The 251,746-nt window shown below is 38.8% G+C and overlaps 12 protein-coding genes across 28 annotated transcripts; 6 read left to right on the forward strand and 6 right to left on the reverse strand.

The window, feature by feature from the left end:
• Positions 1 to 29,029: 29,029 nt before the first annotated feature.
• On the reverse strand, positions 29,030 to 64,949 carry LOC121644728 (potassium/sodium hyperpolarization-activated cyclic nucleotide-gated channel 2-like). Its single transcript, XM_041992886.1, has 8 exons — positions 63,728 to 64,949; positions 61,546 to 61,969; positions 59,261 to 59,422; positions 48,400 to 48,618; positions 32,802 to 32,948; positions 32,320 to 32,560; positions 32,071 to 32,235; positions 29,030 to 31,340 (listed from the first exon to the last, which is right to left on the reverse strand). The coding sequence occupies exons 1-8, from the start codon at positions 64,915 to 64,917 to the stop codon at positions 30,391 to 30,393; spliced, it is 3,498 nt and encodes a 1,165-aa protein (XP_041848820.1). The 5' UTR covers positions 64,918 to 64,949; the 3' UTR covers positions 29,030 to 30,390.
• Positions 64,950 to 71,781: 6,832 nt separating this feature from the next.
• rnf126 (ring finger protein 126) lies at positions 71,782 to 80,148 on the reverse strand. Of its 2 annotated transcripts, none has more exons than XM_041992888.1 (9): positions 80,015 to 80,148; positions 79,099 to 79,157; positions 78,954 to 79,014; positions 78,635 to 78,873; positions 76,553 to 76,621; positions 76,380 to 76,449; positions 74,337 to 74,430; positions 74,093 to 74,208; positions 71,782 to 72,929 (listed from the first exon to the last, which is right to left on the reverse strand). In XM_041992888.1, exons 1-9 carry the CDS (start codon positions 80,087 to 80,089, stop codon positions 72,777 to 72,779), a joined length of 936 nt encoding a protein of 311 aa, XP_041848822.1. In that variant the 5' UTR covers positions 80,090 to 80,148; the 3' UTR covers positions 71,782 to 72,776. The 2 variants fall into 2 exon arrangements, with proteins under 2 accessions (XP_041848822.1, XP_041848821.1); XM_041992887.1 differs by having other exon boundaries at positions 71,783 to 72,929; positions 78,954 to 79,017.
• Positions 80,149 to 80,676: 528 nt separating this feature from the next.
• sugp1 (SURP and G patch domain containing 1) lies at positions 80,677 to 90,770 on the forward strand. The gene is made up of 14 exons (XM_041992915.1): positions 80,677 to 80,791; positions 81,331 to 81,499; positions 81,628 to 81,731; positions 82,031 to 82,279; positions 82,436 to 82,559; positions 82,653 to 82,753; positions 83,611 to 83,734; positions 83,863 to 84,173; positions 84,687 to 84,793; positions 84,979 to 85,156; positions 87,365 to 87,471; positions 88,333 to 88,478; positions 89,910 to 90,039; positions 90,288 to 90,770. The coding sequence occupies exons 1-14, from the start codon at positions 80,773 to 80,775 to the stop codon at positions 90,312 to 90,314; spliced, it is 1,896 nt and encodes a 631-aa protein (XP_041848849.1). The 5' UTR covers positions 80,677 to 80,772; the 3' UTR covers positions 90,315 to 90,770.
• A 1,042-nt stretch (positions 90,771 to 91,812) lies between these two features.
• On the forward strand, positions 91,813 to 110,753 carry stk11 (serine/threonine kinase 11). Of its 2 annotated transcripts, none has more exons than XM_041992429.1 (12): positions 91,813 to 92,017; positions 93,122 to 93,370; positions 93,433 to 94,093; positions 99,032 to 99,115; positions 99,269 to 99,358; positions 99,677 to 99,809; positions 100,101 to 100,237; positions 100,355 to 100,482; positions 104,679 to 104,736; positions 104,875 to 105,065; positions 108,882 to 109,123; positions 109,894 to 110,753. In XM_041992429.1, exons 3-11 carry the CDS (start codon positions 93,810 to 93,812, stop codon positions 109,082 to 109,084), a joined length of 1,308 nt encoding a protein of 435 aa, XP_041848363.1. In that variant the 5' UTR covers positions 91,813 to 92,017; positions 93,122 to 93,370; positions 93,433 to 93,809; the 3' UTR covers positions 109,085 to 109,123; positions 109,894 to 110,753. The 2 variants fall into 2 exon arrangements, with proteins under 2 accessions (XP_041848363.1, XP_041848364.1); XM_041992430.1 differs by lacking the exon at positions 91,813 to 92,017 and adding an exon at positions 92,119 to 92,263.
• Positions 110,754 to 111,634: 881 nt separating this feature from the next.
• Positions 111,635 to 126,421, reverse strand: LOC121644476 (voltage-dependent calcium channel beta subunit-associated regulatory protein). Of its 2 annotated transcripts, XM_041992427.1 has the most exons (11): positions 126,344 to 126,421; positions 125,927 to 126,091; positions 121,190 to 121,261; positions 117,098 to 117,243; positions 116,871 to 116,932; positions 116,568 to 116,730; positions 116,313 to 116,493; positions 116,069 to 116,212; positions 115,164 to 115,362; positions 114,850 to 115,054; positions 111,635 to 114,766 (listed from the first exon to the last, which is right to left on the reverse strand). In XM_041992427.1, exons 3-11 carry the CDS (start codon positions 121,235 to 121,237, stop codon positions 112,879 to 112,881), a joined length of 3,036 nt encoding a protein of 1,011 aa, XP_041848361.1. In that variant the 5' UTR covers positions 121,238 to 121,261; positions 125,927 to 126,091; positions 126,344 to 126,421; the 3' UTR covers positions 111,635 to 112,878. The 2 variants fall into 2 exon arrangements, with proteins under 2 accessions (XP_041848361.1, XP_041848362.1); XM_041992428.1 differs by lacking the exon at positions 125,927 to 126,091 and having other exon boundaries at positions 126,344 to 126,410.
• A 5,841-nt stretch (positions 126,422 to 132,262) lies between these two features.
• On the forward strand, positions 132,263 to 136,094 carry LOC121645266 (midnolin-like). Its single transcript, XM_041993678.1, has 7 exons — positions 132,263 to 132,708; positions 132,807 to 132,894; positions 132,982 to 133,041; positions 133,671 to 134,180; positions 134,298 to 134,382; positions 134,532 to 134,765; positions 134,900 to 136,094. Exons 1-7 carry the CDS (start codon positions 132,479 to 132,481, stop codon positions 135,073 to 135,075), a joined length of 1,383 nt encoding a protein of 460 aa, XP_041849612.1. The 5' UTR covers positions 132,263 to 132,478; the 3' UTR covers positions 135,076 to 136,094.
• A 3,083-nt stretch (positions 136,095 to 139,177) lies between these two features.
• cirbpa (cold inducible RNA binding protein a) lies at positions 139,178 to 143,603 on the forward strand. 4 transcript variants are annotated; one of them, XM_041991487.1, is made up of 8 exons: positions 139,178 to 139,304; positions 139,951 to 140,061; positions 140,191 to 140,297; positions 140,394 to 140,526; positions 140,597 to 140,732; positions 140,827 to 140,885; positions 143,230 to 143,318; positions 143,386 to 143,603. In XM_041991487.1, the coding sequence occupies exons 2-7, from the start codon at positions 139,962 to 139,964 to the stop codon at positions 143,232 to 143,234; spliced, it is 540 nt and encodes a 179-aa protein (XP_041847421.1). In that variant the 5' UTR covers positions 139,178 to 139,304; positions 139,951 to 139,961; the 3' UTR covers positions 143,235 to 143,318; positions 143,386 to 143,603. The 4 variants fall into 4 exon arrangements, with proteins under 4 accessions (XP_041847421.1, XP_041847419.1, XP_041847420.1 ...); XM_041991485.1 differs by lacking the exons at positions 143,230 to 143,318; positions 143,386 to 143,603 and adding an exon at positions 141,378 to 142,283; XM_041991486.1 differs by lacking the exons at positions 143,230 to 143,318; positions 143,386 to 143,603 and adding an exon at positions 141,997 to 142,283.
• Positions 143,604 to 145,305: 1,702 nt separating this feature from the next.
• ndufa13 (NADH:ubiquinone oxidoreductase subunit A13) lies at positions 145,306 to 153,583 on the reverse strand. Its single transcript, XM_041991489.1, has 5 exons — positions 153,432 to 153,583; positions 147,484 to 147,562; positions 147,311 to 147,382; positions 147,135 to 147,204; positions 145,306 to 145,554 (listed from the first exon to the last, which is right to left on the reverse strand). Exons 1-5 carry the CDS (start codon positions 153,523 to 153,525, stop codon positions 145,435 to 145,437), a joined length of 435 nt encoding a protein of 144 aa, XP_041847423.1. The 5' UTR covers positions 153,526 to 153,583; the 3' UTR covers positions 145,306 to 145,434.
• A 1,271-nt stretch (positions 153,584 to 154,854) lies between these two features.
• LOC121644466 (transcriptional repressor p66 alpha-like) lies at positions 154,855 to 175,557 on the reverse strand. Of its 7 annotated transcripts, XM_041992405.1 has the most exons (13): positions 175,108 to 175,248; positions 167,403 to 167,477; positions 167,178 to 167,310; positions 166,169 to 166,698; positions 164,214 to 164,346; positions 162,163 to 162,291; positions 161,308 to 161,385; positions 161,091 to 161,210; positions 160,671 to 160,859; positions 157,087 to 157,345; positions 156,345 to 156,766; positions 155,993 to 156,251; positions 154,855 to 155,524 (listed from the first exon to the last, which is right to left on the reverse strand). In XM_041992405.1, the coding sequence occupies exons 4-13, from the start codon at positions 166,693 to 166,695 to the stop codon at positions 155,385 to 155,387; spliced, it is 2,256 nt and encodes a 751-aa protein (XP_041848339.1). In that variant the 5' UTR covers positions 166,696 to 166,698; positions 167,178 to 167,310; positions 167,403 to 167,477; positions 175,108 to 175,248; the 3' UTR covers positions 154,855 to 155,384. The 7 variants fall into 7 exon arrangements, with proteins under 7 accessions (XP_041848339.1, XP_041848343.1, XP_041848342.1 ...); XM_041992409.1 differs by lacking the exons at positions 167,178 to 167,310; positions 167,403 to 167,477; positions 175,108 to 175,248 and adding an exon at positions 175,403 to 175,557 and having other exon boundaries at positions 160,671 to 160,835; XM_041992408.1 differs by lacking the exons at positions 167,178 to 167,310; positions 167,403 to 167,477; positions 175,108 to 175,248 and adding an exon at positions 175,403 to 175,557 and having other exon boundaries at positions 160,671 to 160,838.
• Positions 175,558 to 181,467: 5,910 nt separating this feature from the next.
• Positions 181,468 to 186,168, reverse strand: mau2 (MAU2 sister chromatid cohesion factor; the record flags this gene model as incomplete). Its single annotated transcript, XM_041992306.1, is given in 16 exon segments — positions 181,468 to 182,701; positions 182,796 to 182,917; positions 183,987 to 184,077; positions 184,185 to 184,203; positions 184,205 to 184,282; positions 184,370 to 184,468; positions 184,563 to 184,609; positions 184,690 to 184,719; positions 184,721 to 184,762; positions 184,858 to 184,880; positions 185,219 to 185,260; positions 185,374 to 185,484; positions 185,573 to 185,671; positions 185,674 to 185,875; positions 185,967 to 185,994; positions 186,077 to 186,168. Coding segments are annotated over 16 exon segments (1,200 nt in total), but the record flags the coding sequence as incomplete, so codon positions are not given.
• Positions 186,169 to 186,696: 528 nt separating this feature from the next.
• armc6 (armadillo repeat containing 6) lies at positions 186,697 to 191,184 on the forward strand. Of its 4 annotated transcripts, XM_041993650.1 has the most exons (8): positions 187,384 to 187,514; positions 187,766 to 187,909; positions 188,332 to 188,420; positions 188,521 to 189,091; positions 189,213 to 189,358; positions 189,449 to 189,580; positions 189,744 to 189,881; positions 189,975 to 191,184. In XM_041993650.1, exons 2-8 carry the CDS (start codon positions 187,789 to 187,791, stop codon positions 190,185 to 190,187), a joined length of 1,410 nt encoding a protein of 469 aa, XP_041849584.1. In that variant the 5' UTR covers positions 187,384 to 187,514; positions 187,766 to 187,788; the 3' UTR covers positions 190,188 to 191,184. The 4 variants fall into 4 exon arrangements, with proteins under 4 accessions (XP_041849582.1, XP_041849583.1, XP_041849581.1 ...); XM_041993648.1 differs by lacking the exon at positions 187,384 to 187,514 and adding an exon at positions 186,697 to 186,980 and having other exon boundaries at positions 187,768 to 187,909; positions 189,213 to 189,580; XM_041993649.1 differs by lacking the exon at positions 187,384 to 187,514 and adding an exon at positions 187,001 to 187,023 and having other exon boundaries at positions 189,213 to 189,580.
• A 230-nt stretch (positions 191,185 to 191,414) lies between these two features.
• On the forward strand, positions 191,415 to 199,372 carry slc25a42 (solute carrier family 25 member 42). 2 transcript variants are annotated; one of them, XM_041992984.1, is made up of 8 exons: positions 191,415 to 191,785; positions 193,758 to 193,927; positions 194,452 to 194,563; positions 194,710 to 194,735; positions 194,929 to 195,095; positions 195,202 to 195,318; positions 195,704 to 195,855; positions 195,948 to 199,372. In XM_041992984.1, exons 2-8 carry the CDS (start codon positions 193,829 to 193,831, stop codon positions 196,268 to 196,270), a joined length of 996 nt encoding a protein of 331 aa, XP_041848918.1. In that variant the 5' UTR covers positions 191,415 to 191,785; positions 193,758 to 193,828; the 3' UTR covers positions 196,271 to 199,372. The 2 variants fall into 2 exon arrangements, with proteins under 2 accessions (XP_041848918.1, XP_041848919.1); XM_041992985.1 differs by having other exon boundaries at positions 193,765 to 193,927.
• Positions 199,373 to 251,746: the final 52,374 nt, after the last annotated feature.

Consider the following 251,746-nt stretch of genomic DNA (forward strand, 5'->3'; position numbering starts at 1 on the left):
CTTTTTTAAAAACTTCCCCACAGAGAGATTTACATGGCATTTTAAAATAGCGTTTTCAAAGCAGTATGCATCGTTTCAGAATCAAAAGATTAAATTTCACAAATTTCATTTTTGTTTTTGTTTTGCTTTGTTTTGTTTTGGTCCAAATGGAAGAATTGGTCTTGTTGGGTCATGAAATGTTTGAATTAACCACAAGATGTCATACTAAACACAAAATCACTGCCACTGGCTGTGACGACACACAGAGCTGTATGGAGAATGAATGATTATGTACCCATGGTGTAGGTTTTTCAGTGTGAAAGCGTTAAGATTGATCTCGTGCCAAACCACTTATATGCTTACAGCATTTGTGATATGGAGGTGGATAAAAACAGACCATAAAAATTAAGCCACTGTTAGTTTTAATCACAAATCAGTCAAAGATGATACACTTATTTCATTGATTGTTGTTCAATTAGTTCCTTTTTAAAACCCTTTTTTATTAAAACTTTTTTTTAAAATGATTTCTTTGTTATATTGGAATATAAATTAATTTATGTGCTTGTTAATGTATAATGTAACTTGTCAAATAGGGGTCCAATTGATGTGCTGAAGTTTAAATTTATCCTTACATATTTTTACATTATATATATTTTTCTGACAAGTCTTTTATCTATGTTTGACAGCTGATTATTTTAAAATTTCATACTAGTAGCTTGACTGAATGAAATCAGATCTCTTGTTTAATCCCTTATTAAATGAATTTATTTGCTATTATATAAAAACAAAATAAATACAGTAAAAAAAAAAAAAAAAAAACATGGAAGAAAACATAAAATGACTGGAATAAAATAAAGAAACAGTGTGGCTGAATGTATTTCAGATCAGTTTAATAGATTCAAAATTGCAAAGATATATGAGTCAGTGCTGCTCCACTGGAAAGCTTACAGCATTTGTGAGTATTGACACAAAGCTGTCTGGTGTCCAAGGTTGCCTCCTCTTGTCCTTGCTGTTGTCACAGCAACAGAAAAGGCTTAGATGTTAGAGAAATGGGATACCCCCCCCCCCCCCCCCCCCCCCAAACCCCCCCACCCAAAAGGAGCTCAGCAAGGCCTCCAGATCCTCTTAGTCAGCGAAGGCCACTCTGTTTTCATGACAAATTGAAGGTATAGAAGGAGAGTGAAATTCAGTACTTTCCCCAATCTAGTTGCCATGACATCTCTCTGCTTTTTCAAATTAGTTGATTCATACTTAATGTTTTGCATCTGCAAGGCTCCAGAATGCAAATCCCCATCTTTACTTGTCATCCTGACTGACATCTTCTGCAGTTTGTAGGTTTCTCTGTAGCGCTGCCATCAGAGGAGGGGAGCCCACAGCGGGCCTCTCCCCTGGGACACCATGAGAACACCGACTCCAAAAATAGAGGAACCCTCCTCTCCTTGCATATCCTCTGTTCTTCTGTGTACACTGTCTATTTGTTGCTTCATTGTACAGAGGACACACAGATCAACTGTACATTCATATATAGACTGAAAGTGTCCAATATTGCAATTGGGAAGCAAGAGTTGTAAAATCAGGTGCATTGCACATCTCTGTTATTAGTACCATTAGTCCAGGATCTGAACAATGGTAAAGTGTTGTGCATCAAGTATATCTGGAGCTGAAATGATCTTGACTCTGTGATGTGAGAGTGAGACAGGGTGTTGGGAGTTAAAAGAAAGCAGTGCTTCTTGGATAATAACATATCTGTCCTCCCTAAAGATACCATCTGAGCCAAATACAGACCCAACATCATAACAGAGTTTGTTGATTTTTTTTTTTATTTAAATGATGATGACTTACCAGTGACAATAGGTAGAACACCAGTGTCTGCAAAAAAGTAGTGAATATCTCACTCATTAAATGAAGAAACACATTCATCTTATTCAGCCTGTAGTTTGATGTTCAAGTCAATGTAGTTTGTTAGTAACCGTGTTGGGGATAAAAGAACATTAAGTTCAAAGAAGCTATAAACAACTTAAATTCCACAAAAGTAGGGATCCTGTGTAAAATGTAGATTAAAACAGATACAATGATTTTCAAATCTCATAAACCCATGTATATATATATATATATATATATATATATATATATATATATATATATATATATATATATATATATATATATACCAACAGAACATAAAGAACATATCAGGTGTTAAAAAAGTAGAAAAGTAACTGCCACAAATCAAAAACAACTAGAGGAGCATGTAATAATGAATTAGATTAACTGTCAACAGAATAAAAAAAATGACTTATCCTATTTAATGTTGGCAGGAGCTCATCTAGGACTGGGCAAGTGGCAGGGTAAACCCTGGACAAATCACCAGCCCATTGCAAGGTCTGGTGGCTATTTTGTGTTTTGAATGACTTCGCAATTTTAGTTTATTCAATTTTTCAGTAACCCATAATTACAATATTATATTAATTCTTTTCTATCTGTTTGCGAAGATATTGTAAATTATGTAGTTGAAAATAATGGGTACCAGAAATTCTGACCAGGTTTGCATTCAATAGTTGAACTAATTCAAATCACAGAAGTCCAAATCTACCATTTATTGTAAGAATGAATTACCTTTGAATTCCATGTTTATGGTTTAATTCTCTTGAGGTATACGAAGATGAAGTGCTGAATCGTCAAGCTGACAGTTAGGGTCATCCAAGGCTACTGTGAGCTGATAAGATTTACTGAGTTCAGTGCATATCCTGGACAGAGTAAAGATTTGTTTTCCTACCCTGTATAACCATTCACATGGCAGTGACTTATCTAGTCTGATTCTTGGCTTGTGGTATGTTTTGGATTTCCTAAAAGTATTTCATATCTATACAGCTAAAATAAGTATGCTGGTGTGCAGAGAATGCTGGTGTGCTGGTTTATTTTATGTTTATTTTATGTTTATAAGTATTTCCCCATAAATAAATAACCATGCATGATTTATAACACTCCTTTTTAAGAATGAAAAGTAAAATCTGCCAACAAGCACTTAATCATGAGACTGAACAATTCAGTGTAATTGTTTGATAATAGGTAAATCCTTGCATTAATTGGGTTTTAGGATTGTGAAACTCGTACTGTCACAGCTAATTGACCTCAAGAATGGGAACGAGTACATCTGCCTTGATTTCTGCATATTTCTAATTAACACCACCACTACAACCAATATGAGATTCATGAGTGTGTGTGTGTGTGTTGTGTGTGTGTGTGTGTGTGTGTGTGTGTGTGTGTGTGTGTGTGTGTGTGTGTGTGTGTGTGTGTGTGTGTGTGTGTGTGTGTGTGTGTGTGTGCGTGAGAGAGAGTAAGAGAGATAGTGAGATCTCTCAACCTCAATTAAGTCAGACCACATGGCCAAAGATACTTTAAAGTATGATTCCCAGTTTGAGGCTGACCACATCATTAGTTTAAAATTGAACTCGTCCATAATCAAGTAAGCTTATTTAAACAGTGAGTTGTTTGTCTGGATAACTAGCAAATGTAAATCCCATAGTCACCCTCTTCTGATGGTAGTGTTCGGTCAAAGCCTGAGTGAAATACTGAACAACCAATAGCATTCAGTGGTTCATTGTTAACATTATTGACCTGCTGTTTGATGCTGAGTGAGTTGCACAAACTGACTTAAAGTAATTTGCATTTCTGTGAAATGACTATTTAAAAATAAATAAATAAAGCAGTAAAGCAGGGGATCAGAAAACTCAGCTAAGGTCATAACATTATAATAACATTAATGAATCAAATTCCAGGAGATCCAAGCTGATGTATGGCGTTCCCCAAGGCTCATATAATTTAAGTCCAAGTCTTTTTAACCTTTACATGCTATCCCTTGGGGACATCATCAGGAGAAACGTCCATAGTTATGCTGATGACACACAGCTTTCTGTTGCTGCGTCACCTGATGACATTCACCCTATAGATGACCTTTTTAACCTTTTAATTTTAGATATTGAGATATGGATGGCAGAAAACTTCGTTCAGCTCAACTAGAACAAAACAGAAGTTTTAGTCATCGATTCTAAAACATACATTAGCCGGGAAGTGTAAAACAATATTACATAGAGTGAAACACTTTTACATTTTTCCTGATACAAAATTGCATCCACTGCAACATTTTTACATTCTTGTGATGCATATTTGCACCCTAAAACCATATCCATCAGAACCCATCAGAATCTGTGACCACAGGGGGGCGATAATGTACATTTCTCTGCATGTATGTCTTAGAAGACAAACAAGGTCTTGAAAATAATTTTATTGAAATCTGAGTTCACTATAATGCAGATACACTAAAGTCACACATTCTGATGGCTATCAGAAATGGGGACCTCTGTGATCCTGGCTACGTGAGAGTCACATTATCTTAGAAAAGTCCAGACTAAAGGGGTGACATAGGTCAACATTTCTGATAGCTATCAGAATATGTGACTTTACTGTAACTGCATTATAGTGCATTTGGGGTTCAATACAAGTGTTTTCAAAACTTTGCTCATCTTCTAAGATGTACATGCAGATGAATGTATGCTATCGCTCCTTGAGGTCACAGATTCTGATGGGTCACAGATTTTGGTGAAACACCAGCCGGGTCATATCTTTGTAATTGTGTTTCCTAGCTTGTAAAAGTGTTTCGGTAACCTTGTTAAAGTGTTTCACATCAATGTAAAGTTGCTTTGTAGTCGGTAAAAGGCTTTCAGCAATGTATTCGGAACTTTATAAAAATGTTTTGCAGTTGCACATGTAAGTTTGCATCAAGGATGGTAAAAGTGTTTCATGTTTTGTACAGCTGTTTTTACTGAAATGTAATGTTTTTTAGTCCGTGGTAAAAGTGTTTTGGCACTGTACTTTTGTTTTGTAAATGTAAACATGGTTTATATGTGAATCGCAAGATTGTAAAAGTGTTGAGGTAGATGTAAATGAATATCGCAAGTGTTTCACTCGATAGTAATGTTTTGCCAGCCACCGTAGAAGCACACAAAGGAACTGTTTATAAAACTAAAACCCATTTCTTTTAATCCATTGGAACAAGTAAAAAACCTATATCTTGCGTTAAAAATATAATGGAGACAGGGTTGTTGTTTTTTTTTATCGCAAGAATATTTTAAGAGTGCGACAGTTCCTGTCTCAGGCCAATGCAGAGACACTGATCCATGGTTTTATCTCTTGTAGAATAGATTATTGTAATGCTCTTCTTTCTGGTCTTCCTAAAAAGACTATAACTCATAATACTTCAATTTAAAATTCTCTGCTTTGGCTTCATGTGTACTTCTGAATTGATTTTAAAATACTTTTATTAGTTTTTAAAGTTCTTAAGGGTTTTAGTCTTGAGTATTAATCCAGCTTGCTTTTAGTTTATAAGCCTGCCAGGGTCCTCATGTCATCAGGGGCTGGTCTCTTACTTATTCCTAAAGTTATTCCTCACCTGTGGAATAGCCTTCCAGATGACCTGAGAGCAGCTGGGAGTGTTGTTATTTTTAAAAGTAAACTTAAGACTTACCTTGTTAGTTAAGTGTTTAATTAAATATAATTTTAGTATTCATAATTGGTGTTTTACTTACATTTATTTCTCTCAAAGTCTCTTCTGTTAAATCTGGTTTATTATTAGTCTGTGGTTGTGTTTCGCCATTTTATTCAGTATTTACATTTTCAACACATTCAGACTTTTCACATTTTTAATGAATTAGTTTCAAAGTGCCTTTTATTCAATTTTTAATGGTCTTTTATATAATTTTATCTTATTTTATTTTACTTATTTTATATTATTTTCAGTTTTGTTTTATTTAATTTACTTTTTTCTATTTGAATTAGTTTAAATGATTTGGTCAGCTTAACATCTGCTATGTAAATTCCAGTGTTTTATTGTCCCCAGTGTGATTGGTAAGGTTTGGGACAATGATGGTCAAGAACATTACTTTATGTATGTATCTGCGTGTGGTTATATGTATGCGTGGGTGTGTGTCATAAATGCATGTGTGGGTGTAACTGAGTGGTTTGGGGTCTGGGGGACTCTGAAAAGATTTTTGTTGTTGTTGTTGTTTTTCATGTAAAGCACTTTGTAATGCAGTTTCTTTGTCCTAAAAGTGCTTTTATACATAAATTTTGATCGATTCCTTCCTTGCTTGCTTGCTTGATTGATTGATTGATTGATTGATTGATTGATTGATGTTTTAAAGTGCATCAGAATTCATAAGTTGATCATTTTTAAGTGGTTTATCACTATAAAAGTTTGATTAGAGCTTGAAGATCAACATCGCTCCATCTTTTCCAGTTATGGAAAAAAAAAAAAACATATTGTTTATTATTACCTAACTAACCCACTATGCAGAATGAACTTCACATGGCATCCACACATTGATAATGATTTAACCCATAAAGGCCTGACCCATGAAAAAAATGGTAAGAAAAGTCCAATTTTTTAAATATGAGGTCTTTATTTAGCCCTTTAACAAAATGTAACAAAAAAATTCTCATTTTTTTGGGGGGGGTATCTACCATTTATTACCATGTGTAACAGTTTAAAAATATTATAATGTGGTTTTCTGCTTCTGGGTATTTTTTTTTTTTTTTTGGTCTGGTGAAGGAACAACCTAATTTACATTGTGGCTGTCACCTTAAAGGATTCATATTTTTGTGATTTTGCTCCTCTTTATTAGTCATTAATAAACTTTGTAACACCTTTGTCTTAATAAACATATTCATGGGCACATCCTGAGTTAAAGCATGTAAAGCTATTCACATTAAATGTTGATGAACTGTTTTATGATACTCTCTGTAGTCTCTCTAGTAAGCTGTGAGACTCCTATAGACTGTCTGACTGCCCACACTGTCTCTTCTTGTTCTTCAATCCTTTAATCTCTTCATAAACCCACTCTGACTTCATAGCCCTGAGTCATACTGTATCACATCTGACTCCTCTCCTTTCCCTTTTTCTCTCCTCTGTGGGCTCTCACTGTCACTGCCATATAGACAATAGGGGGTGCTGGTCCTCTAATCAATTCCGGACGTTGCATGCTGATGCCACAGAAGCTCATCTGATAGCCTAGTCCTTATCTGTGTACTTAGGTACATAGATGTGTGTTTGTGAATGATGAATGTGTAGCTAATAACAACGTCAGATAATGCTTAAATAAATGAACAAATGCATTAGCAAAATGTCTTAAGCATATTAACATTATTCCCAATTACTTTTAATGCATTACAGAATACTGTGCCCCTGTTTATAGGCTGTGGACTTACATCTGCCATCCAGGTTTTTCAGGAAAGCTCTACTTATTTCAACAGAATGCCAAACTATCTTCTACCAAATAGAAAAAAAACCTAAAACAAGCACTATTGTTACCTGCTGACTGTCCTGCCCTGTCACCAATTGAAAACATTTTTCTTTGATTGTAGACCCTGAACTGCTTGAACAATTGCAAAAACACAGCTGCTGATATGCTGAAGATGTTTGTCCATACCCTTAAACTGGACTTGGCATTATAATTTTCATGCATTTAATTATTAATCTTGGTACATACTAGATTAGCTTGTACCCATCAAAACTCTAACTTGGTTGTATTTCAGAATGAGGGACAATTTTCTTTTCTACTTTGTTTTTGATAGTATACGCAGAAAGTGTCTTCTGACTGATTGCACTGATAATGGGTGTTTTTTTGTTTTGTTTTGTTTTACTAGTCATGACAGCAGAAACATGGTCTGCTGGTTGCGCTGAACAAATAGGCTTTGCCAACAGGAGCACAACAGTGGATATTAGACTCCCTTTGAAACTTGATTATTGTTTTTTATTTTGGATATTGCTAAATTACATTTATGCTGGACCTGACAAGAGGAAACCAGGGAAAGAGAAGTGTGAAGAAAAGTGTGACTAGGAGCCAGTGAGTTGAAGAAAATGGACACGTACTAGAGGCAACCTAAACAACTGTACAACCAGAAAAGAAAAAAAAAAACAGCTGCTACAAATGTAGAGAAACACCTATAAGAAGATAAACTGAGAAAAACAATAATAACACCATCACTAACAATAATACTAAAGACACGACTGTAACCATTAATCTACTCAACACAAAGGATGATTTTGACTCATTCATGTGTTACTGGTGCTGTGGAAACCAAGGGAACACTTTCCACAAACACGATATTTTTGAGTATGACAACACAGATGTAGGAAGTGTGATAAAATGTCAGCTGAGGCCACAAACCCCTGCTTTTAAGATATAGAAAGCTAATTATGCTTCCTCACGCTTCCTTTGTTACCCAAAGCTAATTTGAGTTCGTAAACCAAGACAGCAACAACAAGATATGTCACGACAACAACCAAAGTATCAAAGACACACACACACACACACTCACACACACACACACACACACACACACACATACAAGAAAAAAAACTAAACAAAAGTAGCTCTTAGTGTCTAAACCCTCTGGACAACTCAGTGACTGTGTCAGCATGCAGAGTATGAGGAATGAGGAGTGAGCAGAGATGAATGTGATCGTGCAAATGTGACCATGCCTCTACAGGGGCTTGAGGCAGACTAGGGCAGCCCAGAGACTCGGGCGATCAATGGCAATCCCGGAGCACAAACCCAAGCCACCCTACCATGAAGACTACCCCGAACCCACCCAGAGGGTGATGTTTAATGTGATAATATCTTGTTTGAGTTTAGACAATGAAATGACTTGTTTAGAGTTAGAGAAGAATCAGTGGTTAGGACTAAAATACATTCTTCTTACAATGCAGCCCCTATAGACATAATTTTGTTGGTTGTCTTGGTTACATGTAAAAACAATATATTGTCATTAAACTTTTGAATGCCCACAGCATTACTGGATTGCTGCCATTTAAACCAAAATAAGCATATCTCATTAAAAAAATCACAAGCGTTTAACACAAATTCTCAGTATTCTCAGTTAAAAACCGGATGGAAATAGTTTTGCAATCATTGCATTGCTTTTATTTAGAACACAAACACAGCTTCTTCATGTTGCAAGTACATTGCTGAAAAGTGCAACTCAATTCATACCAAACAAATTCTTCCTGCTGAGCAGATCATCAGTTGTTGCCAATCACTAATTTGTGCATAGTTATTTCTATGTTGAAGGGCTGTGAGTTTCCAGTAAGTGGAGCATGTGAGTAAATTTATATGCAGTTGGAGGGTTCATAACAGCAGTACAACATATCAGAAGATATGTAAATCAGTGCAAGTGTCAAAACATCTTGCTCCTAATGCAGAAACAATATGAACACACATTTAGTAAAATCCATGAAATGCCATCTGTAACCAGAGGATGTGACTGTTAAAATCTGTTAAATTTACATCATAATGGCATTAGAACTTAAAATGTTTTATTTTTCTTTCGTTCTTTCTGTGTGTGTGTGTGTATGGGTTGTTGGGGATGGAGGGTGCTAAGTACATTTGCAGTGTGGCTTAATCAAAAACTAGGATTTATGCCAAAATGCATGTCCTCTGACTGCAATGCTTCTTGCTTTAGTTTTACATAAATGGATGTTTGATTAAGTTTTCTGTGATCTGGTTTGGCGTAAGACATTTTTATGACGACAGCAGAGCTATTACAAGCAGGCAGCTATGGAGTAACAATATGTCTCATCTTCTTTCCTCTTGGGCTCATCTTTGTGCGTAAGTGTGCGTTTTGCAGTTGGGTGGGGACAAGCTGCGTGTCTTGGTGTGGGGCTTGTGGGTGAGGAAGACACAGAAGGAGAAAGAAAGCTGGTCTGCAGCTTCTCCTATACAGTGACTCAGCAATTTCAGAGATTAATTTTTGTAAATAATCCCCTCTTCTGATTTCTCCTCTCATCGCCCCTTATCCCCTTTGCCCTTTTCACACTCTATCACCCCTTTTCCCTCTTCACTTCCAATAACCATTTATGTCTCATTACTTAATTACTTTTGGATGTAAAAATAACATTTAATCTTGATAATGACTCAGTCAGAGCACAGAGGGACAGCAAATTTAAAAACTCACACCACACATCCATTGTTCTGTTGTGGCTCCTTTACTAGAAAAGTGATTGTGTTGGGAAACATAATCCGGTAAAATGTAAAAAATGGACAAAGCATTTTAATTTTTTTTTTTCTTGATGGTGTGATCTTCAGCTGAATACCCATCACTGATAGCCTTCATCTGTTTAGTGCAGAGAAAGACGTCAGAGGCACTTTGCTGAAAGCAGAGAGATGCAGGGACAGAAATAGATCATACTGGGATATCTGAGGAGAGGAGGAGAGGGGAGAGGCCCTGGGTATTCTGCCATCCTAGATAACACTGACTGTCCAGCTCGGTGGGGTGGAGGATGAACACCAGCAGAGACAATGGCGAGGGTGATTGGTTGTTGTCATGCATTATACTTTTGTGTGTGTGTGTGTGTGTGTGAGTGTGAGTGTGGGTGTGTGTGTGTGTGTGTGTGTTTCTGAGCCATAGGGTGGTCGTAACAGAGGTGGTCTGAAAGAAGACAAAGAAAGGAGAATGGAAATGGGTCTTCAAGTCAACGTTATTCGATTAGAATCAAAGATCATATTGGACACCATTGAAGAGCACACACTGGGTGTCAAGGGTGTAAAATTTAGTCATTTTCTTTGTCTGACTGAGATGTACCAATTATATCACTTTTTTTTAATCAGCTTTAATAACATTTATTTCATTTGACTGTTTAGCTTGATGGTATATTCATTATATCTACTTTCTGTTTTGGTAATGAATTAATGTGATATTGTGGAGGATTAACTCGGGACAGCTAGCAGTAATACTGGGGTGAATTAGACAAGGAGAGGAGAGACGTCCTTACAGGGAAATTAGGCGCTGAGAAGGCTCTGAGACGGGCGGTGGCTGTTAGGAATTTTGGTGAACAACTGGAGGAGTCAGATCATGTTATATGGTCATAAGAGTGGCATGATTTGGGCCAGGTGAACCTGATGAGTGAGGTCTGATTGGAAGTCTAGCTTGGATGAGTGTGTGGAATGTGTGTGTGTGCTATGAATGGGCCAATCAGAATGGTTTGGCAGGGACAGAGGGGCATTTTCTGGGGTCTCCGTCGAAGAGACGAAACCTGTGTCAGCTGTCTAACTCTTTTTTATTATTCTGTTAATAAATCTTTAAAATAGTAGAACAAAGATCTGACTGAATCTTTTCATTGGCTCTTGGGCTGGGGGGCCGCACTCCGGACTATCCCCAGACTCCAGAGTTTCAGTTCAATAAAGCAAAGGACACAACTCAGATGTCCTTATATTAAAAACCCACACCTTGTGGTGGAAATAGCTTACCACAAAAATATCAATAAAAATTAAGGCAATATGTTATTTCTATTACAATATGCCATGTGTCATTTGACTTCTAACTAAACAAATAGTCTGCAGTCATTATGGGGTGGTATAATGTTAGATTTAATAATCATTGTTAAAGAAAGCTATGCTAGTTTTACAAGAGTAAGTAAAGTGTATCTATGGAGCACTGGCTGCAGAAAATAAATCACAAAGTGTTTCACAACAAATTAAAGAGAAATAAAAAGTTATCAGCAAATAAAACAAAAGAGAGTAAAAGACATAAAAACCTTTCATTGCTAAAAGTTCACCTAAATAAAAAGGTCTTGAGCTGTTTTATAAAGTACAACTACTGAACTTTGGTGGTTCCTAAAGTAGGGATCCTTCTTGTGTCTGATCACTTCTCTGAGCTTACTCCAGCCAGTAAAAGTCAGGTCCATGTTGCTGTGTATCATGCATCATCTCTTGCTGTGTCACTCTCTCTTGTCCTCGCCTCTTCTGAAAACATCCTCTTGAATTTACACAGGCAGTGTATGGATATCCAACTGCTGGCATATGAAGTGGTGCCATAAAGCACAATGCAGCTCACACAAAGTCTTGGATTGAAATAACATAGTATTACAGTATTACATAGTACAGGTACTGCAGCTTGAAAAGAACCCCCTCCTCTAAACAAACTTTAATGTTTTCTAGAAATTCAATGACTTGGTGCCACTAATGTAGGAACAAGTTAAAATGTTGTCAGGTAGTTTCCTAGGTACAGATGGAATAGAAAAAGACAGATAACAGCAACAATAAAGGTCAAGTCAAAGTCTGGAAAATGGAGGAAACTTTTCAAGTATTGCTTTTGTGATTTTCTGCTTCTGTTATTGTCAAACATTTATATCAAAACCACTGACTGCAAACTCAAATGGAACATATAGCCAAGCAATGATAAACATGCAGGGTGTCTACACTTCATTTTGGTGTCATTTTGCTTCTTGAAAAATGAAAATGAGAAAACAAAATCTTGTTTTTAGCCAGGTGTATATGATTTTTTTTTTTTTTTTTTTTTTTGGCTGTTTCAGATTAATAACATAATTACATTATTATGACTAAATAAATAAATGGTAGCCCTACATCAGACAGTGAGAGAGGTTCAAAGACCACTGGTGAAGCAGTCTTGCAACCAAAGAGAGCTTAGGACAAATCTCGGACCGAAATTTAGGACAATTATCCTGCAGCGTGACTTCTGTTGTGATTTATGCATAAAAAAACCAACTGATATATAATAACTGATATGTAAAAACATTATTGGGAACATTGCATAAAACTCTGTAAAACCCAAACCAAATCAAAAGTGTAGAAAAAAACTAAATGTGCCAAGTATATCATGGAATTAGGACAAAAACACAAATATGGTTGAGTGGTAATAGGAGAAGTCTTGTCTATTTGATATGTCTTTGAACTTATATCTTGACTGTACCAACAAGGATGCAGCATGGAAAAATTAAAGGAGTAAATGCATTTTCCAGATGAGTATTAAACCAGCAAAAACACACTCCACAGTAAAAAGTAAATAAATAAATTAATTAAATTTTTTGCATCTACTTTATGTTAATCTGATATTTGACATCTGCATCGCTCTTCACAGTGGCAGTCAGTTCAGTGTAATTTGATATATTCTAGCATATTTAAAAAAAATAAGAGGTCCTTTATGAAGGTCGGATATAATGCAGAAGATCATTCCTCACTGGCTGTGTCCTTTTGACATGGATAATATACTGTATTTCAGAAACTGGTTTTCTAAAGGCATTTATGTTTTATTTTCACACCTTTTTACCAATATAAATAAATAGGGATAAAAAATTATTACAGGATCATCACTGCTGTGACCCGTTGTCATACCTTTGTTACCTGCCAACACACTTGTTAACTATTTGACACCACAGATTATCAACTAGTTTTATGCTGTTTCTTTTTAATACAGCTGATTTTGCTCACCCTTCTTGTGATTTAATTAATATTTATTATATGTAGGAAAACAGGTTGTTGTTCTCATTATACCTGCACATCTCTTGCACAGAAGAATATTTGGTTTATATATAAAAGCGGAAAGGGTAAATGTACAGGCTCAAATTAGAATCACATGATAAAAATGGAATGTTTTTGCTCTATCCTTTTCATGACATGCTATTGGTTTTGTAATTTTACAAGCGTCTATTATGAATGTGTATAAGCTCTTGGCAGGGCACTTGTAAATTATATTCTTTAAGAACTCCCTACTAGAGAAAGCTTTACATATTAATTAAAGAAAACAGCCATTGAAATTAATTATTTACATTTTTAAATTGTTTCAAACATCAATTGAAAAACACTGAGATGTTCATTCACATAAACAAGTACTTCACATTTAAATAAATCTGTACCCTTTTTTAAAATCATTTTATCCTTTGGCTGGACACGTGTACTTCTTAAAAATGATGTCCAGCTGCAAGAACCTACAGTAGTTTTGAACCTTACTAAAATTTCGGTATTGATTACTCCTGAAATCTGACCTTTTCATCATAGTCACCAATATAGTAAATTTGTCTAAACTAATACAAATAGTTTTACTGTATTCCTCGTTTCCTTAGCCTCATAGCAAGATTGCCTAAGTCATATTTTGGCTAAACTGTGATATCGGTCTAACTGTACTCTCCAAATATTGCTGATTGACTGTGCATCGCTGCCTATCAAACTTTAAAATATGATTTTGGTAATTATGCTATCAGGCAAAGGATGTGCTGTTGAAACACTGAGCCTTCTGTGCATATGAATCTCTGCATTCTCAAAAAAATACTCAGAGCTGGGTATTTCATCGAAGGAGATGAAATGGAAGTATAGGTTGTGGAGGTGCCCCTTCTTGTAAATGTATGCATACAAAGTCTGGTGACTGACAGCTTGCCCTTCTCAAGAGAGACTGGTTGGTATAAACAGTACCTGCTCTATCACAACAACCTTCATAGAACCTTAGAAGAAATTAGAAAAGGCTATAAAACAAAAACAAACAAAAATAATAAATAAAAAAAGAAAAACAGAATAAGAGTGATATTAATTGAGGCACACCATTACAAAGTGACACTAAACCATGACAAAGAACAACACCTTTCAACTCCAGCTGTAAAGCATGATGGAGGAAGCATTATGTTTTGGTATTGTTTTACTACCTTGGGTCCAGAATACCTTTTCAACTGAGGGAACAATAAATTACTACAATCATATCCAAAATTTTTTACAGAGAAATGCCAGGGCAATCATTCAAGAGAGGTTAAATAATGTTAAAATTATTCAGTCAAACCACACAAGACAATACAGAAAAGCTTAAAATAGAAGAAAAGTCAGAATTCTAAGTCATCAGAGAAACAGTGACATACCAAGATAAAAGCGGAATAAAAACATTCCAGAAACATGAATTCAACATTTTAACAATTTTTAATGGAGAAACAGTCAAAAATTCTTCCAGGTCCTTTTACACTTTAACAGCAAGATGGTCATGGGTTCGAGCCTTGGCTTGTGGTAGGTTCGAACAGTGGCCTTTCTGTGTGTGGAGTTTGAATGTTCTCCTTGTGTATGCATGGGTTCTTTCCAGGTACTCTTGCTTCCTACTAATTCAAAACAATGGTCATGTAAGACTGCGTAATTTCCTGTGTCTGTGTGTGGTTGTGTTGGGCAAGAAACAAAGAATTATGATTCTGTTTCCATGGTATCAAAGCATAAATGGGCCACATCTCAGCAAAGTCAAACTAAATACACAAGGGATTATGAAATGTAAACACCCCAAAAGCATTGCATGAATTCTCTTAATAAAACTGAAACTGAATACAGATGGAGCCATAGAATCATACTGATAAATTAACCCCTATGTGAATTTTTACAAGTCAACAGAAAAATATAGAGGTGGATCAGACAGGTTTTTTAAACAAAATATTTCATACTTCAAAACGAGTGGTAGACTGAGGAGTTTCACGCATTTACAGATGTGTGGTTGTGTAAAAATTCAAAACAACAAAAGGCTTTTCGTAATTTCCCTCTGGGATAAATAAAGTATTTTTCATTTCATTCCTTGATATAAATTTGGACAAATACAGTATGTCTTGTCATGTTGAGAAACAAAACAACCACATGATATGAAGCACAGCACAGCCTCATTAGAGCTGAACGTGTAGCCTCGAGGGAATTTTTTTGTATTTGTCTTAAAACTTACCCTGTCATTTTGTTCCCAAAAGAGAAAGAGAGCCAAGGGTGCTGGTAGGAGCCAGGGTTGCACTGTGTGAAGACGATGTATGCTAAAGGGGTTCGCTATCCTCCTGACAATTAGACCCTCACTGCTGTTCTCACCCTCACCCAGAAAAAATGGCCTACTTGAGATGTCTCAGCACACAGTCATCAATCTTCTCTAAGGCCATTTAAAGTCACAACGAGACATTATGTTTCTCCACAGTGTTGAATTCCACTGGAAAATGCAAGACCCCACAGCAGTATATTAGTGATTATGGTCACATAGCCAAACACAGTGACGGGGCAAAACAGACTGACCTCTGGGTTATCACACAACAACAGCAAAAATGCACTACATAGCCAGAATTAAATAGCACTGTTAAATGGGTCAGAGCTACAAATTGTTTATCTTGTTTATTGTTTTTGCTGTTTTATGTCACTTTCCATTAGCTCCACTCATCCCTAACAACTGAGCTGTTTATTTTCACACAAAGTGAAAATGCAGTAAAAAAAGAAACAATGGCCTTAATAAAATAATTTTTTTAAACCTTTCCTGTCCAGCATCTTAGCAAGCTAAATGATAGTCCAGTTGTTGTGTTGTGCCGAACAATTTTGCTCTGCCAAGGGGAGGTTTATGGATATAAGGCTCCTTTTGATAATCTGATTCCTTTATTTATTTACTGTTATTTATTTATTTTGAATTATAGAACCTATGTAAACTTGCTAGACCTGACCGGAGGGGACAGAAAAAGAAGGAAGATAGAAAAAGGGAAAGCAGAAAGAGCAAAGACAAAAACACAACAAATAGAAGGCAACAACCCTTCAGTCTAAGCTATCACCAAACAACAAATAGCTACACTTGTACAGAAAAACATCAGAAATTTTCCTACTGCTTTTACAGAAAAAACAGAGTTAACAGTAATAAATAACCTAAGTTCCTAAATAACAACCAAAAAAAAAAAAAAAAAAACTTATTATAAACGTATCACAACAATAGTCAATGTACCAGATACACGCTTACAGAGAAAGACCAAAAATATCTCTTAGTGTATAGACCCACTGGACAGCACAGTTGCTGTGTCAGCATGCAGAGTATGAGGAATGAGAAATGATCAGTGATGAGGAGTGGTGAGTGAGATCGTACAAATGCAACCACGCCTCCACAGAGGTCCTCAGCCCTAGTCAGAGCCCCGCTGCCACGGGGCACAGGCCTTGGTGGGCCAATATCGGCAGCCACTGACCCCGCCAGGCACAGGTCATCCAGGGCGGCCCGAGTGAAGGGCCCAGGGCCCCAAGAGCCCCATCCCCCAAAGGCAGAGGGCACCATGCCCAGGAGGACCAGCCTCCCCTCAGACAACCACCCAGCGTAGGCCAGCACCCACCCCGATGTTCAGGCCACACACTCCGGGAACCAGGGTACCATCGACCACCCCCCACTCACAACCTCCCCTGCGCCGTACCCATAAACACTCACTTTCACATAACCACATCACACATAACCAGAGGACAGCAAGCCCCAAATCCGGCCTCCGCCACCTCCCCATCACATCCCACTTAGATGCGACAGACCGGGCATCCCCCAGGGCGAGCAGCCCCCCATCAGTGCAGTCAATCCAGGTCCCAGCTCCCTGGCCAACCATCTCCCCCGACGGCGCCCTGGGGAACAGGGGTGTGAGAGGTCCCCATTGCCCTCACCTTCCCCGCTCCAGACTGTTAGTGAAGTGTGTGTTGTTTGCAATTAAAATTGAGGGGCAGTGACCGCACTGTGCTGGGATTGAGGCCATATTAGTAGCTCCACCCACCATGCCTATATGGCACGCCCCCCAAAAGTTGTTTGTGTGTTGTGTAACTTGTGTTTTGATGTCTAAGTGTAATTAAAACTGAGAGGTGAGTCACCACAATAATGCAACTTTTTGCATTGTGTTTTCTTTCCCCTTAAAAACTGCGTCACAATAAAATTTGTGTTGGAGGGTGGTGGATCATGATGGCTCTCTGGTGTATTCACTGGTGAGAAGCATAAGCATTAAAGCTAAATGCTATAGTTTGATGAATTCTTCCAAAGTTATATAAAATCTAATTTCCAACTGCAGCTTCAAGTCAAAATGAAAACATATTAAAAGTAAAAAACAAAAATAAACAGGACAAAGATACAGCAATAAATAATGTATGCATAACACTTTCAAAATGTTCCTACTCAAAAATAAACTAACTTTTCAGACAGCTAGCTTGGTTAGCTAGCAAGCTCATAGATCAGGGATCCTTAATCTTGGTCCTCAAGGGCCTTGCAGGTTTTAGATGTTTCCCCGCTGAAACACACCTGATTCAGAATATCAAACATATTGTCCCATTTAACATTAGAAAAAAGCCCTTTATTTTAGATAAAACTCAGATTGTGACTGTCATTGTTTTAAGGCTTGTACATACTCTGCAAGAACAGAGTGTGTTCTCTCTCCCAAGGCTGTGAGAAAACAGTTAAGTAATTTCGGTCTTGCAACCCTGGTTTGGGAGTTCTAACAGATTTTTCTCCACACAATATTCAGGCAGAATTTGTCCTCCTGTGGTGCCCAACAACTATAGCATGACTAGTCAGAAACTTGAAAACAGAATGGTGCCATTGTCACTATTCTGAATCAGGTATGTTGTAGCAGGGAAACTTCTAAAACCTGCAGGACACCGGCCCTCGAGGACCAGGATTGAGGATCCCTGCAGTAGAGGGCACGGTGATATCAGCTTGACCCAATCTATTCTATGGTAACCCATCAGTAAAATGAGCTAATGCTATGTTTGCTCATTACTATGAAAGAAGCTAGTAGGCAAAGTTCTTCTAAGGGAACAATCACAACATCAAAAAATCTGAGAAGTGTTTTTTTTTTTTTTTTTTTTTTAAGTATCAATAGTAATAGAAAAAAAACTGTTTATCAACTTTAAACAAAGCTGTTCTTAAACTGTACAGTGACAAAAATCTGCACTCACCTGCTAGCTTGCCACATATAGGCAAAGTAGCCTCAGATGTACAAAACTGTGTGCTTGCTTTTCAAAAGGGTTTAAAAGGGTGTTTTAATGCACATTTAGTAAACATTCATCTTGTGCCAATGCTAAGTTCCTGTAGTTAAAAGCTGGTTGTGAGAAACATAATGATGACTCACTTGTAAAAATGTGAAAAAAGTACATTTTAACCTTCACGATTAGCTTACAAATTGTGTGCCATGACATACTAACACAAAGAAATTGGGCGGAAACTTTACGCTGATTAGTTAATGAAAGCTCTGCAAGGGGATGTTGGATATTTTTGTCTATCACTGTCTGTGTGACAGTGTCTGACAGAGTGTGTGTGTGTGTGTGTGTGTGTGTGTGTGTGTGTGTGTGTGTGTGTGTATACTGAGATGAATAGCCACAGTGTCACTGAGTGCAGACCTTGACAGAGCAGAACAGATGAGATGATTCAGAAGCAAAGCATTGTTCTGGCTCTCATCACTTCAGTTGGCAGCCCAGAGCAAATATTATCGGTGGAAGTGGATGATGGAGCAAAATTACTGAGAGGAGGCCTTCGTTTCCTGCTGCAAAACAATCACCACAGAAAGAGCCTAAAGACTCGAGCAGATTGAAAGCTTTGTTAAATGAAACAAAGTGCTTGTGAAAAAAAAGGTGGTAACAATATCTGCCTGAAGATTGTATCTTTCCTTTTTTCCTCCCCTATGAATCATTTTTCTTGTTCTTCACATTTCTAGAATATCAGTGATATCCTCTTAACGTTTCTTGGTTTTTCTTGTTTTTTTTTTTAGCTTAATCCTTTGAATTTATCCCCTATATTTTGGATAGAAATGTTCATGAACATTTCTGGGTCACCTGTAATGGAAAGGTTTTAGCAGGGCTGATACATGGAGTGGTGCTTATTCCAGCTGCTTACAGACAGTCCAGCAGACACCCTCTCAGCTTCTACTCACAACACCATCTCATCTCCCATTTTTTGTGTTCACTTGCATAGTAATATTCCATATGGACATTATTATAAATATGACCAAATTTGGATTGTGGTGTTTATGTAACTTGGCTGTAGGATATTCTTTTCCTATACCCTTTAATAAGTTACAGAGCATGGCCCAGTTAATGACTTATGCCTCTACATCATCCTGTTGTAACATTGCAATATTAGCAATTTTTTTGGTTTTTCCCCTCTCTCTTAAAGTGTGTCTTCTTTTTGCCTACTGTCATCCTTGCATTGACTCTGCTATATTCTGGGCACACTTTGTAAAGTAGTTTTATGTGTTACATGATGCTGTAAAACTCAGGTCAGAGGCAAGGGTGCAATTAAGGTGTATACTTGTCAACATGTACACTGGTATTTTTGCAAATTGTAAAAACATGATGGCAAACTAAATGGGGCTGCACGGTGGTGTGGTAGTTAGCATCACAACCTCACAGCAAGATATCGCTGTATGGAGTTTGCATGTTCTCCCTGTGTATGCATGGGTTCTTTCTGGGTACTCTGGCTTCCTCCCACTGTCCACAGACATGCCTGTTAGGTCACTGGTCACTCTAAATTCTACCTAGGAGAGAGTGTTAGCGTGTGTGGTTGTTTGTCTCTTTTTGTTAGCCCTGCAATAAAGTGGTGACCTGTCCAGGTTGTATCCTGCCTCTCGCCTGCTAATTGCTGGGAAAGGCTCCAGCTTCCCAGTGACCTTGTACTGGACTAAGCAGTATAGAAAATGGAATGGATGGATGGCAAAATATAACCAGAAAAACATTTGTTCAACAGTGGAAAATAACTGTATGTACTTGTACAGTAACACTTGCCTTGTTATTTTCCAAACCACTCTTGTATTCACAAGCCAAAGACATTTGCTGTCATGCTTGATCTCGCTTCACATGCTAAATGGTTTAATGTGCAGCTTTTCTGACAGCATTGACAGGTGATCTTATTATAGGTGTCTACTTTCAGTTGTCAGGGGAAGAAGCACAAAGACAACAGAGAACCTTGCTTCTCTGTTGTGCAGCAACACCTATTTCATTCTTAAAGATCCAGCAACTTTGTCTTTATAATCATGAGCTTTGTGTACTTTGGTTTGTGTAGTTTGTATGTTTAGTTTGTATGTACAAACTTGACCTTTGTGATGGATGACCTAAGAATACAACACTACTTAACTTAATTTGATTATTGCTTATCTAGATTATTATTTTATTCGGGTTAAGGGGGTCATAAAATGCTGTTTATATAACAGTGTCTTCTAATAAGGTCTTAACTGGTTTAACTCGTGAAGATAACAGTGTGCCATGGTTATGATATATGTCTTTAGTAGCAGTGGGACCGGATCACTTTATGTCTTTGTTTGGATAAAATTTCTTGTAATGATTACAAAGCATCAGCCATCCAATTATGATTTGACTGAAAGTATTCAGACGTTTTCTTAGAAATTTTAATTTAAGCTATTTGATTATTTATATAAATCATTATATAAACTGTTACATAAAACACCATTTTATGTATATATTGACTGAATCCTTGTTACTGTAGAAGTCCTTTTCTGACTCAAGGGTCATATTGCTCATTGCACAATTTGCTGTTGTTATCAAATGTACACTAGTTGATGAGAAAGAGTGCTAGATATTTACAAAAAAATTGAAAGTGTATATATGTTTATATGAACAGTGTACAGGTTCATGTATTATCAACGTGTTATACGTATATTTTTTGCATGTTGTAACAGCTAACACTTAAAATAAAATGCAAAGTGCAGATAGTACAAACAAACAAAGATATATACAATACATACAAACTACATGAAATAAAGTACAAATAACTCATGATTACACCCACATTTAAATAAATTAATTGTGTAATTTCAACAATAAGTATTTTAAAGCTTGTGAAACAATAAACCAAATTCCAAAATATAACAGGACTAACTATTCCACCAACTATCCAAGTTAATTTAGCTTCTTCTAATCAGATGGCCCAGCTTGTAAAAGATCATGCAATCCTTTCCTGTCTCTAGCTGTTTGTTATTATTCTTGATCATCTCCGTTTGATGCATTTCTCACTTTCTCCCCAGCCCACTGTCCAGCACACTGTGATGCCACTGAGGCTGCCTGCAGCTATAAGATGATTTTCTGCATCTTCTTGCTGTCCTGCTCACTGACTCATTCACAGACTCAGAGCTTGGACCGAATGCTAATCCTGGTATTCAGAGTTGAGCCGTGTTCTGTAGATGCTCCCCAGAGCAGAAAGACATGGCTGGAGCAGCTTCAGCAAAGATGAAATGTTGTGGCAAGGAAGTCAAACTTTTTCCGTTTTTCTTAATACAGACATGCAAACACATAGTTTTCTATGCATGCTCACAAATATGACTGTAGATGAACAAACACCAAAAACAAATTCCCAGTTGCTTTTAAGGTCCCTTTGGTCTGAACATCATGCTGGTACCAATGCATGGAAAAGCCATGAGCATCTTAATAATGTCTGTTATACTGTATGAGACATTTTTCTAGTGATCCCTTTTTTCTACATAGGATGAAAAAGCACTGAGATCATCTAAAATATTTGTAGTCAGTTGCAGCACAGATAAGCACATTCAAGCCACTTTTATTTTCATTCACAGGTTTTTGTTAGTTTTGCTGTTGCTAAGACTTTTCCTGTTTTATTTTTTAGTTTTCCCCTTGTGAATTCTGTTTGTATCACTTTCTGTTCATCAGCACACCTGGTTTAATTTGGTAATTTGCTTCACCTGCTCCTTGTTAGTTTACCTATTCCCCTTGGTTTTGGTTATTTACTACCAGATAGTTGTTCCTCCAGTTTTGTCCTTGCAGTAAGTCTGTGTCCCTTTTTTTATGTTTTTTTCTGCCTTGTTAACGTTAACTTCAATACCTGCATCTGTCTGCCTCCCGCCTCATCAGTCCTGCATTTGGGTCCATATCCTCCACACATGACAACAGGGCCAGTAAGAAAAAAAAAAAAAAAAAAAAAAAAAATATATATATATATATATATATATATATATATATATATATATAGTTACAGAAGTTTCTGACCCTAAAATTCTGTGGCACAATGACATTCATTAGGCCCATTCCTGGATCTGCTGCTGCATAACGGTTGTATTTTGCTTCACTTTTCAGCAACTGGATATCAAGAAACATGTTGTTTGGATGCACACATGGCAAATTCAGCAAAGAAACTCAAGAGGACATTATTGAAGGAAGTTGGGAAAAGAGAGACAATGGCAGAGCAGGAGAAAAGACAAATCAATGTTGGACTGACTTTTAGTCAGTCAGACTTTTACTGAGAAGATGCAAGACGGATGCCAAATTATAATTTTTTAGGGGATGGCAAAATACAAAAATCTGCCAAAGTTCAGTAGTGCTGCTTTAAAACGTTACATATTTTGCTCTGTACTTTGGCACTCAATAGAAAATTAAATAAAATAAGCATTGATGAAGAAGGAAATGCATGTAATTTTTTAAATGTGTCCACTGGGCTGGTGGTTACTGAAAAGATCTGTTGTGTGAATAAGAGCCAGATCAGTTCTAAGACTGTACTGGTGCTTTCTTGAGAACATAAAATGTTGCATGATTCTTTTATTTTTTTATTTTAAGTCATTTTGGTGCATGAAATTGACCAGTAAATTAATTTAAAACAAACATCTCACATGAGATTCAAAAGAGATTTATCAAACTATGCACAACTGTTTGCTGTCCATCCTATTTGTACTGTTTGAGTGTACGTTTGTTTATGTTTCTGTGTTGTAGCCTATATGATCAACATTTCTAGTCATGTAAAATAATGTCTGCTTTTACTAAAATAGCTGGTCTGCAGTCACCCATTTTTGTTAATTGGAAGTGCTGAAAATACAGATTTCAATTTTTGAGGAAGATCGAGGGATAGAAAAATGTTTTTACAGTTTTAAAAGTAGATATTTAAGAAAGCAGTTAAAGAGCAGGTGTGCTTGGCAGTGCGTGCAAACTGGAAGTAGATAGACAGAAACAGACCAGAATACCAGTCAGGAGCTAAATAAGCAAATTGCCCTCTGGAGGTAAACAGCCAGGGGGGTAGTGCGGGTGATGCTGATATGATTAATTGAACTAGGACAGCCAGGGACAAAGGGAGGACCAGCACTGCAGAGGAAATGAGGTAGAGGACGATCCTTGGCCATATACAGGAAGAAACTATATACTCGTATATAGCGTCACAACTTGGTGTAGTATCTGCCTGCAGCCACTATCAGTACCTTGCTTCCTCATTGAATTACAATGAAATAGAAAGAGAGAGAGTAAGTGTATGAGTGTGTCAATAGAGCGGAAGAGAGAGGACATTATGTCACGTCAAGGTAAAAGTGCGGACACGCACTGCGGATGGCCTCACCCACATTTGTACCAGCTGCATGTAGACCTGAGAAGGCAACAGGAACAGTGTAAAGCTCTGTGTTGAAATCTCACCTTGCATGTAATTTTAATCTATCTATCTCAGTGTGCCATGCATAATCATTGAGGATACAGACAAGGTGTGTGTGTGTGTGTGTGCATGGGAAGGAAAAGAAGTAGACAAAGAGGGAATGGGTGGATGTTGCTCCCAGGCTGCCAGAGGAATGTGTCCTTGGACTGCCCTCATCTCTGACGCACACACCCACACACCCTTTATCACACAAAAACACAACCAAGCACACACACATTTGTACCACTGGTTCATTTACTCTCTCTCTCTCTCTCTCTCTCTCTCCCAAACAAATACAAAACCTAAGACTTGCATGTTCATCCACACACTCTTAGGTACTGAACAAATTTCACTTACTGCTACGCAGTGCTGTGTGTGTGTGTGTGTGTTCAAACACATAGGAACAGACAAGCGGAAGGCTCTTAGTCTGAGCTCAGACATCTCATCAGGGATGCAGTGGAGCCTCTGTCTGCAGAGCGAGAGAGCAAGATCTCATCTGATGTGGGGTAGGATGATTGTGTGAGTGTAGGAGGTGGTGGTGGTGGGTGGGAGGGGGGATTAGCAAGGTTGAAATGCACGAGTGTGCATGTGTTTGCATTTACTAATGCAACTCTGGAAGGTATGTTAAAGGTATATGCAAGCACTTGCATGCATACACATACACGTGCACACACACACATGCCTATATTCAAACTGCAAGTAACTAAGAAAGCTACCGAAGACACAGACAAATAATAGTCCACACACAGAGATAAGTATGCCAATGCGCTCATCTTTTTATTGCACAACAATGTCTGTTTACGAACGCTTAAACAACATTGCCACTGACTGACAGACCAGCTTATTGAGATAGACCAGGGTGTGGCTCTGTGATCTCAGCCAGCGGAGTTGGTGGACAAGACAGATTTTTGGACTCAGGTTCAAATCAGCTCTTCACTCTTGCCACCAGCTGTGCATCACAGTCTGCAAGGACTGGACACCAACAATTACCACCTTCCTCATCCTTTGAGACTGATTTGGTAGTGCTGTGGCTTGGGTTGGGGGCTGAGTTGACCCTGGATTGTAGACATCAACTTAAAACAGAGCTGAAGTGATAATTAAACTTTTTTTCTGTTTTTGTTTTTAAAGAGCAGAAGCCTAGCACAGCCTGAGATGGTTGCAGACTGGCCTCCAGAGAGAGAGAACACGTGCTGTGTCAAATTTCTGTGCTGTTATCTATGTGGTGCTGGTAAAGTGTGTGTCTGGATGCCCACACAGAGCAGCTCGTGCAGGCTATGGAATGCTACTAAGTCTAGGGATGTGCTAGAATCATTTCTAGGGAGCATTTCAGTTTTGTTAATGTTTTTCTTCTTTCTATCCTTTTCTTTTTTGTTGAACAAATGTGTTTATGACTCTTTAACACTCTTCGGCTTGTGCTAGCCTCTTTCTCAGCTTTACCTGTGGGTTTCAAACCCCTACATGGCATCATATTCTCAAGTGGGACCAACATTATAGAAGGAAAGGCACAGGAACACACACGCACACGCAAAAACTCAAGCACACAGAGTCCTGAAGCAGAGAGAAGGCTTAGGTAAGTTAAGCAGGCTACAGTAGCTACGACACAAAAGTTTAACTGGTAGACTAAATAAAATCATTTTACAGGAGTTGGTACACAACATTGTCTAAATCTGAAGGTCCCACAAAGAATCAGACATAGAACTCTGCTTAGATAAGAAAAATACAAGCATGCACTCTGTTTTATCTATCAGGTAACTCAACTGGGAGTCATGCTCAAGACTGCTGTGGCTTGAGAGTCAGAATGTTTTTTCTTTCTTTTTTTTTTGAATGGCAAACATCAGATCAGTGTGCAACCAGCATCAGTATAAAGAACTGTGCAACAGCACAGTTGGACCATTTTCTAGCATTTGCACAGCCTATGTTTTGATATTGTGCAAGCAACTCCACAGTTTTCATTATTATATTCTGTCATTTTTGGCTCTTTGCAGCAAACAGGCCATTTAAGCTAATGTCTAAACTGCCAATATCCACCAGGAACCAGTCAGAGCTCACCCTCTCACTTTAGAAAATGTTTGTTATACAGCAGGTTGTGGTAAAAACACAACAACGTGCCCCACATCTCTGTGTATACTATATGTACAGAACATGAACGTACAGAGTACAGCGCGCATGGTGTTGGAAGGCTCAAACCAACAAAAATGTGCAATTTTGTGTTTCCCATATCAGGGAAAATTATATATACTGACATTGTCATTATAATTCAGCAATACAAGTCTTCATCTAATGGTTTTTACATATATTGCAAGTTGAAAATAAAAACACATATTTGCATTTTTACAGGCACATACATACCACAAAAATAGACTATGTGGAAACTAGATGTACTAGGCACAAGGTATATACAGTCCATGTGCACAGGGCACATTGTAAAAACAAATTTTAAAATTATAACCAAACAAAACAGACTGAGGAAAATCAAAGACAGTTGTACAAATGAAAATAATACCCTGATTTGCTAACATGTCAACACCAAGGCATTCAGTACCCTAACACCTGGTACAGTAAGAATGAGAGGTTTAAACTTAGTTATTCTCAATAATTGTCAGTCAGTGTCAAACATGTATTAGGGGATTTCAATCCCACTTCACAGCAAGGTCCAGAAGAAGAACCATTAAATAATCACACTTTGAACCCCCCCCCCCATCATCAGGCAAATACAGCACTATGTCACACACGTGTCAATGGTGGCTTACTGCCAACAGACTGAACACATTTGTGACACAGACACAAAACAGATAAACTGATGGAAGTATGCGCTTGGCCAGGCTGTATCAGCCTCATGGCTGAGGGTTCAAACAGAGCGGTACTGATCAAAGTGTTTGAGATGCCATCCTTTGAGTGGGAGTGAGTTGCACACTACATATCTCACTGGATGGATGCAATGAAACAGAGACGGTGACTGATATTGCCTGAAACATTAGCTCTTTAACTCTCCTTCTATCTTGCTCACAGACTGTGGACTCATTCACCTAATAGCACAGTCTTGATAGCAGCTTAATAGGGCAAACTCTGGTATTAGCACAAAGGAATAGGGAAGAGGACCAATTGATTGCACTGGAACAGCATTTAAGCACACAACAGCCATTGACTCAGTTCACTTCATTCACAATCATATTGGAATTTTGGCATGTACCTTTCCCATAGGAAAAATTAAAAAGAAAAGAAAGTGTTGCTGATGAACCAGGGTCACCCAGTGTGACTCAAGAATGACAAAGAACAAGGTTTAGTGCATCAAACAAAAAGGGAACATGTGGCTGCTCTACATTAATAATAAGCCAGTGTTTACAAGCCATATAATGAAGCCCTTGGATGAACACAATCGCCTACACCTTGTTTCAAGCTTGAAACAACTCCAGGATAAGTGATCAGAACCACTGAGCAGAGAGTTAAGCTAATGACAGTCTCAGGGTTATGACTTCACTTTGTCCTCCATCTTTTTCTGAGCCAATCAGTATTCAAGGGGAATCTTCCAGTATGATAAAATCAACAAGTTGAAAATGAGAGGATTACTCTATATAAATGAAAGGAAAGCTATGTTACAGCAATCAATACATCTCTCTGGAAAGGTAGCAAACCTGAGTGAAATGTCCATCGCATTGATTTTACAGTTTGGCTCTGAATTGATGCTCAGAGCTGAAAAAGTTAGGTACTTCGTTAATTTAACACAATGAATCAGCTGCCTATTTTTTATCCCAATTGAGTCCCCTTTTTTTTGTCCTTACAGTTTAACCAGGTGATGGGTCCAGGAGAAGTGTGGTAACCATTTTAGTAGAACAGAGCTTTGATTTTCATTTTGATTACAAGGTTGCAGTGCAACGCAAGGTGCTTAACTGGATGTCTTCAATGCTCGCTTTGGACAGAGGAAGTTACAACTTGCTCTCATTCGCGTCCACTTCATCAAATAAAGTTTAAAAAAAAATGTATCCTCTCATGTTAGATCTGGGTATTGGGTTGTAGCATAAAGGTTAAATACAGCAACGTTCAACCCAGATAAGCATCAACAAACAAACAAAAACCACCCAGACATACAGCAACTCATACAGCAACGCCCATGTCTCCACTTGCATCATGAAAAGCCTCTTTAAATCTTTGTCCCATTATTTACATGGCAGTTTGTATCTGATTGGCTGACTTCCTTCTCATATGGCATACATTCAGCAAGAGAAGGATTTTAGGTTGAACAGGATCAGGATGCGCAGAAAAAAATAGCCAAAGCCTCAAACCAGTCCCATAATATCAACGTTTCAAAGTTGAGACATTCACCAGAGTATTGAGTGACATGGGCATATTAAGAGGCTTTTTTTTCTTTTCTTTTCTTTTTTTTTTCTTTTTTCTTTTTTTTGTTTGTTTGTTTTTTGTTGTTTTTTTTTGTTTTGTTTTGTTTTGTTTTTTACAAGTGAAGCATTTGTGCCCCATTTTGCCCACCCACCCTCCCCCATTCAACTTAAAATTAAATATCTTAAAATGGGCTTTAAAGTGACATTTTTCAGGATCTGACTTGTTGTACTCCATAATGCAATTCTTCTCTGACTCTAAACCAATGGTTCTCAAACTTTTTCTACCCTACACTATAACTATATAACTTACAATTATGTAACTTACTACAGTCATAATGTCACAGATGTGAGGGAGATGTCACATTTAGACCAAGAGCAAGATATCGGCCCTCTTTCATCCCAGTTACCTGTTTCTCCATATCTCCCTCTGTCTTTTCTCTCTTCTATTCATGCTGCAGTTCTTCTTTTTCTTCTTTATATTTTTAAGCGGTTGGCAAAAACGAATTGGTGCATCACTGCCACCAAGTGCAGTGGAGTGTGGACCAGAATATTCCTAAGAGCCCAAGCTGTCAAGACGTTAGTTTGTCTGCTACATTTGCTCAATCCCAAACACCCCATCCTAGCATGTTGCACGCCACCCGGGGGGGGGGGGGGGGGGGGGGGCGGGGGGGGGGGGGCGCCCCCCAGTTTGAGAACCACTGCTCTAAACCATTTTAAATAGTTTGTCCAGTCTGGTTTTTCTGTCATTGTTTTGTTTTTGTTTTTTTGTTTCTTTGTTTTTTGTTGTTGTTTTTTTTTACAAAGATGACACTGCAACGAATCCTTTCACTCCCTCAAACATTTTTGGTTAAGGTAACAACATGGTCACTGGATTACAATACCTCAAGTGAAGCCACAATAGCTGCTGGATTCTTTAAGATTTCACATTAAAAAGAAAACATAAAGAAAGAAGTTCACTTTTTCCTGTACAGCATATGTATAGATATTTATATTCATAGATATTTATATATAGGCGGGGTAGAGTATTGCAGAATTATATTGCATGTGGTAATCAATGAACCTAGACAGAAACAAGCAAGTATACAGTATGGGTTGGTCACAAATGTCTCCTTTCAATAAAGCTCAGATTATTCAGCCATCTTTGCCTACAGGGTTACAATCAGTACGCTGAGCAAACAACTAACCACGTCCCAAGATGATTCATGAAAACGGGGCAGTGCCACCATCAGCATGTCAAACCAATCATGCTTGACGATGCAGTGTTGAGTGTGAGTCCCTTCTTTGAAAATGGAACCAAAACGTAGCAACAGACTCGCGCACACAAACTTACACCCACATATATACATACACACAAACCAAATATATGGCTTCTAATGTTGAATCAAGGCAGTTAAATAAATGGCATTTTCTTCTATGTTTCTTTTTTAGTTGATACAGACACAACCAGACTTGGTGTTCAAGCTCAACTTTGGTTTGGGTAGATACAATGAATATATTATCCTTCCATACTTTTTTCATCAACTATTTACACATCGATGTAAGATCGACCAGCGGTCTAAAACACTAATTCTACTACTATTTTAAACAATATGAAGATGTGTGTTATTTTGCTACGACAGCTTATACAGAAAAATTACACTCAAAATACTAGAACACTTAAAATGTCATTGTCATTTGACCTCAAGTCCCTGATTTTCATTTTTAAGTCCAGCTCCTGCTAGATTGCATTGCATGGATTCTACACAGTATGCAATAGGTACATTTTTCATACTTTTCTTCATATCTTTACAGTAAAGACAGCAATTTACAGTAGGTGTTTGGAAGCAGAGTGAAAGGGGTGATACTAAGACTAAAGGTGTTGTCACAGTCAACAACACCAGTTCAACCTTAAGTTATACTAGTTTAATTGTATAGACTCCTAATCAAAGTGTCTCTTGACATTGAGTAGCTCTTTTCTTTCTGCTGACACCAGCACACAGTGCATCCAGGTTGAACGACTGGTGGCGCTGGCAGTAGTTAATTGGTCATTTAGCAAGCTGAGAGATCAGCTGGACTGACCTTAACCAAACAGATTCTCCTACAAAAAAGGCCTCTTTACTGAACTCTACCAGGGTCACAAGTTGGAAGACAGCCGGGATCTGGCAGAGTCTAGCTCTGGAAGGCTGACAATCGAATCTTTTTTGGGAACTCCAGAGTCTGGAGGTCCTGATCCAGCAGCTGTTGCTACTGCCCCCATTCCAGCAGGTCCACCAGGAGGAGGTGTGGAGGCAAAGGCCACTCGCTGTTGGGCTCCCGCCGATCTCCCCACCCCTGAGGGCCCTGGCAAGCTGTGGTGAGGGGGCTGCGGAGGGCCGATAGAGGAGTTGGAGGTGCGAGTGGAAGGTGGAGGGCTGGGAGCTGCAGAAGCAACTTGTGGTGTTCCCTCCTGAGGGAGTGAAGGCTGGGAGGCAGACAAGGCCCGGGTGTCCTGGCTCAAGCTGCTTGTATGAAGGGAGTGGGTGCTCTTGTGTGAGGCAGGCCTCTGCTGGGTCTGTGTGGGACTTGGTGCATGGTGCTGTACGAGGGACAACTGGGACCCAGAGGGTCCTACACTTGCCATGTACTGGAAAGTCCGTCCTGAAGCTGTGAGCGGGCTTTGAACTGGTGGGCTGGAAATTGCTGATCCAAATGCCCCTCCAAAGGTCTGGGGAGGTTGAGACTGAAGCGGAGACATAGAGACTGGACTGGACAAGTTCTGCATAACCTGGAACCTTCGCACCATACGAGGAGACTGCAAAGTCCCTGGACCCACCAAAGGACTTGCCATCTGAGGGCAGAAGCTCATGGCCACAGCTTGCTGCAATGTCGCAATTGCAGAGCCTGCCTGTGGCTGACCTGGGGGAGCAAAGATGCCACCAATAGAGGGGGTCATAGACATGGCCCGCGGCCGCTGGAGGTCTACCAATTTCACCATCTCACGGTCATACTTTACGATCTCCTGGATCATCTCATTCTCTCTGTTGTTGAAGACACCAGAGTTGAGATCATGTTGAACCTTGTGCATCAGGATGGAGTTCTTTTTACCTGCAGAAAGGTATGAAAATGTCAGCTTATCACAAAGTTAAGTAGTAGAGACAGGAAAGAGAAAAGACAAAACAGAGAGGACAGATATAAGCTGAACAAAGCAAAAAAACCAAAGGAAAAACAAGCAAAAAAGATAAACAGAGTAAATTATAGTTTAGAAAGAGAGAACCGTTAGATATTGTACGTGATGTCCTTCACACCAGGTACATCCTCTAGCAGAACAAGCCCTGAGGAAAATGGTAGTGTCATCCTGTACTCTCATCTTTTGTTACAGAGTCCTATTTCATTTTATGGGAACAGAGCATCTTATTTTACTGCTTATTTCTATATTCATATTCTGGAAACATTGCGTTTTCTTTTCTGTGCATTGGGTTTATATCAGAGGACAAAAAAATTTAATTGTATTAAAAATGCTGCAACATACACTATTTCTCAAAAGTTTGGGATCCCTTTCCCATTGGATTTGATGGGAGAGGGATCCCAAACATTTGAGCGGTAGTTTATATAATTTCAAGATGCTAAGTGTATTTAAAAGTTTCTTTTAAATAGTATAGTATTCTTTATAGTTAGATTAAAGTTAGATTTTTTTTTAATGCATATTGGATTGTTTAATGCATTATTGGATCAGAAGGCTCTAATCAAATAAATGCACCTTCTATCATTCTGACAGTTCTGCTATGAATCTGAGATTTTCTTTGGATTTTATTCGTCTCTCATTTTTCTTTTTTACCTATGCGGTCCAAACGGTCAATGGCAACGGTCTCAAAGGCTCGTCTCATCATGGGATACTCCTCTAGCACCTCATTGAAGTGGTCGACAGACAGAGAGTAGAGTCGACAGTAAGTCTCTGCTCGCACGCTGGCTGTTCGCCGGCCCCTTGTTAATAAACAAATCTCTGAAAAAGAAAGAAGAGGATTAAAAAAAATGTATAAATGGCATCACCTGGAAAATTATGTGCTAGCTAAAACATAAACCCCACCTCCGAAATAAGAGCCGTCTGAGAGTTTCATGGCAAGGGTGCCTTTGGTGATGACGCTGCATACTCCATGCTGGATGAAGTACATTTTCTTGCCAATGGTACCTTCCCTTATAATGTAGTCTTGTGGTTGGAATACCTCAAAACGCAGCTTGGTCAACATAGCGGTCACAAAGTTTGGCTCTGCATTGGCAAATAGTGGCATCGACGCCACCAACTTGCGACAGTTGAAGTTGACAATTTCCTGAGAAAAGGTCCATTGTTTAGTGCAAAAAAAGAGCAATGAAATATGTATAAAAAAGTGTGTCTGCCTGCATTAAGTACAGCTGAGTTAGTGTAGTGTAAAAGATCATCTGGTGAACAAGCAGCAAAAGAAACATCACTCTGAACAAAGATATCCTAAACACACAAAAGAAACTCTTTAACTGAATTTTCATTGCGTTAAATGTGTGTTTTGTGGGATGTGATTGTTGTATTTGTCTCACCTCTCTGAGAGGCTCACTGAGCTCTCCCAGGATGCTCTCCTCATCAAACATCTTGCCCTGGTATCTGTGCTCATAATAATCATGGATTTTCTGTCGGAAGTCGGCAGGCAGCTTGTGGAAGGACATATACTGCTCCACTTGTTTGTACTAAGAGAAAGGAATGGACAGAGATGATGTTCTGTTAATGCAGTGCTTCATACAGTAAGAGCTCTTTTTATGGACCCCCCTCTCAGCTATTTGTATTAAGATGCCTAACCAGCCACAGAAGATGCAGACTTATTTTAGCAAAGATGCCTTGTGCACATTGCTAATGTTTTGCATACCTTTGTCTGTGTGTGTGTGTGTGTGTGTGTGTGTGTGTGTGTGTGTGTGTGTGTGTGTGTGTGTGTGTGTGTGTGTGTGTGTGTGTGTGTGTGTGTGTGTGTGTGTGTGTGTGTGAGTGAGAGAGAGAGAGAGAGAGAGAGAGAGAGAGAGAGAGAGAGTTAGATGTTTCATTAAATTGTCTGTTCAGGGCTAATATTTAGAATATTTTACATTTTTCCTCCTGCCAGAAGAAGGCTAAAGGTAGTAATTAACTTATTCAGTTATCGAGTATTATGCAAATGTTACGTCTCTGTCACTTTTAAGGCCTAAAACAGACTGAAAAGCCGAATTTATGCATTGTATGACATGCTTTAAAATGGTAATGAACTCAAACATTGTTTAGATTAAGTGAATGCCATATTCATTGTCCTGTTGTAGAACTACAATGGTTACAATACTCACACATGTGACATGAAACTAATAATTAAAAACTATCAACCTAAACACTAGTAACTACAGAAAAGACATCAGACTTGATACACACATGGACAAAATTGTTGGTACCCTTCGGTTAATGAAAGAAAAACTCACAATGGTCACAGAAATAACTTGAATCTGACAAAAGTAATAATAAATAAAAATTCTATGAAATTTAACCAATGAAAGTCAGACACTGCTTTTCAACCATGCTTCAACAGAATTATTTAAAAAAATAAACTCATGTAACAGGCCTGGACAAAAATTATGATACCCTAGAAAAGACTGAAAATAATGTGACCAAAGGGACATGTTAATCCAAGGTGTGTTCACTAATTAGCATCACAGGTGTCTACAATCTTGTAATCAGTCAGAGGGCCTATATATAGGGCTACAGGTAGTCACTGTGCTGTTTGGTGACATGGTGTGTACCACACTCAACATGGACCAGAGGAAGCAAAGGAAAGAGTTGTCTCAGGAGATTAGAAAGAAAATTATAGACAAGCATGTTAAAGCTAAAGGCTATAAGACCATCTTCAAACAGCTTGATGTTCCTGTGACTACAGTTGTACATATTATTCAGAAATTTAAGATCCATGGGACTGTCGCCAACCTCCCTGGACTTGGCCGCAGGAGGAAGATTGATGACAAATCAAAGAGACGGATAATACGAATGGTAACAAAAGAGCCCAGAAAAACTTCTAAAGAGATTAAAGGTGAACTTCAAGCTCAAGGAACATCAGTGTCAATCGCACCATCCGTCGTTGTTTGAGCCAAAGTGGACTTAATGGGAGACGACCAAGGAGGAAACCATTGCTGAAAACAAATCATAAAAAAGCCAGATTGGAATTTGCCAAACTACATGTTGACAAGCCACAAAGCTTCTGGGAGAATGTCCTATGGACAGATGAGCCTAGGCACAACAGCTCTGTGATTACAGATGGTATGATAAAAATGAAGCATATGAAGAAAAGAACACTGTCCCTACTGTGAAACATGGAGGAGGCTCTGTTTTGTTCTGGGGCTGCTTTGCTGCATCTGGGACAAGGTGTCTTGAATCTGTGCAGGACACAATGAAATCTCAAGACTATCAAGGGATTCTAGAGAGAAATGTGCTGGCCATTGTCAGAAAGCTCGGTCTCAGTCGCAGGTCATGGGTCTTGCAGCAGGACAATGACCCAAAACACGACTAAAAACACCCAAGAATGGCTAAGAGGAAAACACTGGACTATTCTAAAGTGGCCTTCTATGAGCGCTGACCTAAATCCTATTGAGCATCTTTGGAAGGAGCTGAAACATGCCGTCTGGAAAAGACACCCTTCAAACCTGAGACAACTGGAGCAGTTTGCTTATGAGGAGTGGGCCAAAAAACCTGCTGAGAGGTGCAGAAGTCTTATTGACAGTTACAGGAATCGTTTGATTGCAGTGATTGCCTCAAAAGTTTGTACAACAAATATTAAGTTAAGGGTACCATCATTTTTGTCCAGGCCTGTTTTATGAGTTTAGTTTATTTTTTTTAAATAATTTTGCTGAAGCATGGTTGAAAAGCAACATTTGACTTTCACTGGTTAAATTTCATAGAATTTTTATTTATTATTACTTTTGTCAGATTCAAGTTATTTCTGTGACAGAAGACAAAATAAAGGTTCTATACAAACGAATAAATTACCAAAGAAAAAACATCTTAATTTAGTTGAAAGTAGTTAGTTTGGCTCCCAGACTTTGTCATAAGCCAAGAAGACAAGGATGGACAACAGGGGTGTGAAAGTAAAGAATATCCTCTTAATAAGATGCTAGAAAATCAATTCAAAACATTAAAAGAAGGTAATAAAATCTTGAAATCAATTGTGAAATGGACATGAAAATAGTTAATGATGCCAAGAGAAGTTATGTTAAGATTTTTGCAATAAATATCTGAATTTGCTTCTCCACAGTTTAAAAATGTAGAGTTGAAGGCAGATTGTCTTTTCTATTGTTGACAAAAGTCAGATGTTAGTGGGTGTTAGTCTTCTTTATTTTATTTAAACAGTCAAATTACTTGTTTTCACATTTTAAAATAAATTTGTCTTAGTCTTTGCTCGACGGTGAGAGCTACAGTTCATACAGGGGTGTCATGGCTCTGTGAGTAAATGGTAAATGGTAAATGGGGCTGAGTAGAGTGTTCATCCTGCAGCCCAAGGGTTGCCGATTCGATCCCGGCCCGTCGAGCTTATGTCGAGGTGTCCCTGAGCAAGACACCCAACCCCTAATTGCTCCTGATGGGTTGTAGTTGAGCACCTTGAATGGCAGCTTCCGCCATCAGTGTGTGAATGTGTGTGTGAATGAATAATGGATACACAATGTAAAGCTCTTTGGGTGCCTTGATAAATCCATTAATCCATAACAGTTAGCACACAGCCCTTTGATGTAACCAACTCAGAAGACTAACTAGATTGCTGTATTTCTGGATGGCTTTTGGTTTTTGTTGTGTTCACTGACGTTACCCATGTTTCTTCAGTGATGGAAGTCTTCCCTCATGCCATAGAGCGGTTTAAGAGACAGATGTCTTACAGCAGAACATCTATTAAAGCTCAACGTCGAGCAGATGGCATTTACGCAACACAATGTGCAAAGCAAAGTCACCCCAATTCTTAAACCTTTCCTCCCACAGGATGCATGCATACACAAACAAGACACACGAGTGGTGCAGATTTTTCTCTATACATCACTCTGAGAGGACAAGACATTGTGTGTGTTTTAGGGCTGTCCTTGTCCGGAGACTTGGGACATCTTATCATCAGAGGGCCACTTTGCAGAGACAGACAATCACTTTACCGACATCTCATGAGTCAGATGACTGCATTCAACTATGAACAACTACCCACTTTTACTGTAAGTAAATTCCTTTACTTCATACAATGCACTGACGCAGTACAAATAGCTGCACAGCTGAAATAAACACTCTTGACCTTTTATTAGTGCTACTTAAACGCTAATCAATGTTGGATCAATAGAAAGTGATCAGCTTTGGTTGTTGAGATGTGCTAATTACAATCTATTCAAACCAAGAGACAAAAAACTACATGGCTAGACAGCAGAGAGGGGTGACTGAGAAGTCAGCTGTTGAGAAGAAAATATTTTTTTCTTTTACTTTCAGACCGTGTACCCTTCAGAGCCAATACAGCTGTCAAACATCATTTTGAGAGGTTTGTAGCTTGGTATGCTCTGTTTACTCACAACCTTCTGGCCTTAAGGAAGTTATCATCCAAACCAGTTCTATCCAAGTGGTCCTAAACAATCAGCAGCATGAGTCAAGAAACATTCCCTGACAACTCCAATAGGTTTCCATCAGAGCAGCAAATTAATCCCAAAAGTGAAAGGTTCCAGGTTCACTTGTGCTGCAGACATCCCTGTGTCAGTGGATGTGTCTGGCCAGGGGCCCTGAGAAAAACAATGAGGCCCACCTGCTCAAGCGCAGTTACAAGCTCTGAGTGCTCAAAAGCAACATATAAAGCCCTACAGAGAAAAGTGCTTATTATCGGAACCGTCTGCCAGCTCCTCTGCTTCGAAAAGAAAGCACATTTTTGGCAAACAAACATTTCAGGTTGTTCTCGGTTGAATGCAAGTGTACACAGACAGATTCATTGTTTTGAATCCTATAGAGCAATAAAATCTGTACTTTTTATTCCCTGACTTTATAACTACAGCACAATAATATTAAAAGGACCCAAGTCACGCCAGTTCTCCAAGTGCAGATGGCCTTTTTATTGAACCAAAAGCAGTAAACTAAAAACACTTCATCCAGTGAGTACTACTGCATGAGTACATTAGATGCACAATATATTTAATTATAATGTTTTTCAGACATTATATGCTGCATTATTAGATTCTTACAACACATTGTACTGTAAGACATCTATATGCTGATGATACAGTCATTTACATTTACACCTATGCTCTATCCATAGTAGGGGCTGTACAAGATCTTCAGGCTGCATTTCAGTCTTTAATTGCCCTTCTGAACTTAAAATTGTTTTTAAATGTTCAGAAAACAAAATTTATGGTCTTCTCAAAAGCCCGATCCCCATTAGGTGATTATAACATCTCTACCTCAGATGGGAAACTCATTGAGAGGGTTCCATCATACAAGTACTTGGGTATATGGATTGATGATAAGTTTACATTTAGTGTACACATCACCACTTTAATCAAAAAGCTCAAAGTGAAGGTTGGTTTTTATTCTAGACACAGATATTGCTTTTCTTTCAGCGCAAAGAAAAAACTTGTGAATGCTACTTTTCTGTCTGTGATTGATTATGGTGATACCTTGTATATGCATGCAGCCTCATCAATTTTGCATAAACTCGATTCAGTGTATCATGCATCATTACGATTTATAACAAATGCAAAATCCCTCACTCACCACTGCACTCTTTATGATCTGGTCGGTTGGACATCACTAACCACTCGCAGAAAACATCACTGGTATTTTTTCATCTATAAAGCAATATTGGGAAAACTCCCAGGATATCTTTGTGACCTACTCTGTGTCAGTTCTGGGAGTTACCGGCTCCGCTCTTCGAATCGCTTGCTTTTCACTGTTCCCCGGTCGCTCACAGAGTTGGGGAAAACAGCCTTTTCCTATTCTGCACCATGGACATGGAACAATTTACAAAGAGACCTTAAACTGGAATCATTTATTTTAGTGGATAAATTTAAGGCAATCATAAAGTGTGTGGTGAAGGAGACATGTGTTTGTTTTTCTTGAGAGGCTCACTGTGTTTTTAAATAGTTGTTTTAAATCTTAATGTGGTTATTTTGCTTAATCTTTATGTATTTGTAAACTGTATTTGGCTGCTACTTTGGCCAGGTCTCTCTTGTACAAGAGATTCTGAATCTCAATGGGACTTCCTGGTTAAATAAAGGTATAAATAAAAAAAATAAATAAATAAATTGTAAAAGTATATCATATGACACAACACTTTTTACTGTAAGTGACTGGATTTAACATATTGTATTACCAGCAAACAGCATTGTATTTGCAGTTTTCATTATGTTAACCTTGTTAGGATTTTACACATTTAGAAACATTATTCTAGTTAATTATGCCAAATTTAATACATTGTAAATGCTTCAAATCTTCTTTTTAAGGAAAATATAATATTTAAATTGTAAAAAGCATTTGTGTCTTTAAGGGGTAGGTAGACATGATAAAGTTGATTTTTTCAAAGGATTTTAGATATTTGTTATTCATGTGCCCCTCAAGATGGTGTGTAATAAAAGAAAACTAGAAGCACTCAGAGAGCACAGACCTCCGAGGAGCCATAGGGTCACTCGCCTGAGAAAAACCCCAAAAAGTCCAACAGCCCACCACATACTCCCTATATTATAAACCTTCTGGATCACCAGATCAAAGTCGGATTATAACATCTGCGATGACGATTTTTTTTTTTTTTTTTTTTTTTTTGCCAGTGATTCTGGGAATTATCTGATGAGTTAAAAGCTGTAATGTAATGTAATGTAAATCCCAGTATGGGGGTAAATAAATATCAGCTGACACACAATTTTATTACATGTTAGCTCAGGGGTTCTTAAACTTTTCCATGCCAACTCCCCCCAAACAGCATTAGCTTCTGGCCAGGGACCCCCAAACACACAAATAATGCTACAAAATATGTAAAGAAACATAAACTTTTAGATTTTTTTTAGACTTTAATTATTACACTTGTTTAGTGTAAGAAAATTATTAATCTTTTCAGCACTGTATATCACTACTGAATAATAAACTTTTCAACAAGCTTTTGACAGATAAGAACAGAACAAAAAAATAAAAACCTCTCTCATGTCTGTTTTTGTGTGTATATGTGTGTGTGTGCTCGTGTATGTGTGTGCCAGTGTCTGGGAATGACAGACATACACTAGTGGGACACTAGAGTCCCCAGACAGAGGACTCTTCTCAGGTAATCTCGGTATTTTTTTATTTTTTGCAACAGCAGCAGCAGAGTCCTCCACGGCAGGACTGCTGGTCTGCTCTTTTGGTCTATTTGTTGTCAAAAACCTGTCCATTTTGCACTGGCTAGCTACATGCTAGCTTGAGGAGCAGGGCAGCCTGATAGGAATGATAGGTCTAGGCCCCTTGTTTAAAAACCTGATAAGTAAAGGTTGAAAGCTAGCAAGTATTTGACATTTTCTATTTGAAATACAGGCCCGAAGTAATCCCACATTCTAATTAATTCATTATTATTTATTGAAGCTTTGTCTACTTCTGAATGATGAAAAAGGATTCAAAGGAAAAAACAGTTGCCTGTAAACGCCTCCTTTATAATTTGTTTTTAATACTGTGTCAGAAGGGTGTTAAAATGACCCCCTCTGGTTCTAGGTGGTATTGGTGATTGTAGTGTTAATAAAAAATGCTGGATTCTGGCTGTGATCCCGATCACCCCCAAAATCTAATCAGTTGTTCCTTATTTGTAAGATTTTCTGAAAATGTCATCAAAATCCATCCATTACTTTTTTAGTTATGTTGCTAATAGACAGACAGACAAAAGTACACCACCAAAAACATATCCTCCACCCTGGCCGAGGTAAAAAAAAAAAAAAAAAAAATCATTATAGTCATCACCTGATTAACATATTTCGATACTCCCATTCACAATAATCCCAAGGAGTTAAAAGAAAAAGAGAGAAAAATTAACTTATTTGTTGTTCAATAGATTTTATCTTTCATTCAAGACAAACCTTCAGTTTTGACACAGTTGGAACAGCTTCAGGCTTTATTCTCATGGTGGTAATGGCCCACTGGTACAAGAGACCCCCTTTTGGTGTTCACGTGATTTATGGAAGTCCTCTTATTGCATTTGCACACTGATTAAGATAAAAAGTTAATCAAAAGAAAGTTTTATTATTCTAATAGTCCTCAAGCAGGTGACATAATGCTTGCAAACCACATGAGGACCAGACGGTGGTGAAAGCTCATACAGAACATTTACATGATGCTAGAAAAAATCTGATTATTGTGTTACTATTGACAAGACCGGAAACCAGATGTTAGTTTGACTGTACTTATTAACATTTCTCAAAATCAGACTGACACACTAAGACAATGCATCAAAATTATATTAGTTTGGTTCTGAAAAGTGTTCAGCACTTTGATCGACTTCATCTGTGCTGTACAAATAAATTCAAATTTTATCCCCACCATCATAACAGAATTGGACATACTTTGGTCAATGAATCAATTCTCCACCTGTGCTTGGATGCTAGAATAAGGAAACTTAGTGAAGTTAAATAGCCTAGCTGAGCCACAGTACCAGTCAAAGTGACTTTAGGTGCAAACTTAACCTTGCATGTACTGATAGTCCTTTATTTTTCAGTTCCACTTAACTGGACTACAGAGCCACAATAATAACAAAAAACCTATAAAGTCACCCCTATGGAGTCGCATCAGATTTAGTTTGTGCAGAGGGGAAGTTGGTGGACTATGACTGCAGATTGTTCTGCAATGGAGGTGGGAAATAAACCCTAGAATCTGCCCAGAAATACAACTTTCTGACTGAGGTTGTCACTGAAAAAGCTTCCTTTATTAACATATAATAAGTCAAACATGAAACAAACATTTGAATGAAGTATCCATGTGAGGGAAAAGACTCCCCTGCACAGCTCCTTTTTTTGGAGCTTCCCAACACAAGGTCTCACCTGTATGAGTGACACTGCTTCCTGACATCTGCAGATGGACGGCGGCCTGAAGAAATGACCCTGTGTCACACCTCTTAACCGACATGTCAACACTAACTGAAGCTGCTTTGCCTCGCAGAGAACAGAAGAGATTAAAAAAATATGGCTGAGGGGAACTCTGCCAGAGAGGGGAAACCTCACACAGGTAGCAGCCAAGCAGACATAAAGCCAATTCCTGTAACTCGTGACTCAGCTAAGTCTGAACTAATGAGGCAACTAAAGCCAGACTGGACGTAAATGGTGACTTTTTAATGACTTGACTTTAGTGCAAAGTATTGATCATCAGGAGGTGACCCTGAAATGTTAGCAGAGAGGGAGCACACATTTGGTCGGTACATCACAGCATTTAGATAAGACTGCTAAACACCCAAATTACACCGAAAGTTTGTTTTTTGCTTGTATGTGGCGTTAAAACACCCCACTGACATTTTGCTATCTAAGCTGCTGTTTAGGATTTCTCAATCAAAGAAAAATGGGGAAGAATTTTGTCTTTGATGACATTTCAAGTTTTAAACCAGCCATCAGCTTTTTTACTATTCCCTCCTCTCCTCTCATCTTGCTCATTCATTCCACAACTTCTCCTCACAGGAAATTCTAATTTGGTTCACCCCAAACGATCGACTGAATGTATAATTCATTCACTTCAATCCCTGCTAAATCGCATGATTACAATATGAAGCACATTTACCAGAAGAAAGGGAAATCAGATAAGTGGTAAATCAGAGCTTGTCATGTCTGTCTTCAATTCAAAGATGTATGCAGAGTGAGTAACTACACACTACAACATTCCATACCTCGCAAAGTCTCATTAAATGAAATGAAGCTTCTAAGGAAATGCAGGAAATCCTATAGCTCATTCAAACAGAGACAACCAGAGGAGACTGGGTGATAAGGGTTTGTTCATTAAACACAAAGTTGTTGTTTTTTTTAACTAGAGCAGAGAATCTGGCAGAAGTGAAAAGACATAGTTTTTGTTGTAGACATTGGCCAGTGTCTTTGCAAAGTCAGCCTGCTTCTGGGTAATTGGAGCAATCAGTGACAAGCAGTGTGACTAAAAAAAGGCTGTTGTTGATGGTAGCAGAACAAAGAGGGGGAGGAAGAGGAGGAAAAAACAATGTTGAATACCTTTCCTGTGGCGTATCATCAGAGCGAGCTCAGACTACTGTGTGTTCTCTTTCTTGCTGACTGAGCTTGGTGCCTGCAACAGCAGCTGAGGGGAGCTGATTCAGTGTAAAACCCTGAGAGGCGATTAGGAGGTGATTATCGGTGTAACAGGTGAACCTGTGGAGTTAACTAATCTTCTTTCTGTTGCGCATCGTAAAAACTGAATCCCTGAATCTAACGGGAATTTTTACCAAAAAAAAAAAAAAAAAAAACTAAACTAAAACAACTACTCAGTTTCTGTACTGTACTGTATGTGCTAAAACAAAACAGCAAGTAAATATACCAGTCAAAAGTTTAGACACATTTTCCCATTAGATTCCGGGAAAGTGTGTCTAAACTTGTATATTGTAAAATAAAAATAAATAAATAAAAGAGTCTAAGGAAATAAATAATTGTATCTTCTCCTTTCACATTATGACATATCACAGTAGAAAAAGTGCATGTTTAAACTAAAGAGATTTATAGCTGAGTGCTAAATGTTGTCCATGACATGGGCTCTTCCCTTTAAAATAAGCTGACTTGAAACAAAAATGTTTGAAAAGCCCCTGAAATATTCCCAACAAATAATAGCTGTACAACAAAATGGAGGTAATGTACAATCATTTAAAGCAGCTGCTAAGTAATCTATCAACCACTATGAGCTAAATGTAATTACCATATTAATTAAACTGAGCTGTGAAATGATGCAATGCACTGACCAGCTATCCATATCATGAGTCTATAAAAGCAGCAGGAGAGAAATAGTCTTAAAGATTACTACGTGAGAAAAAAAAATCATAAAACCATGAAAGAACCCACAAATGTTTGTCATAGATTAAACAGCGCATGCACCAAGGCGTTGTTCTTTTTTCTTCTATGCTGAGTCTTTCTTTGGAGTTTACGTCTGAAGTTGACATACTTTCATATTGGACATGAATGTGATGCTAATATTAAGCCTTCAGTTGTTTATTTAAACTGTTCTTTGTGGATGAATGATTGTATAACTTACATCTTTGATAGGAAAAACAATTATTTGGTACAGAGGTTTTCATTTATTTTGGGTTTTCCAAATGCAATACATGATAATAACTATAAATGCAAGTTGAAAAGTATTCAGTGCATATGCACACCTAATGTTTGCTTGCATGTCCCTTAACAAGCTGCACAAGAACTGACACTGTAGTGTTTTTGGCAGAATTCTGGGTCAGTATTACGATAATTAGCTGATTTTCTAACCCAGACATGAGTTTTATGCCTAGTTCACATATTTTTAAAAAAGAGGCTGAGGTTAGGATTTTTAAAAAAAATCAAAGACTTCATAAAACCCAGCAAACAAACAAACAAGCAAAATCCCTTATTTTGCCTCCCTTCTAATTACAAGAATCTGCTACACATTCACAATCAGGAGCCTTAAAGTACCTACTTAATCAAGAGCGAGGAACAGCCCAGGATCAAACCCACTTCTCTTGCACTGCGGTCAAACACATAACTAACTGAGCCATACATGCTACTACAAAACTGGTTTCACATATTTGTGTTGGTCTTTTTGTAACTTTTGTACATCTAATGAACTTAGGAGAGAAGTTCTAATGCACCTCTAAACAGGTGATGTAGTGAACTTCCCTGGAGGCTCTCTTTTCCCCCTCGATCAATCAGCTACCTTTTTACAGATGCCAGTCAAGGCTCTTGAGAAATTGTGGTAACCAGTAGTGGAAAACCAGGGGGCCATTACCAGTTTACTAAAAAAGGTCTGCTTTATCATGTCATGATTAATCATTTTATAATCAGCTGTAATGTCTGTTCAGGATCATGGTCCAGTTGGAGCACCTGACTGTGTCCAAATTTCTGTTTCTGCTCCTTTTCTTTGTCCCTTTCTTTTCTTTGTTGTTGTTTGTGAAGGACTGTCATCCATCGTGGGCAGCAGCTTCTGGTGGTCCAGCAACTTCCAGTTTATGGGATATCTGTGTTTTGATGGTTTCCTGTTTGTTCCTGATCCTCAGATCTAACCTAGTTTGAGTCTTTTTTTAGATGTTAGCAAAGCCACTACATTTCTGATGACTGATGTTGTTTTCCTGATTTCCATTCTGTTGACAGCATTAAAGCAGTAACAGAAAGGACTCTTTAGACAAAAATACATAAAAGATCTGTTGGACCATGAATATGATTCATTTATAATTATGTATTTCCTGGTGAATTTAAGTCATATTACATAAAAAGGGTTCATGTCAAAAGCCAAAAATGTCTGAATCACAAACTGATGAACCAAAGCTTTTTTTCTTCACCTGACTAAACATGTAGATTTGAGTATTGTTGTGCTTTTTTAGTGAAGGTACACAATAAGATGAGATGAAACAAAGGTCCTCCACCAGAATACAAACTGTAAATCTTATAGTTTAGGCTCATTACTTAATTGATTCTTAAAGCTTTTTAAAGGGAAAAACGGGTGAGTACTGGATGAACATCACCAAAAGTTTGATAACCTCACAAAGACGTTTGCCAACACATGCCAAACCAGCAGACTGAGATTAATTTCACTTATCACTAGTATTGTATAATATCACCCATATTTCTAACTATTGTTAAAACCATCTGAGCTCAAAAAGGTAGAAATCATTCCAGTTTAGCTCAGCTTCAGAGAGAGAGTAAAGAAAACTGTCTCTCACCAGTGGTGTGGTCAGCAAGTTATCCTTTCTGGGAATGCAAAGGTCCAGGATTTAAATTCTCTGACTAACATTACTTGTTCAAATGCTCACACTCAGCTTAGATCGAGATCATTTCTGCTTTACTCTGGTTTGTTTTCCTTGCTACATTCACTTTGAATCTGAATAACATGTGATTGCTTCTTTGTGTGTAGGTCCGCTTGCCCTTTGTTATGTGTCACTGTTACTTTGTATAAATAACTCATAGGTCTCTGCACCAAACCCATGTAGCCATATTCTCTCTAAATTCAAGCTGACATTACTTCTGGGCTGAAATGGAAACCTCCACACAATGCTAGCTCCATCGACACTGGGACTGTAACAGACTGCCAGCAGCCTTGTTTTGCTAACACCCTCCAAATGATAAAAATGTCACTTACAGTCCTTTCTGGAGGCATGGCAAATCCTCCCAGCAGCATCAGCCACAGTGGCATGGCTAGCTCTTCTCTGCATTTTTCTTTTCTTTTTTTTTTCTTTTTTGTGAAATGCACATCTTCAGCTGTAATACTAATCCCCAAATAAAGAAAAAATCTGACAACTGGGCATAAAACGACCTCTGAGGAAACACACTTGTACTTCCCAAAGCAAAAAAAAAAAAAAAATCTGTGATGGGATGAGATCGTGTTCAAAAATGTTTAAATGCATAAGAATACATATCAAACATTTTCTGATGTCGCAGTGCAGACGTTTCTCACGCCTCAGTTTATCCTTAAACTGAACAGAAAGAAGCTGTTTGAAGATAAAAACAAGCTTATAGAAGTAATTAGAGCACTTGAATGTTTCTTACTTTAGTTTATTGCCACTGCTCAGACTCTATAATGTCACAAGATGTTTAAACCTGAGGGCAGAGAGCATCACCATAAGGAAATAAAAAGGGGGTAAATAACTATACATTTCAGGGGCAGATTGCCCATTTTGGCAAACACCACTAGGGAATAAAAAAAACAGTGTCCATCTGTTTTGCCTTTTAACTTCTATTATCCAAGACAAATGCTAAAGACAAGTGCTCCAGTTAGCACTTTTTGTGCTGAATTATTGTCTTCTAAACCATTTATTTGCATGATTTTCTGTAAACTGCAGGAGTTCAATGGCAGCCAGATAAGAATCAGAGAAAAACACTAAACTCTTATGTGAAACACAAAGCATTCAAATATCCAGGGCTCAGTCTCCCACAGGTTTCCCCTCCCCCTCACTTTGCTCCCTGTAGCAGCCGGGTTGCAGTATCACTGCACCTTTCAAGGACACCACCACCAGGAAGGATAGAGAGAACGAAAGAGAAGAAAACAGAGGGAAATTTAGATCAGAAGGTGAGAAGAGAGTGAGAGAAAAAAGGAGATAAAGCAGTAAAATAGGCGGACCTGCTGAAGAGGTAGAGGTGAAGAAAGGAGGGGATGACATCATGTAAAGTGGAGATGGTTATAGATAGAGAGTGCAGGTGGAGTGAGACCCACTGAGTGAGTTATTGGGAAGCGACAGAGAGAAAGGCAGCCATGGTTGCTTACGTCACCTTCAGGATGACATTGGCAGGACATGCTGGTCTGCTGCCTCATCAATTCTACCACTGCCCAAGGGGACATCAAATCGTGCACACACACACACAAGCATAGACACACATAAAGTAAACGCCCAACCCCTGGCAACGTGGCTCTACCTGGCCGAACACACCCGCAGCTTCTGATTGGCTGCTGACAGCCAGCAGCACTCCCCCTGCTCCCCAGTCAGCAAGACTCTGCTTGGAAACAGAGTGGCTGAGCTGCTAACACCACAGGCCATTGCTGCAGCACTGATTTGCGTTGCTCCGATCCTCATCTTAGTTTCAACAGACGTACAGCTATCCACAAAAATACCACCTCTGGACAGTAAATGTAAATAAGTGGTTTAGAGCAATAGTGTCCGATAGCTATAAGGTGATACCCTAAACATATTTTTCTCGTGTTAGCTGATGTTACACTGTGTTGCTGCACCACAGCTTATTACAAAAAAATCTGCTACATAAAATACTTTAATTAGCAGCAAACATTTTAAAATGCTACGTCAGTGTAAAAGGAAATCAAAACAAAGAGTAGCATGCAGGGTCCAAGATTATAACCTGCCAACAGCTTAATGAGGGTAAATCCAGAGTTTGGAAGATTAATAAATTAGAGTCACCAGCCAGGAGGGTAGTAATTAATTTCAAGTAATAACACATATTATGCAATAATAATTACAGAAATGCATTGTTAATGTGAATAAAATCAAATTAAAGCTGCTTGTGTATATTTGATGTATCCCAAGTGCTAAACTAAGATAAGAAACATCCTGAACGTGCTGGTCAATGCTAGATATTGAGGTATTTACATATCAGTATTTTTTTGGACTTTTATTCATTATATATAATAGTGTCGGTCTCTATTATCATACTGTGTTGATTCTTAATAAGATTATGAGTAACATTATTCGTATTTATTTCATCCATGCTACTATGTAAAAGATGAACGAAAGAAAATACTTTAGTAAGATTTGAAAACTAAGACTATATCAATACTACTATATGTTGGTATTGGTTGCTTGGCAACCTGCACAGACCCCAGAAACTTACTGGTCCCATCCTATAAATCAATAATGTAGCAAAGAATTCCCTGTCAATCGCCAAATTTAAACATTTTCACCATTTTTGCATGTTTTAATTCAGTAGAGATACATCTCTACTGAATTAATTTATTCTTTGTATTCATTTATTACAATGCATATTGTGTTGTATTGTATTCATGTATTATAAAGAGCAGATCATTTTTGAACAAAGCCATGCTGCCTGTTGCTAGTCTACATGTTACGTTGACTTTTCCAGCTGCTAGCAATTTTTTTTTCAAGGGATTATTTTTCCTTTTGTTTGTAGAACAATTGGAGAAGTAACATACTTTTGACTTGATTACATTCTGTACAAACCTTTAAGACTGTTGTAGGCTATCTCCTGTGGTTCTGGATTAAGATATATATTTAAGCACTGCATTATTTCATGCTTGATATGTCTTGATAAGAGTCTCCGTGACGAAAACGTCCATCTCTTTTGATAAATCAATGAAAGGTAAGAGGTTTTTGTAAGTACTCCTTTCTTTCGTTATTCGACTTGCTTTAAGTTTTCCATATCTAATCTTCTCATCTCACTGTTGGGAGCTAAGTGAAAAATGCATTTCCCAAATGTCAATCCTTCTTTCCTTTCAGGGGATATTTGGGGAGTTGGATCATGAAAGCACTGAGAACATGAAACAGGATTGTTTCCTCACCTTTTCTTGATACTGTCGTCTGGAGGAGTCCAGGGACTGGATCAGAGCTGTCGCATGGCCAATAAAAACAGCGTAGCAGGTTGCTCCTACAATCATACTCAGCATAGTTAGCCAGATGTCTGACAGACTCTCTGGGGCCTGTCGACCATAACCGATGCACAGCATGTGGCTCATTGCCTTGAAGACAGCAAAGGAGTAAAGTTCTGACCAAGTATCGTTCTGTTGAAAGAGAAGAAGAGGGGTAAGTAAACAAAAGGTTAAAGACAACAATTTTAACATTGATGGGCATGTCTCAGTGGAAGTTAGTGACAGAAAGCTAGTAGCTAGAATAAAGCTTTGGGGACAGTAAGGTCATGAAATAACTCATACAAATGAGAACTTGAGGGACTGTGTTGCATTGGTAGGAAAGAGGGAGGAAGTGGAAACAACATCAGGGGAATCCTCTGCGGCCTAATCAGTGAAGCAGAGATGGTTTGGAAATTATTTCCTTAGAGAGGAATGATAGTGAGAGGTCATTAAATATGCCCTTTCATAGCTGCGTGAGTAGAAATCTACTAGAGGCGGTGACAGCCATGCAGCGTTCACCAGGCTGCCTCGGTAGAGGCTCATGAAGAGAAAACCTTCTTTAACTTACAAAGACGCCTAAGAATCTTGTTCAATGACACTGAGAACATGTGATGATGAATACTTTACTAAATGTAAATTTAGTGGTGAAATACACCCCTGCATGAAAGATCTATGATTACTTCTTTTGTTTCTTCTTTCCAAAGCACTGAATGTTGGCTTCTGTTAATTTAAACTTAACCGAAGACTGATGTGTGTGGTGAAAACAAAATTAAAGAAAAAAAGCCTAGGTGTTTTAATATATTTGTTTTTCTGCAAAATGTACCTATCTGCTAGTGTAATTAGTAAAAGTTAAAAACAACTTGCTAATAACTCCTTTGAGCCTGGCTGAACACAAAAACATTCACACATGGAGACACACACACCCCTCACAATATTTGTATGAGATTACAAAGAGCCCGCAAGCTGCACCCAGAAAGTAAAAGAAATTAACAACTCCAAAACTGAGTTTGTGGTATTTCCATGTGTTTAGAATTATGGAAACTCTTTCACCCCATAAAGATCAGACAATAAACAAATACTGAGATCCATGGCCTTTAGAAAAGTGACCATCTATTGATAAGTTAACAACAATCAGTTATGGAAAACTTATACAGATATGTTAATGTCTTGCAAGAAAAATCCTACTTTTACAACAACATTACTAGATTGATATGACTAACAAAAGAACTATAATCAAGATGACTGAGGTAGATGTGCTGTGTTAGTCCTATTATCATCAGCATCATTGCATTAGTGGGAAATCATCACTTTATTCAGCAGGTTACTAATATATTGTATTTTATGAACAATTTTTATAAACAGAAATTATGGGGATTAACAGAAGACAAAATTTCCTTGTTAAAAAAAAAAATCATTTTCAAAGACACAGGGGGTGCTGGCACCTATCCCAGCTACCACTGGGCAAAAGATAAGGGTACACCCTGAACAAGTCACCAGTCCGCCACAGGGCCAGCAGAAAGACAAATAAAATGTTCAGTCACACATAGTTCAAAAGAAAAATTATATTTTTATAAAAAATTATATTTGTAAAATTATATCATATTTATATCAACATAATATGCATGACATAAGCCAAAGCATGCTTACGTATAATTTGTCTATACTGTGTTCTATTATACAATATCTTTTCATTATATCATACTGTATGAAGACTTCAAACCAAATCCCTAATGCTCCTGTGCTTAAATCTTGCCACTTACACAAGATCCATAAATTAAAGTAAATTTAAGTAGTTTGATGTACTCATGAGGGTGTCTTTATTGCTTTACTCTTTGCCATATGATTGCAAGTAAATTTAGAATTGAAAAAGAGTTTAAAGGATAAGTTATTTGTAGATATTGCTCAGAGCTTTCAACAGGTTTAATTTCTCCCTGATGTTTTTTTTTTTATGCATTGATAGACTATCTAATAACTGAGTGATTGAAAGGCCTCTGCATATGAGTGGAAGAGAATCAAGACTCCAAAAATAAATATAGCTCCACCAAGTGGGCTGAGACTAAATGGAAAAACAGACAGAGAAACAGTGGAGTGAAACAGATTGAATAATAGATGACTGATGAGCACTTTAACTCTGAAATAGCACAGGACAGAGAGCAGAAGCGACTCCATATCATCCTAAGTCTCAACTGTTCTCCTCAGAGGTTTCAGTTTAGGAACAATCTTTGCTTTGTCGGTTATCAACATCTCCATTAGCTGCAGATAGTCTGTTTGAACTTAGCTGATAGCACATTGGCTTTACATTTATCCTGCAGCAACCTGAAGTGTGTCTTTTTATGCTCTGCTGTAACCTTGCTGTGCCATGATGCTTTACAAAATTTACCTGTCAAAGAGAACAATGTTGCTAAGTAGGTCAAAATATAACTTAAACGGATGCATTGCATGGCAACCAATCCAGTATTTCTCCAGATATTTATCTCAGAACAACAAAGTTTAAGTTATACCATTGGGACCATCTGAAAACTTTTAGGATGATGAAAGTTATTAGGATTCATCCCCTGAAGCATTCATTTCTGTGACTTACATCTCTAAATCAATGATAAAAACACATCTATGCTCATGAAAATATATTTGGAAGGGTTTTTTTTGTTTGTTTTTTTTTGTTCGTTTGTTTTTGTTCTTTGTTTTTTTGTTTTTTTGTTTTTTTCTAATTCTAAAACTGCATTGATGTACACTAGCTCCACATTTTTGCCTCATTTAAGCATAGATCTATGAATATGCAGATTTTTCCCAGTATCTATCTGCACCATCTGCTCACCTTTATTTTGCTCTAAAACTGTAAAACTACCATGCTTATAGCAAGTTAACACTAGGGTGATTCAGACACATGTTTGAAGCAGAAACTGAATCTAAATAAAATCATCAAATTGTACGGGGTCATAAATCTGTGATTCATAATGGAAATGTATTTCATTGCTCTTTACAACATTAGAAACATACATTATAAATAATAGACAACATTATCTTTTGGCTTAATTTAATGTGTTTTTAATGTCAGATAAACCTTGTTCCAGACAGAATAAAGTGGTTGTTGCAATCAGTTTTTGTGAGTATTGTTCCTGTGTGGGAGTTGCTGCAATGCAGTTGCAAGGTGAAAGTGCTCATTCATGATGCTAACGGCCTATTACACTGAAGATATGCGGTGTAGCACATTGACAGCCAAGTTAACAGAGTTAAACACTTGCAAAGGATCTTTGTTTGGCTATCAGCTCAATATCTGCAGTAACAAAGTGGTGAATAGGGCAACAAAACATTGTTGTGCGACACAACCATAAATGCTAAAACTAAAAAATGCTAAAAAAAAAAAGGGCTGAGGAGTAAAGGACAAAGACTTTGAATGACCTGGAACTGAAGGAATGACTTCTACAGACTAAAGCACACACTGGAAAGTGGAGTTATGCATATGTGTCTGATGACTGATAAGCTGCACAATTAAAATAATTAACAAAAAATAATCAACACATGTAACAAAGTGTCTGTGCTGGCAAGGCTAGGCAGCCACTGGGTTAGTTAACAAAGGTTAATCTGAGTTAATTGAACAGTCAGTTCTGTTTCCTGCCTTCTTTATGCGGGTCTGATTCAGTGTGTGTGGTCTCTTTACAGCATGTGTTGTGGAAAGTGAAATGTATTTATTCTGAATGTGAGGCACAGAGTGGCTGCAGACCGACGGTTCATTTTAAGGTCAAAAGAAAATGAGTCTGTCCAGCACTGACATCATGATGTGTGATGTATAACTTTTATAAGAATTTGTATTTTTGTGGCAGTTTTGTAGATCTTGGACTTTTATATGGACATCAGTAGCTTCATGAGGCTGTTAAAGACCACAAATTATAGCATGTGATTTGTGGCATAGTCCCATAAGGCATTAAGCATTTTCACTAAGTAATACAGCCTCTCCTTGGTTAAATCACACCAGAACAAACATTCAGGGATAGAACAAGGAGTGTCACTTCATAATAATATATTTAATAGATAACAATGAATTCTAATATATATTGTTTGATATATTGTGTTTTATGTCGGTTACATTATATATACATAATCATTTATGCTGAAATAGCAAAAGTGAAAGAGCTCCTTATTAAAGTGTTTTATTAAATCTTTTTCCTCAGATATGGCAAAGCTCTTTCAGACATCATCCAAAAAGAGGACATTATGAATATAAAGATGAACGAATAATCTTTTTTCCATTTTAAATACATTAAAAAAACGACTACCTCAGATTATTTCAGTGCACTGTGGGGAAAATATTTCATTAGATCCATTAGTTCTTGTACTATAAATTTGTAAGACAACATTCTTCTTAGACAGTAATATGAACTTTACATATCACTGAACTAGACATAGTATGCTTTGTGATTAGGAACCCGTTACAGTCAGAGTGCCTTCGCTGGTCCTTTCACTAATTCCATATGTGACAAACTGTCACTTGGTCTTAATGTTAGAGTAATGTCTTAGTTCCCTACAGCAGCATTTCCTTTTTTTCTGTAGGACATCAGTGAACTTAGCTCTTTGAGAGTCATCAGAGCAAAACCACCTCTGTGCTTATAGGTCTGCAACAGTCACATCTCTTGACAGTCTATTCTCCTCACCCAGTAAACAAACACCACCTTTTTTTCTAGTCCATTTGCAAGAGTCAGGCAGCAGCTTTCACTTTTCAGGGCTACATGCTGTTACTGGCCGGATGTTAAATCAAATCTGTAATGTCCTGCAGCAGACTTATTATACTGTTTGGTCGGACTAATTGCTGAGAGTAAATAAAGCAATTTAGCACCATACATGGTGATTATTAGCTTATCTTCTCCATGCAACCAGACCACTGTAGTGCAAAGCTCCTTCTTGCTGATGTCAGTGGGGAATAATGGGAAAGATACAGCTCTGTGATGTGGATACAGAAAAGGATGGGTGCAAACCTAGTTGTAATTACACAGTTGAATCTATGCACCCTGTGCTTGTCAGCGCTGCCATCACTATTATTACCACATTGCATCTGTTACACAGCACGTCTCATGCAGCTCTCTATCACTGCTATTAACTTTAAGGCAGATAAAGTTGTGTGAAGCTGATTAAAAATAAACTATAATGAAAATAGGGGTGGAAGTTGGGGTGCACTGCTAAAACAACCTGTTCCCTGAAATAGTACAAGTTTGTCAGAATCCAATTACTTGTTGGTGGATGTCATTTAGAGGTAGAGCACTCTCAATGCCCTCCATGGGTTGTGCCTGTGGGCCCCACACTTCCAGAGCCACTGTAGGGTGCAAGGCTTGATAGATGGCCTTGCTCCAGCACAATGGCTAATGTTACAAGTTGTCAGCCACTCAATAGGGGGGTGGTCTCAAGTGGCTGTATACAGTCAGTACTGTGCTAGAGCAGCCCTTTCAATCGAAAGTGACGGTTCTCTGGAGACTGGCTGTCTTTGATTATACAGCGAGGAGAATGCTGGAGGAGTCAGTGACCTGTCAACCCCAAAATCCATCATCCTGGACTTCAAACTTTGCCTGTATCCTGTATACCGTCTATAAAAGCGAGATATTAAACTTTTGTTGAAGCTGTTGTTGAATTACACAAGGAATACTTAATAGGGAAGGTCACAATGGTTTATGCCATTTTTACAACAAACCTATAACATTTAAAAAAAAAAATTTAATAAATTAAACTTAGTTTATTTTAGTATATTCACACAACAGATCTTTACTGATAAGTATTCTAATTAATAGTTTATCTTGTGATTGTTAAACTTTAAATGTATACATTAAGGATGTGAAAGGGTTGGTTTGTAATGTCTGATAATCTAAACAAAAAAGAAACAGCTACTGAGATCCGAAAATAACATCATATTTTATATTAAGTCTTACTTATGCTTGAGAAAATGTATAAAACAAAGAAAAAGAAAAAAAAAGAACTTATACAAATCTAGAATCTGAACTATAAAAAAAATGTAAGAGGTTTTTAGGTTTTATGGTTATTAAGTGTTTTATGTTGTTGTTGCTGTTTGTTTGTTTTTACAAGAGTTTAGAAAATAATGTGATTAAAGTTAAAGCACGATTTTATAAGTATTTATAAGCCTGGTTTTCATGTAGTAGACAGCTCCTATACACAGAGAGAGTCTCGGGGTTCAATAGACAGGCCTCCACTTATCATTGTCTATATATATCTGCAAACCTGCTTCTAGGTTAAATAAACATTAAATCTTTTATCATTTTACAGGTGTAATTGTTATAACTTTTACATTTAGGACTCTATTTAGGTTTGAGTAGTAAATGTAACTTCCCGTTTTGGAAACACATTTATTCTTCATTTCCTGAGATGATCAGTTAATATTATTTCATAATATATGACAAACATCACACTCAGAGGACCACCTTTTCCTAATACTGACATCCCCAAAAAATCTGCAATTTTCTTCCGAACATAATCATTCATTGATGAACTGATTATTCAATTGATTAATCAGTTGATTCTTTGGAAATTCTGTTATAATTAAAATTGTCTGAGTGTTTCACAAAGCTGGTAAACAAACCACAATGACCAATCCCACCAGTATAGCAGCTATGAAACAATCAAATGCAGACAACGTAAACACATTGCTGTTGAATTCATTTAAGTTATTCATTGTGTCTCATTAGCTTTGCAGCTGTCTTGCTCTGTGAATAATGTGCAAATCCAAATCAATTGTTCACAAAAATACTCTGGCACATCAAACAAAAGTAATCCCTTTCCCTCTCACTAACATGACTAATAGGATTTGTTTTAAGCTAAATTACTTTTGTACGGCCATAAAAAACAAGAGTCAATGGTTACATCCAGAAAAACATCACATCTTAAATTTACGAGAAGTCATGGCCGATCCAGGCAACGGGCCTCATTTCCCAACTGTTCTTATCAACAAATTTCTTCTTAAATCCTACTTACGAACATTATTGTGGCACTCTTACGAACATCTGAAAGCCGTTCAAACAAAATTTCTGTTGTTTTCAGCTGTTCATTAAAATACAATAACAAAACCACAGTAAAGTATTTGTCAGATTTTTAAATAACTTAACTGACTGCTAGTTAAAATAAATACCAGTACTGCAGATCCAAATGTTATAATTTCCCTCAAGGGAAAATTAAACTATTTTTCCTCCATTTCCTTCATTCAAGAACAAGTTGCAGTCAAGAGGGATGTAATTCTATTGCTGGTCTTCCGAACACCATCAGTGCAAAAGACTGCTCACATCTGTTCCCTCAACCCATAAGAATATCACTCCATAAATGTCTAAGTCACCTGTGACTCCCAGATCCACCTGCTGAATGTGGCCTTAATAATTAAAATGTACTACAGCAGTGTCTTTTTTTATTATAGTAATTATTTTTATTAAGAAATCAATGTTATTTCCTGGTTCATAACACCTATCAGACTCACCTGGAGGATTCATCAGATGCACCACTCGCTCTGTAGGTAAACCAGATCTTAAAATGATGCCACAGCATAAGGAAATTTGCTTTACAAACTGTATAAGGTACAGTAGGCTCTGTAATTAAAATGTTATTATGATTTTTTTTTTGTTGTTGTTTACATTTATCAGTTCTGTCATTCTGATATTTTTCCTGATCTGTTTCTCTTCTGTCTGTTTGCACACGGCCAGTAAGTCATGATCTTTTATGGGCATTTTTTGAGTGTTTGCCTATGCAAAGTAGGGCCGGCTGGTCCGTCCTTTCAGCTTAGAAGAGAATGGTATTCACTAATCTAAGAAGAAAGATAAGAACAATTCTGCCCTCTACGAACATATTCATGAATCTGACAAAGGGTTTTCGTAAAAAATTCCTCAAGTACAACTTAAGAACAAATTTAAGAAGATTCGTAAAAAGATATTGGTGAATGAGGCCCAATGTCTGGGAGCAGGACCCTGTCTGTTTTAAACCCAATCTGGGTTTGAAACTGCTTTGTGTTTGGGTTGATGTAGTCTTCCTTTCTCAGAAAAAGGCAGGCCTGACAGAACAACCTATAAACAACCAGCTTTTATCTCTCTGAGAGAGACATGGCAACAAAGAGCCCAGCTGTCTGGTCATATTTCCCCCAACCCTCTGTTTCCCCCTTTTATCTTTTCTGTCATCATCCCACCGTGTTGAAGAGGAGGTACAGGGGGATCTAGAGGAGTGCTTAAATCTCAGATTTTTGTTTAACTGCTTCCTCACTGGTAACTTTTGATTGTTTTCTGGGTCTGGAACACATGTTGAACACTGCAACAGAAGATGAAGATTTGAGAGAAATGCTTACTTGTCAACCTTAGTAAGTGTGTGTGTGTTTTTAATAAGCCAAAAACACCAATTTACAACAATTTGCTCTTAAAAAAAACTCAGTTGCGCTGCTGCAATATAATGTTGTCAGATTTACAGTAGATAGCATTAAAAGCTTTACTGCTACTACCCATAGTGCTCATAAGTCAAACAACAGCTTGGCTGTGCTAGCCACACAGATCTCTTCATGGTTAGACTCAAGCAGAGCTGAGAAGCAGGAGACCGATATCTGGTAACTTCAAGTGGCATCACTTGACATTTATCAGACTTCATGCAGCTTCCTCTATGGTGACAAAGGGCCTTATATAACTATCTTTTCCACGCACGCAAGTATCTGTAAACAGAAATTAATTTAAAAATGAGTGGAGTTCTGCTTTACAATTAAGAATGGTGTTACATTCAAAAGTCGTCATAATTTGTAGCTTTTCCTTTGCAAATAACTTTTCTGTTGTAAAAGATAAAGGGTTTATCATGGTAACTCGATAAACATTTAGTCTACATTTTCTGTTGATTCCCCCAATGCTTTAGTCCATACAGCTAGCAATTTTGCAGTCAACGCAGAATTAATGATGCAAACCATGGGGTGACACAAATGGGAGGCAAATTTGAGAAAATCCCAACTGGATCAGTCAAGAAATGCAGCTAGTTCTGATGCTTGTGCACAGGTGCACTCCATGGTACCAATAAGAAAATAACATTCATTCATGCTCGGTGGCATTGAAATGTGGAGCAGGTCGGGTTGATTTTAAAGATGGTAAATAGTTAATTTACGGTCAGGGTTTGTTGTTTGGATGACTGTAGCTTCAATCAGTCATAATTCATCATGCTGGAGTTTCAGTAATAACATCAGCCAATGCTTCTGGAAGAAACATCAATGAAGGGAGTCAGAAATTGTTTTCAGTGACCCATATTTAAGGATAGAGATGTATGTACAGTACATCAGGGAAAATTTTATCTAAGGAAAAAAATAATTCAGAATCAGATTTCTGAGAATGCCAGTGTTAGCATCAGACTTGCGAGCAGGGACAGTCCATCAACAAAGACTTAAAGATGGTTATAACAGTGAGGATGCAGTACATAAACCCTCATTATGAAGATGAATGCACATTTCTGAGTTCAGTGGTGCAGGAACCATAAACACTGATCTACAGAGATGCAGGAAAAAAAGTGATATCGTCAGATGAGTCATCTGACCATATCACGCATGTGTGCTACACACCATGGGTGCTTTTCATTAGGAAAACTAATGCTTCCTTGCATCATCTTTCCATCAGTGGCTCTGAAACGTTTCTCCTTCTGCCATTGTGGAGGCTGTTCCAGTCTTTTTGAGTTTACAATGAGAAAACATCCTACACTGTGTATCATATGCTGAAATCTTTCATTGTTGTCATGATGTATAAATGCACACCATGTCTGAAAACCTGAGTATCAAGACATGTGAAATCCAAAATCCCCAAAAACAAACCACGTTGCTGGAGAAAACAAAGAGCTGCTGAAAACTTCTGATTCTTGTCACAATGCTCTGATTCAACAAGTGCCAGCAAGAATAATTACTTAGATTTTTTTTATCCTGATAACAATATAAAAGGAATCAGAAGTTATTGTATCCAAAATACAGCAGATAATACCCCCATGTTTGGAGAACAGTTTGTTTCTGGTGGTGAAAAGGGTTTTCACGCACAGAATACTGAGTTTTTCATCCAGTGCACTCTGGGACCAAGAATCTCTCACTTGGTAGCCACAGCTACTTCTTTCTTGCTTCTTATCATTAGATCCTCACTGGAAGGTACCAGAATGCAAAGGAAAGAATGAGAGAAGCATGACAGCATGATGCAAAGCACCCGGAGAAAAGTAGAGAACTGAACATTTGACCCTTACTGAGAGGAAATCCAGTGGCTCTAATATGCTATGGGGGCACTTTGTTGATGTAGTTTGGGTGCTTGTGTGCTTAGAGGACACAGTCATTGCAAAAGCACAAAGTTGTTTTGAGTGATTGCCTTTATTCTGTAATAAAATATTGCCATCTTGATGGGAATGGTCTCTTTCAAGATGACAGCTCCCCTTGTCCTTAGGGCATGAGGAATCACTGAATGGCTGATGAGTCTGAACATTATGTGAATCATATGCTATAGCCTTCAAAGAGACTAGATCTCAAGCCAACTGAACAGCAATGAGACATTTTTGTCTGATGTATTAGACTCCACCAACATCCTCAAAACATGGGGAAAAAGGGAATATCTTTAAAAAAAAAAAAAAGTGGTTTATAGTACCTCCAGCAGAGTTGCACATATTTGCAGAATCCATGCCAAAGCAAATTTAAGTTTATCTTGTAGCAATGTGGTGGATCAGCATGTTTCAAACAGCACCTTTCTCTTACAGAAAGACTCTGCTTTTCCTTTTGTTTGTCACCTGTATGTGCAGCTTATTATACATAAAGACCTGAATTTCCCAAACATACCTCCATCTTGTTAAGGGACACCCAGCAGTCTGAGGGGAATTCCTGCAGCATGGGAACCAGGAACTGTAGGCAGCCATCCCAGTGACACAGCAACAGCATCATACCAATCAGGTTAAAGATCCGCATCACTGCACTGGCCAAGTCATAGGTCATATGGAAGATCTGGACAGAGACCACGAGACAGGAGAAGGAGTTAAAACTGAGCTGAAACAAGTGGACATGAAGTGCATGTTGGAGCTTGAATATTCCTTAAATAATGTTATAAAAACTGAGAATCAAGATTTCATGAATTAATGGGTGAACTGGCATCAACTCTGCTCCTCTGAATCATTAACATGTTTGATTAATGAGTAGGGGAGACATTGTCCGATCAGTCCCTAAGCCAACCCAGCAGGAGAAAGCAACACATTGTTCACACAGAGATACATGACATCAGTCAGGCACTCAAACACGCACAAAACCCAGTCACACACATGTTAGACTCACGCAAGCCTGCAGGCAAAGAGATGCACTAACAACATAGAGAGATTTACCATCACATACACATACATACAATCTCACACGCAGCATGATGGACAGGGACCATCATGATACTGAACAACTGATAGTCTGTGTCGTCTCACACATCAATCACTCTCAGCCACTGGACAGTCGCTTACGCCAGTCATCTATTGCCTAACTGACCCAAGGAAGCCTCACTGTAATGCTGCTTAACAATTTGATGGTTACTTAAACCCAAAATAATCAATAAAAGGTGTAAATATGTGCAAATAACAGTGTTCCTGACAATAAAAACACATATGATACTCTGATGAAGTCTGCTGTGAAGGATCAAGAAGTGGGTCACTTCTTACTCAGTGCAGCTGAGGGAGAAGTGATACTCTGTGATGGGAATGATGAAGAATGAGCCTGGACATGAATCACATGTGGGTGATCTTTCTAAATGCAGCTTTAACCTTTATGGAGTTTTCACTGTCACTTTCTATCAGTCAGTAACTGACAAAATAAGGCATGGGATCATAATTTTTCACTGAGGATGGATGGCAGGAAGAATACAGTATGTTTTGTGCTGTTCTGGATGCTGGTGGTGTTCAGGAGAATGGACAGCTCCATCACTAAAACTCTTCCCTATGATAACGACGGAGAATCAGCCGTTTGAAATGGGCACTTCCTGCACATGCCAGCGTTTTACTCCTCATCTCATCTTTCCTCATTCTCCATGCATGCCAAGTATCACTTCCCATCATGCATCACTGTGTGTGTATGTGTGCATATCACATCATATCTTCAGAAATCCAATTATCCAAAGGTCAAGTGAGCAGCCAAGCCCCACTGCGCTGTTCACTGCTGCAAAATGCCAACACCAGGCAGCCAATACTGGCATAAACGAAAAGTCGAGTGATCTCATGACATCACTGGGCCTCTTGTGTCCCGGGCTGTTCTCCTTCAAGTGAGGACGTAGTCTGAGGAGGGGCATGGCCCAGAAAAAGTGCATACATCACAGAGTATATAAAAGCTGAGGTGGCAATGAAGGAAATATGATCTACCTAGCAATAGCATTCTTCATTTTTTACTAAAATAAATAATAGAATAGAAGTACTTAGAATAGAAGTACTTTATTCATCCCAAGCTGGGAAATTTAGGTAATAATAGACCTAAGATTAATTTAAGAAAAATTCAGCACAATAGGATCAATCCTTCGTAAACTAGGACAACTAGACTAGACAACACAATATAACTCCATATGTTTCCCTTGGTCACCCATGTGTAATCAGTTACTGACTTATATTGTATCATCATTGTCAGCTGCCCCCATTGCTGCATGTTATCATTATTCTCCACCTCGCTAACTCCTCCTCTGGTGCCTTAATTGATTGACTATGTTTGCACTGATAATGGGGTGCTTATTATACTGTGTATTGCCACCTGTGAGACTGCCAGGTCAAATGCCAAGACAAAGAGTTGAGGAGGTTATGTGACAATACCAGTAATTAGAATGTGAAGTTTGTTAATGCTCACATATCTTGCTGACATTATATTATTTGTTTCTCAGCAGGTGGTAGGTAAGAACATCAATACTGAGCCACCAGGTGAAGGAGAACAGGCTACTTGGAGCAGACAGAGAAACAGATTGTTGGTTTGGCCATGAGCCAATTCCAGCATATTGAAGGCAAATCAGTGACCTTTTATTGCCAACTAGATGGGCAGGGTTTTCCTCTCTGTGAGTTGTATTATTAGTAACCATTGTAATTGGTCAGGGATTAGCACAAAATGTATGTTCTTACCTCTTCCCATTGGTGAATATAGCGTATTAATCTGGAGAGCCTCAACAGCCTCAGCAGACTTAGAATCTTGGTAAAGCGGACGATCCTCAGGGCCCGAGCAGTCTTGTACACCTCTGAGTCGATCCCTTTCTCCACTATGAGGAATATGTAATCCACTGGGATGGAGGAGATAAAGTCTACAATGAACCAAGTTTTTAGGTATTTTTTCTTTATGGTTTTAGGGTCCAAAATAATGTCTGAGTTGTCCTCAATGATGATTCCAGTGCGAAAGTTGAGCACGAGGTCCATAAGGAAGAAGGTATCAGAAACCACGTTGAAGATGATCCAGGGCGTTGTGGTCTCATCCTTAAAGAAGGTGATGCCCACAGGGATGATGATCAGGTTGCCCACCATAAACAGCAGCATTGTAAAATCCCAGTAGAACCTAGCAGGTATGTGCATGTAGCAGTGCATAGATGGGTGTGTCAAAGAGAGAGAGGGGGGGGGGGGTTGAGAGACAAAAAAAGAGTGTCAGATCAGAAGGGAGTTCCTGTGGAAAGCTGATAGGCACAATAAGCTTTCTTACTAAAGATAGAAAAGTGTATAGTGTACACTTTGTGTGTCTGACAGTGGGTCTGTTAGATCATCAACAGATGGTTTATGCTTGTTCTAAGCTAAAATTGTAAATAACAGGTCCAAACCACATTTTTTTATTTGCTATTATTTAGTAGTAAATCATTAAAATAAAACTGAGATTATAGAGATTTGTTAGGAGTGTTTGAGATCTGTTTCATGCATGGGTCTCAAAGACCACTTGATAAAACATCTGTGGTTTCATTTGAGGTCCTCCAACACATTAGAGCATATATTGGTAGCAAAAATGCCACTGTCTCCCTGCTTACTGACCGTTTAGATGATGGGGAGGGAGGTATAAGTGGGGTTTGAGCCCGTCAGAGGAAGCTCTGCAAGACAGGTGCGGCGCTGAGTCATTATTCTGCGACTTATGCAACAAACTCTGGCTCCTCCGCTACACGGCAACAACAATAACCTCCACGATTATAGCATTTTTATTTAAATTTGTTGCGTTAGTGGTGCAGTAGTCGATATAATAATTAGAGGAACGCAGCTACAGCTTATCCTCGTGTGGGAGTTTGTCTGAAAAGTAAGGGTCTCCTAAGTGACCTGTCATCAAATAATACTCCAGCTGTGAGAAAATGTCTCCACTTTGGCTTTTGTGGTCTACTGATACAAGTGGGCCAAACACTAATGGCGCTGGAAAAGAGAGAGAGTGGGGAGCTGTCCACTCCCTGTGGTTCTGAAACCAACCGGCCCAGCTGACAGTGAAACCCTTTGATTTTTCCAACCCAAATACAATTTAGCGCGCGATAGGTGGCAAAAAAGGGCTTACAGGCAAGCTGTAGTCACGATGAGCTTTCTCGGCTCGCAGGTTTCCCTAAATATTGGAATGACAAAAAAAAGCTGCTGGATGTCCAGCTGGGATATCTGTGCTTGCTCAGTGATAAAACAGCGCATCAGAGGACAAGATGCAAGAGCCGGAGAGTCGTACAGGCGGTTACGTCTCCAGTGAGCATGCTTGAGGTTTTCGCACACTTGGCTCAAGGTGACATTCCATTACTGAGTGCATCGCATACACACACAGATAAGCACACATAGCCTACATCCCGTCAGCGCGGCACTTGTCGCAGAGAAGACACTATAGCAATTATCAACCAGATTATTTTTTTAAATGGCATTTTACATGAACCCTAATCGCATCGGAGCATTATCCTCTTTGATAAATGTAAGCGTCACGCAACGAAAAGTCGAGATGTAATAGCAGGCCTTGTTTGTTGAGCACCCCCAGACATGCGACTGGACAGGAGTAGGATTTGTTTACAACCTTGAAAGGACACTCATTGCTTAAGTATAATTGCTTGACAACAGGTTGTTTTCAGGGAAGGGTGTTACTGCGAGCCCATTATAATGCATCTCTTTAAATTATGTGCAGATTTAATCATGTGGTAGGCTACATAATGAAAAATCGGCAGCCGGTGGCCCCGAACAAAAATACCGCATGTGTTTGTGTTTCCATAGTCACAGTGGTTCTGTTACTCACTGTAAAGTAAGTTGTAGAAGACAACGAGGACCCTTACGGGCCTCTCGTGACTTCCACCGTGTAACTAATGGCAGCCCCATCTCTTACCTGAAATCACTATAGGGGTGGATAATCCAATTTCCAGCTGATTTTACCCTCTCCTGTTCCCTTTCCACTGCTTTTTGACTACCATACATGCGTAAGGAGAATTTGTTAACTCCAGGCTGCAGCATACTACTAAACTGCCGCTGCATGAAGCTGGCTTGGCTGCCTCGGGGCTCCGCATCCTCGGCGGGCACAATTGGCGGTCCATCCTCCGGCTTCTGGAAAGTGACAGAGTTCCTTGGCTGCTGGGTCTGAGTCTGAGTCTGGCCATGCAGTGAGGATGAAGCTTTCCGGCTCGGTGCGTTAGAGAAGGACACCTTGGAGTCTTTTTTCTCTGGGACACCACTGGACACGGGGGTGGCGCCGGGGTTTGCGCTCTCTCCTCCTTGCCCCCCGGTCAAAGATCCAACTGGTGTGATCGAGCCGTCCATACTGGCGGTTGTCGAGTTACAGGCTCTTCGTTTGGCACCCCCTCCGTCCTCGGTTCTTCCCGACCCCGCTGTCTGTTTCTCCTGCTTGGAGATTATTGAGCGCAGGCTCCCGGTACCCGAGTCCCTCCTGCATTCTCCGTTTTTGTTGCATTTCATGCTGGAAATTGGAGCGACGCCGTTGCAACCATCACCCACTGTCGCGTTTAAAACCTCTACCGCGACCACAGAAGCCGACGCCTCCGCCCCAAATGCTCTGCTGGTCTCGCCGCGTTGGGCAGCATCGCCCGGACAGGGTGTCTCAGTTGCTCTGGAGGCAGCAGTGGGCCTTGAGGGGGCAGGAACGTCCTCTAGGTGCGTAAGGCAGGGCTCCTTGTTGGAGTTTCTCCTGGAAGCCGAGGACGCGGCTCCCCCTTCTGGCGTAAAGTTCTTCATCCTGATACTGCCGCCGCCTCCTCCTCCACCTCCGCCGCCGCCGCCGCTCCCCCCGGCTCGGCGCAACCGCGGATACTGAAACTTGGACTCTTCTTCGCCGTCCTCGGTGTCGTCCATCACAACGTTGCTGGTCACACCGTGCTGCTTACCACTGGGAGCACCGGGAGAACCGGGGCCCAGAGAGTTCTGCACGCTGTCGCTTCTTGGACATTTGGATGCGACAGCCTTGGGTGCGCTGATGTGGCTGCATCCACTGCCGCCCACCGCCTTCTTTTTCATGGTGGCAGCAGACGCCGGTGAGATCTCATTCTGGTCCATGACATTGATCATATCAAATTTTGCCTCCAATTATCTTTGAAGAAAGCCAATCAGAGAGAAGGGGGAGAGTGAGAGGGGAAGGGAGAGAGAAAGGAGGGAGAAAGAGAGGGAGGGGTGGACGTGACTTACTTGCAAACTACTGCACTTTATTCTCATTGTGTTAGAGATGCTAATGCATCAAACTTAAGGAGCCCTTTGACTGCGCGGTGAAACTATTGGTTTGAGCAACTTTAATTTTTGCTCAGCCTGCTTTTGAATGAGGCTGATGACCTCCAGCTTAATTTTTTTTAAGTGGGAAATGTGTCAGGATAAAGACGCTGTAAGTCACAACATATAACATTCTAACATCAAAAAATTGCTACGCATTAAAAGTATAATTGCGCTGTGGTAATGAGGATTCTATTAAAATCATGTTTTAGAAGGTGTCTTTACAATGACAATCTGCTTTGATTAATGTTGCCCTCAGCTTGGGTTTACCGCCTTCTAGTGGCATCATAGCAGAAACACATGCGAGACAAAATGTCCCATTAGTTTTTCTGCTTCTGACACAACTTCAAATGCAGTGAAAAGATTGACAGTAGCAGCTCTACGGTGCAGGTCCATTTCTCTCTTGTGGAATGTGGCGTTAAAGGTACATTTATGTACTTAATCATGTCATCAGAATAAGTTTTTGTTCATTAAAGGTCATTTTATGTGAGAAAGGATTCTTAGTGTTTTCCTATACTGGTCATTTTTGGCCCTCGTTTTATGGTATGGATTGTGAGAACAGGCTATTGAGTTATAATCAGCTAATGACAGTTTTTGTCAACAGTTTTCTTGCAAATATTAAGGATAAAACATTTAGGGAATGCTTCGCTTGAATATAAACCAGCTGGTAACACTTTTTGATTAGAATAGCACAGTGAGTAAGTACATTTATATTTGTCTTATTTTTCTTCCCTTTAATGATACCAGTTGGCATCATATTATATATTGTTGGAAAGCCTGATTAGTCACTTTAACAGTGAGGTATAACTTGTAAAGATTGTGCTTCTGTGGAACAAGCAACACTGCTAAATGTGTTGGTAGTGCCCCAAAAATGTGCCAAATCTCCTGCAAAATTCTCTTCCTGCTGGTATTCACTCTTGTTTTGGGTTGCTTTGTAGATTAGATTATTGCATTGTCTCATGGTAACAAAGAAAAAAACAACACATATTGACAATTTAGACACTTTACTAATTTTACACTGTCAGGGACTTCAGTGTGGGGAAATGCATACACAGCCACTGCAGTCTGGCACCTCCTGCAACCTGGTGGTATTTTCCTGTGGGATTACATCCTATTCCTTAAGACGTTGTTGAAAGTTATCCTGCATGGTTGTGTTTGTCCCTAACATGAGCAATACACTCAAATTGATCCCATAAGTGTTCAAATGAGTTGAGGTCTGGACTCACAGCTGGTCATTCCATTCTCTCCACTCCCAATTTCTGGTGGTACTTTGTGATGATCCTGGCTCAGTGGGAGAGAGGGCGCTGTCTTCTCCCAGATTCTGGAAATATAGGATTGCCACTGGCTCTACAGAATCTCATTCCAATATGGCTGTCCATTAATTTGGTGCCAATCACACCTGGAAGCACTTGAATCTTACAAAAGTGAATACCAACAGGAGAATATTGTAGGGGATTTTGGCACATTTTGTGTGTGTGTGTGTGGTGGTGGTGGTGGTGGGGGGGGGGGGGGGGGGGGGGTATGTGACAGGTAGTGTAAAGTGGTTAAGGTGACTGAAAAAGCACTGTGCAAGTCCATTTACAACACTATTTTCTTTATTGAAGAAGAGAAATAATGGACCAAACAAAATCTTTCTTACTTTTTGTGCTAATTTAGAGAAATGCCTAACTAATACAAGACTTGGGATTATTTGATGCAGGAATTATTGCAACATGCATCATAGTCCTCAAATGATCCTCAAATCACTTCCATCTTATGTGATTGTGTCTTAGTAAATAGCAGACATTAAATCTTATTACACATCCATGTTTTGAACAGCCTCTCTGAAAACAGGACAACACCTGCTTTCTTGGAAATATGAAGCTACTGTTTTTTTAAATTAATCTAGTTTTTAGATGCCAAAATTCACTATAAACAGTTACAAAGGAAAAATTTGTAACATTTGAATAGTAGGATAGAGCAATAGCACTAACGGGGATCAACAACTTCTTGGTGCAGCCTGCACTAATTTCTGAATGAAGTTATGGGTAATTCATCAACAAACATTAAGTGAGTACATGATTAGTACATTTTCTCTAAAGTGTTATCTACCTGGTTGTACTTAGCAGCAAATACAATAAGCAATAAATTCTTCTAGCATATTCTGAATCCATATGTTTGTGCCAATAGCCAAAGCTAAGAAACCACAGAGCACCATCGTAACACATCTAGGACATGATAATGGAGTGTTCTATCACCAGAGTAGAGATAAAGTAGTTAACCTGTTTTCTTTGATCTAGTTTTGGTTCATTCCAACTTTCAACACAAATACTGTTCTGTACACTGTAGAATAAAAAATAACAAACTCCATCTTTCTGACCTCCTCCATTCATTTTATCAGTCAAAACTAAGCAGCTGCACCAAGGTTTTCTCAGCAGGCTGAAGCAGTGATGAGATGCTACAAAACAGAAAGACACAGCAAAATACTATTGAGAGTAAAACAACTGTAGCTACCAGCCCAGAAACATGTTGCAGCTGCACACAGGTGGAGAAACCACATCTTGTTAAGGTTTATTCATTGATCAAAGTGAAGTGTGTTAACCTATATAAGGAAGATGAAGTGATGACCTTCTTGTTGTAACACAGAATACACACAAATGTCCTGAAAATAAATTAGATGAAAATAAGGAGTCGCCTATTATCTGCAAGTCTCCCTCAAACTTTTTTGTTTTTACAACCAAGTAAATATCCTGTTATTTATTAGTTTACCTATACATCTTCACCAGAGCCCTCGTTCTATCAGGGTCGTGTAAATAAGCCAGTAAAACCAATCTAACAGCTTTTTATATTTGCAGTGTGGGTTTGGGTGGCAACACCTCATCTATTAGCACTAACAACTTTCAGCAATAAAATTAATTTGTTATTCCTGGTAATTTAAATATGAGAAGCTTGCAGGTCCCTGCAGTGAGTCATCCACCACCTGCTTGTTCATCTCTGTTGAACATTTCCAGGCTCAGTTTGAATGTCAAATAAATGTATTTTGCACTTATATCAGAATGTAACTGTGGTGTGCTGTCTCCTTTTCAGAAAGTTCTGGAGGACCTTTTAGTGGTGTCATTATTAATAAAGGTTTTCTTAAGAAAAAAAAGAATAATGTAAAAAAAAAGTCTTTGACTAAAGGAAGTGCTCAGTTTTCTTTTTACAGTTTTCTTGTTTTAATGCTGATTTACCATCAACATCAAGACCACAAATTGACAAATATTACTACCATTTTTTTTTCTTTTAATGAGTTGCTGTTAATCCACATTAAAGGTGCAGCGTGTAACAAAATCAAAGGTCAAAGACAAAGTTTTAATATATCATTAAAGAATTCTGTTTCTATTGGTATATAATCAATAAAAAATAGCTGTTGTTTTTGTTCTTATAGAATTAACCATATATGTCTACTTGCTGTGGCTCCACATACATGGAAGCTGATATATTTGTACCACCATTTTTATTTTGTCAGAATGGACAAACAGCTCTGAGAGGGAAGTGAAAACCCTCTGGGCTCTAAGCACCAACTTTGTTTGATAGGTGCTAGAGCTCTGTTTGGGATAAGTAGTAGAAGAAGACACATGTACACAATTTTGAAGTATTTACCTACCGTGCAGTCATTGCTGCATCTGAAGCCACCGGATCCACTAGCAGATGAAACTATGTTTGGCTAGAAAAATTTTGGCCACTGATGGCCACCATCTATTCACAATCAAGGTTGGCGTTTGAAGTCATGTCTATGCCCATTTTTACCACTAGATGCCAGTAATTCTTACCATCTTACCTTTAAAGGGTTGCTTTACAAGAAATCTGGAAAGCAACTTTTACCCAAAACTTTTAACACACAGGGTTAGTTTGTAAAAATGTTAACATGTACTCATGAAGAGCTTCTGATATTAAAACAAATACACCTCAAAGACACAATACTGACAGTAAAACAGATTATTATTATCCTTCTTCCTCTTTGGCACATGATTTAAAGTTCAGTAAAAACTGGAAAAACTTGTTTCTTTCTGTCATCCTCATGTGGCTGAAACATCTAAGAAAAAACTGACAAAACTCAGGATGATTTTTAACAGACACAATAAACATGTGTTTTTCAAACACAGCCATAGGATCAGACAGAAATAAATTCTTCATGAGGATCCATCTCCACGCTGAGAGGACAGAAATGGGGAAGCCAGTGTCGTAGAGAAATTTACCAAGAGTCTGGATTGAGTAAAAGTATAATGAAGACACCAAACAACAATATAACAGATGGATGGCTTAACACAGGAGAACCAACTCATCAGGCCAGGACTCAGTTAAACTTTTCCTTTATTTAAAGATAAGACACACTTTTCAGGACCTCTGTGTCAAAATCTTGGATAGCAAAGACAAATGGTTTGAGTGGGTAGTGAAAGCGGTCATCAGTGTAAAGTAACCTTCACATAACAGAGGAGGACTGAGACATTACCTCTACCTTACCTATAATAGCATCCCTTCAGATATCCTAAGGAGATTGACAACACCCATTCACACATAGTCCCAGGTGAAAATATGGACAATGTCACTCTAATGAGACCTTGACTCTCGACCCTAAAACATCAGTGGCTAGTTAGGTGAAATTCCACACTATCTCCAAAAGAACTGTAGAAGCTCTTCTGGATGAGAGTGAAACGTCTCCAACATGGGCGGATCTGCAGGGAAATAAAGGGGGGCAACTGCCCCCCTACTTTAGTGTGTCAGACATGTAGGAGACTGTCTTTCTGCAACACAGTAGTGTGGAGTCATTAATCCCTTGACAATAGTTGCTTCCTCATGTGTGATTTGTTGAAGGATATTTCAAGTGGACAGTCCACTTAAAAACGTTTTTATAAATGGGTGTGGGCAATTCTTTTGTTCTTTCATTATCAGTTGGGCAGATAAAAGGCCTGGAGTTGATCTGATGTGTGTTGTTTGCAATTGCAAGATTGAGGTGTGAACTTACAACATGCGGTCAAAGGAGCGCTCTCAGCAAGTGAAACAGGCCATGCTTAGGCTGCAGAAATAGAAAAAAAAACAGTTTGAGAAATTTCCACATTAGGAGTGGAAAAATCCAGTTTAGTACATCCTGAGAAAGAAAAGAAAAGACTGGTGAACTCAGCAATGCAAAAAGGCCTAGACGTCCACAGAAGACAACAGTGGTGGATGATGGTAGAATCATTTCCATGGTGAAGAGAAACCCCTTTATAACAGTCACCCAACTGAACAACAGTTCTGGAGCAGTTTTCTTTGGACATATGAAACCAAGATCAACTTGTATCAGAATGATGGAAAGAAAAACTTTATGGAGAAAGGCTGGAACAGCTTATGATGCAAAGAATAGCACATCAGGTGTAAAACATGGTGGAGGCAGTGTGATGGCCTGGGCATGCCAGTGGCATTGGGTCTTTAGTGTTTCGTGATGATGTGACACTGGATGGAAGCTGCCACATGAATGCTGAGGTGTTCAGAGACATAATGTCTGCTCAAATCCAGCCAAAGTGATTGGTCAGTGTTTCATAACACAGCAAAAGCAAGAAAAGAAGTGGAATATTCTCAAATGGCCAAGTCAGTCACCTGATCTTGACTCCACTGATCATGCATTTCACTTGTTATGGACTAAACTATAACCAAAAAGCTACTGAAATCTGCTGCAGTAAAGGCCTGGCAGAGGGTTAAAAAAGGACCAAACCCAGCATCTCTGGTCATGTCCATAAGTTCGCAGCAGTCATTGCCTGGAAAGGGTTTTCAACAAAGTATTATACAAGAACATTTTATATGCAGTTATATTAGTTTGTCCAATTACTTTTGAGCCCCTGATCGGTGGGGGATTGTGTGGCAAAAATGACTTTATTTCTCTACATTTTCATGAATTGTTTTTCTTCTACTAAATTCAAGCTTTAAGTAGTTTTAACTCTGTTTCTTTTAAAATTGAAAAGTTTTCTCTATGCAAATAGAGATGTATCAAACAATGTGAAGCTTTACTAATATAGCCACCAATTTAGCCAATTTATTAATTGGTTAAGTAATTATGATAAAACTGAAAATTTTGTAATATAGAAACACTGTGAAACTATAATAAAGTCATTCTATATATTAAAATCCAAATATGGTCATCTGTGCAATCTACTTGTCCTCAGCATTAATAAACAGTATGCAAAAGTACTAGATTTGGATAATTTGTGAGATGTTTTGCTGCACAGCACATTTATCTTCAACTCATCTAAAAGTGATTGCTGATACCCGTCCTGTTCCATCATTTAAGTTTTTTTTTTGTACTTATTTTTAGGATTCTTTTTGAAGTTTAAATATTGTTTTCTTAAGATAGAATTAATAGTTTTAAAGTGTTTGCGCTGCACTGAGTACGTCCAACACCACCATCTCTAGACCTCTTGCCACTCTTTTGCTTCCCCATACAAACTTTTCAAGATCCACCATTTTTTTCAAAGAAACTAAACCCACTCCAGCTGGATGTCACGAGCTGGTTGAAATAACCTTCAGACATCTTGTTTCTCTCTGAAAAGCCTGTACATACACCTTGTAATTATTCATTGTCATAACTAATGAACACAAACTGGGTAATTTAGTCATCCTTTATATTAAGTTACATTTTAAATCAGTTAAACTCCCCACATTCTTCCACTAGAAAGTTGTGAAACTATTTTATCAGCAGAAATTTATCATTGTGTTGGTTTCAGGACTTTATTGTTGCAGTACAAAAAACATCAGCATAGTAACACTCATTTTGTTAAATAATTTGGCCAATACATGTCAGATGCTCCCATGCCTTTTTTTTGTTGTTTTCAACTATTTAAGTTGTGTTTCAGTGAACACGTAGGGATGTAAAATATTGTGCACTAGAGGAAATAACTTAAAAAAAAAAAAGAAAAAAAAAAGGTCTGTTCCTGGCCTGTCTCCACTTTTACCTTGGTAAGATACAATTACATCAGAGCAAGATTTCCTTAAAAGAAAAATGTAATCTAATAAAAGAAGAAGAAAAAAAAAATCAATGTGACCATAAAGATTTCTTCAATGCAAAAACTTGGAAAAAATATTGATTTGTACAGTAGTTTGCCCAGATTCACATTCTCACCGTCTGACAGAATCCTGTGCAAAATAAAGATGAAAATAAATAAAAACAAAAAAAAAAATTTGAAAACAAGCAGATGCATAATCTCAGTTTTTACTTGTTAGCCATACAGTGGCTAACTTTTCAAAATGAGCTCTATATCTACAAATCTATCGACTGCACCACCACATGCAATTTTTTCTTTTATTTTCTTTCTTTCTTTTAAATAAAAAAAGAGCATTTTGTCTTTAAAATATAAAATGTGTCCCAGTCTTGTGTCAAAGACAGGTTTCCATCAAAAAGCAGTCCACACTGGCTAAAACAAAAGCTCCATGTCTGATCACTGTCCCACTGTTATATTTCACATCTTTTCCAAATTTTCTTTAAACTCAGCCTGAACTCCTCATACACTCAGTAACAGCAGCAGCAGGGCCCGGCATCCATTCAGCACGGGGGAGGAATGATTACTAAAAGGTTGGCCCTGAAAATCGAGACAAATGATCTTGGAATCAGTTGTGAGGGGGAATTGTTGGGTCTCAGCAGGGTGTGGTATTTACAGATGTGGGGGGGTGAAGATCTATGAGTTGCTGGCAGCATTTTCATTACTGGGTGAACTTGGTGAGGAAGATGAGGAGGAGGAGGGAGAGAAGTTCATTCCTGATAACCCTGGCGGGTCTGTGGCTGTGTTCCGTCCACTAAGGCTCTTCCTGCAGACAGGACACGTGTCGTGCTGTCAGAGAGGAAGACCAACAAGTTACTAAAAGGGGTCGCCATCAACATATAAACAACTTGCGTGAAAGTACATGCTGTTCTGGACAGTAAGTGATATTTTATTATTCTATAATTGTGTTTATAAGTGCTCTCTGCCAACAAACAATTACTAAGAATGTCCCATGACATAAACCCTAAAACTAACCTCCCATCCCCAAATTACTAATTTTCTAAAATCTTTCAAGCCCGTCAGTCTTGCAACTCAAAGTGGACTTCAGTGTATTCTGTGACATACTCAACACACCACACAATTATGTTAAATCCAGAGCAGCCACTGCTGCTAGGAGCAGAGGGGGAAAATTTCAAAATAGTCAGCAGACAGATGAGAAAATAAACTCTATGCAGGAATTTAGTGGAGGGACTTTAGATGTTTAAACACTGCTTCACCAGTGTAGCTACACTGTCACTGATGCCTAAGTTGTTACCATAGCAACTTATGTAGATAGACTCAGACAAGTTTAAAACCAATATACAAGGATTGTGCCTATTTCTTTGTTTAACTTGCACTTTCTTACAGTGCAACCTAAACTTTTTAATTTCTCACCTACATCAGTTTCTAAATAAACATCATCCAATTTGCAATAAAGAGCTTCTCATTCACATATTTTTCTGGTGAAACAGCCCCAGTAAAACTGCAGTCATTAGGATTACATGTCAAGCAGTCATCATTTATAACCAATTTCTGCACTCATAAAATCCTGATTTTATATCTGAAACAATCACTTTTTCTTTTCTTTTTTTACTAAAACACAAATTATCCTCTGATATTTGGATATATTTACAAGTAAAACTGTCAGTCAGCATTTTTTTCTCTAACAAATTGTATGCCTATGTCCTCTGTTTTGTGACAAGAGAAGAGATTTTAAGACTCAGTGTAACTAAATTTAAAGCTACAGACACTATAACTTAAAATGCAGACATGTTAAGAATAACATTAAAACTCAATGACATTAATAGCATTTTTTTTTTTTTTAGTATTTTAACATTTTGTGGAAATGAGTTTTAACTTTTTAAAAATAGGCGCCTTCAACAAAGTACCTTGGTTGTGATGAAAAAAAAGACAAAACAAAATTGCTTCATTAAGATGCATTTGATCAAAGTGATAATAAGTACACAACATACCTGCTCCAGCCATGGTACTATACAGTCATTGTGAAACAAATGGTTACATGGAAGTTGCCTAACACTCTCTTCAATACTGTAGTCTTCTTTGCACACGGGACACTCTAAACCAGCACCTGCACAAACAGAAAATGACAAACTGTCTGTGTGTGTGTGTGTGACTCAGGATCGAACACTTCACAGAAAACTGTTACAAAACTCATTCTGTTTACTTCACAGTAAAAGACAGTTTTGAGGAACTTACTGACGTGTTCTTGTGTGATGGAAATGGTGGGTAAACTCTTTATTCTTTCTCTGTCTGCAGGAGGAGGACCAGTATTTTCAAACTGGTTCAATAACTTCAAGAAAAAGAGAACAGAATTACAATTAACCTACTGTGGGATCATCTACATGAGAACAAGGCTTCTGTGGAAGTGGCTGCTGTAAGGGAACCATATTTCAATAAAAATAAATCTCGTATTCAATAAAACAATTAAAAATAATAATAAATAAATAAATATATATAGATAAAATATCCTGAAATACAGAAACCACTTCATGAGCCTGGTGTCAATAAGCTTATTGTAAGCTGCAAACTAATTTTCAGAATCACTGTGTTGGTAAAAATGCTCTTGGGAATAATCAATAATATAAAGTATATATCTGGTGTCATATTAAAGAATAAAACTTTGGGCAGTTTAGTTGATTTTTGAAGCCGACTAGTCAGGCTTTCAAAATCGATTAATTGTTTAGTTTGACATCATAATGATGTCATCAATAATTAAATGAAAAAATGCTTTTATCTCCAAATGGAAATTGTAAAGTGTGTGTGACATGTTATTTGTATATTGTGTGTTTCACAAACAAATGTTTTTTTTTATTGTTGTATTTATAACATTCTGTGGACTCTAGTGTCCTTCATTGTTCAGCAGGTAGATGAGAAAGTAGATCAGGAAGACGTCGGGACTGAACTTGGGTTGGCTGTATTTATACAGCGGCAGCACACCCACAGGAGCATTTAGCAACAACAAAACTAGGAATTACCCAACAAAACCCTTATCTTCTTGTCTGGTCGTTTTGCTCTTGAAGCAAGATTTCTGAGGGTTCAGTAACTGTGCTGCTCTGGTCTGTTGCCTCCACCGTCGGCGAAAACTCAGACAGAAACAGTTGGTAAACTTTCCACCTCCACATCCAGGTCGGGAAGTGGAGGAGAGACAATGGTCCGTTCCAGTTGTCCTCGGTACTCAGAATTCCGTGGAATTTTCCCAGAAATGATGAAGTGATCTAGTTTTTCTGAATGGCAAACTTTTAACTTTCAGAGGACCACGAGATTCCAGATTTAAGACTGCTGTGCCCAGTACCACTTGTAGTCCATTGTTGTCTTTATTTAAATTCTTTATATAAATTTAGTGTTCATTATGTTTCTAGTGTAAACAACGGTTTATTAATGGTTTATTAATGAATATCATTAAAACTGGCTACTGTTCTCATGGTGCACATTTTAACAGTGGATTTGTGATTTTCCTAGTTTTATACAGCTTTGTAGATGCTCACAAATTGGCTGTTTTGGAAGAGTTCATTTTTCAGAGTCAGTGCAGCTGGAACGCCAACTGCCTGGTAATGAAGTCACATATTCTCGGCCGCTCGGAATTATGAGACGACTGGAATGCACCACTAGTTCAGGGGAAAGCTGCAGCAAGCTTCAGGCTTTGCTCTCTTCACTTTACCCAGCAGAGGTAAAGCAGAAACAGGACTCTGCTACAACTAGAGGAGATGTGTGGTGTTTATTGCTAAAGCTTGTAGCAAAGCACTCCCCACTAAAGCATTCACAGCTAACTTTCTCTGCTTCTATGCCCCCCTCCTCCCATCCCTACCGCTCTGACTCCTGCACTGTGCTTCTCTCCTCCTCTTTAGCTAGACCAGGGGTCTCCAACTCTGGTCCTCGTGAGCTACTGTCCTGCAGGTTTTAGATGTCTCCTACTACAACACACCTCTGCACAAGCCTGTTAATGACCCAGTGATTTGAGTCAGGTGTGTTGCATCAGGGTAGAATCCAAAACCTGCAGCACAGTAACTCACGAGAACCGGGGTTGGAGATCCCTGAGCTAGACCATGCTTATAGGGACCACGCTGTTCATTTAACAAAGCCCTACAAACAGCATCATGTCTCTGCACAATGAGACATGACTCCTCCAAACAAAACATCAACTTAGAAAAAAAAAACAAAAAAAAAAAACAGCTGTCAATTTTGCGTGCCATTTCGACTAATCGATTAGTCGAGCACATCCCTAATAAATATTTGCCATACCTGTGTAATGATAGCATCAAGACCATTGGCACCCCAGGCATAGTCCATTGGATTGGAATGTAGCATACCCCTGCAAGACATGAAGGTATCAAATTACAACACACAGACAAAAGTTACTAGCTTTTATGACATAAATCAAGAACCCAAACATGTTTAAATTTTCTCCAACTTACCATGGTCCCATCCCAATATTTGGCATGGCCGTAGGTGCTATGATTCCATTTACTAGCTGCTGGATAATTCTGTATTAAGGGAAAAAAAATCACAAGTGCTGAATATGTCATGCATATGAAATTATACCAGTTGCACCAAAAATATAAGTACAGCAGTGAAGTAGACGTACAATCAGTGATTAATTCTTCAGGTGAAGGGTTATTATAATTTGTAGCTACTACATTTGTCAAATGAAAGCGATGTGACCAAAGATATCAAAATGGGAAAATAAATAAAAAAGACCTCTATTGGTTGCAAAAAATAAGTCACTTTTCATAGTGTATGAGAATATAGCTAATTTTCACTTGATCTGTCACCTTAGGAAAAATTTTGCTGACGAGGTCTCAGTAGTCACTTTCACATCTTATCCATTTGACATTGTTTTTGTCAGTTATGGTCCCAAGGTGAAAGGGACTGCAACACACTACAGTTGCCTCTGTTTGAAAGTATAATCACAGAAAAGGTGTAAGACTGAGGTGTACAGCTCCAAAAAATAGAAGATCAATTTTAATGCTGCAAATGGCCACAATGAAACTTAAATTTGCACAGAAAATATCTGCAAAAGCAGTTACATGAATCAAACTTGAAGCACAGACAGCACAGACCTCTGCCAAGCCATAGGGTCACTCAACTGACAAAAACTCCCAAAAGGGCCAATACCCCTTATATTATGAACCTTCTGGATCATCAGATCCAGAATATCAGCATGATCTGGGTCAAACAATGTCAGATTATAACATCTACCATGATGCCATCTTATAATTATTCATTATTTGCCAATGATTCTGGTCATTATCCCATGAGTTAGAAGCTGTAATGGCAAAATTATACCTATCTCCTAATTTGAAAGATCCTTAAAAATATTCTTGGATCCAGATGGTAATCTGGATCACCCCCAAAATGCAGTTGCTTGTTTCTTTATTCCATTTCTGACATTTCCTGAAAATGTAATCAAAATCCATCTATAACTCATTGAATTCTCAACAAGTTCATGTTCAAATGCATTTGGAGTGTGTAAAATTTAAGAGCCAATTTAAGTATAGCACTGTGTGATTATTTATTTTTCAAAAACAGTCAAAATGAAGAACCAATGTGTGAAAAATTACAAGCTGCAAACAACTGCAAGATGCTCAGAGGCTGCAAAAACAAGCCCAAATATTAACTTTTGCACCACTGTTCTTGACAGTTTGCATAAGATGTTTGAGCAGATATGCTGCTGTGCATTGCAGCCAAACACCTCTATGACCTTGAGGTGAACATTCTAGGACATTACCCAGAGAAAATTAGCCTGTAAATAATCTTTCTCATTGTAGAATGATGGACTGAATGGTTTGGAAATGGTCTGGTAACCCATCCTCACTGATAAGAACAAATAATTATTTCTCTTAAGATCACTGCTAATGTCTTTCTTCCTTGAATTAAGCGCATACATGAATGCACCAGACCAGCAAACTACCAAAACCTCTGCTTACATAGCGGCAATCACACATAGTTAATCAAGTTAATTTGGCTACATTTGATCTGACTGTTACTTACCATTTTAACTTACATAGAAGCAATAAAAGTAGGCTTAGTTTGCAAAACACATCTTTTACATTTTTGTTCAATTTGTCAAATAAATAATGTGACAGTGTTGTTGCTCATCCAAGGTTAGAATTTTAAGCCATGGTAGGACCATTTTAAAGTCCACATAAATTAAACCTCAGTGCCAACAGCAGGTGTAGTCGATTTCTCACGACTATGATTTAACAGCTACCAAAAAGAACAGCTGTTGAACACAAATGACAATGATATACATGTTGATGTTTGAGATATATATATATATATGTGTGTGTGTGTGAATAGCTAATCTTTTTTACTTAAACAATTATACTTAACAATTTGTAGTATATATTTTAAGTATTATGTTTTGTTAAGATGCCTAATGGTGTTCTTCAGTGTCATATATTGCTTAAACACACGAACACACCATTTGATTGTATTGTCAGAAGCTGGCTTGTTTTCCTTACTTTACAAATGCACTACGGCTGAAAATGTCTCACCCCTCTAAAGTGGGAACTCCTTCATGGCGCGTACCCTGTCTTCGAGGAACATGTCGACCCCGTGGTTGCCTTGCACTATATCGCTGACGTGAAGCCATTTCCCTTTCTCTCCTGTTTTCTGTCTCTCGGTTGTCCTCAGTGGGTAGTCGTGTTCGAAGGTCGAAATTTTCATCAAAAATCCCAAGGGTGAATGGACCATACCCAGGGGGAAATGTGAATAAGTGTTGGTGATCCATTGTCTAGTAACAAGAACAGAGGCAAAGTCAAATTACTACAGGGTGCTAAAAAGTTTTCTTTCCTTGGTTAATGTCACACTGACCTCAAAGGCTGGGCGATTCTGATCACTGGCAGAGGATGTGGATGCAGACCCATTTTCAGAGCTCCTTTCAAACAGAAAATAAAGGTCTAAGACATCCTCACAAGCAGTGCAGAATAATACAACTGAATGCAACAATCCTTCTCACCTTCTCGCTTCTGGCAATTCCTCAATAAAACCAGATTCACAATGTGGACATGTGTATTCCTACAAAAAAAAGTATATATAAACACATACCATGTTTAACATATACACAGCTGTCTGTCCATCAGATCTAAGATTAATGTATGCTTCAACAGCAGAAACAGCAGGAGGTTTTAGTTTAAAGTTTTGCTCATTTAACTTTATGGGTATTTTGGGGAATATGTACAACTGTTCAATAATTTTTGTTAAATTTATGTGAGCTCTTTATTTACAATTTCTTTACAAAGGATCACCACACAGCTAAGCAGCTGACTGAGTATAACGTAAATGTTACTGTAACATTCAAGAAGATTCCCATGAAAAGCTTGACAACAGACTGCTGTGGCAGGCAAGCAAGCTGTTGTCAAAACAGCAATGTCTCCTGTTTTTTTTAAAAAAAAGTTAAACAGAAGTAAAACAGTACAAGTTTTACTATATACTTTGTGGTATGTCAGAACCATCATTAACCATAATTAGCCAACTGACAGTTTTGTGAGAAATAAATGCTCACGAGAAGTTTTATGCGTTCATAAAATGGAAATAATTAATTATAACCTGATGGGACTATAATGGTCTTTTGTCAGTTAGCAAATTGATATTACATGACACCACTAGTAAAGCTGTAAGACTGCAAAGATGGCCTTCATTTAACAGATAAAGGATGCCAATATTTTATTAAAATTATATCTGTAAAGCACATAATTACAGCACAAATGTACCCGCCAACTTCCTGACACTTGGACTCCGTCGTTACCTGTAGGGCTAGCTTAACTGACATAGCTTAACAGCAGCAATGAGTGGATGTGGTTCTTTAATCGCAACATAAACACATATACCCATACGAACCAAAAGATAATTTGTCATTCCTCGCGCATTCTTACCGGTAAAAGTGGAGCAATTTCTGCTGAACACCGGTGACAAAAAAACCGGCAGGGCCGTGGAGGGGCTTCAGCCATTTCTAGCAGATGAACAGTATGCTACGGACGGGTAGCAATATGGGACAACAATATTCGACTTTTGCTTCTCTGACAGGAAAGCACAGTGAAAACGGAAACACTAGCACCAACGTACGTTGTCATGACGTTTTGAAAAGATTAGCTGGAGAAAACTTCCGGTTTAATGTTTATCTCCAAATTAAAACCAGAATGGATATCATTACATAAATAAATAAATTACACTTTGTTAAAAAAAAAGAAAAGGAAACTTTTCAGAAATGTGTGTTCCATAAATACATTTACGGTGCAATATACAAAGATAATATAGTAAGGCAGAAAATTTAAAAAAATGTTTTGCATGAAAGGTATAAATCAGTTATTTGATTAAGTTACCATCAAAGAAATGCTGAGATTTCAAAACATTAGCTGCGGTCTCAAGAAGTAACTTTGGGGATTTGAAGGGAATGGTCTCGTGAAAAACACATTCATCATACCACAAGTGACACATTGATTTACACCATTTGATTTTAAGTAGAGCTAACGTAGCCTTAAGAATGAATTTATTTTGAATAGTTGAGACCGGAAGTGCTATTCCCATTGTTGTTAGCAAATTCTTCAAATCAGTTAGCATAAGCAGTATCCGGAGGCCTCATTGTCGGTTGTGTGCGTTCATTTCAAAATATATATTTCTTCTTGCGACGACCATGGAGTCTGGCGATGCGGGTAAATCTTTAAATTATCAGGGGACCAAAGCTAAATGATTGTTAGCTGCGCTTATTGATCACATGAGCTATTTACTTTAGCCATTACCCTAGCTCATGTAGCAACTGGACATCACATAGGCGTAACAGTAAAGCTAATTTACTGTGAGGTTATCTCCTAAAACTAAACAGCTATCAGCGAATACAATATTGTACTTTGCACAGTAATATATATATATATATATACATACATGCGTGTGTGTTGTGTGTGTGTTTCTAGCAGGTAATTACAAATTTAGTAACGCACTATAGGGTCTCTACAATAGCTCAGTCCGACAAACATCTGTTAAGAGGTTTTTGTTGTTGTTGTTTGCTGTTAGGCATTACTCGATAATAAATAAACTAATTACATTAGTAACATTTAACCAATTCTAATTACAACTTGTAATTATCATGTATCATGAAATTTGGACAGTTAATAACTTGCATGCTTTTTGTACCATAAAATGTCATTAGTTGTGTAATCTCGTTAAAAAAAAACTGTTTATCAATCTGTAATAGGGCGAGGGGGATGGAGGTCCAGACCAGTGCAGCCACAGAAGCACAAGATGAACATGAATATTCTCCATCAAGAAAAACTCATTGCTCAAAAGAAAATGGAGATTGAAGCTAGGATGGCAGAGCAAGCAAAAATGAATGTGCAGACAAATAGCAGACCTCTGCCTCCAAGGTAATAATACACCTCCAATAATGCACAAACATTGAACACATGTGAACCATGTTATGATACTCACATGTTGTCTGAGTTGCCAGCACAACAAATTAGATAAAACGTTTTGTCTTTCCCAACCCCACCAGTTCCCCCAGTCTGCAGGGAGGCACTTCCAATAAATTTGCAAATGATGGAAGCTTCTTGCAGCAGTTCATGAAGATGCAGAAGGACAAAGACAATAATATATCTGGTTAGTACCATAATCTGTGGCATATTTATCTAAAGGTTGTTTAGATAAAGCATAGTTTAGAAAAATGTCTTTGACAGCAGTACAGTGTCTGGAAGGAAGATGATCTGAAGGCATACAACCCAAATAAACAGAGGGTACCTCATCAGGACAGTTCACATTACCTAACTTAATTGTTATGACTACATATGTGCTGTGGCCAAAGAAGAACCGCAATTAAGTAGAGAAGAATAACAATTTAAAAATGCATATAAAGTTTAACAAATTTTTCAATGTGTTTTTTTTTATTATACTCCTTATAGGTTCAGCCAGTGATACCAGGACTCCCTCCACCTCATCTCCTTTTCCAGGTGGAAACACGTTACAGAAAAAGAGCATTTTTGTTGGACAGCGGCCTAGCCTTGGAGTTAGCAAAATGCTTAGTCAGTTTAAGAACTACTCACAGTCCAAGAAGAATCCTGTTCTCAGCCAAAGGCCAAGTGTATTTTGTTCTCCAGATGATGAAGATGAGGAAGAGGAGACTGATTACTCCAAATTCTTAGAGATGAAAGGTAATTCGAGGCTTGTATTTTTCAGTGAGTCTTGGGATATCTCCATGATTTGGACATTTCATTTGGTCCTCTGAGTATTCAAGTGGAACAGCTGCCTTGTGACTGGCATTTTATCCTTTGTGCCCTTTGACTAAAATACTGATAGCATGCTTAAAGTTTCTCCCCCAGAGGATTCAGACACCAGACTCATAATCGACAAGATGGCCTCTTTCGTGGCGGAAGGAGGACCTGAACTGGAGAAGAAGGCCAGGGAGGACTACAAAGATAATCCTGTTTTCTCGTAAGTTTGAAATACATAGTAGCTCAGACAGCTGTCATTTCCTCTTACTATATTTTCAAACTTTAACCTAAATTTTTACCCTTTCCCTTTTAGTTTTTTGTGTGATAAGAGCAGCATGGAGTATCTCTACTACAAAAAAAGAGTTGCAGTATTGAAGAAGAATTTGCAGAGACCTGAGAACATATCAGATCATGGTAAAATTACATTTCTACTGTCACACTCATTTTTCTTGGATCTTTTTCTCATATTTATCGCTGAATTTCTAAACCATTACTGCTGTGGGTCTACAGAGTATTTATGTAAAGTAAATTCATGCACAGATGACAGGCATTGCATCTTCACATAAAAGAATATTTTATTGATCATTTCTATTACTGCGACGTAACAGTAGCCTTTGATTAATTCATTTGCATACACCCTAGTCAGATTACAATCATTAGAGTTTACTACCAACTGATCAGTTTAAGAGAGCTACACACACAAGCAACCTCATATGTTTGATCAACTAAGTTTAATGTCAATTAAGTTAAGTCAGTGTGTCATTATTAGTTCTGTAAGTAACACAAAATGACAAAGTAATGCCTTGTAGTTTGTCAGTAAAAATGCAGTAAACTTTCTATTATCATTGTGCTTTCGACAAAGGTATTGAGTTGCATTTAAATTAAGAAACCTCTGCATACTGGCTTTCAAGATCACATTAAAGAAATTCAAGTAAAGGTCCTAATCTGTTGATGATTTATCACCAAACACCTTAATAATTTATGCTGTGCCTGTACAGGGAATTACATTTTTTTTCTTATTACATTATCCATGCAAATACGAGAATGCCCATGTGGTGGAGTCTGTCAGGGCTTTGTTTTTCTTCATTTGTTGCAATAAAGCCTCACATCCATACAGTTCCCCATTCACCACCCCTGTCCCCCCTTGCTCCTCCTCCCTTTTCCTCTTCTTATCCTCTATTGGCTCTAGACTGGTGGTGTGTGAGGGCCATTTGAGTACGGTACAGTAGTAGAGTGTGAATTGAGTCCCAGTACTAATAGGCTGCTTAAAGTCTCCCCCCCAGTGGATGCGGAAACCCAGCAAATGGTTGAAAATCTGGCCAAGTTCGTGGCGGAGGGCGGCCCTGAGGTGGAGGCAATTGCTATTGAGCGCAACCAAGACAACCCTGCCTTCAGGTTATTTACTGAATCTATATCTTTCTGTAATCTAGAAACTTAGTTTATTGTTGTAAATTTAGTTTTATGTAGCCATTCTTTTGTTTTCCTTTCGATCTCACATAACATGCTTACTTTCCCTCCTTTAGGTTTTTATATGATAAGCAAAGTCCAGCCCACTCTCTCTACAGAGAGAAACTACAGGAGTATCGTGCCGCAACCTCTCAGAGCTCTTCATCTCCAGCAGCAGACTCCAGAACAGATGCTCAGCGACCAGCTGCTCTTCCAGTGCTGAACAGCTCTTTTGTGCCTCACAGTCAGGAATCTGAAACACCACCTGTCAAACGGAAGAGAAAAAGTAGATGGGGGTCTGAAGATGACAAAGTCCAGTTGCCAGTTCCTCCTATCGTTATTCCTCAAGATGTAACTGCCCAAGAATCTAACGCACCCGCCCTTTCTGGTAAATAAACTTGTGATTTAATGAAGTGCATGTACACTGTTTGGCCAAAAAAGAAAAGTCACCAGTGAAAGAAAGGTGTCACTAATGTTTTGTTGCACCACCTTTAGCTTTGATTGTGGCGGCATTTCTTGTTGCATACTGATAAGCTTTTGCAATGACACAAGATTTATTTTCATCCAGTGGTGCATTCAATTTTCACCAAGATCCCATATTGATGATGGGAGAGCCAGGCCAAAGCCTTCTCCAGTACTGACAGTGTATATGTGCATATAAATTTGTGGGTTCTCGTGAATTAAAATGGTTATAAATACAAAAGCTTATCTTGATGCTGTTGATTAGATGGTGGTATCGTGATGCGATTGCTAACAAGGAATTAAAGACTTTCCCACACATTTTGCTAATATACAGTGAGGGATGTTGATTTGAACTTGTACTTATATTAATTTTAGTGACTATCAGCTATACCAGCTACAAATATATGAATGTGTAAGTTTGTGGTGTTGTCTGTTTCAGCCCAGGAACTGAGTGGTCTTGGTTACAAGAAGGGGAAGCCTCTTGGTTTGGTTGGAGTGACCGAACTGTCTGAGGACCAGAAGAGACAACTCAAAGAACAACAAGAGGTACAAAGTGATAAATGTTACACTTCTGCTATGATTCATTTAAATCTGTCATTTTCAGTTTAATTCTTTTTTAAGTCAAAAGAGAAAGGTTGAAACTATCCTAAGTTCCTATGATTATCTATGTGTTGCCATCTGAATATCCAATGTGTGTGTGGATTATTTTTCTTTTTCCCCTCTTCATACAGATGCAAGAGATGTATGACATGATCATGAAGCACAAGCGTGCAATGGCAGACATGCAGAAGTTGTGGGAGAAAGCCATTAGAGATCACCAACATGAATATGACAGTGATGAAGAAGTGGACCAGGACGCAGGCACCTGGGAACACCAGCTGAGAAAGATGGAAATGGAAAAGACGCGAGGTAAACATGAGCAATCATCTAAAAATTATTTAGGTGAATTTTACTACTAGGAGTTGTTGATTACTTATGATTATTATTTCTAAAGGGATACACTTGCCTCCCTAATCCTGCTGAGGGACTTCAATGCTTTTGTGGGCATTGACAGTGACACCTGGAGGGGAGTGATTCAGAGTCAACTCCCACGTCCAGCAGAGCTTTAACCAGGTCCCAAGTGAGGCAGGGGACATTGAGTCCATGTGGGCTGTGTTCCACTCCTCTATTGTTGAGGTGGCCAACCAGAGCTGTGGTCGTAAGGGCGTCTGTGCCTGTTGCAACGGTAATCCCTGAAATCACTGATGGACACCCACAGTGAGGGATGTCGTCAAACTGAAGGAGTTTTATTGGGCCTTTTTGGCCTGTGGGACTCCAGAGGCAACTGATGGGCATCGGCAGGCTACGCGGAATGCAGCTTCAGCGGTCTCTTTGGTAAAAACTCAGGCATGGGAGAATTATGGAGAGGCCATGGAGAATGACTTCCAGACAGCTTCAAGGAGATTCTGGTCCACCACGCAATGACTTGGGAGGGGGAAACAGTGCACTATCAAGACTGTGTACAATGGGAATAGGGGGCTGCTGACCTCGACTCAAGATGTTGTGGGTCGGTGGAAGGAATACTTAGAAGACTTCCTCATAGGCTCTCCTATGTCCGGTGCTGAAGTCACTGAAATGGTAAAAAGCTTCTCAGTGACAGGGCCCCAGAAGGTGGATGAGATCTGTGCGGAGTTCCTTTAGGCTATGGATGCTGTAGGGCTGTCTTGTATGGCACGCCTCTGCAGCATTGTATGGACATCGGGGACAGTGCCACTGGACTGGCAGACTGGGGTGGTGGTACCCCTCTTCAAGAAGGGGGTGGGAGGGTGTGTTCCAACTACAGAGGGGTCACACACCTTAGCTTCACTGGTAAAGTGTATTCAAGGGTCTTGGAGAGGAGGGTCTGTCGGATAGTCGAACTTTAGATTCAGGAGGAGCAGTGAGGTTTTCATCCCAGTTGTGTAACAATGGACCAGCTCTAGACCCTTTTTAGGGTCTTGAAAGGGGGAATAGCAGTTCGCCCAACCAGTCTACATGTGCTTTGTGGACTTGGAGAAGGCATTTGACCGTGTCCCCGAGGGGCTCTTGTGATGGGGTGCTCTAGGAGTTTGGAGCACTGGACCCTCTTTTTTGAGCTGTCTGTTTCCTGTTCCTGTTCCTGTTCCCACGACCAGTGCCAGAGCTTGGTCCACATTGCCAGCACTTAGTTGGATTTTTTTCCAGTGAGGGTTGGTCTCTGAACAGGCTGCCCTTTTTCACCAATTCTGTTTATAACTTTTATGGACAGAATTTATAGGTGCAGCCGAGGTGTTGAGGGGATCTGGTTTGGTGGTCGATGTGGTTTAACATGCTATGATCTCCAAGTCTCACTGGAGCAATTCACAGCCAAGTGTGAAGAGGTTGGGATGAGAATCGGCACCTTCAAATCCGAGGCCATGGTCCTCAGCCAGAAAAGCGTGGAGTGCCCTCTCCGGGCAGGGAATGAGATCCAGTCCTGAGTGGTGGAGTTCAAGTATCACGGGGTCTTGTTCACGAGTGAGGGAAAGATAGAGTGGGAGATCGACAGGTGGATCAGTTCGGCATTTGTAGTGATGCAAACTCTGCATTGGTCTGTTGTGGTGAAGAAGGAGCTGACCCAAAAGGAAAAGCTCTCGATTTACCAGTCGATCTGTGTTCCTACCCTCATCTATGGTCACAAGCTATGGGTAGTGAGTTTGTGAATATACGTGACCAAAATTAGTTTCCTCCACAGGATGGCCTGACTCTCCCTTAGAGATAGGTTGAGAAGCCTGATGATCCGGGAGGGACTCAGAGTAGAGTTGCTGCTCCCCAGAGCCAGATGAAGTGGCTCAGGCATTTGATCAGGATACCCCCTGGATGCCTCTCTGGTGAGGTATTCCAGGCACATCCCATCAGGACAAGACCCAGGACAAGGTGGAAGGACTACATTTCTCGCCTTGCCTGGGAACGCCTTGGGATCCCCCCGGACAGGCTGGCAAATGTGGCCATAGATAGGGAATTGTGGGCTTCCCTGCCTAAGCAGCTACCCCCGCGATCCTACCATGGATAAACAGCAAGAAAGTTAATGGATGGATGAACATTTGACTTTTGTTGTAATATGTGTTTTTCTATTTCCAGAATGGGCAGAATCTCTGACAGAGATGGGTAAAGGGAAACACTTTATCGGTGACTTCCTGCCCCCTGAGGAACTGGAGAAGTTCATGGAGACCTTTAAGGCACTCAAAGTGAGTTCTCTGAATTCATCATTGCTTAAGCTGTCTGAGAAAGGGCTATTTTTGGAAAAAAAAAAGTTTCCTGGGAATCTTCCTGAAAGTACAGTAAAGCATTTTTTATTCACTTGGCTTTGTTAAAGTAAGGTCATGCATAGTTTAGTAGAGCTGGGTTAATTTAAAATGGCTAAACAGGATGGCAATCATCTATTCATAAGCTTTTATCCAGGTCAGAGGTGCTTTAGTTATAGCTAGCAGAGCAGCCCAGACAATTTTTTGATTGCAAGTTCCCTAAGCTCTTCCAGATGGAAATGATAACTGGCCATTGTTTATTAAATGAACTGGCTATTTCAGCGCTGTTTGAAAGTCATACTTACTATCTCATTTAAAACTTTAAACTGCAAAACAGCAGTACAATATATTAGTAGAGTTTATTGTAATTATATTTTACTGCCAGAGGGATATAAAGTTATTAGAAAGTTTGCAATCCTACAAGAGAAGGTTGTACTATTAAATGCCACACAGTTTACCATTGGAGAATAAGTAATAATACACAAGAACAATTGCTTTTGTGGGAATTAAAACATCTTTGGTTGCCATAGGGCTAATGCTGTTTTGCTAGTTGTATTAAGTAAATATCAGGAATAATGTGGACATGCACAATCACTACTGAACTAAACAGACTTATGCATTATTTTAAATTTAAATCAACTTAACTTATGCTGTGTCAGTATTACTATCGGTGTTCTGTTTGTGATATCCTTAAAGATTCACCTTTTTGCATTTTTCCCAAAAATTGTGGAAAAGGATGACATTTAATAAAAACACTCAATTATATGTGGTATCTTTGCACAACTTTGTGTTGTGTTCTTTCAGGAAGGTCGGGACCCGGACTACTCAGAGTACAAAGAGTTTAAGTTGACAGTTGAGAATCTTGGTTTCCGAATGCTCATGAAAATGGGCTGGAAGGATGGAGAAGGCCTTGGCAGTGAAGGACAAGGAATCAAAGCTCCAGTTAACAAGTAGGTGTTCATCCTATCTTTCCACTGAATGCTGACGGAAGTCACTTTAGTAAAACATATTGTCGAATTGTTTGCATGGGTGTCCAAATATACAAACATTAGGGCTGGGCAATATGGCCTAAACATAAAATCTCCCATTTTTTTCAAACCAAATCAATTTTTTTTTTTTTTTTTTTTTTAACCCTTGCTTTCTTAAAACATATTCAGCTTAAAAGCTTTTGCATGGAAAATGTGTTTGTTTTATTTGTTTATTTATTTACATGCATGAATGACAGCAAGAAAAAGTAAATAACCTCATAACTTTTCCACCATATAAACGGCTTCATATCTTGCAAATAGATATGCAACACAACTGTGATCTCTTTCCATCTGGATCCCTATCATACAGGATCCACTGCAGAAGTAATTCCCCTGATACAAGGTTATTATCGTTAACGAAAACTAACGAAAAAACGAAAACTAGAATTAAAAAAACATTCTTGTTAACTGAAATAAATATAAAAAGAGCGTTTTAAAAAAACGAAAACTAACTGAAACTGTATTGTGTGTTTACAAAACGAACTAAAACTAACTAAAATTTTAGCAAAAATGTCCTTCGTTTTCGTTTTTTGCAAATTTATTTCAAACATAAGCCCTCGGGGTTGACATGAAATCTATTTACTCTAGAAACTAATTTAAACTAACTGAATTTGAAAATAAAAAGTCAAAACGAAATAAAAGCTAAAACTAATAAAAAATCCAAAACTTTTATAACCTTTCCCTGATGTAGGTCAACTCTTAACAAGAATTTGTGGGCTGATGTTTTCTTCTACCTCTCAAAGAGAGCAGCATTTGTCACTGCAATTATATGTACAGCTAAATTCCAGGCGTGAGGGCTCACGTCCCTGTATTTCTGTTAGGGCTTTCAGACAAACACCATTCTGCTGCGAATTCAGGGCTAAGTCCATTTTTAACTATGGAAGCCCAAGGAGAGGGTTTTCGGTGCATATCAAAGAGGGGGGAAAAAAATCCCAATTTTCATAAGAAATGGAAAATTCAATTTTATTAATTAATTTCCCAGCCCTAACATACATATTACAAGTAAAGCATAACAGTAAACTGCTATATTCTATCACCATTCAGTCAAGTTTGGAAAATTTCAGAAATTTTTTTTGCTTCTTTTTTTTTAATTATGTCATTAAAATGATACAGTCTAATACAATTGTTGGCTGTTGGACATGTGTGTCATTGTGCATTTGCATCTGAATAGGCCTTTGGTCCAGAAGACATTTTCATTCATTTAATTTTCAAACCATGATATTCTTCGCCAGAGCCAACAGCAGTGTAGAAACCTGAATACAGCCTATGATACATTTATTTATCGTTATTATTTAAACTCTGCCAGACATGTAAAGTGACACTAATCTTGAGTTTCTCCCTGTCTGACTCCAGGGGAATTACAGCTATGAATGGAGCTGGACTGGGAGTCGACCGTCCAGCTGAGCTTACAAAAAGTGACGATGAATATGATGCTTTTAGAAAGAGAATGATGCTTGCTTACCGCTTCAGGCCAAACCCACTGGTAACATGTTTTATGCATTCTATTGTTCTTAAAATAGTCTGGCTCCAACTTGCACAGACTGTTTACCTCTACTTATTTTAGATTGCATAAAATTGTCTGCTAATCACTAAACAGTATTATGAGCTATAAGTTTATATTTTAGACATTTCTTAGACCCTTAATGTTTTACTGATGTGCATAACATTGTCAAGTTCCCTTTATTAGAATATTTGTAATTAATCTATGATATTTTCCTTTTCTTTTCACAGAATAATCCACGGAGACCATATTACTGATAAAGAGGAGTCATTTCCGTTTATACTTGTTCTTGTTTATCATAACTTAAAAAGTCTCTGCAGCTGCCACTGCTTTGCTTGGGTGTGAAGTTGACACTGTCTGGCTGTAGAAATTTTGCAGTTTTAAGTCTGTGTGACAGAAGGTGATGAAGTTTAACATTAACATTTTATGTTTGATTCAAGAAATCAACTGCTCTGTTTGTTGCATTCAGTTTAATACTGTGACAAGCTGTACAAAGCTCAACATCACCTGACTTTTACAATGATTTCACTCTAGTTAGTGTTATCATTTTGTACCCTTACAAACCTTTGCACTCAACTAAATCTAATTTCTGTATTGGTGTACAACCTTCTGTATGATTATTGCATTGAGTGAGGTCCTCACTGTATTATAATTGCAACTTTCTTTCAAAATATGCAGCATTGTTGACAATAAAGAAAAACATATTGCTGAAATATTGAGTCACAAGTCTTTACATAGTGGTAAAGTAAAAGTGCTGTACCTGTTAATGAACTTTTTTTGGAAAACAAAGTTGAGCTAAAAAAAAAAACTCATTCCAGTTTTAATGGCATACCTGTGTGCTAAGTGTAAGTATTCACGTAACCATGTTAAGCGTTTTATCACTTCCAAATGAATGGTCCACAGTGTCACTAAGCAGAGTTGACCATGGTGAAGCAACCCTTAGTAAGAAGGGTGACAGATCAGTGAAATCAGACCTTCAGTTTGCCATTCGCTTGAGAGGTTTACACGGGATAAATATAACTCAAGAGATCCCAGCTAAGCAAGAGCCACATCATCAATCAGGCAGCAGCAGACATAGTTGGAGGTAAAGAAAGGCTTGGTTGATCAGTTAATGGAATGTTGTTATCCACAAAGCATCTGGTCTAAAATGTTAGGAAAAAACATATTACACGTCTTAATGGGACACCAAATGATGTTTTGTTTTAGTCACTTTTTTTATTTTAGTAGTTGTAGTGGTAGACTAGTGCTATAAAATTTCAATTCAAAAGTCACAAATTCCGCTGTAAGTTATTTTCGTTTGTACGTATGTGTGATATGTAATAATAAACACAGACAAATTAATTACAATGTTTTTGCAACATGTTGCATTTGTTTGCACTTTGTGGTGTGTGTGTGACAGCAAAGGTTTCTTAGAAGTTATGCGTCTAAAATACTGCATTTCATTTGCTTGTCATTCAGCGTTTTTAAAATATTTCCTTTTGTCTCTTCTGTTATATTACTATGTTAAAAAATGAAGGCCCCATGACTGTCACTTATTTATTTATTTAATATTATTATTTTTTTATTTATTTATTTATTTTTTACTTTATTATTTAAAACAATATAGTTGCTTTCCTCTTTAAATGTGGGGAAAAATGTATATCAGGCACCGATGGGAGAATTAATTACATTTAAATTGCAGTGAATTGCAACTAATAGAGTTAATAGTCAGCAGTTGTTGACGCTGTCCCTCAATGTGCGGAGCAAAACTTTGATTTGACGCATTAACGTGCAGGGCTGTCTGTGCGAGTTCGGGGGGAGGTAAACAAGATGGCGACAACCTGAGAGGCAAGAGTAACGTGAAGAGTCAATAAAATTAATTGGCGTTGTGTCAGACTCGAAGAAGACATTTGATTCATCAAGGACGGATACGCAAACTATAAATAAAGCCTGCAACGGAGATATATTCATAAGGATCTAGGTGAGAACCGGCTCCGGGAGCTAGTTAGCTTGTAAACTAAACTGCTAGCAATATTCATTGGAATCTGAGCGTATTGCTCATCGGTTAGCTTGCGTTAGCTGGAATCATCTGGTGTGCTTGGTCTGTTTCGAGGAGTCCGCTTGATGCTAAAGCTGATTGCGGTTTTGTTAATGGATTACCATAAAGCAGCGTAATCGGAGAGAAATGCATGTCACCTTGCATGGCACTGCTTCACCGGCAAATGAGGTGAAGTTAGCAGTTCTTAACGTCAGACGAAGTTGGCTAGCTAGTGCTGCTGCACATCCACTGTTAGCTATAGTTGTGTGACGACGTTTCAGTTGTCACCCCTTCACCTGTGCACTGTGAGCTCTAATTGAAAGCAAATAAGTTACATTTGTTTAGAAGTTCAAACTGGCAATGGTCATTGAAGATGTACACGTCGAGCAGCTACAAAGTGACATTGGAAAGCTTATTCATTCAGCCAGAGTTGCTACACTAGCTTCGCAGCTAGCCAACTGTTAATACTTTAAATATGTTCAGTTACTTCGCTTATATACTTGTACTTGACCATTTGTTACTGTTGTTTTAGGTGCTTACCAAAACTATTTCAAGGTACAGTTTTACCTTGTTTTATGAAGGAAAAGGCCATCTGTCTACGAAAAAGCTTGTGTACCGATTGTCCAATTACATTTGAGCCCATGTAAAAGGATTCTATGTACGGAAAAGCCGTAATTGTTTAATCCTCTCTTAAGTTTGTATTTGAATATAATTTATCTAGTTAAAGCTGAGAGCTTTAGTTTTAAGTCCACAAATGCTTAACTATAACTTGCATATGACAAAAGCTAAATTGACATAAAAGGAAATCTTGTCGGTGTCTGAAAATTTTCAGACCCAATTGTGCAAATGAAAAACTTGTTAATCATAAGCTGTCATGCTCGTTTGTTTAGTCATTTTTTAATGTTTGATCTTTGTTCTAATGGAAAGGTCATTCTCTTTGTGTCTGATTTTAAGCTCACAGCAGAAAGAAAACTGACCTTAACCAGCTAGCTGTTGGGTGAAACCAATTTGTGCATTTTCATTAATATGTCAATGGCCTATTTTCAGGTACCAGGCTGTAGAAACTGTAGTGACATGGAGGACACCTGAGGACAGTTCATCACATTGGATGGTTCAGTTGAACTCCTGAAGCCCAACTGACACCAGAGATTGGACTGATACTGCTGCATGCTTTGGCTGTTGATCTATGCTTGGATCTAGTCCAGCTATACACACTTATGTGTCCTGTGGAAACAATGTTATGCAGCATGGACCTTTGACAGAAATGCAGTGCTGCAAGGCCTTGAAGCAAGACTGGTTGCCTTTACCTAAAGTTGGATGGTATTAAATTTATAAATAGGGTATTAAGCCTGACACAGAGTAGTATAGAATTGTAGGATCATAATTTTTAAATTTCCCTTCAACTGCACTCATCACAGACTTATGTTCATAATGCACTGTATAAAGCACTAAGTCAACACTGGAGCCGACAGGTTCTGCACCAGTTTTTGCTCTTTTTGAGTAGACAGAGCCCTGATGTTTACAAATTTCAGATTGATTACCCACCTCCTCCCTTAACTCTCAGGCCTCATTACTTTCTTGTGCAGTTTCAGTATTTTCTAGTTCATCTTGTTGAATTGAAATACTCAGTTCAATGCTGAAAGGTTACCAGTGGATTACACCCCAGCAGCACTCATCAGCATTTGCAAACATTTTTCTTGCGCACAAGGCTTAAGCTGTCAAATATCTATCAGTCATGAGTGCCAGGGAGCTGCATCATCTTGACTATCTGAATGAAAATGAACTGATGGAGATGGATACTTTTATTCACCGCATTGACTCTACGGAAGTGATCTACCAACCACGGAGGAAGAGAGCAAAGCTGATAGGAAAGTACCTCATGGGGGATCTGCTAGGTGAAGGATCTTATGGTAAAGTCAAAGAAATGCTGGACTCTGAGACTCTTTGTCGCAGGGCTGTCAAGATACTGAAGAAGAAGAAGCTTCGGAGGATTCCCAATGGAGAAGCCAATGTGAAAAAGTGAGTTTTGTTTGCTTTATATCCTTGTCATTTAAGGTGATAAAATATTTTCTGAATTTCGAGCTGGTACACGCACTTGCACTGGCTTGATTAATCCTTGATCTGAATATGAGTTAAATAATTTGAGTCACCACACTGAAAATTTAATTAATCTACCCAAACCTCCAATGGGTTTCTGATGGCTTTGCGACAGTGAGAATGGTGTTTTGTGTTTGAACAACTCCGCTGTTATCTGTAGCCTGTTTCTCACAATGTGCTTTCTTGTATTTAAGTATGGAAATCTGCTTTATCCCCTCCTTCATTTACTGATTCAGTCTGTCTGTCGAATGTGTAAGTGGTGCAAACAAATTTAAAGAATACTTCTGTTTCGCATGTATTTGAGCCGTTTTAATGGTTTTCTCTCTTTCTACTTTGATTAGTATTATTCTTGGTTTTGGTATTAAGTACCTTCCATTTCACCTGCAGCTACACCCAGCAGCAATGTGAAGTTGCTCCTAGCATATCCTAAATATTTACAGTAGTCACAAACTATTAAGTATCATCTGCTTGCCTTAACCAGAAAGACTTCAGGAACTCTCTTCACCTGTTTGCAAATACCTGTTGGATCAAGTCTTTAGGGGTAATCAAGGACATTAAGTATTGAAGTTTGATGAAAACTGAGGTCTTTTTTAGAACAGTAAGATCTTATTAAAAAGGTATTGGTAAATCAGTGTGAATGAACAGCACCTTAGATTTCTATCACTACACTACCGTTCAAAAGTTTGGGGTCACTTCCCTATTGAATCCCATGGCAAAGTGACCCCAAACTTTTGAACGGTAGTGTATGTTAGTTAATTGTTTGAATTTGAATGTAGTCTGTAGTCTTTCCAAACTGAGAACATAATGAGATGACCATAGTAAACCTCTTAACTGCTATATGGTCAAATTTTTATCCCAAAATGTCCTCATACGTTTATTGCTAATAACAGTGTAGTTGTTTACTGTTGTCTGGGCTCTGTTTATTTCTTTATTATCTCGTTGCCACTGTAATTTGACCGTTAACGTCCATTAAATAGTTTTTCTGCATCACCCATTTCCTGATGAGCATCAGAAGTTTTAATCACAGTGGTATTGTTAAATATTAGTCGAGCCTTTCGCTGTGGGCCTGTGCTAATTATAGTTAGCTTTAGAAAAATGTCAGAATGAGTTCATATAGAGAGAAAGAAGCACTGCAAGGTGTGTTTGTAGGCCAAAGTCAAAACAGCAGCAGATGAGTAATGGGAGGCCAAACTGATATTTCAAAAAGAATAATTTTACGTGATTATTATGGTATGTTTTTATAATCAGATTTCTGGACTAACGTTTAAAGAAATTGACAGTTCTAAAAGAAAACCTTTTAAAGTTTAAAAATAACACAATTCCTTCAGTGGTATATACCTGTATGTGTGAGAGTGATATATATCACAAGGAACTGCTCAATTTTGTGTTTTATATTTTGTTTTCTTGAATTGAAGTGTATTTGTTACTTGAGATGGACAACTGAGAAGCACAGCTGTTCATAGACATAAAAACAAAGAATCAGATCTGTGTGAAAGAAGCACACTTAAAGAAATTGAATGTTTTGTTTACAAGATTGAGTTTAGCAGATTAGGCACCTCACTTGTCTGTCACAGACATTGGCCACATTTACATGAGTTTTAATTCCCCTTTAATTCAATAAAAATGAAATCCTCTTCAAAAAGATTTAAAATGACCTTGTAAACGCCTAATTCCGAATGAAAATGGCCATTCTGAATTAAATTTAAATGCAAAGTAAGGGGCTGATTTATTCTGATTTTAAATTCAAATTGAATAATTCCTCAACCATGTATGTCTTCATACTTAAATTAATTCTGGTTGTTCTACGCATGCTCGTTCCCTTGTCGTCTCATAATGACGATACAGTACTCTGTCTCCTTCTCCTCCTCAGCTGACGAAAGGTAAGTAGTATGCTTGTGTCAAGCTGCTACTTACAAACCGTAATCAAAGCAAAAATGGTTCTTATTATGTGGTCTTCCACGTTGTAGCCGAAAAGAAGCAAGAAATGGAGTTTGTTTTCTTCCTGTAGACATAAATATGTCACGTCCGCCCCCTGTCCAATCAGAACCCTTCCCAACCCCCAGATCTTAAGAAGAATTGAATAAAGCTGATTAAATGTTTTCCATGTAAACCTCAATTCGGAATTACTATTTTCATGTAAAAATAAAGGAGAATAGTCTAATTCCGAATGATTTAATTACCAATAATCAATTCCAAACATAAAAACATCATGTAATTGTATTGTCTTCTCCTTCCATCAGGTACCTGCCCTGTTCACCTTTTGAGTTAATTCAGGTGCTGACCTATTAGAAAATGTCAAGAAACTTGAGGGCTGAAGTACATGTGTGAAATCTTTAGGCGTGAAATCAACCGGCGACAGCTTAAACTGGGCTGAACATACCTCTGTGCTTCTCAACAGCTCCCACAAACATGCGACTACTTGTTTCAGCTTTCCAATGTCACATGAGGACGGTGCTTGAAATTTGGAACAGTGTGAAATGTGTCATTTGTTTTTTTTTCTGTTATTAATATTTGATCTGACATGGGAGAGAAAATAGATTAAAAACATTTTAAAACCGAGTAGTTAAAGGTGTGGATTTCCACCAGAAAGTGTGACAGACGCTGTTGTAGTCCTCATAAAAGTGGCATTTCAGGTGCTTTATCCTGTTTGTGATGAACTCGCTTGGGGGTAATGGTAACTCATGAAAACACAACTCTATTTGTCAGCCAAGATGCTACCACAGCTTTTAAGCAAAGAAAAACTTTGAGAAACACACTACACTGTTTGAGCCTCTCAGCACCTCAAATACAGCCATTTATGTTTGAGCCAGAATTGGATCCAAAGTATGAAGGTCAGCAGCACCAAAACACCAGTAACAAAGATGTGATTTAAAATCATAGTTAAAGTAATTTATCAAAGATAAAGCCATAAAAAATATTTTGTCACTAGTTCCCACACTTGCATTTCTTCATTTTTATTATCTGCATTAGACTTAACTAGTTAACTGTGTGAAAATAATCAAGCTTTGCTTTGAATGAAGTGGCTACAAAGAACAAAAGGATGATGTTATATAATTTTGGGATATTTCCAACCAGAAAGTATCGTATATAGACCCTTATGCTGAAAGAGATAACAGTGGAAGCACTGAACCTGCATTTTTTATCGGCTTATGGCACTTTTGCTGCTGGTTTCCACCTAGATACTTTTGGGTCATTTCACTTCTTAGTAAAAAGGGCAGAAGAAAAAGAAAAATTTTTACTACCACTGCCTAACTAATGATCTCATAAATTTAGTCACAATCCCTTGGTTACTTGACGAATCTTAAACAGTTTTGCAAAGAGCCTGTAAAGACCTGTTTGTGTGGGTGCTGTAGTAGCCCTCGGCCTCTCCATTCAGTGGCTGTTTAACATTCCTGTCTGCAAAACATTTCCTTCTTCTACAGTGTTGCTATCGAGATGGGCATGCTCATGCTGGTATTGATTGAGCAATAGCATTTCTATTTCTATGGTCACGCCTCAAAAATGCCTGTTTGGGGTGACAGGAGTGCACATGGACACATGAACCAGCGCAGCATAGCTTCAGATTTTGATCATTTATGTTGCTGCTGCATGATTACAGTTGCTTCCATATCGCTGAGTGTTGCAACCCTCTCAGCTCTGCAGCCTGCAGGCCGTAAGTGCTCAAGGTCCTTCAGTACACAACTGAACTCAGACTGCAGATGAACTGCAGCAGTCACTGTGCCTTCTCTGTCAGTACAGCTTCTATTTTTTGATGTGCTATAGAAATGAGCAGAGGGTTTGATTGGGTGGGGTTTGCTACATTTTAGATGTTTTATCTGTGCTTGCTCAGTATGATCACAGAGACACTGTACAGCTTGATAAAAGGGCATTTCTGGCACCTTACTGTATTTTCATCATATTTCTTTTTCACATGTGAATGAGACAGCTCCAACTTTTTAACAGGGCAATGTTGCAGCACTATTTGCCTTTGCGTTTGTATGAAAGCCAGACTCTAGGCCCAGCATATCCATTTACCAGTGTTAAGGGCAAAACACAAAGTTTATCCACTGCATGGGGATAAGACCCAAAAAAGTTTTTTTGTTTGTTTCCTGTGTGAAAACAACTGTGTCCTTTAGTTTTGTTTTATTTCAGACAGACACACACCAAATATGTGTCACAGTAAAGCACATGTTGCTAAGATCGGCGAGGAATTGTCGAACGGTTTACAGTAATTAATCAGTCAGTAATTGCATTAATCCCCAGATCTCGTTCCTGTTTCTCACACACTGCTTATCAAGACTAGTAGCCTTCTGCAACAGCTATGACTCAAATGATTTTTCTTACTATTAAGTCAAACATGCAGATATAATTGAAAATTGAATAGAAATCAGGTCTAAAGTTTAATTTCCCCTAAATATAAAGCAAACTTTTCATATCCCGAGGGTATGAAGGAGTCTACAGTTGGTACGTTCTGCTCTTCCCATCTAGATTGATTTGCTTCCCCACTCACAGCCCTCTGATGAATGTTGAGTCTCAAGGGGTTTACCATGCTGGTGATTTAAACATCTCCTTGGCTACTGAAGTGAAATATCAGGTTGTCTGTCTTCATAGTGAAGCTTGTGTAATTAACTTCTACTGTTGTTGTCCACTTGGGTGTTTTTGGTCAGCCCTTGTTTTTTGGGCTTGGAATACACTAACAAAACCAAAAAATGTAATGCTCAATCTCAAAAGTTAATTATCCAATTTCAAGTAAAAAATAACGTCAAGTCACTCATTACTCATATGCCAATCATTTTTCTCCTCTGCTTAACAGCTTCTTGGAAATGGGATTTTTTTTCTCTTAAACCTTTCAATCTTCTTTGGTCTTATTTCCATTCATAGGGAGATTCAGCTGCTAAGAAGACTACAACACAAGAATGTGATTCAGTTAGTGGACGTGCTCTACAATGAAGAGAAGCAGAAGATATATCCTTAAGCTGCTTTGTGATTTTGTTTTGTGTTTTTTTTTTTTATAAACATTAAGGGTGTAAATGTTATAAAGTGTTCATTTTAAAACTGGCTCTTGTTACTTAAGTATCTGTTTGGTTGGTTTGGCAATTTCTCTTGACTCCTAGTTACGTATATGGTAATGGAGTATTGTGTTTGTGGGATGCAAGAGATGTTGGACAGTGTCCCAGAGAAAAGGTTTCCAGTATTTCAAGCTCACGGGTAAGTTCTTTCTTTCTTTCTCTCTCTTCTGTAGTCTCTCTCTTTGTGAGCCTCTGTGCTATATTTAGTCTAACCCGTTCTGCAGCCACCTCTCTGGGCCTAAGTTTAGATCTGAGTCTGCAGAGGCTCTGCTGTTACGATAACTGACCTGAGATTGTGTGAATGTTTGCTTACTGCTAAAAAGCCGTTGATGTAATGAGTGATTAAGCTTTTTCTTATTGCAGTGATGAATTGTTATTTATGCTAAATGTTTTCCCACTCCCCTTTTTGGTAATGTGCATAAATTCCACTGGTTTTCTATGTTCTTGCGTTTTTCAGGTACTTTTGCCAACTCATAGATGGTCTTGAATATTTGCACAGCCAAGGAATAGTTCATAAAGACATTAAACCAGGGAATCTGCTGCTGACCACAGACGGGGCGCTTAAAATCTCTGACCTGGGAGTAGCAGAGGTAAACCTAGACTGAATGTTATATTTGAATGTCACTATATTCACTCACTATTAATTTCTTCCAAGGTGAATTTACAATCTTTTATATAGAAGCCATTGTTAAGTTTTTTGATCCTCAAATATTGCAGAAACGTTCTGTATCCCTGTTAACTGATTTGTTTATTCTGTTTGCTTATTTCTGTTTTTAAAAAGGAAATGTCAAAAGTCAAGTTGTCCTGTTGTTATTTCATGAATTGTATTCACACAAAAAAAACAAAAACAAAAGAATGGTATACATTACTATATTTTTCAGGCCCTTCACCCATTTGCAGAGGATGACACGTGTCGCACCAGTCAGGGCTCGCCAGCTTTCCAGCCCCCAGAGATTGCCAATGGACTGGATACCTTTTCAGGGTTTAAAGTAGACATTTGGTCTGCTGGAGTAACACTGTGAGCAACACTCATAATTTTTACATTGTCGTCTTCTCCAAGGACACCTAACAGAGTTTTTCATGCTATTCTTACCGTGCTCTTTTTTTTTTTTTTTTTCCCCCCCCTTCGATACAGATACAACATTACAACAAGTCTTTATCCGTTTGAAGGAGACAATATCTATAAGCTGTTTGAGAACATTGGAAAAGGAGACTACACTATTCCTGAGGAGTGTGGACCGCTCCTGTCAGACCTGCTGCAAGGTAATTTCTGTTCAAAGCAAACTCTTTGTAACCCCAAAGCAGACAAAATAAATATGTAGACGTGTATAATAATTAGCTGATTATTAGCACTTAAGTGGTCTCCGGATGTTAAATTGGTAAAAACAAGCAGCCAATGATATTTTTCGGTGTTGATGTAGAACAACACATGGAAGTGCATTACTGCTGCTACAGTCATGATGTAGATGTATAATTCTTTAAATGAGCGATGGTTAAACTTAATTGTCTGACACATTGCAATTTCAGCCTTTGTCAGACTTGAAAGAAAAATCGGATGTATTGATCAGTGATGGATGTTCCTCCATCTGACGTCAACTTGCATCCGTTGCTGGCTTGACTGTACTGAGGCATCCCAGAACAGAACAGCTACTGGTTACTGAATATTTGACACAATTGTGTTCATAGTTGTTTTGACTATATTTGTAAGTCTAGATTTAGACCGAACTGTTAATGTGCAGAACCCTGCAGCCATACCTGCATCTGCTGATGCTACCAAGAACAGCATTGTAGAAAATCAGCATGATCTCAGGTCGAACCCTGAACAGCCTGAGCCTGCTTAAGAAATGAAGCCTTTCAGCTGGTCTGCAGCACAGATAATAAACATTGGCACTCCAGCACAGGATATAGTAGTATATTTACTTTGTCTATGACCACTTGGAAAATTTTATTTTTGGATATTAAAATCATGTGTGAGGACCATATTGTAGTAATATGGAGTATTACTGTTACCATCATTTTTGTATTGCTGTACCATAACCACAAATCTGGCTTTGCCAAAGGACAGGGTAAGTGGTTAAAACGGTTGATTTTTAATGTAATCTCATGCATATTTTAAAAATGTGTGCATTTTTGCTTGTAGGCAATTTTAAAAAATTCAAATATAGAAATAGTCATGGATTCAGTAGGAAGTTATTGTGCAAAAGGATACAATGAGTTCTGTGCAATAATATTCTGGTTCAATTATAGCTGTGTCCATTGAGGAATAACCTAAAAATGTTCAGGCTAGGGCTGTCAAATGATAAAAAATTTTATTCAGATTAATCACAGCTTACAAATTAATTGATCATGACTAATCACCATTTGCGACTATGCCTGAAATGTAAATGCTTACTTGGGTTTTTCTTATCCTTTTCCTGGGCCCCTGCCTGGCCCCATCAAAACCTTTCTAGACCCACCCCTCTATACCTGAGGTGTAAATCATTTCTGTCACCTGTCAGCTACTTTGTTAGTGAAGGGTCCTGCTCTGATTGGTATTTTAGAGCCTGTTCATAATCTTTTTTCACCACATTCATGGCCCATAAATGATGAGCTGTGTCTCCAACATCTGCACAGCACCAGTGATTTAGAGAAGACGTCTCTTTGCTTCCTTTTGCTGTTCCACTCTCACTAGAAATCTGATCCTGATCTTTTACAGCTGTTTCACTGGTAAACACCTTTTAATACTGAAAAATAATATAAAATAAAGGCAAACGATACCTAACTGAAACAGGCTGCTGTTATCAACATTTTTCATTCTTCAGCTTCACGTGACAGTGATGTGGATCAGATTGACATGAGACTGGTAAGTTTAGTTTACTGTTGGGTAAATATGCTCTGGTGTGAGCCATGAACTGCTGGTTTCCTTCTCAGCTGAATGATAAACAAACGCAACAAGAGAGACGGTACTAGCGACAGAAAAGCCGATCAGCTGATTACCCACAGCTGTCATGATTCACAACAGGAGAGGGGAGAGGAGGCGGCAGTGACATTTATGCAAAACTACGTGTGAAGTTTTTGTTTTGTTTTTTTTTTGGGTGCGTCACCTTTAAATCCACGCATAAAGCCAGCCAACTCACCTTTTTCCACATTGCCTCTAGACACCTCCATGTCTCGCCTCATTAATGACGAATGCTGCACATACGTTAAATGGGTTAACATTTTTAAGGCTTTTAATTATATAAATTAGTTACTGCCCCTAACGCGTTATTTTAGACAGCCTTAGTTCAGGCTGAAGATTTTTTTTTTTTTACCCCCCTGTGAATAAGCATAATACAAACTAACAATGCAGTACTTTCCCACAAAGTTGTCAACCTTTTTATTCATTGATTAGATTGTAACATTTGATTGTCAGTAAAATTATATTTTAACATCTTATCTGATTTTAGTCCTTTGCTTTGTCATTGGATGTGGTCTCTTTATTTTTCTAAACACTACTTCTTTGTAGTTCTGGGATGGAGGGGCTAAAGGCTTAGTAATAAATCTGTGTGGCTGCGCCACAAATCTTAATTTTTATACTGTTTTGCTGCCACTTCTTGGCATTATCAGAAATATGTGGAACAATTTTAGCAGTGGGCTGCTCTTGGTTTTGTTAATGGTGGTGTTGGTGCCTTAGCTTTGCTGTGGAAAAGACAGAGGACAAAGTTGTGCTCTGTGTTGCAGGTAAACTCAGTGTTAAATAATGAAGATTACCTGTTGTCTTTTCACTCATGCTTCTTTGCTTTTTATTTTTGGTACTTTGTTGTTTTCGACATGTAATACCTCTTTGTCCTCCTTGTTTGAACTGACCTTCAAGCGGTCAGCATTCAACCAATGCATAGCATAATTTCCAAGGACTGTGCTTTGTTAGGTTTTTGACAGTCTGTGTCTGTCTGTCAATGGTTGTCAGAGCCTGAGAGCACTGTAAACTGATATCTCAGCGAAGGTATGAAACAGCCTAAGGTCTGAATGCAGTTCATTTACAAAAACTAACTGCATAGTGTATGTTTCCTCTTTAAGGTGATAACTAAAGAACTTGCCTGCAGGGTAGGGGTTGATTCGTTGTGCAGTATAGAATTAACTGAATTTTATAGCTTTGCTGTAACAGCAGCTGCATGTGTCATGCATCATTAGGCACTGGCATGCAGGAAGGCGTTTTTTTTTTTTTTTTTAACATGTTTTCAAGATAACAGAATGTGGGTTTATGTACTGTTACAGAAAATGGATTATCTGATTAAGTTAAGTAGAAATGAAATTACCTGGACATCTAGTGAATGTATCGAATCACTGAGTGCCTAAAAGTAACTCAGTGATCTTTTCTATATGTGTCCAGCAGGTGGTGCTGTTACATTGAAAGTCATGGTGACTTCTCACTATGCAAGGCTTTCTCGAACAGTAGAAATCCCTTCTGTTGTCGACGTGGTTTTCATTGATCTGAAGCCAGCAGCAGAATACTAAACACGTCATGGTCAAACATTGCTTTTCACAGGTTGAATGCTGCAATATTTCTGGCCTCTCATAAAAACAAAGATGAGTCAAGGGTCCTTTATTTAAAATGTAAAAGAAATGTTTGTGTGAAAGCAAACCAGCTGCCTGCTAAATCTGATAAGAATGTTGGGAAGATTATGTTTCTACTAACTAATGAAACCTTTCTAAGAAGGCTAAATGCTTAAGTACTGTTCTAGCCTCTTATCCAGGTTAGCCTTTGTCCATTTTATGGAAATGAATCCACTGTACACTGGTACCTTTATTCTTGGTATTTCTTTACCCTTTTTTTTTTTAATTATTAGTTGTTATTTAAAAGAATGATTGTCACAGTGAATGTTTTGTTGTTTTTTTTTTCTTTTTTTTTTTTTCTTTTTTTATCAAAGAATCGATAGAAAGTAAGAATGGCTCTTATAAAACGCATTGGGCCTGTTTCCCCCATTTTGTGAGTGTGTGACGTCTGTCTGTGATGACGCAGCACCTGAGAGACAGTCGGTCCATAATTACATGGTCTAAAATAAGCCTAGTGCTACAAAAGGTGTCCTTCAGCAGGCTCAGCACTACTATCAGCTCTCTGCATTCTGCCCTTTTCTGCCTAGTGGGAGACCATTGCATAATTAGGACAGGCACCACATCACTTCTGCCTTATCATACTGACACTCTACTTTTCCCATAGGTCAATCCCACATTATTATAATTAAGGCACAAAATCCTCATTACATTGGTACAGCTGTTAAGCTATTCATATTGATGTTTCCTTATGGAAGCTCATTGACTTCTTAAGCTACATGGGATGCTTTGACACACACAGTGATGAATGAGACTACTTGCATTAATAAATGTTCCTTGAAAGGTTGTCATCTGTCTGCCAGTAGCCTCTCCCCTGAGAGCTATGGCTGTTGTAGAATTTTTTTTTCTAGACTGTTATTAACTCCACCTTTATGGTGTTTGTTTTTCAGGAATGCTTGAGTATGACCCTGTTAAGAGATTTTCCATACAAAATATAAGGCAACACAAGTGAGTGGTTGAATATAATGTTTGGTTTCTTGAAATAATTCAGTGCATTTACAAATAAATACATGTGATAATGAATGTACCTCCACGGGAAGTGTTTAGAAAAATTCTGATCTGTCTCTTGTGTCAAAACTTTGCCAGCTGGGTGCGAAAGAAACACCCTCCATCTGAGCCCCCTGTACCCATCCCTGCCAACGCAGAAAACAGGGACCCCTGGCGAAGTATGACAGTGGTCCCCTACCTGGAGGATTTGCACGGATACACAGAGGAAGATGACGAACTCTATGATGGGGAGGATGAGATCATATACACTCAGGACTTCACAGTGCCAGGTTAGTGTGCACACAACTGCATTTGAGGTGGACTACATTCTTGACAGAATTTTTGGCACCTTGGAAATGTAAGTTAAAAAAGAAAAAAAACTCAATTATCCTGAAAAATAAGCTGAGATTTTTAGATAAGCACGATCCAATATTTTGGGGTTCCGATTCAATTCTGATGTCTAAAACTGGGTAACTGCAGATACCATTATTTTTTTAAAACCAAACCAGTTTATGTGAACATTATTGTGACTATCATCGTTATTGCTGTTATTATTGACTAAGGTTTTGTTAGGCTGTAGTAAACCATACATCACTTCTTAATAAGAGAGCAACTGTTAATTAATCCAGTTTGAATGTTTTCCAAAATTCCAAGAAAAAAACTTTTAAATTAAAAGGCTATGTCTGTAGTTGCTTTATAAGCTTTTTAATATTTAAATTTCAAGTAAATGTGTTGAAATGGAAGCAGAGTGTATATGAATAAGCTGGGAACACTAGATGTGCTGACAGTGTAGCAGACAGATTGAGGTCTGCAGTATCGGCTCAGTGGGCTCGCTTTTGCTAAAGAGGACGTCTGATCATAGAAGCTGCTGTTCAGTCTGGCCGGAACGTCTTTTATGTAGCCGATTTGCAAGAACTTTAAGTTCAGTTTGAAGATCCGACAAACGAGGCCGTGCCAGTTGCAAATGTTTAAAATGCTCCACAATTTAACATGCATTAGTGAAAGTATCGTTAATGCTGTACTCTGAATAAATCTGTCATGCTCAACAAGCTCCAGCATATGAGCAAAACGGCCCAAGCTGGAGATCTCCAAGTCTTCCTTCACCTTCTACATGTGAGTCACATTGTCATGCAGGATTACAGCATTTAGCTAGTTGAATTTTCCAGCATTTTCTTCGACAGATAGAGGCTGATTGGCAGGAATTGAATCAGCTTTTCTGTGGGCTGAACCCTTCAGTCATTGTTCCCGTTCCTCTGGAACACTTCAGTGTCTGCCGCATTCAGTTTTCTCTTCCCTTCTTGGCTGAGGTGGATCGACCCGGGCTATAAAAGTGAAAGTATTTGTAAATGTGTGTAATAAGAAAGCAGTTGCTATTGATGGTTTTGTATTTGAATTTTATTTGCCTTCCAGAAAATGTTATCTGTGGTCTTATTTGCTACCTGTGCTACTTAACGTTTATCTCTCTTTTCCACATCAAACTGCTTCTTATAGCTTTATGTAGTTAAGAAAATGAATCGTCTGCTTTCAGAGTCATAGAACCGGATTGAGCATGAAGCTTAGCATGAAGGATGTAGTTAGCAAGTAAAGCTAAATCTGCAGAATGCTAAAAATGTTGTCAGTACAGATTCAGAAAATTTGGTAGGTAGTTGGTCTCTTATATCCTGCACTGCCATGTGCATCAGTCACATAACTGAAGATGCTGCAGACATTTAGCTCCAATTCAGGTGCAATAAAATGATGTCCCTGAATGCGAAGGTATAATCATGGCACGTTCCAGTTGTCTTCAGAACTCAGAATTCTGAGGAATTTTTGCCAGAATGACAAACTCTAAGTAAGTTTCAGAGGACTCTGAGATTCCAGATTTGAAGATTGCTGCACCCAGTACCACTTGGTCCATTGCTGTCTTTATTAAAATCCTTTATAATTTGTGTTTCCAGATTAAACAGCAGTGATAATTATTTTGTTACGACAGGTTTGTTTATGAAAAATCACCTCAATATGTCTGGTTTACTAATCATTATCACCAAAATTGGCAGCTGTTCTCATGTTGGACATTTTTAAAAATTGGCTGTTTTGGAGGCGTCCATTTTGTGGTACATTACTGTGATGAAACAGTTTTATCACAAGTTGCGATAATTTCTCAATGATTAAAGAAATGACTGTTGCATTGGTTGGTTCACATTGGGTGGCAGTAATGAACCAAATCGTTTTTGCCAACCACCAAAAAACATCAAGAAAAAGAACAACAACCACCATGAGACAGAGATCAGGGTTTACCGAACCAAACCGCATCAAAGAGGCAAAGAGAAAGAGAGAGAAACGGAAAAACGGGTATCTGATGAAAGAAGGCAGATATCTTGTTCTTGATTTTACAGTAAATGTGTAAAAGATGTTTACATTAGTAAGACACTCCAGTTTTTAAGATGAAATCTTTATGATGAAAGATGAAAACCGGCCTGGATACCACCAGCAAGAAAAGCAGCTAAATAAAAAGACCTCTTAACCCCCTTTTTTTGTGTGTCCTGTCCAAGGCCTCTTAGCCCTTAACTAGAGATTATGAATGATGTTAAATTGGTCCGTCTCAGCCATGAAGGTGGAAAACTGAATGAATCAAATCTCCAGCTCCCAGCAGATTCCTGCACCAATCCAGTTTTTTCAATTTTGAACCCAGGCCATGCGTCCCCGTTAATGATAGTTACCAAACAAGTCATTACTACAGTATTCTCCCAACGAAATCTGGGCCCAACCCATTGGAATATAATTCATGACTCGAACTGTGATGCACACATAACAGTACTGATCTTTGGAGGTAGTTTATTATAAGCTGAACGTAATATAACTATCTCCAAAATTTAGCTGCTTACGCCAACAATTTTTTAACCAGATCGCTTTGCAAAAGCAAAACATCCACACTTCCTGGATTAAACTGTTCATTAATCACAAATTTAGCTCCAAAAAAGGAAACCATGTTGCCTAATACTGTATTTAAATATCCAAAACACAACACAGTTATTTATGGTAGAAAAAGTCTAAGAACCACTGCATTAAGACATTCATTCTGTTTGTTGCATGCCAGCAAAATTGGTTCCTAACTGCCTGAAAGTCTGTCTCCATTTTTTTTTTTTTTTTTTTTTTTTAGAAGACCTTTTATTGACGATTGGTTGACTGTTGTTTTTAATTTTCCTCAATTTAAATATACCTTTTTCACTGCATGTATTTTAACTCGGGTGTAATAAGAGGGGTTGCATTTCACCAAGGAAAAGTCCTGGCATACTGGAACTCTTCATGAGACTGAGTTGTGATTTCATTTGTGAGTTAAAACCTCCACAGTGAAGAAGAACAAGCTGCACTTTGTCCAATGTTTCCCTCAGTTTCAGAAAATGTTTCCACTAATCAGCTGTGTGTACCAACTCTAACCCACTGTAGACAGATGCCAGGATGAATATACAATAACATAATCTTTTATATTTGATTTAACTTGTTCCCCTCTTCTTTTATCATATTTCTCTGGAATTTAGATCCTTTATCTGTTGCTAGGCAACAGCCAGTAATAATAAATGCAGCAGTCAGTGTTGGGTATTTAGAAGTGGTGCCCCACATAAAAACCAAATGGAGCTGTAGAATGAACGAAGTGATCTAAAAATAGTCCAATTGAAAGGGTTTTGGTGTGGGAGTATGAATGGTTTTCCAGTCTTTACTCCCACTCACACAGCATTTTCCCTCATATGGTGCTACATATCAATTAAAGAATAGTTTACACAGTAAATTAAACCGTTTGACCTGGTGTTTCATTTCTGTAGGACCTACATCTCGTCTGCAGTGTTGCAATTTTGGTTTGTGGGAACTCAATTTTCTAAAGCTACGCATGCTGACACAGACCCACAAAAACATCTGCACTTGAAATAAACAAGTGGCATCAAATTAAGGGTTTATTTTTCACCAGGTGGATTTCCCTGTTTGTACAGTTTCTCACTTAAGCGGTGCTTTTATCTGACCTGACATTCCTCTGGTGCTTTACATAGCAATTTTGTGATGATTTCCATTCATGCTATCACTCTGCCTGCTCCCCCATATTGTTTTAAATGTGAACTGTTGTGTGTCTTCAGGGCAAGTGACTGAAGAAGATCAGGGTAATGCAGACCATAGTCCAGCTGTAGCCAAGCCAGTTTGTGTGAATGGGACAGAAGGGGGCTCTCTGAACAGCAAGGCCAAAGCAGAACGTAGATCCTCCTCCTCATCCAACCCCTCACGTAAAGGAATCTCCACAGCCAGCAAAATCCGCAAGCTCTCCACCTGCAAGCAGCAATGACACCTTACTTCTCTTTCTACCATGGCAACAGCCTACCTGGTGAGTGTGTTTACTTCAAAAGCTGCATTTGAGCATGTGCTTCTGAAGGGCACCTTTTTTTAAATAGGAGAGAAATGGTTAGGAAACTGCAGAGAAAATGATGCTGCAGCTCCAAATAAAAAGAACAAGGAATGATAATGTATTAAAACAGAATGAGAAGTAGAGAGGAGGAGAAGGGAGAAGGAAGTTAGGGGAAAATAAAGATGAAGAGAGAATCTGTGTTGATATTCAGCAAGCGATGTTCTGACTCACCATCTCTCCCAAGGCAAGCACAGGGGAGTTTTCCTATACACTCACAAAAACGGCCTTTTCTTTAAATTTAGGATTTATCTATATTCATTTTTTTTTTCAAAGGGTTTTCAGTGGCCTTCATATACATGACGTGGCAGATATTTGCTGCAAAAAATAAAACTGATTGTCCTCTTTTGCCAGTTACCACCCACATCTGCTCTTTCTGTCTTGCACACATACAAAACCACTCACAACGCGGGGCTTTTTGTCACGGGTGCAGTGCAGAAGAGATGCTGTGTATTAATTTGTTCAGGGATGACTCACCCTGCATTAGATAAAGTGGATTGTGGGATGTTTCTCTCCTTTTCACTCTGTGGGTTGACTCAGTTTTAACAGCACCAGTTTGTCCTGTCATAAAACTCTGTCATACCATCCAGTTTTATTTCAGGGACGCTTGCTTTTGGTCATGTGTCCAGATAAAAATACATCTCAGATTCCACCAGACTTCTGTTAAATTATGCTGCCTCTGTCTCTTTCAGGTTGTTCTGTCCTCATCCTTCTGTGTCTGGAGTTGTCACAGTTGTGAGAGAAACCTGCTGACATTAACGTCCCCAAAACCTCCTCAGACCCCTGGCCTGCAGAGTCTTTTGAAGATGAGGTGCAAGTGATTGGGAGGAGGACAGCATGAAATGTTCTTTTTTGCTCTGAGACTAAGGCATTTGCCGTGAAGATGGTGTTTATTTTCTTCAATACTCTGGCTCCTTTGAACTTGTGTCATCCAGTTGTGTCCTCTGCTCATTTCCCCCCTCCCCCTTCTGTCTGTCCTCATCAAAGGGACAAATGTTGCACCAGATGTTACAGACACCATCACCTCTGTTCCTGCCCATCCACCCTTCTTCTCACCCACTGTTTCTTTGATTTTACCTTTTGTTTTTACAGAATCCTAATGGCAGTTTTTAATACACATTGTCATGTGTAAAAAGATTAAAGAAGAAAAAGCAAACAAAAGTTATGAATAATTCTATATTTAAATCTGAGTTGTTATGATAGTTCAACCATTAACATAAAAACTGCATGCTGTACAGAGCTAGAAGAAAGAGAAAGTGCTTGGTTTGTAGACAGACTGACGGACTGATGCCCTGAGATCCACTGCTGACCTGTTGGGGATTTTTGATTTTCATTTGTTTTATTTTTATTTTTCCAATGAATATTTTTTTAATTATTATTTATATAAAATGTGTCCCAAAACAGGCTATTTTGTTGGATTATCCTTTGTGTTTTAGTTGAGTATATTTTCATTTTGCAATACAGCACAGTTGTTTTTGTCGACATTTCTTATTTTTCTTACTTTCCCTCTCCATTTTGAGGTTATGCCGATAAAAATACACACTCTTTTTCTGTCTGCAACCATTTTATAATGGGCACCGGTGCCGTTCGGTTGCAGGCAGCAAGCCCCGACAGTCGCCCAATCGCCTGTTTTCTAGCGATCCTTTGATGTACCGATCACATCAACAGGAGCCCTGCCCCACTCTTACACAGCCAGGACCATCATCAACTCCTCACTGGGAATAGATCAGAGAGCAGGTGAGTCACACCTTTGAGGATGGGAGGGAGCAGCTCATCCCACACCAGCAAGGTCGACACAAAGGCTTTCCATTCACAGAACACGAAAAGCAGTGTAGACAGGATGAAGTGATGCCCTGTGTTAACAGGCTGAGGAACACTTCTGCAGCATGATTAGTATGTGAAGACACACTTCAGGTCTCTGTTTTGATGGGAATGGTTGTGCTGTTTCAACATTTTCACAGTACATCAGTTCACACAACCAGAAAGAAGTCAGAGGGGGAAGTCAGTTATTTTGTACCTTTTTAATGTTTTTATTCAGAAAAACCTGGAGTCCAAATTATTTGCCACAGTTGGTCCCACAAGATCTGGCCTCTGCCAAGGCTGCAAGACATCTGAAATTCTTACACTAATTTTACATTAATTCAGGTGGTGCCACATGGATGAGGACAAAGACATGTTTACATGGATACACACAGTAGCTCAACACTGAAGTATGTGAGTGTTTAAAAATAAAAAGGGAGCATGCTGGGTCTACTCCAGGTTACAGTCCTCTCCATGGCAAAGATTTGAGTAAAAACAACTTGTTTCAGAAATAGGCAAGATGATCTAAGCTGCAATCAATATTCAAGCACGGCCTGTAAAAATTCTTTGAAAAGACCATTTCATTACATTTTCTTTCTCCAGTAGAATTCTTACTTTTTCTACTGAAGTTCTCACCCCGATGTCCATAACTTTTTCAAATTAAGGAAAAAATAAAAATAAATTGATGCTCAAGTGTGCATTCATGTCATTAAGATGAAATCTGCAGAACTTAAACATGTTGCATTTCCTCCAGCATGAGACTCTGCAGCAAATGAAACTCTAGATAGAAAAGTTTTGGCTAAACATCTCATCAGTACAAGTTCAGCATTGGTTTTTGTTTGTGTTTTTTTTGGGGGGGGGGGTGATACACAGTTTTATCTGTTTCTGCTGCAAGCAGACTGTCATCTCTTATAATTTTCATCCTCCGATTCACAACATCAACTCTTTGTCACTGGGCCAACTGTGTAAACGCCTGAGAGGATCCCGTGTCAGTCACTTTAACCATCATCTGTCAGTCTTCCCTCAGCTCAGTGTGGGCGGCACTCCACGGAAGCTCCTGGATACTACCTCCTTAGTTATGATGTGCAACAGGAACTAATGACTAATAAAAATGTATGAAATGTTTTTGTAAAGATGGTTAATGCCTGCATTTCCACCACTGTTTTGACCGTCTCTTGTATTTACCATCTCATTGTACACTACTGGTCATAAGTTTTCCCATTGGATTTGCTGGAAAAGTGTTCCCAAACCTATGACGGGTAGTGTACTTTAACACATGGAGTGTTATCTACACAGCCGATGACACAGTGTTTATGAAGAAAGTGTTAAACACTGAAGCCTTGTTCATATTGCCAAATACAAAACGGCTCTCACACATTTACTCTCATGATGAGCAAGACAAGGACACTTGAGGAGGATAGGGTTTAAGAAATGAGAGAAATTGGTGACACCTTCATTGTCATTCTTCCCTTGAAAGTGCTTTTTTGTCTGAAGTTAAACCTGTACAGTACTTAAATACATATTTTTTTTTACCTTCAGTAGCATGCTTAAAAACTCAGTTAAGTCTGAAAATATCTTTTGTCTTAATGATCGTGTACATCTCCAAAGCTATGAGATAAGTGCAATTGATTTTTTTTAAGAATGAGTACCAATAGAAGGGGACATCACGTCACATGGCATCACCGTGGCAGTTAAGGTTTGAATGAATGCTGGACTAGACCGGCCATCAAGAAGGTACTTCTGGCCAGTAGAAGACGTCTGACCGTATTTAACACCTGATGTCTGAATTGCTGTGGACCTTTTGAGTCCAGATGTGTAGCTGATCAGATGCACCGGATCTGAAAGAAAGCGATGAAGGAAATGGCATAGCTAATAAGTTATATTGGACTGAATCCAGGTGAGGCTGTGTGAGACACGGTAAGCTCACACTCTGATCCTGCCTGTCCAGGTTTCTCTGCACTCCGCAGGCCTCCGTAAAGCCTCTCTTCCACTGACACCACCAGCTTATCTGTCACACTGCTTTCTGCCTGCAGGGAAACCTCTGATAGGATAGCTTGGCTACTGTTGTTGTTCCTGTTGTCCACTCTTGGATCCATGTGGCTCATGTGTGCAGTCACAGCGCTCACAGACTGAATAGTTGTGCTTTCTGTGTCCTTGTTTGGAGAGACTTGGTGACCATCAGCCTCAGCAGTGGACTCTTCACAGCTAGAGCTGCTTTTTGTTGTGGTGGTTACTTCACATGTTTTGTTTGCTGCACTCTCAGCAGCGTTCTCTGCAGCTCCCTCACTTTTTTGATCTTTGCTCTCTGCTCTCTCCTTGGCTGCCTCTTCAGAAGCCGCAACTTCGCTAGCTTCTTCATCTGCAGCACTCGCTATGCGTGACAGGGTGCTGTGATATCTTGTGTCCAGAGGGTAACCGGCACTGTCACCCCTTCTCAGCGGAACAAACCTCTGCCTCTCCAAAGATGGCGAGTACCTTCCGCCAGAGACTGAGCCTGGGTCACTGTATTGCTTATGTCTTTGCCACTGTTTTCGAAGGTGAACTCTGGATCTGTGCCTGGAGCGTAACGGAGAGTCCTGCTGGTCAAAGCGTGGGTCATGACGAAGGAACTCATTAAAAAGAGCATCTGTCTTTTCATCAATGCTGTAGTCACGGCGGCGGAGACGAGGTCGGTGAGGACTGGATGGCTGACTGACTGGCTTTAGTACTGGAGACAATAATTGAGTGTGGGATTCTGGAGTTTTCTGAGGATGAAGGGATTTCATGAGTTGATGTGGTTCTTGAAGGGTGTAAGATAGACCACTAATCTGAGATTTCTGCTTTGTTTTGTCCCCTGTGCCATCTACCATCTGGTCCTCCAGCTCCTCCTGAAACAGCCTGGCCTCAGTGCTTTCACACACTGATCCTTTTCTTCCTGCGTTGGTGAAAAACAGTCTTCTCTCAGATGCTGTCTTACCCCGAGGAGCTCCTGGAGTCCCAAACAGCCGCATCTCTTCAGGGGCCTTGGATGGTGCTTCAATAGAGGCATAGCCACTGTCCATTTGAAGAAGCTTCCTGTTTCCTCCCTCACCCTCTCCTCCAGCTCCACTTCCCATCTCGCTGTCCACACCTGATGCCCCTCTAGTTCCCCCCTCCAATCCCTCTCCTTCCCCTTCTCCTTCAGGCTCATCATCCAGATCTTGGGACAGGCAGCTGTCAAGACCAGAACGAGCTCCTGCACCACCAATGGATGAGATGCTGTCTGCATCACTGCGGATGGACTCGTGATCTGTGCTGCTCTGGTCTGAGGAGGCATACTGCTCCAGAGAGGCTCGCAAGCTCCAAATGTCTCTGTACAGGGAGGGAGGGGCCTCTGAGCTCTCCTGGCGAATCATGAATGAAAGAGATGAGCCTGAGTCAGTCCTTTGTCTGGCTTCAGCTCCTAAAACTACTTCATCTCCATCATCCACCTCTGTCTCATTCTTTTTCCTCACATCGACTGTGCTGCCGCCTGTGTTGGTGTCAGTTTTCATTAACATGTCGTCAAATCTTTCCTGCATGGCAGCTTCTTGTTCTGCCCCAAACAAGTCATCATCTTCTGCAGACTCAAGCTCATCTCCTGCTGCTTCTGTTCTTATAACGGCTCTAAACATAGTCTCTTCTTCCACTCTGGGTCCATTGAATGTGGCCTCCTCTCGCCTTTGAGCAGGATCTGATGGCAAACGGAGTTCATCTCTCCTGGAGCTGATGCTACCACCTACCTCCACCATAGCCTCCAGTTTAAGCCTGCAGACATAAGGAGCACTCAGTTTGTCAGTGATTCAGTAAATGACATGGTGAAAATCAGGGTGTTATGGGCAGGGATGTACCTCCTGAGGAAGACTGAAGTTGTGGATGCAGCTGCAGGATGAGAGAGAGACTCTGCAGAGAGGGACTGGAGGCCACTGGTCTGGATGGGCGTATGTGGGAAAGATTCAAAGGCATCTTCCGGGAGAGGAGAGGATTCATCTTCAGTGTGATCTGTGTTTTCACTTGCTGCTCTCTGTCTCTGAAAGGGCCTCCTCTTTGGGGACCCTAGTGGAATGTCACACACAGATTTGTATTTCACAGGGGACTGCTTTTTCCATACAAAACTAGCCATTTGTCAAATGTCAGATATTAGTCATAGATACAGTATACAAACCTTTGGCATCCAGACTGGCAGCCCGGTGACTGGTGTCAAACTTCCACCTTTTAAAGTAAGGCCCAGCCCCCTCCAGACTGGCATGCCGCCGCAGTTTAGAGAAGAAATGTAGAACTGAAGTCTGACTTGGAGGTTGTGTGGGCTCTCCTCTCTGTCCCCATTCACTCTCGGCCTCCCCCCTGTTCCCGAGAGCCTCCATCTGACAGAAGAGATGAAGCGAGAGAAAGGGCGGAAGGAGGTGATGACACATTAAGGAAGGAGACACGGTGAGATGAATTGTGATGGGCAAAGGAAAAACCCTCGGGGGGACAGCAGTTTGTCATTTTGTCACTCAGCAGCTATGACTGATGTTACTGTGCATCAGTAGCTTTAGTCTGTAGCTGCAGCTTTTCTCTGGTTACATATAAGTGGATGAATCTGAACAAAAAAAAAAAAAAAAATATGTATGCAGATTACATAAAATTTACATTTCACTGTAAAATATATATGTTAAGAAAATGTATTCACCTTATAATTACAATACTCTTAGTTCATGCAGGAATATGAGGTGACAATGAGAAGCAAAACACGACAGTAGATAAAGACGCAACAAAATGAGCAAAAAAAGAGCTAAAACATGCAGAAAGCAGAGCAACACTTTCACTTGCCAAAATGTAGTCACGTGAAAGACAAAATGCAACCTCTTCAATTCTGCGGTTAGAAACTAAGTCCAAATAAAGAAATAATATATGGAAAAAATACATGTCACCTGCTTAAATTAAGAGGGAAAATAGCATCAATATGCTGCTAATCAAATGTATTTGATCAGTTGATGATTCGTAAATGTGAGCACCTATGTCTGGAGCATTCACATGTGTGTTAACACAACGCCAAGGTAGTAATACAAAGAGGAAAGCCAAACTCACTGTCTGGGATCGAGTGTGCTGTGTTTTCATGGCTAATGAGGACCGCCTGCATTCCTGGTCCAGAACGATGGAGTGATGTGGGTCTCCTGGAAGTCCTCCACTCAGACTCTGTCCCATCCAGTCAGGGATTCTTCTATCAGGAGGCTGGAGATAAAAATGGAGCCAGATTTGTTGTTCATGTCTCATCATGAACCCAGACAGCTATAGTGGCTATAAATGCTATAATTTCATGTTGTTCAGTGACCTGGTAGATGGTGAGGGGTAGTTTGGACATTGCAGTCTCATTGATATTGATGGTGCTGCTCTCTGTTGAGTCGCACTCCATGATGGTGAGTATTTTCAGGTCACATGGGGCTGGAGGCAAATGAAGGTGGGTAAGTCGGGCCTTTTTCAGGTGGTGGAAGTCTCCTTCAGTCAGCGTGTACCTGAGCAAGAAGACCATCAAACGTCTTAATCAAAAGATAATCTCAAACTTCATCTGACTTCGGTTGAGCTATACCTGCGTGCTTTGTCCTGAGTCGTTTTCTCCTGTTCGTAAAGTGCAGATTCATTGAAGGAGACTCTTCGGCCGGTGGACCCCGTGGAAACAAATCTCTCCGACTCTCCATCATGAAAGCTCGATGCTGAGAGGGCATCTGATTCATCCAGGCGAATTGTAATTTCTGAGTGACAGAATTGACAAGGACACACCACCAGAGGGGGATGATGGGACTCATGACAAAACCAGACTAAAATATATATATATACATATATATATATATATATATATATATATATATATTTTAAATTGAATAGTTCTGACCTTGTGTGGGCTGAGAATCCTCAGCATAAGTGGTGTTTGTCTTCTCAGGGTCATCGCTCGCTCTGAAAATAAGAAATGATGTTCACTCTTTGCGTTATTTCACAGGAGCCGAAGTTCTTTGTCACACTGCAGCTTTCTATTTCATATTCTGCACTGTTTGCAGTCTTAATCCCACTGGCCCCTGTAATCCCCATGCCTTTTCGTGCGAGCTTGGACCAGCAACCAACCTGGAGTAGCGTCGTCCGCCCAAGCAGCAGCGGTGACAGAAGAGGAGCAGCAGGGAGAGCAGAACCAGCGTCCCCCCGGCAAAAACACTCAGCAGCACCAACAGCAGCACATAATTCTCCACCTGGCCCGCTGACACAGGCACATCCTGATGGCATGAAAAAAGCAGTAGAGATGGTATTTATGGCTCTTGGAAGGGAGACGGATCTTGAGGAGCCGTTCCTTTCAAAGAGCCACTCAAAAGACTGGCTCGTTCTTACAATATCTTAAAAAATTTCACAATATACAAGAATGACAAACAATCAAAATATGTACCTATTTAAAATCTACTGTACAAGATTAAAAGATATAGCGGAAAATATAGATTTAAAAAGGATAAACCTGAGCAGTCAGTGCAAATTCTAGTAAATGTTTTGGAAAGAACTCACAGTATTTGTTTTCAAACAATACTCTGCTCATAGAAGCTTGACATGAATGGAGTGTGTTGGACATCAGACTTCTATGATGTCACAAATGTGATGAAGGCAGTGTGGAAAATTTGTATATAAAAAGAATGGCTCACAAATGAACGGCTCACAGCTGTGACTCGGTTCCTATCGTTCATTTAAAAGAGCCGTTCAGAAGAATCAATTCATTCATGAACATCACATCTTTAAAAAGCAGCAGCCTTTTCAATAGTGGTACTAGAGTAAAGTGGCCTGAAAGTCTTGTAACGTCATTTGTATGTACAAACATGACACAACAATGCAAAAGTATACCTGCTGGTTATCTACTTGTGTCTAGTCATGTACGTTGTTGACAATCACAGAAACTATTAAATTGCATGGTCACTGTTGCCAGGTTTTTAAAAAATTGCCTCTTGTGAAGAAGTTGCTCTCATGACTCATCCAGTGATGCCCTTTCTTGGCCAATCAGTGGCCTGCAGTCTGTTGGGGCTCCAGCCAACTGGGTGCAAATGAAAATACCAGGTGCTACCACCAAATGGAAATCCTAAAAACCTAATTGAGTTCATTTGAGCTGAGTGGGTTGTAGTGGAAAAGGGCCATTACTTTTCCAGCCTTTTGTTGGCCTCTTACAATTTAAGTAATACAGTGATCAACTTATGGGTGTGTGAGATCTGCAAACTAAATCTCTTTTTAATTTACATTTTGCAGTGTCCCAATTATTTCAAACTGCTGCTAAATTTTGCATCAGTTTTGCTGAGCACTATCTCGTAAATAAATGGCATTTTATTAAATTCCTTTAATCTTATGGAGATGTAATAAAGTTAAGTACTTTTCCAGACTAGTGTGTAACGATGAAAGTCTGTATTTATAAATAAAACATTTAATGTGCTTTGCAAATAAAATTAAACTAATGTTATTTATAATTAGACCAGTTTTTACTCTACTTTTGATCAAGAGGTTTTAATATCATGTTCCTCATATTTTAATAAGCTGCATCTTTAATCAAATGCAACCCTGACACTAAAATTAGCTCAAAATTTAATGCATTTTCCTTTTGAATCTGAGACTGGGGGTTATTTTTAAAGAGCATGTTTGCCAAAGTGATGCATTACTTGAACAACACTGGAAAAATATGAGTGAGTGTTCCTCCTTGGGTGATGGCAGGTTTCAGCTTTTTTTTTTTTTTTTTTTTTTTAAAAAAAAAAAAGATGCAAGAAATGTTTTTAGTGTGACACTTCTGGACTGAAGACAGGTCAGTTTAATGTCAAGACTGTTTCATTACTTCATAAAATGATTGTTGGCAAGTTCAAGGTAGGCTTGCATTTTTTTAAACATTTTCCAAAAACAGTTTCTCAACTTCAGCTTTTATATGTTATGTTCTTTTTTCTTACTGTATTAAACAATTTGTATATCACTTAATTATTTGTTAAAAACTTCTGGACAAAACTATTGTCACCTGTGTTGGTTTAGGTCCTCTTTATTTAAACGCTGGAGTCACTGGACTCCCAGTCCATCTGCACAGTGCTGGAGTTACATTTATTTCCATCAGGGACAAGTGTTTACTAAATTACACATTGTAATCCTGTTACCAGCTGTGCATGGGATGGGGTGGTGCCCTGGTTTTCTTTTTCATTTTTCTGGCCTCCTTTCGTTTTCTCTAAATATTTTTGAGAAAAGAGGGACATTAAGCACTCAAATAAGCCTCCTCATTATAAGGAACAACCAGCGGTAATCCCCAAAAAAATAGCATTGATGTGTCGTGAATAAAAAGATGGTAAGAGCAGAAAAAGCACATAAAACATGGATATCGATGGCTGACTTTGCTTGCTGGTGATAAAATTAAAAAAAAATGGGAGCTTTTTATTTAAATATAAATAATATCACTACAAGCATCAGCCTCATCAGTCTAACTCTGGCTCTTTTTGCACACTTTTACTGTTTTTCTTTTGTTTTTTGGTTTTGTTTTTTTTTTTTTTTGTTTTGTTTTTTTGTTTTTTTTTCCACTGCATGTTTTCACATGGTATCGCTGGTCATGATTCATTCCTTTAATCAGGCAGAGACATACATATATCTGTGTTGTCATGTGGTGTTGCTGCTATTGCTGCATTTCATTCTGCTGGGATGATAATTGATTACTTTTTTGCAACAGTGAGGAGTTTCTTTGTGGCATTACGCTAACAGCTGAGTGCCGTAATACTTTATTTAATGAGTGGAATTAATGCTGAAACACACTCTTAAGTCACAGTGATTCTTATCCAGATATATGCTCATATACATCGTGTCTGCTCACTCACTTGCATAGACAGCACAACTGCTGCTCTGTGATTAATACTCTCGGTCTGGGCTGAGCGAGGCTGGGGATGCTAATCGAAACGTCACTAAGACCCTTAATTCAATTTCCCAGCTCTTCTCAATGAGAGGGAAATGAGGCCTACGCGGGCTAAAAATGGAAATCAGAGGAGGAGGAGGATGCCGACACACATGAGCAATCCCCACATGAGACTTTCTTGGCACTTTTACCAATGTCAGTTTTAGATGAGAGTGGAAAAATAATTGGGCTCTTTACACCACCACAAATGTAATATTTATCAATTAAAACATATGGTGTTGTGTAATGTATACAAATGGAAAAGTCCATCATCACAAAACCTCTAGAGGGACCAAAACAGTGCAGAAGCTCTTCCTGGTGATCAGACTAACTATTAGATAATGACTTTAATAAGAGCTGCAGTGTGGTCACCTCAGCAAAAACTAAAAATATGCTAGTGCTTAGTTTAGATTTCTGTCTGACAAGAATTGCAGTCTCCAAATATACCTTATTTACTCCAAGAAAACTAAAAAACAAACATAAAAAAAGGAACTACAACAAAGCCTCTCTAACTGCGTAACCTCATTATCCAATGGAGAGAAAGCAAAAACAACAGATTTTAAGATGACTCTCATTGTATTGCTTATCAGTCTGTGTCAGCAGAAAGTCACCACATGAAGGAGAGAATTTACCGCGGATCAGAGGAGGCTGTCATCCCCAGTTCATAAAAGCAGACAAATCTGACAATCAGTGTCTTCATATAGAGGAAAATATATGTTTTAAGTCAGCCTAAAAACTGCTTCAGGCCACGTGTGAAACTGAACCCCTTTTCTCACATAAATGCTGTAGACTCAAAGTTGGCTGTGTTGGAAGCTGTGTGTCTGACACACCCACGGTTACATGTGTATGAGCATCAGACCATTTGTTATTTAATGAAATCTGCTGTTTTTACATGCTCAGCCAAACAAGAAAAACAGCACTATCAATCAGCTGCAGTCTTCAGGCCATGTTTCTAACACGCTGCAGAGACAAATCGCAGTCAGCTCTGACTAATTTAACTGGCTGATAATCGTAACTCTTCCTGCGGAGAGGATACATGCACACAAATGTTCAGTCCTTTTTGAATCAACTCCTCTTTGGCTACAGATGAGGCTGTACACCACTTCTCCACCTGCAATATGATGCTTATCACTGGAATATTGTGTTATCTCAACATGTCTTTCCTTGTAGTTTCTATTTTAGTCTAAATCCAGCAGAGTACAGACACTAGCTGAAGGTGTGGACAGCATGTGTTGATGGTGTTGACAGAGAAGGAGGGGTTCATATGCAGCAGTACTCACAGTGGAGTTCTCAGTCAAACTTGTCAAAACAGGCAGATCATTGCTCATTGTCCAGGTCAGAGTGAGTGAGCCCTGCATGAGATGAAAAAAAGTGTGGTCAGATGGCTGGGCACAAATATAACTCCTGTTTTCTGATACAGAAACTTAAAAGTTCAGATGATTTGGGGAATAGGGTTAATCTCAACAAATTCGATGAAAAGACCTCAAAGTCACTATTGAATTAGTTTTGTATGATGAGGCCTGATTTAGCTCATTCCTCTGTAGAGCAACATTAACATACCATGAACTGTGATGGTCTGCATGTTCCTGCATTATGATAAAAAGAGGTACTGTAATGTGTTTTTTTTCCATCTGGTGCTGACAGTGTTAATTATCAAATCAAATGTTCAATAATCCACAAGTGAAAATAGTGCATCTCCAGAACACTGTTTAACCACATTGCTGATTTACAGGTTTGTAACATTAATTTGGGTCAACAAGAACCGCGCTGAGTGTCATCCTTACAAAACTGCATTACTGCATCACCTTTTGTTGGAGAAAATCAATCCCTTTGGTGATGATTAGGGGATTTTATCAGGTCATTTACGTGCACAAAAGAAGGTTAAATAATACATTTGTGGAAAGCAAAAGGGTATAATATGGCTTCTTTAATGCCGTCTTGTATCATCCCTGCTCTTTCATAGGTGGGCTGTTCCCACTGGAAGACTATTTTGTGGTCAAACTTTGTCAGATCAAATAAAAGGTGGTCCTGCTTTATTTGACTATGGTATTATTTCCTCAAAGATGCCAAGTTTTAATAAAACCACATGTAGTTCAGGTGAACAGTCTATCATCACTGCTGCTGGTTTGTCTGGCACAGACTCTAAAATCTTATGTTTCTGGGTTTCAGCCTGAGATGCAGTGATGTTGCATAACTGTAAAGAAATAACTCTTTTTTCAAAGAAAGAAACAGGAAAATATGACTTTGAGAGATTAAAATATCTAAAATCCTTGTTTCAGTGTTTGATGCTGCAAAAGCAAAAACATCCAGACTTTTACCCTTGTACATGATGAGTCAAGACTCTTTGTGTGTATTAAAAATTAAATATCCATCCATTTCTATCCATTTCCATTGTCGATCTCCCGCTCCATCCTTCCTTCACTTGTGAACAAGACCCCGAGATACGTGAACTCCTCCACTTGGGGCAGGACCCTATTGCAGACCCGGAGAGAGCACTCCACCCTTTTCCGGCTGAGGACCATGGTCTCAGACTTGGAGATGCTGATTCTCATCCCAGCCGCTTCACACTCGGCTGCAAATCGCTCCAGTGAGAGCTGAAGACAACGGCCCGATGCAGCCAACAGAACCACATCATCCGCAAAGAGCAGAGACCCAATCCTGAGGCCACCGAACCAGATCCTCTCAACACCTTGGTTGCACCTAGAAATTCTGTCCTTAAAGGTTATGAACAGAATCAGTGACAAAGGGCAGCCTTGGCGGAGTCCAACCCGCACTGAAAACGATTCTGATTTACTGCCTGCAATGCGGACCAAGCTCTGACACCGGTTGAGTCCGGCACTCCATACTCCCGGAGTACCCCCCACAGGAGTCCCCGGGGAACACGGTCGAATGCCTTCTCCAAGTCCACAAAGCACATGTAGATTGGTTGGGAAAACTCTCATGCCCCCTCAAAGACCCTGAAGAGGGTGTAGAGCTGGTCCACTGTTCCACGACAGGGACGAAAACCACACTGCTCCTCCTCAATCCGAGGTTCGACTATCCAACAGACCCTCCTCTCAAGCTCCCCTAAATAGACCTTACCGGGGAGGCTGAGGAGTGTGATCCCCCTGTAGTTGGAGCACACCCTCCGATCCCCCTTTTTGAAGAGGGGGACCACCATCCCAGTCTGCCAGTCCAGGGGAACTGTCCCTGATGTCCACACGATGCTGCAGGGCCATGTCAGACAAGACAGCCCTACAGCATCCAGAGCCTTAAGGAACTCTGGGCGGACCTCATCCACCCCCGGGGCCTTGCCACCGAGGAGCTTTTTAACCACCTCAGCGACCTCAGCCCCAGAGATAGGAGAGCCAGCACCAGCTACCCCAGACTCTGCTTCTTCATCAGAAGACGTGTTGGTGGGATTGAGAAGGTCTTCGAAGTTTTCCTTCCACCGCCTCACAAAGTCCCGAGTCGAGGTCAGCAGCCCCCCATTCTCACTGTACACAGTGTTGACAAAGCACTGCTTTCCCCTCCTGAGCCGCAGGATGGTGGACTCCTCCCATGCCCCAGTTTTTGCCTTAGCGACCATCGAAGCTGAGCTCTGCTTAGCCCACCGATACCCATCAGCTGCCTCTGGAGTCCCACAGGCCAAAAAGGCCTGATAGGACTCCTTCTTCAGCTTGACGGCATCCCTTACTGCCGGTGTCCACCAACAAGTTCGGGGGTTACCGCCACGACAGGCACCGACAACCTTACGGCCACAGCTGTGGCTGGCCCCCTCAACAATAGAGGCACGGAACACAGCCCACTCGGACTCAATGTCACCTGGGACATGGTTGAAGCTCTGCCGGAGATGGGAGACTCTGCCAGACGTTCCCAGCAGACCCTCACAACACTTTTGGGCCTGCCAGGCCTGACCGGCATCCTCCTCCACCATCTGAGCTAACTCACCACCAAGTGGTGATCAGTTGACAGCTCTGTCCCTCTCTTCACCCGAGTGTCCAGAACATGCGGCCGAAAGTCCGACGACACAACTACAAAGTCGATCATCGAACTGCGGCCTAGAGTGTCCTGGTACCAAGTGCCCATGTGGACACTCTTATGTCTGAACAAGGTGTTTGTTATGGACAGTCCATGACGAGCACAGAAGTCCAACAACAAAACACCACTTGGATTTAGATTAGGGGGACCGTTCCTCCCAGTCACGCCCCTCCAGGTCTTGCTGTCATTGCCCACGTGAGCATTGAAGTCCCCCAGCAGAACGAGGGAGTCCCCGGAAGGAGTGCTCTCCAACACCCCCTCCAAGGACTTGGAGTCCTTGGAGGGGGACCAGAGGGAAAGTGTCTGGTCCCTCCCCTAGACACCTGTTTGCCATGGGTGACCCTACCAGGGGCATGAGCCCCTGACAACATAGCCGCTAGGATCGTCAGGACGCACAAACTCCTCCACCCTGATAAGGTGGCGGCTCAGGGAGGAGAAAAAATTTTTTTTTAAATTTTTTTAAAAATTAAATAAATAAATCAAAATATACGCCCCTCAAATTTCAAGTCTGTGATTCAGGGTTTTAAATTGCCACTTTAGATCTGATGATATATCAGAGGCTTTACATTCTGGAGTTACAGAGAAGATTATAAAACTGTTTTACAACCAATACCATTCCCCCAACGAATGATTTGCTGTTCTTCTTTCACCAGTTTGGTGTAAAGCCCCTTTCACATCCAAAAATCTGGAGACCAACTCTTCTCTGGACCCACTGCTGTAGATTAAACTGTATCCAAAGGGTTTTTTTTTTTTTCTTTCCGAAGACACTGTCATCTATGAGCTCATGTCTAAAATGACCATTCTGCAGTAACGTATATGAGACAGCAGAGAGCAGCTTGTGTAACATCATCCTGTGATTGTATTCCTCACACATGCTGATAACACTGCTGCGCATTCCCTCTCTGTGAGAGTCATATTTTATGTAATATGTCAGACAAACCAGCAGCTCAACGTAACAATGATGTGACTGCAGCTCTGAATAGAGAGGCAAATAAAACACGATGTACATGCATGTGAACTCATGTTCTGTTGAATTATTTTCATTGACGCTTTACACACTGTCAATGCCGATGGGTTATTTTGTCCTGACATTTGCGTGTGTCTTGAGGGTTTTTCTATTGTTCGAGATATGACAGTAACAGAACAGACTGTATAAAGATGCAGTGATGTTCGAAAATTTCAGCCAACTTGATTTGATTTGTTCTCCAGTCTCAACAAGCAGATGAAACTGATTCAATGTACTTTAGAGGAATTAAACAAGGCAGTGTTATGCAATTTATTGTTCAATATTTTAAAACACTTGTGGCATTTTATTTGCATTTTATTAGTCTTTGTCATCACAACAAGACCAGTTGGGGTGGAGGCAGAGACCCTTCAAAGCAGAAGGTCTTTAACAGCAAACCAATCCAGAATTATTTTGGAATTTATCTATTCTTTATCCGATCAGATTGTAAATCTTTCAAAAGTCTGTATATGTTTTCCAAATTTCCATAATTAACCCCGGTGATTTACATGATGTACAATATTAGGAAAGATGTGCTAAAATGTTTTGACCCCTTAATGAGTTCATGCTGCTGGCCCATGTTTAATTTTATTTCAATTAATTTAGCAGAAGGTTATAAATATTCTGTTATTACTATTGTTTCTATACATCCTCTCCATTTTCTCAGGTTCATCGTCATTTTGTCAGCAAATAAATTCAAAACAATGACTGCAATTTGCAGACAAATAATCAACGTGTGAGTGCGTTCACGTGTTAGTTTCCGGGGTTTAATAGCATGTTGTAGTCCCACACCATCTCTGGTTAAATCATTCGAACAGATGGACGTGGCGGCTCAAACATACTTTCTAGTAGATGCCAGAGCAGTGATGCTGATTGTTTATAAGTAGGCTACCATCAGCAGTAGATTAAAGAAGAAGGGGAGGGGGTGCTGAATGTCATCCTAATGTATAAGTGGGTGATAAAGTGCTCCAGATGTGCTGTAAGACTATCTTACGGTCTATTTTGGTGGTGTTGGAGGAGCTTCCCTCCCCTCTGTGCAGAGTTACAGCGATCCGCTGCAGCCGGCGGCGCTCATAGCGGCAGCCTCAGCATCAGCAGCATCTTCCCGTCTCCTCCGAAACCCCGTGATCAGGATGTCTATGCATCGTCTGCTCTCAGCCTGCGGGGAAATAAATCACGACTGCTCACACAGGAGCTTTCGCGTGTCGAACTTACGGGAGGGGGCTCCGCCGCGGTCCCTGTGCGTCAAACACTTGTTAATAAATCATATGCTGCGATTATATCTGGAGTCGTCTCTGGCACCTATCCCGCATCTTACATAAATAAATAGTACCACGTTACTCCATGAGTATACTTGTAGATCCGTGCGAACTGGTCAGGGTGAGTGAGAGAGACAAAAAAAAGGACTCACCCGGTTGTAGACTCAGTTTGAAGCGGTCCACGGGCAGCCTGCCCCGTCTGCATACTTTAAATTGGGCTTCAAATAAAGACTAGTTATGAATGAAACCACATTAGACACACCCACCGCCCGCTCCCCAACGCACCACGTGACCAGCGTTGATGACGATGATGGTGGGGATGATGTGACATGGAGGAGAAACCCGTCTTCATTCACAGCAATCACTCATGAATGGCAGCAGCAAATGGAGTGGACTCTGGCTCTGTAGTGGGTATCAGCAAATTAATTTAGGCTAATGTAACCCTTCGAAAAATGTTTTCAGTTTGATGTATTTTAATCTGCCTCTGTATCCTTGTGGTGAGATAAGATGCATGAATAGACAGATGGGTGCGGTAATCTTTTTTGTAATCTCCCGCTTCGCCACACGGGGGCAGCATTGGACTAATAGAAGACAAGGTTCTGCATGTAGGTAAGTTAAACCCAACATGTTTCACTCTAATTTAAGAAAATTACTACAAATTATTACGAGTTTAAACCAAACCACCACAGTGAAAACATGTCACATGCAGTTCTGTTTCTTTTAATAAAGTACAGTGAGTGTAGAGCACACTGATGAGATAATTTAACACTGAACTCACAATAACTGTTACTAAACGCTCTAATCAGATTCAGAATCAGAATACTTCATTAATCCTGGAGGAAACTGTGTGCGCACAGTCGCTCCATACCAAAAAAAGAAAGGATAAGATAAAAATAAAAATCACAATGATATAAATTACAAATTCGTTACAATATCTATATAAACAGACACAGGATAAATCCTGCCAGTGAGTAATATGTACAATATTATCAATATGATAAACAGTAAAATGTAAATGTAGTGCAAAGTGTAAATGTGTAACAGTGAATGTTGTTGCTATATGGAGGAGTTGTACAGTTTGATGGCCACTGGTAGGAATGATTTCCTGTGTCGTGCGGTAGAGCATTTAGGTGGTATCAGTCTCTCACTGAATGGACTCCTGTGCCTGATCAGCAAGTTGTGAAGCGGGTGGGAGGTATTGTTTAGTATTGTCTTTATTATGGACAACATTCTCCTCTTCTACATCACCGTCAGAGAGTCCAGCTCTATCCCCACGATGTTACTGGCTTGCGGATCAGTTTGTTCAATTTGTTTGTGTCTGTAATGTTCAGCCTGCTGCCCCAGCATGCAGCAGCATATATAATCATATAGCAGCTTATATATATATATATAATTGTTTTGCTATTTTTTTTTCTCTTCCCCACTACACAAATATTCTCTTGCATCCACACTTTTATCCAGAAACATCATTTTCAGTTTCCACTATTGAGGTGTGCAATCTGGGTGATGTAAAGCTTTGCTGTTCCAACATAAAAGGGATTCTTATTTATGCCTGCACCGATAGGAGGACAGTCAGACATCTGAGAATTAATTTTCAGCATTGGAGCAAAAATGTTAACCTACAATACAACCTTGGAAAACTGACTCACCACTGAGACAGACTGAGAAACAGACATAGCAGTATATGGGAATCAGTTCAGAGGAGCTAAATGGCATAAACTGATCTATTCATTAGAGCAGTGGTTCCCAACCTGGGGTTAAGGACCCCCCAAGATGGTCCACCAAAGACCACAGGGGGTCCATGAGGCTTTGAACATTCAGAACCTTTGTGATTAATGTCCACACATTTCCCCCATTTTAGGAAAATAAAGTAAAGCTATATGTTGTTAATTTAACCGGCTTCATCAAAAGACAGGACTCAGCCAGAATACATCATATATGATGAGAATCTCACTTTTGAAAGCATAAAACCAAGCATGGTTTCAGCACAGGGTGGGGCAGGGGGTCCAAAGCTTTTTAGCATTTGCATGAAGGGGGTTCCCAAGGAAAATAGGTTGGGAATCACTGCACTGGGATACTAAGATGTGATTGCGCTTCTGTCCTTTTTGTCCTCTCTGCAGAAAGTATGATAGCCTCGTGAAATGTAAATGACATTGCAGTTTGTTTCTGGAACCCTTTCAGTCATCTCTGCTTGCCAACAGGGATGTGCTAAAAGTCACAGTGACCTCTTCTGAGTAAATAAGATTTTCAGGAAACAGTCTGATGATTGTAGAAATTTTATTAACAGATGCTTATTACATGGGTTTAAAAAATAGGCTAGTTTCATGCAGGAAATAGGAAATATATGCTGATATGAGAAAAGATACTCTGAGAAGTTTTATAAGTGGGTTCAAATCAACACAAAACAGTGTTGATGAAAGACTTAATCTTGGCTTTTCTTCATGTTTCAGACAAACAACATTTATATAAAAATAGCTGAAGTTTCAATCACATGACAGAATCATAAATATCTTGATTTGTTTTATGTCCCTGCATTTATGCACTATACTGATATATCATACTTTTATATTATGATTGTGGAACAACTTTTGACATGTATTCAACGTGATACGTATACTCCTGTACCAATGTGCTGTTATTAACAGTAATAATAAATTTATTTTTACTTAAAGACTTTTACAGGTCTCTTTCTTTGTTGCTTTGTACATTCTATTAATGAAACAGATTTTCAAATAGCTGAATATACTGTGATAGATGTAGGCTACATTTTAAAACAAAAAATGTAAAATATGTTTCACAGCGCAATGTCAGCCCAATCCCACTAGAATTTCTTACTTATATGCTTGTGACACCATCAAGTTTTGGTTTGTTTAGCTGTAAAAACAGAAGCAACAGAATGTTATCACAGAACCACAGAAAGGGGAGCAATGCTTCATTGTTTGAAATGACTGTTTATCTTAGGAAGGTTGCCTCTAAAAGGATCCATTTTAATCCAAACCATGACCTTTTTCTTATCAAATAGTTTTGCAACCTAAGCTAAAACTAATATGAAACAACAAAAAAAGCAAGAAGGTGGTCTCAGACAGAACTCAGACTTAAAATCCTGTGCCCAAGTCCTGTGATTAAATATGTTTTAAGTGCAGAATTTTCTTTATGTCTCTTGAAACATTTACTTTTGTACTCAGTGTAGTTTCCAAATAAAAAAATTAAGACTAAGCCGACTGGGACACTGACAAGCTCTTCTGTTGTGGACATGTTGGTGTGTAACAAGCTTTTCTGTGACATTTGTTTAGATTTCATTTATACTTGCTGAAGCCACATGACTGTGATGCATATTCCTCCCCACGCATCACTATCTAAGGGCAAGATACTCTTTAAGAAAGAGAAGGCATGCTGAGCATGAAGGAAATTTTTCCTAAAATTAGACAGAAGAAATTCTTGGTGTCCTTGGTGTGGGAGACTGTCATTAAAGTCTTTAAGTGAGGCTCCGCTTATCACCTACACAATAACAAAAAAATTCCTTCACAATACTCAACATAAAGAAAAACTGCCTGCTTTTCTTCCAAATCTCATTGCTATTTAAATGTAGCTGTTAATGGACATTTTGAGGTATTTTTCAAGAACACTGAACACATTTAAGACAACGTGAGGAAAATAATTTAAATGGTAGATGGTCTTTACTTATATAGCGCTTTTATCCAAAGCACTTTACATATACGTCACATTCACCTTTCACACACACATTCACACACTAATGGCTGAAGCTGCCATGCAAGGCGCTCAACCACGACCCATCAGGAGCAATTAGGGGTTCGGTGTCTTGCTCAGGGACACCTCAACACAAGCTCTCCAGGCTGGGATTGAACCGGCACCCCTTGCGCCACCCCATAATTTACAGGAAATAATCATTAGCTGAGGCCATGTGTTGATTTGGACACATTAGACACACCACTGCAAATATTTTTATGTATTGCATGATTTTTCCAGATAGAAATCAATTTCAAGCGTTCACTAAATATTAAATAAACAGTATATACATACTGTATTGTACGAAATATATTACAACCAAGTTTTTACATTAAGTTACCAAAACCCAACTGCTGAGATTATTCCTATCAGTTCATCCAGTAAATGAATGAAACAACATCAGGGCTTCCTGTCTTGCATGGCTGTATAATCTTTGGTGCATCTACGTGGTATTCTATGTTGTCCTTTTTGTGGACTTTTCAGCTTGTGCAATCAGTGTGTGGACATAATCTTAAAATCTACTAATAAAATGGGATCAGTCCTTGGAGTCATGAATGAGTTAATCTGAGTTAGCTGAATGCTGATTTATATAGTATGGCTGAGCTAGAATGTAACTTTCACATTTGAGAAGAAGACCTAAATATTATCTTTTCATACAATGTCACTCATTTAATGAGATTCTAGGTGAAATATTCAAGACGAATTCCTCCCATACAAATTCTTTATCCAAAAAATTCCAGGATGTCTAAGGTGCCACATACCACAGGATTTGAAACATCTGGGAAATGGTGCCTGGAGGTGGGAGGAATGTGAAGGAGAGGATGAGAGCAGTGTGTTTGTGTGTGTGTTGCTGGGTGGTTGACGTCAGAGCTGCGTCTTTGCATGCTCCGGAGAGCAGGACATCCTGTGGAATTGTTCTCGCCGATGGTCGAAGAATGCAAAACAGCAGCCTCTCCCGTCTCGCTCATCTCAGCAAAAAGCTCAGGGAGTAAAGGCTCTTTATCAAAATATGAAAAGATCACTCAGTTCATTATGCTATCTACAAAGAGGAAAGACTGGGGAGGGAACATGGACATATTCCAGTGAGATTTAACAAAAATTAAAATATTTGGGACTGAAATAATTTTATGTTTATGTGACATCCACCATATTTATGTTGCACTGAACATGGTCTGTCAGCATTTTTTTTAAAAACATGCAAACATTAGAGTAGTATCTCACACACTGCAGAGGTTTCCATTGATGAGAGGCAATGAGTAAAACACTACCTGTCTGCTTTTAGGGGTGAGGTGAATAAGGGTGTGGGATGAGGTAAGTCACATGAGAGTGGAGTGACGCAGGCTATAAAGCGTGGGTGTTGTTGGTGCTGCTATATTTAGCCACTGTGAGGGTACACATATTAGCTGCATTTCTCTGCCCTCACCATCGTCTTACGTCACATTTTACTCCAAGCCGTTCCCCTCCACCGTGCATCATGTGATAGAAGCAGCCTGAAATCCTGATGTGGACCAGAGGCTGGACATGGCATGAATACCAAACAGCCTAAGACGTGATTTGGTGTATTCTGATAGCATCTCCTCCCAAAGACTAACACATGAATCTGTGAATAGCAGATTTTATAATCTATGTAAAACATCTGAAGAAGCCTTCAACAACAGGATAATGATTCTGGCCAAACCTTTAAATTCTAAGGAGGTTTTGCAGTGGCTCTCACAGCCTTGAACAACACTATTCAGCCTCCAGCAAAAACCAAACAGCTCTTGGGTGGAAAAGGTGTTTACAGGCCACAATATTTGCCAAAGGCTGTGTCATGAAATAAGCTGACGTCATATCAAAGGTGCCCACACCTGATACTCTTGCATGTTTTTCATAATGCAGTTAACTGGGTGATGTGACTTTTTTATGACAGCGTTGCTAACCCTGTAATTATTTAATTTTCTTTCCTTATTTTAAACACTTGAAAGTATATCATGGAAGAGAACCTCCTTGGAGGGATCTAAGAATCACCACTGGTCAGATCTTATCAGATCTAAACATGCATGTGAGTGTATTTGTTGTTATGTTCACCCTAAAGGATTTTTCCTCGTGCAGTTGAGGTATGACAGTGCAGTTTTTCATTTCAACAAAACGGGATTTTGACATGATGACATCCTGTACAAATGTAGTGCTGAGTGGATTGCATCAGTTATGAATGGGCTCAAACTGGGGTGGAGTCTTGCGGTGAGGAAAGCCTTCTGGTTGGACAATCTAAGCTCAACAGTCTTGTGGCTTTTGCTGATTGGCTGTAAATCCAGATGGGCGGGACTTTCTCTGGCAAGGTTGGGTGTGTTACGTTTGGAGCCGCTGTTAAACTCCGAAAGAGCTACTGTCATACAGAGCAATGCTTGAGTCGTCCGTTTCTCTTAGTTTTAAACACACTTTACGAGGAGGTCGACAAAAAAAGAAGCAAATTTGAAAAAGAAAACTCTGCAGCGGCATTTCGCACTCGATGCCAGAGACCAGAAACTGCTTATAGGACTAATTTTAACCAGAGACTGTGAATGGAGCAACAGCATCATCAAGGTTTTTGTAGGTTCTCCCATTCTCTTTCTGCAGATGGGGCTGGAGGCTCCACTAGTCAACCCATGATGCGTTTGTGTATCACGTCGACAACCGGCAGCCCGGTGGAGCTCACTGTGCCCCGAGGAGAGACTGCAGAGGGCCTGAAGACACGCATCTCCCAAAAACTCAGACTGCAAACAGACCGAATCGTACTCCTGCATAAAAACAGGCGAGTTTTGCTTTACTGCAACTTATATGAAGCAGAGTATGTGATGTGTGATGAGTGACTTAAAAATTAATTATATTGCTTTCCATCTCACATGGTAGGCACCTGGTTATAGGGAAACTGATGGAGCAGGGAGTGACAGATGGGAGCAAACTAACCCTGGTCCCAGTCATTGAATCTGGTTTAGCAGTAAGTAAGCCACTTCTCCTTTCGTTTACTAATATTGCAAAATCTAAAAAAATCAGACTTGCTGATGTTTCACTTTTACTACCACAGTGCCCCACTGCCAGAGAGAGGACGATGAGGGGTGTGTTGGAAAGTTTAACAGAAGTCCAAGTAAGGTTTTTGTTAAGTGTTTTGCTATCTTTATGCCTTGATTGAATGGAAACATGTTCAAGTACATTTTATACGAGATTGTGTGTGTGTTTCTCTCTCTCTCTCGATTTTTACACATTTGTTATTGGATTCTTGTGGTAGTTAATAAAAACTAAGCCGAGACCATTGTTCAGATAGTTAAAGGATTTTTAAAATGTCTTATTTTACTCAAAAATGTTTTTTTCAGCTCATGAAAAAAAGCCTTCTTACCAGAAAATTGGGAGGTCCAGAGTGCTTTTGGTCAGATGAATGACTGTTGAGGAAATTCCCACACAAATTAGCTCTGATTTCTTAATACAAGCATGTATTAGCATGCAAATATTGTTGCATCATATCATGGATACCATGAAACTGCACATACAAAAATCCACACATACATCAATTAGTCATTATTATATTGAGTTGGGCCCTCTCATACCGTCAGTCAGGAAGTGTGAAAAGAACATCTGTGGGTGTCCTGGAGTCATACCACCATGACTTACCTTTTTAATATTATACCACCCTCACAAACAACACCTGCTCCGCCTCCAGCAGCATCTCTAAATTAAACATGACTGAAAGCTCTTGTTTCTTTTCTGACTGTCTTACAGATTAATGACTTCTTGTCGGGACGCTCACCTCTGACCCTCAGCATTGGAACTGGTGCCCCTATGATGTATGTGCAGCTCCAGCTGTCTGCACAGCAGGATGTCAAAGAGCTGCAGCAAGACAGGGACTCTAAAGCTCTGAGCAGTTGTCAGCTTCAAACTGGTCCACTGACATCTGGAACTGTGAGCCAGCCAGACTCTGCCTCCACATTGACCTCCACAGGACCTGCTACCTCACAGATTTTCTCTCCAGCTCAGCTCTCCACTGACTCTTCATCCTTTGTTCAGTGTCACACCCAGAAACCCAGATCTTCCTCACACTCATCCAGCTGTGCCCCACCTGTAACCTGCCACAGTCCCTCTTTTCTTGGCCCTGCTCACAAACCTCCTTCCCCCTCTGGTTTACCACATTGCAGCAGTCCACTGCAAGCAAACACACCGGTCTGTTCAGGCAGACCCTTTGGCTACAGTCCCAGACCCTCGAGCCCGGCATCCGCCTCAACCTTCTCAGAGGTTGTACTATTTACATGTACCGGAAATTATACAATACTTTTCAAATGATGGATATATAAATTGTTACATAAAAAAACAGACATTTTGCTTATTTGGTGATGTTTTTTTTCCATATAGAGGGATGTTACAGCAAAGCAGCCAGGAGCAGTCATAGAAAGCTTTGTGAGTCACTCTCCAGGTGTCTTCTCTGGGACGTTTTCTGGTAAGTCTGCAGAAATGACAAACACACCAGCGATACATCAGTTTTGTAGTAGTCTGATTAGGATAAATCAATCGATACTCTAAATGCAGGTTAACATACAGTAGTGTAATAGAATTAACTAAACAGACCTCTGTTGCTTCTCCCATCAGGGACACTGGCCCCTAGCCGTCAGGATGGTGTCAATAATCCTCGTCATGGCATCACCATCATTCTCCAAATCCTCCAAGACCTCCTTAGAGCTGCGTACCACCACCAGGGGGCTCCAACTTCTCCTCCTCCTCTCTGCTGTTCTCCCCCAAATCATCCAACCAGCCAAGTCACTTCAGAGGAGCAATGCAAAGCAAAAAGCAGAGCACCCCTAACCCAGGAGATGGAGCACAGTGGTAAAATTTTTATTTTAGTCACAGAACACAGAAAAAAAAACAATTGCACAATTTTCGAGTGTCTAAAGCAAGCAAGTAAACAAATGTGTTATCTTTGTGTGGCATGTTTGACATGTTATTTATTGTGCCTGCAGCAGGTAAAGAAAGTCAGGTGCTGCGTTCATCTACAGAGGAAAATAAAACCCTGCACTGCAAGCTGGAGCACCTCCAGCTGTTGATGCATCAGAGGCGTTTACGCAGACGGACTCGCAGGAGCTCAAACCTCTACCAAAGCGCACGTCCAAACCAGCAACGCCACTATTGTTCTTAATCACCTGGATGGAAAATAACCACTCACTGTGACAGCCTTGATGACTTTCTAAGCAGGAAGTGACCAGTCAGTGAAATCAAAACTGACCTCCGACTTTATGTTAAAATATCTAGAAAGCACACAGGGATAAGTAACAGGGTGATGCCACTGAAGTTATTCATATTGTGAGCTTTTTAGAAAAGATATGAGTACTGACGTGATTCTGAGTCTGTCCTCAAGGAACGATGACTCTTATTTGTAGCACAATGTCATAAAAAAGCTCTGTGTGTTCTTGTGTCATTCATTTCTGTGTCTGGTCAAATACTTTCTGTATGTTTGTGTAATCTCAAGATTTTTGCCCAAGAAAAAGGCAGCTGGGCTTCCTTTTGGTAAAGATGTTGCTTTGTTCAAGGGTAATTCTGATCTTAAAACTTGCCTGTTCTGTTTCTCTAAGTGCTCTGGGTCACTACTCACCCGAGATTCACATGAAGTGAGGTGTGAATTGGGGTGAAGCAGCGTAGCGAGGGGTGTAATGACTGCATTGTATGTAGCTGATAGGTGATGGTGTGAACAATCCCTCCTATTGAGAGGTGGGCTGTTACTTCCTTCATCAGTGGGGGGTATCCCCAGGTTGTACTGTAAGTGCATTCTTGATATACATGTGTTGTTTGTCTGACATACTGTCATGTAAACTTGATGTTACTGTCCAATAAGCTGAAATGTTCTGGAAAAAACTGTTTCCTTTCTTGGACTTACCAGAATGTCATATATCCAAATCAGTTACTGGGTGCTTTACACCTTATATGTAAGAAAAGAAAAGCAAATTTAAACTGAATGTATTTGTCTGTATTTGAAGAAAAATCCTATGTAGGTTTATAGATTTAGTTTTTCCTTGTTGTATTCAAGCGCCTTGATTGTGATTGAATGTAAAGAGTGTGTTTTCTTTGGAAAAAATTCCCTTTAAATAATCTGCTTTTGCATTATTAAAAACTTTAAACAATGAGGGGAACATGCAATGAATAAACAAAAATATAGAATAATATGCATTTTGCCAGACAAGCTTTCTTACAAAGGTAAATGTATAATATCAGTGCTATAATTCATAAACTTGTCCCTTATCAGAAATATGTGCATTGAGCTATTATACTATTGTGATGTTTGGTTGGTGAGTGGATTTTGGCTGAAGAGTGATTTTGGGGAAGAAGCTTGTCATTTTTTCATAGGTTGATTGTTTGATAAGCTTCAGATAAAACCTATACTTTACAAATTCTTGAAAACTTGGAAAACTACTTTTAAAATGACTGTGTAGAGGTAATAATTTACTGACCTAGAAAACAAATTTTGTTGAATTTATTATATTTGTTTGCTACAAAAAAAAAAGTTTCCATTCAGTATTATTGGAAATGTCAAGAGTAGCTGTTACCTTTCTCTTGGTTAAAGAGAAAAGAAATCCATTTTAGCCTTTTTCTTGTCTTTTTCAACTTCCAAATTCCACAGCAAATAATGTTAGTATGACTTCATGCACATATAAGTTAGTAAAAATTTGTGTGAGGCGTCAAGCTGGCCTTTCCTGTAACCACTGGTCTTGGACAGCTAATTATTGCAGGTTGAGACATGCATCCATTGCTGGTGTTCATATTTCTACCCTATTCCAACCTTTAATAAGTCTGGATAAAACCCCGGTCTTTCATTTCTTGGTTTGTTTAATTATTCTGTTTCCAAGCAATAAACAACACTGCTCAGAGCTGCAGTATGAATGCCGACTGTGATAATCAGCTGCAGCAGAATATGACAATATGAAGAGAATATGACAAGATATCAGACAGCAAACAAAGATAATGTATTCAAATCTTCTGCACTGCAAATGTTTCTGCACTGCAGACTCAGTGTTGGTGATGACATTATACTCAGACTCTATCACATCAAGATAATGTGACACAGATGTCCTGACAAAATAAATGTTTCATCAATTCATCTTACAAGCATGGAGAGTGAGGAGTACAAACTTGTTTGAGCTGTACTGATTGGGGGAAGTAAGGCCAAATGTTTTCATAAGTAAGGACAATGTCCCCTAATTGGGCTGCACCCTGACAAAGGACATTTGTTTTTCATGACTTTTCTCACTGATGCAAAGACGTTGGTTAAAAACCAGTTCTTCAGCTTTTTTTTTTCTATAGCTTTGAAGGGGACCCACAATTGGCTGATCTTGCATTCAGGATCTATTGATGTTGTCTACCAGCTCTACCAGAAACAGGCTATCAAAGGCACCAGGCCCAAATAATGCCTGTGATCTGTTGTTATAAAGCTATTGCTGGCCTGGTGCTTTGTGAAAGCCCCTCAAGCCCCATCAAGCACTAAGGTTCAAGTCCCCCGACTGAAGAAGCCAGGAACCACTCTGGACGCCTGAGAAAGGTCCTTAATCCCCAATGCCATACTATAACATGCAAGTAGGATAAGTTAAAAGCAGAGAAAGAATTTCTCAATGATTTACTACCTTCCTTCTGGTACAGTTAAGGACTGAATACTAGGATATCAAAGTACAAGAGCAGAGAAACCCATCTTCCTCATGAGACATGGCCTTATGACGTCTTTTGTTATGTTAACGTGTTTATTTGACATGTAAACATTGTAACCTCTCCATATTGCATTACCTGCAGCACATTTTGGCTTTTCATCTATATTATTCTTCCTCTGATAATATGTGTGTCCTTCAGGCTTTATTCAACTTACAATAAAGTTCTTTTTGTTTTTGTTGTTTTGTTTCTGATTGTTGTCTTGTGGTCAGCTAAACTAACTCTCTGATGACTGTGGCTTTCTCTTTAGTAGATATGTTATGTGGACCAACAGGGCTGATCTTTGACCCCCCCCACCCCACCCACCCCCTTCCATGCCTCTTTTTGCATCCCACACAAACCATTGAAGCACACTTATTTACTTATAAAGGGCTTTAACCTACACATCTAACTCCCACATGGCCAAAGCAGACCCAGACAAAAGTACAAGTTCACACAGTTGAACAGTTCCCACCATACATGACTCACACAACATGTTTGCACAAATGGAGTACATAAGAGCAAAAAGAAAATAATACTGTTGATTAATTTGCCTGACCAATTAGGTTCATGGACAATAACACGTGTGAGGGTCATACATTATGATGCTCCTTACTTTGTAAGATTAATTTGCTTTGTGATGAAGGTACATGTAGTTTTTTGACACAAGAGTATATTTGGATATTTATAGGTACTAAACTGAGCTTAAAGCAAGCCCCTAGTGGACATTACTGTCATGTTGACATAACCATTGCACCCCGTTTGCTCTACATTTTTTTTATTTAAGACATGCAGTGACACAGATATAAAAAATATTATTGGGATAAAATAATGGTTCTATCTTTACTTTGGACAAGTGTTAGATTAAGCTAGTCAAAGTGGGCATTAAAAAGAAAAAAAGTCAGATAAAGGTCTGAGTTTTAGTTGTAGTGGATAAAACATCTCTTTTTTCTGTTAAAAATGGAGATACTGAAGACGTGCAACATCAAATTTTAGAAAATGACAACAGAGAGGCAAGAAATAGATGCAAAATGGCCAAACGTGATGATTAAAATGACAAAGATGGAAATGCCCAAAACTACACACAAGGCAGCCCTTGTGTAAAACAAGGAGGTAAAGAACGAAACAAAATAACAGATGAAACTAGTCAAAAAAAGACACAAGATGACTGCTGTGACTCAAAAATCAAAATACATTAGTGAAGGGATTCTCTAATATGCAAAACAACTAAAAAGTGACTCAAAATAAAACGTTGGAAAATCATCAGAGAAAAACAAAAACAGAAAAAGCAAGAAACAATGTCCACCACAAAATGATGCTAAATTGTGTGTACAATATAAAAAGGGAGATGAAACAGCAATAAATAAAAGCCGAAGGGATTGTGGTTGTTTTGTGCATCTTTGAATAAGGATAGTTTTTTTCTGTAAAAGGACTGGTCGGTTTTCGTTTTAACATGCCGATCACAACAGGAATCTTTCTTGTATTCATTGTCATGTTTCATGCTGCAATACACCATATGAACAGTAGATGGCAGTCATAAACGGTAGGGATGAAGTTTGGACTTTGAGAGTTGTTAAACAGCAGAAGAAGAACCCGGTACAGCGGCTATAAAAGCGGAAAACTTCTTCGCTTCCTTCTCATTCGATTCACATCTCCACCGCGAGGTATCGTTCATCTTAGTTTGTAAGCAGACAAAAGGTAATTGCATTTTTCACAATTTGTTGTTACGCTATGTGCAGTTGTTTGATGTTGAAATATCTACATGCATTTACATTGACATTTAACAAGTTATTGCAAAGTTGAGTAAAACTTCTGTTTGAAGAAATCGTAAAATTTATCCTAAAAAGTAATCTGGCTAAAAGGATTTAACAGTTTGATTGTGGTTAGATGTGTAAATATGACTCAAAGATTAAATTGTATAATTGGCTCATTTCAACACTCCTTGAACGTGGTGTGAGCCGCATTGTGAGCTACATGCTAAGTAGGTCATTGAGACAAAGAGCAGCTAGATGCTACAAAATGGCGCCTGAAGAAAAAATGCTAGCTCGTGTTGACTAATTATGCTAAAGTTACGGTATTATTGCATAGATGACCGACTCTCCTTTTTATCAGTTGTAATTATCCTAACTTAGAATCGGTTAGGAAATGGGTGAGTTGTGAATGAATGCTTTGTTTAACCGGGATTGTACCTTGGGTGAAAGTGCGCAATGCGCGATCGCCATTTTATGGAAGTGGCTCTGTGACCTACATTAGCAGCGCGTGGCCCCGTTTTGTTACATTTAGTGTAACAAATTCGTTGTATTTTATATAAAAAACATAACTATTCTGTTTCTTTGTATAATAGATATACCCAAAATGTCGGACGAGGGCAAATTGTTCATCGGAGGACTGAGCTTCGAGACTAACGAAGAGTCTCTTGCCGCCGCCTTCGGCAAATACGGAACCATCGAGAAAGGTAATTATTCAAACTGCAATTCAACTAATTGTCTGGTCATGCGGTTCTTCTTTTCGACGGTTTAGATTCATATTTGTGTTCGATTTGTGTTTTTTTTTTTTTTTTTTTTTTTTTTTCCCCGCTAATTAGTGGACGTGATTAGAGACAAAGAGACTGGAAGATCTCGTGGTTTTGGTTTTGTGAAATACGACAACGTTGAAGATGCTAAAGATGCATTGGATGCCATGAACGGAAAGGTAAGTTTTTTTTTTTTTTTTTTCTTTTTTTTTTTTTTAATTTAATTGATTCATTCAGGGGTGCATATTTAACATGTATGCATTTAATAACTTTAGACCCTGGATGGACGGGCCATTAGAGTGGATGAAGCAGGAAAGGGTGGACGTTCCAGAGGAGGATTTGGTTCAGGCCCCAGAGGAGGCAGATTCAGCGGATCACGTGGAAGGGGTGGGCGTGGTTTCTCTAGAGGTATGAAATGCCTCTAATAAAATACCAATAATAATTTCACAAAAAACTTATCATTTTTTCACTGTCTTAGGTGGATACAACAGTGACCGGGGCTATGGCGACAGAAGTTATGGTGACAGAGGCTTCGGCGGTGGTGACAGGAGCTTTGGCGGTAGTGGTGGATACAGAAGTGGTGGATATTCCTCTGGTGGCTACAGGGAAAACAGGTCAGTAATCACAAATTTTTTTTTTTTCTTCACTAAAGATTTCTTTAAATGCATTGCTACAAATACAAATTGATCTATTCTCCCCCACACACAGGGGCCAGGGTGGATATGGCGATCGCTCTGGATCATACCGCGATGGATATGACAGCTATGGTAAGCATCAATTATATTGATTTATAATGTAGGCTTATTTTGGGGCTGTTGATGTGAAATTGTTAACTTTACTGATCTTCTATAATGGCTACTCAATTTATTACTGCATTAAATTATAAGATTCTCAGATACATGAATTCATATGCAGATCACTTGACCAGGCTTGCACTACGTTAGTTTAACAGCCCTAACCATACAAGACTTGTGTATCGTGTATGCCCCTCAGTTTTGTACCTGAGCCCAAGATGCCTGTTTGCATACTATTGCCAAATTTTGCTGATCAGTTCCCCACTCTGATAAAGAGGCTGGCAAAAACCACTGAAGCGCTAAAGCAAATGCCAATCTTGCCTGTTCTAAAGTTGCTCATCTCACAACTGATGGAGCCCCTTAAGCAAAAAGTATTGACTGTCTGTGGGTTGAGGGGGATGTTATGAAACTCCGGTGACGGAACTTTCAGTGTCTTTACCTGTGTGCCCACTTCTTATCCTCCAGCTACACACGAGTAAACATCTCCCTGATTCAAGATCATCACTTGGCTGGCTGTATTTCAAAGATGCTCACCTCAAGAAAAATGTCCTCGTGTTATTGTTGACCTTAGTTTTTGTAAATCTTCTGTAGTAGCTTGGCATCTAAAATGTAGCCATGAGTATTGGTCATTAACCATGTTACAACTAAAATTAGAGATTCTAGCCTTGCTTTAATTGGGCATCTCATCTAAGGCTTCTGTGTAATCTGACTACTGTAAAATCCCAATCTGGGGATCATGCAGCTTCACATGGCTTTTCGTTATCAGCCAATACCATCGCTGTAGACATTTGTCCAGCACTTTAAGTGTTTCCTGATTTTTGAATTCTAGCTTTTTTTTTTTTTTTTTCTTTTTGTTTTGGTTTTTTTGGGTTTTTTTTATATTGAAGTATCTGGGGCTTGTTTCATTTTCCCTCAGTCATTGACTGACCTACCTCCTGCCAAGTTTTTAAACTGAGGAAAGAGATATTAAAATAGACTTTTGGGGTATTTGATGCTGAAGTCCTTAGTTTAGCTACTGAAAAGAACCTTAGTTTAGCCAAGGCTCCTATGTGTTCAATTTCCCAAAAGAGTGAATTCCTTTCAGACTGGTGAACTACACATCCGAAGTGGCCGGCTGTTCATGAAGTTGCAAAATGCAGCATGCTACAGTCTGTCCAAGGTATCTTCTGTGCTCTGCTCAACATCTGCATTTTAAATGTGCTGTAAATGGACTAATCTTGTTTAAAGTGATTTGGAAAATATGTAACTTCGTTTACCCAAAGTAAATCTAGACCGGGAACAGTTTTGTACTTTATGTTCTTTGTATGATCCAAGATTTTTTCTTTGTCAGTTTGGCTTCATGGAGCCTATTAAACGAACTGTGGAAAATGATCCTGATTCTGTTGCCTGTTCAAAATGATCGCATGGGGGAGTTCAGCTGGGAGCTTTTAGCTCATGAATTGCTGGGTGACATCAAAGTTGCCTGCTATAAAACCACCTAAATGGATTGGCCTAAACTTGATTGGCAGTTTAAAAGAAAAAAAAGAAAAGCCACAACTGTTCAATGATGTCCACTTTTGATCAACTTTGTTTTAAAGCTAACTCTGTATTTTGGCCGTGTGAAGCCTGAACAATTTTCAAAAGTTCAACAAGCCCTGTTACATTTTTATCTTGAGGACAAACTTCCACTGAAGTTTGAGAACTGCAGAAGTGGCACAAGGGAATTGTGGAAAATGTCAGCTGGTGTCATGTCAATGCTTCATTACGTTCAAGAACTCTGCTACTTCAAAAACCTACAAGTCCTTGGAGAGTGAGGTGTTGCGACTACCAACAAGTGCTCAACAGAGATGAAAGCTGCTCTCTTGCCTAGGTCATTTGTGGAGAAAGTAGGCCAATGCACGTGAGGTAAAAATCTCCTTTTGCTTTGCTCACATCCTTCAAAGTTCTCATTGTTTCTTTGAATACCTTCAAGTTAGTCGCTGTGTAAAGTCACCTGCTTCAGATGTCTCCTACAAACTTGCCAAAGCCTCACCCTTCAGATATTTAACACCATTGGGTTGGGGAAAGTTTCTTAAAAGCTCCTCTGGATTGTAGTGCTCCTCTCAAAGTCCGTCAAAGAAAAGCATTTGCCTCGACTCATTGAGCCCAGTCCACTTCTGTCCACTGTATCACTCAAATTTGCTCCAGTAATGCCCCACAGCAGCCCTAATTGATTTGTAAGGTATCTAGACTGTATAAATGTCTGTACTTTTTTTTTTTGTCAATGTGTTATTGTTGCATGAAATCAATTGATCAAAGAAATCTGTTTTCCAGACTTAATCTCCATCTCTCTCTTTAGGGTAATCGGACTGGCTGAAACTACACTGGATTTCCTGGTAGATAAGTACGGGCTGTTGCCGTCAGTCACCCAAGTGGACGCTTTATTAGGTAAATCTAACGTGTTCAAAATGAAAGTTGTTCTTAAACTTGTCATACTGATTAGTCTGTCTTTCAGGTCCAACATGTTGCAGAGGCGGTGGAGCAGCTAGTAGCACCAAGATGGCGGGACCTGCCAATGAAAACAGCAGTCCTAAAGAGTGGTTGCCAGAACTTTTTTTTTTTTTTCCTCCATTATCTTTTTGACAAATTGAAAATTTTTACTCAGGAATTGATGAAATGCAAGAACTGGAAAACTCTGTATGGGGAATTTTTAAATAAAAGGATTAGCTCAAAGTGGTGTCTTTAATCCAATATCCTTTTTTCAGTTATTTAAACACTAATAAATGCAAGGGGAAAAGGTAAAGTCAGTCCTGTGACTGCCTGCTGTTTTTTGTTGAGGCATTGTAAAGTATAATGGGAAGCTATTTAAAGACGTAAATAGAATACATGTGCTCATTGATACTTGATACTTTAAAAACCCAAATCATAGGAGGGTACACAAACATCTGGCTGTGGAAGATGATTCGTAGATTTGAATAGCCAAACATGGAGAATGGAAGTGTTAAGCATGAGCTACAAGGACATACCTTTTGACTAGAACTCATCACTGGTGGGGAACCCTGGTCCTTGAGGGCTGTAGTAGTTAAGCAAGTTTTCGATCGTTCTCTGTTCCAGCACACCTGACTCAAATAAAATTGATCCAACAATACCGATGGTGATTTAATTTGAATCACGTGCGTTTGAACAGGGACACAAAATTTGTAGTTTGAGGGGCAAGAACCCCCACCACTGGTCTAGAGCAGTGTTTTTCAATGCTGAGCCTTGGGGACCACTACCCTGCATGATTTAGTTCCAACGCAAATACGAAGTCCAGTCAATGTAAAAATTTAATAGAATTGCAACAACACGATACAAAATAGAACGTTGCTACAACATAGTAAATAAGATAAAATAATAGCTGCCAGAGTATAATATAAATATATAACATAATGTAAAACAAGGAGAATGTGTAATACTTAGAATAAAAGGAATATGTAGAATGAATGTCCACATTGGGGGTGGGGAAAAAAACCTCGCTATCGCAGGGTTGTATCAGATTACGAGGTTGGATCACGTGGTATAACGGCCTACTTTGATTGGTTGCTATGTTGCCAGGCCACGGCTAGAAAGCTAAAACTCCGTCGAGCTATAAAAAAACGCCATCAATTCCCAGATGGTCCCTACGGATGATCAAACCTTCGAAAGGATGCAAATTTGATTAACTAAGCGAACGTTTTGCTTAATGCACAATAAATTCAGCCATCTTGGATGATTAATTTAGAAGCTTAATATTCTAAACTTTCACACATCGCTTCAACCACTAGTCAGATGTTCCAATAAGCCAACAACACAGGAGCCAACTACAACTAATTTTCAAACGGCCATTTCCTCAGTTGTAATGTGACTAGCTCAGTGGTTCTGGGATGAAACAAAACAAGTTACTACCCCACCTGGAGACTTCTCATCCTGAACACAATGAAAAGCCTGTTGGTTACTTTGGAAATGACTTACTCAGCTATTGTGTTTATACCAGTTATTTAACTAAAGCAAGATCCATCATATGAAAAGCTCAACTTACCTCCTATAAATTTGTGAGTTTCCCAGTCTAAAAATGACTGCAGATGACTTGATAATCTGCCACTGATGTGGTTTTAACTATGATTATTTAAGTAGCAGCCCATAACCTACAAACTATTTCTCTGCCAAACAAGACTTTTTGTGGTGCATTCCTTCATACATTCAGTCAGAACTGGGGTGCACGTGGTAGTGGAATTGGGGACCCTGCAGAAAAAAAGTTGGGAACCACTGGACAGCCGTTAACTGGACATCGTATAAAGAAAGCCTGAAAAATGCATTTAAATTGTCCACTTAAATATCACAAAACTTTTTAAAATAAATGGAATACCATCTAAATCTTTTAATCTTCTCAGAGAAAAAAAAGAGACACAAGCTGATATGCAGGTACAGAAAAAAAAGATACTTTAATATTGAACATTTACAAGCTGAAGTGAGCAAGGGCTCAGGTCCACATGGTTCTGGGTGTGGAAGGTAATAGAGCTCCGGACACAGTTTGTCACAATGGTGTTTACAAGTACCACAAGAAGCCAAAACGCTTATGTATAAGCTCTTCATGGGGCCGGAGGTTGAACAGTTCATCTAACATAGGGGTGGCCCAGCGATCTGTGTGGAAGACACTCTCACCGACCTGCACGAATGTTAGAATGACACATTGTTAGAGACACTTTTATTAACTAATACCTCAAAAATGTGTGTACAAGCTGTAGAGATGTTGACAAATAATAAAAATGCACTGCATTTAGAGCTTTGGAACTTTGGTGCCACAAACTAAAAAGTGAAGAAAAAAAATATTTTGAGACTGTAGTTTGAGAGATTCCATTTAATTTCTACCTGATGCTAGTCAGCTTTCACTTAATCTGAATTTAGTTTCTCAATAGTTAAAGTAATTGTAATTGGTTGAATAAATTAATCTCTGCAGTGCATGGAAGGTGTGCTAATATTATAATTTACATTATTGTTTTCAACCAGGGATTGCCATGATGGTTATAAGGGACAGCTTTGCACATATATTAAAGTATATTTAATATTTTGCTAGTACATGCTGATGTATGTCAGCTGTTTCATTGTATGGAAATGCAAGAAATAAAAAAATATTCTTGAATGTGTGCCTCCAAGAATATGTACAAAACAAGTTAACCAATGTCAAAATCTTAAATTAACTTTTTTGGTTTTTCTCTTTTTTTTTTGAAGTATCTATTGCAGACAAAACAGACCCATGGCAGTGTATGCACTGATTTATGTTGAATAGACACTTTTGGAGGAAATTAAGGATTTTTATACAAATACTGATGGATATTTATTAAAGTAATTGTATGCTGGACCTGTATATTTCCAGCATCAAAGACACAGAATACCTTAACTGTGACAATGTGCTCTGAGTTATTGTCAAAATAAAAACAGTACCAGTTAAAAGTTTGGACCCACACCAATAGTTAATGGGTATATGTCCAAACTTTTGACTGCTACTGTATATCCAGGAGAACACAAATAAGAAGTCCTGGACTGCGGCAACAAGCTCTGTACTGGTGAGCATTTTTCTTTTCTGCTGACCTGTATGGTGCTTTCTACCTGCTCCCCACTTCTTTTGCATCATGTGCTCTTGCTCACTAGAAGGTAATTTTGTTGCAAAGTGGTGCCAAAAGTAATTTTAGAAATTATTTTGTTGGTACACAAGTTGTTGGTACATTTGTTGGCAAACTTCCTTAAGTTATCATTTTAAATTTAAATATAAATAAAATGTGCATTTGGCAAAAGGCAAAAAAAGTAAACAAAAAACATTAAAAATATTGACATCTGTTTTTTTTTTGTGTGTGTATCTTTTAGTTAATGCAGCTTCTTGTGATACTAATTCATTGATTGCTGTCCCAAGAAATAAATAAATAAGCAATAATAAATGTTCAGTAAATAGTAGTTCAGTCTTTCTGTATTTCTGGGACAAAAATAGTTAAATGAAACCTGTACTGCAGTGTTTATTCTGATAGTTTAGGTTGGTTTATTTACTACAAAATTAAACTTATTGTAAATGTGAACTGGAAAAAAGTGTTTTCCTATTAATTAAAAGGCCTACATAAAAAGTTATAGGCTTAAAAAAAAAAAAAACATGTTTTCGAGAATGATTGAAATATGTTTACTACAAAAATATGCCCCCCCTTAAAAAAAAGAAAGAAAAGAAGAAAAACAAACGAGGGACGTTTTTAACTTCTTTACCTTCCACCCGGGAACATCTTTCATGATGACTGCTTCCTCTTCTAGATTTTCCCTCAGCATCCTTAGAGTCCTGGCAAAGACATAAATAGAGTTCCTTCATAAATAGCTGATTTATATTAGTTGACATTTAGGAAAAGGAAAAAAAAAAAAAGGGCCATGTTAGTTGTGATTGTCACCTTCGGTCGTGCTCGGCCTGTAGCAGAGGCATAAGTGCTATTCTGGCCTCCAGTTCCTCAATCTGTAAGCGTCTGAGACACAAACACAACATAACGACCAGTTAGATCTTGACTGTGAACAGAGTTTGGCAGAGCAAAACCAAGTATACATTTACATTTACACGACATCTTACCTCCTTTCTCTGTTCCATTTAAAAAGCCTCCAATAGCCAAACATCATGATGCCGATTCCAATGCCAAACATGCTGTACCCTGTGGAAATAATCAATCATTTTATCACTGCAACGTCTTTTCCTCCCATTTTATCTATAGCAAAGTCAGGAAAAAAAAGAAAGAAAAGGAAAATACAATAATGACTGATCAACTTCTCTGACTTGAGCTTCAGAAATAAATTAGTCCTAAGTGAAATATATATGTAGGATAATTGCTACACAGAGACTTCTATGGGAACTGATGATTGGGATGGCTTTTCTAGTACTTGGAAAATTTAACAAAAACATCACAAATATCCAAAATTAAGAACAACATAAACATAAACTCACAAGAAATTTAAAACATTAGTTTGAAATAACACAACACACTTGAACACTACTGAAATATACAGATTGTTCAACTCAAGCCACAGCCTACAGGAAAAATATACTCAATATATCCTATTACAGCCATCAATCCTGCATACATACATTTTTAATTTAGCTAATTCATATGGTAGCCATTAATTTTCTCGGCTGATATCACAATGCTGGCTTGTTGTGAGACTCCTCTGTTAGGTACATGTGCAATACTAAAGAGGAATGGGAGAGTTTTTGTTTTAATTATTATTTATTTTACCAGTGAGGAAAAATCAGTTTGTGTAATTTGCTGTCATGGTTGTGCTGAAAATAAGCTGAAACAATACAGTGTAAACTGCACACGCAATGGAAGCTGTGTTATTGTGAGAGGAGCAAACAGTATTACTAGCAAAAATTACAGTGAGCTCCCCAAGTCATTTTATGAGGCATGCATAATTCATATCGCAAAAAAAGACAAGGATAAGTCGGAGTGTTCCTCATTAAGGCCGATATCTTTATTAAATGTTCACGCTAAAATTCTGGCGAAAGTTTTGGCCCGAAGACTGGAGAACATACTGCCATCTGTCATATCGGAAGACCAAATGGGTTTTGTCAAAAATTGGTTTTCCTATTTTAATATACGTCAACTGTTGGATATTTTATACCTCCCTTCTGGTGTGACTCCTGAGTGTGTCCTTTCTCTAGACGTGGAAAAAGCATTTGATCGGATAGAGTGGAGATATTTATTTGCGACTCTAGAAAAATTTGGCTTTGGCCTGAACTTCATTACCTGGATCAAACTGCTATATTCCTGCCCCACTGCTTCGGTCCTCACCAACTCTCTGCTGTCACGACCTTTTAATATCCACTGGGAACCCGGCAAAGGTTCCCTCTAAGTCCTTTCTTATTTCACCTGGGCATAGAACCACTGGCGATAGCAATACGCAGTTGTGAGAATATCTCTGGTATATGGAGGAATGGAGCTGAACTTAAGGTGGCTCTCTACGCAGACGATTTGTTAAGTTTTATTTCACATCCGGAAACCTCCCTAAACGCTATGTTGTCCTTACTGAATGATTTCAGCCAATTCTCGGGGTATAAAATAAATTTAAACAAATCTGAACTTTTTGTTGTCAGTGAGGAGACGTCAGCACCAGATTACTAATTTTTCCCATTTAGGCTTGTGGAAAATACATTCACGTTTCTTGGTATTACGGTTAAAAAAAGTTATAAGTGCCTTTTCAAAGAAAATTTTTTCACCCTGCTTAATCATACAAAACTGTGCCTGTCACAGTGGTCACCTCTCTCTACATCCTTGGTTGGCCGAATTAATTCTATCATGAATATTCTTCCTAAATTTTTATATATTTTTCAATCAATACGAATCTTTATCCCTACATCTTGTTTTTTATACATTAGATTCGGTCATACCATCTTATATATAGAAAGGTAAGCGCCCTCGGCTTAGCAAGGCCCATGTCCAGAAGTCTAGAGGAGAAGGGGGTATGGCACTACCTAATTTTCCTTTCTATAATTGGGCAGCCAATATCCGCGGCTTTATTTTTGGTCATATTTTAATAACCGACCTGACCGCTCACCCTGGGTGGCAATGGAGCTAGGCTCTGTTAAAAACTTCTCCATCCCAGCACTTCTCGGATCTTCACTCCCTCTCCCACCAAATAAATCCATTGATAATCCTGTTGTCAAGCATATGTTGATTTTTGCCTCTCTAGTCCCATCTCTGCCAACAATCTCTTTGAACCTGCCTTATTGGATTTAACATTTCAAGAATAGGAAAGGCTGGGTACTGAGCGTTTCAGTGATCTCTTTAATGATCTAGCTTCATTTGAACAGTTGTCTGAAAAGTTTGGTCTCCCAAAGTCTCATTTTTTCCAGTATTTACAGGCAAGGCATTTTCCTCATTGTCAGATACCAAACCTTCCTCAGAGGCCTGATGAGAGTATCGTTGATATACTTCTTAATTTACAACCATCACGCAAGGGCCTAATTGCCATTGTTTACAATAAACTGCTAGGTATAAGACAGACCCCACTTAATAACATTAAAAGGGCATGGGAGCAGGATTTAAATCTAACCTTGTCTGAGGACACATGGAACACAATTTTAAAGTTAGTCAATTCAACCTCTCTTTGTGCCTGACATAACTTGTTGCAATTCAAAGTTGTACACAGGACCCATATATCCAAATCAAAATTGGCCAGTTTCTACCCAGATGTTGATCCCCTCTGCGATCAATGTAAGAGAGAGGAGGCTACACTTATTCACATGTTCTGGACATGTCCTAGTTTGGAGAAATATTGGAGGTAAATCTTCTGAACTTTATCCTTTATTGTAGGTCTAGACATATAACCAAACCCTCTGATTGCCCTTTTCGGTACTTCAGACGACCTTGATATGCGCCTGACTATATCTGAACGCCTAACTATGTCTTTTGCCTCCCTCTTGGCCAGACGCGCAATACTGATGAAGATGCCCCGCTCACACATACTCAGTGGCTGAGCGATATCATGTCTTGTCTAGACTTAGAAAAAATACATTATTCAATTTACAGTTCCAAAGAAAAGTTTAAAAAAGTATGGGGACCATTTCTGGATTACTGTCCTCAATACCAAACTAGTTAGGGATTGGACCCCTAATTATATTCTATTTTGTCTTTATATCAGGAATGCCAAGCAAACAAAAACGGCCCCTTGTTTGGTGCTTTGTGGCTGGCGTGTGGGTCCATATGCTATAAGATATGTGTGTGAATACCTGGATATATGTATTATTTTGCTTTCTGTGTGTATACCTCCCTAGATTAAACCTGAATTCCAGCTGCTTGTAGCTCCAGGAATTAAGTATTTTTGGTTTCATTTATTTACTCCTTCATGTACAAGATTGGCTCGGTAGTGACGGGTGGTTGGGATGGGGTGAGATAAGTTTTTTTGTTGTTTTTGTTTAATTTCTTTTTTGCTATTATTATTATTTTTTTTCCCCCCTACTGTACACAGACAGGATTACTGTCTTTGATGTGAACTGTTTGTATACTTAACAAATTTCCCCGTCAACATTGTATTATTTACTTACTTGGGAAAATTTTAATAAAATATGAATTGTCTGTTATTTTCTTGTCATTATGGATAATTTTAGTTAAACAAAAGAAGCCAGTAGGGAGTTAGGCCGTAATGAAGTCGGGTTGATCTGAATTGTTTTTTCTCTCCCCTCTCTGTCACCCGGTTGGCTGTAGATGAATAAATTAATTTTAAAAAGGTAATAGAAACACGCTCTTTGTTTGATAAAACTGCTCCTTTGTGGTGACCATTTATAAAGACCAACGTTAGTTTTAAGTTTTCCATTTCCAGGTCCACCTTTGTGATCTGGCGCCAAAGGTGGACATTATAAAATTACTCTGCAGTCATCTGGGCCCAGTTCTGATGATGTAACACCCCCAGGATTCCCCTCATCATTGGACTTGATCGGGATGGATGCACACCGCAAGCTCCTCCACAGAGCTAAGGGGTTGTTGCGGTCGCCCCAAACCTGTCTTCCATCCCTCCAACGTCTTCTTATTGGCTGTGAAATGGGCATACCCCTTTGCGCTAAGCCTACAGCAATATGGAAATGACTGGCTACAGGAAGAATTAATATAATAACAGAAATAGAAGAGATACTAAAATGTAATATAATAATAATATAATAAGCTTATTCAATTTAGTCATTAGATAACACATGCCAACTGTAGGCTACCACGTGTTTAACATCAACTTATGCGTTCTTTGCTGAAATCCCCCTCTGCCCAGAGTGGGCGGTGGCAGATGTAGCTTTTTCCCTTTTTTTGGTCATGTTCTTCGTGATTTCAGGGCTCAATGGGTGATGCCTTTTATAAGTTTGGCTTAACCAACACAGGGTTATGATAGCTACTTCACAGACGGTGTTTTGGAACCAGGACAGAGGATTTAGCTACCTCGAGTACAGGCTTTATCAAAGGATTTGTTAAACTTAAACCCCCCAGGTTTAGGTATCAAACTGCTAACATGGCAGCTGGTTTGTAAATGATCGTTTTGTCTCAAAGTGTCGTTCACTAATATTGTTACTGTGTTGGTGATACAAAGCTCCACATGTGATTTTTGTTTAGACCAGATTTGGACATTTAGAAGGACTTATTTAGAAATTTTATGCCACAGGAGAAAAAGAAACAGGAGAATTTAACTACAACCTGAAAAAAAGATTAAACAAACTTCCATGATTGCTTAAGTGAATGCAAACCTCTTTTCCTGTTTTCCTGAAGTAAAAATTGCCATCTAAATTTGATGCTCCAGCACCATTAATATCTATTACATTGCATAAATACCACATTAGTTACATCTAAAGTCAAATTGGAAAAAAAGGCTAATTATCGTCTCTGCAAGCTTTGACACCACTAAAATGTACACGATTCACTGCAGTTAAACTTAAAAGGAAAAAAGGCCAGTTTTCTCTATTACAACCTTCCTAAAATAAAGTAACATAAAATCTTCTTTCTATATTTACTGCTCTTTACCTTTGTGACGAAGTATAGATAAAAGATACTTGGGTTTCAGCGGCATTGTGTTAGTTTGTTAAATTACTTGATTTACGGTATTAAATTTAAATAAACAGAAAACAGAACATCAGGATCAAAGATTTACTGTTGAAGGATAGAGTTCTTTGACTCAATCTATTTTTCTATTTAAATGTTTACATCCTTTCCATTTGAAGCATGTCACTTCTTTATTTCAAAGCAAGTTCAACTGCATTTCTTGAGCCTAGGGTCACAGTCAGATTTCTAACAATAGCTGTAGCAGTTTTAAAAGTGGATCTTTATTATCTGACCCAAGATATCCAAATAGATTTTAGGATTTCAGCCCCTTTTTGACAATCTTTTCTATCTCGTTAAACTATACTTTACTCAGCAGAATCTAGTTACATCTATAAGTGTCATAAATGTTTATACTTTATACAGCAGTGATAACACATATGGCTGTGCAGAGGTATATAAACTTCTCTGTAAAACACCAGCGTTATGACCATACAACCATCCATCAAACATTCATTTGGAACATTAGCACCACGCTAACAAATTCAAACGATGTTACAGCTTTTTAAAAATTAATTAAAAGTATCTACCATTAGTGTTACAACTTCCGGAATATGCTGCATTATGTAATATCTAAACTTAATTTAATTGAAAGATTTAGCTAAACAAAAAGTCTTTAACATGACTTTTACAGCTAAAGTAGCAACCAATGTTAGCTAGTTAGCAAGTAGCTACCAAAACTGTCAATAACTAGTCGCTTACAAGCTTAAACACTTTGCAGGCTTTCACGCTGCGCTGTTATCTGAAACAGACATTAATATTCCAATTGACAAGCATAAATCTAGGGGCTTTTAACAACTGCAGCATTTTTATTCGAGCTGTCGTTTTGAGCTGACACTGAGCAGTTAGCATAAACCGCTGTAAGTGAAGTAGCAAATGTCAAGTAAACTTTACATTTTGTAGAAGTGCTGTATATGCATTCAAATAAAGCTAGGTGTGAATGTGGTGTAAGTACCCGAAAGTCCTCGTTTTGGCAGATTTCTTTTATAATCAAAGGGGGCATAGCCTCCCGGAGGAGCCATGTCCTGCTTCACCTTGGACCCCGCCATCTTCCTCCAGCCTCCTCCTCTACAAAGGCCTGACGTCCCTCAAGCAAGTCTTCCTCTCTCGTACAGAGAAGCTCTAATGGGGCTCCACCGCCCCCACATGGCCGTCTGACTTTTTATTTTTAATATATACAAGACATTTAACTTAAACCACCAATTTAATCAACAAAAAATTAATAGAAATAATAAATAAATTAATATATAAACAAATAAACAGATACTGCATTTAACTGGTAGCTATTACTAATAGTATTTCACATAATACTATGTAATACTATAGAAATAGCATACACATCCTCCTGCTTTATAACAACCCATTGTTTGAGAACATAATGCAAAATACTCCATTTTGAATATAAATCTTGCAGTTCTTAATAAAATACAATCATTTTGCACGGAATATAAAATGTATTCCGAGAATGTAAAATGTATACAAGTCTAAGTTATGAAGCTGTGTGCCTAAAAATCAAACCAAAACTGTGAAATAGTGCTTCAGGAGTCATGTGACATTACATAAGGCATGGGCTGGCCACCATAGCGTACAGACTTTCTCATTTGGAAGCTTTGTAAGGTGCTTAACCAAATTTTCCACAGCAGCATGAATATAAGAGCTTTGTGAGAAATTAATCCATCTCTAAACAAAGTGTGTGACTTTTTTGTATACCAGGTGAACAATTATCCCAAAATCAAATGGATGAATGAAATCACAAAGAAAATAGCCATTTAAAATTTAGATTTTTTTCTTTATTAATTCTTTAGGAGCTAGGAAAACGTAAAACATAATTTTAAACATAACTTTGAACAATGCAGATTATTGGAAAGCAGAGTAACTAATCAACATTTTAAAGGAATTCAAGATGGTTTTATGTAATCTGGAGTCTTGGTAGTAGCTGGGAGACAATTCTTTAAGAACCAACTCAGGGCTATGCATATCCCGTATCATGGAAAATGGATAAATATTGGAGGCAAAATCTCTGGCTCCAGTGTTGCAAATTCAGCTCCTTCAGAGTTTGCATTTTTCAGTGATGGCATAACACTCAAAATAATCTTACAATGTTGACAATAATATAAAATAAACAAATTACACATGGTAGTTACAGATGACTTAAGCAATGACACCGCGCATCTTCAGCTAAGGTGCAAAACAGGCATAAGGGTAGGCATGCTGTTAAACAGGAAAAAGAAGAAAAAAAAAAGACAAAGCTAGAATAAACTCTTCATCAGTGGAAACCACATTATACTGAGTGATCTTAGCATTGGGAAAAAAAAATCCAAAACAAAAACAAAATAACTTACTGTAAATACAAAATAAATTCAAACCTTTAACTACACGGGTGGTGAAATGAAAATTTTACAACTTGGTTGTTTTTTTTTTTTTTACCTAAAATAAATGTTTGTTTTTTTGTTGTTGAATGTGAGTTCTTGGGTATGACTATAACCATTCAAGTGTCAAAAGGTTGGGCACGTCTGACCCACATCACGGCAGAAATACCTAAAAAGCCTAAATAGAGTACTCACTTATATCATAGTACTCAGAAGACAGAACCTCTTGTCACACATCATTTAACTAGTCAGCCTGGAGGACAAAGCCCAAAGAAAGCCCTTCAAGTATTTTTCTTTCTTTACCCCACTCAAATCAAAATAGTTTCTGTATAACTATTAAAGACCAGCAAACTTCAAAAGAAACAACAGATATTATGAAAATAAAAACAAAAATTATACAAAGGTAATTAAGGAACGTTTCTTCACTTTGAGAGGTTGTAATTGCTTAACAGACCTGCAGGGGTGCTGTGGACCATATTATTGGAGCTGAGGAACTTGGACAAAAACTACTTCTGTAGAGCAGTACATTGTTTTTTCAATTATTTCCATGTGTTTGCAGTCTGCGAAATTGACGAGCGAGAGGGGATCATGTCCAGCAGGTACTCCCTCTGACGAGCGTCCACGGTGGCAGAGGTCTTGTGACCCGTGAGGCTGGGGTTCACGTAGGCCATGGTCACTCCTGTGAACATGCAGCAGACCAGCAGGTCAATGTGTGGAGCAAGTTGCTTCCTGATCATTTTAATGCTGTTAGAGTTGTGAAAAAAAAATCCTTTGCCACCCTTTCCCTCACAACGCACAGTTACACACAGAGGAAAAAATGACAGAAGTTCTACTCTAAAGGTAGAGACACTCAGGGAAAAATATGAGACCACAGAACTGAGGGACTAAAGTAGGAAAATGGAGATCAGTACCAGGGAGGGAACTGGATAGTGGGGTTGCCTTGTCCGAAAACATTTCCTCCTATAATTTTAGATGGTATTTTCTTTTTAGTCTAATGAGTGACTAATAGAACAGTTGTTAAAATGATAATTGAACGCTATAAATTTTTAGACTGAGCATGGTAAAAGGATTGCTTTTGGACCAGACAGGAATTAAAAGAGAGCAGATGTCAGGCGCCAGAGTTGGGCTGGTATTAACGCGAGTCTACCTGTATTGCTGTTGCTCTGCTTCTTCCATGCAGTGGATGAGGCACTACCTCCGCTGATATTCCTGCCGCCGCCGATCCCACTGCTGCTCACCTTTGAACTCTGGACAGAGCGGTGGGAAACATGAGCATGCTTACCTGGCCGGCTGACCAAAGCTGCGGCCGCCACTGCACTCTGCAGCTGGGAGGAGGAGGAGAAGGAGTGGGGGATGCCTCTCACCCCAACGGATGAGATACCATGGGACAGGTGGCCCTTTGAGCTCTGTGGGGAGTTAAGAATAACAAATGGGCCATTTAATTTTCAGTTGCACCGACTCCACATATTGTTTTTAGAGGGGAAAAAAGCGCTTCCTGCCTGCTTGATGGAGTGATGATGAACTATGTTGGCTCCCTGACTGGCTTGGTGGTGGTGGAGGGAGGACACTCTAGCGTGAGCCTGCTTCAGCTGCTGAGACACCAGCTGCTCTGGCTTCAGTAACAAAGAGGCAGATGAAGAGGATGACGAGGTACTGTGAGAGACCGGTGAGGATGTTTGCTGAATAATACGTTGCTCTATTTCTTGCTCTTGTTGCAGTGCTTTGACAAATGCAGCTTTCAGCCTATTGGTATGCTCCGTTTTCAGTGCCTTTTTCTGATTGGATGACATGCAGTCTTCACAGAGCACTGCCCCTCCTTTCGTCTTGTCCAGCCTCCAGCGGCAAGTGAAGTCAGTACTGCACTGGGTGCAGATGAAAGGGTCTCTATTGACTGGTTTGGACAGTGATACACCTGTCTTTCCTGGATGGGGAAAGATTGGAAAGTCATTGGGATTATAATGAAAGCAAGGTGCTTGAACAAAATTAAATATGAGATAAATAAAAAGTCAAATAAAAATAATGGCCTATTAGATGTGGTAAAAGCTGGTGGTAATGTCACAAAATAGATTAGCATCTAATGCTATTTTGTTAACTATTAAAAACATCAAACAAAAGAAGCAGAAAATCTTTTAAATTAGAATTTTAAGATGTCCACTATTAATTAAGTTTCTATTAATATACTAATCATTCAACTAGTTTTTGAACTTCTATGAATGTAAATAAAAGTCACCAAAAACACACCTCTGTGGATAGTATCTAGGAGATTCTGTACCACTTCCTCAAGTCCCACCAGGTAGATGAACTCGTTATTGGCCGCTGAAGGCAGGAAGTTAAACTCTGGGGCAGGTGGTTTTGGTGGTGGGATCTCCAGGAGGGTCTTCTCCAGCTGTTTGCGCAGGGCGAGTTTAGCTGCAGCTTGGCGGCTGGCTGGAGAGTCATTAATGCCAACAACAGAAACACCACTTCCTGAGGAGGTTCCTTTCAAAGTCGATGGGGAACCCTTAAAAAGAAGCAGACATATTATATATACATATACACACACACACACACACACACACACACACACACACACACACACACACACACACACACACATATATATATATATATATATATATATTCAAAATGTATTTTGATTTCTCTGAGCAGTATATTTTGCTATTATGTGGCTGTTAAATCTTGTTGAACTACAAGGAGTTATGATTTTTCTTCCAATTAAATGTTACTGTAAAAACGTGCTTTAGATTACTTCCATGCATTGACACGTTACTGCCAACCAAAGAGGCTGTCCTCAGTTAATCAAAATGCTCAGTCTTTGCTAGCCAAGCATTTTATGCTAGCTTGCCATATCTTAACTTTCTGCCCATCAGTTCTCCGAAAAAACTTGGTAACGAGTAACTGAGTCATGTTTGCCAACAAGAACAGACCAACGAACAATTGCGTGTGGTTGTGGTAGCAACATAACAGATATTTCTAATCACTGGCACTAGTTTGCTCATCATGCCATAAGACTTTTGAATGTCAAGAGAAACGCCACCTTTAATTAATAGCATTTTCTTATTGCTTATTATATATTTTATTGTATAACTCATTTGTAGTATTCTTGCTTTTTGTGTTCGACTATTTTTATTGTGGTTTATGAACTTTTTAGCATTGTTAGAAGAGCCATTCATTCATTCATTCATTCATTCATTCATTCATTCATTCATTCATTCAAACACTTAAACTTCTCTGATAGTGAGAAAAACTTACTTTGAGCCAAATTAAAAGTTTTGTAAGTGCTTCTTCAGCATTCTTGAATGTTCAACCCTGTATAGCATCTGGTGGTTTTTATGACTTTACATCCTCTTCATAAAATGTAAAAAATTTGAATAGACAAATATCACCCACTAGGCAGTTGATGAGATTATACTGCATGAATGCTGCATTATGGTCAGGAAGATAATACTGTTGTACAACAACATATATAAATACATTACATCCTTCAAGAGCACTCGGTCTTCTGAGGTTTACCGATGTAAAGGTCCATTTACAATGAATATTTGTTCAAATTTGATTGTCTATTCTTTAGTTTAGATGGCATCCGGAGAGCCATTCAGACTTAAGTTGGGCAGATGCCCCCTCAGGCCACTCTTCTGGCCCCACCCTTGCTCACTGCACTGATGTTAAAAAAAAAAAGAAAAAATAGAAGAAAAAATAAGAGAGAGCATTTTAGGAAATTACTCTTAGTTTGTTAAAGGTCTAACTTCGCTAGACTTGTGGTTCCCAAACTTGTTAATTTCACAGATTAATCTCTTTGTGTTAATATGTAAATTTTGACAGGCCTAATACAAAACTCAAATTTATTTGATAAATGTAGGCTATATTTTTTACAATGATCTGGTGACCCCCTGAAACTATCTTGCAACCTCTATGGGGGTCAGAACCCTGAGTTTGGGAAAGGCTGTTCTAGACAATGGCGAAACAGGACACATTTTCTATAGTTATGCACCATAATTGTGCACCTGAACAGTCGTATGAACCATCGAGAGTCAAAGTTCCCGCCGGCTTTGCAGTCTTTTCTTCCAAACTCAAAGCAGTGATTAATTTATTACAGTTTAATGAAGACTGAGCCTTGACTGTATTAGTATCTCCAACCTGCTCGTTTTATGACCTGGTAACCTCTACGTAAATCACATGGCCTTTTGCTGCACTTTACACACCTGCTATGTAATTTATCTGGCCTGCCATTGGTTGTTTTAAAGCTGGTTTCTCATCCATTATTCTTAAATAATAAAGACACAAAATAAGTCAAAATGCAGAAGTGGTATGTAGAAAACAAAGCATTACTGCTTCCAATGGAATTAGGAGGTGCTAATCAATCAGTTACTGCTTATCAATTGCACATTAATAATTCGTCACCAGCAAATGTGACCAATTGTTGATGCAAATCAATCTGGAAAGGATTGTAAGGCCACTTCTAAAGGAACTGGAGTCCAACACAAGAAAGATTATTCACAACTGGAAAATAGTCACAAAGTTAACAATCTTGAGTCGAACACCCAAACACACAGACCATGTGATGCCCAGAGAAATTGTCAAAACACCCAAGAGCTACATGTCAGACACTGCAAGCCTCATTAATCAATTTAGCATGGTAAATGTTATTGTTCAAAACAATATAAAAAAAAAAGATCGAAAAGAAAGTTAGAAAAATTGCATCTACAGTATATAGAGCACAAGACTCCTGGTACAATATCCTTTGGACAATGAGACCAAAGTGGAGATGTTTGACCATAATACAGAGCACCAAGATTGGTGAAAACCAAACATATCAGCACAAATCATGATGATGATGTTGATTTGGGCTTGTTTCACAATCACAAGACCTGCTCACCCTGCAGTAATCAGGCCTTTTCACATGCTTTTCAAGCCAGGACTGATGTTCCTTCACTGCGCATCAGCATCATGTGAGAAAAAATGCTGAAGTGACAAGGAGGTGTCAATGCTGATCTGCTGCTGATGCACCTTTGAACTGGTAAGGGAGGTAGCTAAAGCAGCAACATGAGGCTGCATTACCCTATGCTTACACACATCAAAGTATTATTCTGGAACTTGCCACTAACCAACAATGCTGTCAACATTCAGCTGTTTCTGCAACGCCAGCTTGATATTTATGTATGTAGATGAGGCACAACTGGCATGTGAAAAGGGCTGTTGATACAACCATTAACTCGAGCAATACCAGAGTATACTGGCGTCAAATGTCATGTCATCTGTCTGACTGCTAAAAGCTTAGCTGAAACTGAGTCAAACAACAGGACAATGATCACACACCAACAAATCTACAGATAATAGCTAAAAAATAATAGAAAGCAAGAAGATAAAATGGCTTAAACAAAGTCCAGATTCCATCATGATTAAAATGCAATGGGGTGATCTTAAGAGAGTTGTGCATGAACAAATTACAGACAACCCTCAATGAACTGAAAGAAAATGAAGGAAAACAGATGTTAAATTAAAAGGGCGAAAAAAAAGTTGTTCATAACATGAGGCTGATAACATGAGAAAACAATTATTTCCAGTTATTCCTGCTGAAGGTGGTTATAATGTCATGTCATGTATATGCTATATGCTCATCTGAAGCTGTATTTACCTAAACCCATTGGTTTTTATTCTTTAATTAATTTTATTATACCCTGATATGTAAAATCTGTGTATTTTGTCATGACTGTTTGAGACAGCCACATTATGCTAAAGATAACATCAAAGACTAGGCAAAATTGAAAGAATGTAAAAACATTTCTCTCACACACACACACACCAACTCCTTGTGACATACTAACCAGTGTGTTTGCACTACTGCCGACTCTAATGAGGCCTGATTGGACAATGCCTCTCTGGCTTGCAGGAACTGATGTCCTTGGGCCAAACATAGGAGGAGGTGGTCCTGACCCTGAGCCTCCACTTGCAGCCATCTGCTGCTGTTGCTGCTGCCGAAGAGCCTGGATCTGCTGTGGAGAAACAGAGATGGGCTAACCAGGACAATGAGAGGGGTGACACGGAGGAACATCATGGACAGAGGAAGTGGAGGACAAGGGGGGAGACATCAAAAGCACCAAAGCAAAAGTGACACAGAGAGAGAGAGGTGCAAAGAGAGATCATAAGTCCTAAATATAATGATCACTCTGCAGTTCATCTCTCGAGAATTACCTGACAGCAGTAAGAGAGAACACTGTTCTGGCATAATTTCCTTCATGACTCACCTGTGCTCCTCTTATCAAAGGAGGCATGATCATCTGGGAGCCATGTTTAGATGACACCTGCTGCCCTCCTCTCACCAGAGGGGGTGGAATTACTGTGCCTGAACTCCTTCCTGTCAAAATCTTGTCAAAGAAAAATGAAAAATGTTTTACTTATAGCATAATTGTGTTTTTACATCAATAAACTGTCTGAAGACGTAGAAGATAATGGAGCATTAACCTGCTGAGAGCCTTTATTGCTTGCAATTGTTCCTCGAATTAAAGGAGGAGGAACAGAGGAACTGGATAAACCTGAGGGCTGAAAAACAGAGAAAGTCATTTAACAACAAACGCTGAACTCTGTAAATCTCAGCTGCTCACCGCTTATGCCAGGTTTAGTGATTAAGAAACCGATTTATTAAATAGAAAACAAATTTGTTAATAACAAATTACTTAGTGGCAAATGATTAAACAATATTTTAGATGCCTTTCCAGAGGATCTTTCATCCTGTGGATGGACTCCACTTTTGACTTTTAGCTGAGGACTAATCCTCGTTCTACTCTGCAGCTTTGTTGAGCTTGGAATAGCAGCATGTGAACCTGATCTCAACCTAATGTAGGTTCTGTTTGGAATTGCCTTTCCAGCTATTAGGAGCTAAAGTCCATTCACATCACTAAACTCACCAGGGAGGCAGCTGAACAACATCAAGGACTGCCAGATAAGTGCGGGGCAAGTCTGCAGGTATGGGAAACACTGCAGTTTAATGCATTTGCTGTTTTTCTCTGAATTATATATCAATAATAAATACAAATTGAGTCAAGTGATACTTTGGCAGCCATCAGTATACCTGGACACTCATTTGTAGTTGTCCTTTATGACTGCAGTGTTATTTCTTTCAAATTCTTAATTTCTGTCAGTTTGAACTGTTTTTATAATAAAACAATTTTCTTTACCTCAACCATTCAGGCCAAGCTATTAAATAGTCTTTACTATCAGAAAAAGGAAATATGCATTCAATCTACATAAAAAGGTAATTGGCGAGTTTGATTGAAAGCGGGGATATGTGACAGTCTGTTGGCGAGAAGTTTTATTTACCTTCTGCAGAGTGTCCCTCTGTATTTGGCTCTGTCGTAGTTTCTTCAGCAGGACCAACTTGGCCTCTTCCAGTCTCAGCTCCTCCTTCAGCTGCTTAATGATGCGCTCCCTCTCTGCTGGGCTGCTCTTCTGCACTCGACACAAGATCAGAACATCATTTACAATACTAACAAACATTTTTGGCTACTAAAATGTTACAACAGGGATCTCTGTGCACCGATAAACGTTCATCTGATCCACTTTCAGTTATTCTGACTTTGACTATTAAAGGGACATTGTGTAACATTTTCCATTGTTTACCGGCCAAAATCGATGTCTGCATGTATATACAGTATACAGTACACCCCTTGCATTTTTGCAAACATTTTATTATATCTTTTCATGGGACAACACTATAGAAATTAAACTTTGATAGACAGGACACCAAACTATAAAAACTAAACTTTGATATTCTGTATGTCAGTGTTTAATTCCTATAGTTTTGTCCCATGAAAAGATATGAAATATTAGCAAAAATGTGAAGGGTGTACTCACTTCTGTGAGATACTGTATATGTTATCATTGATATATAATGATCCGCTAATGATGAGACACATTTTCATAAGCAAATAAATATAGATTTGTTTATACAAATGATGGGTAAGGCGGTAGGGCAGCGCCATGACGGTCTGCCATCTTGAAACTACAGCCGCTGGAAAGGGACAATTACGCGTTTTCCTTGCGAGCCAGCGCACAGTAATTGAGAGGTGGGAGGAGAAGATAAACAAGAGCGGCTTACTACCCTGGCAAGTTGGAAAATCTGTTAAACTGTTTTCCACAAAAATGCAGGACCATGCATACGCAGCAGCAGCATGGCAGCCGTTTTCACTGTGGCCAAAAAAGTGAAAAAGAAGACTTAAAAGGCAGCGTGACCAGACGATACAAAAAGGACAAATAAAAAATAGGAAAAACAGGCTAGCCTTCTCCAGGTAGAAGGAGCTCAAGAAGTAGAAAGATTTTAAAAGGGATGCTGAAGTTGCCAGCTTCCTCCTCGACAAGTAAGTCAGTGGTACTGCCTAAATTACCTTAATCTAAATTTTTTAAATTTGGTTTGTTAGACAGTGTTGCTCGTTACCACGGGCAGCATAACAGTAGTTTCTACTAAGATACACCAACCTCAGTGGTACAGAAGTGTATGTTTGCGTGGTTTCAGTTGCTTTCAAAGTCACAGTAAAGCCGGAGTCGTGCCAAGGCAGATATCCCAGAGAGAAATTGTATCCCCTGACGAGGGAGCGTGCACTCTTCAGTAGCGTTTGATTGTCTTTATTATGCTGGATTTCAGCACGTAAAAAAAAAATCAAAAAACAAACAGCATGCTTAAATCATTGTTTGTGGGTTGTTTTTTTCCCCGTCGAGATCCATTTCCCCTGTGAGAACCATTCTTCCTTCTAAACACAGAGGAACCATATCTGACAGTGAATTTCCGTCCACCAGATGTTTTCCCCCAGACCGGTTATGATCAGGAGGAAACTTCGTCACCTGAGTGTGTTAAGTTTGAAATACAGTAACTGTGTTACAGGTTAATACATACTAATGTACTTGTTTCATGGTCATCACATATGTTTACTGTTAATGTGAAGGGGGCAGAAGTCTGGTTGCTGGTATTGTGAAGTAAACAGAAGTAGGCGAACTGCGTTGTTGTGAGTATGGCGGTGGTAATTAAAATTAACATTCAACTTCAGAAGTGAGTTCTTTGTGTGTAACAGAGTGAACACTGTTTACTATGGGATGACATCTGTGTTGTCGAGGCTTTTTGAGATATGGCAGCAACCGATGTTGCAATACGTGTTTGAGAAAGAGATACGTTAGCATGCCATACACGATTCCAACGTTAGATGGCAGTAATTCTTACACACTTTAAATAAATACTCAGTATTACCAGTATCTTTGAGGATAGAAATCTAAAATCAGCTTACAACCACATTTTGGGTTACAATTTAGAGTATTACAATTCATTAAAGAAGAACAGTATTTTAAAATGCATTTCTTTGATGTGCGTCTTTTTCGCTCACCATTAGCAGGTCCGTGTCTAGCTCTTTAAAGTGGCTCAGGCCATTCATTGGTGGACTGGGAGAGTCATTATCTGACAAGATGATGACATCGTCATCTTCGGGGGACGGAGGACGCTTCTCTTTTTTTATACCTCTGGACAGAAGAGGAACAATTGTATTCAGTTTCAAGTATTTTCTGTGTAGAAATTAAACACAAATACTGTATACAGAGAACTCAAGAGGATAATGTCAAAAGCACAAAATTATAAAATGTAGTTTGACTTCCTTTTTCCCTTCTTCAGCAGATTTCCCAGCAGAAACATTCATATTTTACCTTTCAATTTCACATTCTTATGATCCAATGTCATGGCAAAGTTTTATGGCTGTGTAAGTCTACTAGAAACTGACATTTTCTAAAAAAGAATTTTGTGTGTGTATTTATGCAACTTTCCACAAAATGTTACCTCATTTGGCAGTTATAAAAACACGGGGATTGCCAAGAAGATTTTATGTTCAGCTCTTTAACTATATGGGTATGTGCAGGCAGATATAGCAGAGGTAAATAAGTACGAGGTAAAATAAATCACAACCTGCAACAGTATATTCAGATATTAGCATTTAAGTCTAATGTGTGCTTTCAAAGACATTAGCTTCTCATACACAATTCCAATTTATGACCACAAGTTTATCTGCTCCACTATAATCTAACAAGTCCAGACACCTCCCCACACAGCTTCCTTCTTCATGTTGGCAAATAATCCTAAATGCCAAGGAGGGGCAAGGTAGGCCTTAAAGCCCCAGTAAATGTCTTTTGAGTTTCAATGAAATGGCTGTTTAAGAGAATGTGTTTCCTGTTGAAACAGAACACTGTGGCAGGGTATAACAGGCGTCTGAGGCATTTGGGAGTGACCTGTACAGGACTAAGTATGTCACACAAAGCATGCTAAGAAAATTAAAGCTACTGGTAACCTTGAAAGCAGTTTGGATCAATCCTTAGTGATCAGCTTTCGGCCCACTAAATCACATCATCATGCATATTTTACACACACCTCCACCCGGCACATAATGCATCTACAACAAAGTGACAAGTTTCACTGCAGGCTATATGTTAGGTGACCTAAATTCTTTGTCTGCTCAAAAACTGAAGTACTGGAGTAATGTTACTATAAAAACAAGAATAGTGTTGTGATTGTGAAGATAATGCATTTCTATGAAGGCTAAGATGCCCCCCCCAATTCAAAACATAACAACATGAGGCCTGTCTCTCCTCGCCTTATTTGTGTGTGCGCGCATTAATCTCTCTTCAGGGCTTAGCGCCATCATCACTTCCTGTGGATTAATCACTACTCTTCCAAAGAAGTCACATGACCTCAAAGTCATCATCACGTGACACATTTACTCCCCCCCACCGATCCTTCCACTGTGGAAACCATGGCAACAACCGGCTGGAACCAGTTTGTGACACACGGCTTCATTTTGTGAGAGGGGAGTTTTTAGGGTTCAGGTGGAGGGAAAATGGAGGTAGAGTAAAAGACACCCCTCACCCCCATATCCTAGTACAAATACAGGAACGGGTTCAAGTTATATCAAGATTACAAAAGTAACTTTGAAACATCTTCAGTCTTTTCATATTCAAATATAAAGTGTAATTTTTCCTTTTGTAAATTTCCAAAATTGGGATTTTAGGACAAAATGTCCAAACAAGAGGCAGACAGAAAAGTGACATTACTTCTGAAGCCCAAACAGCTGATCACTCATGTGATCAGTCATGCAGCACAACTTATTTGCAAAAAGGTGTTCCATTTGTGCATCTTCCATCATGCAGATCAACTTCATTAAAAATAAAAAAGATAAGAACAATCATAAATAGAGCATAAACACTTCTTTTGTTCTTTAGTTTTAGAGTTTCTAATGACTTTTCTTATGCAATATGTCCACATTTGTATCAATAAAACTTTGATGGTTAAGTTTCTCACCCTCTGGTGGTGCTCATGTCCACAGGCTGCTCTGTCTGAACTTCAACTTTTATAGTGGCCTTTACTTCGCCTGCAGCCAACATGCCGCTGGATGCCTTTGGCTCTGTCTGCCGGACCCGGCTCCTTGCGTCCACAGTCGGCTCCATCTTTGTCTTGCTAGCTCTGTCATTGCAGTCAGTCCGATTGTCTGAGCTGGGTTCAACAGTCTGCTGTTTTTGAGTTCGATCCTGCTCATCCTTCACCGGCTCGGAAGCCAGGGGTAATACTAAAGACAACGGCAGCCGGCTCTGCTCTGGCTCCTGCTCCTTCTCATGTTCTGGTCCGGATCTAGTCCGGTTCCGAACGTCCTGTGCCAGTAAAAGGTCAGACTTAGGTTTAGTTTGTGTCCCTGTTGCAGGTTCAGACTGGTCCAGTTTAGGTTTTTTGCAGTCATTGTCAGCATTGGAGTGTTCGACAGACTGTGGAGCAGCCTCCCTCTCCAGCGCCCTCTTCTGGCTGCGTGTCTGGCGGACAGCCTCTTCAGACATCCCCTGTTAATACAGGAAAGATATGGTAGTTGGTTTATATTTAAATTAGATCACAAATGTTGCTAAGTTCAACAAGTCCTATAAAGACATTCTCCATACCAAAGCTTAACACCTAAGAGGACTTCATGTGTTATAATTTAAACCATTTTAAACCTGCAATAAGATCATTTAGGATGACGTGTAATCTCTGTCATGAGCTTATATGTGAACCTGGAAAATATTAAAAATGGTGAAAAGTAAGAGCTTAAAACTCTAACAAACGGATCAGAATGTGGTTAACAGCTATATAATTACCTATGCAGTTCAGTGGAATGAGAAATTTAATGATTCAACAGAATGTGCTGTGATATCAATGTCAATGATAGCATGATGCAACAAAGTGACATTACAGAAGGTTAGCTCTACAACAAATTATGTTTTTTACACAAAGTGCTGATGTGACTGTGCACTGATTATCAAGCACAGAAACAGACAAAACTGACCTTGAATCAGCTGTAGAGTACCAAGCTTGTCTAAAATGGTCCCCCAGACAAAACATGTTGGATTAGTGTGGTCACATGATCAAGATGTTGACTCCAGTATAATTCCAAAACGTCCAATTATCCAAATTTCAGTCTAAACTCAAAACCAAAAAAGGAGGAATAAAAAAAAATGCAACTACTTTAAGCACTAAGCAAGTGCGTAATGTTTAAAATAGAAAAACTTACGTATCATTTGAGTGCAACTAGGGTTTTTCCAAAATTGACAAGAAAAATGTTGCAGCGGGACATCAAACAGATGCACTACAAGGACAACAATATGATTAAATTTGTTAGAATGAATTTAGGGATTATCTCAAATTAAATGAAGCATGATTTCTGTTAAATATTCATGACAACTGGCAATTCCACACATATCTTAGTTATTTATATGTTCAAGAGGACTTATTTTTCCATGGGTTTTCAATGGCTGTAGCTGCTTTCTTTCAATGAGTCAGGCACCCATGAGCACCGTATCCACTGCTATCTGACTTCCCCTGTACAACAGATTCAATCCCATCCAAAGTTGATGTCAGTTTTGGTGGCGACAAAGCCATACAGCAGCTTGCTCTGTCAGAAAGATGAGCTTTACTGAGTGTGCTTGTGCCCTCACAGACCTGCACCAGCACATGGCACACAGTGTCAAACTTCACCCAAACAGTGGCTGCTCTGAATCCCTCAGTCATGTCAGAAATGAAAGGACAGACGAGGAGATGTTAGACCACATCACACAGTACAGGTCCACATTTATAGTTTTGTAACTGACCCATCACATTATTCTACATTTATCTCTGATACACTCTCCATATCAATGACAGACCTACAGATAAACAGTCTTCCTATTGATAAACCTGATAAATTAACAGAGTTTACAACAGACCGCATGTCTTATACTCAGACAGTATGATACAATACTTTATTATTATCAGTGAACACAAAGAAGGAATAATTAAAATAAAATATCCTTTATATAATCAGTTGCAGCATGTAGACACATTATTTCCAATACCTAACCATCTATTTAATAAACAGATTTATTCAGCATCCAGACAGGGGTGGTGTGAAAAGTTAAAAGGTTTTTAACTTTTTACTCAAGCTCACTTATTTGCTTTTTTTTCCTACAACAATCTTTATCAGAATATTTCGCTGCTCAGTTAAGGGAAACTCCAGGACTGCATTCCAGCACAGGAAATCTAAAAGTGAGCATCACTGCCACCTAGGGTTGGGCGATTAATTGATAAATTCGAATTTTCCATTTCTGGAGATTCATTTTTATAAAAATCTGGATTTTTTTCCATAGTTAGTTAGCAGCAGACTTAGCCCTCCCTCCACACCAGAATGGTGTTTGACAGATTTTCAGTAAAGTGACCCTTCACTCACGCCTGGGATTTAGCTGTGCGTATAACTGCATTGAGAAATGCTGCTCTCTATGAGATGCAGAAGTCAACTTAACCCAAAACTCAAGTTAATAGAACCCCTTCATCAGGGGAATAATGTCTGCAGTGGATCCTGTATAATAAGGATCCAGATGGAAAGAGATCACGGATGCAGTTGTGTTGCATATTTCTATGTAAGATATGAAGTTGTTTATATGGTGGAAAAGCTATGACATTATATGCTTTATTTTTGCTAGATGAAGTTTAATTATGTTTTGTAAAAGAAAAGAACAAAAAATAGATTAAAATCGGAAATCGGGTTTGGTTATAAAAAAAATCTGAGATTTTATTTTTAGGCCATATCGCCCAGCCCTACTGCCACCATATTTAAACATTCAACCTTTGTTTCCTGCAATGATCAGGAGTTTACCTCAATTTCAGGTGTCTTTGTATCAACTATTGGCCAGTTTGATGCTGAATGCTTTGACATGATTACTACGTTCTCATCATATCAATACGTTTTTGGAATATATTTATTAATGTATTGTACACATATGAGTACAAGTATACCCCATTTCAAGAAAAAGAAACTCACAATCACAGAAAACTGGTTATTTGTGTAAACAGGTTCCATTACCAATGGTTTGGATGAGATGCAAAATTAAGCAATGTGGTTAACACAGCTGACTGACAGAAGGGAAACAGAGTTAGCTCAGTTGGTGCAGAAGTTAAGTGCAGAAAAATGGATACTGTTTGGAGTCTATACATAACTTGTTCAGTTAATGTTAACCTCATATTCAGAAAAATAACATCTAAATACCAATTTGCATATAGAAGTACTCTGAACTGACTCCAAAAGTAAACACATGTTGACCCATATAGCATGTTTCAATAAGACAGGAGACGACCTTCGCTCAAAGTTCACAGAATGTCAAACAGACGGCGCAATTTATGCTCTAAGACACATCCCTAGTTGCTGGATGACCACAAGAAGAAAAACAGCATGGTTGTGCTCTGAATCCATGCATTTACTGTACATGAAAGAATGAAGACCCAGTCCTCCCAGTCTGCAGAGGCCTGCCCACTGACATGCACCAGGAAGCTGTCTTGGGGGGGTCAAAAGATGACTACAATTAACCCTTACAACCTGGGCTACTTCTCAGTGACACACCGTACATGCTTCCACCCTCTCCCCTTCCTGTTCTCAAAGTAGTTATGGTGGCAAGCATCCAGTACACTTAGTGTATTCATTGGCATGTCTATACAATATTCACACAGGGCCCCAATGAAACGAGCAATCATCTGATAACCGACAGATAAGTTTGTTTTTTTTAATATATACTCTGACATCATTGAGACACACATGACATGACCCTTCCCAGGATTCAGTGGGACACACAAAGCACTTTTCCTGAGAACCGGTTTAAACCGGTTGGCTAATGTGTGTGTGTGTGTGTGTGTGTGTGTATGACTGAGAGAAAAGCTGAAGCTGGTTTTAACCCTTCAGGTGCCAGAGCAGCGCAGGGCTTCCGCAGAAACAGCCATTATACAGTCTATGTGCATATGCGGGGGCGGATGTTGGGTGTTGTGATGATTACCATCAGGTCTGAGGAATATTGCAATGAAATGATGCTGATAGAAGGAGCCGAACATAAGACACACCACCCAATACACCCACCCCAAACCGAACCTTACGCAGACACTGACCCTATCACCGTAAAAGGGGACGTGAATGGCTGACAAGGTTCACATTTCATCTCCACGGCACTTTGCACATATTTCCTTCAACTTTACACACACATGAAAGAGAGTGGATCAGACCCCAACCTAAGAACTTGACCTCACATATAAGCATTACAAAACTCTTGAAAGTAAAACTCAGCAACACACAAATCCATACAATGTGGACAAAGTTAGAAATAGGATAGAGAGCAACACTGTCCATTTTAATATCAGGCTATTTTTATCGGCAGACATGTGTTATTAAGAATGAGTCATGGCATAATTATCTGAATTGTCTCTTATACATATCACCCTGATAAATATTAAAACAAAATGGAAAACCTCAAACAGCTTTTAACAACACTATAAAAACTTAGCTGCACAGCAAGGGATGGTGGTCACGGTTGTTCAGTTTATTGGGCTGACTCTTTGGTTTACAGCTGCATATATTTAAAAATGATAAACATGCATTTGAATTATAGGGGTCTAATTATTTTGTGGCCATGGTTTTTGCTCACAAAATACATGAATTCTCTGCCTTTATGCATCTTATAGATGAGTTGCATGTCTGTGCAACAGGTCAATTTGGGGCACTATAATAGGTACCTTCTTCACTCTTTGTCTTGTTAATGACCCCTTTTCAATCAAAATCTAGTTTTAAGCTTTGTTAAGGTGTCATTATGGCACTTGGCATGGCTTAACACTTGTCCCTTAGAACTGTAACAAACAGTCACACTGTCAGGGTTTCATGTGTGGCAGTCTAAGGAAGCAATCCGGCGGCTGTGGACAAGATAGATGGAATATCTGCACATTTGCTGTTTGTCAACATGGTCGTGCTAACCATTTTAAGGCATGTACAGATGCTTTTCCCAAGATAAACTTTTATATATGTAATTTTGATAATGACAAGTTTTGGGAAATTTAATAAATGCTCACTGGGACTTCAAATGCAAAAATCTGCACAGGTCGCTGCACATTAGCCTATGTTGCTATTATTGTAGTGTAATTGTCACATATGTGTTAAGATACAAATAAAAAGTTGCACTACTCAACCCCCGGGGTATATAAGCGGTTTAATCTTAACAAAGAAAAATGAAATGATTGCGACTGTAATGGCCAATTCCCAACTCTGGAATGTTGACTCCAATTTTGGTCATTTCCAACAGTCTTAACCTAAAACTGACATACAGAAACATTTTTTGTGACTGAACTAAATAATGAGAGAGGACTGAGCTTTTTTTGTTCGAATGAAATCCAACTGAAAATTGAAGATGCCAGTATTATATTTGGTTGACAGTCCCTGCACAGTCATCTCACAGCCAGCTGTCATATGTCCAGCTCATAGAATGACCCGTTGATGAAAATAAGGTTGTAGCTTGTGTATGTCTTTTTACAGATGGAAAGAAACCTGGTGTATGCCTTCACAAGATTTTCTATGTGAGTAATTGATACGTGAAGATACAATATGTGAAGCAGGTGCACTTTATGCTTGGTTTGTTCTGCTAGATTTCTGTGCATACAACTATCATGGATGTAAATAAATAGAAAATATCAGAAAAAATTACAGGCAGCATGTGGTCTTGACAAACAGTGATGAATTGATGCAGCGTTATTACTCTCTGTGTCATTGTGCATGACATAAGGCACCGCGTGGCCCATGTATACATCTTCCAGCATAGCTGGAAACATCATACATCAGACATGATGATTTCAGCCACCAGCTATTCAAAGGGTGTATTTCTACCTAAGCCACCAATACTCATCTAAAGCCTGACCAGAACTGAATCTTGAAATCTATTATTACAACTATTTTCAATTGTTGTCTGACAATCGAGTGTAATGCAATACCTAAAATGAGTGAATGAAGAAAAAAAATCGTCTGTATAATAGTAACATAATGATCTAATTTCCCTGCCTAAATACTTCATCAGTATATGATAATAAAAAGAGTGTATACGCCTTTTAAACACGTCCAAGACATCTCACCCAAATGTGATCTCAATGACATCTTTACTGTAGTTGGGATGAGTAACAAAGTTTAATTCTAGATACTCCCATAAAAGTGTTGTCATGGCACTTATTGCTGTGAATTTGCACGTATTTATCTAATCAATCATCCCATTAACATTTGCTATGTAATTATATCACAGTTATGACTAACACATGAGCACGCTGCACTGTGCATGTGCTTGACTCCGGACAAGTGTAGATTTCTTCAGCACAGAATACAAGCGCTTTAATCGGGAATCAGGTTGCAAACTCTATCAGGGGACTGCTCATCCCTGTCTTGTCTTCCTGGTCTGAGGTGATTATTTATCTAGTCCCTATTGGATCCTGTCAGCCATCAGTCACTCAAACATCAAACATCCACACTGACAGACTCTCTGTAAACCATCAGTAAATGTCTGACTGAACATACAGTATGTGTTCAGCACTATTTGCCCACTCACAGACCTTTACCCTGAGAAAACATATGTCTACATCGCACAAGGATTTAAAAAAAGTGCAACTATGCAGCCACACTACTTTGTAAAACTGCTGCCCCAGCAAAGTATTCTTGTCCTTTTTTCTGGTTAGATCAATCAGAATTACAAAATGATCATTTTCATGCACTGAATAAAAAAATCCCCTCATAACCTGATTACAACGCAGAATTCTATCTACGTTTGCTTGAAAAAATTTGCTTTAAGACAAGTTATAAGCACAGTTAGCTAGTTCAGATCACTGCCTTGCTTCAATTAGACAACTTTGAATCAAGAGATCAGTGTTTTACATAACAGCCATCACTGCCTGCACAAATGGGAAAAGACCGTTAGAAAACATGTTCCTCCCTGTATATAAGATGAGCGCTCTGATGTTTGACCCCAAGGAGCTCTTCACAGCAGCTTAAAATATGGCCAGCAGATGACCCTTTAAAGAACCACGGCTGATTACACAACTACTCAAGACCTGTCTTATGTGCGCAATTGCTGGAACAGTGCTTTCTGCAAGCACTAAAACTTGCGAGGCAGCTCATTCAATCTAATAATTTTAATCCTACAAAACACACACTTTGGTAGTTGGTAAAACCAAAGCTTCAACTTCTATACTATCAGTAAGGGCAGGTAGTTCAGTAGTCCCAGAGTCAAAGTAAAGCATTCTCCTATTTTCTACCAGCGCCTTCACTAGAGGCAACCGGCATATTGTGAACATGTAAATAACACTTTACAAGGCCTTTGTTCACGAAAACAACTGAGGGTTCATTCCAGACCACCACAAAGAGGCAATAAAGTGTCCCACCATAGTATCCTCACAATGTTTTGCATAAGTGGCTGTGTTTTGCAGCAGTCTGGCAGTAGTACTAACCATCCTATACTGGTAGATAAGAAGGTTAAACATCCATGAGTTAGGCTATCAAGTGATTAAGCAGCTACAGGTAAAAGAAAGTTTTCCTACTCTTAAAACAGTAAAAGTCAACTAGCTTGCCAGTTTTTGGATCATTCCCCCTAAACAACGACAAACAAAGACTAAACAAGACATTTTAGTCCAGTCTTCCAACTTTGATTAACTTTATAAATCCAATTACTTAGAAATAACTCAGCACTCCCTAACAAAAAATAAAAAATAAATAAATTTCCCGGTAATCATTTATTTATGTTGCAACTTAATGGCCCTGTTTCTGTCTTTCCTAAAAGCTTAATTATTATCACACTCTTAAATTCTAAAAAGCGGCTAATGGCAGAACAAGTGATGTGAAATGAGACCTGAGCTGAAAAGTTGACATTTAATCAGAAAAGTAATTAAGAATGACTTAAACAATCATAAAGTAACACCAGTAACCAAAGACTTCATTGCGCTGCTTTACATGCTGCATGTGGTTCTGTGAACGCACCGTGAGCAACACCGGCTTCCGTCATATTCAGTCATCAAATATTAAACGGGTTTTAATCCATCTGCATCCAAATCAACAGAATATGTGAATGTTTCCACGAACTGGTTAGACGACGGAAATCCTGAGACACAAATGTTGTCCTGAAGCGCTGCAAACTCATGTGGGGAAATGTGCGTGCATGTGTATGGGTGCGTGTACGCTTGTCTGAGTGAGAGGGAGAGGCAGAGTGGGAGTGTGTGTCACAGAGTGTGTGTATGTGTGTGTGTTCAGCTTTAAGAGGAGGAAGACTACGGTTGTCACAGAGAGAAGTAGGAAGATTAGCTACCAGATAGCAGAACCAACACTGGTGCCATGGGGCTTAAAGCGGGCAGCCGTGTCCACCATTAACGTTTCACCAGCCAGTACACCATCCAAACCAAACTCAGCCCTTTAAAAACTAAACCCAGCCCACACTACATGTGCAACTAGCCGGCTTTTTATTACTGACGCCGCCTCGAAGAAGGTGTGCGTGTTATTAGTTAGCGAGCTAACATTAGCTACATCGCACAAACAAAAACACGAAGCCTCATTAGCTTGAAGGAAAAAAAAGCAGACAATGTCTGAGCATGAACGGCTGCCGGGTACTTCAAGACAAACTACAGAAACTCCAGACCGACAGCTGCTCGACAACATGACCCGCACAACCAGAACCGAGCCCGAATCGTTGACCTGGCAGCACCCTGATGCGGGACAGCTCAAAAGGAGCCAAAAACTTTCATCCCACTGTCGTAAAAGTACGGTTGTTTGAGGCTCACCGGGACTGTTTACCTGTGTGTCCACTCCTGAGTAAAAACCTTCGACTCGGAACTCATAAATTTAATCGACCGGCCCACGGACTCAGCTTGCCGCTGACGAGCCGCCGGCGATGTAACGTTGTAATCCTTACCTCATTTACCGACTTCTACCGCACAAATTTAAGTCCGACTGTCTTATTCACAAACCGGTGCGCCTAACAGAAGGTAAAATAAAATAAAATAAAATTAAGGCTGAGCTGCCCCCCCTCTCCTCCCCAGTGCTCAACCTTTGGCTCTGCGGAGAAGTGTTACTTTTCAACAGCCCATCAGCTTCTTTATCGTCACAGATAGGTGGAGGAAAACCTGGCTCCTCTCGTCGAGTCCGAATAAAAGGCTCCCCTCGATCCACTTACTAAAAAAACTTAAGCTTCACATAAGTCAACTTACTCAGTAGCTTTATCGCTCGTTCTTCGCCGATGGTCGAACAAGGAATGTTTAATCTGCAGTTAACCTCGATAAATCGTTGCTTTTTTGAAATCCAGGGGATATCCTCTTTTTTTCGGCCCTCCCCACTGCCTCGTCTGTTGCCAAATAATGCGCCTCAACACACATGGAGCCGCTGCGTCCTCTTATTGGGCATGCGCACCTCGGCATACCAGGGCGACCGGATCACATCATGCAAGCCACTGACCAAGGGCCAAAGCAGGGCAGGGGCCCCGGGGTCCTCGGTGTGACCCATGGCTGTGCCAGCAAGAACACAGATACCTTCCAATACACACTTTCACTCTTAGACACACACACACACACACACACAAAACGAAGACCTGAATTTGTATAAAACATCACACATTTCCTCCAAAATACCCAGCAGCATCACATTTGGTTTGCCAAGTCAAGAGTCAGAGCTTATGTCTACATCACTGCCAGCAGGATGGGCATACTCAGTCCAGCTATGACAAGACAGCCTGACAGATCACAGAACATTATCTGTTTGTAAATGGGCAAGTAGTTGCAAAAGCACGTAAGCAGGAAATCCAGTCAACATGGCCTGGGGTCCAGACCCTGACCGGTTTCCAGGAGTCCAATGTCCATGTATTTTGGTCCCTTGATTAGCTGCTGATATGTTAAGGAATTTGCACAGCTGAAGTATAATGTCAGCTAGTGTGGGTGCTGTAATAACTCATGATGGGACGGTTTCCGGTAGATGTGCTTGTGATTAAACACTCTGAGGCATCATATATCTGTGAGTTGGAGGTGAAAGGGTTAATAAAAGCACATGCCCCCCCCCCCCCCCCCCCCCCCCCCCCCCCCAAAAAAAAAATCCTCATTAGGTCAACCAAGACATAAAATCAATTGCATTCATATAGGTATTGTATCAATCCTGGGTGTATACTTCTCCCTATCCAAACATCCAGTAACTCCAGCAATGTATTATCTCTAGAGTTCATTGTGAGTGAGAATTACATTCTTGACATAAAATTTGTCTACCTGCCACCAAAATAAGATGATGAAAAAAAAAATCTGATCTAAGTTATGTTATGTTATACCTTATGTATGAGCACTTTCTCTAACCATGATGCAACAGCAAATAGAGTGCATGAACCAAAACAACATTTATGTCTGACTTAAATCGAAGACTGGGGAAGGTTTGCTTTAATGACTGGTCCACCAGGCCCACAGTTACAGTCAGATCCAAATGTGTAAGCCCAGAACACTCTCAGCTGAGTTACTACATCAGCAGCAGAGAAGCCTCTGTAAAGGCTCCAGCTGGCTTCCTCTTTCATGAGAAGACCTACATCCGTTTAAAGCATCCACCCCGTGAACTGAACTAATCCTCACTCATCCACAAAAACAAATGTGAATGCACAGACATATATAAACGCATGTTTTTGAAACACAGTGATCTAAGTAAGAGTCCATAAAGCCTGAAGTGGGGATGCCCACTCCATGCATTCTCCAACAGCAGGGATGGGTTGAAGTGCTTTGTCAGCCTTATCCTGCCGTTCTTTAAATGACAAAAAAGAGCTCTCTCTAGATGTTGCTGTGTCATCAGGTCTGATTGTTTCCATTATCTCATCGCACCACTACATCTCCTGAGGCTACAGATCCTGTCATATAAAAGCAATCAAATCTCATAATCACCATTCACAAATCAAAAATCAATAAAGATTAATAAAGATACTCTGGGGTTAACCAGTAATAATTTTTCTGTAAGCATGTTCCTGGGTGAAAACATACCAGTCAGTTACATCTCTGTTGGAAAATAATCAGGTCTGTTGATACACTTGAGATCACTAATGTCTCTATATGTTCCCCCTGTCCATTACTATGAGATGTTTGTCATTTTCTGCAACCTGAGGGTAGTTTCTGTGAAAAGACTTCAAACCAAATTACTCTGAAAGAAATGATTAGAAAAATGAGGATATCAGTGGAGTCAGAAATGATCAGTACTGCCTGCACCAAAGGATGTGTCCACATTTCACTCTGAAACACAAATGTACACCTTGTCCTCATGGTGGCACAACAAGTACTCACTAGAGTCATTATGGGGCATTGTACCAATTTGTGTTAATTATTTTTCAATTTGGTCGAACATACAGGATTAGTGATTTGTTTAATTGCTGCTGTTGCCTGATAAGAATCTATTGAATTGCTGTGAAGTTCATCATCTGAGGACCATGAATACGAACAAAACTCTACCCAGGATAGTTGCCTAGACCAAAGTAACAGACAATCAAGCATGGTATAAATGTACCAACATCTTTGTTCTAAGTATGGATTAAAAACCACAAAGCTCATATTTCACTGATCTGAGAGAAAATAAGCATAAAAGAGAAAATAGTCCTTATTGTTTGACTGTTTTCTGTCCATATACATACTAATACTAAACCACAATGGTTTTGTTGAAAACAACAAATATGAATAATCCAGATAACGAGACACTTTTTGGGGACTTTTTAGTGTCTGTTTAGACTTTTTTGTGAGTTAGGAGAACAAATGCTAGTACTTGTTCTAATAAAAGCTAATAGGAAAACCTGGCAGTATAGGCCTAATGCAACAAAACAGATTAACAAAAATATGTAGTCCCTGCATGGGGTCGTGTTAATCATTTTAATCCTGATGATTTCTAAAGCTGCTGCTATTTTACACAATATTATCAGGTAATCATATTTATTTTTTCTCTATAAAAGTAAATGTGTAGTTTAGCTGCATTTTAGTTGTTCAGAACCAATGGGACAAACTATTCAACAGGGCAGATGTGATATTATTTTTCAACAGATGCATGATAACATGGGGAGTGATTTTGGATTACACACTATTCCAGATGTAAAATCTGACTAGAACTTGACAAGACAAGAGCCAGATTGTAGGCCCTGTCCAGGTGAAGGGATCAACTCTGAAATCAAACCGAAGTGATGCCAGCAGCCTCCAGCTCCTCTCTTCCTTTCCCTCCGTGCGGAGCAGGCCTAATGGCCGCCCGTTACAACATGACAGCTTCAACTTAATCCTCATTAAGCACTGTAACAATGCAGGAAGTAGCTGCTGCAGTCACGATTAGACGGGCTCACTATTTGGCAGGAAATGGCTCCGTTCAGCTGCTGCGTCCAAGACACCTCGAGCGTCCCAAAACTTTTCACTTCTAACTAACCCTCTGCATCTGGCGACGATCGTCAGACGGTAGCATCGACCAGAAAGATATAAAAGGGATTAGATTAAATGTAGTAGTTTAACATAAATAGTTTAATTTAGACAAACTAGTTTTGATGAGCTCTCGGAGGGGTCTCCACTTACCGACGCGCGTGGCAGGCTGCAGTTCATTCTTGAGAGATGGAGATGTTTGGGTCAAAAATGTATCAGTAACAGGTTTTCTGAGTGTGATCCGACACGTCTTAGTTAATAAGCCCACTCATCCGTGAATTTTACTTGTTTATAGAAGCTGAGTTTGTATGAGTCTTTACATATTGTACAGTTTTAATCAAAAGTGAACTTGATGTGTAATTTATGGCGTATTTATTAAAAGATAAAACTTTTATTATAAGATAAACTGATGTGCTATTGTCCTACTGGTATTAAATAAACAAGTTTAATCCAACTTGACATTTAGACCGAAATTTTATTAAAGTGGTGTAAACAAAAGAAGAGTTTTTTTTAAAATCAACTTGTAAAGACTTCTCTGACCTTTTCTGAAATGTATGCCTGTGATGTCTGTTTCTGTTAGTGTTATATCATATAATTATAATTTCATAACTACCTTATGCAGATAATGTAATAGTGTCAGCACGTGCGGCAGAATTTTGCAGGCTGGCAGCCCTTTCGAGAATAAAACCTTTTCACCCTTTGTCCCCTGTGTTCCTTCATTAATCTCACACCCATAAAATCTTGACTGAAGGGGTACTGCTCTGGATTCAACAAGCAAACATCTGGTTTTGAACATTTTGTGAAAAAATACACCACATTCTTTTTTTATTTCCTTTTTACCCAGCATCCTGTGCAGCTCATTCAAACAACTTAAAATAACTCCTCAGACAGGTTTACTTCATCCCTCCTGACTTGGGGCCCTTTGATGACACTTGCCTCAGCTGACAATCTTTGTCTCCTCTGTAGGCTTAAAGCTTTAAGAATGTTCATGTTCTTCACTTTCCATCTGCTGCTCAGAGGTCAGTCACAGGACAGATTTTAGACAACACCATCTCACCTTTAAAAGGTTGTGCAATATAGTTTACAAATCATAAAAACACACTTCTTTTTTTTTTTTTTTTAAACAGAAAACATTTTTGGCCATGCAGCAGACAATGCAGAACACATGTAAACCAAACAACATCCAGGAATTTAATTTAGGCCAACTTCTAGTCATTAATTAGCTGCACATCTTCATTTTTCCAGCTGTTTATTGCCCTGTTAAGTTTTAACCCTCTTTTACTTTACTGCTGAGCCTTTCCCCACTTTTTCTGGGATAATTTAGTTTCCATTCATTCTTATATGAACAAAAATCAATACAGACATCTAAATGCGGTAATGTAGTTTGTGTTAATATTATTTAAAGGCAGAATATATTAGGAGACATGCTGAACAACAAAAAATAATTTAAATAGTTTGCAAAACTGCCAAAAGTATTGGTACTAACTGGGGTAAAATATGCTCTTTTTCATGTATTGCTTTGATTTTGGTAAATTTATTATTTATTTGATGTTTGTTTGTACAAGAACAGCTGTTTAGCATTAAGAAAAGCTGCACACCACAGCATTTATAGCCTGAGCTAATTTGCAATGATGTCCCCAGATAGGCTTTTTAGTTACATAAAACTCAGCATAAAAACCATAAAGGTCAGTTTAAAATTAAAAACACGATTAATAAGAAAAAAGACACTTAACACAAGAAGAATAGGCAATAGGGGACACAATAGACACATAAGAGTGCAACTGTATAAAATGGAGAAATGTCAGGTTAGTTATTACTATGGATATGGTCTACTAAAAACTGCTTTAGTTCTAACTTAATTATCTCAGTCTGGGTCCTGTTTGAGTTTTTAAGGTTATGAATTCCATGTTAATTTCTCCTACAGAAAAGGCTATTTGCCCCACTGATTAACACCAACCACCTTAAAATTTCCATTATATGCTGCACAAGTTACTGAGTCCGTGACTGAGTGGAGCTTCAAGGTTGCTGAACAATAAAATATGTGTTCAAGGTTATCACACTTCAAGACATGTTAAAGATTTAATCACTTTTTATTAAAGAAAACGGCAGGGTTGTGATTTAATGGGCTTCCTGTCCAAGATCTTATCTGTACTATTACATATCATAATTTCATCAGGAGGTTACACAATAACTTAAACAAGAAAAAAAAAAAAAAAAAATCAGAGTTAATGAAACAGTTTAAATGGTGTGATGGTAAACAGTCTCTGAAGAGTCTATATGTATGTTTGGTTTTGCAGCTTTGCTCACCACCTTAACACGTTCTCAAATTTTAGGAAAAAAATCCAACTTGAGATCATATTTTACTTCAGACTCGATTCATGTGTCAACCATTGATTTTAGAACCATTGTTAAGCTTTTCAAATCACTGACCTCATTCAAAAATCTCACTTGAAAGAACGTTTCCCACACAATGAAATCACTGGTCTATTTTACATCTTTTACTCTGTTTAGCACCAAAGACATCCTGTCAATCTTGAGGGGAGCTCTGATTTTTTTCCCCTTCACCCTAAAGAAAGCTGAGATGATGTTTTAACAGTGTATCAGTAAGATCACATAAAACCTGCAGATCCAGTTTCATCCAACAAGCATTGACGAAAGGATTTTTATTCTTATGTAAATCAAATTCTTAAACTATGAAAAAGGACATTGGTCTGGGTTAAGGATGTTCCCTCCTAATAGAAACACTGTTTTATTTCCTACAATAACTCAAGCATTATAAGACTTATTTAAAAAGACTAAATGGAGTCATTTGAGTTTTGAATTTTTATTAACAAAACAGCCATGAAAGGGTTAAAGGTTCTTGTTAATGAGTAAAAAAATAAATAAATACACAGTGAAAAACTGTTTATTTCCTTTTGTTAAAAAACTGCACTATTCATAGCACAAATGATAAAACTTATCTGATTTAAACAATCAGTATAGAAATCTATTCCAGTCGTTGCAAGATAACATTAAGGACATTTCTTCCCTCCATTAACAAAGTTTAAATTCATACTCACCATCACTTTTTTGATAATATATCAAACTTTAATCAACTATGTTGGCCTGAATGTGGTGTAATGGAAACCAGTACAGATTTCTAACGCCATCGTCTGGAGGAGATGAGAACAACAGGAAAGGCAATGAACAAGAGCGAAAGCAAAACTACAAGGAAGCACAAGGATTCTGAAAAACTCAAAAAAATGTCTGAAGCTTTTCTGATGCATCAGTCAAAAACATAGCTACAGTTTATTAGAAATATTGGTTACCTCAAGTTACTTTTAAGATTTTGTAGCTCTAAAAAAGTTTAAACTTCTTTTCAATCTCAACCCATCTCTGCCCTTTTTGGTCAACTAACCCAAACACACCACATTAAATTCAGTCCATACACACATTCGTAATGTGTGTTAATGTGCCTGTTTCCAGTTTAACATTTAACAGTAACATGATAATGAAGGCTATATGTTTACTTTATAACGTCTTACCTCCATGATGGTCTTGGGAGACTAATTACTTAAATTTAAAGGTAAACACGTCATTACAAGTACTTCAGCATGTTAATCAGGGAGTTCTCCTGTTAGGAAAAATTTTTACAGAACAGCACCTGAAACTTGATTTATAAACTAAGTGTGTGAACAAAAGCTAAACTATTTTTATTTAATGAATATTAACCATTGTGATCATGCACTTGTAAGTCTGATTTCCGTTTCCATTTTTCACTTGAAAGGATTTTGTGATCACACATCACGCTACCTGTCTTTGTTTATAAAAACACTGTTTGTGCCACAACGTGGCTATAAAAAACAAGAAGGAAATACAGTTTTACAGAGTGTAAAGTTGATGCATTATTCAGACAAGAGAAAAGTTTATGTGTTCTGTTTGGTGGTTTCTCTAATTTCTCTAATTTCATTCTCTTCTTTTACCCCATTTTTAATATTTAAGTCTATGACATTGTGTCTTCTACAGCTCTCCTATGTCATATTCTGCTTCGTCTCAGATTAGGCTGGCCAGGCTGGTTTTAAGTCCGTTCTGAGGCTGGAACTGGACAGGCCGGAGGCCATCTGTCCACTGCAACACAACAACTCACAAAAGCTTCTTTGAAAATTGAAGCAGGGCAGAATGACTCAGTGTTTATACTCTGACTGATGGGTGGGGGGGTCACGGTGATGTGCTCAGAGAGGCTGCAGGCCGCAATGTGGTCCTGAGGGAGCTGCTGGGAAAAGTTCTGATGTATCTGGGCTCCCTTGTGGTCCTCCATGGTGTTTCCACGACCTTTATATAGATCTGAAGGGAAATACTGTCTCACTGTTAATTTCAGATGTTTAAGGATTTTGCATCCAAACGTCATAACGCCACCATAAATAGGGGAGATTAGTTTTTTTAAAAGAGTGATTTAATCTTTCTTTGCTTACTTTTTCCCCTGCTCAACCACGTCCAAGTCTAACCAAGATGTCTATGATGGATACATTATATTTCATAACATATATAAAAAGAATTAGATATGTGTATGCCCCACTTGTGATGTTCGAGTTGGATTGATTGCAGTGTCTTAGGAAAGACGGTCAAAAACAAGCCTTATCCAGCATCACAAACTGGATTGTACAAAATGATCATAAAAACCTCCCATAAACAACTCTAATTCAAAATATATCCAAAGTGCATGAAGATGATATTTATTGTTGCACTGTTGGAATCGTCTGCTTTAGCTTTAGTCAGGTTTAATTAATAAAACAAAACAATCCAGCTGCAGCACATTAACCCTTCATGATGGACAGGGGTCTTTTCATAATGAGCTGTCTAACCTCTCTTCAAAGTCTCCTTTGAGAAAAGTTGTTATTTTCACACAGGAGATGCTGGTCCACTTAGGCCTTAAGCCTTAGCTGAAATCCCAACCAATGTGGGAAAACACAGAAGGCACAAAACTGCTCTCACCATCTAACTTACTGATGCAGTCCAGGAGAGCTAGTGCTTTGTGAGATAGAGTTGGTGTCTGCTGCCTTCAAGTACAGCAACCTACGGCAATATAAGAGCAAGTACATACATAATGAATTTACGTGATATAACTCAATCCTGCTTGTAGTGCTGAAAGCCATTCGGCTTAGAGAACTGGGGTCTGAGCAATGGTGAGCTCTGATCCTTCAAGTAACCAGTTGTTACACCCCCTACAGGCCAGAAAATAAACTCACACTTTTATACCTGTGAAATTCCCCTTTACTTCATGAATTTGACGTTATTTTTAATGGCATGCAAATAAAACAAGATTTTCATATAAAGGACACACAGTAAGATTTTAGACTTTCCTTTTGTTTCAGACAGTTGAACTTTTAGAGTTAAGGCTGATGGATAGCTCTACCTTTTAGAAATGTGGAGGACCAGAGCTGCACAGACATGTCAGGGATCTTACTGGCCAGCTGCATGGCAGAAACCACCATCTTGTTACTTTCCTAGAGAACAGAAAGAGCAAAATATGCAGTTATATCTGTTATTCCAAGATAACCGTCAACTGTGTGTCTGTGGGCTGATTGATAAGAGATGTGGTTATTAGACTCACCCTGTGGTTGCCAAGAACAAAGCAGGACTAGCGAGCAGGCAGTCAGTCTGTTCAGATCCTCTGCACTTGACATATTCAGAGTTTCCCTTAAAAATCTTCTGTTGATATAAACCTGTATGTAAATCTCTTTGATTCTAAACCAAATCATAAAATTGACTTATTCATACCTGTCATTAACATAAAACGGAGATGTAAAAAAATATTTTTCACTTTGCCGTGTTGGTTGGAAGAAAGACAGGAGCCCTCTGATGTGAAACACTACAACCTAAAGACAATGAGAGCTTTAGAAATCAGAGTTTTATCATTTAAAATGCAGTATAGAAGATTAAACTAATTTATGAGATGTGTTCTTCTCCACACAGAATCTGCAGTTATCTGACAAGAAAGTTGAGATTGGGGTTAATCCCCTCTAAAAGGTTGTACAGCTGTTGATTCAACATCTAAGTTAAGCACATGTTTTGGTTTTGCATGTTTAAAAGCTTGAGGAAACAGCAGCTTTTCTGACCTCTCAATAGACATTCCCCTCCTGGATGTAGGATGCTGGCCAGGTTTGTCACAATAGACGTCCACAGCTTCATCTAAACTGAAGAACGAAACACAAAGTCTGGGTCATCTAAGGATCACAGATGCACTGAACATGTTAACCGATTATTATACTGTTCACACATTTTACCAAAAATGTTGGCTTTTCTGGAACTGATAGACACAGGCAGCACTAATTAACTTGATTAACTCATGAGTTTTGAGAGAATTCAGAGTCCACAAGAATGGACTTTACAAAGAAAGAAAGAGAAATTTACAACCTGAGATCTAATGGAGATAATCTGAAAGTTACCCGGAGAGCAGCAGTGAACATTGCCTCAGTATTGCCCATGCAGCTCACAGAGATGTACAGTACGGAACATGACACAGAAAAAGGGAAAAAGGAAACTGGTAAACTGAGCAGTTCTGCAGCTACTTCATAAAAGCACCTTAACATCATAAATAAAAAGAAAAAATGTTTGAATACTGTTTTTGTTTGAGGACTCACTAACAGTGTGTGAAGCTGGGCAGCTGCTGGCACAGCTGACAAACCTATAAAATCTAAACACAAAGCTCCAAAATTCATAAAAGATACTTTTCACACACGTGTGTGTTTACTGAGAATCACCAACAATTTGGTGATATACAGCAAATATCTATAACTGATGACTCATTTCTTGTACTGCTGTGACCTCGTGTCCTGTGATGAGCCGGCACATTATGATATGCTCCAGAAGGATGACTTGGAACGTGGAAAGGATAGGACTGTTGTCCAGCACTTTGAGCATATGCAGGCGGGTCGGAGTTGATGCATTAACACTGCCACCAAGGAAGTATGATCAGCAATCTCACTCTGACAAACATACTCTTCAGCTTCTCCAGATGCATGAGAGCTTTGTCTGTGTGCTTTTGGGGTCTCTCTAAATAGCCCGCCTGCACAGAGAGCATCACCGTCATCTTTGATCTTTTTCACACTTTTGAGTGCTGATGGTGAAGCATAAGAGTAGGACCTGTCCAGCATCCAGGTAGTGTGTAACCTGCAGCACAAGGACTCAAAACACTCAAATAGACTTCTTCAAATTGAAGTTTCCCTGCCAGCTTTCTAGGAATTTGCCACACAGTGTCAGCAGTGAGTGCACCTCACTTAGTTTCCTCTCCATTAGCAGCAGCTGCAGAGCCACAAATGCACACACAGTTTGCAAAGTAAGAAAACAAGATAAATATAATATAGAACCTTTAGTAAGCATGGGTGGATTTAACCACTCCTTTACTTAGCAAAAACAAAGCTCTACTGGAACAAAAAGAACAAACTTTATGTAAGATACAATACAATTGCATGTCATTATGTGGTCTCTCAACGATCTGTTTACCTTGTGTATTTGGATTCCATGACTCTTGTATACTTTGCACCCTCTCCAAGGAGGTCACAGGCAGACAATGAATCCTCCTCTAAAGCAGGAAGTTAGCTGTAACAAAAAAGTATATAAGTGTCATTTTGTGTGACACCTCTTACTGCCAGGTGAAAACACAGTCTGCAGTACCAGTAGGGAGTTTGGATTTGGATGTCTTTGCACATCACCTCTTCTAATGATCCACCAAATTTCTGAAATAGAGAAGCTAATTGGATGAGTCAACAAGCATATGAAATGCGACAAAAACATATCAATGGCAAAAACGTCATTATGTCACTCTTCAATTAAAGTTGTGACCCAATGTGAACATTCAAAAACACATATAGCATTAATTCCACAGAAAATCGTGTCATTGTGGGATGTGAATATATGGTTCTAGGATGCTTAAGGTTATAATTGCACATCATGCATTACTCTGTAAGAATTTTGATATCACAGCCTAAAAAGACACTTATTGTTGTAATATGAAGAAAGATGATAGAAATAGAATACTATCACCATCATAGTCAATGTACAGAACATAAAATCTTCTCTCACTGATGATGTCGGGCATGTTTTCAGTGATTTATTGTACCGCACTGACAAACACAAACTGGTCACCGCGTTCTCCAGGTGAGTCTGTGCGAATTCACTGCTCTTTGTGTGGCGGTACAGCACCGATCCAACCTGGAGATGGATCCTGTTGTGAGGGCTTTGATCTTCAGAAACACCGCCTGCAGAAGCGTCTGCAGATCTTCGGCGGACTTGAATACCAAAGTGTGCTGCAAAACCTAACAGGGCCAGGCGGGCTCACCACCTTAACACGCCGTTGTGCTTGCTGCCACCCAGAGTCATCTAAAGCCGACAACAAAATCACTCAGTGGTTGTTGGGACAATACCCTCCCCGAGTCAGCCCTCAGCAACAAGTATTTCTAGTAATTTGTGCTGGCAGCAGCGCCAAAGTAGCAATAATTCTGGGGAATTGTTTTTTAAACCTCACCGCATATGCAGTTGTTAAAACAGTATCATGGTCACTAGAAATTACATTTTCAATCATAACATTGATGGTATTATTACAAATAACAAAAATCACTACTTTATTTAGAAAGGTATAGATATCAGTTAAAAAGTCACATGTACCTTTTGTTTAGTGTAAATTAATTTTCAATTCTCCGACTTTGATAACATATCTACAGGAAAATGTGTACTTATCCAATTTAAAATGAATGTGTGTGTTTTTTAGGAACTAAAGTTTTCAGTCTTTGTTTCAACGGAGCTAATATGCGCGTGCGACATTTGGCGGAATTTGCTATTCCAGAACACAGTGCGCGCTCTCCGCTGTCGCTGATAATAGCTGTAGCTACGACAAGTGCGTAACTTCATTCATAGCGGTGGAGCAGGTTGTCGCTGGGCGGAGGTAACAATTCAGCCTTTTTCCCCCATATTTATGTATATATTTGTCGCTAAAAAATAAATAAATAATAAAATAAAAAAAATATTATACCAACAACTTTACTGAACGCTAGCTCTGTGAACCTTGACGATAACATGATAAAAACACAGCAACCATCAATTAGCGATAGCCGATGTAGCTACATTGAGGATGACACATTCAGTGCCATTCATGTTTTTAATCCTTTGCATAATCGTTATTATGTTTCTTTTCAGAGCGAAAATAAAATAACGTGAAAATGGCGACACGAAGGGTCACGCAGGAAACATTTGATGCTGCTGTCAGAGAAAACATTGAGGAGTTTGAGATGGATCCAGATGAGGCTCTGAGAGATGCAGTGGAACAGTTTGAATCTCAAGGTAAGTGTTATATACGTTAAAGCCCCACAAGCATTATATATCATTTAATTATAATTTCAAATAGACAGACATAATAGCGCATTATACGTAGCATCTGTGTCATTAGTACTTAGAATTCAGGTTCTAATTTTAAGATTATACATGAATTAATAGTAAACATTTTCTCTCACACTAAAGAGACCCAGAAGGGAAATTAATATATGCTAAACAACCAAAAACAACAGAGAACACCCCTCAAAAATGGCAAACAATACCGTAATTAATGTTAGACAAGAAACAAAAAGGATGTGCAGGATAACCACAAAGAAATGTCCTTTTCCCTAATTTTGTTTTTTTTTTTTTCCCCTTTTTTTTCTCCAAATGTTTGTATCATTTTGTGCTGTGAGTCAGAGCATTAACCAAAATTTTATGTGTGAATGCAGGTGTAGACCTTAGTTGTATAGTAAAGGCTATACCAGCTGTTTCATCTGATAACAATCAAGAAGAGCAAACAACACATGAGGTTCTACAGGTGAGTTTTACCATTTTTTTCCTGTGAAAATGGGACAGTTTACTACATAAGGATCTCTTTTTAAAAAACCTGCTAAATTCACCTATTTTCTCACTTGCAGGCTTTGGATTCTCTCCGAATTGGAAAAGATTCTTCTTGTGTTACTGAAGTGACAGCAGGCATTAAATGCTTTACTGAGCAGTGCTCACTTGGATTTGCTCAGAGGTACCTAGCTGCCCAAAAAGATGCCTACCCCATCATCCTCTCCTACTGCAAAAAGAGTGTGGAGGAACAGGATGCTTTGTTGCTTACATTATCTGCTCTGGCTGCTCTGACAGATGGACAGCCAGACTTATTGGATGCAGAGGGTCAGCAGTTCATTTTGGATGTTCTCAAGAAGTACCAGGCTGATTCTTCTGTGACGCGTGTCGCCATCTGTGCGATGCGTCACTGCTGCTTGAAACATGAACAGAACAGGCAGGATCTGGTAAAAGGTGGCATCCTGCCGCTGCTGACTGGTGCTGTTATACAACATAGTGGATGTGCTGAGCTGATCAAGGAGGCCTCTGCTGCTCTTAGGGTCATGACATTTGATGATGATGTCCGAGTTACGTTTGGGCATGCCCATGAACATGCCAAGATGATTGTTCTTGAGCACAATGGACTAAAGGTTTTAATTGATGCTGCTAAAGGTAAAGCCAAATAATAACTTATTTTGTTCATTAAATAGGTTAGCTACAGCATTTCAAATTTTTTTCGTCCAGAAAATTTTTTTAATGAGATGTTTTTATTTCATGTGTACCTTCCTCACAGCTCATTGTGGTAATACATCTGTTCTGAGTGAGCTTTGTTCAACTCTATCCCGCCTGGCTGTCAGGAATGAGTTTTGTCAAGACATCTGTGATCTGGGTGGATTAAAACTCATGTTGACGTTGCTTGCAGACAGCTATGAGTCAACGGTAGAGTACACAAAAACAAGGCTTTTGAATCAGATTCAAGATTGGACTTGTTTATTTGTTCTTATCACTGAATCATTTGTCTTCTTGCAGGAGCTGGTTCGACAGGTCCTTAGTGCAATACGAGCTGTTGCAGGAAATGATGACGTTAAAGATGCAGTTGTTATTGCTGGGGGAGTCCAGCTCATTGTAATTGCCATGAACCGACACATGAGCAACCCAACTGTGAGTTGTCACGCCCACATGCTAAATGACCTTTATATCTCCTTTTTAGCTACAGTTGTAACATAGGAAATGTGGTTACAGACATAATGTAGGTCATTAAAATTCATTTAGAATGCAAATAAATTCAACATACTTCTGAGAACATGTTAATGCTTTGCTGCAGGTGTGTGAGCAGGGTTGTGCATGCCTCTCTGTCCTTGCTTTACGTAAACCCAACAACTGCAAAGTCATCATGGAGAATGGAGGTGCCTTGGCTTCTCTTCAGGCTATGAAGACTCACTCTGATGTCGTTAATGTACAGGTAACTTGAGGTTATTAACATGATTAGGAAACAGACTATGTAACCATGTTCCAGCTCTTTATGTAGCTGATTTTCTCCCTTTTTAACAAACAGAAACAAGCATGCATGCTCTTGAGGAACCTGGTTGCACGTATGCGTAACTTCAGTCAACCAATATTGGAGATGGGAGCAGAGGCTCTGATTGCTCAAGCAGTGCAGACACATCAAGACTGTGGTGATGTGGGTAAAGCAGCCCTCAGAGATCTGGGATGTAAGGTGGAACTTCGAGAGCTGTGGACTGGAAAACACGGCGGGCTTACCAACTGAAAAAGGAGTTCCTTATTGCAGATCATGCACCTTATGATTTGTAAAATGAAATGCTTTGTTGTTGTTACACGCTGATGATATAATAGTTGTTGTAGATACACATACATAGCCTGTGTAATTGTTGAAAAACCACACCAAAAGTATCACACAAAACCCTTTCAATTTGTTTTACAGCACAAACAATTTACATAAGGTCTTTTTTTCGTAAATATTGGCCTTTAAATATGTGTAACGATTGTCTTTAAAAAGATGCACATTTGTTATTTTTGTATGATTGGTTAATATGAATTTATTTACGGCTATGCACTGTATAAATTCTTTTTATGTTGATACAGCCAAAATTGAACATTTATTGAATGCCTTATACTTTTATTACTTTTCTTATCAGCTTCTTTATTCATAGCTGAATTGTATTTGGATTATGTTCTCCTTTGCTAGGCAAAGTCTTTACAGTAACACTCGTAAGCTGATGAGCACTTTCTTTTTATATTTCTGCATAAACATGTCCTAAACGTTTCTAAAACTGTATATGGATAACCCATTTAAACTAATTTTTAAAGAATATTTGGTTGTTTATTAATGGAATATAATAATCTAATCTTTGTGATTGAAGGCTTCTGTAGCTTAACCTGCATTCCTTTTAGACCTCTCAGACCATTGCACACTTTGCTCTGGGAGTGATACATATTTGTAGGTCAGCCACTGCTGGAGAGGTTTATTTGTACATTATCAGAGGAGTCCATACTCTTAAGACACGTTTTTGACAGAGTAGTTCTTAAATAAACCACGGCACCAACTCCTACCTGACTGTGATGTTAAAAGTGAGAAATTTATACATTTGCATATCTTGTTCTTGGAACATTAGGTGATTTTGCAGAAATAACAGTTATACTTTTGTGATATTTATTTAATCTGGTTCTCTTTCTGTACTTTAAGGACTTAGGTGAACACCTGAGCCTTAGGACATATTTATACAGTAATAAAGAAGTTCTCCACAGTCTTGTCTGTGTTATTAGTATACATATCACCATACAGTAGGTCTAGTGAGACTGAGGCAAATACATTTTCTGCGTAGTCATGGTAAAGGGGGAAAAGTATAGTTGCCAAGCACGAGTCCTGCTCACGCCCCTCTAACCGACCTATCCAAGCGTGCGCCAAGTCATTCAAACTACATTTCCCACAATGCTCCAGGGCTCGTCCTTGTCAAAGCATACTGGTTAGCTAACGTGAACTGTTAAGGGAGGTTGACAGTAGTAGTAAGGACTAGATACGACTGCATGAAAGATGTTTGTCACATAAAGTCACTACTGGGCTGCTAGATTTTAGATTTGTACTTGAAACAGTGCCTTTAACGCCACGATATATTTTTTTTTTTTTTTTGTTAGCACCCACTTGTATGGTTGATATTTCATTACCCTGCAGGCGAAAGTAATTCCAACGGTAGTGTAGCGATAAGCTAGCAGCTAGCTTACGCTACTTAACCTACCATTTGGCTAACTTAGAAACATCTATTGAAGAACTCGCCGACTGCTCGAAATAACACTAAGTGAAGGACATCAGAACACAAGAAACCTTCGTGCTGGTGTCAAGTTTATAAGGTAAGAAGTATCGTGTTTCTATCCAGTGACAGGTTGCTGACTGCAAAGACTGTTTTGTTAGTGGACAAGTTCAGGGACAGAGTGAGGGAGAATGAATAATATGTGTTGAGAAGAGGGCTCGACGGAAGGTTTAGGGACAGACTGAGAGGGAGGACAGCGGATGTGGCTTGGAAGGGAAAATACACATTTGAGGTTCTGGCTTGAAGCCCCGCTGTATTGCCAGAGTTAGTTGCCCCTGGCTGTAGAACATTCCCTCTGTTTGCACTCTTGTCTCATGTCTTTGTTTTGTTTCAGTCTCCTAATGTTACAAAATTCTTTAGACTTTGATTTTTCTTATTTGTTATCTAGGAAAATAGGCCTACGTGTAATGAAGATTGATAAAGCAAGCTATAATGTCAAGTTACATTTATTAATAAGAATCCATAGGTAGTCAGAATAAGAACATGTAACAAACTAACACTCATTATTGTAACTTGTCAGTGCAAACTCTGAAAGTTTTCTCTCATTTGCACACTGTAATCATTCACACATAGAGCCAGGGTGATGAAATGGGTGCAGTGAAGCTATCTGCAGAAGATTTGATGTAATTGTGACACAGTGACTTTGACAGTGACCAAAGTTTTGATATTAAAACAATGTATCACAGACAACGTGAAGGCAAACAGAAGAAGGTGTGAGGAAGTCACCTCAATATACTGCTCCTTTCAGGTTTTAGAGCTTTAAAACAAGATTCAGCTTAACATGTAGCTTACAGGCTCATATCATGTTTTTCTTTTGTTCACATTTACCACTGTTATATTGTCAGTACAGAGTGAGCACGCTGTTTTTACAGAGTGATCTATATGGTATATCTCATAACCAAATCTAAGTCACAGTTAGACACCGAGCAGTAAACTTAAGTAGGTCCTTTAGCAATTAAAGAAAACATTATTTTCCAAACAAGCACAGGTCAAATAGATATGAAAAAACAGTCCATCAGTTTTGGGGTAAATAAATAAATAAATAGAGATAGTGTATAATAATATGACATACACTGTATAAATATGATATAGTCCTCAGCATTCAATATAATATTCTTTTAAAACATTTACTAAAGGAAAAGATAATATGGAAGTTGGAAATCATCATGCCTTGTCATGCTTCCTTTTACTGCTGAATCATTAAAAAGTAATTACTTTGTCAAAGTGTAATTCAGCTTTACATATCTAACATATGCACAAGTTATTCAACATGGATTTGTTATTCAAAGTAGTTAGGGTTGTTATGAGTAGTGCTTGGCTGTGATACAGGGTGAGACTTTAACAATAAACTAGTGTTTGGGTTGCATGAATGGGTGATTTGTGTAGAGAAATGATTAGCTCATTGGGAAACATGCATGTGCCTTTTTTTTTTTTTTTTTTTTTGAAAAGTAGTGAGATCACCCATAATACTGTTTGTCCTCTGAATTTAATCTTTTTTAATTCTTTGCTGACTTAATGAGCACAATTGTCCTGAATGCATGAATTCATAGTAACGCTGAAATGTTTTTTATTGCCAAGGGAGGTGCCTGAATACTACTTGTGTTGTTTAAACAGACACCTTTCACCTACTCAAGTCCTCGGCTCTGTCCTTCAAGAAGTTTTTTTTGTTTTCCTTTTAAGGGACATTACATATGTTTGCTGTCCTTTGCTCAGTGTCCTCTTTGCTGGCATCACATGCTGTCATGACACTGAAGGGAAATGCATAAACTGACATAAATCTATTGTTCATGTTTTAAAACGTGTCAGTACCTCATGATGAATATATTCTCCTCAATAGAAAATCAGATTTGTAAATGGTGTGTGCATGACAGCTCTTCTTAGAGTCACATATGTCACTTGACTCTTATGCAGCTCCCTTAGAGTAACAAGAGAATAAGCTTAGCCGACTACATGTTTGTTTTATATTTAGGCTAACCTAAAACTGACCTGTATTTTTTCTCTGACCTCTGCAGCTCTCGGCTCCCGGGGAACTGCCCCCACCGCCTTGTAGGTTGAATTCATGAACGTGCTGAGTGCATAGTCGATGGGGATGGGGAGTGGAGTCCAGGAACAACGGGCATCACTGACCCAGGGAGAAGTGCTGCCGCTGGCTTCCTCCAGTCAGTCAGAAGCCAGTTATGAGGTAACGTTTCATACATGCGCTTTCCTTCTACACTTAAATTAACAGATTAACCAAGGATTATTATAGGTAATAAATGATTTTGAACTGTTTGAATTATGAATAATAATATGGTTTTCAGTTCAGGGGAGGACTGAGACACATCCAATTATTAGCTGAGCTTGTGTGTTATTGGTCCCCTAACTGTTTGATTCTTTGTTTAATTAACACCATCAATTTGAATCACATTAAAAGTTTCCCAAATGGATATTGTAAACATTTTACTTCAAAATATGATTTCTACATATAAAGAAAAAATAAAAGATATCTATTACAATTAACGTTACTTTTTTTTTTTTTTTATCAAGGCTAGCAGTGTCACAGCATCAAATTTTCACCACACTATATAACTTTACGGTATCATTTGAAAATTTAAAAAATGATGATAAACAGCATTTCATACACAACTTTATTCATGACACAGTTGGATAATGACAGGATTTACTGCTGTTGGTGACCCTGAATGTGATTCTTCCATTGATGTGCAGGGCATGAAGCACACCCGGTCCGTCCTAAACTCACTTTTCTCAGGGGCTTTAGCTGGAGCCGTGGCCAAGACCGCTGTTGCCCCATTGGATAGAACTAAAATCATCTTTCAAGGTAAGTAGGATGCTCTGCTGACCTAAAAGTGAAAATGGCTTTTAGAATATTTGAATAAATTACATCTACTAATATATATCTTTAGAATTACTGGGCTTATATGAAATGATGTTATTTATCTTGTTATTGTTTGTTTTAATTTTTAGTGTCCTCAGCAAGATTCTCTGCCAAGGTATGTTTAAATAAGTGCATCAAATTTACCACCTCACTTCACTGGTTCTCATTCAGAAAGTTTTACATCCACAGCAGTTAACGTTAGCCACATGTTAGGTTGAGGATAATTCATAGTTAAACTAAATGTGGGCTTATTTTTAAGATAGATTCATTTATATACAGCCAAACGTATATATGTCTATTCATCACAGGAGGCTTACAGGTTGATCTACCGCACCTACCTGAAGGAAGGTTTCCTCAGTCTATGGAGGGGGAACTCTGCTACTATGGTGCGAGTCATCCCATATGCTGCCATCCAGTTTTGTGCACATGAGCAGTATAAAAGGCTGCTGGGAGGCTACTATGGCTTTCAAGGGAAGTAAGTATTGTCTTTTTTTAAGCCCTTTGGCTTGTTTATTTATTTGTCATGTTCTTGGGTTAGGAAATCATGAAAAGCCAACATGTACTTGTTCTCATGTTTTCAGAGCCCTACCACCAGTCCCAAGGTTACTGGCCGGGTCTATGGCTGGTACCACTGCAGCCATGTTGACTTATCCTCTGGACATGGTGCGAGCTAGGATGGCTGTAACACCAAAGGAAATGTAAAGTAACTTCTTTTTTTTTTTTTTTTTTAAGAAAATGAATAAATCTTTATCAGGTGATATGAGGACATTTTTTACGACTGACCACCATATTAAAACATAAAAATAATACCGCTATGTTACACATTTTACATTTAGTATATGACATATGAAACAGTTGGTTTTTAAAGTCCAGTGGAGAGCAGGTATAGTTTGATACAGCTATCATAACAAATTTCTGGGAAGCCAGTAGCAGAAATCATTTTCTGTCTATGCTGCGGTGAGAAAACTATAAAAAGTAAATATGATAAAATAATAAAACTGCTGTTCTCACTTCTATGTGGCTGACTATAGATTGGAGCGTTTCATCCAAACATGTTTTATATATATTTTTTGTTTTATTCAGGTACAGCAACATTCTGCATGTTTTTGTGCGGATCTCTCGGGAAGAGGGCTTGAAGACCATGTATCGAGGATTCGCTCCAACCATACTGGGTGTTGTCCCCTATGCTGGACTAAGCTTCTTTACTTATGAAACACTGAAGAAGTTGCATGCAGGTACAACACAAACAAAGCTTTTCTTTCCTGAAATGCATCCCCCTGATGTTTATATAAAATACTCCTGCATCATGTCCTCTTCTTTCATGCAGAGCAAAGTGGCCGCCCACAGCCCTACTCTTATGAACGTCTGGCTTTTGGAGCCTGTGCGGGTCTCATTGGCCAGTCAGCATCTTACCCTCTAGATGTGGTAAGACGGCGCATGCAGACCGCTGGTGTCACCGGTCACACGTACAGCACCATCCTGGGTACCATGAAGGAGATAGTTTCTGAGGAAGGGGTTATCCGAGGACTCTACAAAGGTCTCAGTATGAACTGGGTCAAAGGACCTATTGCAGTGGGGATTAGCTTCACCACCTTTGACCTTACACAGATTCTCCTGAGAAAGCTGCATCAAATGGGCTCCACTCGATAGTAGTGACACGGAAAGAGGACAGTTGGGAGGGAGGAATGACAAGATCCCCTGTAAGCCCTCTGAAGTTAAACAAGGACAAGGGATTGAGACACTGAAGAATGCTTATTGCTGGATAGAAGCAAAAGCACAGTAACTAAGGATGTGTGGGTAATATCAAGTCGTGCTCTTGCTATGTCTGTGAAGCAGATATGAGGTGATATTTAGAACACAGCTTGTTGTCAAGTGCAATATGATCAATCATCTTCTCTGTGTGTATATAAATTGTAACGCTCCAATCCTGGTGAACCAGATCCCCAAGTGCATTTGGAAAAGAATTAAGAAATGCACCCCAGCTGCCATGTGCAATGATACCAAAGCTTTTGAATTCAGCGTGTTGCAGATTATAGGATTTTATAATTGTTTAAGTACAACGTTATTGCAACGATTCCCAGCGCAGAAATTTAGCAGTAATATTTACAAATCACTTGGTTTTTGAAAAGTTTAAAATTAAAACATTTCTCGGCCCCAGAAAAGTGAATCTGCATCTTTAATGGTAGTTTAACTGCTGCAGTGACATCAGCTGTATATTTTATGTCAGTGCCAACATGTCTGTTGAGAGTGCCCCTATTGTTTTATGTTTGTTTTAATTGTTAGCATATCATTGGCTTTTTGAAAGATTGTAAATTGTGGCTTGTCTAAAAAAAAAAAAAATCTAATCCAGATTTTACTCCAGTTTAACTTCCCGTTAACATGCTGTGTGGATACCTTTTCAAATGTTAGATCTTGTACTCTGATTTAACAGCCCAGAGTGAGCACTACCTTTGTGAAGTTTACACTGTCACATTGCTGCTGTCACCATGGTAATTAGATTTCTTGTGAGGTTGTTTTGAGCTACAGCACATTGAGGCATTTTAAATATTGTTATCGGTGACAGAGTATGTACAGAATGCATGTATCGTCTTCCATTTGCTGTCAGTCTGACAGCTGCATGCTATGGCTCCTCACTGCCTGTTTTGTTTGAGAAAGACAAGACTCTTAATTCAGACTGACAAGTCACTGCAACAGCATTAAATCTCCTGCTTAGGGAGGACTCGCAATGTAGAGCTGTAGCAGTAAAAACTAATGGAATAACTTGACTGGAAATATGCAAACATAATTTAAACAGTCTCATTTAAAACATATTAGTGTTCTTGGTATTGTACTTTACCTCTGCACGTAATCAAAGGCTTGTCTAATTGTTGCATATTAATGTGTTATGCAGAGTAGAGGCAAAAAAAGGGACTTCTACCTGCAGCCAAATGAGCAATTTGGCTGCTTTGGGACAGTATTGATGCTGGCTTACAGCCATTAAGAGTGTCAATGGTTTCTATAGATAGACCACACATACCAAGGCAGGAGGGTTGAGCTCCTGAATGTAGAGCTAACTGGAGCAGAGGTCACGACATGCCAGCTATTACCAGAAAACTGTAGACAGGCGCTGGACAGGTTATTTACAGAATATTATTTGTATTTTTAACTCTCTGTCAAGGCTGCACAAGTGATTATTTATTACAAGTGGTATTCTGATCGTTTGCTCTTTAATCACCAAACAAACTCCCATTAGAAATACCAGAGGACAGAGTTGTGATGTTGACGATAGCTTTGAAATACTGCCGGGCCAAAAAGAAAAGGGGAGGGGGGAAACAAGTATGGGAAATGATCTGGTTTTACTTCAGTTGATCAGAATCTTTTTTTTTTTCTTCCTTGATGGCCCAAGTTCATTCCCAAGAGCCGTTCAGGAAGTGTGAGACATTTTGATGTGAGTCATCACTGCATAAACTTCTTGAAATGATGCCATGAAAAATGTGTGCTGTAATCACAGCTTAAAACTGTCTAATGAAGTAAAGCTTTTATTTGTTTTTGTCAGGCAGTGTATTCCTAGAAAAAAGTTGTTGGGAATCTTAGTATTTGTTATCCTCTCATTCACACTCTTGTCCTCACGTATATATTGGGATTGTTCTCACACAGGGTAAATGTGCTTCTCTGTTAAACTTTCCTGTACCTGCATACAGCAGAGCAGTCTCATCAGGTGACTTTGTGAGTGTAATGTTTTGCAGGGCTGATGTCCTACCAGCCAACACATCTGTCTGATCAGCTGCAGGAAACCGAGAACTGCTGACAACAATGTAGTCTTTTCATATCAGTTAATAATCTTTAACCCTCTCCTTAGATTAGCAGGAGAGAAGCTTTGATCATTGACAGTTTGGCTTGTAACTAACACATTGGTTTAAAGTACAAAGTAGCTTAAAGCTAAATGAAAGATAGTTACTGACTCTTAAGTGCCTAGGAAGAAATGTTTTTACAATGACTGAGCTAATTCTGCTAACCTTTTTTTTTTTTAAAGGTTGCTTCCATTTCTAGCCTTGTCTCAATTTTGAAGTCAGAAGCATTAAAAGGAGGCAGCAGACATTTGAAAGTGGTTTTAAGTTTGGTGATTGTTTAACCTCACTGACTGAATGTATTAACTTCAGGTCCAGTTTTTGTTTGTGAATTTTTGTAAAACTTCAACTGCCTTGCAGGATATTGCTGTCTGCAGCAACAGGTGTGGTTTTTGATGGTTCCCAGTTCATTCCGACAAGCTTTGGACAAATTTTTAAGGAACTAAGAAAAAAAATATGATTATTAATAATAATGATAATAATAATAAATTAATCTTTAAATAGGTAGATAAATGACCTACTCTGTAACTAAGAGAGACTGTAGGACTCTTGGACAATCATTATATGCCAAAAAGTTTTTTTTTTTTTTTGTGTGTGACTAAGAACATGACAGTAACTGAACTACACAAAATACTGAAGCACTACAACTAACTGGTACAAACTGTGTATCTTTCACGTTTGCGAAATGAAATGTCATCTTTGTATTTGTTTGTAGGTATTCTATACAAGTGCAGACGTATATTTCTACAGTGTTTGTGTTGCAGCAGATAATTTTGTGCAACAGTTTGTAAATCCTAGTGATTTGTGCCAACTGAATGTAACAGAGCTACTAAATAACTACACCCTGTCTTCAGTCTCTAGTGTTGATGGTGTATCTGTGGGAATATTATGGAATATCAAATTGTTTAATAAAACTGAACATTAACACTTGTTTTCTTTAGCATGTTTCTCCTCTGAATGCTTAGTGTCTGTGGAAGTATGCTTGGATTTACAGTTTAACGCCACTACTCAAGTTTTCAGCACGTTTCCTGTGGAGAACGATGGGTCGCTCGAAAACGTCTCGAAAACTTACACCACAAGATTTTTAAAGACAACATTAGTTCAGGAAGAGTATGTATTTCTTTTTAATCTATTTAGAATGAATAAAGTAAAAAAATTAAATAAAGTTAACAGTATTGAATTATATATGCAGCTAAAAATTTTAAATTAGAACAATTCAAAGTAATACAAGCCTTGAAATAAAAAAGAAAATGCACTGACTAAATGACATTAAACTGTGATTAAAAGTAGTAAATAGAACAGCAAAAAATTTGCAGCAGTGCATTCATTTTGGACAAAGTTTCTATATCCGTTGTGTTCGTTTGTAATGGCATAATTTCTCCGCTAGAGGGCGCGCTTGCTTCATAAATGTGTCACCTCCTCAGGCGGCAGTGTCACCTGTAGCCGGCAGGAGGCAGTGCAGCACGGCTCTGCCAGCTCAGGGCAGAGGCGGATGAGAGCCGCTGTTCACCAGTCCGCTCGAGGCCACGACTGCGCTTTGAACTTGGCCCTGAACGCAACGCACCAATAATATGAAGCAAGTAGAAAACGTTTTGACTTATTAGGATTAAATATTTCACAATGTCTTTGATAACATCTGAGAATTTGATTTGGAGGTAGGTAATTCAAAGTTTCTAGTAAGAAATGAACAATTTACAGGATCTCCCCCCCCCTGCCTTTTGGCTCTCATGAATGACACCATTTAACATGGTTTAGTCTCAGTTTTTAAGGCGACTCAGTCCTGACGCTTTCTGCACAGTTTTCTTTCTTTTCTTTTTTCTTTTTTTTTTTTCCTTTTTGCAAGGGAAAGGTGGGAGAAGAATATCTCTGGAAGAAAGCTATATGGAAGACAGCTAATTAGAGAGTGAAGGAGGATGTGGTTGCTATAGATACTTGGCATGATGCCGGATGGAAGCAGAGCCCATTTGCATTCATTCAGAAGATGGTTTCTTCCAGTCGCTCTATAAAAATAATAACTAATCCCCCAAAGAAGTTGGTTTCCATTTATAACATTTTATTTTATTTTTAACAGAAAACCCGGTGGGGGGGGGGGGGGGGGGGGGGGGGGGGGGGAGTATTTACTATTTAGCATCATTGTACATATTGTAGTGGGAAAAGATAATTTGGAAGCTGTTTAGGTTTGACAGCTCAGAGATCTAAAGGATACCTGAGAAGAGAGGAAAACACCCTTTTTTTTAATCAAAAATGTAACACCAATTTTTTATTACTTTTTCTTTTTACACATTAAAAATAAAATCTTGCACACCACCCCCAGGCCCATGATTGAATTATTGCAGTTCCATAATAATTTAGTAGAAATGGAGCTTTATTAAAAAAATCAAACAAAAACAACAACAATAACAAAAAGACAAGCCCCCCCCCGACAAAAAAACAAAAAACAACTAATTTTAATAAAAAAAAAAACACCAAGCAAAAACTGCACTGGGTTAAAAAAAAAAGACAAACAAACATAAAATAACATAAATATAGCCTAGCTTAGTCCTTATTCTTCAAGGAGCCCTTGGGCCATTGTTGGGAAAGCTTGTAAACAATAACAATAATTTTTGATGTTGTAAGCCTAATTTTTCTGAGACACCTCTGTGACTAAATTAATAATAATAATAATAATTAAAAAACCTCCTTTTTCAAAATGACTTATGAAAGTCTGTTAAAAAATAAAAAAGAGATAAAATAGTTTTGTGTTGTAAAACTTATACTTCACATTTCTTCATATTACAGCATGTAATTGCACTAATATTAAATATACGTTAGAATCGTCCAGGCCTAAATTAATGACATAGAAGTAACTCGTGTGAATTGTATGTCTCAAAACAGATTAACAGTTTTAATGGTTTTAACCACAAATCAGCATTATGTCAACACGAGCATCTTTTAAAAACGTTTATTTCACAGTAGCAGATAATTAGTATGAAAACTGGAGAAATAAAAGGAATGGCATCAAAAATAAATATAATTTTACTGAACTTCTTTAACATACATTGGGGAGGGGCTGATATAATAAAAGTAGCAGTAATCCTCAGCGAAAACTGAAAATGCAGAAATTACATAAAAATAGAAAATAAATAACAGGCAGAGCAGTTGTATTTTTAAATGTCATATTGAACCAATTTCTAAGTGGTCACTGACTATGAATGGTTTACACTAATAACGTACACAAATCTGTTTACGATAAGCTAAAATATTTCAATAACCAAGTGAGATTTAAGGGTCACTATCAAGACATAATTCACTGCATGACCAAGAGGATCAAACGCGTATGTGTATGTATATTTTTACACAAGCAGTGTAAAGATAATGCTTAATTTAGGCAGAAAACAAAACACAAAACAAGCCTTAATTAGAAAAACTAATTTATTAACAAAAGCATATCTCAAGGCACAAGCGGTGGAAAAATACATGTTTTATGGTATATCAGCTATATATGCATGAAAGTTCTCCATATGACACAACATAAAAGCAACAAGAAGAACAGCAAAGAGCTTTATGTGGTTCAGTCAAATTCAGCTGTTCATAGATTTCCCAGCATGTCATCAATCTGCAAGACAACAAGAAGACAAAGAAAATTAGTGACAAAACCAGGGTGCAGAATAAAGAGACAAAGTGAAACTGTCTCACTGAGGCCAGTGAGATTTACTAAACCATGACTATTGGAGGACTGACACAGCAGATACAAAAAACAACTTCTTTTAAAGACAGTAAGGGGGTGTTGGGGGAGGACACTCCCTCCTCATGACTACAATATCTGTCTGTGTCTGAGTCTACACTCTATAACCCCTGACCCTGAAAGTCTGGAGCATCAACACACACACACTCAAAAGGGGATCCCACAATTATGCCAGAGGGAAAACAGACACACACAGTTCTGCTGTCTGGTTTTGCACAGTCATGACTGAATGAGATAAGAAGCTGACCAGCAGAGAAAAGGGAGGTAATCCTAATTTGTTCAGGCTTTAATCATCATGATTATTAATGAGAAGTACTGGCTGGAAGACATGGCCACTGCTTGTAAAAATCCTTCGGCAAAACCTTCTATAGCACCAACAATCACTTCAGGCTGGTAAATTTGAAATGACTGTCTTATCTGTAGTACAGACTGGTGGGCAGTACAAATCAAGGAATGTGTGGGTTGTGAAGATGAAAAGAAAGACGAAGGTAGTTTTGAGTGAAGAGAGGTGGGCTGCAGTCCCCAGGTAAATGCAGGGTCTCAGACGTTGTTCAGCTATGAGGGGCCATCCAGAACCTAGGGCTCTCCAGGGCTCTTCACCTGCCTACGCTGTCCCAACAACCAGTAAATGTATGCAGAGGGAAGCCTACAGTCACGAACCACACAGAGCGACACTTCCAAAGTGTGAAGTTGTGTTAAAACATCATGAGGTATTTTAATAAAAGCAAGAAGGAAGGGGGTAAAGTTTGACATTATACCAGGAGACAGAATAAGTAAAAGAATTATACACAATAATCCATAATCTATTTAGAATTTTCAATATCTTTGTTAAGATGACATAAAAGTGGACAGTGGCAGGTAATGGCTAATAAGCCAATGCTTATTCAAATTATGTCAATCTTTTTCAGAAATGTTAGATTTGAGCTTCTTTGATGCCTTGCTTGATTTCACAAAACAAAATCATAACATTCAAATCCTAGAGGTCTGGCAAATCTTACTGTCAAATGCTGCATCGTGTCATCAGTAAAATTCTGCAGACCCAAAAAGGTTCATTTACCTGTCTGTCAGTAAGTACAAATTTCCTGCCTTTAAAACCTGCTTTGTCAGGATCTCAGACAGAATTTGTCTCAACATATAGAATAACACGAGTGATATTTAACTTCTAAATTCTAATGTGCAAATTCTTCTTGTTTACAACTTGGCAGGGCCCATATTTAGTTGACATCTTTTTCAAAATGAAGGAAATTTAAACATTACTGCGTCTGTGTCTGTTTGTCAAACAGTATTCACAGAATGAGAGATTTGTTAACGGGCGCAGAAGCCTGGTACTGAGGAGGGCACATGTGTGTTTGTGGGTGTGTGTGTGTGTTGGGGAAGGGTGGGTGGTGGTGGGGGCATTTACTGGACTCCCTTCAGTCCCCTTTATTTTGTATTTAACCCCGCCTCCCCCAGCACACACACAAGTGCACACATACCCTTATGCTGACATTGTGTCTATCCAACAAAGACGTCCCTTCAGCCCCCTCATTATAAATACATGTCATTGGATCACAGCTCGCCTGAATCCCTGAGTCTGCTGCGCTCTAAGTGGCCGTGACCGAGCCCTGAATGGGTGGCCGAGCGACTGCTCTACCAATAGAGCCAACAGTGGACATGTGCGTGTTTGTGTGTGTAGCTTCTGCCTATGGGAATGAACGCTTCACAGTCGGACAAGGTCAGAGGTCAGGGTGTCTGTTATGAGCAAATACACACATACACACACATGCACTTGTCTGGATTTTGGGTGTGTGGATAATAATTAAAAAAAGATGCTGAAAAAAAAGGAAAACTGACTGACTGAGATTTGTGTGACGGAGGTTTGCTTTAAATCTGGGGCAATAAGTTTCCTGCTGCCTCAACAACAAAGCTGCATGGATCAAGTCCTGGCTCCCTCAGCATGTCTGTGTGTGCTTGTGTGCATATACATTATGTGTGAGCGTTAAAAGAGCTCCTCCCATCTTGTTATACAGGGGAAATGCAAAAGTGTCTCTATCCCTCTGGAACCACAAACCAGGCCACAGTGTTGTACCCTCATTCCTCCTCTCTCTTTCACCATCAAGGCTTCTATTTCTGAGTCAAAGCTTGAATTTCTATCTGGGTTTAACAAAGTTTTCCTCATTCTACTTTCAGCTTGAACCTCCAGAGATATTACTAGAAGCCAGCTGGAAATGAATAATTAAAGCATAAACTTATCACTTGCACTCTCTCTCTCTCTCTCTCTCTCTCTCTCTTTCTTGCTTTTCCTAATATATATATATATATATATATATATATATATATATATATATATATATATGTAGATGAAATGTAAAAAAGTCTGTGTGTCTACTCACAACCAGGACCCCAGAAAAGCTGCCCTCATGTGCTGCCTGATGGGAATCAAATGTTCCATGCAAAAGGTTCAGGGGAGCAGAGGCCTGCTATCATCTCAGGTGCAGCTCTCTGCAGTTGGGTTTTTATTCACACGAGTGCTTTTATAGGTCTCATGTCTGTCTGGTTGGTAACACTAAACCACTTTGCCCAGGTGTGCCTTAACCAACAAGGCATCAGGGTGACCCAACTGGGATGAGTGTAGAGGTCAGAGTCTTAAGATATAACACAATGCTTTATGTAAAAATACGATCTTTGAGAGATTCACACTATTAATACTATTAATAACAGTACCTAATCTGTTGTCAGTTTTGAATAAAGTTCGGACTGTATAGCTATCCACATTTGTTATTATTCGCTGTCTAAATTGTCATTTTTTTGTGTTAATTTCTTTTTGTTTCTGTTTATTTAATGTGTGTGTGTCTTCTTGAAGTCTAAAGGCAGACTAAACTGAATTCATGGGTGCAATTCATAGATAAAAAAAGATACGTAAATCTCTTTAATCACTCTAACTACATTTATCTTTTGTAGAACAAGATTATGAAATGTCACGGAGAATTGCAAAAAAAGAAAAAAAAAAAACTAAAAGAAAAAGAAAGGTTATTAGGAGAGTTTAAAAATTTAATAAAACCTTCTGATGTACAATGAGTTGAAAAGAAAAACATTGTGAAATAGAGAATAATGAAGTGTATGCATGTGAGAGAAAAGAAGAGAAAAAAAGTGTCAATGTAAGGTTTCCTGTAGGCATGGGTGAGAAACTATGAGGCCTGGTAGTGTGTCGATGCTTCAGGAACACGCGCAAATGCGCACGGATACTGCAGGCACAACACACACAATTTCACACACCCTCCCTGCTGAGCCAGAGCCTGTGCCAGAGACAGGTCTATGGGTCTATTGAGGAAACTGTGAGGGAGCTGTCCCTTTCTGTAGAGCTAATGAAGCCTGGACCCACAAGCATAAAGAAGTGGACAGAGTTAGCACTACGACCCTTCACCCATTCACTCACTTCCTTCCTTTACTCGGCTCATGATGAGGTAATGTAGTCTCCCTTAAAGAGATACCTTGAGAAATACACACTTATGCTTGCGTCGTATTGCAAGAATTTAAAAAATGTCATGCACGTATTTTCCTGTTAAATGAAATGAATAAATCTGAAACGACTGCCTGATGTTTTTTTTCTTTTACTATTCATCATTTTCTTGCTCATAAAAATATGAGCGGTCAAAAACGATAGTAATATAAAAAGATAAAAAGATAGTATATATGCATATACAAATATATACACACACATATATATACATATATATATTACATATATACATTACATATTTAGTGACATTGATTGGCATCTGTTTCATGGTGAAACTACATCTAGGGAAGCTGAAAGAAAATATTCCTTTTATGAGCTCCATCTGAACTTTAAAGGGTTTTCTAATCAATTTACATTTTCACATTTTTCATTATAGAAAACATTCATTATTCCTCTAACATGCCAGTATTAAGTAATAACCAAAGAGCCCAAATAACTTACTAGGACCTGATCATATTGATAATGATAATATTGATGAGTATGATCTTGGTTAAAAAATAATGTTAATAGTAATGTAGTGCATTTTTAACCTTCTATGATTAAGAAGTTATAACAAAAACAGTGTTTAGACCATAAATATAGACTATAAAAGAATACATATATGGTGTAAACTGGGACATTCTTGGCAATTTCCTCCATCATGGAAATGTAGAGCTTTGCTACAAAGCTGCCGTCAATCAGTGAGAAACAAAGACAGGCACTGCACTGGAGAGCCTGAGACCCACATGTCACTCAGAGAAGAAATGTCACAGAAAGCAGAGATGTGGGGAGAAAAGGCTTCCAGACAACACAATCACACTTTCAGCAGGGGAGGTCTGACTTTAGGCTGCCTGTCTATCTGCCTGTTTGCTACTCCTACAACATGATGAAGGAGCTCTTGTCCAAATCTACACTCGGTCTAGTCTTCTCTGAACAAACAGACTGAGCTAATAATAGACAGAAGTGATTTTCAAACAGCCTAGCAACATTATTTGCATCCTGCAGGACCCAGACGATGGGTAAAGAGGCCCTATACACATACACACGAGTGCGCACATACACACCCGCGCAAACACACACACACTTGTGAACCAGACAACCTCTTCATTGGCCTTGACCTATGAACTATAGGGTCCTCTTTCACCTGCTCCAACACTATTCATTCAGGCAAGGCTGTCTAGCCAGCTCCTGACTATTTTGCATATGTTCTCTGAAGATTCTCACGCTCCATGCTCAGACCTCCAGTACGACAGGCGATCACAACGCAGCAGTATTTATAGGGAACATTATGCAGATCTACATTGTATCTGTGTCTGGTTGTCTGACTTTTTGGGCTAAAGATGACCCTCCATTGTCATGGCTCAGTGTAGGAGTGGATTTTCCCACCCCCATTTCAACCCCTCTTAAATCATCTTCGTATATTTTACACAAAGTAACCCAGTACCCATTTCTATTTCTAATGAACTGCTTATTTTTATACCCTCCACACATGAAAAGCCATGTCAGTCTCATAACAATATGATGCTCTCCTGTGTCGGTCCTCCCCCCTCCCACTTTGATTTGCTTTCCTCTCTCTGCTTCCATCCTGTAGTTGTTTTGTTGTCTCTCCTTATTTCCAGCACATGAAGGGTAAACTAATGGCTTGCCCTGCCTTTCCTTCCTCTTCCTTATTCTTAACAGTTTGCTATTGGCTGACAGCAGCTTGGGGGCTTTCATTGGCTGGTGCAACATACAGAAAACAGTGATGCGACAAACGCGAGGCTCCTATATAGCAGAGGTGTTATTGTGAGAAATGGATGAGAGCATCTCCTGCAGATACCGTGACTGTCAGGTAGAAGGCTGCAAATCAGATCATGTTTGGGGGTCTTACACAGGCGTTTACTAAATTTGCCTTGCTGCAAGCATATGGACACCTTCGCTGCTCTATGCAAATGGGTGAGACATGGACACATGTTCACAATTGCAAATAAACCCGTTTGATACTCCCACCCTCCTGCCCCTCATTAATGGTTCCTCCTAAAACCAGACATTCCCCCCACCCCCGTCCTCAAATAATAACCTCTCCACTAACACCCCCTTCTCCATCTTCCCCCACCCCAAAGTCTAGACCCTGCAAACCATGTCTCTCAAATCAGACACCCCAAAAATCCCCCACCCAGACCCCCCCCCATCTCCTCTCGTCTTTCTGCTCCTTAGCTCCCATGACCAGCTAAAAGACCCCATGATTTCTGTGACCGCCATTTTGCTGCCCACTCTAGACCTAACTGTACAGCACAGCAGCTGCCTTGATGGGCAAATGCAAATAGTAACGAGGCATTGTTGCTCAGCCACTCTGATCACACAAATTAATACCCCCAAAAGCAAAACCCGCTCAGTCAAATGTGATGACGACTGTAGAAATGTTAGCTACTAATTCATACGACGACTAGACAAAAAAAAAAAAAAAGGCTACCATGTTATTATAAAAAGTTTTTATTTTTTTTGAGAGGTGCTATTTTGAAGTATCAAATGGATGCAAAGCAGTTTAGTATCCTCTCCTTTTCCTGTAAGGGTGTGTTCTCAGTAAATATCATTGATATGATGCTTCAAAGCTAAAATCCATTGGTCTTCAGGCAGCAATTTCTGGGCTGATGCCTATTTATATGTTTCATGAGCAGCTCTTTTCTAGCAAAATTGGTCACCCCACGATTGGTTCAGTGTCATGGTAACCAGACACCCATGTGCATGAAAATGAGACTATTATGGCCTGTGTGTCTGGACTTTGTTGGGCCTATGGATCCCCTCTTAATTAGAGTGTCTGAGAGTCTCTGTTTGCTTAATGCTTTCATGTGTGCATTATGAACTTCTGTGTGTAAAAAAAAAAAAAAAGAAAAAAAAGTGCACCCATGACAGAGCGCTGATTAAAAAAAGTCTCGGCTTAATCTTTTGTACAGTGTCACATTTGCATGCCAGGGAAACATATGGCACAGTATGTCTAGACACTTGATCTCACATACTCTAAACACCTATCAAGCACATTTCAGGGTGCAAATACTTGCACCACGAGAGAACAGCAAACAGCCAAGCATACAAACTTCAGTGCTGCTTGCTCGCCGCCATGTTGCCCTCGTAGGATCAATAATCAGCGAACGCCAACAGCATGTTTCTTAGAGGTTATGCAAATGCAATTAGCCCCAATTTGCATTCAAGGACAGTTAACGGATGCACAGATGGCAGACGACAGAGATGCACTCGCTATCTTTGGCAGAGGGGAAAAAAGGCAGCCATTTTGTTTGTCTGAAGCTGTGCCCATCTGGATGAAAACAACCACGCTGCAATATTGTGACGACGGCAGCATTTTGGGAGCAGTGGGTACACAATGCTACTGTGCTCACTTAAACACTCTCAAGGCCAAGCATATGCAGTCCATTCACACACACTGAGCTTTCTGATAAAGATAATAACATAGCGAGGTATGGAGCTGATTCTAAAGCTAAACATTAGAGTGACATCTAATGATTAAATAAATGAACTTTCCAACATTTCTTAAAAAGGAAAAAACACTTCTAACCTAAATTATTCCATTATTACTGAGTTACTGTCTAACTCTATCGTACCACCCCCCCCTCACACACACACACACACACACAGGCTATTTCATACAATATATGAAGTAATAAGAGCACATTCAGAGTTGTTCATAAAGTGGAGTGCTTCAAAAAAATACTTGCCATTTTACCATCTCCAACTGCAAGGTCTCTCTGTTCTGTAAACTTTAACCTTCTTTGCAGTTGAGTTTATTTTTTTCTTGAACAGTCTGATATTGACTAATAAGCATCATGGAGGGAAAAAAAACTCTACATGCTTCATCTGTCAATATTTCTGGTTTGGTGAGACAGGTGTCTACAGCTTACCGTAGCAACTGCAAACCAGGAGTGGAGAAGAAAATAAAGATCGCAGTGTTTGTTTGTCAAATGTAAAAACTAGTTGGGGAATAAACTGCAGATGAGTTGAGGATGGAGAGTGAGTCAAAAGCAGAACTCCCAAGCTCGTTTTTAAGCAGCCAGAGGCAAGAAGTTGGGGGATATGTCAATCTCATGACGGGGAAAAAACAAAAAAAAAAAAACAAAAAAAAAAACAAGTGAAAGGAAAATCCCTCTCAGCAGTCTTTCAACGTTGTGGGTATCATTTCGGGAGAAATCCCCTCTAGCAGAACCACACACCGCCAGTGGAGATCGGGACTGAGGTCCAGGAAGGGCTGTAGCAGAGAGAACCACGCAGGGCTTGTCCTTTGGAGGTCTGCTGGCCCCTGAGGCCAAACACTTAAAAACACAGGAAACCCCACTCAGAGCTGTGAAGATTCTGTGTTTCATATTGATTTCTCCGGCATGCCGGTAGCTCCAGAGGTGATTCTAGCCTTTGGGGACCTTCTCCATCCTTTCCATCCCACTCACTAGCTCCCCGCCTGGGCTTCATGGGCTCTGTTGGACCCCTGGATGTAGTTATGAGCCACAGGAGGAGAGAAAGAAGGCAAGAGCCCCTGGCAATGATGATGAGCTGCACTGGGTCTCCAAGTTCAGTCATCTACCAGCCTTTATCCATCCTTCCAACCACCCACCCTTGTTTCCATCTGAAAAAGGGAAAATGGAGAGTGTTTTTCAAAATCTCACCTTTGGCATTCAGCATCCCTCTGCTCAATGCAAATGCAAATGTAAACACTAACACTTTGATTAAAAATATGTGGGAAGAAAACGCCAACTTGCTCTTTTGTAACCTGCCTCAAGGCTCTCACTGCTGTACAGAAACAAATAAGAATGCTCAACATGCTGTGTGCAACACAAAAGCCTCTATTTCTATTCTCATTTTAGAATTTCTCCAGAAATATGTATTTTTCAGCTTTAAATCACTCCTAATTTCTGCTGTTAGCAAATATTGTCAATGAAAATCTTTTTACACACACACACACACACGAATTGCTTTGTTGCAGTGCATCTTGAAATATTCCGAAAGTATTCTAAAACCTGTTATCATGCTAACACGATAAGGTCCTTTGTGTGTTTCTTTGTTCTTTTCTCTAAGAAAAAATGAATTGCAGGGGCCTCCTTCAGCAACCGTACACCCACCAGCTCCAAATATCTGTCAAACACAGCTACAAAGACATATTCAGCTCAGTGTGCTCTTCTGGAAAATTAATGAGACGCAGAATGTAGCGGGTTAAATGGGCTAGGGTCATTTATGAGCTGGGTTGTTAGTGAATTTCAGTTTGCTGTTATGTGCATGTTTTCATCAGATAATAGGGGAGTAACCAGAGTAGCCCCTAGCTTGCGCTGGGTGGAGGGTGATGTGGGGTGAGTTTAGCTGAGCTGGAGGAAGATTCAGACACAATGCCCCCATTGAGGGGGTTCAGACATGGGTGTTAACTCGCCATTCCTTCACACACAATAGGGCCCCCCACTAGAGCCAACGCAAGGGACAATGTTAGTTCAGGGAAACCCTCTACTCAGTGAGAAAGAAAAGAGCTGCATTATCAAGATGGGAGGGAGAGAATCAGGGGTGGGGGGTGGGGGCAGGAGGAGAGAGATGAATAGCAGATAGAGGGATATGTTTGGGTAGAGGAGGACTTGAGGAGAGAGGGAGCCTTGTGACCCTTGGCTTTGGACTTGAGGAACAAAACAGCAGCACCACCAGGAATCCTTAAGCCTTAAAATTTAAGAGTGTCAGTGAAGCAATCTGTTTTTTTACACTTTTCTTAATATTGAGGGACAAACACCGAAACTTTCAAGCTATTTCACATATTTTCTTAGAATGGTGTGGACTATTAGGCATCAAAGAAACAATGAAATCTAGATGATTTACATTTTACTTAATCGCTTGCAGTGATTTTTAAAGCAAGAAATACATGCCATGCAGGCAACAAAGAAATAAATGCTGTTTGTATATAATAGTATATTAAACACTAATAAATATCTAAGAATAAGTTGTTTCAATGAAATTACATAATGACTAGATTTGATTCCTGTATCTCATTGATTAATATATAGATGAAGTTTTATGTGCTTGGACTGGCGAGTTAGAACAAGTCCCAGTGCAATATGGTGTCCATTATAATGTATTGTAATGTTCTACTTTTTATTCTTGAGTGTTGTGTAGCCTGTCTCTAATTACCCAGCATGCTATGCAAGCACTTTGCTTCAAACACTTCATGAATATTTTTTAAACATAATTTCCAAGTATAATATTAATCCAATAAACTTTTTGCTTTTAAGAAATATGTGACTGCGTTATTTATTTGATGAATGACTGACATCATGTACGTTCCACTATAGAGCAGACGACTTGGGTCACAGAGTAAATACTTATTATTGCTTACTTATGTATCTTAGTGGCTGTTAGATGGTATATTCATAATTTTTAGGGGCAAAAAAACATAAGAGGGAAAAATGTCCATCTGCACAGGCCTCACTGCTAATACATAAGTTGCATAAATAGTGTTTATGATTTTTCTTGATATGCTCATTAAGTTTATATAAATATTGTGTTTTTATGAAGGTAATAAATAAGAATACATAATTTAAAGGTTATTTAGATAGAAATAAAGTATGCATTTTAAAATAGATGGAGCCACACTAACTGGCCTAAACTCATTTTGGAATTTGAGACTCAGATATAGTTTACAACCACATCTTTCAGCCAAAGCATGCTGACCTGTCATCAGTCAAGAAAAACATCAACATCTTTTAGTTAAAATTGTCCTAACTGAATGCAGTTTTTTTCTCATTCAAATATAATCAGTGGAATAAAATACTAAATTGCTTGTGCGTTTTTGTTTGTCTGCATTTGACATAGAGTAGCCAACTACATAAACATGAGATGAAGGATAGGGGAGTTTATTTGCTGATTCTAATGGTATTATTGTTGCAGCACAGAGCAGGAAGATCATCATCCCATGACTTCAGCATTTTTGAATCATCTTTAGCGTTACTCAAAATATCTCGTAACAAGCATTTGCTTGTCGCAGCTGCTTGTTATATACTTTTGTGCTTGTAAAGGAGCCCTACATTGGGAGCGAGTTTGGGAGTGAGGCTGACAGCGTCTAACAAGCAGTTGATAATGTAAGCGTATAAGCTTTTATTCTATTCCAGACAGGTAAATCTTCTCAGGCAAAACAAAAGGGAAGTTCATGTTTAAAAAATATAAAGGCTACTATTAGTTTGGCTGTTTAAGGCCACTAGGCTGTATAGGTAGTGAGGTGTGGGTGTAAGGGTAGCCGTAAAATGTTTATGGAAATCCTGTGTCTCTCTGGGAGCCTAATAGAATCCTGTGGCTGAAGTGAAAGCTCATTGTGCCAGTGTAGAGGATTACACTGGTAAACTGGTAAAACAGGGACAGAGCCCAAACACTCTCTACCTCCTATGGAGAGGCAACGAACCATTGAACAATGAGGGGGGAGAGTGTGCTGCAAACTGACTCATTTCATCAAGAAGGAAGAGAAAATGTTTGAAGGACTGTGACTGGAGAAAGATAGAAAAAATAGATTAGGGAGGTTAATATACAGTACATGCATGTGAGTGGACAAAAACAAAAAAGAAAAAGACAGATGCAGGTGGAGCGAAAGATAGAAAAGAGGGGGAAGAAGAGGATGCGTGGACGGCAGTTTCAATATCAGAGGGTAATACGGGCAAATGATGTCTGTCTTGCTTGTCTGTCTGCATCCAGAGTGACAGTTTACAATCTCTGAGGCAGCAGGCAAGCCCAGCAGGTTGGCTTTTTAGTTCCACACAATCCCTCATTTCTCAAACTATCATTTTTTTTTCTTTTACTCCACCTTCATCTGATTCCAACCATCTATAATCTCCCATGTTTCACCACCACAACCACCATCTTTCTTATGCATTTTGCTTGTATTTTTGATAACTGGGTAATTTAACCATCATCTTGCCAGTTCTCCTTCTGAATAAACAACATGTGAGTTTTCACTTTTTAGGCTTAAAACTCTGGAACAGAACAGCAAAATAAGGACTTTTACAGGCAGCCTCTTCTTTAGAGAGCAGGCTTACACTTCTTCTTTGCACTTTTATGCAAACAATGAACTGAGTTTCTTGGAGTTTTACAGCTGCATGCTCAACATACTGATTAATTCTCAACAAATATTTTTTTGTTGCAAACAAATCCACAGAGGGTGGACGCCTGATGAGCATCCCAAACTCCATACATATCCCACAGTTTTTATGGACAATGTGCAAGTAAAGAATTATTCTCCTCTCATTTGCTGTTCAACTGGAAACCATGCTGGGTATAATGCATCATCTGCATTCTGCAACCTGCCATACTGAAAGACTCCACTCTCCCTCACGCTCTTCATCTCTGTCCCTTCAAAGGCTGCCGACGGTGTATTCAAACTGTAGGATATACACTCAGCTAACAAACCTCATTAAGGGCCTATACACACTTTCTCAATGCTAACACTAGCTGTCACACATCCTCTCTTAGTACATACACTGGTGGCCACACTGACCACAACAAAGCATCTTTACAGAGCTAATTAGAAGGGATCCCCCTCTCCATTTGAAACTCATCTGAATAGGAGGGAAGATGATAATGAGGAGCAGACTATGAGATACAGAAGAAGGGAGTCAGGAGCAACGAGGAAAAGGGAGTCGCTGACAGACAGTGAGAGAGAAGAGAGGATACTTGCTAATGTATTCACAGAGATAGAAGGCGTGTTTTTCATAGTGTGGAATTAAAGCAAGGGGCTCAAGCAGGCAGGGGGAACCGAATTAGTGTGACACCACTCTGAGAGGCTCTGATGCAGCGATGAAGGAGAACGGGGAGGGAAGTGAATGCTGCACCATTTTGTTTAGTGTGTTATGTCGTGTCTGGAGAGGGATAGAAGGAAGGAATGGGTGGGTCTCCAGCTTCTTGAGGAAGGTGGTAAAAGAGCAGCTGCTGTCATTGGCGGCATTTCACAAAATGAAGTTGTTCGAAACATAATTAAATGTGAGACAATGAGTGGCACCAGACCATGAGTTGGGTTGATGCATCTTCTTGCTAAAAAGCTATGATATATATATATATATATATATATATATATATATATATATATATATATATTTTTTTTTTTTTTTTTGCAAAGAAAAAATTATATTAAAAAGAGAATATCCCTTAACATCTTTATTTAACATTCATGCAAACAAGAGTTTTAAGAGTTCATCTCCACAATGTCCATGCTGCATTTATTATATTTTTCCCTTTGTGTCTGAATGTGTGTGAGCTTATATGACATCCATTGTGGCGACCCAAATCTATTTACCCAGTCACATTTATGGTGATATTTTAATCATTTTAATGATTTAATCGTAAAGGTTCTCCCATACTGAACACTAGATTTTTTTTATAATTTGTAGTTATACTATACACTCTCCCTAAATGATTTTGAGTTAGTTTTAATGTCCTCTGATTTCATGGTAGTACAACAATGTGTGTGTATGTATGTGTGCAGACAAAGCCAAGTTGACAGCTAGTGTCTAGGATCAAGCACAAAGCCAACTTAGTCACAGATGGAGTCTACAGACACAGCAGAACCTGCAGTGTTGCAGGGGTTCTCTAAATAGTTTTTGTAATATTTTTTAAAATAAGAAGTATTATACACAAATAAAATTAAACGTCTCTTTTTGTTAAAAAAAATGAATTGATTTTCAAATGTAATATTAACAGCATGTACCATCACAGATATTCACACTGAATCCTAAATAATAAAGAAAGAAATAGGGATAAACCATAATCCAGTCTCTTTTCAATCCTCTAACAGAATTTTAAGTTCAAGTTGAAGTTTTGACCCAACTGTTGTCTCATGAAACCCACTGACCCCTGATGGGAGTGCAAAGCATTCTGGGAGAATAGCAGGTGTCCCCATGTCACAGAGCTTCCCAGACAGCTTGTTAATTTGCACAACTTTTACACACAATCTCTGCCTCTATGTGTGTGCATGTGTGTATGCATGTGTGTATATATTAGAGATGGGACTTGACCCGAGCGAGCTGTGGCAGTGTTTCGCGTCTTGCTGGGCGTGGGAAAAAGACGGGACCCCTTTTCACAGCTGCCTGGACGAGGCCTGGACTGCTTGGGGGCCCCCTGTACCCCCTCCGCATGCACACCCTTTCTCCCTTGTCCAAACCCCCCTCCTCCTCTCTCTGTCCCATTCAGACTCTAGCATACTGCTTTTCAAAAGCAGGACCCCCTTCCCAGCCCTTCATAAATACATCTCATTATTCAAGTCCTAGTTTGCATAGGGATTCCAAAGAGAACTCCACTCGGCTCGTGAGGCCTGAAGCCCCTCAGCCTTTTAGACCGCACAAGTGCAAATTTCGACTTAGTAATCTCCCTGTGTTAATATTTGTTTTAAAACGATGTGTGCACACTTTCAAAACTGTTCCAGCAATGCTGTGACTGTCCTGAAGTTTGACATTTGATGCATGTTCAGCTTCAAATTTCTAATTTTTCAAATAAAAAATGAGGAAGAACTAAGGCAACGGAAGAAGAGTTTAGCATGACTATTAGCAAGCACTTCTCGAGTATATATTCCATCTGCCACATGCTATTGTACAGTACCTCTCGCACACACACACATGCACACACACTTGAAGCCCTTGATAAAACTCCCTCCCATACCCCCTAACCCCCAGTCACCATTCGCTGCAATGCATTACTGCAGAGATTTATCTCCTATCAGCCTGTATAATACTGAGGTTATAATTTACATCCACTTTAGAAAACAGCAGCACAGGCTGATCCTTGCATATGCTAATATAAAGCTTGGGAAAATCTGTGGAACTCAAAGAACTCCATAGTAAATTTAAATAACTGAGCTTTCTATTGAGCTCCAAGGTGGTGGAACCATGAAGATGTGACCTTGCTAACAATATGTACTTATTGTTTAATTCCTAATTCTCATTTAGTTATGTGAGAATTGAAGGGAAAAATCTGGCAACCTTAAATCTAGGAATTTTTCTGTTTCCCTCTTGAGAAATAACTACAGTAGAACGATGTCTCCTGGGCTTAAGTTTTTTTTATTCTCTATCAGTATTCCAGATTTGTTTTAACCAACAGGCCAGAACTAAAAATATTTAAAATTACACTGATAATCTCTAAGTCAACATAATGCTGCTGTTGCTGAACTCTGCTTATGCTACACCTTTATACAAATTTGCTCTCTGTAATCAGGGGACTTTGGACAAGGGAGGGTGGCTCGTCAAGGCATTAGGACTGCAAAGGACAGAGCCACCCATACATTTTTTCCGCATGAGCAGGTCCAAACCTTGGGTGAGCCTTCGCGCTCCTAACGGGATAAAGCACCGCAGCAAAGATTACAACCTCCCCTGCACCTACCACACACCCCACCTGACAAATGGGATCACAGTGTTTAAAGGGATAAAAAGCTGAATGTATGAGGAAGTAAAAGAGAGTTGCATGTGTCTGAGTGTGAGGAAGATGGAAGAAGGAGGAGGAGGAGGGGGGTGATAGGCGAGGTGAAAAATGCTAATACTTCAAAGGAGAAAGCAATGATGGAATTCAACATGGAGGCCCTTCTTCACTTGCTCAAATCAGATCGTTTACACTCTCTCTTGCTGCAGGCTGCAGTCTATTGCTGTTTCACACTATGGATATTTTTTAGAGATACATGAAAGGTACAAAATGGTCAGTTATACTGTGTGGAAATAAAAAATGGCCTTAAATGTCTGTCTGAATGACCCCTTTTTTATTTGAGTAAAATGGTGAGGATTACAGTAAATGAATTTAATTTTATAAAACAAAATGATAAAATTATAGGTCGGTGTGTCTGCCCATCTGTTTTTACACTTGCACACAGCCCCACAGCTCTACGAAATATGAATGAACCACCAGTACAGCCTTAACAGATAAATAGTTGAAAGCCTCCAGCATCTCATAGTTTTACTGCTGAATCCCATTAAATTACAGCTACAATATACAAACCAGAAGATCCACAGTGCTTCTGCACCTGATATCATGAGCCTTCTTATGTTTAATATTTACCTGCAGGCTGACAGGTGCGCCTCATCCTGCCTGCTGGCAGTTTGTCTTCACTGCATGCAAATACAAACTTTGGGGCAGGTATTTTCCTTTAAAAATAAAAGAAAAGCAGTCAGGATGTGTATATAATCACACCAGTAACTGTTACTTATGAAAAACTCAGTTTCAAGCAAGAAATTGATGACTTGTATGAATGAATGAATGAATGCATTTGTTGTTAACCCAGCAGCATCAGAAACCTGCCAAACTTCTTTCCTTCAACACTTGTCATTGTTTTGTATTATTACAAGGTGTCATGCATACGGGAAGTCGGGTCTTAGTATCTTCAGTTCCATGTCATCAAATGATAAGAAAAGTATTTGGGAAAGTATTTGTAAAGAAAATTTGACAAACTGATTGTGACATGTTTTGAATGAATTGAAGGGAGAGAAAATGAAAAGCAGGAATTAAAATATTACTGGCCATAATATTTTATTTGCTGCTTTTCTTTAAATCGGTTCACGATGGAAGACATGAGGGTCAGCTTGTTTCCACTTGTTTAAACTGTACACTGGCATACATCAACAACAGATGAATACACATACAAAAACACACCATCTAAGCTCTTTTGTTAAACAGTGCACATCAAATATTGTCAGTCATGCTCTAAATAGAGCATGCTGGGACTTCAGGGAAATTCAGTCATCTCTAAGGCTTGCTGATTCTGCTCTAAGAATAGATCAAACTCTGAGCTGATGTCCTATTTTGTTCTCATCTAGCAGGAAAACACAAAAATAATCCAAGTAGCAAAACACAAATTTCTGTATATCTGCCATGTCTAAGTTAGATTTATCTTGAAAGCAGGCTAAATATGGCCTTTTTTCCCTCTCTAAATGCCTGATGTTTCCTGATGCTGATGTGTTGTAGCCTGCAGGTTGCTTGGGTGGCGAAGAGCCAAACAAGCCACAAAATGACATCCAGGTGATAGCAGGTACATTAGCAAACAGTAGTTTTGTCCAGTGATTTCTGTCAGTCTTTCCATAAGGCTTCATCTTGCACCAAGTGTATATGTGCACCCAAGTACATTGTGCTTCTAATGCCATGTTAATAACAACCGTGGGAAATCTTTTAAGACATTAAACTTATAAAATAAGGAAAAGTATTCGAGGACAAGATGCAGCTCTACAGGACACTGGTCACAGGTTTAAATGAAGGATTTAACAACTCCTAGGCCTAAAAGAAATAAAAACAGCATACATAAGAGATCGTAGAAATGATATGATGCTGCTGCTGCCAACATCATCACGTGAGTCCTGGACTGACCAATCATATGAACGCCATCACTATTTCTGTCTCAGCCCTCAAGATATTAGGTTATAACACCCACACAGTGATGACAACAACACAACAACATGCGATGTTGATTTTTAGCATCATTATCCACATACAGCACTCCCTTGTGTCCAAAAGTTGGATTGGTTAATTGCTCCATAACAGGCCCCTGCATCACCGCGATACCCAAAAGCACGAGCCTAGAAAGCAGCAACATTCACGCCCTCACACACACGCATGTGGCTCATCTGAGGGTGCTAGCACACACTCCGGAGAGCTGGAGAACCGTTTGCCGATATCACGCCGGTGCTCACACCCCATCTTCTTCCAGCTCTCCTCCTCCGTAGCGGCAGCGCTCAGCCTCCCACAGCATCCGTCCCTCCCCGCTTTCGTCCTCGCTGCTGCCCGCCCCGGCTTCATCTCCTCCTCCATGCCGAGCGAGAGGACCCCTCGACTCCGAAGTGCTCGGCGTTAGTTAGTACTTTCGGTTCTCTAGCTTTATGAAATTAAAACTCATACAGCTAGATAACCAAAGACACAAACTAACCCGTTGTCTCTTAAAGGGGTCGATCCGCCGAGAGAAACAAGAGGATAGAAAGGGACATGAGGGGGAGAGCTTGCCTGTTGTCACACCGCACTGAGTCCCTCACACACACACACACACTCTCTCATACACACTCACGCACAGGAGAGTGAAATGCTTCGCATAATAGAATATAACCTTTCAGAATAATCTGCGTGATCAGATCTGAAACGGAACTAACATGCTTGATGTATTGGCTTCTAGTATGAAAAAAAAGAAAATGAAGAGAAAAACATGCTCACAATGAAATCTATATTCACACACACTTTTGAATGACAGCCTACTATCTGCCACCGTCCAATTAAAGCACATTGACTGTCTCCACTAAATATTCTATCGCACAGTAAATAAATAAACAATTAAACAAACAAACAAATAAATAAATAACATGATGTAAAAGTATGCTCACGACAAGTGATGTTTAAACCAGCATTTTGTCTGAAGGCCGGACACACTACTGGTCACTGTGCAAGTCCGTCAACACCCATAAAGGTTAGAATATGCAGTTTGGGCTGCTTTTTTGACAACAACGTGGGTTTGCACAACCGAATCTGAGCCTTCAATTCACAGCATCAAACCTTATTAAAAGGGATTCATTTGGGTTGTTGTAATGCCACAGCTTTACTTTAATCTATGTTATCTGGGAAATCAAGAACCACAATACATTTAGTCATAAATGTGATAGCCTAACATAGTTTGTTAGAAACACAAAACATTCCTCTTAGTCTGCTTGGTTTTATTAACAGTTGCAACAGTCACAAAGCACCAGCATCCTACTTACTTGCACACCAGGCTAACTCCACCACAGTCAATATATTCTCCACCGCGACTTCTTCCTCTTGTGTTTTTTTCCATTTCTTTTAAACAGTGTCTGGTTTGATCACAACTGATCAGCGGAATGAGTCTAAAAGAGCAGCTATTTAACGCTACGAAGTGTCCTCTTACAAAGTCATCCTTTCTCGCACACATGCAGACTGCGACTGACAAGCGGAGAGTCCACACGGTGAACAGAGGGGATAAACTCCGCCTCAGAGAGAGAGACAAGAGGCAGAAGGAGAGAGGCGGGAAGCAGAGATTATCACAGCCAATTTGAACATGAATGCAGGTGTGTGTCAATCAGGGAGCTGATTTATCCAATTATCCTTATTAGTCGGCCCGTAAAGACCAGAAAGGAGTGCGCAAATTATTACCAGAAGGAAATAAGGACTGATGAAGATGGAGCTGGAGCAAACATGACGTTGTAATGAATCATTAGTAAAACTTAGCAATCTTGGTTAAAAAAAACAATAAATATGTAATAGGCTATTCCACATGAAGAAATCATCTCTTTGGACAACAGCTAAAACAGGCTATTTTTATGGGCACCAAATTATTTCCAGACGCCAAAGAAAAAGTTACGAAGCAGGATCATTTGAAAAATCACCAATAAGTCTCTTACTGATATTTTTAAAAATCTTAGTTAGCCCTCTGTCCACGTTATAAAAAACTGTATATGTTATTACGCAACATTTATTTTATTGGAGCAACTGTAGAATATGATCAGTGTTTTGCCTATTCATACATGGTCTTACTCAGTTTGGCTTTTTTAAATTAAATTTTTCATTATCTAGTTGCATCATACTGATAAAAGGTGCCACTTACACTCACAACAAGGTGTAAAGACGATACTAAATAGCTTTAGTGTGCATGCAGGGGGTCTATAAAGGAGAGAACATTTTGCAATAGCATTTTTTTCTTATGCTATGGAAACTCGCAGAGGAATTCTAGCTCTGTCCTTGGTGCAGAAAAGGCCCAGCCTAACCACATCCTGATAGCATTTAGGGCTGTAGCAATGCAGTCTTATCGAGTGCAATATTATGATGTGATTGATACCTGGGCTAAAAAGATGAGATAGAGACCATGATTACAACCATTGTCTTTGATAGAGGAAGTAGCAGAGACAGACCAACAGAGCAACTTGCCATATCTACCAAAGTTTGAAAGGATATTTACAAAAAGGTGCTGAAATCCGTGTGTGCATGTGCGTATATGTGAGTGCGTTTGTGGATAAACCAATAAAAGAGTAGAGCGCTAGAGTCCAGCTTTTCAAACGAATCTTGCATCAGATAGCAGTCACATATCTGATTATTGCGCATGAGCAATCTGTTAGTATCGTGGAGGTACAGCTCTCCTGTCAGGCTGCAGCGCAGGCTGGACTTTCCTGTATGAATCTGCATCATTTCTATACAGATCTGATCAGCCATGGCCTCTGCTGGTGTCATGCTATAATTGAACTCACACATTTTGGCACACTAAAAAAATAAATGAAAAAAAAATAAAATAAATAATAATAAAGAAGAAGAAGAGGAAAAGTTTGCGCACACAGTCTTTGAAATAATTCATTAGCATGAGAGAAGTGTGTATTGCACGGTCATCGCTGCTCATGAGCATGCGCGTCCAAGTCTTGAAGTGCACGTGCATTTGCTCTCAAACTACAGTCATATAGCTCCGATTATAAGTTAATAAAAGTAATAAAGAAGATCAATAAAATCTTCCTGCTGTGAGTTACATCAAATTATCATTGTTACCAAAGCATCAAATCGTCCCTAATAACACAGGGCGGGTGACATGCTTTTTGTGCTCCAAAATTAACTGTTTTGTCAATTTAATAAAACATGACGGAGAAGTTGTTTTTGTTAAAAAGTTATAATAACAAAAAAATGTAACAGAAAGTAGAAAAATATTTCAACTGCAAATAGACTAAAATTCCTTTTTTTTTTATTTTTTTTTTTATGGTGGAGAGTCAGTCAGCCTTACTGGAGGTTAAAGATGTTAGAGATGTGTGAGTGTGCCCTGAGATGGATTTTCCCACAAAAAAAGTGACAGGGAACCCCCCCCCCCCCCCCCCCCCCCCCCCCCCCCCCCCCCCCCCCCCCCCCCCCCCCCCCCCCCCCCCCCCCCACCACCATAAAAAAAAAAAAAAAAAAAAAGAGAGAAAGAAGTCAACATCAAGTTCAACAACGTGCCGGAGAGAAATTAACATGACAATTCGGTCTGGGATCCTCCAGGTCCCCCCACCCCGCACAACAGAGTCTGGCGTCAGCCCCGCTACACTTTCCCAGGCTCACAACAATATCTCCCTGCTGAACTCTGCACTGCAGCGCTGCCTGGGGCCTCCTCCTCCAGCACCACCACCTCCTCTTCCACTGCCACCACATGAATACTTCTTACATGAGGACATGGCAGCAAAGACCCTCATTAAATATTCCGGAGTCTGCATAAGCTTAAAAAGTAATTGGATTCTTCAGTGCGATGCAGAGAAAAAAAGCAACTTTACAATGTTCATTCTAGTAAATATATGGAGATCAATAGGCTTTACGGTGTGATGTAGCCTATGTATTTTAATGATATTAATATATCATTTATTTACAGTTTCCCCACTGATCCACTTTCAGATAAAAATAAATTACTATGCAAAAGGAAAATTTAGTTGGAAAGAAGACATAATTTTAAAAGAATTTTCACTCCTTTTCTAAAACGGTTCAGGTGCCGTGTTTTCTCTGTTAAGGTGATCCAGATCAAGTTAATAAGAGGCCTATTGTAACAAAATATTTTACAAATAAATCTTAAATAGATGCTAATCATGTTGCACCCACGACTGCCAAAATATCCGCCTATGAGAATAATCTAAAATATACACCCACGCATCATCTGGGTTTTAAAAGGAGCATCGTTTAGAGCATGAGTTTGGTCTTTACCTCCTTCTGTCTGCACTTAATCCATGTAAACTGGGCTTCATGTTGAGCAGAAGTCGTCTGTTCCCGCTCTTTCAGGATGTCAAAGTGCAGCGCAAAGGCTCCCGATATTAATTTGATAAAAACTCGTATTTTAATCGCATATCCTCTTATGTAATACAATAATTTCTTACCGTATAAAGAGGGTCAGACAGGAAGGTGAGAACTGCGGCTGTAGACAGCGAGAGAAGCGAAAGGAGCAGGGGAGGGTGGTGATGATGATGATGATGAGAGGGAGGAGGGAATACAGTCGGCTCAGGGCCTATCAAATTTGTCAAACAGGCCCTATATTATTTTAAAGGGAATAAACAAGGATGTAAAGCAACCAGAAAGAAGGATGCTGGGCAGTGAAACTGAAATCGGAGGACATGATGAGAGTCACAGATGTAAAGTTGTGATGGGTGATAAAGGTTGGTGAAAGAACCTGCAGGTGAGTAGTACAGCAAATAACGCCAAAGACTCGCCATATTTAATTTACAAAACATTTGTTTTAGCTGACTGCGCAGCCCTATTGATCTACAACATGCTTTACTGACTTATATTCCTACATGTCCCCATTTTAAACGCATGAAAAGCATTAACGGTACACAGTAGCTCAGTCTCCGTTTTCCTATTCTCTCCAACCACGAGTAAATTAACAAATCCACACAAGGCGTAGCAAATTATGCTAAACGACAAGATAAACTTAACACATATAATACTAAATATGAAATAGCACCAATAAAAACAACAAAAAACAAAAACACATGACAGTGTAGCTACTTATTACTTATTATTGATGAACTAAACACGTAAAATCGTCTGACAGACTTGAGTGAATTTTACACAAATATGTTTTCATTGGCTGCTTCACTTGCGTTATGAAATACTGTCCTTCTTATACGATTAAGTTAAATTTATTAAACATATTTCTAGACTTAATACAACCGATGTGCAGCAAAGTTGTGGTTTCTAAATTATTAAAGGCTACTGTGTGCACATTTGCAAAACCTACAGGAAGAAACAGCGACACACTTTGGCGATAAAGAACCTTTTTCTTGTGAAATGTGTAACCAGTACAGCGACAGGCTGCTCCGTTTCTGAACAATATTCACGGGTCATTTGAGGCTTGTTTATTTGCTCAAAGATTAGAAATAAATAAATAAATAAATAAACAAAATAAATAAGAAAAGAAGAGATAAACCCCAAACTCGCTGAGGCAAAGTCTAAAGTAACAAATTGGTAACGTCTGGAAAAGTCAAACAAAGCCAAATAATCTATTTTATGGAGTAAATCTGATATTCTAATTAAGAAGAAGTACTGAGCTTTTTAAATTTAAGAAAAACAAAGTGATGTTCTGATATGGTGAAATAAAGTCACAACCAGAAACTGTCTTTATTGAATTTACAAATAAGATAAATAATCTATGCCACATCTGGAGGTTATATGTATTAATGCCAGTTAACAATAAAGTGTTTATCTATTTTCAGTTGTTCTTACATCATGTAACCTGTTGATTCAGTAACTGAAATTGAAGTCTGAAAGGTTAAAAGGCTCAATGAAACAAAGGTCCTAATACTTTCAAAATATTTATCATCATAATCATCATCATCATCATTATTATTATTATTATTATTATTATAACTATGTTTTAGTTCACACAACCACATTGTTGTGTTTCCCAGTTATTCTGATAGTCTTCATCACCATTTACAGGAAATGTCTGATGTACTGTAAGTGATGTGAACTAATTTAGACTGAGATATTCATTTGAGCATCTAATGTTGTTTAAAATCATACTGCTATGCTGACCTGTTATGCTCAAAATTCAGAAAATATTTCCTGTCAGAAGATTAATTCAGTCTAATATATTTTTAGACATAATTTTATTTTGTGTTTTTATGTTTCCATTGTAAAACACTTTATGTTTGTTTTGAATGGTAGAAAATAAATACATTTGATTATTGGATTTAGAATTATTACACACACACACACACACACACACACACACACACACACACACACACACACACACACACACACACACACACACACACACAAACATATAAATATATCATATCATAAATAGACTTGTGCGTGTATATGTATAGTTGTGTATAGACTACATATACATATAAATATACACAAACATTTAGCTTGTGTAATCAATAAATGCCAAGACAAAAAAATAGATGTTGTGTCTCTGGAACATTATTTATTATTTGTGCTCTCTGAATGAACCACTTCTAATCTAGCTCTAACTAATCTCTGGCATGTGACAATTTAATACAGTTAATTTTACAGGAAAAAGTGTGTGACGAAGTGTGGTATATGTGGTAAAACCACTTTGTAACGATCATTTAAAATAAACTCTTAATTTTCTAAACTTCTGCTGTTTCCTGCATATATTTTTTTAAAATCTCTAAATTGTGCAAACAGATGAGAAATGAGAAAAAAAACCTTTTTGTCAACAGTAACTTTCTTTTCTTACTCAGAAATAAAACAGAGTGAAACATTTTCATTTTCTAACTTTTGTTTATGCAAGTGAAATCTAGTCTAGTAAGTAATCCTGCATTAGGGGGAAGACAGCAGATGCTGAACAACATACTGATATTTTCTAATTAATATTGGTGTGGATTAGACATTTCCCCACTCTAAATTTACTGAATTACAGAGAAGGTGAAAAACTGTGGCATAGATGTTTAACTTAGACCTTATCTTTTGAGGCATCAGTAATGCTGTTAATGTTGCATGTTATCACTTGCAGGCCTCATGTTAGACTGACTCAGTTACACATCAAAGACTCTTCTCAAGACAGATACAGCTTCAGACTAAAGTTTGTTCCCCAAAGAAGAATTTTGTGTAAAAAGAACAGATGGGGAAATTGGTTCAAAATAATTAAAATTAAAAAGCTAATCTATTTATATCCTCTTTTTTATACATATATAACTATTCTTCATGGCTCACTGTGTTTTTAGTCTGCGTATTTATCATTGACAAGGTTGGAAAATAAATAAATAAATAAAAAACAAAGATATGCAGCATTAGTGTAAAAAAACAAAACAAAAACAACAACAACAACAACAACAACAACAAAAAAAAAGAAAAACCCAAAAAACAAACAAACAATGATGTGATCTCTGAGGCTGATTTTCCAAATATACCAATAAAAAAACATATAATTAACAAAACACCATGATTGGTATCAGTTGCTTGAATTGAATTTGACACATACAGCTGCACAATTTTGAGCAAATGTATTGATCAACAAAGCTAATTTAAAAACAGATATTAAGTATTTAAGATGATTGTTGTCATTCAGAATGGTTTCTTTCTTAAACATGAAAATAACAGAATAGTTTAAATTAATTATTTAAACTTTCATGGGACAGTTGATTAAAAAGAAAAAGCAGCAGCATGTGTCGAACAAAAATTTTCAATAGAAAATGCAAACTTTTTTATTAGGCTTGTTTTATAAAAACAGCAACTGATGGGTTCAAAGATTTTCCAAGAAATGCTACAGTTATCAGACAGATAGATTATATCTTTAAAGTAATGATAACAGGTCGTCATGGTAACGTTAACACAAAAAATCTAAATGATAGTAGAAATGTGCTCATTTTATTGTAGTTTAGTTACAGTGGACACTGAAAAACCTCAACCAGCTGAAAACATATTAAAAGTTGTTCAAAATAACGACGTTTGTTATTTTCATGAGCATAAAAGCATCATTTCATTTATGGTTCAGTCGAAATTGTGTCTATTTAAGTAATAAAGTTCTTACCACGGCAGACTCGTGCAGAGACCTGTTAATTCCTCCTCTGCCTGGTGTGAAAGAGGGACCGCGAGCCCGAGTCCTCATGCCTTAATTTGAAGCAGGCTGGGTTTTATGATAATCAGAGCTGACACAGACCTGTGCGCCATGAATAGAGGAGGGCACCCTTGAGCCTGCGTTCCCACGAGCCGCATTCCTGCGGTCAAGTTCAAGCTCAAAGCGCGAGCCTCTATTACTATGCGAGGCGTGCCGCGTGGCTAATTCCAAAAAGGCGCGCACTCCCCGCCGTGGGAGAGTTCGTCACCTTGTATTCAAATGGCGCGGTAGCGGCAGATAGATGGGCCCTGTGTTTGGCTGTCAGCAGCACTCTGAACAAACAACAGTGCAAAGAGGCCCCAGATGTATTTTTACTTTGACAAAATTAGTAAAGAAATAGAGAAACATCACTCTAATAGTAAAGTTTTCCACCAACTTAAAAAAAAAAAGACAAAAACTTGCCTCTTAAATGGAAGACTTTGATTTTATCCCCGGGTTTCTGCTGTGAAATATCTGATGAAGCCTTGTTGTTTATTTGCTTCACTACTTAAGAAGCTAGGCCGTGTGCCGACATTAGTCTGAACGAGGACCCATAAACACAACACAAATTGGCCCAATCATATACTGCCCTGAAATCCTGTTTTTCATATGACAGCAGCGAACATCTGGATCCAGATAACAAAAAGTTTCTGCATTTTGGGTTTTACATGAAGTATTTAGAAAAAGTTGATTTTTCTCCCCCCATTTTAATACAACTAATCACTGACATATATATTTCTCTAAAAGGAACCAGTTCTTTGGAAAGTTATTCTTCTAAATTTTATAGGAGCACTGAAAGCTCTTCTGGGAAGTTGCACTGCTGTAGCGTTTGTGGACTGAATAGCATTTATCGTTTATACAAAATGTCAGTAATGTAGTCACTGATATAAACTTGGGTAATTGATTCCAATTCTTGGCGCAAAGTTAATTTAAACAGAGAAAGAAAAAAAATTATTAGTGAATTTGCATCACTGAATTTTGTGAGGTTTATTCTGTATATGTTTTTGCACGTTATATTTTACATCCCCAGTGTTGTAATATGTTTCATCTGTTGGATAAATAACACTTTTGTGACGAAGTGGAAAAATTAAGACTGAGTTTGTAAATGACAACAATATTCAAGGAATGTCTGATTTTCAATATGATGAAGAAGAAAACATTTTATTGGTTAGAACAAAAGTTCATATTGACAATGGATGTAATGTGAAGGTAGCAGATCTGAACAATTCGGATTTCACAGCTCAGCACTGAGTAAATAAAGGCTTTAAGCTAATTTTCTATCCATAAAGTACTGAAACTCCTTCAGAAGACACAGACTGTTTTACACTGATCTGTCATGACATTACAACCATAAGTTCTCTTCATCCCACCAAAAGAGTTGTGATCAGTTTCTGACAAATCCTTTGAAGGTGTCCTGGAGTATCTAACACCAGGAGGCCAGCATTAGATCTCTGGACTCTGTGGATTAGGTTTGTTTCCCACAGATCCCATTAGATTCATATCTGGGGAGTTTGGAGTCCAGGTGACTGATTGATTTTTTTTTTTTTTAACTCTTCCTAGCAGTTTTTGTGAGACCCACTGCTCTCCTGCTGGGCAAAGCTGCTGCTACTGTAGCCAAGTACAGTAGCAGTAGCATGTGTGTATGGATGTGTGAACCAAAAAAAAATGTCAAATACCTGGATTTTGCATACTCAGGTTCCAAATGAATCTTTCTTACCATTAACCCTAAATTTCAATTATTAAAGGGAAAATATATTTTATCCCTGAAACTTTGACATTTTCCAAAGTTCTTCTATCTAATTCCTGTGATCAGCACCTCACTATACCTTTTCTGTAGGTATGAGCGTCAAAGCAGAATCCATGTTGAAGTGCCAGGATGCACGATTTTCCCACAGATCTGTAACAAAATGAGCAGTGTTGGCAAATTTACCCAACAGTGTTGTGGCCGATCAGTAGATAATCACTGATTCTGATCCACAATTTTAAAATCCTGGCCAAATTTTTTCTACATATTGTCACTGACCATGAGTTTTCTTTATTTTCAATAAAGGAAATGTCTTTGACCAATTTTTCTTTACAGCAATCTTAAAAATCTATAAATGAAGATCAAGGGTATAACACTGATTAAACTGTGTGCACAAACAGTAAATATTGTTTAGTGTAGTTTGAGCTGCTAGCTAAACTTTATATCTCTTTTAATGTGCTGACTATTCATAGAGTAAAACACTTTCATGAGTCATTTCTGTCTGTATACATGAGCAGGACCTCAGTGTGAGCTGATTGCTGAGAACAATTCCCAACACTTCCCACATGTATGTGATGTGTCTAGCCAGAGTATAATTGGCTGGCTCAGTCCCAGACAGCCCTGTCCCACCTCCCCATGTTTCCACATTTTGGGTCCCATTTGACACTGTGCTTCACTGGTCCCACGACCCTTGAGGGAATAAATCTTTTAGTCATAATTTGGATTCTGCACCCGTGTCTGTGATTGTGAAGAGAAGACGTTGACATATCAAGAAGCAATTCCCTCTCAACCCTTGTACCATATATTTTCATGCTAGTCATTTTTCCTTCAAAGACTATAATCCTCCATTATGATGATACAAGTAATGGGAACAGTTGCATAGAGTGTGTCAGTACAGTCCATTACGAGTGAATTAAGAAAAAGATTGAATCACACAACCAGCATTTAGCTTTGCTATTGTACCTTGTTTACAGGCCTATATACCTTTTGACTGGCCTCCTTTTTACAGACCTCTTAAGCTGGTTTTTAAAGGTTGGACAACCTTGTAAAGGCATTTTATGTTCAGCTCTTTGAGGTCCCACTAAAAGAAACAGATTGATCAGTGTGAAAGGAAACATCTTATTATGTAATGATGACAAAGAGGGCTGGCCAGGTCATAGGGGAGATGAACCCTTGACCTGCCTTGAGCCGTAGATTGTGCTGGTGACCACGGGGCTGTTGATGAACTTGTAAACCAGTGGACACTGCATTTGGTGACCTTTGGTGTCATTTGCCGGACAGCAGACGGATGTGTCTTTAACTGGGTCAACACTGATCAGCTGACCTTCACATGCTTTATGTGAACACATGCTTCATGGACGAGAAAACACAATAATGCACATTCACATTAATTTACAGTTACTGATACTTATTTGTTGATTCTAATAAAGTAACTTCTTTCCCTGATGTATCTAATGATTATACACACACTTATTTAAAGAGGTGGATTTTGAGCAATAGTAGCTCATAGTAAAATGACTGATTTCAAAAGATCTGATACATATCATCAAGTAAGGAGTGTTAAAGAGATCCAATCTGATATCCAGCCAGCTGTGGATGCCCAGTCAGAGTGATTGGCGACAAGCTGTCAGACACAGAACTGACTCTACATATAAACAAAGAAATAAATAAACGTTATAGCAGATTTTGAATATATTGTAATGACTTATAGTCTTCCTTAATCAAATGCTGTTCACTCTTTCTGGTTCATTTTGTCATTTGTAACACACTTAGAAGTGTTCATCTCTAGAAAGCTGATCCTCAGCAATTAAATCCTCTTGCCAGTGTTTGATGGTCAGTCTTAGGAAAGCACTGGTGGGCAGACATTTTCCATCCCCAGCCCATCTTATGCACCACACACACACACACACAAACACACACCGCAGGGCAGTCATTTTTCACTCAGCCCTATGGGTCTCTGACAGGTCTGGGAGAGGGTCTGCCTCCATGTAAGGCAGACTGGCAGGACTGACACCTCCGTATAGCAACGTTAATTATGGGCATCTGTTTGGATGTCCCAGTCTAGGGGCCTTCCAGGGTTCTTGGCTGTTGCCATAGGGACAGTGGAGGACCGTTGATGGTTTGCAGGCCAGACAGAGACCCCGTTATTCTCCTGAGAGGTGGCCAGCCATGACCCCCCACGATTCACCCTCTTTTGATTTGGGTGGGAAACAGCGAGCAGCCAGCCAGGAGTGAGACAGATTGTTTCACGTTCATTTTGTGAACTGTAGGTGCAGATCCTGAGAGACTGGAAAAAAATTACACAAAAAACACAAATGGAAAAGTGAGTGAAGACATACAGTATGACTGCAGGAGAAAATGGCTGCTGATTTTAAAATTACTGTTAGAAATATAGGTGTATATATATACATATATATATATATGTATATATACACACACATATAGTAAAAATTGAGTTGGTAAACAGTACATTGCCTGCAAGAAGGCAAACAGCAAATTAGAAATACTAAATTCACACACGCACACACACACACACACACACACACCCACATGCAGACAGACACATACAGACTACATGAACACCCTTTGGTCCCACTTTGCATATATTAACCAGTGTCTGTGCTCTGAAATGCATTGTTGTGTTTTCCCACACCTCCCTATTTGATGTCTCTTTTGTCACTGTGAATAAAAGCAGACTGATGAATGGGAGGTAGGCTGCAGATCCATCTGAGGGGGAGGGACTTGCACTGAAGAAGCTACAGAAACAGCAGGTGACTCCTGGTGGACAAGATATGAACAGCAGAGAAAACACTGATCCTCTCGATTTGGGCCACAGTACTCTTTGTCTGCAAGATATACACACTGATAACTTTGCAGTGGCAGATCTAGAAAATTATACATGGGGTGGCAAAGGAGTGGTAAAAGGTCTAAGACAGTATTTGAAAATTCACTATATTTAAATGGAAATAAAAAGTGATTCACAAAATTTCTTTTAAACAATTTAGTTTATTCAGTCATTATCTCTTCTAAGAAAACAAATATTTAGGCTTAAATTTAAAGTAAGTACAGAAAAAAACTTAAATCAAAGAACAGGACAGATATCAGCATTTTTGTAAGATGAGCTATAGACAACAATTATTGTGCTGTGCAGCAAAACATCTCACAAAAATCCAAATCTAGTGCTTTTGGTGTTTCTTTATACTGAGGATAAAATTCATAATTTGGTTTTCACTTTGCGTTAACATCATGCGGAGAAACTGACTTCACCTGGAGAAAGTTGGATGGCACAGTTCCTCTACTCTGCCAGATTGAACCACATGCAAGCATTACAAATATAAAAGGTGGAAACGAAATGAGTTTAAACCACATATTCAGTATTATGTGGTGAAAAGAAAACATGGTCAACGTTACAGTTTCCCACATCAATTCAGTCTAATTTTTAAGTGCTCATGTTCAAATAGGAGATTCTGGATCTTGTTTTTATTCAATATCACCCTTTCACTGCATGGTAGAGTTTAAAGTGTCAAGATCCATGGCTGAGTGATGGTAAAGGATCCAAACACCAGACTAAATAGGCGGAGGCAGATATTGAAACCAAAAGACATTTTCTAAAACAACAAAAAGTATTCCAGTGGTAGGAGGGGCATAAACAATAACTAACAGCTTTTAAAATACAGGCAGGTGAGTGCAAAGGCAATCTAAAAACATGCAGACAAGGATCCAACATTGAACATAAAGGAGTCAGGAAATGTTTGTACTGAGGAAGCTAATCACAGGCCAGGTCATGTTTGTAAATGAGAACTGCTTCTCAAAGATTTTACCTGGAAAAAAATAAGGTTAAAAAAAATTGTTGGTAATTGTCAGGTAGCATCTAGGTGTGTAAGAAAACCAGAAAACACAGCAAAATGAGACAATACAAGAGTCACAGAAAAAAATAACAGCAAACCCAAACATGAATTTAGCAAAGCTCAACACCAAAAAAGGATACTATGCCATGTTGGTGTTAGCCATGTCCAAAATATAGAAAAATGTTGTGTTTTTATGAATTTTTTAATGATGCACTATAAGTGATGTAAACATGCAGTATTTAGACATTAAACTCTTTTTTCAGTTTGTAATTTGAATAAAAAAAAGAGTCTTAATTAAGTGAAGCTAAAAAAACAAACAAACAAACAAAAAAAAACAAACATAAAACAAAACAAACATAAAACAGAGCCACACAAGCAAATACAACCTGGAAGAGATTTTACATATCTTGGGTTGGTCCTTGACTTCCAACGAAAATTTGATTAACACATTAAGAAAATATTAAAAACAATATAAAGTAAATTGTTTTAAACTAATCAGGCACTACATCCCAGACCAGGTCGCCCTCCTATTCAGGGGATAGCATGGGGCCTGGCCCCTCCCTCAGCCACAAAGTGCGTTGGGTCGTTAAACAATCATGCAATAAAACTTATGGACAAAAAGCCAGTCCGCTACCAGCACTACAAAATTCTTGAGAAGTATAAATTACTAAGCTTTGCAAATTTTAGTGTCTTGTGCTTTCTCAAAATAATATTCAAATGTATCAATAATTTAGCACCAGAGCCACTTAGTTCATTTGCTCAGAGACAGAGTAGTGATAGAGTCACGAGAGCTTCCATTAACCAGAACTGTGAGTTTCCACACTACAGAACTTTGTTTAGTCAGTCTGCCTTTTTTTTACTAGTGCAAAAATTTTGGAATTCATTACCGACTGAACTCCAGACCATATCTGAGTTTAAAGTCTTAGCTAAAAACAATCCAAACTGTACCCATTTGTAAATAACATTTAAGTATGTGTGTGTGTGTGTGAATGAATGAATGATTTAAAGATTTTGTATTGCGTGTATGGGTAAGTTTTATATAGGTTTTGTAATGTATTCTTTTATTTTAATGTAGTGTAGAAAGGCCCAACCAGGGACAGGAGTTGAGAATTAGCTCTGGCTACAAACTCTGTTTGCATGACATCTGCTAAAAACTAAATAAATAAATAAACAGGCAGTATCATGTTGTGTGGATGTGTTCTATCAGCATGGACTGAGAAACTGATCCTAACTGAGGGAATGAGGAATGGTGCCAAATCCGTGGAAGTTCTTTAGGAAAACCTGTCTTTCAAAGATTTGAGACTGGGGTGAAGGTTCACCTTCCATCACGTTTAAATGAGGTTTAAGTGATAATCTGTTGCATGGTTGCTGTACAGCAGTGGAACCCATCCAACTTGAAGGAGCAGTCTTGTAAGACTGGGAAAAAAATCTCAATGGCTGGATGTGCCAACCTCATACAAACATCCCCAAGAGACTTGCAGCTGTAACTGTTGCAAAAGGTGGCCCTACAAAGTGCTGATTTTTGGGGGTTGTAAAGAAATTAATCTGCACTCACCCTTTTGTTTTAGTAATATGTTTATGATATGATACTGGCCAGTTTTAATTTTATACTATGTGTCTTTTTATACTGGAAATACTGTGAAAACAGATGTGTGCAAGTACAACTTTAAACTTAAATATTGAAATATACTTAGTTCTTAGATACACCTTATGGTGCCCCTGGACCCATCATCGGTGATGTAACAGATGATGTGTCTATCATATATAATTGTACTGACATGCAATTTTCAATTAATAAACAAGCTTTCAGTGAAAAATAAAGTATTAAACAAATGCAACATTCCCAAGAAATACATAAATCACTGTTTTAATGTATGCATGTCTGAAATGAATTCATAATTCAGCAGATTCAAAGCATAATAAATGTTTTGTACTGAATGTAGATAAAAACTCATTTTAATCTAAAATCTCTTTGCGGTGTCATAGGTTGGAATCAAATTGAAATAAAAATGTAGATAGAAATAAGATAAAACCTTACACATAAATAGATACAGGAACAAAATGAACCAAAATGCCTTTGGATAACCTTCTGTCTATTTTCCTTTCTTCTTCATGCCAATTTCCATCACTTTTAATCTAATCCTGCTTCCTCCGAAAAGCTGTGTTTAGCTTCTGTTTTGAGTGCTTAACAGAAAAGGTGTGACACCATTTTTACCCACTAGATGGGGATAAAGTATCACCTTGAATGAACCATGCATCGTCACAATAGCAAATGCTCTTTTCCCCTTACTGAAAACTGAGTCTGTGGTGAATAATGAAACAGAAATGTGTTATCAAGATTCTTCAAACTTCTTAGACTTCATTTTACATATCTGATTCAGACAAGGCATCCTTTCAGGGATTCTGCAAGATTTAATAAAAGCTCATTCATCCTTTTCTGTCCTTCAACAGAATCAAACTGAGTCTGAGGTGCCATTTACTGGAACTGCAACAGCAACCACCAGCTACTTGGTGTCCTTCAAGACAGTGCTTCCAAATATTTATGAGCACAAAAGTGTCAGTGGGACAGCAGAAGTGGCAGATGTGAGAAACAATGGTTGCATTGCAGTGATGAGACCATTAGTGACACTGTGCTGAGAAAGGTAGGAGATGCAGGACAAATGGAGGTGACCTGGTATCAGATCAGCTCTCCTGAGGCTGCCTAGGTTTCAATTAGACCGTCCTTTTTATCCCAGAGGTTAAAGACCAGCCCTCTGCACAGATCAGTGGGATTGTTAGTTAGTTCACCAGGTGTGTGTGTGTGTGTGTGTGTGTGTGTGTGCATGCAGGTGTACAACCCTTATACCTAGAAATAAAAAAGAAGATGGAACAATATACATGCAGGTGCTTTAAGGTGGTATATTAAGTCAAGGATGATACAGTGTGGCTGTGACTTGTCTCATGCATCTCTCAGAGATTTACAGACCTGTCTGCATGGTCCTTACACAGCATGCCTCTTTTTATTCTCAACAAACGCTCGACAACACAACCGACTCAGAGAAAAGTGATGTTCAGAATCTGGTGGACAAATAATGGAAGACGACTGGGTTTTTTAAGTTTTTCACACGTTAAAAAAATTTATTTTGGATATGACTTTAGTTGTACTGGTTGCTGCTGCACACTTAAGAAGATTGATTGTAATCATCTAAAGGCTGGTTTACACATACAAATTTTCTAAATCTGAAGAGATTCTGTATCTGTTAGACATCCCATACAAGATAAAAAATCAGGCACCACAAGGGGGCGATAGCGTACATTTCTCTGCATGTATGTCTTTGAACACGAGCCAAGTCTTGAACACTTTTATTGAAAACACATTTCTGATAGCTATCAGAAAGTGTTAGTTTACTGTACCTGCATTATAATGAACTCAGACTTCAATAAAAGTGTTTTCAAGACTTTGCTCGTTTTCTAAGAGGAGGGCTCCCTGTAGTCACAGATTCTGATGGGTCACAGATTTTGGCGTAACACCTCTCTTTGTAATTGTGTTTCAGTAAAATTGTAAGTGTTTCATTAGATGCAAATTTGTATCGCAAAAATGTAAAAGTGTTTCACTTGATGTAATATTGTTTTTCACTTTCCGGCCACCTTTCAAATAGGTAAAAAACTAAAAGAATAGACATATTTTATATTGCACAACATTAATCAAGTAATCAGAAACATGCGTCCAAATGAAGGCAAATTTTCTTATTGATCTGCTTGACAAAATATTTTTCCCCACAAGATGCACCCATCAGCTGTCAGTAGATCACACCTCAGTCTTTTTTTTTATAACACAGAATTTCTTCTGCCAAGTTTTGAAAATAGCACAAATTAATGAGTTGTCACATCATCCTGACAATGTAGAGGCACTTATGACACTCCTTCAATAAACATTTACCTTCAGAAGACTGAAAGTCTCCAGTTGAGTAATGTTTTGAGAAAATCTGTCAGATTCATGCTGTGTTCTGACATGCCAAATGTATCGTAATTTGGAGAAACCAACAGATGGGCATTTTCAGTAGAGGTGTTAAATGTGGGTGTGTGAAAGTGAGAGTGATAGATTTTCTGCCATGTGAAAAAGTAAGTACACCCAATCAAAGAAAATATTTAATGCTCTTTTAAATAATGTCTGCACATTTAAAGCTCCTTTACGAACGTAAAAAGCGACGTCCGTTTCAAATGTTGTCATACGTTGCCGTCCTCATACTTCCATGCCTGTTTTGCGTTGCCATGGTTGTTAAGTCAATTCCTCCACTAGTGGGCAGTGCTAAGTTCAGAGTTCACTCTAGCAAGCCAACGTCAGTTTCACCGTTTAGTAGTGGTAATGTCTCGCTTGCATATCCTTTTTTCAAAAGCTCGTACAATTTCTACACTTGTTATCATCATCTTCATTCTTCTTATGCATTTTTGTTCCCTTCCCGATTCTCTTCTTCTTCTCTGGATTGTTTCTTTCACTGGCCGCAACTTCCAGTGGTATTGCGCTGTCTTCTGCGTCAAGCAACGGATAGCTAAGCTCCCTGAAAACAGACCAAATCACGTGTAACCAACGCAGAAGATGGAAGAAAGTGTCCGTCTGTCTGCATATCCGTCTTCTGCCTCGAGCTTAAATGGGTCTTAAGGTGGCACATTAAAGCTTGAAAAGTAAATGAACTTTTACAGTCATATTTAAAAAAATCTCCATACTTCTTTTTCTTTTTCGGTTGTTCCCTCATAGGGTCTCCACAGAGAATCATCTGTCTCTATCGAAGCCTGTCCTCTGCACCCTTATCTCTTACACAACATAACTTTATGTCCTCTTATACTACTTCTATAAATCTCCTCCTTGGTCTTCTTCTAGGCAACCTGCTTGACAGTTCCAACCTAAGCATCCTTTTACAGATATAGTAACTATCCCTCCTCTGTAGATCCCCAAACCCTCTCCTCTCTGACTTTGTCTTAAAAACATGTGCTGTCTTTCTGATACTTATCATTCCTGATTCTATCCATCCTCAGCACTTCCAAAGAGAACCACAGCATTTTAGTTTCTGCTACCTCAGTTTGCTTCCTGTCTTTTTTTCAGGATCACAGTCTCTAAGCCATACAACACTGCTGGTCTCGCCACCGTCTTCAACACATTTCCTTTCATTCTAGCTGATTCTCTTTTATCAACGCATCACACCTGAGACTTTTCTAATCCTGTTCCAGCTGCTTGTACACATCTTTTCACATCTCATCTACACTCTCTGTTGACCCTAAGTACTTCAACTCCTCCACCATATTTATCTGTACTCCATGTAATACTATTTGGGTCCCTCTCATTCACAAACATGTATTTTGTTCTGCTGCTGCTAACCTTTATTCCTCTCCTTTCCGGGACATACTTCCACCTCTGTAGATTTCTTGCTCTTGATCCGTTTGCTCTCAATATACAGTTTATATTAAAAATTGCCTATCATGACTTTGTGGAGAAGATTTGAATATTTAAAGATTGCAAAAATTGTTGTGAATTGGGGCTATACAAATATTTGAAGAAATCTTTTTAATGTCATGTCTGACTCATAGGGATGCAGATCATTTTTATGAATTTTTAAGGGCTGTGATTTTTTCTTTTGCCCCTATTTTCTAATTTTTTTTATCCATATATTTTCGTTATTTTTATGGAGCTATTCAGAACTTTGTATGAAGATATTAACATCTATAGATTAAGATATAAGTGATATAAATAATACTTTGGAAAAAAAAGCACTGCTGAACTTTGGCAGATTTTCTCCATGTGTCTTATCGCTTGCTCTGTCCCTTTCTCTCTTCCTTTTCCTCGCTTTCTCTGATGGTCCTCTTGTATTTCTTTGATGAATCAGCAAAAGAAAAAAAAAAGAAAAGTTTCTCACCCTCAGGATGTTGCTGGGCATGATAATTGCCATTGTGTCATCAAAACGAGTCAGAAACACAGAAAGTTACATAGTGCTACTTTAAACTCCACTTGATTATTTTAATATTCGGGTTTATTCATTCACTTAGTCCATTACGGGTCGCAGATAAGCTGGAGCCTATCCCAGCATTAAAAGGTGAGAGGCAGGGTACACCCTGGACAGGTCACCAGTCCATCCAACACATAGGGGACAAACAACCATTCACACTCACTCCTAGATATTCATCAGTTAACCTAACATGCATGTCTTTGGACGGTGGGAGGAAGCCGGAGTACCCGGAGAGAACCCACGCATACATGGGGAGAACATGTAAACTTCACACCATGCCACCATGCAGCCCATGGGTTTAAAGGAGTAATAAATGTAGGAAAGTAGTTTTCCTCATGCATCTGATCTGCTTTTTAGTCCTTTAACACATTGGGAGCCATATTTGATGCATAGAGTTTCTGAGACCTATTGCATCACCATATGGTAAAACCACTCAAAACCCTGTTGTTTATAATCTGGGACTTGTTATCTAAGTGCTGGTAGATACTTCTTACCCTATCACACAGTGCCAGTTAAAAATAGAATTGTCTGGCCATTGTTACTTGAGTCAGGTGTTAAGACATTAATATCCTGTTAATTTGTTTGAACATTCATTCATTCATTTTCTTAGTCCAAGACAGGGTCATGAGGTGCTGGAGCCTATCCCAGCTATTTGCAGCTGAGAGGCAGGGTACGTCCTGGACAGGTCGTCAGCTTATCACAAGGCCAACACAGAGACAAACAACGATGCACACTTGCATTCCCTCTTGGGGAGAATTTAGAGTGACCAGTTAACCTAGCATGCATGTCTTTGGATAGTGGGAAGAAACTGGATTACCCGGAGAGAACCCACACATACACAAGGAGAACATGCAAACTCCACACAGAAAGGCCACTGTTTGAACCTCCCCCTCAGCCAAGGCTCAAACCAGCGATCTTCTTGGTGTGAGGCCATATTTCATTTTGAATATTTAATCTTTATTTGTTCAAATCAACAGCCGCAGCATGACTGAGCGGTAATATGTGCTCATTTTTCCCCTTTTTCTGGCTTAGTTGTCAAAATTGCAACTTGAACAAAAGCTTTTTGTGTGAAGCATTTACTTAATGCCATTTTATAAAATACAAGCGACTCAGCTTACCCTTCAGACACAGTGTATAATGGTCATTTATATAATAATATGATCTCATCTGACCCCTAACATGGAGAATGAATAACTTGCGATGATGGGAAATGGCTAAAGTCCTCGTTTTCTACTTCAACAACTGGCTGTGGAGGGGGAGTGACATGATGAAAGGCTTTCTGTGAGATGTTTACTCTCTTATGAAATGCAGTCCTTGAACATAGTGAGACATGTTCAGAAAAAGTGTTGTGAAAATGGATTTTTTTTGTTTTTACAAAAGATTGAGACTGGAGAAAGAAAGAAAGAAAAAAAAAAAAAAAAAAAAAAAAAAAAAAAGATTTGGGCAATATAAGTAATCTGGTTTTAGTGAAGTTATGTGAATTGTGGACTGAGTCTGCAGGTTTACTTGATCATATTCTATTAATGTCAGAGGCACAGTGAGGCAAAAAGAAAGAAACACACTTGCCTTACCTGCAGTGATTAAAAAAAAAATAAAAAATCAAGGCCTACTTGCTTCATTAGTACATTATTCTAAAATTTACCAAGTTACCATGAAATATGGACAAATGCAGGACAGAGGAATAATGATGTGTCTAGGAGAGAAAGTTAGGAGAACAGTAGATTGTGCATCAGACTAGACCAAAACAAAAGGTAAAGAGTTAATGGAGCACTCTGCTGATTTAAAATTAAGATAACTTATGTTAATGAATGCAACACAGCCTGTGTACCTTTATGCTCCAGAGAAAGCAGCAAATGATGTCAGAGTGATGCCATCAGAGAAAGCTCGGACCGGGACTGACACCTTGAATTTTTAACACACAGCTTACGTTACACAGTAGACGTGTGGAATTTAAAACACATGCAGTTTTCTGAAGCAGAGAGGATCCAATGACAGACACTGTGGCAACACATGATAAATTTAGGATTTTTTTGGGGGGGGTTAACCCATGGAAGGGGGGATTATACATAAACGTATTTGTCACAAACCCGGAGATTGGACTCAAATATCAGTAATCCAGGGATAGGTAAAGAAGTTTTATTGAACAATGAGAATATTTGGCGTGAGATCCGGTCACTCCTGGTCTGCTTATCTGTGGGGGCACGAGAACATGCGTTAGGAGGCAGAAAGTCCGAGGTTACGAAGAAGGATCAACTTCCACGTAGGCTACCAGTAAACGTAGTGCGTCTAGCGTCAGGTGGTGAGTGAGAGCCGGGCACAGGACCGGAGGAACCTGGAAGGATCCCGCTGGAGTGGGGTAGACAACTGCTGATTAGAGAAGAGGTTAGTGATGATGTCAGTGGCGGAGATTAGGGATTCCGAGTGGTGAAAGGCAGCGGCGGGCGTTTCCGTGTTTTCTCCGTCGGGGGCAGAAAAGCCAAGTCCGTGATCCAGAATCCAAAAAAAAAAAAAAAACAATCCAGAAAATCCAATCAACAAACAAGGCAGAGTTACCAGTCAGGGAGCGGCCAGAGACGAATATCCAGGTCCAGAAATACAAGGTCGACAGACAGACACAGAAAAACAAAGGCTGGATATATGCAGGGATGAACTAAGACGATATGGCAAAGAGAAGTTGTCACACGCAGGTATTTAAAGGGCGCAGCGCAGGTGGAAGCGCATCAGTAATCAGGTTGGGAGAAAGGGGAATGCGTTCAGGGACAGCTGGGAAATCTGAACCCCGGTAGATGAATCATGACATGTATTATCTTAATTTGAGTGGCCACACCAAGTCTTCAAAAATCAGTTCTTAGATCATTGCTTGATTCACTGTTAAATACATAACTAGATTTTAGGCCATTTTTTAAATTGTGTATGCTTCTGTGAGTAGTCTGGGCCCAGATATATCAGACATGTCTGAATGCAAGTAAGGAATTGTCTTAAATCTGCAGTTTGTGGTGCTTTAAGTTCAGATCACATAAGGCAAAATGTGATCTAATTGAATTATTTATTTATTTATTTATTGCTTAACAAGATTCCTGTGAGAATGAAAATATGTATATCGTTATGTTTATATGTATATAGATAAATATAAGGACAGAAGGGTGAATGTGTAGACCTTTTGACAACATCTTTTGTTTTTGTGGCTGTTTCTTTGTTTTTTAGTTATCAACAATAATAATAAATTGACATTCTATAATATATCCTACTACATATATTTATAAAATATAGTGTTATGGTTTTTATTCAACAAAGTAGCCTAAGTACTTTTGAAGAATATGTATTAAACATCTCCAATGCTGCAGAACATCACAGTTTAGAGTAAGTGTGGTTGAATTCTCATTTCAGAGCAGATGTTTAACACTATGACTTTTACCAAATAAGTAAAAAAAAAAAAAAAAAAGGAGAAAGAAAAAAGCTTAGAAAAGATGATAGGTTTACTAGTTGATCATACCTATGTTTTTTTAGCTGTTATATTGCCAGCTGTTGCAACTTGGGCAAGCTAATTGTCCCATTTAATAAGTTCCGAATCAGACTAGTGAATGTTTTTAAGACTAGTTTCCTCTCTTGTTTTTGATATAAAACACTTTGAATTAGGCTTGTGTATAATTGGGTGAAATTTAAATGAACTTGGTTTACCTTAAATGGCATCAAAGAAGAGTAAGAAGAAAACTGTGATCCTTTCTGGTTGATTTTGTAGTTAAGGACTTCAATGCTGTCATCATATTACTTTGCTTAGTGCAGTGTACTCTTCGAAGTAGTTTTCAAGGTCTGAGAACGTAGTAATATTCCTTCTAAATACTGAACACAGAAGGAATCATATGTAGTCCTGAAACCAGACTTTACTGGTAGATGGGATGAAAATGAGACAGAAAATCCACAGATGTTCAACTTTGAGAGGTCAAAATGACATGAAAGAAGTTGGTCAAAGTGTGATTGGCATCATTAAGCCCTTTGAGGGGTCAAAAAGGCAAAAAAAATAAAAAAATAAAAAAGCTTTTCTCTCCTATTTCCCAACAATAAAGTCCACTCACCCCAGTTACATCTACATAACTTTATGCTTTTATGTTTTTTCTTAAAACCTGTATTTGATTATGATCATCCGATGTCTTGAACTTGTTTTTGGACATATTTTATGGGATCATATTACACCCTTCAGTCTTATAAACAAAGTTAACATAGCTACCAAATGATGGTTGAAGCTATAAGAATAATTGCTCAAGCTGTAATAAGACAACTTAACTCAAAGAATGATAGATAATGGCAGAGTTATACGAAAGTGCTGCAGAGAAGAAAGGACAGAAGAGGTAATTGGGTTTGAAACTATAGCAGAGCATGGTGACAAAGAGCAGAACAGAGCAGAGCTGAACAAGTTGGAGTTGTTACAATAAATTGGAGAAGAGTGGAACACTGCTGAGAGGATTAAAGTTTCATATAGGATTGATCATGTTAGCAATCTATTTGTGGAAATGGAAATATATGAGATAATATTGGTGTGTGTTTTATCTGTATGTCTGTTTCCTTCTCAATACGTGTGTGATGTGCAGAAGCCTTGACAGCCGAGCTTCCTCTTAAAAGATGTGTGTTTTTATCTGGTGCTGTGAAGACAGTGACTGCCACAGAAAGAGATGAAAGCAGGAGGAGGAGGAGGATGAAGACTGAGTGTGACATGGACCACAGATGCCGCACAGGAGATCTCATTAGAGACACGCACATGTTTCTAACACATCCACACACCCCATTCATGCATGAGAATGTGTCACACGCAGGCACACATTCATGAGCATCGACACACTTGCACATCCACAGCTGCTCCTTCACAGATGACCTGAATTTTAAGTGTCGAGTAGATCAAAGTGTAATTTAGCATGTAAAAGGTTTTTCTTTCTGTTCTTTTTTTATTTTTAAATATGTGTGATTCTGTTTAAGTGCGTTGTTGGAGATCGGGGATGTTAAAACTGTCGTCCAGTCGGATTTAAAAGCTCCCACCTTCATCCAGACTATAAAACAAGCAAAGATGTGCGCCAGTGCCCACATAAACAAACCAAGTCTAAATTTGAAAAATGAGTTTAAAGGATAAAAAAATACAAAGAAAAGCAGAACCAAAAATAGTATCAGCCATCTCAGAAGCATGGAGATTAAACATCGTGTTATCACTGTGTGACTATTTTTGATTTGTAAATTTGTGTCTCTTCTTTGCCCCTCCAGCTCTCTGCTGCTTTGTTTGCATCCAGTCACTCTTGATGATCTTTTATGATTAGGTAGCAGAAACTTCCTATTTTCTTCCACTTCTATAATTTCTTCTCTACCTTGATATGTAGATAATCCAAAAATGAATTCCAACAATGGGCTCCAAACAAAAGCATATTTTATTATTACTCTTCATTAGTTATTACTGTAGGCTTTGTTTTGACAATGGTGCAACTCATATAGCCACAAATGCAGTCAAAAGAAAATCATCATCCTCACATTTATTTTTCACTTTATTGATGAAAATCTTGTGTTTTGGATAAACATGATTTTAACCAGGGGTTATATTTGTAGAACGATTTTGACTAATCTGAAATAAAAATCATCCATCATTGGATGTGAATATCTGTTTTGATCTTTCGCCAGCTAACCACCAACTTAGATCAGTGCTAAGATCATGATGTCTGAAGCATGTCCACCCCAATTGGACACACTCCTGATAAACATCGTGATCTTATGTTGAAATCTCTGAATATATGATAAGTAAAACTTGACCTGTCAACGAATATATAACAGGGAAAGTTGAAGAGATGGAAGAAATATTTTAGTCATTTAGTCTGTGACATGTATGAGCCAAGCTACAAAAATCACCCCTTGATTGACACATGGAGTGAAAAAAGGTGCAGCTGAAGGTCTGTCTGGGTGTGATTTGGACCAACACTGCTGGTGAACTCATCTGAGCTTCTGAAACTGGATATCAAAAATGCGAAAGTGGATCACATTTAACAGAAAATTAAATGCCAGCTGACTGTCAAACATAAAGGAACTGAATTAAATCTTAACACCAACAAGGATTAAAAAGCTCTGATTGGGTCAAATGAAAGTTAACTAAGCAGAAAGCAGGAACAAAAGTCTCCAGCTTTGCCAGATGCTCTTACAGGCTGTTTTTAACATGGCAATTGTCCCACCATGTTGGTGTTGAGCAGTTGAAGTATTTTCCATGTTTGCTTAATTAAAAAGATGGCAGGCAAGCAGCAGTAAACATAAACTCCAGCCAAGACTGAAGTAAACAGCTATGCTGGGAAAATTAACTGAAATTGTAACATAAGGTAAACAAATTGTGCAAAAGGTGCACAAATGTATAGCAAATTCTCTTTAAGGGTAAATACCACAAAGGCAGGTCACCATCAACCCCATATGTCAACCTTATGGTCATGTTGAGTCAGAGGGTCACCAAACTCATCAGTGTATGCAATTAGATCCAAAAATGTAGATGCTAAAATTCATAACAACCTGTTGACCGGTTATTGAGATATTCCAATTTGGAGCAAAGTGGTGAGAGAATAGCACTAATATATTCCTAAAGAGGCTTAAAGAAAGAAGGGGACAGAGTAATGATGATGAGGATGAAGATAGTCATTCTTATTTAACTTTCATTGTCCCTTATAATTAATTTGAAGTGACTTTCTTGTTGTGTCTTATCGTTACATTCTCTCAGCATACATCCTGCCTCCACCCTCAGTGAGCTAAGGCAAAATGCCCCAGAGAGATCTGAGAAAGAGAATATGATTGGAAAACCTGATTGATTTTGTACCCATTCATTTATTTCTTGTCTCAGATGAATATTTCTGGAAACAGCACAAGCTTAAATTCTTGAAACCTCATACTACATAAAGAATTACCCTTTCAAGAGATCCCACTAAGTTTAGAGTCACAAGATAGGGAAAATTAGGCCAAAGAAAACTTAAACTAGGGAGCTGTGTCAGGGCCAACCACGTCTCTCGTACTTCCTCCATGGGCTGCCCTGCTGTCATCCAGATGGGGTTGCTTGGCTTGGAAATGTTTAAACACAGCATGGTGGCTAAACGTAGTCTGCCTCATCAGCAGACTCAAGGCAGGAGTTCATAAAATTCTGTTTATTAGACCTCTCTGCACCAGGAAATATCCTGTTTCCCCTCTTTTTATGTGGCTTGTTTGATCTCTTTGCATTAAGAGTATGCTCAGCAAATAACAAGTAAACACAGGAGTTAAAATGCATCCTCTCAGCCAGTGAGGATAAACACTCCTGAAAGCCTCATTATGCTCTCTGATTCCTTCAGAGGGCAGCATGTGTTTCTTAGAAGTGTCACTTCACTTCCACTAATATTCTGCAAAGAGATAGTAGTTTTGTATCATTTTCATCCCACCTCCATTGTGCACTGTGTTTTCTGCATTATATGTGAACAGCTGCATCCTTGCTGGAGAGTGACTGACACCGTTTGTCATTTTGGCGAGGCAGCTGACATTTCTAAAAGTCACATCTCACATTAAGCCTGACTGAAACCATCTCTCACTTCTGTGTATGATTGTGTGTGTGTGTGCACTTATGTCAACTACAGACTGAAACTATGTAATCCAACATTTCATCTTATAAACATGCTTAGACCCAGTTGTTGACTTTAACACATACATACATACATACACATACAATGAAATACAGTATACAATGATGATTTAGGGTATTGTGTCCATACAGCTTCTCCTAGGCTGCAGCAAAGCAATGACAAACCAATTAAGAAATAGCACAAAACAAACATTTTCATCCTGAAATGTTTGTTTAAGTGTGCTGATGATCTTGGGGTATTTCACATGTTTGGAGCTCCCTGAAGCAGCTTCCTGAGGCTTTTGCAAGAAACCTCTCAGGATAGTGATGTCTTCCTGTTTCCCCCTTCACCTTTAGTTTTGCTTAGGGAATTCAAGATGCAATGAGAGCTCCATGAATCCTCCTCTGTCCAGTGTGTCTCTTTTTTATCCTCATGGGACTGATGAGCCACATCAACAAACTGTCTGTAAATGTGTTGGCTTGTGACATAAACACAGTGAGTTAGGAGCACCACGGAAGGACTGCTGTTTGTATTTCTGTGTGTGAGCCTCATATTTTCTCCTTCTGTCTCATAAAAGTTTAACAAAACACACTATTGTGTTTGCCAGCTGTAGCCCAGGACTAATTGTGATGGGATTACAGGCAAACCCACATGTAACACACCAAACATGATTAGCTGTGACTTGAACTGAGATGCGAAGCAATTTTATCTGCATTTTTACATAAAAAAGAGAAGCTTTGTAAAAAAAAAAAAAAAACCCAAATCCTTTGTTTTTTCATTCGTTCTGTTTTGTGACTGTGAAACAAAGAAAAGCAGATGAATATCCAGAGAGCATGACAAGGTTTTTAGACGGTTGGATAAATTTGCCCTGAGGATGTTAAGCTGGCTCAGGGTTTTGTGTAACATGAAGCTTGTATTGCATAGTGGTGAATTGTTTGTGCTGTGCATTTTTTTGAACAAAAAGACAGCCAGATGTACATTTATGAACATTTTGATCTTGCATCACTGCCAGTACAAGCTTACAATAGAAAACAAATGATGCTCATAATATTCACATCATGGGCCCACAAACAGTAAGTCAACACTAGTTAAGAGGAATCAATACTTGTTAAGTGAAACTCAACACATCAGTGGCAGCAAGAAAAGATCTGTCCTCGGTTTAAGTTCCAGAGGATCAATTTCCAGCTGGGTTACAACTAGTGTTTCCCTCTCTGACTGACCTTGTTTACCCCCCCCCCATCGGCTCTGGATTCCTTTGAAATCCAAATACAACTTGAAACACATAACATTGTAAAGACTGTCATAAGCTAGGTCTCTATATATAGTTCACAGAAAACTTTATCAGAATAAAAGCAGCTATGTTGAGTATTGCAACATCTAGTTTATGACTTGAAATGTCTGATAACATTATCGGCTTCATGAGACACTGCATCCAACATCTTTTTTTAAAGAATTTTTCATTCCCTTGTTGTCAGCTTTACTCTTATTACTGTCACCAAGTATATTGTGTTTCCACTGGGGTTTGTTCAAGTCTTTGACAGATTTCTCAAAAACTACCAGTTGGATTTTTTATCGAGGCAAGTTTATTAAAGTACTACATACACACAAAAGCAAAAGTCCTTCACATCATCTGAAAGAGATAAACAATTAAAACATTAAATTGAGTGCAAATTAAAGTCTTTCCATGGAGTCTTTACAACAGAAATTAAGATGCAGTTTATTGGAAAAGAAATACAAAACATGAAGCATTGATGTGTTTGATAAACCTTCTGGTAGAGTAAAGTGCAATATGATACATAAGGGAAAGCTGTATTGTTGGATAAAAAGTCTTTAATGTAGTTTTTTTAATTTTTCGCAGATCAAAAACTTAACTCAACTGGGAGCTGATTCCAGCTAAACATATAATTCATTGATGCCCATGTTCCAGGTTTATAGGACAAAATCAAAGTCATTTGGTGAAAGTGTTGGATAGAACTGGGGATCATCTGCAGAGATGTTATAGGGAACCCAATACTCATGAAGAATGTGCAGAAGAGGAAGCACAAGTTTAAAAGGATGGGGCCAAGAACGGATCCTTGTGGGACACCATACAAATAGGAGGTCTCAAAGATTCATAATCACTGATGCTTTGGTCATCACAGCACAATGTGAACCATAGAATGGCTTATATTCCTGAGTGTGACCCAGTTTTCAGTTTATCTAGGAATAGTTTGTGTTCTCCTGTATCAAATACTGCATAAAGATATTATAACACTTGGGCAGTTTGACTCTCCAAATCATTATAAAAGGTGAATGAAAATGCAAATCTTTGACAGCAGTTTCAGAGCTGCGATGTGAGCAAAACCTTGACTGAAAACTGTCTGATTGGTGGAAAATTTAAGCATGTGCAAATGCAGGACCAATTAAATTTTGGTGTCTTAGCCTCAAGAAATTTAGCATCACCAGTGGGTCAAAGTTGTTAGAGTATGTATCCATTTAACTTTTAAATCAAAACCTCAATTTTACTAATGAGTTGCCACTGGACTTCTTTAATTAAACATATCACAGTAGCCTTTGACACAGTTGACCACACGATTCTTTTAAACAGACTCCACGACATGGTTGGCCTCACTGGTACTGTTTTTAACTGGTTTAAATCCTATTTAACAGATAGAGAGTTCTTTGTTAGCATGAAGGAATCCTCGTCCAAGAGCTATAGACTGACCTGTGGTGTACCCCAAGGCTCAGTTTTAGGCCCCACCCTTTTTAATCTTTACATGCTTCCTCTTGGTGATGTCATCAGGAGACACGGCATAAATTTCCACAGCTATGCTGATGACACACAGTTATATGTTGCTGTGACTCCTGATGAGCACGGGCCCATTGATGCCTTGTTAGATTGTATTTTAGATATCAGAGGGTGGATGGCAGAAAACTTCTTGCAGCTCAACCAGGACAAAACAGAAGTTTTAATGACTGGACCTGAAGCTGAGAGAGAGAAACTGGAGGCCAAACTGAAAACAGTAGCACTCAACCATTTTTATCAAGTAAAAAACCTGGGAGTGATTTTAGATGCAGATCTCAGTTTTGAGCCTCATATTAAAAACATAACTAAGACTGCTTTTTATCATCTGAAGAACACCTCCCCCATCAGGCTGTTTCTCTCTCGAGCCAGTGCAGAGACACTGATTCATGCTTTTATCACATCAAGATTAGATTACTGCAATGCTCTTCTTTCTGGTCTTCCAAAGAAGTACCTGAACCAGCTGCAGCTTGTACAGAATGCAGCTGCACGTCTGTTGACAAAGACCAGAAAGAGGGCCCACATTACACCAATTTTAAAGTCTCTGCACTGGCTCCCCGTCAGCTTCAGAATTGATTTTAAGATTCAAGATTTAAGATTCACGGGTTCTCTTATTTTATGGGTCTTTATGGGCAATATTACTCTTTTACCCAGGGTTGGTTTTTAGATTGTTTTAGATTTGGTTTTACAGTGTTTTATCTCAGTGTTTCCCCACACCACTAGACCCCAGAATTTATGACAGCGTTTCCTTGGTCCTTTTAACTTGCTTTTACCCTCTGTTGTCGTGTGTGTTTGATGGGAAGGGGTGGGGGGTGGGCTTGCTGCTCTTGGGTTAGGGTTCTGGGGGATTTTACTCTCTGTAAAGTACCTTGAGTTGCTATTTTTCTGTATGAAAGGTGCTATATAAATAAAGTTTGATTTGATTTGATTTGATTTTACTAACCTTTGCTCATGACTGGCAGCTGCAGGTGTACCTAGGAAGACAGTTGAAGTTTTCAGAGCACATTGCCATAACAACACAACAGGTCTGATGTGGTGTTAACATCTAATTCGTCCAAGCAAGTTGTGCTTTTGGAGCTCACACTCCCTTAGGAAGACTGCAATGAAGAAACTCATGAGCCTAAGAAGGCCAAGTACCAGGAGCTGGTTGAGAACTGCAGAAGGAGGAGGTGGAGGGAATGCGGTGAGCCAATGGAGGTGGGCTGTATGGGATTTCAGGGCCAGTCCCTGCACCGCACACTCAGGCTCCTTAGTGTCAGAGGGTTGCAGGAGAGGAAAGCCACCTAGAACATCAATGAAGCAGTGGAGCGCGCTTCTAGGTGGTTGTGGATCAAAAGAGGGGATCCATGGTGTAACAAGCTCCTTGGACACAAGCCGGGGTAGGATCATCCCAGACTGGGTTGCCCAGATGCGGGTGTCTGAAGATCAAAGACCCGAAACACCCAATGACCCTGGGTACTTCACTGATGATGTGTCCAAGCTGGCCATCTATGTAGATGGTGTTTCTTTAAAACTTGAAGTCCATTTCCAGTGTATCAGATATTGTGAAAGAGTTTTAAAAAAAATCACTGGTCACATTATTTATGTATTTATTATTATTATTATTATTGTTTTATTTTATTTTTATTTTTTTTACTTCTTTTGTTTTTCTTGAACCTATCTTCACTGAAATTGGCATGAATGGATTTTCAGTGGTAAGGCCAGGCACACAGTAGTTTCCAGTTTATGGTTCTATTCATACTTTGGGTCAGTTGCTCTAAAGCTTCCTGTGTTTTTATTCCATAAATAATTCTTACCTTTGATCTTAATGTGAGAAGTCCCAAGGTGGAGATGTGTCAGAGTGTGCTGTGGTCTTAGTTGGGCTCTGTGTTCTCAGGAAGGACTCTACTTTCCTTTTAAAGCTGCCCTAATTAAAATGTAAGATGAACAAAAGATGAAAAGACTTTGGACTCACCCATACAGTTCCATAAGTTCCCTTCAGAACCTTTTAAAAAAAATCTTTTAGCTCATTGTTTTTGGTTTTGAGTCCAACAGCTTTCCCGTTTTCTTCACTCTCACATCTCTCATCAGCATCATCTTCAGAAGCAGCAGCCAAAAGTTCTTTGTAAAAGTAATATAAAGAAAACTGTCCACCCCTGCAGCAAACACACATAAAAGCAACCATTTCATATTGTCTCATCATATTTTATAACAGAAAAAGCAGATATTGTGGCATATTCAAGAGTCATGTAGTGTTTGGCAAGCCTGCTTTGACACATCTCAGCCTGTAAAGGCTCCAGCCGGCCAAATATTTTTATATTACTTTCTTACTTTTTCTTTCATCTGTCCTGCCCAAGCATTAAAGGGATCTTTAATGTCTCTAAGTATAGCTGTAAATCAATTTAAAAAATCTTTTACTTCCAGTGTCCAGCAATATGTTGATTGTGTAACACTTTTAGAGCAACAAATCTGTACCCCAGGAGTGAAATATTTAAACCCAACACTGGTTATTTCTGGCGACAAACTGAAATATAAATGTTCCATTTGTTTTTTAAACCTTTCCTCAAATTTTGACATCATTTCAGACACCCGAAACTTGAATTTTACCTGACCTCAAATGATGAACCAACTTAATTAAATATGAATTAACA

The sequence above is a fragment of the Melanotaenia boesemani genome, chromosome 8, assembly GCF_017639745.1.
Source record: "Melanotaenia boesemani isolate fMelBoe1 chromosome 8, fMelBoe1.pri, whole genome shotgun sequence".
Lineage (NCBI taxonomy): Eukaryota > Metazoa > Chordata > Actinopteri > Atheriniformes > Melanotaeniidae > Melanotaenia > Melanotaenia boesemani.

Coding starts and splice junctions, on each gene's coding strand:
- LOC121644728 (XM_041992886.1), bottom strand. CDS start 64,917: ATGATCAATGTCATGGACCAGAATGAGATCTCACCGGCGTCTGCTGCC. Junction 59,423..61,545: donor ATATTCACCAATGGGAAGAG/GTAAGAACATAC, acceptor GTCTCTGTCCAG/ATCTTCCATATGACCTATGA. Junction 31,341..32,070: donor TGACCGTTTGGACCGCATAG/GTAAAAAAGAAA, acceptor ACCTTTCTGCAG/GTAAAAAGAACTCCATCCTG.
- rnf126 (XM_041992887.1), bottom strand. CDS start 80,089: ATGGCTGAAGCCCCTCCACGGCCCTGCCGGTTTTTTTGTCACCGGTGT. Junction 79,158..80,014: donor AAATTGCTCCACTTTTACCG/GTAAGAATGCGC, acceptor TTTTTTTTGTAG/GAATACACATGTCCACATTG. Junction 78,874..78,953: donor AGAATCGCCCAGCCTTTGAG/GTCAGTGTGACA, acceptor TCTTGTTACTAG/ACAATGGATCACCAACACTT.
- sugp1 (XM_041992915.1), top strand. Junction 84,794..84,978: donor AACTCAAAGAACAACAAGAG/GTACAAAGTGAT, acceptor CTCTTCATACAG/ATGCAAGAGATGTATGACAT. Junction 85,157..87,364: donor GGAAATGGAAAAGACGCGAG/GTAAACATGAGC, acceptor TTCTATTTCCAG/AATGGGCAGAATCTCTGACA.
- stk11 (XM_041992429.1), top strand. CDS start 93,810: ATGAGTGCCAGGGAGCTGCATCATCTTGACTATCTGAATGAAAATGAA. Junction 94,094..99,031: donor GGAGAAGCCAATGTGAAAAA/GTGAGTTTTGTT, acceptor TTCCATTCATAG/GGAGATTCAGCTGCTAAGAA. Junction 100,483..104,678: donor CCTGTCAGACCTGCTGCAAG/GTAATTTCTGTT, acceptor TTTGTTTTTCAG/GAATGCTTGAGTATGACCCT.
- LOC121644476 (XM_041992427.1), bottom strand. CDS start 121,237: ATGAGCAATGATCTGCCTGTTTTGACAAGTTTGACTGAGAACTCCACT. Junction 116,213..116,312: donor TACCCCTCACCATCTACCAG/GTCACTGAACAA, acceptor TTTTATCTCCAG/CCTCCTGATAGAAGAATCCC. Junction 115,055..115,163: donor TGCCAGTCTGGATGCCAAAG/GTTTGTATACTG, acceptor ACATTCCACTAG/GGTCCCCAAAGAGGAGGCCC.
- LOC121645266 (XM_041993678.1), top strand. CDS start 132,479: ATGGAGCAACAGCATCATCAAGGTTTTTGTAGGTTCTCCCATTCTCTT. Junction 132,895..132,981: donor TCATTGAATCTGGTTTAGCA/GTAAGTAAGCCA, acceptor TTACTACCACAG/TGCCCCACTGCCAGAGAGAG. Junction 134,766..134,899: donor CCAGGAGATGGAGCACAGTG/GTAAAATTTTTA, acceptor TTGTGCCTGCAG/CAGGTAAAGAAAGTCAGGTG.
- cirbpa (XM_041991485.1), top strand. CDS start 139,962: ATGTCGGACGAGGGCAAATTGTTCATCGGAGGACTGAGCTTCGAGACT. Junction 140,298..140,393: donor TGGATGCCATGAACGGAAAG/GTAAGTTTTTTT, acceptor TAATAACTTTAG/ACCCTGGATGGACGGGCCAT. Junction 140,527..140,596: donor TGGGCGTGGTTTCTCTAGAG/GTATGAAATGCC, acceptor TCACTGTCTTAG/GTGGATACAACAGTGACCGG.
- ndufa13 (XM_041991489.1), bottom strand. CDS start 153,525: ATGGCGGGGTCCAAGGTGAAGCAGGACATGGCTCCTCCGGGAGGCTAT. Junction 147,563..153,431: donor GCCAAAACGAGGACTTTCGG/GTACTTACACCA, acceptor TTATTTCCACAG/GGTACAGCATGTTTGGCATT. Junction 147,383..147,483: donor AAATGGAACAGAGAAAGGAG/GTAAGATGTCGT, acceptor TTTGTGTCTCAG/ACGCTTACAGATTGAGGAAC.
- LOC121644466 (XM_041992404.1), bottom strand. CDS start 166,695: ATGTCTGAAGAGGCTGTCCGCCAGACACGCAGCCAGAAGAGGGCGCTG. Junction 161,386..162,162: donor AGAGGGACACTCTGCAGAAG/GTAAATAAAACT, acceptor TCTGTTTTTCAG/CCCTCAGGTTTATCCAGTTC. Junction 157,346..160,670: donor GCAGTAGTGCAAACACACTG/GTTAGTATGTCA, acceptor CTTCTTTTTAAG/GGTTCCCCATCGACTTTGAA.
- armc6 (XM_041993648.1), top strand. CDS start 187,789: ATGGCGACACGAAGGGTCACGCAGGAAACATTTGATGCTGCTGTCAGA. Junction 187,910..188,331: donor GGAACAGTTTGAATCTCAAG/GTAAGTGTTATA, acceptor GTGTGAATGCAG/GTGTAGACCTTAGTTGTATA. Junction 189,581..189,743: donor GACACATGAGCAACCCAACT/GTGAGTTGTCAC, acceptor GCTTTGCTGCAG/GTGTGTGAGCAGGGTTGTGC.
- slc25a42 (XM_041992984.1), top strand. CDS start 193,829: ATGGGGATGGGGAGTGGAGTCCAGGAACAACGGGCATCACTGACCCAG. Junction 194,736..194,928: donor CAGCAAGATTCTCTGCCAAG/GTATGTTTAAAT, acceptor TATTCATCACAG/GAGGCTTACAGGTTGATCTA. Junction 195,096..195,201: donor TACTATGGCTTTCAAGGGAA/GTAAGTATTGTC, acceptor TCATGTTTTCAG/AGCCCTACCACCAGTCCCAA.